Source organism: Oncorhynchus mykiss, chromosome 12 (genome assembly GCF_013265735.2).
Source record: "Oncorhynchus mykiss isolate Arlee chromosome 12, USDA_OmykA_1.1, whole genome shotgun sequence".
Taxonomy (NCBI): domain Eukaryota; kingdom Metazoa; phylum Chordata; class Actinopteri; order Salmoniformes; family Salmonidae; genus Oncorhynchus; species Oncorhynchus mykiss.
Genome location: NC_048576.1, coordinates 99,088,536 through 99,349,812, shown reverse-complemented (window position 1 = coordinate 99,349,812; position 261,277 = coordinate 99,088,536). Strand labels below are relative to the sequence as shown.

Sequence of the window (261,277 nt, the reverse complement as noted above, 5' to 3'; positions counted from 1 at the left end):
GACAAGAGCATCCTGTCGGGCTGTATCACCGCCTGGTACGGCAACTGCTCCGACCACGACCGTAAGGCTCTCCAGAGGGTAGTGAGGATGGGACAAGAGCATCCTGTCGGGCTGTATCACCGTCTGGTACTGCAACTGCTCCGCCCACAACCGTAAGGCTCTCCAGAGGGTAGTGAGGTCTGCTCCGACCACGACCGTAAGGCTCTCCAGAGGGTAGTGAGGATGGGACAAGAGCATCCTGTCGGGCTGTATCACCGTCTGGTACGGCAACTGCTCCGACCACAACCGTAAGGCTCTCCAGAGGGCAGTGAGGATGGGACAAGATCATCCTGTCGGGCTGTATCACCGCCTGGTACGGCAACTGCTCCGACCACAACCGTAAGGCTCTCCAGAGGGTAGTGAGGATGGGACAAGATCATCCTGTCGGGCTGTATCACCGCCTGGTACGGCAACTGCTCCGACCACACCCGTAAGGCTCTCCAGAGGGTAGTGAGGTCTGCTCCGACCACACCCGTAAGGCTCTCCAGAGGGTAGTGAGGATGGGACAAGATCATCCTGTCGGGCTGTATCACCGCCTGGTACGGCAACTGCTCCGACCACACCCGTAAGGCTCTCCAGAGGGTAGTGAGGTCTGCTCCGACCACAACCGTAAGGCTCTCCAGAGGGTAGTGAGGTCTGCACCGACCACAACCGTAAGGCTCTCCAGAGGGTAGTGAGGATGGGACAAGAGCATCCTGTCGGGCTGTATCACCGTCTGGTACGGCAACTGCTCCGACCACAACCGTAAGGCTCTCCAGAGGGTAGTGAGGTCTGCTCCGACCACAACCGTAAGGCTCTCCAGAGGGTAGTGAGGTCTGCTCCGCCCACAACCGTAAGGCTCTCCAGAGGGTAGTGAGGTCTGCTCCGCCCACAACCGTAAGGCTCTCCAGAGGGTAGTGAGGTCTGCTCCGCCCACAACCGTAAGGCTCTCCAGAGGGTAGTGAGGTCTGCTCCGACCACAACCGTAAGGCTCTCCAGAGGGTAGTGAGGTCTGCTCCGCCCACAACCGTAAGGCTCTCCAGAGGGTAGTGAGGTCTGCTCCGCCCACAACCGTAAGGCTCTCCAGAGGGTAGTGAGGTCTGCTCCGCCCACAACCGTAAGGCTCTCCAGAGGGTAGTGAGGTCTGCTCCGCCCACAACCGTAAGGCTCTCCAGAGGGTAGAGAGGTCTGCTCCGCCCACAACCGTAAGGCTCTCCAGAGGGTAGTGAGGTCTGCTCCGACCACAACCGTAAGGCTCTCCAGAGGGTAGTGAGGTCTGCTCCGCCCACAACCGTAAGGCTCTCCAGAGGGTAGTGAGGTCTGCTCCGACCACACCCGTAAGGCTCTCCAGAGGGTAGTGAGGTCTGCTCCGCCCACAACCGTAAGGCTCTCCAGAGGGTAGTGAGGTCTGCTCCGACCACACCCGTAAGGCTCTCCAGAGGGTAGTGAGGTCTGCTCCGACCACAACCGTAAGGCTCTCCAGAGGGTAGTGAGGTCTGCTCCGCCCACACCCGTAAGGCTCTCCAGAGGGTAGTGAGGTCTGCTCCGACCACACCCGTAAGGCTCTCCAGAGGGTAGTGAGGTCTGCTCCGACCACAACCGTAAGGCTCTCCAGAGGGTAGTGAGGTCTGCTCCGACCACACCCGTAAGGCTCTCCAGAGGGTAGTGAGGTCTGCTCCGACCACACCCGTAAGGCTCTCCAGAGGGTAGTGAGGTCTGCTCCGACCACACCCGTAAGGCTCTCCAGAGGGTAGTGAGGTTTGCTCCGTCCACACCCGTAAGGCTCTCCAGAGGGTAGTGAGGTCTGCTCCGTCCACACCCGTAAGGCTCTCCAGAGGGTAGTGAGGTCTGCTCCGACCACACCCGTAAGGCTCTCCAGAGGGTAGTGAGGTCTGCACAACGCATCACCGGGGGCAAATACCTGCCATCCAGGAAACCTACAGGACCCGATGTCACAGGAAGGCCAAAAAGATCATCAAGGACATCAACCACCCGAGCCACTGCCTGTTCACCCCGCTATCATCCAGAAGGCGAGGTCAGTACAGGTGCATCAAAGCTGGGACCGAGAGACTGAAAAACAGCTTCTATCTCAAGGCCATCAGACTGTTAAACAGCCATCGCTAACATTGAGTGGCTGCTGCCAACACACTGACTCAAATCTCTAGCCACTTTAATAATTAAACATTGGATGTAATAAATGTATCACTAGCCACTTTATATAATGTTTACATACCTTACATTACTCATCTCATATGTATATACTGTACTCTATACCATCTACTGCATCTTGCCTATGCTGCACGGCCATCACTCATCAATATATTTATATGTACATATTCTCATTCATTCCTTTACACTTGTAAAGGTAAGGTAGTTGTTGTGAAATAGTTAGATTACTCGTTGGTTATTACTGCACGGTCAGAACTAGAAGCACAAGCATTTCTCTACACTCACATTAACATCTGCTATGTGACCAATACAATTAGATTTACATTTTCTACAATATACTCACACATTTTATCACAAACTGAAATGAGGAAAACTAAGATTGTTTCAGCCAGGAATTGGCGGAGTGATTTCTGTCTCCGTACACAGGGCGCCTTAAACCCCTTTTTATTGTTGGCACAGAACCACTTCCATACCTTTTTAAAAAACGGGTACTGGGTAACTTTCAGAGGTAAATTGTTCAAAGTAGGCCCTTGTGCACAGAGTTGTATGGTTTGTTAAACTTCGAAATCAATGGTTCTTGTTTAGCATCCATTTGAAGAGAAGGATCTGAATTTTGAGTGTCAGGCAGGGTGTATTGTGGGTGGTTTCTGTCGCCTCTGAGAAGACAGCATGGATCAGGTCCGCTCTGTTTGGTGTTAAAATCATAGTCCATGACAGAAGACTCACTTTCTGCTGCCTGTCGGCCTGCTTGGGCTGCCTGTTATACTCCTGTTCTGCCTGCCTGCTGGGGCTGCTGGGTAAATAAACAACCATCTGGGAAACATGAAGTTAATTACAGCACATGCCTCCCTGCGGGCCACAGCCCACTTCCTGTATGTGTCGAGCACGTGCCTGGTGCCAATGACTGGCCCTGTGTGTGTCTGTTACTGAGGTAGTTGAAGCTGTAAAGTGCTAGAGAAAGTGGTAGAGTTGATAGTAAGTCTGTGACAGTAACTGTTGTATGATATATAAGAGTAAAGGCATCCATTTTGTCTCTTGTTGGACATGGTGTACTACAGCTGTCAGCCTTTCTTTTGGCCTGTGGCTCATCCCTTCTTCTCTCTCTTCTCCAGTGATTGAAAGGTTTTATTCCCTGGACCATTGTGTTTGTCTTGTGTGTGAAGTGACTATATTTACACAAACCAAATCACCAAGGACAAAACCAACCTAGAACGCCCACAGACAGACTTCAGTGTTCCTGGTCATTTCCTATTGAAGACTTTCCTGGTTCCTGTTATGAATGTTTAGTCTCCTCACCTTGCAGGGCGGTGCAGAGTCACAGTTAAGGTCAGTGTCTTTGCATCAGTAATGTTCAGCGTTACAGAGTGATTTACCTTTAAACGTTAGCAGAACCTGTATTCACCCTGAATGCTGCATTTGTCGGTAATTTACTACGTTTACATGTCTATCACACAATCTGTAACGCTTCAGTGATACGGTTTGAAGTGAGCCACTAGATCTACTAACTTACTGGTTATTTAGCTCCAGGTTTCTGGTTTGAACAGATGCCCCCGACCCCTCCCATAGGAAACATTACCCCTAATTCCAGATTTCACTCAGACTCTGGCTGCTGGGAGGCACTGGTCACTCTGGGGGAGATTAATATCACTGGTTAGAATGAGAGAGAAAAACAGAGAGAGAGATGGAGAGAGAGAGAGAGAGACAGAAAGAGAGATGGAGTGTTCTTCCTCTCCTCTGGTTCCTGTGGTGTTGGGGGGTGACAGTATTCCTCTCCTCTGGTTCCTGCGGTGTTGGGGGGGTGACAGTATTCCTCTCCCCTGGTTCCTGCGGTGTTGGGGGGGTGACAGTATTCCTCTCCCCTAGTTCCTGTGGTGTTGGGGGGGGTGACAGTATTCCTCTCCTCTGGTTCCTGTGGTGTTGGGGGGTGGCAGTATTCCTCTCCTCTGGTTCCTGTGGTGTTGGGGGGTGACAGTATTCCTCTCCTCTGGTTCCTGTGGTGTTGGGGTGACAGTATTCCTCTCCTCTCCCCTGGTTCCTGTGGTGTTGGGGGGTGACAGTATTCCTCTCCTCTCCTCTGGTTCCTGTGGTGTTGGGGGGGTGACAGTATTCCTCTCCTCTGGTTCCTGTGGTGTTGGGGGGTGACAGTATTCCTCTCCTCTGGTTCCTGCGGTGTTGGGGGGTGACAGTATTCCTCTCCTCTGGTTCCTGTGGTGTTGGGGGGTGACAGTATTCCTCTCCTCTGGTTCCTGTGGTGTTGGGGGGTGACAGTATTCCTCTCCTCTCCTCTGGTTCCTGTGGTGTTGGGGGGTGACAGTATTCCTCTCCTCTGGTTCCTGTGGTGTTGGGGGGTGACAGTATTCCTCTCCCCTGGTTCCTGTGGTGTTGGGGGGTGACAGTATTCCTCTCCTCTGGTTCCGTGGTGTTGGGGGGTGACAGTATTCCTCTCCTCTGGTTCCTGTGGTGTTGGGGTGACAGTATTCCTCTCCTCTGGTTCCTGTGGTTTTGGGGTGACAGTATTCCTCTCCTCTGGTTCCTGTGGTGTTGGGAGGTGACAGTATTCCTCTCACCTGGTTCCTGTGGTGTTGGGGGGTGACAGTATTCCTCTCCCCTGGTTCCTGTGGTGTTGGGGGGGGGGGGTGACAGTATTCCTCTCCTCTAGTTCCTGGGGTGTTGGGGGGTGACAGTATTCCTCTCCTCTCCTCTGGTTCCTGTGGTGTTGGGGGGTGACAGTATTCCTCTCCCCTGGTTCCTGTGGTGTTGGGGGGTGACAGTATTCCTCTCCCCTGGTTCCTGTGGTGTTGGGGGGTGACAGTATTCCTCTCCTCTAGTTCCTGTGGTGTTGGGGGGTGGCAGTATTCCTCTCCTCTAGTTCCTGTGGTGTTGGGGGGGGTGACAGTATTCCTCTCCTCTAGTTCCTGTGGTGTGGTGGTGACAGTATTCCTCTCCCCTGGTTCCTGTGGTGTTGGGGGGTGACAGTATTCCTCTCCTCTAGTTCCTGTGGTGTTGGGGGGGGGGGGGGAGTGACAGTATTCCTCTCCTCTAGTTCCTGGGGTGTTGGGGGGTGTCAGTATTCCTCTCCTGTAGTTCCCGTGGTGTTGGGGGGTGGCAGTATTCCTCTCCCCTGGTTCCTGTGGTGTTGGGGGGTGGCAGTATTCCTCTCCTCTAGTTCCTGTGGTGTTGGGGGGTGGCAGTATTCCTCTCCTCTAGTTCCTGGGGTGTGGTGGTGACAGTATTCCTCTCCCCTGGTTCCTGTGGTGTTGGGGGGTGACAGTATTCCTCTCCTCTGGTTCCTGTGGTGTTGGGGGGTGACAGTATTCCTCTCCTCTAGTTCCTGTGGTGTTGGGGGGTGACAGTATTCCTCTCCTCTAGTTCCTGTGGTGTTGGGGGGTGGCAGTATTCCTCTCCTCTAGTTCCTGTGGTGTTGGGGGGTGACAGTATTCCTCTCCTCTGGTTCCTGTAGTGTTGGGGGGGGTGGCAGTATTCCTTTCCCCTGGTTCCTGTGGTGTTGGGGTGTGGTGGTGTGTCAAGGTCAACGTGAAAGGCCTCTTTGTTTCAGCGTAGAGCCCCAGTCTGAGGACAGAGGAGAAGAGACTGACTGCACTGAATACACTACTGTGAATGACTGGCCACTGGACAAGAGCACAGGAATCTGGAAATGGAGTTATAGCTTTGATTGGCATGTAAAATTAATCCGGTGTTCCCAGAGGACTCATTTTTCAATTTTCTTTTCCCCTCAAATTAAATACAAAGAGAGAGTTAAATGCTATTTATCTCTGAACTGTGTGCCACTGCCTACCACACTAGATGCTGCTGTTGATGCTACCCTGGTAGATGTTTCTGTCAAGACAACATTCAGAGGCTGTTAATGCTACCCTGGTAGCTGTGTCTGTCAAGACAACAACCAGAGGTTGTTAATGCTACCCTGGTAGCTGTTTCTGTCAAGACAACATTCAGAGGCTGTTAATGCTACCCTGGTAGCTGTGTCTGTCAAGACAACATTCAGAGGTTGTTAATGCTAACCTGGTAGCTGTGTCTGTCAAGACAACATCCAGAGGCTGTTAATGCTACCCTGGTAGCTGTGTCTGTCAAGACAACATCCAGAGGCTGTTAATGCTACCCTGGTAGCTGTGTCTGTCAAGACAACATTCAGAGGCCCTGGTAGCTGTGTCTGTCAAGACAACATCCAGAGGCCCTGGTAGCTGTGTCTGTCAAGACAACATTCAGAGGCCCTGGTAGCTGTGTCTGTCAAGACAACATCCAGAGGCTGTTAATGCTACCCTGGTAGCTGTGTCTGTCAAGACAACATCCAGAGGCTGTTAATGCTACCCTGGTAGCTGTGTCTGTCAAGACAACATTCAGAGGCCCTGGTAGCTGTGTCTGTCAAGACAACATCCAGAGGCCCTGGTAGCTGTGTCTGTCAAGACAACATTCAGAGGCCCTGGTAGCTGTGTCTGTCAAGACAACATCCAGAGGCTGTTAATGCTACCCTGGTAGCTGTGTCTGTCAAGACAACATCCAGAGGCTGTTAATGCTACCCTGGTAGCTGTGTCTGTCAAGACAACATTCAGAGGCCCTGGTAGCTGTGTCTGTCAAGACAACATCCAGAGGCCCTGGTAGCTGTGTCTGTCAAGACAACATTCAGAGGCCCTGGTAGCTGTGTCTGTCAAGACAACATTCAGAGGCCCTGGTAGCTGTGTCTGTCAAGACAACATCCAGAGGCTGTTAATGCTACCCTGGTAGCTGTGTCTGTCAAGACAACATTCAGAGGCTGTTAATGCTACCCTGGTAGCTGTGTCTGTCAAGACAACATTCAGAGGCCCTGGTAGCTGTGTCTGTTAAGACAACATTCAGAGGCCCTGGTAGCTGTGTCTGTCAAGACAACATTCAGAGGCCCTGGTAGCTGTGTCTGTCAAGACAACATCCAGAGGCTGTTAATGCTACCCTGGTAGCTGTGTCTGTCAAGACAACATCCAGAGGCTGTTAATGCTACCCTGGTAGCTGTGTCTGTCAAGACAACATCCAGAGGCTGTTAATGCTACCCTGGTAGCTGTGTCTGTTAAGACAACATTCAGAGGCCCTGGTAGCTGTGTCTGTCAAGACAACATTCAGAGGCAGTCTTTTTTGTCTCTGCTTTTCTCTCAAGACGGAAATGTACCTCGAATGTCTTTCAATAAGTTGACCCAAATAGACAATTGCTATTCCAGACAGCGCTGTGTGCTCAGTTGAATGTGTGAATTCCAGCTGAATGCCAGAGGCCCCAGAATCACTCACTGGGAAATGCAAACAGAGTTCCTATGGATACACTGCTGTGCTGAAAACCTTCTCTCTCCCTCTCCCTGACTCTCTCTCTCCCTGACTCTCTCTCTCTGTCTCCCTCTCTCCCTGACTCTCTCTCTCTCTCTGTCTCCCTCTCCCTGACTCTCTCTCTCTCTCCCTCTCCCTGACTCTCTATGTATCCCTGACTCTCTTTCACTCTCTCCCTGACTCTCTCTCTCTCTCCCTCTCCCTGACTCTCTATGTCTCCCTGACTCTCTCTCTCTCTCCATCTCCCTGACTCTCTCTCTCCCTCTCCCTCTCCCTGTCTCTCTCCCTCTCCCTGTCTCTCTCTCTCTCCCTCTCCCTGACTCTGTCTCCCTGACTCTCTCTCCCTCTCTCCCTCTCCCTGACTCTCTCTCTCTCTCCCTGTCTCTCTCTCTCCCTCTCCCTGACTCTCTATGTCTCCCTGACTCTCTCTCTCTCCCTCTCCCTGACTCTCTCTCTCTCTCTCTGTCTCCCTCTCCCTGACTCTCTCTCTCTCTGTCTCCCTCTCCCTGACTCTCTCTCTCTCTGTCTCCCTCTCCCTGCCTCTCACTCTCTGTCTCCCTCTCCCTCTCTCTCTCTCTCTCTGTCTCCCTCTCCCTGCCTCTCTCTCTCTGTCTCTCTCTCTCTGTCTCCCTCTCCCTGACTCGCTCTCTCTCTCTGTCTCCCTCTCCCTGACTCTCTCTCTCTCTGTCTCCCTCTCCCTGACTCGCTCCCTCTCTCTGTCTCCCTCTCCCTGACTCTCTCTCTCTCTGTCTCCCTCTCCCTGACTCTCTCTCTGTCTCCCCTTCTCTCCCTTTTCAACTGTCTTCGTCTCTGTAACTCTCTTTCTCTCTTACACTCTCTCTGCCTCCCCCTCGCTGTCTCTCCTCTCTCTCTGTCTCTCCTCTCTCAGTATCTCTCCTCTTTTTCTGTCTCTCCTCTCTCTCTGTCTCTCCTCTCTCAGTATCTCTCCCCTCTCTGTCTCTCCTCTCTCTCTCTCTCCTTGTGCTCCTGAGAGGGGAGAGCAGGAACAGAGGAAGAGAAGAGAAGACAGGAGAACTAACGGTTGGCTCTTTGCCGTTGACAATGTATTCTCCTGCACAGCTGTCTGTCCTGTCAGGCTTCTCAGGCCACCTTTCTCTGTGAGTGAGTGAGTGTCTGTGTATCACAGAGGGGTGAGCAGAGTAGCTGCTGGGTCCAGACGTATTCAGTCCTGGCTTCTGAAGAGTGATGTCATTTCCTCCATAATGACCAGCTCACCTCAGCATAATGTTTAAATAGAACTCTGGGTCTCTCTCTCTCTCTCTCTCTCTCTCTCTCTCTCTCTCTCTCTCTCTCTCTCTCTCTCTCTCTCTCTCTCTCTCTCTCTCTCTCTCTCTCTCTCTCTCTCAGGCTACTGTACATCTCCTTAATTTGGTACAGTTTTCTTTTACAGTATCTGTTGTACAGTACTGTATTTTCCATACATTGTCGTACAACGCTTTGGCTGTCGGCTGAAGAATGAGTCAATACTATGACAATTCATTGCTGAATAAGTACTGTAGGATTGACAGTAATCTTACTCCCTCACAGCAGCTGGACCTCACTGTGTGACCCTGATGACAATACAGTTCAGATCACAGTGAATGAAAACATAGGCTTCTCTGTGCTGCGCTGCCCATCTGATCTGATCCGTCCAGAAGCCGGGTCGGCGCTGTCTCGTGGGCTGGCCATCTGATCTGATCCAGCCAGAAGCCGGGTCGGCGCTGTCTCGTGGGCTGGCCATCTGATCTGATCCAGCCAGAAGCCGGGTCGGAGCTGTCTCGTGGGCTGGCCATCTGATCTGATCCAGCCAGAAGCCGGGTCGGAGCTGTCTCGTGGGCCGCCCATCTGATCTGATCCGTCCAGAAGCCGGGTCGGAGCTGCCTCGTGGGCTGGCCATCTGATCTGATCCAGCCAGAGGCCGGGTCGGGGCTGTCTCGTGGGCTGGCCATCTGATCTGATCCAGCCAGAAGCCGGGTCGGGGCTGTCTCGTGGGCTGGCGCTGTCTCGTGGGCTGGCCATCTGATCTGATCCAGCCAGAAGCCGGGTCGGAGCTGTCTCGTGGGCTGGCCATCTGATCTGATCCGTCCAGAAGCCGGGTTGGCGCTGTCTCGTGGGCTGGCCATCTGATCTGATCCGTCCAGAAGCCGGGTCGGCGCTGCCTCGTGGGCTGGCCATCTGATCTGATCCGTCCAGAAGCCGGGTCGGCGCTGTCTCGTGGGCTGGCCATCTGATCTGATCCGTCCAGAAGCCGGGTCGGCGCTGTCTCGTGGGCGGAACAAGAGAAAAAAAAAAGACAAGCTGTTGGTAAGTGCAGAGGCAGCGAACTGCACAGTCACTTGGCAGCTAGAAGAAGGGCCAACCAAAGAGAGAGAAAGAGTGAAAGAGCAAGAGGTCCCCTGGAGCGAGAGAGAGAAGAGAGAGGGAGAGAAAGAGGTCCCCTGGAGAGAGAGAGAGAGAGAAGAGAGAGGGAGAGCAAGAGGTCCCCTGGAGAGAGAGAAGAGAGAGGGAAGAAGAGAGAAAACGAGTCTTCAATGTAATGGAGACATTTCTGCCTCTTTAGGGAAGTAGAGGAATCTGAGGAATGTGTTGACTTCACACACGCGTGCACCGCTTCTCCCCGACCCCCTTTCAGCCCCCCTCCCAGCCCTGATTAGTGTGAATCAATGGAGTTCTGTGTTGTGGTGTCTGTTCTGCACGTGGTCCCCTGCCCCCAGCGAGCAGAGACACAGCCACCACCCACACTGAACTGAGCCACAGCAGCAGGGCCTGCCTACGGACACAGTCAAACCTTCTCCTAGTTCTGACAGCACCCTGCTGTTTCCCTCTAAACATCACCTCGGCCACAACGTTAGATTCACCTTGACAGTCAAACCCACATCAGTCCTGCAGCACAGCCAGCGGTTCGATTTGTGATTTAAACTTCAATATTTGTTTTGTTTCTCACACCAAATTAGGAGACGTTTTTCTCTAATCCAGTAAGTAGACAGCTGATTGGAGGAAATGTACAACTCTGCTACCTCTTGACATCGGAGGTTCACAGAACTCTGTCTGGCTTGATTTTCCTGTTGTTGTTTCTGTTATGTATGATGTGAGGTTTATTTCAGTGTGTTTTATCAGTATTCACCATCAATAGACACCGATGTCCTTATATACAACAGGATACAAGGGAGAGAGAGAGCAGTGAGCAGAGAGTAGAGAGTAGAGAGTAGAGTAGAGAGAAGAGAGTAGAGAGTAGAGAGAGAGTAGAGAGAGAGTAGAGAGTATTCACCATCAATAGACACCGATGTCCTTATATACAACAGGATACATGGGAGAGAGAGAGTAGAGAGTAGAGAGAAGAGAGTAGAGAGTAGAGAGTAGAGAGTAGAGAGAAGAGAGAAGAGAGTAGAGAGTAGAGAGTAGAGAGTAGAGAGAAGAGAGAAGAGAGAAGAGAGTAGAGAGTAGAGAGTAGAGAGTAGAGAGTAGAGAGTAGAGAGTAGAGAGTAGAGCGTAGAGAGAAGAGAGAAGAGAGAAGAGAGAAGAGAGAAGAGAGAAGAGAGAAGAGAGAAGAGAGAAGAGAGAAGAGAGTAGAGAGTAGAGAGTAGAGAGTAGAGAGAAGAGAGAAGAGAGAAGAGAGTAGAGAGTAGAGAGTAGAGAGTAGAGAGTAGAGAGCAGAGAGCAGAGAGCAGAGAGCAGAGAGTAGAGAGTAGAGAGCAGAGAGCAGAGAGCAGAGAGACCGAAACTCACCAAAGGCCAGCGAGGCGTGTGTGATTTATTTTAGAATGCTGTTTTGAATTGTAATGACCGAAACAGGGCGGGTTGTCTGCTTTGATGCGTCACTCAGTCAGAACGTGTCTTTATTTTAGCGTTTTATTGCTGCCGCTGTAGTCACACAAAACAATATAAATGCCATTATTAACTTGGAGGGGGGGGGGGTGGGGGTCATTTGAATTGGAAGAGAGTTGAGGCTTTATCATACAGGCTAAATTAGACCAATTCATCCACTTATGGAAACACAACATCAGAGAGAGTCATAGAGAGAGAGTCAGAGAGAGCCAGAGTCAGAGAGAGTCAGAGTCAGAGAGCCAGAGAGAGAGTCAGAGAGCCAGAGAGAGAGAGTCAGAGAGCCCGAGAGAGAGAGTCAGAGAGCCAGAGAGAGAGAGTCAGAGAGCCAGAGAGAGAGTCAGAGAGCCAAAGAGAGAGTCAGAGAGCCAGAGAGAGCGTCAGAGAGCCAAAGAGATAGTCAGAGAGCCAGAGAGAGAGTCAGAGAGCCAGAGAGAGAGAGTCAGAGAGCCAGAGAGAGAGAGTCAGAGAGCCAAGGCGCCTCTCTAATCCCCAAGGGGACTGTGTGTCTAGACAGACGAAATACCTTGTAGCCTCCTCCTCCGTCACACCCCGCCTCACCCACACCTCTACCCTCACTTCACCCTCCACTGTAGGGTCAGAGGTACAAAGGGCCTGGGGCCCTAGGAGTGTGTGTGTCACAGGATCATAGACGTACAGGGGGATTAGGGCCCTGTGTGTCGTGTGTGTGTGTGTGTGTGTGTGTGTGTGTGTGTGTGTGTGTGTGTGTGTGTGTGTGTGTGTGTGTGTGTGTGTGTGTGTGTGTGTGTGTGTGTGTGTGTGTGTGTGTGTGTGTGTGTGTGTGTGTGTGTGTGTGTGTGTGTGTGTGTGTGTGTGTGTGTGTGTGTTAGGTGTTTCCTGCAGAAGGTGGTGTTGGGACACACCACAGTCCTGTCTAGATATCAACTATCACAGCACTAGTCAGGGGATTGTAACTCCGCTCTGCTCCATCTTTCAACTGTGGAACGGGCCGGTGTGTGTGTGAAGCCCCTCTTGATCTCAAGGAATCAGCCCTCATAAGATCAGTATTACTCAGGTTTTACTCTGGCTGACAGGTACCGCGTGTGTGTGTGTGTGTGTGTGTGTGTGTGTGTGTGTGTGTGTGTGTGTGTGTGTGTGTGTGTGTGTGTGTGTGTGTGTGTGTGTGTGTGTGTGTGTGTGTGTGTGTGTGTGTGTGTGGAGTGTGCGTGCGTGCGTGCGTGTGTGTGTGTGCGTGTGTCAGGTACCGTTGGGATTACTCTGCAGTCAAAACACCGGAACGGCCAAACTACACTGAACCCAAAGACTTCAAAGGTTGACAGTCACATTGTGCCGGTAATACCTCAAAGAAACTGTCCCAGACGTTATGCTAACTTATCCCTTTAAAGAAGAGATATGTTTCCTCAATCTGTTGACATCCTTTCAACTTAATGTTGTATTACCATTGTGCTCTGATCGCTACGGCGACCAGTAATATCTCAACCAACTGCTGTGGTTGGCTTCCTTGATATTACCAATGGCTCCTGTCCTGTGACTGTCTGCTTATGAAAAGGGGATGTGGTTTTGTGGTCGTACGAGGTTGGCCCCCTTCTCTCCTTTCCTCTTTCTCCCTCTCCTTCTCCCCCTCGTCTTCTCTCCCTCCACCACTCCTTCTCTTCATCCCCTACCCCCTCTCCTCCTCCCCCTCTCTCCCTCCTCTACCCCCTCTCCTCCTCCCCCTCTCTATCCCATTTCTCCATCTCCCCCTCTCCTCCTCCCCCTCTCTATCCCCTTTCTCCATCTCTCCCTCTCTCTCTCCCCTCTCCTTCTCTTCATCCCCTACCCCCTCTCCTCCCCCTCCCCCTCTCTATCCCCTTTCTCCATCTCCCCCTCTCTCCCTCCCCACTCCTTCTCTTCATCCCCTACCCCTCTCCTCCTCCTCCCCCTCTCTATCTCCTTTCTCCAGCTCCCCCTCTCTCCCTCCCCACTCCTTCTCTTCATCCCCTACCCCCTCTCCTCCCCCTCACCATCCCCTTTCTCCATCTCCCCCTCTCCCTCTCTTCCTCCCCATCTCCCCCTCTCTCTCTTTCCTCCTTCATATAATTTACTTAAAATAATGTTCACAACCACCAAAAACAAAAACTGTATCAACCCTTCATGAGGAATGCTTTTCCAGCAGTCTTGAGAGTTTCCACATATGTTCACACACAAGACACTTTTAATGGTTACTACATGATTCCATATGTGTTATTTCATAGTTTTGATGTCTTCACTATTATTCTACAATGTAGAAAATAGTACAAATAAAGAAAAACGTTTTAATGAGTAGCTGTGTCCAAACTTTTGACCAGTAGTGTATCTCCATCTGGCTGCTGTGGGGGTCATCTTGTTTTTTAACATAGCAACACCTATGGGCTTTTATGCTTTTCTGTAGTGCCTAAAGGCACAATCATTTTTTTTTGGGGGGGGGCTCATTAAATGTCTTTAATGTATGGCTCAGGTAGCATCAGGCTCAGGTAGCATCAGGCTCAGGTAGCATCAAGCTCAGGTAGAATCAGCTTCAGGTTCAGGTTCAGGTAGCATCAGGCTCAGGTAGAATCAGGCTCAAGTAGCATCAGGCTCAATCAAGTAGCATCAGGCTCAGGTAGCATTAGGTTCAGGTAGCATCAGGCTCAGGAAGCATCAGGTTCAGGTAGCATCAGGCTCAGGTAGCATCAGGTTCAGGTAGCATCAGGCTCAGGTAGCATCAGGTTCAGGTAGCATCAGGCTCAGGTAGCATCAGGCTCAGGTAGCATCAGGCTCAGGTAGCATCAGGCTCAGGTAGCATCGGGTTCAGCTAGCATCAGGCTCAGGTACAATCAGGCTCAAATAGCATCAGGCTCAGGTAGCATCAGGCTCAGGTAGCATCAGGCTCAGGTAGCATCAGGCTCAGGTAGCATCAGGCTCAGGTAGCATCGGGTTCAGGTAGCATCAGGCTCAGGTAGCATCAGGTTCAGGTAGCATCAGGTTCAGGTAGCATCAGGCTCAGGTAGCATCAGGTTCAGGTAGCATCAGGTTAGAATGTTCATGTTGATCAAAGCTCCAATCAAATCCAGACATATTAATATGCTTTAGAATGACACTTCTGGTTTTGGACAGGAAATACCGGGATACCTGGAAGAGGTTAATCCGACTTGTATTTCTTTATAATAGATGGCTACTGCGTCTGCTATACAGATAGACTTGCAGGAGGTTAATCCGACTTGTATTCCTTTATAATAGATGGCTACTGCGTCTGCTATACAGATAGACTTACAGGAGGTTAATCCGACTTGTATTTCTTTATAATAGATGGCTACTGCGTTTGCTATACAGATAGACTTACAGGAGGTTAATCCGACTTGTATTCCTTTATAATAGATGGCTACTGCGTCTGCTATACAGATAGATTTACAGAATACTACCTTATTATTTGACCATGCTGGTCATTTATGAACATTTGAACATCTTGGCCATGTTCTGTTATAATCTCCACCCGGCACAGCCAGAATAGGACTTGTTACCCCACATAGCCTGGTTCCTCTCTAGGTTTCTTCCTAGGTTTTGGACTTTCTAGGGAGTTTTTCCTAGCCAACGTGCTTCAACACCTGCATTGCTTGCTGTTTGGGGTTTTAGGCTGGGTTTCTGTATAGCACTTTGAGATATCAGCTGATGTACGAAGGGCTATATAAATACATTTGATTTCAGAATATGTTGTATAAAGATAAGCGTTATATTTTGTTAAATTATAGGAGTAGCTCTGGTTGGCCTGGAACATTCTTCATCACCTCAAGTTAAACTGTCAGAGTCAGCAGCTAAAGCTTAATAATAGTCACAACAAACCTTCACAGAAGTTGATTTGGGTAATATCACAAGTAAGTCAAGCTATTATTTATAGGGAAAATACAGTGGCTTGTGAAAGTATTCACCCCCCTTTGGCATTTTTCTTATTTTGTTGCCTTACTACCTGGAATTAAAATATTTTTTTTTTTTTGGGGGGGGGGGTTGTATCATTTGATTGACACAACATGCCTACCACTTTGAAGATGCTAAATATGTTTTATTATGAATAAAACAAGAAATAAAACAAAAAAACTGAAAACTTGAGCATGCTTAACTATTCACCCCCACAAAGTCAATACTTTGTAGAGTCACCTTTTGCAGCAATTACAGCTGCAAGTCTCTTGGGTATGTCTCTATAAGCTTGGCACATCTAGCCACTGGGATTTTTGCCCATTCTTCAAGGCAAAACTGCTCCAGCTCCTTCAAGTTGGATGGGTTCCGCTGGTGTCCAGCAATCTTTAAGTCGTTCCACAGATTCTCAATTGGATTGAGGTTTGGGCTTTGACTAGGCAATTCCAATACATTTAAATGTTGCCCCTTAAATCACTCGAGTGTTGCTTTAGCAGTATGCTTAGGGTCATTGTCCTGCTGGAAGGTGAACCTCCGTCTCAGTCTCAAATCTCTGGAATACAAACAGGTTTCCCTCAAGAACCTCCCTGTATTTAGCTCCATCCATCATTCCTTCAATTCTGACCAGTTTCCCAGTCCCTGCCGATAAAAAACATAGCCACAGCATGATGCTGCCACAACCATGCTTTACTGTGGGGATGATGTTCTCGGGGTGATGAGAGGTGTTGGGTATGTGCCAGACATCGTGTATTCCTTGATGGCAACAAAGCTCAATTTTAGTATCATCTAACCAGAGAACCTTCTTCCATATGTTTGGAGGGTCTCCCGCATGCCTTTTGGCAAATATCAAATGTGTTTGCTTATTTTTTTCTTTAAGCAATGGCTTTTTTTCTGGCCAATCTTCTGTAAAGCCCAGCTCTGTGGAGTGTACGGTTTAAAGTGGTCCTATGGACAGATACTCCAATCTCCGCTGTGAAGCTTTGCAGCTCCTTCAGGGTCATCCTTGGTCTCTTTTTCGTCCCTCTGATTAATGCCCTCCTTGCCTGGTCCGTGAGTTTTGGTGGGCGGCCCTCTCTTGGCAGGTTTGTTGTGGTTCCATATTCTTATTATTTCCCTTTTTTAATAATGGTTTTAATAGCGCTCCTTGGGATGTTCAAAATTTTGGATATCATTTTCTAACCCAACCCTGATCTGTACTTCTCCACAACTTTGTCCCTGACCTGTTTGGACAGCTCCTTGGTCTTCATGGTGCCGCTTGCTTGGTGGTGCCCCTTGCTTAGTGGTGTTTCAGACTCTGGGGCCTTTCAGAACAGGTATATATATACTGAGATCATGTGACAGATCATGTGACACTTAGATTGTACACAGGTAGACTGTAACTAATTGTGTGACTTCTGATGGTAATTGGTTGCACCAGATCTTATTTAGGGGCTTCATAGCGGGTGAATACATACACACAAACCACTTTTCAACTTTTTTGAAACAAGTTCACTTTTACATTTCACTTCACCAATTTGGACTATTTTGTGTATGTCCATTACATGAAATCCAAATAAAAATCAATTACAGGTTGTAAGGCAACAAAAAATAGGAAAAATGCCAAGGCAATGTGTGTGTGTGTCAGAGAGAGTGTGTGTGTGTGTGTGTGTGTGTGTGTGTGTGTGTGTGTGTGTGTGTGTGTGTGTGTGTGTGTGTGTGTGTGTGTGTGTGTGTGTGTGTGTGTGTGTGTGTGTGTGTGTGTGTGTGTGTGTGTGTGTGTGTGTGTGTGTGTGTGTGTGTGTGTGTGTGTGTGTGTGTGTGTGTGTGTGTGTGTGTGTCAGAGAGTGTGTGTGTGTGTGTGTGTGTCTGTGTCTGTGTATGTGTATTTGAGAGTGTGTGTGTGTCTAAGAGTGTGTGTGTGTGTTTGTGTGTGTCTGAGAGTGTGCGTGTGAATCTGCTATTGAAGGCTCTGTCTGGGTCCTCTGCAGGACTAATAACAGAGATGTATGGCTCCAACAAGAAGAAGTTGTCAATGTCAGGGCTGCAAATAGCACTTTTATTTACTCACACCAACATCACCCCTTTCTCACACCCCTCCTCTACCACACACCCCTCCTCCACCACACACCCCTCCTCCACCACACACCTCCTTCATTTACTAGAATCTGCTGCAGTTCTATTTAGGCAGCAGCAGCTCCATGGCAACCGTAGGCCCTGTCAAAAAGGACAACAACTTTCTCATGATGGTCACCATGGCTTTGTGATTGGCTGGTGTATTGTTGGTCTGTGTATTATAGTGAGGTTTGGCTGGTGTATTGTTGGTCTGTGTATTATAGTGAGGTTTGGCTGGTGTATTGTTGGTCTGTGTATTATAGTGAGGTTTGGCTGGTGTATTGTTGGTCTGTGTATTATAGTGAGGTTTGGTTGGTGTATTGTTGGTCTGTGTATTATAGTGAGGTTTGGTTGGTGTATTGTTGGTCTGTGTATTATAGTGAGGTTTGGCTGGTGTATTGTTGGTCTGTGTATTATAGTGAGGTTTGGCTGGTGTATAGTTGGTCTGTGTATTATAGTGAGGTTTGGCTGGTGTATTGTTGGTCTGTGTATTATAGTGAGGTTTGGCTGGTGCGTCTGTCTTGAAGTTCAGCCTCACTGCCATTCAGATAGGAACAGTTCAGTAGAGGGTTAATGGAAGTAAATTAAGTTTACCCTCCTTTTGAGGACAAAATGTATTAAAAAGAAGCGCTACTTTTTTTCCACGGCGACAGGCAATCAGAGTTGACCCACCGATTAAAAAAAATAAAAAATGAAATTCACACGTTGAATATTCAAACTACGGGTCTAAAAGTCAGATACAGAACTCAGTCAGTAAAAGGTTGCTGGATCGAATCCCCGAGCTGACGAGGTCAAAATCTGTCGTTCTGCCCTTGAACAAGGCAGTTAACCCACTGTTCCCCGGTAGGCTGTCATTGTAAAATAAGAATTTGTTCGTAACTGACTTGCCTGGTTAAATAAAGGTTCAAATGTAAAAAATAAAATACCAGAAGTCTCTCTTTAATACGTTTACAGTCTAGAAAAACGTCAGATGTCATTCAGTGGCCTGGTTATGAACAGTGTAAACCATGCACTCTGAGTTTTGGACTGTGTGTCGGTCGAGCTTTGGTTTCAAATTCATCCCACTCCTTCCAGCTGGCCTGCTCAGCCACCCCTGGCTGTTTTCATCCCTCCTCTCACATCTCGCTCTTCCTCTTCTCTCTGAGTTTTTGGCATCTTTCTCTCATACTCATCATCACCGTCACATTGACTGAGACAAGACATGGAGGAGAAACGGAACTGAAAGTGACAAAATAACAATAACAATAGCTGTATATTATCATAATGGGGTTTGAATGCTTTGTGTGTGAGTTCAATACATCCTATCTTTAATCACAACCCTGTTGTCTGACTGTAACTAAAGACCCCGTAACCAAGGGAGAGCACCGTGTCCCCCCCCCCCCCAAACTCCTTCACTCAGTGTCAGGGTGAGACCCTGGATCGGGATCGGCTGTTTGCACAGTCCAATGAGCTTTGTGTCACCGTGGGACGTCGTCATAGCAACCAGACTGACCCCCCCCCCCCCCCCCCCCGCCGACCCCTGACCCTATGTCACGACTTTCAGAAAGAGAGAGGAGACACATTCTGGATATAACCATATAAATACAGACAGAGATATAGATGACAGGGGTGGAAGAGGAGGAACAAGATGGGGTGAAACAGAGGGGGGGCAGGGGTGGAAGAGGAGGACAAGGTGGGGTGTAACAGAGGGGGGGCAGGGGTAGGAAGAGGAGGACAAGGTGGGGTGTAACAGAGGGGGGGCAGGGGTAGGAAGAGGAGGACAAGGTGGGGTGTAACAGAGGGGGGGCAGGGGTAGGAAGAGGAGGACAAGGTGGGGTGTAACAGAGGGGGGGCAGGGGTAGGAAGAGGAGGACAAGGTGGGGTGTAACAGAGGGGGGGCAGGGGTAGGAAGAGGAGGACAAGGTGGGGTGTAACAGAGGGGGGGCAGGGGTAGGAAGAGGAGGACAAGGTGGGGTGTAACAGAGGGGGGGGGCAGGGGTAGGAAGAGGAGGACAAGGTGGGGTGTAACAGAGGGGGGGCAGGGGTAGGAAGAGGAGGACAAGGTGGGGTGTAACAGAGGGGGGGCAGGGGTAGGAAGAGGAGGACAAGGTGGGGTGTAACAGAGGGGGGGCAGGGGTAGGAAGAGGAGGACAAGGTGGGGTGTAACAGAGGGGGGGCAGGGGTAGGAAGCGGAGGACAAGGTGGGGTGTAACAGAGGGGGGGCAGGGGTAGGAAGAGGAGGACAAGGTGGGGTGTAACAGAGGGGGGGCAGGGGTAGGAAGAGGAGGACAAGGTGGGGTGTAACAGAGGGGGGGCAGGGGTAGGAAGAGGAGGACAAGGTGGGGTGTAACAGAGGGGGGGCAGGGGTAGGAAGAGGGGGGGGGGGGCAGGGGTAGGAAGAGGAGGGGGGCAGGGGTAAAAGTGAAAGTCACCCAGTAAAACACTACTTGAGTAAAAGTCACCCAGTAAAACACTACTTGAGTAAAAGTCACCCAGTAAAACACTACTTGAGTAAAAGTCACCCAGTAAAACACTACTTGAGTAAAAGTCTAAAAGTATTTGGTTTTACATATATAGTATCAAAAGTAAACAAGTATAAATCATTTCGTATTCCTTATATTAAGCAAACCAGACGACACCATTTTAATTTTATTATTGATAGCCAGGGGCTCACTCCAACACAACATATTTAACAAACTAAGCATTTGTGTTTAGTGAGTCCGCCAGATCAGAGGCAGTAGGGATGACCAGGGATGTTCTCTGTTTAGTGAGTCCGCTAGATCAGAGGTAGTAGAGATGACCAGGGATGTTCTCTGTTTAGTGAGTCTGCCAGATCAGAGGCAGTAGAGATGACCAGGGATGTTCTCTGTTTAGTGAGTCCGCTAGATCAGAGGTAGTAGAGATGACCAGGGATGTTCTCTGTTTAGTGAGTCCGCTAGATCAGAGGTAGTAGAGATGACCAGGGATGTTCTCTGTTTAGTGAGTCTGCCAGATCAGAGGCAGTAGAGATGACCAGGGATGTTCTCTGTTTAGTGAGTCCACCAGATCAGAGGTAGTAGAGATGACCAGGGATGTTCTCTGTTTAGAGAGTCCTCCAGATCAGAGGCAGTAGGGATGACCAGGGATGTTCTCTGTTTAGTGAGTCCTCCAGATCAGAGGCAGTAGGGATGACCAGGGATGTTCTCTGTTTAGAGAGTCCTCCAGATCAGAGGCAGTAGAGATGACCAGGGATGTTCTCTGTTTAGTGAGTCTGCCAGATCAGAGGCAGTAGGGATGACCAGGGATGTTCTCTGTTTAGTGAGTCCTCCAGATCAGAGGCAGTAGAGATGACCAGGGATGTTCTCTGTTTAGTGAGTCCGCCAGATCAGAGGCAGTAGGGATGACCAGGGATGTTCTCTGTTTAGTGAGTCCACCAGATCAGAGGTAGTAGAGATGACCAGGGATGTTCTCTGTTTAGTGAGTCTGCCAGATCAGAGGCAGTAGGGATGACCAGGGATGTTCTCTGTTTAGTGAGTCCTCCAGATCAGAGGCAGTAGAGATGACCAGGGATGTTCTCTGTTTAGTGAGTCCGCCAGATCAGAGGCAGTAGAGATGACCAGGGATGTTCTGTTGATAAATACATAAATTGGATAATTTTCCTGTCCTGCTAAGCATTCAAAATGTAACGAGTACTTTTGGGTGTCAGGGAAAATGTACGGAGTAAAAAGTACATCCTTTTCTTTAGGAATGTAGTGAAGTAAAAGTTGTCAAAAATATAAATTGTAAAGTACAGATTCCCCCAAAAACGACTTAAGTAGTACTTAAAAGTATTTTTACTTAAGTACTTTACACCACTGTGGGTGGTGTTGTGTCCATGTGTAACCATTAGGTGTTTAGGCAGTAGTGTGTGTGTGTTGTGGAGCATTAGTGTGTTGTGGAGCATTAGTGTGTGTTGTGGAGCATTAGTGTGTGTGTGTGTTGTGACAACAGTTCGTCAGAGGACAAGTGCTAGTGACAGCTGAACAGTCAGCTGGGGAGAGAATGGCTGAGCCCAGAGAAAGTAGAGCTGCACAGGAAAAAAACACACACACACACACACACACACACACACACACACACACACACACACACACACACACACACACACACACACACACACACACACACACACACACACACACACACACACACACACACGGTGGAGGGGTGGAAGACTTCCAGACATGCCTTCCAGCCCAGCTGTACCCACAGCTGACCATTATCCTCACCACTGGGTATATTCTATACTGAAGGCTTGGGATGTTGACGTTCTACCAAGCATAGACCCCCCCCCCCCCCCACCTTCACACTACTCAGAGGGGCCAGAGGAAGGTCACAGGTCATCCCGTCTAACCCCTGACCTCTACCGGCCAAGCAGAGAGGACGTAATTAACCAGGGCAAACAGGCGTGGAACCCAAACTGACAACGAAAGACAAAATGACTACTTCTTTAGTGGCTGTCTGAGGGTAAACAGCTCACTGGTTAATGGTTACTGATGACACGTCACGGAGAGGAACGGAGGCAGGCTGGACAGCTCACTGGTTAATGGTTACTGATGACAGGTCACGGAGAGGAATGGAGGCAGGCTGGACAACTCACTGGTTACTGATGACAACTCAAACAGATGAGGCTTCAAATAAACCCTCTACTAGGAGACGTGTTCACGGCTGAAAGAAACAAAAAACGTTGTACACGCGACAGAAATAAGATGAATTGTGGGTATAACTATCATTTTAAATATATGTACACTGCTCAAAAAAATAAAGGGAACACTTAAACAACACAATGTCACTCCAAGTCAGTCACACTTCTGTGAAATCAAACTGTCCACTTAGGAAGCAACACTGATTGACAAATAAATTTCACATGCTGTTGTGCAAACGGAATAGACAACAGGTGGAAATTATATGCAATTAGCAAGACACCCCCAACAAAGGAGGGGTTCTGCAGGTGGGGACCACAGACCACTTCTCAGTTCCTATGCTTCCTGGCTGATGTTTTGAATGCTGGTGGTGCTTTCACTCTAGTGGTAGCATGAGACGGAGTCTACAACCCACACAAGTGGCTCAGGTAGTGCAGCTCATCCAGGATGGGACATCAATGCGAGCTGTGGCAAGAAGGTTTGCTGTGTCTGTCAGCGTAGTGTCCAGAGCATGGAGGCGTTACCAGGAGACAGGCCAGTACATCAGGAGACGTGGAGGAGGCCGTAGGAGGGCAACAATCCAGCAGCAGGACCGCTACCTCCGCCTTTGTGCAAGGAGGAGCAGGAGGAGCACTGCCAGAGCCCTGCAAAATGACCTCCAGCAGGCTACAAATGTGCATGTGTCTGCTCAAACGGTCAGAAACAGACTCCATGAGGGTGGTATGAGGGCCCGACGTCCACAGGTGGGGGTTGTGCTTTCAGCCCAACACCGTGCAGTACGTTTTTCATTTGCCAGAGAACACCAAGATTGGCAAATTTGCCACTGGCGCCCTGTGCTCTTCACAGATGAAAGCAGGTTCACACTGAGCACATGTGACAGACGTGACAGTCTGGAGACGCCGTGGAGAACGTTCTGCTGCCTGCAACATCCTCCAGCATGACCGGTTTGGCGGTGGGTCAGTCATGGTGTGGGGTGGCATTTCTTTGGGGGGCCGCACAGCCCTCCATGTGCTCGCCAGAGGTAGCCTGATTGCCATTAGGTACCGAGATGAGATCCTCAGACCCCTTGTGAGACCATATGCTGGTGCGGTTGATCCTGGGTTCCTCCTAATGCAAGACAATGCTAGACCTCATGTGGCTGGAGTGTGTCAGCAGTTCCTGCAAGAGGAAGGCATTGATGCTATGGACTGGCCCGCCCGTTCCCCAGACCTGAATCCAATTGAGCACATCTGGAACATCATGTCTCGCTCCATCCACCAACGCCACATTGCACCACAGACTGTCCAGGAGTTGGTGGATGCTTTAGTCCAGGTCTGGGAGGAGATCCCTCAGGAGACCATCCGCCACCTCATCAGGAGCATGCCCAGGCGTTGTTGGGAGGTCATACAGGCACGTGGAGGCCACACACACACTACTGAGCCTCATTTTGACTTGTTTTAAGGACATTACATCAAAGTTGGATCAGCCTGTAGTGTGGTTTTCCACTTTAATTTTGAGTGTGCCTCCAAATCCAGACCTCCATGGGTTGATAAATTTGATTTCCATTGATAATTTTTGTGTGATTTTGTTGTCAGCACATTCAACTATGTAAAGAAAACAGTATTTAATAATAATATTTCATTCATTCAGATCTAGGATGTTATTTTAGTGTTCCCTTTATTTTTTGGAGCAGTGTATATATTTTTTGACAAAATGTCCTAAAACCCAAATACAATGAAAGAAACATTCTGTTTGTTGTTTTCCTACGTACAAGGACAGCTAGCGTTCGAAGACACAACAACTAGCAGCCTGTCACAACAAGTACCTAGATACTGAATGACAAAAACACAGCAGATACAAGCTACGGACTGAATGAACGTCAAAGGCACTCACCCCCCCCCTCCTCTAAATGACTTTCACACACTACAACAGAGCCTGATTTGTTGATGTAACTTCCACGGATAGATAACCTGGGTTAAAAACAACCAGCAGCCTGTCACAACAAGCACCTAGATACTGAATGACAAAAACACAGCAGATACAAGCTATGGACTGAATGAACGTCAAAGGCACTCCCCCCCCCCCCCCTCCTCTAAATGACTCACACACGACAACAGAGCCTGATTTGTTGATGTAACTTCCATGGATAGATGACCTGGGTTAAAAACAACTAGCAGCCTGTCACAACAAGCACCTAGATACTGAATGACAAAAACACAGCAGATACAAGCTATGGACTGAATGAACGTCAAAGGCACTCCCCCCCCCCCCCCCCCTCCTCTAAATGACTCACACACTACAACAGAGCCTGATTTGTTGATGTAACTTCCATGGATAGATAACCTGGGTTAAAAACAACTAGCAGCCTGTCACAACAAGCACCTAGATACTGAATGACAAAAACACAGCAGATACAAGCTATGGACTGAATGAACGTCAAAGGCACTCCCCCCCCCCCCCCTCCTCTAAATGACTCACACACGACAACAGAGCCTGATTTGTTGATGTAACTTCCATGGATAGATGACCTGGGTTAAAAACAACTAGCAGCCTGTCACAACAAGCACCTAGATACTGAATGACAAAAACACAGCAGATACAAGCTATGGACTGAATGAACGTCAAAGGCACTCCCCCCCCCCCCCCCTCCTCTAAATGACTCACACACGACAACAGAGCCTGATTTGTTGATGTAACTTCCATGGATAGATGACCTGGGTTAAAAACAACTAGCAGCCTGTCACAACAAGCACCTAGATACTGAATGACAAAAACACAGCAGATACAAGCTATGGACTGAATGAACGTCAAAGGCACTCCCCCCCCCCCCCCTCCTCTAAATGACTCACACACGACAACAGAGCCTGATTTGTTGATGTAACTTCCATGGATAGATGACCTGGGTTAAAAACAACTAGCAGCCTGTCACAACAATAAACTGCTGTTGCGTTTGCTAGTAGTGCACATGCTCTTCAATGTCCCTGTCAGTTAAGCACAGAGGGAAAACTCCATGTCCCTGTCAGTTAAGCACAGAGGGAAAACTCCATGTCCCTGTCAGTTGAAACTGTAAGGAGAGGGAAAACTCCATGTCCCTGTCAGTTAAGCACAGAGGGAAAACTCCATGTCCCTGTCAGTTGAAACTATGAGCAGAGGGAAAACTCCATGTCCCTGTCAGTTGAAACTATAAGCAGAGGGAAAACTCCATGTCCCTGTCAGTTGAAACTATAAGCAGAGGGAAAACTCCATGTCCCTGTAGGTTGAAACTATAAGGAGAGGGAAAACTCCATGTCCCTGTCAGTTGAAACTATAAGGAGAGGGAAAACTCCATGTCCTTGTCAGTTGAAACTATAAGGAGAGGGAAAACTCCATGTCCCTGTCAGTTGAAACTATAAGCAGAGGGAAAACTCCATGTCCCTGTCAGTTGAAACTATAAGCAGAGGGAAAACTCCATGTCCCTGTCAGTTGAAACTATAAGCAGAGGGAAAACTCCATGTCCCTGTCAGTTGAAACTATAAGCAGAGGGAAAACTCCTCATGTCTACAGCTGGCCATGCTCAGATTGGATGACATAAGGTACAGATTTAATGGGTATTTAAGGGGTATTATCACTGCTCTACTGCGGAATGTGTAGCATGTCAGAGGAGAGGAGACAGGGTGGGAGAGAAGGGGGGGGGGGGGGGGGGGGGAGAAGAGATTCTCACTATCAAATGTGCTGACGGGCAAATTCCCTCTCACCCTGCTATCTCAGAAATGCAAGGCTGCTGAAAGACTTTATTTTTATTAGGATCACCTCTCTCTCCCTCCCTCCTCATCCTATATTCTTGTCCTCTCTCTCTCCCTCCTCATCCTATATTCTTGTCCTCTCCCTCCCTCCTCATCCTATATTCTTGTCCTCTCTCTCTCTCCCTCCTCATCCTATATTCTTGTTCTCTCTTTCATTCCTCATCCTATATTCTTGTTCTCTCTCCTCTCTTTCATTCCTCATCCTATATTCTTGTTCTCTCTCCTCTCTTTCATTCCTCATCCTATATTCTTGTTCTCTCTCTTTCATTCCTCATCCTATATTCTTGTTCTCTCTTTCATTCCTCATCCTATATTCTTGTTCTCTCTTTCATTCCTCATCCTATATTCTTGTTCTCTCTCCTCTCTTTCATTCCTCATCCTATATTCTTGTTCTCTCTCCTCTCTTTCATTCCTCATCCTATATTCTTGTTCTCTCTCTTTCATTTCTCATCCTATATTCTTGTTCTCTCTTTCATTCCTCTTCCTATATTCTTGTTCTCTCTCTTTCATTCCTCATCCTATATTCTTGTTCTCTCTCTTTCATTCCTCATCCTATATTCTTGTTCTCTCTTTCATTCCTCTTCCTATATTCTTGTTCTCTCTCTTTCATTCCTCATCCTATATTCTTGTTCTCTCTCTTTCATTCCTCATCCTATATTCTTGTTCTCTCTCTTTCATTCCTCATCCTATATTCTTGTTCTCTCTTTCATTCCTCATCCTATATTCTTGTTCTCTCTCCTCTCTTTCATTCCTCATCCTATATTCTTGTTCTCTCTCTTTCATTCCTCATCCTATATTCTTGTTCTCTCTCTTTCATTCCTCATCCTATATTCTTGTTCTCTCTCTTTCATTCCTCATCCTATATTCTTGTTCTCTCTCTTTCATTCCTCATCCTATATTCTTGTTCTCTCTCCTCTCTTTCATTCCTCATCCTATATTCTTGTTCTCTCTCCTCTCTCTTTCATTCCTCATCCTATATTCTTGTTCTCTCTCTTTCATTCCTCATCCTATATTCTTGTTCTCTCTCCTCTCTTTCATTCCTCATCCTATATTCTTGTTCTCTCTCCTCTCTCTTTCATTCCTCTTCCTATATTCTTGTTCTCTCCTATATTCTTGTTCTCCCTCCTCTCTCTCTCATTCCTCGTCCTATTCTCCTGGTCTCTCTCTCCTTAAGTCTGTCATGACAGTGTTTCTCTTTTCCTCTCTAAAAAAAGTGAATAAATTGGAAACGGGAAAATCATGATGCAGCTTCTGTTTGTTTATTGACAGATTGTTTTTGTTCTTTTTTTACTTTTGCAGTCGACAGACAGACAGACAGACGAATCCCAGATGAACCCAGACTACCATACATTTCATGACCATACTAGCATTCCAATTAGAATGTACTGTAGCAAAGTGTGTGGGTCTTGGAACATCACTGAAGGCTGTGACCTTTTAGAAGTGCAGCTGTACTTTGTGATGCGTCACACAGAATGCCATCCTGAAGGATCCTGTGCTACAGTTCTTCAGTTCCTACTGAGAATAGTTTCCCCCGGGCCTACTGGACAGGACCCTATGGAACAAAACAGAGAGTTAAAAAAATAACGAGAATAAGTACAATATTGAGTGTCAAGGAGCTAAAAGTAGCTAATATTGTCGTTTATTTTCATAGACAAACTAAATCAAGTCCTTACTCTGATAAATAGTCGAAGGTCATATCTTTGAAAGGTTCTCTCTTATCGGAGCAGACCTCGTTCTCGACTAATTCCATAGTAAAGTGAATCAAGGTTTGGCAGGCAGAGGAAAGGCAAGCATCTGGGTCTAATGAGGAACAGTCAACCTCACTAACAGACAGACAAGCCTCTTTATATCACAACCCTGATATGAATGTTATTCTGCAACCTGTAGCAGCACCTGACTTCCGGCATAAAGGACCAGACATCTGATTCCTTCAGACTAATAAAGTATTCCATCATTGATTCATTCATCCATCCACACGACGCGCAAAAAGAACAAACCGACGATTTTTTGATTAGCAGTTCTCAAAATGGTTACCTTGGCAACGAGCTGGGGCTTCTGTACTCCTAGCCAATCACAGAGCTGGTTTCTGTGGGTCCTCACCGTGGCGACGTCCTCCTCCCTAAAACCAGAGGATACAGAGAGGACAACGTGAAGATGACAGACTGACCCTACAGTAGGACTGACCCTAGAGTAAGACTGACCCTACAGTAACACTGACCCTACAGCAGGACTGACCCTAAAGTAACACTGACCCTACAGCAGGACTGACCCTACAGTAGGACTGACCCTACAGCAGGACTGACCCTACAGTAGGACTGAACCTAAAGTAACACTGACCCTACAGCAGGACTGACCTTACAGCAGGACTGACCCTACAGCAGGACTGACCCTACATCAGGACTGACCCTACAGTAGGACTGACCCTACAGCAGGACTGAACCTAAAGTAACACTGACCCTACAGCAACACTGACCCTACAGCAACACTGACCCTACAGCAGGACTGACCCTACAGCAGGACTGACCCTACAGCAACACTGACCCTACAGTAGGACCGACCCTACAGCAGGACCGACCCTACAGTAGGACCAACCCTACAGTAGGACCAACCCTACAGTAGGACCAACCCTACAGTAAGACCGACCCTACAGCAGGGCCGACCCTACAGCAGGACCAACCCTACAGTAGGACCGACCCTACAGTAAGACCGACCCTACAGTAAGACTGACCCTACAGTAGGACCGACCCTACAGTAGGACCGACCCTACAGTAGGATCGACCCTACAGTAGGACTGACTCCTCTAGAAAACACTGTGACCAATGAGCAGTTCGTAGAAAAGGGAACAGCCTCATTCTCTGGAAATGGTCTTTAGTAGTTTAATACATTAACAGCAGTCCCAGCAGGAGATTAAATGGTCTGTCCACTGCTCCTTTCTTGTTAAAACCCTTTCCACGAAATAAGGGGTTTTCCTTTTCTAGTTCATGACCTTAAAACCCTGCATCCCAAAGACCTGTTCCAGGGTCTGTCCTTAAAACCCTGCACCTGTTCCAGGGTCTGTCCTTAAAACCCTGCACCTGTTCCAGGGTCTGTCCTTAAAACCCTGCACCTGTTCCAGGGTCTGTCCTTAAAACCCTGCACCTGTTCCAGGGTCTGTCCTTAAAACCCTGCACCTGTTCCAGGGTCTGTCCTTAAAACCCTGCACCTGTTCCAGGGTCTGTCCTTAAAACCCTGCACCTGTTCCAGGGTCTGTTCTTAAAACCCTGCACCTGTTCCAGGGTCTGTCCTCAAAACCCTGCACCTGTTCCAGGGTCTGTCCTTAAAACCCTGCACCTGTTCCAGGGTCTGTCCTTAAAACCCTGCACCTGTTCCAGGGTCTGTCCTCAAAACCCTGCACCTGTTCCAGGGTCTGTCCTTAAAACCCTGCACCTGTTCCAGGGTCTGTCCTTAAAACCCTGCACATGTTCCAGGGTCTGTCCTTAAAACCCTGCACCTGTTCCAGGGTCTGTCCTTAAAACCCTGCACTCAAAGACCTGTTCCAGGGTCTGTCCTTAAAACCCTGCACCTGTTCCAGGGTCTGTCCTTAAAACCCTGCACTCAAAGACCTGTTCCAGGGTCTGTCCTTAAAACCCTGCACCTGTTCCAGGGTCTGTCCTTAAAACCCTGCACTCAAAGACCTGTTCCAGGGTCTGTCCTTAAAACCCTGCATTCAAAGACCTGTTCCAGGGTCTGTCTTTAAAACCCTGCACCTGTTCCAGGGTCTGTCCTTAAAACCCTGCACCTGTTCCAGGGTCTGTACTTAAAACCCTGCACTCAAAGACCTGTTCCAGGGTCTGTCCTTAAAACCCTGCACTCAAAAACCTGTTCCAGGGTCTGTCCTTAAAACCCTGCACCTGTTCCAGGGTCTGTCCTTAAAACCCTGCACTCAAAGACCTGTTCCAGGGTCTGTCCTTAAAACCCTGCACCCAAACACCTGTTACAAAGTCTGCATCCCAATTCTCCACGTTTCCTAAAGTGTGCATTTGTACATTCCCTCTCTGGGATTTAAAAGCATAGGATAGGGGGGGGGGGCTTACACCATGTTAACTTAGTGACCGGGGGTGTAGGATAGAGGGGGGGCTTACACCATTTTAACTTAGTGACCGGGGGTGTAGGATAGAGGGGGGCTTACACCATGTTAACTTAGTGACCGGGGGTGTAGGATAGGGGGGGGGCTTACACCATGTTAACTTAGTGACCGGGGGTGTAGGATAGAGGGGGAGCTTACACCATGTTAACTTAGTGACCGGGGGTGTAGGATAGAGGGGGGCTTACACCATGTTAACTTAGTGACCGGGGGTGTAGGATAGAGGGGGGGGGGCTTACACCATGTTAACTTAGTGACCGGGGGTGTAGGATAGAGGGGGAGCTTACACCATGTTAACTTAGTGACCGGGGGTGTAGGATAGGGGGGGAGCTTACACCATGTTAACTTAGTGACCGGGGGTGTAGGATAGGGGGGGGGCTTACACCATGTTAACTTAGTGACCGGGGGTGTAGGATAGGGGGGGGGGGGGCTTACACCATGTTAACTTAGTGACCGGGGGTGTAGGATAGAGGGGGAGCTTACACCATGTTAACTTAGTGACCGGGGGTGTAGGATGGAGGGGGAGCTTACACCATGTTAACTTAGTGACCGGGGGTGTGCACGCACACCTGGGGAAGGGGGGAGAATCATAACGCAGCGCTATGGACTAATTGAGTTCCTGTCTCCTGATTCCACTGACCAGTTGGTGTCACTCAGCGACGTCATGACATCATCCATCACGTCAGGGTCGATGACATCGTCGTAGGTCAGCAGCATCTCGTACACCTGGCTGGCTGTGGTCTTCCTGATCTGTAAAGAGAAAGAAAGAGAGATTACACCTGGCTGGCTGTGGTCTTCCTGATCTGTAAAGAGAAAGAAAGAGAGATTACACCTGGCTGGCTGTGGTCTTCCTGATCTGTAAAGAGTAAGAGAGATTACACCTGGCTGGCTGTGGTCTTCCTGATCTGTAAAGAGTAAGAGAGATTTCACCTGGCTGGCTGTGGTCTTCCTGATCTGTAAAGAGAAAGACAGATTACACCTGGCTGGCTGTGGTCTTCCTGATCTGTAAAGAGTAAGAGAGATTACACCTGGCTGGCTGTGGTCTTCCTGATCTGTAAAGAGTAAGAGAGATTACACCTGGCTGGCTGTGGTCTTCCTGATCTGTAAAGAGTAAGAGAGATTACACCTGGCTGGCTGTGGTCTTCCTGATCTGTAAAGAGTAAGAGAGATTACACCTGGCTGGCTGTGGTCTTCCTGATCTGTAAAGAGTAAGAGAGATTACACCTGGCTGGCTGTGGTCTTCCTGATCTGTAAAGAGTAAGAGAGATTACACCTGACTAGCTGTGGTCTTCCTGATCTGTAAAGAGTAAGAGAGATTACACCTGGCTGGCTGTGGTCTTCCTGATCTGTAAAGAGTAAGAGAGATTACACCTGACTGGCTGTGGTCTTCCTGATCTGTAAAGAGTAAGAGAGATTACACCTGGCTGGCTGTGGTCTTCCTGATCTGTAAAGAGTAAGAGAGATTACACCTGGCTGGCTGTGGTCTTCCTGATCTGTAAAGAGTAAGAGAGAAAACCCAAACAGTTTATTTGACCTCTCAGCTTCCCTATCAAATCTAAACATATCAAGCAGACAACCTAAGAAAATGAACAACAATGATGAATGGTTTGATGAAGAAAGCAAAAACCTATGAAAGAAATTGAGAAACCTGTCCAACCAAAAACAGAGACCCATAAAACCTGAGTCTATGCCTTCACTTTGGCAAAACACACCAACACATTTCCTTTCACAGGGTCGGGGGGTGAGACAGGGATGCAGCTTAAGCCCCACCCTCTTCAACATATATATCAGTGAATTGGCGAGGGCACTAGAACAGTCTGCAGCACCCGGCCTCAAGCTACTAGAATCTGAAGTTAAATGTCTGTTTGCTGATCATCTGGTGCTTCTGTCCCCATCCAAGGAGGGCCTACAGCAGCACCTAGATCTGTCCCTATCCAAGGAGGGCCTACAGCAGCACCTAGATCTGTTCCCAACCAAGGAGGGCCTACAGCAGCACCTAGATCTGTCACCAACCAAGGAGGGCCTACAGCAGCACCTAGATCTGTCACCAACCAAGGAGGGCCTACAGCAGCACCTAGATCTGTCACCAACCAAGGAGGGCCTACAGCAGCACCTAGATCTGTCACCAACCAAGGAAAGCCTACAGCAGCACCTAGATCTGTCACCAACCAAGGAGGGCCTACAGCAGCACCTAGATCTGTCACCAACCAAGGAGGGCCTACAGCAGCACCTAGATCTGTCACCAACCAAGGAAAGCCTACAGCAGCACCTAGATCTGTCACCAACCAAGGAGGGCCTACAGCAGCACCTAGATCTGTCACCAACCAAGGAAAGCCTACAGCAGCACCTAGATCTGTCACCAACCAAGGAGGGCCTACAGCAGCACCTAGATCTGTCACCAACCAAGGAAAGCCTACAGCAGCACCTAGATCTGTCACCAACCAAGGAGGGCCTACAGCAGCACCTAGATCTGTCACCAACCAAGGAGGGCCTACAGCAGCACCTAGATCTGTCACCAACCAAGGAGGGCCTACAGCAGCACCTAGATCTGTCACCAACCAAGGAGGGCCTACAGCAGCACCTAGATCTGTCACCAACCAAGGAAAGCCTACAGCAGCACCTAGATCTGTCACCAACCAAGGAGGGCCTACAGCAGCACCTAGATCTGTCACCAACCAAGGAGGGCCTACAGCAGCACCTAGATCTGTCACCAACCAAGGAGGGCCTACAGCAGCACCTAGATCTGTCACCAACCAAGGAGGGCCTACAGCAGCACCTAGATCTGTCACCAACCAAGGAGGGCCTACAGCAGCACCTAGATCTGTCACCAACCAAGGAAAGCCTACAGCAGCACCTAGATCTGTCACCAACCAAGGAGGGCCTACAGCAGCACCTAGATCTGTCACCAACCAAGGAAAGCCTACAGCAGCACCTAGATCTTATGCACAGATTCTGTCAGACCTGGGCCCTGACAGTAAATCTCAGTAAGACCAAAATAATGGTGTTCCAAAAAAGGTCCAGTCACCAGGACGACAAATACAAATTCCATCTAGACAAAGTTGCCCTAGAACACATGAAAAACTATACATACCTTGGCCTAAACATCAGCATCACAGGTAACTTCCACAAAGCTGTGAACGAGCTGAGAGACAAGGCAAGAAGGGCATTCTATGCCATCAAAAGGAACATAAAATTCGACATACCAATTAGGATCTGGCTAAAAATACTTGAATCAGTCATAGAGGCCATTGGCCTTTATGGTTGTGAAGTCTGGGATCCGCTCACCAACCAAGAATTCACCAAATGGGACAAATACCAAATTGAGACTCTGCACGCAGAATTCTGCAAAAATATCCCCAGTGTACAACGTAGAACACCAAATAATGCATGCAGAGCAGAATTAGGCCGATACCCGCTAAATTCTACAACCACCTAAAAGGAAGTGATCTACTGGGTGGAACACCACAGTGTGACATCACAGCAGCATGATGTGTGACCTGTTGCCACAAGAAAAGGTCCACCAGTCTTTGTCCTTGAACTGTTTGCACATCATTACAACCCTGTATAAAGACGTCTGAAATGTCTCTATTCCTTTGGAACTTGTGACTGTAATGTTTACTGTTCAGTTTTTATTGTTTATTTCACTTTTGTCTATGATTTATTTCACTTGCTTTGGCAATGTTAACATATGTTTCCCATGACAATAAAACCACCATACATTGAAATTGAGAGAGAGATGAGAGAGAGGCAGAGAGAGAGACAGATGAGAGACAGATGAGAGAGAGGCAGAGAGAGAGACAGATGAGAGACAGATGAGAGAGAGGCAGAGAGAGAGACAGAGAGGCAGAGAGAGACAGGGAGGCAGAGAGAGAGACAGGGAGGCAGAGAGAGAGACAGATGAGAGAGAGGCAGAGAGAGAGAGAGAGAGACAGATGAGAGACAGATGAGAGACAGATGAGAGACAGAGAGAGACAGAGAGAGAGACAGATGAGAGAGGCAGAGAGAGACAGAGAGAGAGACAGATGAGAGAGATGAGAGATGAGAGAGGGGCAGAGATAAGAGATGCAGAGAGAGACACAGATGAGAGAGGCAGAGAGAGAGACAGATGAGAGAGGCAGAAAGAGAGAGAGAGAGACACAGATGAGAGAGAGGCAGAGAGAGAGACAGAGAGAGACACAGATGAGAGAGGCAGAAAGAGAGAGAGAGAGACACAGATGAGAGAGAGGCAGAGAGAGAGACAGAGAGAGACACAGATGAGAGACACAGATGAGAGAGAGGCAGAGAGAGAGACAGAGAGGCAGAGAGAGACACAGATGAGAGAGAGGCAGAGAGAGAGACAGATGAGATACAGATGAGAGAGAGACAGAGATGAGAGATGCAGAGAGAGACAGAGATGCAGAGAGAGAGAGAGCTAACTCACCACAGGGAAGGGGTGACAGAGGAGCAGCAGCAGCTGGAACAGAACCTTCTTACGGACCTCTCCCTGGAACTGGATCAGACCACAGAACCTACAGGAGGAGAGAGTAGGGTGAGGGTGAGGGGGAGAGAGAGTAGGGTTCGGGTGAGAGAGAGTAGGGTTCGGGTGAGGGGGTGAGAGAGTAGGGTTCGGGGGAAAGAGCAACGAGTGTGTATATCAGGTTGTGTGTTGTGACTAAATGTTTTAACACTGTAACAGAGGTGAGATGCAATGGACATGTATTTGGAGTGTGTGTGTGTGTGTGTGTGTGTGTGTGTGTGTGTGTGTGTGTGTTAAAAGAAACCCCACTCACACAGCGATGGCGGACCGTAGCTTCTGAGTGTCCTTGGACTTCTTAATCTCTTCCTTACAGAGAGACAACAAGTCCACACAGAACTGATGACTACACAGAGAGAGAGAGAGAGAGAGAGAGAGAGAGAGGAGAGCAGAGAGAGAGAGAGAGAGAGAGAGAGAGAGAGAGAGAGAGAGAGAATAGAGGCAAGAGAAAGAGAGCAGAGAAGAGAGAGAAAAAGAGAGCGAGAATAGAGGATAGAGGCGAGAGAAAGAGAGCAGAGAAGAGAGAGAAAAAGAGAGAGAGAATAGAGGATAGAGGCAAAAGAAAGAGAGAGCAGAGAAGAGAGAGAAAAAGAGAGAGAATAGAGGATAGAGGCAAAAGAAAGAGAGAGCAGAGAAGAAAAGAGAGAAACAGAGAGACAGAGGAGAGAGAGATGAGCAGAGAGAGCAAATAACAGATTAGCGTAGCTTCTATTCATTCAATCAGCCACTATATTACATATCTTCATGTATTCTACATACACAACACTATAACTCTTCTATATGTCCTGTTTCTGCTGTTTCTGACAGATAAGGAAGTAGTACTGAGTCCTACCTAACAGGCATCAGTAGAACAGTCTATAACATGAACACCACTCACTCCTGGTCTGTAGTGAAGGTGTCAAAACAGGCTCTAGCCAGCATCTGGTCCAGCATCTTCAGGAAGGGGATAGACACCCTACACAGAGATACAGACACTTTACACACAGGCTCTAGCCAGCATCTGGTCCAGCATCTTCAGGAAGGGGATAGACACCCTACACAGAGACACACACACATTACACACAGGCTCTAGCCAGCATCTGGTCCAGCATCTTCAGGAAGGGGATAGACACCCTACACAGAGACACAGACACATTACACACAGGCTCTAGCCAGCATCTTCAGGAAGGGGATAGACACCCTACACAGAGACACAGACACATTACACACAGGCTCTAGCCAGCATCTGGTCCAGCATCTTCAGGAAGGGGATAGACACCCTACACAGAGACACACACACAGGCTCTAGCCAGCATCTGATCCAGCATCTTCAGGAAGGGGATAGACACCCTACACAGAGACACACACACATTACACACAGGCTCTAGCCAGCATCTGGTCCAGCATCTTCAGGAAGGGGATAGACACCCTACACAGAGACACACACACATTACACACAGGCTCTAGCCAGCATCTGGTCCAGCATCTAGAGGAAGGGGATAGACACCCTACACAGAGACACAGACACATTACACACAGGCTCTAGCCAGCATCTGGTCCAGCATCTTCAGGAAGGGGATAGACACCCTACACAGAGATACACACACATTACACACAGGCTCCAGCCAGCATCTGGTCCAGCATCTTCAGGAAGGGGATAGACACCCTACACAGAGACACAGACACATTACACACAGGCTCTAGCCAGCATCTGGTCCAGCATCTTCAGGAAGGGGATAGACACCCTACACAGAGATACACACACATTACACACAGGCTCTAGCCAGCATCTGGTCCAGCATCTCCAGGAAGGGGATAGACACCCTACACAGAGACACAGACACATTACACACAGGCTCTAGCCAGCATCTGGTCCAGCATCTTCAGGAAGGGGAGAGACACCCTACACAGAGACACAGGACACACAGTTTACCAGGTTAGTTTGATTTCCTCTGTAGTTTACCAGGTTAGTTTGATTTCCTCTGTAGTTTACCAGGTTAGTTTGATTCCCTCTGTAGTTTACCAGGTTAGTTTGATTCCCTCTGTAGTTTACCAGGTTAGTTTGATTCCCTCTGTAGTTACCAGGTTAGTTTGATTCCCTCTGTAGTTTACCAGGTTAGGTTGATTCCCTCTGTAGTTTACCAGGTTAGTTTGATTCCCTCTGTAGTTTACCAGGTTAGTTTGATTTCCTCTGTAGTTACCAGGTTAGTTTGATTCCCTCTGTGGTTACCAGGTTAGTTTGATTCCCTCTGTAGTTTACCACTAGTTTGATTTCCTCTGTAGTTACCAGGTTAGTTTGATTTCCTCTGTAGTTACCAGGTTAGTTTGATTTCCTCTGTAGTTTACCAGGTTAGTTTGATTCCCTCTGTAGTTTACCACTAGTTTGATTTCCTCTGTAGTTTACCAGGTTAGTTTGATTTCCTCTGTAGTTTACCAGGTTAGTTTGATTTCCTCTGTAGTTTACCAGGTTAGTTTGATTTCCTCTGTAGTTACCAGGTTAGTTTCATTTCCTCTGTAGTTTACCACTAGTTTGATTTCCTCTGTGGTTACCAGGTTAGTTTGATTCCCTCTGTAGTTTACCAGGTTAGTTTGATTTCCTCTGTAGTTTACCACTCGTTTGATTTCCTCTGTAGTTACCAGGTTAGTTTGATTTCCTCTGTAGTTTACCAGGTTAGTTTGATTTCCTCTGTAGTTTACCAGGTTAGTTTGATTCCCTCTGTAGTTTACCAGGTTAGTTTGATTCCCTCTGTAGTTTACCAGGTTAGTTTGATTTCCTCTGTAGTTTACCAGGTTAGTTTGATTTCCTCTGTAGTTTACCAGGTTAGTTTGATTCCCTCTGTAGTTTACCAGGTTCGTTTGATTCTCTCTGTAGTTTACCAGGTTAGTTTGATTTCCTCTGTAGTTTACCAGGTTAGTTTGATTCCCTCTGTAGTTTACCAGGTTAGTTTGATTCCCTCTGTAGTTTACCAGGTTAGTTTGATTTCCTCTGTAGTTTACCAGGTTAGTTTGATTCTCTCTGTAGTTTACCAGGTTAGTTTGATTTCCTCTGTAGTTTACCAGGTTAGTTTGATTATCTCTGTAGTTTACCAGGTTAGTTTGATTTCCTCTGTAGTTTACCAGGTTAGTTTGATTTCCTCTGTAGTTTACCAGGTTAGTTTGATTTCCTCTGTAGTTTACCAGGTTAGTTTGATTTCCTCTGTAGTTTACCAGGTTAGTTTCATTGAGATTGAGACACTAGAGGGACAGTGTAATAAACATATATTTTTTAACTATAAATTTAAATCTCCCCACGTGACTGTAAAACTGAAAGTAGAGAAAAGAGTGTGTGTAAGCATGGATACAAAGGTGTGTGTGAGTGTGGTGTGTGTGGTGTGTGTGTACCTGTCATTTCTCAGGTTGTCTCTGAAGACATGCAGCAGTGTGTGTGTGTGTGTGTGTGTGTACCTGTCATTTCTCAGGTTGTCTCTGAAGACATGCAGCAGTGTCTCACTAAACTGTCCCAGCGCTGCTGCATCCTGCTGAATCAGCATCAGGTGGTCAAACAGAGACTGGGAGGAGAAACGCACCTGGAGACGGAGACACAAGGAGGGAGGGAGGGAGGGGGGGGGGGAGGAGGGAGGGAGGGAGATGTAGAGACAAGGAGGGAGGGAGAGAGAGAGATGGATGTAGAGAGACAAGGAGGGAGGGAGAGAGAGAGATGTAGAGATATAAATCAGTGTGTAGTTAACAGACCCAGAGGACTGATAGATAGACATCAGTGTAGTTAACATCAGACAGAGGACTGATAGACATCAGTGTAGTTAACATCAGACAGAGGACTGATAGACAGACATCAGTGTGTAATTAACATCAGACACAGAGGACTGTAACAGATCAGTAGAAACTCTGAGATCCAGACCAGAACAGTAAAACTATAATATAGGATATTACCACTCTGTTTAACATGGTGTAAGTCTGGACCGTGTGAGAAGACACATTGAGCAACATTAAGTCTAAACAGCTCATCTCTCTGTCTGCGTACCAAATTACACTCTATTTCCTACATAGTGCACTACTTTTGACCAGGGCCCATAGGGGAGAGGGTTCTATTTTGGGACGCACACTCTGATATCCTGGCATCACTTCCTTCCCATAGTGATGACAGGTTGAAACTGAGTGACACACTGAAGGCTGGTGACAACTGGCTCATCGTTCTCATAGCAACAACACAGCATCAACAGCATCAACACAGCATCAACAGCATCAACACAGCATCAACACCCGCTGGAGAAGAGAGGACTTCTGTCTTCTATACATTGGCAGTTACAAATGTCTGTAGTGACGACATGCTGGTCTTTCAGGGGGTGTGAGAGGAGAGAGGAGTTGGACTAAGCAGTGGGAGAGGGGGGAGGGGAGTCTCACAAGAGATGGTTTATGAAATATCGCAACACGAATGTGAAACGGCGGTACAGGAGACGAGGACGATGAGAAAGTCTCCAGGATCCAACAGGATGCTTCATCACTTTGGACTCTTGTGTGTGAGAACCAACTCCAGATCAGCCTAGGGACACAGTTCTGGCTACCTCAGAAGTGTCTGTGCGTCTCCACAGTCCAGCCAGATTATAGCAAGAGTCAGAGACAGAGAAATACCACATACAAATACCATTTAGCAGATCTTATTGAGGGTGTAGCTTGTGTTCCTAGCGCCAACAGTGGAGCAATATCTAACAATACACAACCTAAAGTAAAGGAATGGAATTAAGAATATATAAATATTTGGATGAGCAATGTCAGAGCGACATAGACTAAGATACAGTAGAATAGAATACACTATATACATATGAGATGAGTAATGCAGGATATGTGAACATGATTAAAGTGACCAGTGTTCCATTATTAAAGTGACCAGTGTTCCATCATTAAAGTGGCCAGTGTTCCATCATTAAAGTGACTAGTGTTCCATTCTTAAAGTGACTAGTGTTCCATCATTAAAGTGGCCAGTGTTCCATCATTAAAGTGACCAGTGTTCCATTATTAAAGTGACCAGTGTTCCATCATTAAAGTGACTAGTGTTCCATTCTTAAAGTGACTAGTGTTCCATCATTAAAGTGGCCAGTGTTCCATCATTAAAGTGACCAGTGTTCCATTATTAAAGTGACCAGTGTTCCATTATTAAAGTGACCCGTGTTCCATTCTTAAAGTGACCAGTGTTCCATTATTAAAGTGACCAGTGTTCCATTATTAAAGTGACTAGTGTTCCATTATAAAAGTGACCAGTGTTCCATTATTAAAGTGACCAGTGATTACTAGTCTATGTATATAACGTCAGGACAGCAGCTTCTATGTGGTAGAATCAGTAGGGCAAAAGGTACTTATAAAACCTTCATTCACCACACACACACACACACACACACACCGGAATGGTATAAGGTGGGAAAGGAGGTTTCCTTAAAGAAAGGAATGCCCAGCCAACATCACTAAACACAGATCCATTTGTTCTGGATCAACTCCCATCTGTGTTTTGGGTTTTAGGTTGTTGTTTACAGGAACCAGGTGGAGGTGGGCCAGAGGAGCGTCAAGCTGATGCCTGGTGCCCCAAAAACAAAGACTGATAGAACAGATGAGAGTGGAGGTACTGGTGTCCTCGTTGGTGTGAATATTAGCTGTGTGATGGCCCCCCCCTGCTGGCCTTCAGACCCACACACTGGAGAGACCAGTGGTCAACACCTGTTTCACTAAGGTGCTTTTCCAGAGACAACATCATGACTTTCGTTGACTCACAAATCTGCAATAACATGCAGTCTAGCAGTGTAGCAGTGTGGGAACCACAGTCAATGTACGATGGCCAAAGTGAGGGCTAGTGGCGTGTGGTACTGGTACTAAGCCAGACAGTGAGGGCTAGTGGTGTGTGGTACTGGTACTGGGCCAGACAGTGAGGTATAGTGGCGTGTGGTACTGGTACTAAGCCAGACAGTGAGGGCTAGTGGTGTGTGGTACTGGTACTGGGCCAGACAGTGAGGTATAGTGGCGTGTGGTACTGGTACTGGGCCAGACAGTGAGGGCTAGTGGTGTGGTACTGGGCCAGACAGTGAGGTATAGTGGTGTGTGGTACTGGTACTGGGCCAGACAGTGAGGTATAGTGGCGTGTGGTACTGGTACTGGGCCAGACAGTGAGGGCTAGTGGTGTGGTACTGGGCCAGACAGTGAGGTATAGTGGTGTGTGGTACTGGTACTGGGCCAGACAGTGAGGTATAGTGGCGTGTGGTACTGGGCCAGACAGTGAGGGCTAGTGGTGTGTGGTACTGGTACTGGGCCAGACAGTGAGGGCTAGTGGTGTGTGGTACTGGTACTGGGCCAGACAGTGAGGTATAGTGGCGTGTGGTACTGGTACTGGGCCAGACAGTGAGGTATAGTGGTGTGTGGTACTGGGGCTGACAGTGAGGTATAGTGGTGTGTGGTACTGGTACTGGGCCAGACAGTGAGGTATAGTGGTGTGTGGTACTGGTACTGGGCCAGACAGTGAGGTATAGTGGTGTGTGGTACTGGTACTGGGCCAGACAGTGAGGTATAGTGGTGTGTGGTACTGGTACTGGGGCAGACAGTGAGGTATAGTGGTGTGTGGTACTGGTACTGGGCCAGACAGTGAGGTATAGTGGTGTGTGGTACTGGTACTGGGCCAGACAGTGAGGTATAGTGGTGTGTGGTACTGGTACTGGGCCAGACAGTGAGGTATAGTGGTGTGTGGTACTGGGGCTGACAGTGAGGGCTAGTGGCGTGTGGTACTGGTACTGGGCCAGACAGTGAGGTATAGTGGTGTGTGGTACTGGTACTGGGCCAGACAGTGAGGTATAGTGGTGTGTGGTACTGGTACTGGGCCAGACAGTGAGGTATAGTGGTGTGTGGTACTGGTACTGGGGCAGACAGTGAGGTATAGTGGTGTGTGGTACTGGTACTGGGGCAGACAGTGAGGTATAGTGGTGTGTGGTACTGGTACTGGGCCAGACAGTGAGGTATAGTGGTGTGTGGTACTGGTACTGGGCCAGACAGTGAGGTATAGTGGTGTGTGGTACTGGTACTGGGGCAGACAGTGAGGTATAGTGGTGTGTGGTACTGGTACTGGGGCAGACAGTGAGGTATAGTGGTGTGTGGTACTGGTACTGGGCCAGACAGTGAGGTATAGTGGTGTGTGGTACTGGTACTGGGCCAGACAGTGAGGTATAGTGGTGTGTGGTACTGGTACTGGGGCAGACAGTGAGGTATAGTGGCGTGTGGTACTGGGCCAGACAGTGAGGGCTAGTGGTGTGTGGTACTGGGCCAGACAGTGAGGTATAGTGGTGTGTGGTACTGGGCCAGACAGTGAGGTATAGTGGTGTGTGGTACTGGTACTGGGGCTGACAGTGAGGTATAGTGGCATGTGGTACTGGTACTGGGGCTGACAGTGAGGTATAGTGGTGTGTGGTACTGGTACTGGGGCAGACAGTGAGGTATAGTGGTGTGTGGTACTGGTACTGGGCCAGACAGTGAGGTATAGTGGTGTGTGGTACTGGTACTGGGCCAGACAGTGAGGTATAGTGGTGTGTGGTACTGGTACTGGGGCTGACAGTGAGGTATAGTGGTGTGTGGTACTGGTACTGGGCCAGACAGTGAAGTATAGTGGTGTGTGGTACTGGGGCTGACAGTGAGGTATAGTGGTGTGGTACTGGGGCTGACAGTGAGGTATAGTGGCGTGTGGTACTGGGCCAGACAGTGAGGGCTAGTGGTGTGTGGTACTGGGCCAGACAGTGAGGTATAGTGGTGTGTGGTACTGGTACTGGGGCTGACAGTGAGGTATAGTGGCATGTGGTACTGGGCCAGACAGTGAGGTATAGTGGTGTGGTACTGGTACTGGGGCTGACAGTGAGGTATAGTGGTGTGTGGTACTGGTACTGGGGCTGACAGTGAGGTATAGTGGTGTGTGGTACTGGTACTGGGGCTGACAGTGAGGTATAGTGGTGTGTGGTACTGGTACTGGGGCTGACAGTGAGGTATAGTGGTGTGTGGTACTGGTACTGGGCCAGACAGTGAGGTATAGTGGTGTGTGGTACTGGGCCAGACAGTGAGGTATAGTGGCGTGTGGTACTGGTACTGGGCCAGACAGTGAGATACTGTAACTACAGACAGATAACGACAGACACAGACTGTGGCTATAGACAGATAACCACAGACAGATGACTACAAACAGCTACTGTAGCTACAGACAGATAACCACAGACACAGACTGTGAATATAGACAGATAACCACAGACAGACAACCACAGATACATGCTCTAGCTACAGACAGATAGCCACAGACACATAACTACAGACATACACTGTGGTCACAGGCATATAACTACAGACACAACTACAGACACATACTGTGGCTACAGACAGATAGCCACAGACACATAATTACAGACATACACTGCAGCCACAGATGGATAACCACAGACACAAACTATGGTCACAGGCATATAACTACAGACACATACTGTGGCTACAGACAGATAGCCACAGGCATATAACTACAGACATATGTGGTCACAGGCATATAACTACAGACACAAACTGTGGCCACAGACATAACTACAGACATAATTACAGCCACATACTGTGGCTACAGACAGATAGCTACAGCCATGGCTACAGACAGATAGCTACAGCCATAACTACAGACACATAATGTGGCTACAGACAGATAGCTACAGACAGATAGCTACAGCCATGGCTACAGACAGATAGCTACAGCCATAACTACAGACACATAATGTGGCTACAGACAGATAGCTACAGACAGATAGCTACAGCCATGGCTACAGACAGATAGCTACAGCCATAACTACAGACACATACTGTGGCTACAGACAGATAGCTACAGACCGATAGCTATAGACCGATAGCTACAGACCGATAGCTACAGACAGATAGCTACAGACAGATAGCCACAGACAGATAGCTACAGACAGATAGCTACAGACAGATAGCTACAGACAGATAGCTACAGACAGATAGCTACAGACAGATAGCTACAGACAGATAGCTACAGACAGATAGCTATAGACAGATAGCTACAGACAGATAGCTACAGACAGATAGCTACAGACAGATAGCTACAGACAGATAGCTACAGACAGATAGCTACAGACAGATAGCTACAGACAGATAGCTACAGACCGATAGCTACAGACCGATAGCTACAGACAGATAGCTACAGACAGATAGCTACAGACCAGTGGCAGTCAGTGCCGTTTAAGATGTATTTTAATTTATGAGCAGGGCTTTATTTCTATTACAGCATATTGGATGACTGTCATTCATATTCCATTCACCCAGTTCATTGTAACATGGATAGGTTTAGGCTACTAGCTGATACTAGAATGTTCCCTCTACCCATCATGAGGTTGATACAACCTAGCCTATGAAAGACAGTTTACAAGCTAGCCTATGAATGACAGTTTACAACCTAGCCTATGAATGACAGTTTACAACCTAGCCTATGAATGACAGTTTACAACCTAGCCTATGAATGACAGTTTACAACCTAGCCTATGAATGACAGTTTACAACCTAGCCGATGAATGACAGTTTACAACCTAGCCGATGAATGACAGTTTACAACCTAGCCTATGAATGACAGTTTATAACCTAGCCTATGAATGACAGTTTACAACCTAGCCTATGAATGACAGTTTACAACCTAGCCTATGAATGACAGTTTACAACCTAGCCTATGAATGACAGTTTACAACCTAGCCTATGAATGACAGTTTACAACCTAGCCTATGAATGACAGTTTACAACCTAGCCTATGAATGACAGTTTACAACCTAGCCTATGAATGACAGTTTACAACCTAGCCTATGAATGACAGTTTACAACGTAGGTGTACACAGGTCGAGAGAGTTTTGAGGAATCAAGGTGACAGACAGTGACACATTCAATACCGCCTTGCACACTCTTTCCTGCATCGAGCTGATCTAGAGCGTAATCATTAGTCCAACAGTTGCAAACGAGAGTTTCTTTTGGACAAATTCAGGTATGTTTATCCCCGTTTTTGGTGCAATGAACACACCCCTGAGCACACGCAAACACAGTTCTCTTTCATAGCAGCCACATACAAACAGCTCATTGTGTATATAAATTCCTTCTCACATCTATCTACGTGCTCTCCCCCCCCCTCTCACCTTTTCCCTTCGCTTGTGGACTTCAGTGCACAACACATTAGCTGTCTGTGACCAGGCGAAAAAACCTTTTCCAAGCCAAACCTTCATATCATGACTGCTAACCGCACACAGCCTACATTGTTGTCACATCATAGTCAACATGGCTACTAGGACTAACCCGTTAGTGAACCCGCTACAATCATGCAGTGCAGTGTACAGTCAGCAAGCAGTTTAGCAGTTACACAGACTGGCCCCGGTGGCAAAACATTAACAAAACCAAAAGCTTACCTTGACTTGGAAGAGTTCCAGTGTTGGATAGTTATAGCCAGCTAGCTAACATAGCATCCCTCTCTGTTGGATAGTCATAGCCAGCTAGCTAACATAGCATCCCTCTCTGTTGGATAGTCATAGCCAGCTAGCTAACATAGCATCCCTCTCTGTTGGATAGTCATAGCCAGCTAGCTAACATAGCATCCCTCTCTGTTGGATAGTCATAGCCAGCTAGCTAACATAGCATCCCTCTCTGTTGGATAGCCATAGCCAGCTAGCTAACATAGCATCCCTCTCTGTTGGATAGTCATAGCCAGCGAGCTAACATAGCATCCCTCTCTGTTGGATAGTCATAGCCAGCGAGCTAACATAGCATCCCTCTCTGTTGGATAGTCATAGCCAGCTAGCTAACATAGCATCCCTCTCTGTTGGATAGTCATAGCCAGCTAGCTAACATAGCATCCCTCTCTGTTGGATAGTCATAGCCAGCTAGCTAACATAGCATCCCTCTCTGTTGGATAGCCATAGCCAGCGAGCTAACATAGCATCCCTCTCTGTTGGATAGCCATAGCCAGCGAGCTAACATAGCATCCCTCTCTGTTGGATAGTCATAGCCAGCTAGCTAACTTAGCATCCCTCTCTGTTGGATAGTCATAGCCAGTGAGCTAACATAGCATCCCTCTCTGTTGGATAGTCATAGCCAGCTAGCTAACATAGCATCCCTCTCTGTTGGATAGCCATAGCCAGCGAGCTAACATAGCATCCCTCTCTGTTGGATAGTCATAGCCAGCTAGCTAACATAGCATCCCTCTCTGTTGGATAGTCATAGCCAGCGAGCTAACATAGCATCCCTCTCTGTTGGATAGCCATAGCCAGCTAGCTAACATAGCATCCCTCTCTGTTGGATAGTCATAGCCAGCTAGCTAACATAGCATCCCTCTCTGTTGGATAGCCATAGCCAGCTGGTTAACATAGCATCCCTCTCTGTTGGATAGTCATAGCCAGCGAGCTAACATAGCATCCCTCTCTGTTGGATAGTCATAGCCAGCTAGCTAACATAGCATCCCTCTCTGTTGGATAGTCATAGCCAGCTAGCTAACATAGCATCCCTCTCTGTTGGATAGTCATAGCCAGCGAGCTAACATAGCATCCCTCTCTGTTGGATAGCCATAGCCAGCTAGCTAACATAGCATCCCTCTCTGTTGGATAGTCATAGCCAGCTAGCTAACATAGCATCCCTCTCTGTTGGATAGCCATAGCCAGCTGGCTAACATAGCATCCCTCTCTGTTGGATAGTCATAGCCAGCGAGCTAACATAGCATCCCTCTCTGTTGGATAGTCATAGCCAGCCAGCTAACATAGCATCCCTCTCTGTTTGAGCAGGGTGTTTCAGTAGGCTAAACTAGCTAGCTACATTAGCTAGCTAAGTAAGTGAAGAAAAAAAGAAGAAATATAGCTAACATAGCATCTCTCGCTCACTGGTCTCTCACTCACTCTTGCTTCTCGTTCATTTACATTTTTTGTTAAAAACTGTTTTACTATTGTTTTTCTCTGTCTTTGAGTCAACTACTCACCACGTTATGCACTGCAGTGCTAGCTAGCTGTAGCTTACGCTTTCACGACTAGATTCCGGCTACACCATGGTACTACTGTAGACCTTCATTGCAAAACAGTTTTAATCCATTATTTGGTGGCATATGTGAAAAAGGATAACTTTTTTTTGTATTTCACAATTCGCATTTTTATGAAATTAACTCTGAGGAGTCTCCACTGCTACAGACACAGCGCTACAGACACAGCGCTACAGACACATGGCTACAGACACATGGCTACAGACACAGGGCTACAGACACAGCGCTACAGACACAGCGCTACAGACACATGGCTACAGGCACATGGCTACAGACACAGGGCTACAGACACAGGGCTACAGACACAGAGCTACAGACACAGAGCTACAGGCACAGCGCTACAGACACATGGCTACAGGCACATGGCTACAGACACATTTACAGACACATGGCTACAGACACATGGCTACAGACACATGGCTACAGACACAGAGCTACAGACACCACTGACACCGGGCCACAGGCACAGAGCAACCACAACAGAAAATACAGACACAGGCACATATCTACAGACACAGAGCTACAGGAGCAACAGACACTACAGACACCGAGCTACAGACACAGAGCTATATGGGCCACAGACACTACAGACACCGAGCTACAGACACGGGACCACGGGCACCACAGACACAGAGCTACAGACACAGGGCTACAGGAGCTAAAGACACAGGGCTACAGACACCGGGCTACAGACACGTACCGTAGACTCAGTCAGTCCTCCTACAGACACGGTCAACCCCAGCAGTGTGTGGTACTGGTATTGGGGCAGTCTGAGCAGCTGGGTGATGTGGGGGAAGGCCTGAGACGGAGCGTTCCAGTTCAGACCCTCTGCCCCTTCACTGAGAGCACAGAGAGACACACACGGGGTCCAGTTAGTTTTTCAACTGAACTGAAATGGAAATCTTTCATTGAAACGTGCCCACTGTATGAGATTACCCTGAGCCATCCATAGTTTTGTATGAGATTACCCTGAGCCAACCATAGTTTTGTATGAGATTACCCTGAGCCATCCATAGTATTGTATGAGATTACCCTGAGCCAACCATAGTTTTGTATGAGATTACCCTGAGCCATCCATAGTATTGTATGAGATTACCCTGAGCCATCCATAGTATTGTATGAGATTACCCTGAGCCATCCATAGTATTATATGAGATTACCCTGAGCCATCCATAGTATTGTATGAGATAACTACTCTATTGAGGGATAATGTGGTTGTCTCTCCTAGCTATCTGATAACTACTCTGTTGAGGGATAATGTAGTGACTGTGATATGTGGTTGTCTCACCTAGCTACCTGATAACTACTCTGTTGAGGGATAATGTAGTGACTGATGTGGTTGTCTCACCTAGCTATCTGATAACTACTCTATTGAGGGATAATGTGGTTGTCTCACAAAGCTATCTGATAACTACTCTGTTGAGGGATAATGTGGTTGTCTCACCTAGCTACCTGAGAACTACTCTGTTGAGGGATAATGTATTTGTCTCACCTAGCTACCTGATAACTACTCTGAGTGATAATGTACTGACTGTGATGTGGTTGTCTCACCTAGCTACCTGATAACTACTCTGAGTGATAATGTACTGACTGTGATGTGGTTGTCTCACCTAGCTACCTGATAACTACTCTGAGTGATAATGTACTGACTGTGATGTGGTTGTCTCATCTAGCTACCTGATAACTACTCTGAGTGATAATGTACTGACTGTAATGTGGTTGTCTCATCTAGCTACCTGATAACTACTCTGAGTGATAATGTACTGACTGTGATGTGGTTGTCTCATCTAGCTACCTGATAACTACTCTGAGTGATAATGTACTGACTGTGATGTGGTTGTCTCATCTAGCTACCTGATAACTACTCTGAGTGATAATGTACTGACTGTGATGTGGTTGTCTCATCTAGCTACCTGATAACTACTCTGAGTGGTAATGTGGTTGTCTCATCTAGCTACCTGATAACTACTCTGAGTGATAATGTACTGACTGTGATGTGGTTGTCTCATCTAGCTACCTGATAACTACTCTGAGTGATAATGTACTGACTGTGATGTGGTTGTCTCATCTAGCTACCTGATAACTACTCTGAGTGATAATGTACTGACTGTGATGTGGTTGTCTCATTTAGCTACCTGATAACTACTCTGAGTGATAATGTACTGACTGTGATGTGGTTGTCTCATCTAGCTACCTTCAGATGTAAGTCACTTTGGATAACAGCATCTGCTAAATGACAGCAATGTAAATGTGTTTAGACTCACGTTGGGAAGATGGCGAGCAGCTCCTCTCGGTGGGGGATGTGAGGTACTGCAGGGTTGTTACTGTGAAGGAGCCTGACGAACACCGATCCAGCATGGGCTCTGTAGCGGTCGATCTTCTCTGCTGACTGCTGGGCCAAGCTACACATCATACCATTCACCCTGAGGAGGAGAGGAAAGATGAGAGAAGGAGGAGAGATGAGAGGAGTAGAGGAGAGAGGGAGATGAGGAGGGATGAGAGGAGTAGAGGAGATGAGGAGAGATGAGAGGAGGAGAGGGATGAGAGGAGTAGAGGAAAGAGGGAGATGAGGAGGGATGAGAGGAGTAGAGGAGAGAGGGAGGAGATGAGATGAGAGGAGGAGAAGGATGAGATGAGGATAGATATGAGAGGAGGAGAGGGATGAGAGGGAGGAGATGAGGAGAGATGAGAGGTGGAGAGGGATGAGGAGAGATGAGAGGAGTAGAGGAAAGAGGGAGATGAGGAGGGATGAGAGGAGTAGAGGAGATGAGGAGAGATGAGAGGAGGAGAGGGATGAGAGGAGTAGAGGAAAGAGGGAGATGAGGAGGGATGAGAGGAGTAGAGGAGAGAGGGAGGAGATGAGATGAGGAGAGGGATGAGATGAGGATAGATATGAGAGGAGAAGAGGGGTGAGAGGGAGGAGATGATGAGAGATGAGGTGGAGAGGGATGAGGAGAGATGAGAGGAGGAGAGAGATGAGAGGAGGAGAGGGATGAGAGGGAGGAGAGATGAGAGGAGGAGAGAGATGAGGAGGAGAGGGATGAGAGGGAGGAGATGAGGAGAGAGGAGAGGAAGAGAGGGATGAGAGGAGAGAGGGATGAGATGAGAGATGGAGCAGAGGAGGAGCAATAGATAAGAGGAGAGGAGAGAGGGATGAGAGGAGGAGAGATGAGAGGAGGAGAGATGAGTGGGAGGAGAGGAAGAGAGAGGGATGAGTGGGAGGAGAGGAGGAGAGAGGGATGAGTGGAGAGGGAATTAAAGGATGAGAATATAAAAAGGAGCTCAGGGAGGAAATTAATGGAGAGGTACAGCTATCATCCCCAATAATATATTTAATACCTACTACATCTGTCATAACACCTTCTCCCACCTTCTATAGAGAATGCTTATAAATGATCTACGAAGCATCTATGAAGGCCTTATGAAGGGTTTATGAGGGCCTTATGAAGGGTTTATGAGGGCCTTATGAAGGCCTTATGAAGGCTCTATAAAGGGTTATTGAGGGCCTTATGAAGGGTTTATGAGGGCCTTATGAAGGGTTTATTAAGGCTCTATAATGGGTTGAGGGCTCTATAAAGGGTTTATGAGGGCTCTATAAAGGGTTTATGAGGGCTCTATAAAGGGTTATTGAGGGCCTTATGAAGGGTTTATGAGGGCTCTATAAAGGGTTATTGAGGGCCTTATGAAGGGTTTATGAAGGCTCTATAAAGGGTTTATGAGGGCTCTATAAAGGGTTTATGAGGGCTCTATAAAGGGTTATTGAGGGCCTTATGAAGGGTTTATGAGGGCTCTATAAAGGGTTATTGAGGGCCTTATGAAGGGTTTATGAGGGCTCTATAAAGGGTTTATGAAGGCTCTATAAAGGGTTTATGAAGGCTATATAAAGGGTTTATGAGGGCTCTATAAAGGGTTATTGAGGGCCTTATGAAGGGTTTATGAAGGGTTTATGAGGGCCTTATGAAGGGTTTATGAGGGCCTTATGAAGGGTTTATGAGGGCCTTATGAAGGGTTTATGAGGGCCTTATGAAGGGTTTATGAGGGCCTTATGAAGGGTTTATGAAGGCCTTATGAAGGGTTTATGAGGGCCTTATGAAGGGTTTATGAAGGCCTTATGAAGGGTTTATGAAGGCTCTATAAAGGGTTATTGAGGGCCTTATGAAGGGTTTATGAGGGCCTTATGAAGGGTTTATGAAGGCCTTATGAAGGGTTTATGAAGGCTCTATAAAGGGTTTATGAGGGCTCTATAAAGGGTTTATGAGGGCTCTATAAAGGGTTATTGAGGGCCTTATGAAGGGTTTATGAGGGCCTTATGAAGGGTTTATGAGGGCCTTATGAAGGGTTTATGAGGGCCTTATGAAGGCCTTATGAAGGGTTTATGAGGGCTCTATAAAGGTGTTAAAGTGGTACAGTGTGATTGAGGAAGTTATTCCATTGCTACTCACAGGTCTGGTGAGAGTAGTTGTGGAGCGGTGCCCACCACACACAGAGTCACCTCCATCAGGCTGGTCATGGCTGCCTCTCTCACCCTGGAGAGGAGGAGGAGAGAGATGAACACATTAAACACACAGAGACACCTCCATCAGGCTGGTCATGGCTGCCTCTCTCACCCTGGAGAGATGAATACATTAAACACACAGAGTCACCTCCATCAGGCTGGTCATGGCTGCCTCTCTCACCCTGGAGAGGAGGAGGAGAGAGATGAACACATTAAACACACAGAGTCACCTCCATCAGGCTGGTCATGGCTGCCTCTCTCACCCTGGAGAGATGAACACATTAAACACACAGAGTCACCTCCATCAGGCTGGTCATGGCTGCCTCTCTCACCCTGGAGAGATGAATACATTAAACACACAGAGTCACCTCCATCAGGCTGGTCATGGCTGCCTCTCTCACCCTGGAGAGATGAATACATTAAACACACAGAGACACCTCCATCAGGCTGGTCATGGCTGCCTCTCTCACCCTGGAGAGGAGGAGGAGAGAGATGAACACATTAAACACACAGAGACACCTCCATCAGGCTGGTCATGGCTGCCTCTCTCACCCTGGAGAGGAGGAGGAGAGAGATGAATACATTAAACACACAGAGACACCTCCATCAGGCTGGTCATGGCTGCCTCTCTCACCCTGGAGAGATGAATACATTAAACACACAGAGTCACCTCCATCAGGCTGGTCATGGCTGCCTCTCTCACCCTGGAGAGATGAATACATTAAACACACAGAGACACCTCCATCAGGCTGGTCATGGCTGCCTCTCTCACCCTGGAGAGGAGGAGGAGAGAGATGAACACATTAAACACACAGAGTCACCTCCATCAGGCTGGTCATGGCTGCCTCTCTCACCCTGGAGAGATGAATACATTAAACACACAGAGTCACCTCCATCAGGCTGGTCATGGCTGCCTCTCTCACCCTGGAGAGGAGGAGGAGAGAGATTAACACATTAAAACACACACACCTGAAATGCCACTAGTCACGGCACCGCCCCCGGGTCCTAAAAGCTAATATTCAAATCAGTTTGTCATGTCCCGAGGGCAGCTTTCGTTTGTGTGATAAGGTAATCAGGACATCTACTCTAATGTCATGCCCTGAGAGGGGAGCCACAGTGTGTGTGTGTGTGTGTGTGTGTCTAAGTGGCTGTCTGTCTGTATGTGTGTGTGTGTGTGTGTGTGTGTGTGTGTGTGCCTAAGTGGCTGTCTGTATGTGTGTGTGTGTGTGTGTGTCTGTATGTGCCTGTGTGTGAACACGCGTGCGGAGCGACAGTTAACAGGTGGAGAGAATGCTGTAAAAGGGGTCCAGTTCATCACAGACAGACAGACAGACAGGCAGACAGACAGACAACTAGTTGATGTAATATTAAGGCTGTAATAAGGAGTAAAGGACATAGATCAGAGTCATCATTCTCTACAAGCCTCCTCCCTCCTCCATCCAACTACCACACAGACAGACAGAGAGAGAGACAGACGGACGGACGGACGGACGGACAGAAACTAGTTGATGTAATATTAAGGCTGTAATAAGGAGTAAAGGACATAGATCAGAGTCATCATTCTCTACAAGCCTCCTCCCTCCTCCATCCAACTACCTCATCCCCATATTGTTATTTATTTATTTTGCTCCTTTGCACCCCAGTATCTCTACCTGCACATTCATCTTCTGCACCTCTATCACTCCAGTGTTTAATTGCTAAATTGTAATTATTTCTGCACTATGGCCTATTTATTGCCTAACTCCCTAATCTTACTTCATTTGCACACGCTGTACATAGACTTTTTCTCTATTGTATTATTGACTGTATGTTACTGTACTCCATGTATAACTCTGTATAACTCTGTGTTGTTGTTTTTGTCACACTGCTTTGCTTTATCTTGGCCAGGTCACAGTTGTAAATGAGAACTTGTTCTCAACTGGCCTACCTGGTTAAATAAAGGTGTTCTCAACTGGCCTACCTGGTTAAATAAAGGTGTTCTCAACTGGCCTACCTGGTTAAATAAAGGTGTTCTCAACTGGCCTACCTGGTTAAATAAAGGTGTTCTCAACTAGCCTACCTGGTTAAATAAAGGTGTTCTCAACTAGCCTACCTGGTTAAATAAAGGTGTTCTCAACTGGCCTACCTGGTTAAATAAAGGTGTTCTCAACTAGCCTACCTGGTTAAATAAAGGTGTTCTCAACTAGCCTACCTGGTTAAATAAAGGTGTTCTCAACTAGCCTACCTGGTTAAATAAAGGTGTTCTCAACTGGCCTACCTGGTTAAATAAAGGTGTTCTCAACTAGCCTACCTGGTTAAATAAAGGTGTTCTCAACTAGCCTACCTGGTTAAATAAAGGTGTTCTCAACTGGCCTACCTGGTTAAATAAAGGTGTTCTCAACTAGCCTACCTGGTTAAATAAAGGTGTTCTCAACTAGCCTACCTGGTTAAATAAAGGTGTTCTCAACTAGTCTACCTGGTTAAATAAAGGTGTTCTCAACTAGCCTACCTGGTTAAATAAAGGTGTTCTCAACTGGCCTACCTGGTTAAATAAAGGTGTTCTCAACTGGCCTACCTGGTTAAATAAAGGTGTTCTCAACTAGCCTACCTGGTTAAATAAAGGTGTTCTCAACTAGCCTACCTGGTTAAATAAAGGTGTTCTCAACTAGTCTACCTGGTTAAATAAAGGTGTTCTCAACTAGTCTACCTGGTTAAATAAAGGTGTTCTCAACTAGTCTACCTGGTTAAATAAAGGTGTTCTCAACTAGTCTACTTGGTTAAATAAAGGTGTTCTCAACTAGTCTACCTGGTTAAATAAAGGTGTTCTCAACTAGTCTACCTGGTTAAATACAGGTGTTCTCAACTAGTCTACCTGGTTAAATAAAGGTGTTCTCAACTAGTCTACCTGGTTAAATAAAGGTGTTCTCAACTAGTCTACCTGGTTAAATAAAGGTGTTCTCAACTAGCCTACCTGGTTAAATAAAGGTGTTCTCAACTAGCCTACCTGGTTAAATAAAGGTGTTCTCAACTAGTCTACCTGGTTAAATAAAGGTGTTCTCAACTAGTCTACTTGGTTAAATAAAGGTGTTCTCAACTAGTCTACCTGGTTAAATAAAGGTGTTCTCAACTAGTCTACCTGGTTAAATACAGGTGTTCTCAACTAGTCTACCTGGTTAAATAAAGGTGTTCTCAACTAGTCTACCTGGTTAAATAAAGGTGTTCTCAACTAGTCTACCTGGTTAAATAAAGGTGTTCTCAACTAGTCTACCTGGTTAAATAAAGGTGTTCTCAACTAGTCTACCTGGTTAAATACAGGTGTTCTCAACTAGTCTACCTGGTTAAATAAAGGTGTTCTCAACTAGTCTACCTGGTTAAATAAAGGTGTTCTCAACTAGTCTACCTGGTTAAATAAAGGTGTTCTCAACTAGCCTACCTGGTTAAATAAAGGTGTTCTCAACTAGTCTACCTGGTTAAATAAAGGTGTTCTCAACTAGTCTACTTGGTTAAATAAAGGTGTTCTCAACTAGTCTACCTGGTTAAATAAAGGTGTTCTCAACTAGTCTACCTGGTTAAATACAGGTGTTCTCAACTAGTCTACCTGGTTAAATAAAGGTGTTCTCAACTAGTCTACCTGGTTAAATAAAGGTGTTCTCAACTAGTCTACCTGGTTAAATACAGGTGTTCTCAACTAGTCTACCTGGTTAAATAAAGGTGTTCTCAACTAGTCTACCTGGTTAAATAAAGGTGTTCTCAACTAGTCTACCTGGTTAAATAAAGGTGGAATAAAATTGTAAAAAAATAAAAAAAGAAGCAACCAGTTCAAAGTAACAGTTAGTTGATGTTTGGTGAGCAGCAGCATTGAAGGCCAGGCAACAGACCTGGTTAAACCAATCAGAAACAGATATCAGCCACAGGACTGTCCTGTTAGAACAAAAGGTATGATGATTCAACCTCACGACATGTCTCTCCTTCCTCCTCTCTTACTCCACCTCACAGAGGAATGTGCCCCCACTGGAGAAGGGAGAGAGAGAGAGAGAAAGACGGAAAGACAGAACGACAGAGAGAGAGAGAAAGACAGGGAGAAGGACAGCGAGAGTGACAGAGAGAGAGAGAGAGATAGAGAGACAGAGAGAGATAGATACAAACAGACAGAGCGAGAGAGTGAGTGAGAGACAGATACAGACAGACAGACAGACAGACAGACAGACAGACAGACAGACAGACAGACAGACAGACAGAGACAGACAGAGACAGACAGAGCAAGTGAGAGAGAGATATAGATACAGACAGACAGAGCGAGCGAAAGAGAGACAGAGATAGATACAGACAGACAGAGAGAGAGGGAGAGAGACAGATACAGACAGACAGACAGAGAGGGAGAGAGACACAGAGAGAGACAGAGAGAGAGAGAGATAGAGACAGAGAGAGAGACAGACAGACAGACAGAGGGAGAGAGAGAGAGAGAGAGAGAGAGAGACAGAGACAGATAGAGACAGAGACAGACAGAGGGAGAGAGAGACAGAGAGAGAGAGAGAGAGAGAGAGAGAGAGAGAGAGAGAGACAGAGAGAGGATAGACAGACAGAGAGAGACAGAGAGAGAGACAGAGAGGGACAGAGAGAGAAAGAGAGAGAGGATAGACAGATAGAGATCACACAACAAAGAGAAAAGGAGAAAGTCCGTGCCACAGCAGGCCCAGGTGACACGCCAGGTGACATTCCTGTCAGGTAAACTAACTAAGCATTGCCCGGGGCCACCAGGTGTGACACATGCCTGTAGGGCAGGGAGAGGAGTCTTGAAAGGGAGTGATTCAGGCCCTCTGGGCAGGGGTAAACTTGGGGTAGTGTGTGTGTGTGTGTGTGTCTCACTCACCAGGCTCCTACGTCTCCTCTGCTGTCCAGTGTGTAGTCAGTCATACAGTCCAGCAGAGCTCCGTAGACAGCGGACACATTCCCCTCACACACCACAGAATCAGAACCACCCTGGGCTGATACCCCCGATGTCACACACACCCTGACAGAGAGACAGGTAGATCGAGGGGGAGGGGAGGGGAGAGAGACAATAAAAACTACTTTTTATTGTTCATTTCACTTTTATTTGTTATCTACTTCACTTGCTTTGGCAATGTTAAACTCTGTTTCCCATGCCAATAAAGCCCCTTGAATTGACATTGAAATTAAATTGAAAGAGAGAGAGAGAGAGAGAGAGAGAGAGAGAGAGAGAGAGAAAGAGAGAGAGAGAGAGAAAGTCTGAGTTGGATATATTGAAAGAAAAGAACAATGAGTTAGAGAGGAAGGGTAAGATTCAGACAGAGTTAGAGAGGAAGGGTAAGATTCAGACAGAGTTAGAGAGGAAGGGTAAGATTCAGACAGAGTTAGAGAGGAAGGGTAAGATTCAGACAGAGTTAGAGAGGAAGGGTAAGATTCAGACCGAGTTAGAGAGGAAGGGTAAGATTCAGACAGAGTTAGAGAGGAAGGGTAAGATTCAGACAGAGTTAGAGAGGAAGGGTAAGATTCAGACAGAGTTAGAGAGGAAGGGTAAGATTCAGACAGAGTTAGAGAGGAAGGGTAAGATTCAGACAGAGTTAGAGAGGAAGGGTAAGATTCAGACAGAGTTAGAGAGGAAGGGTAAGATTCAGACAGAGTTAGACGGGTTAGAGACAGACGGAGGGGAAACACGAGGGGAGGACAGACATGATAGACAGGTCCTACAGGTACAACCAGATGGCTATTTACTTCTGACTACAACCCTAACACTACAGTTGACCTCTTACCCCAGAAGACAAACAACTAGACAGACAGGGAGGGAGGGAGGGAAGGAGTCAGGGAGGGAGAGGTGGAGGAGTACAGGGGGGAGGAGTGGAGGGAGGAGGAGAAGAGAGGTGGAGGAGTGGAGGGAGGAGGAGTAGAGAGGTGGAGGAGTGGAGGGAGGAGGAGTAGAGAGGTGGAGGAGTAGAGAGGTGGAGGAGTAGAGAGGTGGAGGAGTGGAGGGAGGAGGAGTAGAGAGGTGGAGGAGTAGAGAGGTGGAGGAGTAGAGAGGTGGAGGAGTAGAGAGGTGGAGGAGTAGAGGGAGGAGTAGAGGGAGGAGGAGTAGAGAGGTGGAGGAGTAGAGAGGTGGAGGAGTAGAGAGGTGGAGGAGTGGAGGGAGGAGGAGTAGAGAGGTGGAGGAGTGGAGGGAGGAGGAGTAGAGAGGTGGAGGAGTAGAGAGGTGGAGGAGTGGAGGGAGGAGGAGTAGAGAGGTGGAGGAGTGGAGGGAGGAGGAGTAGAGAGGTGGAGGAGTGGAGGGAGGAGGAGTAGAGAGGTGGAGGAGTAGAGAGGTGGAGGAGTAGAGAGGTGGAGGGAGGAGGAGAAGAGAGGTGGAGGAGTGGAGGGAGGAGGAGTAGAGAGGTGGAGGAGTGGAGGGAGGAGGAGTAGAGAGGTGGAGGAGTAGAGAGGTGGAGGAGTGGAGGGAGGAGGAGTAGAGAGGTGGAGGAGTAGAGAGGTGGAGGAGTAGAGAGGTGGAGGAGTAGAGAGGTGGAGGAGTAGAGAGGTGGAGGAGTAGAGAGGTGGAGGAGTAGAGGGAGGAGTAGAGAGGTGGAGGAGTAGAGGGAGGAGTAGAGGGAGGAGGAGTAGAGAGGTGGAGGAGTAGAGAGGTGGAGGAGTAGAGAGGTGGAGGAGTGGAGGGAGGAGGAGTAGAGAGGTGGAGGAGTGGAGGGAGGAGGAGTGGAGGGAGGAGGAGTAGAGAGGTGGAGGAGTAGAGAGGTGGAGGAGTGGAGGGAGGAGGAGTAGAGAGGTGGAGGAGTGGAGGGAGGAGTAGAGAGGTGGAGGAGTAGAGAGGTGGAGGAGTAGAGAGGTGGAGGAGTGGAGGGAGGAGGAGTAGAGAGGTGGAGGAGTGGAGGGAGGAGGAGTAGAGAGGTGGAGGAGTAGAGAGGTGGAGGAGTGGAGGGAGGAGGAGTAGAGAGGTGGAGGAGTGGAGGGAGGAGGAGTAGAGAGGTGGAGGGAGGAGGAGTAGAGAGGTGGAGGGAGGAGGAGTAGAGAGGTGGAGGGAGGAGGAGTAGAGAGGTGGAGGGAGAAGGAGTAGAGAGGTGGAGAGAGGAGTAGAGAGGTGGAGGGAGGAGGAGTAGAGAGGTGGAGGAGTGGAGGGAGGAGGAGTAGAGAGGTGGAGGGAGGAGGAGTAGAGAGGTGGAGGAGTGGAGGGAGGAGGAGTAGAGAGGTGGAGGAGGAGTAGAGAGGTGGAGGAGTGGAGGGAGGAGGAGTAGAGAGGTGGAGGAGTGGAGGGAGGAGGAGTAGAGAGGTGGAGGAGTGGAGAGGTGGAGGAGTAAAGGGGGAGGAGGAGTAAAAGGGGAGGAGGAGTAGAGAGGTGGAGGGAGGAGGAGTAGAGAGGTGGAGGAGGAGTAGAGAGGTGGAGGAGTGGAGGGAGGAGGAGTAAAGGGGGAGGAGAGGTCGAGGAGTGGAAGGAGGAGGAGTAGAGAGGTGGAGGAGTAGAGATGTGGAGGGAGGAGGAGTAGCGAGGTGGAGGAGTAGAGAGGTGGAAGGAGGAGGAGTAGAGAGGTGGAGGAGTAGAGGGAGGAGGAGTAGAGAGGTGGAGGAGTGGAGGGAGGAGGAGTAAAGGGGGAGGAGGAGTAAAGGGGGAGGAGTAGAAAGGTGGAGGAGTAGAGGGGGAGGAGTAGAAAGGTGGAGGAGTAGAGGGAGAGGAGTGGAGATAGATGAAGAAGAGGATGGAAGAGTACAGAGTACAGACTCACTGTGCCATGGCCTTGGCAGCATCTCTCCTGGCCTCTGTGAAGCACACCTCCCTCTGACTACAGCTCTGCTGAAGACCTGACAGGATCTGAAAGACACAAGTCTGACATAACGTGTCCTGCTGAAACTGACCTGAGGCCCTGTGTTCAACGCTGCTACAACAGAGTACCTGGTGTAGTGTTATTAACTAACAGGTGTAGTGTAATTAAGTGTAATTAACTAACAGGTGTAGTGTTATTAACTAACAGGTGTTATTAACTAACAGGTGTAGTGTTATTAACTAACAGGTGTAGTGTTATTAACTAACAGGTGTAATTAACTAACAGGTGTAGTGTTATTAACTAACAGGTGTAATTAACTAACAGGTGTAGTGTTATTAACTAACAGGTGTAGTGTAATTAAGTGTAATTAACTAACAGGTGTAGTGTTATTAACTAACAGGTGTTATTAACTAACAGGTGTAGTGTTATTAACTAACAGGTGTAGTGTAATTAACTAACAGGTGTAGTGTTATTAACTAACAGGTGTTATTAACTAACAGGTGTAGTGTTATTAACTAACAGGTGTAGTGTAATTAACTAACAGGTGTAGTGTTATTAACTAACAGGTGTAGTGTAATTAACTAACAGGTGTTATTAACTAACAGGTGTTATTAACTAACAGGTGTAGTGTTATTAACTAACAGGTGTAGTGTTATTAACTAACAGGTGTTACTAACTAACAGGTGTAGTGTTATTAACTAACAGGTGTTATTAACTAACAGGTGTTATTAACTAACAGGTGTAGTGTTATTAACTAACAGGTGTAGTGTTATTAACTAACAGGTGTAGTGTTATTAACTAACAGGTGTAGTGTTATTAACTAACAGGTGTAGTGTTATTAACTAACAGGTGTTATTAACTAACAGGTGTAGTGTTATTAACTAACAGGTGTAGTGTTACTAACTAACAGGTGTTATTAACTAACAGGTGTAGTGTTATTAACTAACAGGTGTAGTGTTACTAACTAACAGGTGTTATTAACTAACAGGTGTAGTGTTATTAACTAACAGGTGTTATTAACTAATAGGTGTTATTAACTAACAGGTGTTATTAACTAACAGGTGTTATTAACTAACAGGTGTAGTATAATTAACTAACAGGTGTTATTAACTAACAGGTGTTATTAACTAACAGGTGTATTTAACTAACAGGTGTAGTGTTATTAACTAACAGGTGTAGTGTTACTAACTAACAGGTGTTATTAACTAACAGGTGTAGTGTTATTAACTAACAGGTGTTATTAACTAATAGGTGTTATTAACTAACAGGTGTTATTAACTAACAGGTGTTATTAACTAACAGGTGTAGTATAATTAACTAACAGGTGTTATTAACTAACAGGTGTTATTAACTAACAGGTGTATTTAACTAACAGGTGTGGTGTTATTAACTAACAGGTGTGGTGTTATTAACTAACAGGTGTAGTGTAATTAACTAACAGGTGTTGTGTTATTAACTAACAGGTGTAGTGTTATTAACTAACAGGTGTTATTAACTAACAGGTGTAGTGTTATTAACTAACAGGTGTAGTGTAATTAACTAACAGGTGTTATTAACTAACAGGTGTGGTGTTATTAACTAACAGGTGTTATTAACTAACAGGTGTAGTGTTATTAACTAACAGGTGTAGTGTAATTAACTAACAGGTGTTATTAACTAACAGGTGTAGTGTTATTAACTAACAGGTGTTGTGTTATTAACTAACAGGTGTTGTGTTATTAACTAACAGGTGTAGTGTAATTAACTAACAGGTGTTATTAACTAACAGGTGTAGTGTTATTAACTAACAGGTGTAGTGTAATTAACTAACAGGTGTTATTAACTAACAGGTGTGGTGTTATTAACTAACAGGTGTTATTAACTAACAGGTGTATTTAACAGGTGTTATTAACTAACAGGTGTTACTAACTAACAGGTGTAGTGTTATTAACTAACAGGTGTTACTAACTAACAGGTGTTATTAACTAACAGGTGTTATTAACTAACAGGTGTTATTAACTAACAGGTGTTACTAACTAACAGGTGTTACTAACTAACAGGTGTAGTGTTATTAACTAACAGGTGTAGTGTTATTAACTAACAGGTGTTACTAACTAATAGGTGTTATTAACTAACAGGTGTTATTAACTAACAGGTGTTACTAACTAACAGGTGTAGTGTTATTAACTAACAGGTGTAGTGTTATTAACTAACAGGTGTTACTAACTAACAGGTGTAGTGTTATTAACTAACAGGTGTAGTGTAATTAACTAACAGGTGTAGTGTTATTAACTAACAGGTGTAGTGTTATTAACTAACAGGTGTAATTAACTAACAGGTGTTATTAACTAACAGGTGTAATTAACTAACAGGTGTAGTGGTATTAACTAACAGGTGTAGTGTTATTAACTAACAGGTGTGGTGTTATTAACTAACAGGTGTTACTAACTAACAGGTGTAGTGTTATTAACTAACAGGTGTTACTAACTAACAGGTGTAGTGGTATTAACTAACAGGTGTTATTAACTAACAGGTGTTATTAACTAACAGGTGATATTAACTAACAGGTGTAGTGGTATTAACTAACAGGTGTTATTAACTAACAGGTGATATTAACTAACAGGTGTAGTGTTATTAACTAACAGGTGTTACTAACTAACAGGTGTAGTGTTATTAACTAACAGGTGTAGTGTAATTAACTAACAGGTGTTATTAACTAGCAGGTGTTACTAACTAACAGGTGTAGTGTTATTAACTAACAGGTGTAGTTAACTAACAGGTGTTATTAACTAACAGGTGTTATTAACTAACAGGTGTAATTAACTAACAGGTGTAGTGGTATTAACTAACAGGTGTAGTGTTATTAACTAACAGGTGTAGTGTTATTAACTAACAGGTGTAATTAACTAACAGGTGTAATTAACTAACAGGTGTAATTAACTAACAGGTGTAGTGTTATTAACTAACAGGTGTAGTGTTATTAACTAACAGGTGTAGTGTAATTAACTAACAGGTGTTATTAACTAACAGGTGTTATTAACTAACAGGTGTAGTGTTATTAACTAACAGGTGTAGTGTTATTAACTAACAGGTGTAGTGTAATTAACTAACAGGTGTTATTAACTAACAGGTGTTATTAACTAACAGGTGTAGTGTTATTAACTAGCAGGTGTAATTAACTAACAGGTGTAGTGTTAACTAACAGGTGTAGTGTTATTAACTAACAGGTGTAGTGTAATTAACTAACAGGTGTTATTAACTAACAGGTGTTATTAACTAACAGGTGTATTTAACTAACAGGTGTAGTGTTATTAACTAACAGGTGTTATTAACTAACAGGTGTAGTATAATTAACTAACAGGTGTTATTAACTAACAGGTGTTATTAACTAACAGGTGTATTTAACTAACAGGTGTAGTGTTATTAACTAACAGGTGTAATTAACTAACAGGTGTAGTGTTATTAACTAACAGGTGTTATTAACTAATAGGTGTTATTAACTAACAGGTGTTATTAACTAACAGGTGTAGTGTTACTAACTAACAGGTGTTATTAACTAACAGGTGTAGTGTTATTAACTAACAGGTGTTATTAACTAATAGGTGTTATTAACTAACAGGTGTTATTAACTAACAGGTGTAGTGTTACTAACTAACAGGTGTTATTAACTAACAGGTGTAGTGTTATTAACTAACAGGTGTTATTAACTAATAGGTGTTATTAACTAACAGGTGTTATTAACTAACAGGTGTTATTAACTAACAGGTGTTACTAACTAACAGGTGTTACTAACTAACAGGTGTTACTAACTAACAGGTGTTACTAACTAACAGGTGTTATTAACTAACAGGTGTTATTAACTAACAGGTGTATTTAACTAACAGGTGTGGTGTTATTAACTAACAGGTGTGGTGTTATTAACTAACAGGTGTAGTGTAATTAACTAACAGGTGTTGTGTTATTAACTAACAGGTGTAGTGTTATTAACTAACAGGTGTAGTGTAATTAACTAACAGGTGTTATTAACTAACAGGTGTAGTGTTATTAACTAACAGGTGTAGTGTAATTAACTAACAGGTGTTATTAACTAACAGGTGTGGTGTTATTAACTAACAGGTGTTATTAACTAACAGGTGTAGTGTAATTAACTAACAGGTGTTATTAACTAACAGGTGTATTTAACAGGTGTTATTAACTAACAGGTGTTACTAACTAACAGGTGTAGTGTTATTAACTAACAGGTGTTACTAACTAACAGGTGTTATTAACTAACAGGTGTTATTAACTAACAGGTGTTACTAACTAACAGGTGTTACTAACTAACAGGTGTAGTGTTATTAACTAACAGGTGTAGTGTTATTAACTAACAGGTGTTACTAACTAACAGGTGTTATTAACTAACAGGTGTTATTAACTAACAGGTGTTACTAACTAACAGGTGTAGTGTTATTAACTAACAGGTGTAGTGTTATTAACTAACAGGTGTTACTAACTAACAGGTGTAGTGTTATTAACTAACAGGTGTAGTGTAATTAACTAACAGGTGTAGTGTAATTAACTAACAGGTGTAGTGTTATTAACTAACAGGTGTAGTGTTATTAACTAACAGGTGTAATTAACTAACAGGTGTTATTAACTAACAGGTGTAATTAACTAACAGGTGTAGTGGTATTAACTAACAGGTGTAGTGTTATTAACTAACAGGTGTGGTGTTATTAACTAACAGGTGTTACTAACTAACAGGTGTAGTGTTATTAACTAACAGGTGTTACTAACTAACAGGTGTAGTGGTATTAACTAACAGGTGTTATTAACTAACAGGTGTTATTAACTAACAGGTGATATTAACTAACAGGTGTAGTGGTATTAACTAACAGGTGTTATTAACTAACAGGTGATATTAACTAACAGGTGTAGTGTTATTAACTAACAGGTGTTACTAACTAACAGGTGTAGTGTTATTAACTAACAGGTGTAGTTAACTAACAGGTGTTATTAACTAACAGGTGTTATTAACTAACAGGTGTAATTAACTAACAGGTGTAGTGGTATTAACTAACAGGTGTAGTGTTATTAACTAACAGGTGTAGTGTTATTAACTAACAGGTGTAATTAACTAACAGGTGTAATTAACTAACAGGTGTAATTAACTAACAGGTGTAGTGTTATTAACTAACAGGTGTAGTGTTATTAACTAACAGGTGTAGTGTAATTAACTAACAGGTGTTATTAACTAACAGGTGTTATTAACTAACAGGTGTAGTGTTATTAACTAGCAGGTGTAATTAACTAACAGGTGTAGTGTTAACTAACAGGTGTAGTGTTATTAACTAACAGGTGTAGTGTAATTAACTAACAGGTGTTATTAACTAACAGATGTAGTGTTATTAACTAACAGGTGTTATTAACTAATAGGTGTTATTAACTAACAGGTGTAGTGTTATTAACTAACAGGTGTTATTAACTAACAGGTGTTATTAACTAACAGGTGTAGTGTTATTAACTAACAGGTGTTATTAACTAACAGGTGTAGTGATATTAACTAACAGGTGTAGTGTTATTAACTAACAGGTGTAGTGTTATTAACTAACAGGTGTTATTAACTAACAGGTGTAGTGATATTAACTAACAGGTGTAGTGTTATTAACTAACAGGTGTAGTGTTATTAACTAACAGGTGTTATTAACTAACAGGTGTTATTAACTAACAGGTGTAGTGTTATTAACTAACAGGTGTAGTGTTATTAACTAACAGGTGTTGTGTTATTAACTAACAGGTGTTATTAACTAACAGGTGTAGTGTTATTACCTAACAGGTGTAGTGTTATTAACTAACAGGTGTAGTGTTATTAACTAACAGGTGTAGTGTTATTAACTAACAGGTGTTATTAACTAACAGGTGTAGTGGTATTAACTAACAGGTGTTATTAACTAACAGGTGTAGTGTAATTAACTAACAGGTGTTATTAACTAACAGGTGTAGTGGTATTAACTAACAGGTGTAGTGTTATTAACTAACAGGTGTTATTAACTAACAGGTGTTATTAACTAACAGGTGTAGTGTTATTAACTAACAGGTGTTATTACCTAACAGGTGTAGTGTTATTAACTAACAGGTGTAGTGTAATTAACTAACAGGTGTTATTAACTAACAGGTGTAGTGGTATTAACTAACAGGTGTTATTAACTAACAGGTGTAGTGGTATTAACTAACAGGTGTTATTAACTAACAGGTGTAGTGGTATTAACTAACAGGTGTAGTGTTATTAACTAACAGGTGTTATTAACTAACAGGTGATATTAACTAACAGGTGTAGTGTTATTAACTAACAGGTGTTATTAACTAACAGGTGTAGTGGTATTAACTAACAGGTGTTATTAACTAACAGGTGTAGTGTAATTAACTAACAGGTGTTATTAACTAACAGGTGTAGTGTTAACTAACAGGTGTAGTGTTATTAACTAACAGGTGTTATTAACTAACAGGTGTAGTGTTATTAACAGGTGTTATTACCTAACAGGTGTAGTGTTATTAACTAACAGGTGTAGTGTAATTAACTAACAGGTGTTATTAACTAACAGGTGTAGTGTTAACTAACAGGTGTAGTGTTATTAACTAACAGGTGTTATTAACTAACAGGTGTAGTGTTATTAACAGGTGTTATTACCTAACAGGTGTAGTGTTATTAACTAACAGGTGTAGTGTAATTAACTAACAGGTGTTATTAACTAACAGGTGTAGTGTTAACTAACAGGTGTAGTGTAATTAACTAACAGGTGTTATTAACTAACAGGTGTAGTTGTATTAACTAACATGTGTTATTAACTAACAGGTGTTATTAACTAACATGTGTTATTAACTAACAGGTGTTATTAACTAACAGGTGATATTAACTAACAGGTGTAGTGGTATTAACTAACAGGTGTTATTAACTAACAGGTGATATTAACTAACAGGTGTAGTGGTATTAACTAACAGGTGTTATTAACTAACAGGTGTACAGTACCTGGTGTAGTTTTCCATGGATCATGAACCTTGGTAGAGAACCCAGGGCCAGTGCACTGCCACATCGGGTCAATACCTCTGTACTCTTTAACCCTGCTATATACTGGGACACCAGGACCTCTACACAAAGAAAACACACACACACACACACACACACAGACACACACACACAGACACACACACACACCTGTGTTAGGTATGGCTAGTTTTTATGAAGCATTCTAATGGCGCTCCCTGACCCCTGGTACAGTGCTACTCACCCTGCATCTGGGGGTCAGCCATGCCTGGCTGGGGCTGGTAGTACTGCTCACACAGAGCTGCCAGGGCTGACACCGCTGCCTCCTATAGGGGGGAGGACCACATTTTTCCACATTTTGTTATGTTACAGCCTTACTCTAAAATGTATTAAATAAATAAAAATCCTCAGCAATCTAAACACAATACCTCATACTGACAAAGCAAAAACAGGTTTTTAGAAATGTTAGCAAATTTATATATATATATTTTTAACTTAAATGTCATATTTAAATAAGTATTCAGACCCTTTGCTATGAGACTTGACATTTTGCTCAGCTGCATCCTGTTTCCATTGATCATCCTTGAGATGTTTAATTGGAGCCCACTGGTAGTAAATTCACTTGATTGGTCATCATTTGGAAAGGCACACACCTGTCTATATAAGGTCCCACAGTTGACAGTGCACGTCAGAGCAAAAACCAAGCCATGAGGTTGAAGGAATTCTCCATGGAGCTCCGAGACAGGATTGTGTCGAGCCACAAAAATCTGGGGAAGGGTACCAAAAAAACTGTGTAGCATTGAAGGTTTCCAAGAACAAAGTGGTCGCCATCATTCTTAAATAGGAGAAGTTTGGAACCCTCAAGACTCTTCCTAGAACTGGCTTCCCGGCCAAACTGAGCAATCTGGGAAGAAGGTGATGGTCACTCTGACAGAGCTCCAGAGTTCCTCTGTGGAGATGGGAGAACCTTCCAGAAGGACAACCATCTCTGCAGCACTCCATCAATCAGGCCTTTATGTTAGAGTGACCAGATGGAAGCCGCTCCTCAGTGAAAGGCACATGACAGCCCGCTTGGAATTTGCCAAAAGGCACCTAAAGACTCTCAGACCATGAGAAACAAGATTCTCTGGTCTGATGAAACCAAGATTAAACTCTTTGGCCTGAATGCCAAGCTTCACGTCTGGGGGAAACCTGGCACCATCCCTACGGTGAAGCATGGTGGTGGCAGAATCCTGTTGTGGGGATGTTTTTCATCGGCATGGACTGGGAGACTAGTCAGGATTGAGTCAAAGATGAACGGAGCAAAGTACAGAGAGACACTTGATGAAAACCTGCTCCAGAGCGCTCAGGACCTCAGACTGGGGCAACAGTTCACCTTCCAACAGGACAACGACCCTAAACACACAGCCAAGACAAGGCATGAGTGGCTTTGGGACAAGTCTCTGAATGTCCTTGAGTGGCCCAGCCAGAGCCCGGACTTGAACCTGATCGAACATCTCTGGAGAGACCTGAAAATAGCTGTGCAGCGACGCTCCCCATCCAACCTGACAGAGCTTGAGAGGATCTGCAGAGCAGAATGGGAGAAACTCCCCAAATACAGGCGTGCCAAGCTTGTAGCCTCATACCCAAGAAGACTTGAGGCTGTAATCGCTGCCAAAGGTGCTTCAACAAAGTACTGGGTAAAGTTTTTTATTTTTAATAAATTAGCAAAAAAAGTTTTTGCCTTGTCATTATGGGGTATTGTGCGTAGATTTGATGAGGAACAAAAAATATTTAATCAATATTAGAATAAGGCTGTAAAGTAACAAAATGTGGGGAAAGTCAAGGGGTCTGAATACTTTCCAAAGGACTGTACAATGTAAATCCCACAAAAAAGCAATTTCACAATATGGGGTGTGTGTGTGTGTGTGTGTGTGTGTGTGTGTGTGTGTGTGTGTGTGTGTGTGTGTAATCACAAGGATAGTAAAACAAGGAACATTCGGACAAAAAGGCTTTTTTAGGCTTAGAGGTTAGGCTTAGAATTACGGTTAAAATTAGGGGTTAGGTTTAACAGTTAGGGTTAAAGTAATGGTTAGGGTTAGGGGTTAGATTTAACAGTTAGGGTTAAGGAAATGGTTAGGGTTAGTGGTTAGGGTTAAGGTTAGGGTTAGGTTTAACAGTTAGGGTTAAGGTAATGGTTAGGGTTAGTGGTTAGGTTTAACAGTTAGGGTTAAGGTAATGGTTAGGTTTAACAGTTAGGGTCAAGGTAATGGTTAGGTTTAGTGGTTAGGTTTAACAGTTAGGGTTAAGGTAATGGTTAGGGTTAGTGGTTAGGGTTAAGGTAATGGTTAGGTTTAGTGGTTAGGGTTAAGGAAATGGTTAGGGTTAGTGGTTAGGGTTAAGGTTAGGGTTAAGGTTAGGTTTAACAGTTAGGGTTAAGGTAATGGTTAGGGTTAGGGGTTAGGTTTAACAGTTAGGGTTAAGGTAATGGTTAGGTTTAACAGTTAGGGTTAAGGTAATGGTTAGGTTTAGTGGTTAGGTTTAACAGTTAGGGTTAAGGTAATGGTTAGGTTTAGTGGTTAGGGTTAAGGTAATGGTTAGGTTTAGTGGTTAGGGTTAAGGTAATGGTTAGGTTTAGTGGTTAGGGTTAAGGTAATGGTTAGGGTTAGTGGTTAGGGTTAAGGTAATGGTTAGGTTTAGTGGTTAGGGGGAAAAGGATGTAGAATGCTGTACTGTACCTTGATACCGTCCCTCGGTCCAGGTGAGATGAGGTGGAGGCTCTTCAAGGTGTCGTCTATCAGCCACTGCCAGCCAGCTGAAACAGACAGGGGTTTACTCTGTTATGAAGTGTCAGTGGTCTGAACAGTACAGACACTACCAGGCAGCTGAAACAGACACAGTACAGACACTACCAGCCAGCTGAAACAGACAGGGTTAACTCTGTTATGACGTGTCAGTGGTCTGAACAGTACAGACACTACCAGGCAGCTGAAACAGACACAGTACAGACACTACCAGCCAGCTGAAACAGACAGGGTTAACTCTGTTATGACGTGTCAGTGGTCTGAACAGTACAGACACTGCCAGGCAGCTGAAACAGACACAGTACAGACACTACCAGCCAGCTGAAACAGACAGGGTTAACTCTGTTTTGACGTGTCAGTGGTCTGAACAGTACAGACACTGCCAGGCAGCTGAAACAGACACAGTACAGACACTACCAGCCAGCTGAAACAGACAGGGTTAACTCTGTTATGACGTGTCAGTGGTCTGAACAGTACAGACACTACCAGGCAGCTGAAACAGACACAGTACAGACACTACCAGCCAGCTGAAACAGACAGGGTTAACTCTGTTTTGACGTGTCAGTGGTCTGAACAGTACAGACACTGCCAGGCAGCTGAAACAGACACAGTACAGACACTACCAGCCAGCTGAAACAGACAGGGTTAACTCTGTTTTGACGTGTCAGTGGTCTGAACAGTACAGACACTGCCAGGCAGCTGAAACAGACACAGTACAGACACTACCAGCCAGCTGAAACAGACAGGGTTAACTCTGTTATGACGTGTCAGTGGTCTGAACAGTACAGACACTGCCAGGGGTTAACTCTGTTACAACGTGTCAGTACTGTCCCTCCTGGCTCTAACGGTAGGATGTGGTTTGTCCATTATTATCCCATCTCTGAAAACACATCAAATCCCCCGGGGGGGATGAATTTGGCCCGTGGGTCATCTATTGGGGAACCCTGCTAGCTGGAGTAATCATTCAGCTACGGTCTGAATATCACCGATGTGAAAACTCACTGATGACGGGGTCGTCCTTGAACGGCATCTTGGAGAGGGACATGTTCTCAATGAGAGAACAGACTGCAGGCCTCATCAGCTCACCACCAAAACCCCTACACAGACAGGACACAACAACAACAACAAAGATTTGTTGAGGTCGCACAACATATTGGTCTGAAACCTTAAAGAGGCATTCCATTTCAAAATAAATAAATAAATAATAATAATAATAATAATCTGAAACAGTCTATAAAAGAATGAGTAAAATGTGGAAAGTAACAGTGCTGACCTGTACTGCTTTCTGTCAAATAGCTGGAAGACAAAACAAACACATGACGACATGTTTAGAGACGAACAGACTGGTGATTTACAACTTTAAAACACAACATTAACAGGTACCTATGTTGGTACAACTGACTCAGGTGAATGGTCAACACTTGAGACAATATGTATGTGAGTGAAAAGACATTGAAGGAGAGAGAGAGAGAGAGACAGATGGAGGGTAGTGAGAGACAGACGGGGGGGTAGTGAGAGACAGACGGGGGGGGGGGGGGGTAGTGAGAGACAGAGAGAAAGAGAGAGAGTAACAAGCGAGAAGTGAACTAACCCTCTGGTGAATGCTCTTGAGTCCATCCACACAGTCTGAAGAGATGAGCTCTGTCACCGGTCTACAATCCAGTACAATACAATTTTACTGTCCACAGCGAACAACAGAAATGTTTAACATCCCCCAGACAGTACATATCTCACACACAGCCGGGTCTACAAGAGAGATAGAGACGGTCAATGACTTATGACTTTATAGGAGCCAAGGGCTTCAGTCAAATCAGGAAGTCAAATCATGTGTTGATATTTTTTATTTATTTAACCTTTATTTAACCAGGCAAGTCAGTTAAGAACAAATTCTTATTTTCAATGACGGCCTAGGAACAGTGGGTTAACTGCCTGTTCAGGGGCAGAACTACAGATTTGTACCTTGTCAGCTCAGGGGGTTTGAACTTGCAACCTTCCGGTTACTAGTCCAACGCTCTTAACCACTAGGCTACCCTGCCGCAAAACAGAGAAACCCACACACTGCTCTTTAATAAGCTCTACGTATGAGACCGGTTCGTAAAGAGCAGTGATACTCTCCAGAGCAGTGTGAGGGTTTCTCTACGTATGAGACCGGTTCGTAAAGCTTATTAAAGAGCAGTGATACTCTCCAGAGCAGTGTGAGGGTTTCTCTACGTATGAGACCGGTTCGTAAAGAGCAGCGATACTCTCCAGAGCAGTGTGAGGGTTTCTCTACGTATGAGACCGGTTCGTAAAGCTTATTAAAGAGCAGTGATACTCTCCAGAGCAGTGTGAGGGTTTCTCTACGTATGAGACCGGTTCGTAAAGCTTATTAAAGAGCAGTGATACTCTCCAGAGCAGTGTGAGGGTTTCCTTATGTTTTTATTCTCATGTTATTCAACTGTTCATTCCACAGTAAGACAACGTGTTGTGTTTACAGCAGGTAGGTGAACAGTGACTACAGATGAACACACCCAGTCCATTCCACAGTAAGACAACGTGTTGTGTTTACAGCAGGTAGGTGAACAGTGACTACAGATGAACACACCCAGTTCATTCCACAGTAAGACAACGTGTTGTGTTTACAGCAGGTAGGTGAACAGTGACTAAAGATGAACACACCCAGTTCATTCCACAGTAAGACAACGTGTTGTGTTTACAGCAGGTAGGTGAACAGTGACTACAGATGAACACACCCTGCAGAAACAGATCGCTCAGATGTGCCAAACAAAAGCTGTCATTGCGGACGGATTATTTACAAAACAACAACGTTCATGTGGTTTTCCTATAAGTTACGGCCAATAGTGTGATTGGCTGGTTGAGAGGTGAGGTGGCAGTACCTGTTGTTCTGATTGGCCAGCTTGTAGAGGGCGTGGCTGATCTCGGCAGATGCCAGAATGGCGCCGTGGCGACTGTGGAGATCAATGCCCAGCGCTATGGGCAGCAGCTGAGGCATAACTGAAAATACAACCATCAAAATATAAAATAGTCATTTTAACTCAATTATTTTATGTGTCTTTTTATTCTTTGCAAGAACATCAAGAGTCTGCACAGGTGTGTGTGTCTGGTTCATTTATTTGAATATAACCTGCATGATTTGTGGCCAGGCTGGTCTGCCTGTAATGACACAGCCTCCGGTACACGTCTATGATATCGCCACAGTTTCAAATCTGGCCTATTGCCCTTTGACCTCTCTCTGTGTGTTCTCTATTTTATTTTACCTTTATTTAACTAGGCAAGTTAGTTCAGAACAAATTCTTATTTTCAATGACGGCCTACCGGGGAACAGTGGGTTAACTGCCTTGTTCAGGGGCAGAACGACAGATTTGTACCTTGTCAGCTCGGGGGTTTGAACTTGCAACCTTCCGGTTACTAGTCCAACGCTCTGCCACCCCATTATTATGTGTTCAACAACAGTGACTGCAGATGAATGTCACCCAGTCCATTCCACATTAAGACAATGTGTTGTGTTAGAGCAGGTAGGGAACAGTGACTACAGATGAACACACCCAGTCCATTCCACAGTAAGACAATGTGTTGTGTTAGAGCAGGTAGGGAACAGGACCAATGACATAGCTCACCTGTTGTGGCCATATAATCAGGTGCTTGAGGCGTCAGATTATGCAAAGCCTTTGTCGCTAGCTGTCGAATCACCCTGCAAAACAACAGATACACAAGCAGAGGAGAATTCCTCTTTCTCCATTACATAGAACGGCTTCTACTCTAACAGGCTACACACAGTACCAACTTCTGGGCCTATTCCATTGGTTTAGCTTCTGGGACTATTCCATTGGTTTAGCTTCTGGGACTGTTCCATTGGTTTAGCTTCTGGGACTATTCCATTGGTTTAGCTTCTGGGACTATTCCATTGGTTTAGCTTCTGGGACTATTCCATTGGTTTAGCTTCTGGGACTATTCCATTGGTTTAGCTTCTGGGACTATTCCATTGGTTTAGCTTCTGGGACTATTCCATTGGTTTAGCTTCTGGGACTATTCCATTGGTTTAGCTTCTGGGACTGTTCCATTGGTTTAGCTTCTGGGACTATTCCATTGGTTTAGCTTCTGGGGCTATTCCATTGGTTTAGCTTCTGGGACTATTCCATTGGTTTAGCTTCTGGGACTATTCCATTGGTTTAGCTTCTGGGGCTATTCCATTGGTTTAGCTTCTGGGGCTATTCCATTGGTTTAGCTTCTGGGCCTATTCCATTGGTTTAGCTTCTGGGCCTATTGCATTGGTTTAGCTTCTGGGCCTATTCCATTGGTTTAGCTTCTGGGACTATTCCATTGGTTTAGCTTCTGGGACTATTCCATTGGATCCATGGTAACGGGAAAACTAAATCAAGTACGGTGTTTGAAAGTATTTGATCAAAGTGTAAAGGACATGAGGACAGGAAAGGCCCTTACCCGTCCCAGTGGTTGATCTTCATGGCTACCAAGTGGTCGATCATGGGCCTGGTGTATTCTGGGAAACTGGCGATGTAAACACTGAAGGGAACAAGGCAAGAGGTTATTACTATTTTACTACTACAGGTAATGTTATACCAACTACTACTACAGGTAATGTTATACCAACTACTACTACAGGTAATGTTATAACTACTACTACTACTACTACTACTACTACTACTACAGGTAATGTTATACCAACTACTACTACAGGTAATGTTATACCAACTACTACTACTACTACTACTACTACTACTACTACTACAGGTAATGTTATACCAACTACTACTACAGGTAATGTTATAACTACTACTACTACTACTACTACTACTACTACTACTACTACTACTACTACAGGTAATGTTATACCAACTACTACTACAGGTAATGTTATACCAACTACTACTGCAGGTAATGTTATAACTACTACTACTACTACTACTACTACTACTACTACTACAGGTAATGTTATAACTACTACTACTACAGGTAATGTTATACCAACTACTACTGCAGGTAATGTTATAACTACTACTACTACTACTACTACTACTACTACTACTACTACTACAGGTAATGTTATAACTACTACTACTACAGGTAATGTTATAACAACTACTACTACTACTACTACTACTACTACTACTACTACTACTACTACAGGTAATGTTATACCAACTACTACTACAGGTAATGTTATACCAACTACTACTACAGGTAATGTTATACCAACTACTACTACAGGTAATGTTATAACTACTACTACTACTACTACTACTACTACTACTACTACTACTACTACAGGTAATGTTATACCAACTACTACTACAGGTAATGTTATACCAACTACTACTACAGGTAATGTTATAACTACTACTACTACTACTACTACTACTACTACAGGTAATGTTATAACTACTACTACTACAGGTAATGTTATACCAACTACTACTACAGGTAATGTTACAACTACTACTACTACTACTACAGGTAATGTTATAACAACTACTACTACAGGTAATGTTATAACAACTACTACTATAGGTAATGTTATAGCAACTACTACTATAGGTAATGTTATAACAACTACTACAACAGGTAATGTTTTAACAACTACTACTACTACTACTACTACAGGTAATGTTATAACTACTACTACTACAGGTAATGTTATAACTACTACTACTACTACTACTACTACTACTACAGGTAATGTTATACCAACTACTACTACAGGTAATGTTATACCAACTACTACTACAGGTAATGTTATAACTACTACTACTACTACTACTACTACTACTACTACTACTACAGGTAATGTTATACCAACTACTACTACAGGTAATGTTATACCAACTACTACTACAGGTAATGTTATAACTACTACTACTACTACTACTACTACTACTACTACTACTACTACAGGTAATGTTATAACTACTACTACTACAGGTAATGTTATACCAACTACTACTACAGGTAATGTTACAACTACTACTACTACTACTACAGGTAATGTTATAACAACTACTACTACAGGTAATGTTATAACAACTACTACTATAGGTAATGTTATAGCAACTACTACTATAGGTAATGTTATAACAACTACTACAACAGGTAATGTTTTAACAACTACTACTACTACTACTACTACAGGTAATGTTATAACTACTACTACTACAGGTAATGTTATAACTACTACTACTACTACTACTACTACTACAGGTAATGTTATACCAACTACTACTACAGGTAATGTTATACCAACTACTACTACAGGTAATGTTATAACTACTACTACTACTACTACTACTACTACTACTACTACTACTACTACTACAGGTAATGTTATACCAACTACTACTACAGGTAATGTTATACCAACTACTACTACAGGTAATGTTATAACTACTACTACTACTACTACTACTACTACTACTACTACTACTACAGGTAATGTTATAACTACTACTACTACAGGTAATGTTATAACTACTACTACTACTACTACTACTACTACTACTACTACTACTACTACTACTACTACTACAGGTAATGTTATACCAACTACTACTACAGGTAATGTTATACCAACTACTACTACAGGTAATGTTATAACTACTACTACTACAGGTAATGTTATAACTACTACTACTACAGGTAATGTTATACCAACTACTACTACAGGTAATGTTATAACTACTACTACTACTACTACTACTACTACTACTACTGCTACTACTACTACTACAGGTAATGTTATACCAACTACTACTACAGGTAATGTTATACCAACTACTACTACAGGTAATGTTATAACTACTACTACTACTACTACTACTACTACTACTACTACTACAGGTAATGTTATACCAACTACTACTACAGGTAATGTTATACCAACTACTACTACTACTACTACTACTACTACTACAGGTAATGTTATACCAACTACTACTACAGGTAATGTTATAACTACTACTACTACTACTACTACTACTACTACTACTACTACTACTACTACTACTACTACAGGTAATGTTATACCAACTACTACTACAGGTAATGTTATACCAACTACTACTGCAGGTAATGTTATAACTACTACTACTACTACTACTACTACTACTACTACTACAGGTAATGTTATAACTACTACTACTACAGGTAATGTTATACCAACTACTACTGCAGGTAATGTTATAACTACTACTACTACTACTACTACTACTACTACTACTACAGGTAATGTTATAACTACTACTACTACAGGTAATGTTATAACAACTACTACTACTACTACTACTACTACTACTACTACTACAGGTAATGTTATACCAACTACTACTACAGGTAATGTTATACCAACTACTACTACAGGTAATGTTATACCAACTACTACTACAGGTAATGTTATAACTACTACTACTACTACTACTACTACTACTACTACTACTACTACAGGTAATGTTATACCAACTACTACTACAGGTAATGTTATACCAACTACTACTACAGGTAATGTTATAACTACTACTACTACTACTACTACTACTACTACTACTACTACTACTACAGGTAATGTTATAACTACTACTACTACAGGTAATGTTATACCAACTACTACTACAGGTAATGTTACAACTACTACTACTACTACTACAGGTAATGTTATAACAACTACTACTACAGGTAATGTTATAACAACTACTACTATAGGTAATGTTATAGCAACTACTACTATAGGTAATGTTATAACAACTACTACAACAGGTAATGTTTTAACAACTACTACTACTACTACTACAGGTAATGTTATAACTACTACTACTACAGGTAATGTTATAACTACTACTACTACTACTACTACTACTACTACTACAGGTAATGTTATACCAACTACTACTACAGGTAATGTTATACCAACTACTACTACAGGTAATGTTATAACTACTACTACTACTACTACTACTACAGGTAATGTTATACCAACTACTACTACAGGTAATGTTATACCAACTACTACTACAGGTAATGTTATAACTACTACTACTACTACTACTACTACTACTACTACTACTACAGGTAATGTTATAACTACTACTACTACAGGTAATGTTATAACTACTACTACTACTACTACTACTACTACTACTACTACTACTACTACAGGTAATGTTATACCAACTACTACTACAGGTAATGTTATACCAACTACTACTACAGGTAATGTTATAACTACTACTACTACTACTACTACTACTACTACTACTACTACTACAGGTCATGTTATACCAACTACTACTACAGGTAATGTTATACCAACTACTACTACAGGTAATGTTATAACTACTACTACTACTACTACTACTACTACTACTACTACTACTACTACTACTACAGGTAATGTTATACCAACTACTACTACAGGTAATGTTATACCAACTACTACTACAGGTAATGTTATAACTACTACTACTACTACTACTACTACTACTACTACTACAGGTCATGTTATACCAACTACTACTACAGGTAATGTTATACCAACTACTACTACAGGTAATGTTATACCAACTACTACTACAGGTAATGTTATACCAACTACTACTACAGGTAATGTTATACCAACTACTACTACAGGTAATGTTATAACTACTACTACTACTACTACTACTACTACTACTACTACTACTACTACAGGTAATGTTATAACAACTACTACTACAGGTAATGTTATAACAACTACTACTACAGGTAATGTTATACCAACTACTACTACAGGTAATGTTATAACAACTACTACTACAGGTAATGTTATAACTACTACTACTACAGGTAATGTTATAACAACTACTACTACAGGTAATGTTATACCAACTACTACTACTACTACTACTACTACTACTACTACTACTACTACAGGTCATGTTATACCAACTACTACTACAGGTAATGTTACAACTACTACTACTACTACAGGTAATGTTATACCAACTACTACTACTACTACTACTACAGGTCATGTTATACCAACTACTACTACAGGTAATGTTATACCAACTACTACTACAGGTAATGTTATACCAACTACTACTACAGGTAATGTTATACCAACTACTACTACAGGTAATGTTATAACTACTACTACTACAGGTAATGTTATACCAACTACTACTACAGGTAATGTTATAACTACTACTACTACTACTACTACTACTACTACTACTACTACTACTACTACTACTACAGGTAATGTTATAACTACTACTACTACTACAGGTAATGTTATAACGACTACTACTACAGGTAATGTTATAACTACTACTACTACAGGTAATGTTATAACTACTACTACTACTACTACAGGTAATGTTATAACTACTACTACAGGTAATGTTATAACTACTACTATTACAGGTAATGTTATAACTACTACAGGTTATGTTATAACAGGGTGAACAACGGTCGGCTTTGTGGGGGAAATCAAAATAAAAGAGGCATTTGAGACTAGTATTGGTGCGACAACATAAATGGGTTTTACACAACAGTTCACTAGCTAACTAATCTACAGTACCAGACCCAGCTAACTAATCTACAGTACCGGACCCAGCTAACTAACTACAGTACCGGACCCAGCTAACTAATCTACAGTACCGGACCCAGCTAACTAACTACAGTACCGGACCCAGCTAACTAACTACAGTAATGGACCCAGCTAACTAACTAACTACAGTACCGGACCCAGCTAACTAACTACAGTACCGGACCCAGCTAACTAACTACAGTACCGGACCCAGCTAACTAACTACAGTACCGGACCCAGCTAACTAACTACAGTACCGGACCCAGCTAACTAACTACAGTACCGGACCCAACTAACTAACTACAGTACCGGACCCAACTAACTAACTACAGTACCGGACCCAACTAACTAACTACAGTACCGGACCCAGCTAACTAATCTACAGTACCGGACCCAGCTAACTAACTACAGTACCGGACCCAGCTAACTAACTACAGTACCGGACCCAGCTAACTAACTACAGTACCGGACCCAGCTAACTAACTACAGTACCGGACCCAGCTAACTAACTACAGTACCGGACCCAGCTAACTAATCTACAGTACCGGACCCAGCTAACTAACTAACTACAGTACCGGACCCAGCTAACTAACTAATCTACAGTACCGGACCCAGCTAACTAACTACAGTACCGGACCCAACTAACTAACTACAGTACCGGACCCAGCTAACTAATCTACAGTACCGGACCCAACTAACTAACTACAGTACCGGACCCAGCTAACTAACTACAGTACCGGACCCAGCTAACTAACTAACTACAGTACCAGACCCAACTAACTAACTACAGTACCGGACCCAGCTAACTAACTACAGTACCGGACCCAGGTAACTAACTACAGTACCGGACCCAGCTAACTAACTACAGTACCGGACCCAGCTAACTAACTACAGTACCGGACCCAGCTAACTAACTACAGTACCGGACCCAGCTAACTAATCTACAGTACCGGACCCAGCTAACTAATCTACAGTACCGGACCCAGCTAACTAACTAACTACAGTACCGGACCCAGCTAACTAACTAATCTACAGTACCGGACCCAGCTAACTAACTACAGTACCGGACCCAACTAACTAACTACAGTACCGGACCCAGCTAACTAATCTACAGTACCGGACCCAGCTAACTAATCTACAGTACTGGACCCAGCTAACTAACTACAGTACCGGACCCAGCTAACTAACTAATCTACAGTACCGGACCCAGCTAACTAACTAATCTACAGTACCGGACCCAGCTAACTAACTAATCTACAGTACCGGACCCAGCTAACTAACTAATCTACAGTACCGGACCCAGCTAACTAACTACAGTACCGGACCCAGCTAACTAACTACAGTACCGGACCCAGCTAACTAACTACAGTACCGGACCCAGCTAACTAACTAACTACAGTACCGGACCCAGCTAACTAACTAACTACAGTACCGGACCCAGCTAACTAACTAATCTACAGTACCGGACCCAGCTAACTAACTACAGTACCGGACCCAACTAACTAACTACAGTACCGGACCCAGCTAACTAATCTACAGTACTGGACCCAGCTAACTAACTACAGTACTGGACCCAGCTAACTAATCTACAGTACTGGACCCAGCTAACTAACTACAGTACTGGACCCAGCTAACTAACTACAGTACCGGACCCAGCTAACTAACTACAGTACCGGACCCAGCTAACTAACTACAGTACCGGACCCAGCTAACTAACTACAGTACTAGACACAGCTATTTGAAGGCTCCTTTTACAACAACATTCAGCGTCAGCCTACAGAACATATTGTCAGATTGTTGAGGAAGTAAACAACATCTTGGGCCTCAACAGTAATCTGCTTCTGCAGTCAGAAGTGTAGTGGGTCTCCCCCGAGGCTACATTCTTTAACAGGTTTTACTCTATGATGTGGGAGGAATGTTTCCTCTGACAGTCTAGGTGGCGGTAGAGACGTCACTCATAGGATTAGGATGAGGACAGTCACATTCTACAGAGAGGCAGGGCTGAGTCTGAAATGACATTCTAGTGCACTACGTTAAACAAGGGCCGGTAGAGAATAGGGCACCTATGGGGACAGTCACATTCTACAGAGAGGCAGGGCTTTGACAGCTCAGATACCCGAGACGTCAGCGATGCATTGAGAAGAGGAGAAAACGTCCCTGGTTCAACATAAAGGACATGTCCCTATGCACACTCCTTTACAAAAATAATACTTCTACAATATAAGTGGCAGGCTCCATTTGAGGCCAGATGGTACAGCTATGTTCTGTGGTTCTGGGTAGTATAACACCAGGTAGACTCCTACCACCACCAGGTAGACTCCTACCACCACCAGGTAGACTCCTACCACCACCAGGTAGACTCCTACCACCACCAGGTAGACTCCTACCACCAGGTAGACTCCTACCACCACCAGGTAGACTCCTACCACCACCAGGTAGACTACTACTACCACCAGGTAGACTCCTACCACCAGGTAGACTACTACCACCACCAGGTCGACTACTACCACCAGGTAGACTCCTACCACCACCAGGTAGACTCCAACCACCACCAGGTGGACTACTACCACCACCAGGTAGACTACTACCACCACCAGGTAGACTACTACCACCACCAGGTAGACTCCTACCACCACCAGGTAGACTCCTACCACCACCAGGTAGACTACTACCACCACCAGGTAGACTACTACCACCACCAGGTAGACTACTACCACCACCAGGTTGACTACTACCACCACCAGGTTGACTACTACCACCACCAGGTAGACTACTACTACAGTGCCTTGCGAAAGTATTCGGCCCCCTTGAACTTTGCGACCTTTTGCCACATTTCAGGCTTCAAACATAAAGATATAAAACTGTATTTTTTTGTGAAGATTCAACAACAAGTGGGACACAATCATGAAGTGGAACGACATTTATTGGATATTTCAAACTTTTTTAACAAATCAAAAACTGAAAAATTGGGCGTGCAAAATTATTCAGCCCCTTTACTTTCAGTGCAGCAAACTCTCTCCAGAAGTTCAGTGAGGATCTCCGAATGATCCAATGTTGACCTAAATGACTAATGATGATAAATACAATCCACCTGTGTGTACTCAAGTCTCCGTATAAATGCACCTGCACTGTGATAGTCTCAGAGGTCCGTTAAAAGCGCAGAGAGCATCATGAAGAACAAGGAACACACCAGGCAGGTCCGAGATACTGTTGTGAAGAAGTTTAAAGCCGGATTTGGATACAAAAAGATTTCCCAAGCTTTAAACATCCCAAGGAGCACTGTGCAAGCGATTATATTGAAATGGAAGGAGTATCAGACCACTGCAAATCTACCAAGACCTGGCCGTCCCTCTAAACTTTCAGCTCATACAAGGAGAAGACTGATCAGAGATGCAGCCAAGAGGCCCATGATCACTCTGGATGAACTGCAGAGATCTACAGCTGAGGTGGGAGACTCTGTCCATAGGACAACAATCAGTCGTATATTGCACAAATCTGGCCTTTATGGAAGAGTGGCAAGAAGAAAGACATTTCTTAAAGATATCCATAAAAAGTGTTGTTTAAAGTTTACCACAAGCCACCTGGGAGACACACAAAACATGTGGAAGAAGGTGCTCTGGTCAGATGAAACCAAAATTGAACTTTTTGGCAACAATGCAAAACGTTATGTTTGGCGTAAAAGCAACACAGCTGAACACACCATCCCCACTGTCAAACATGGTGGTGGCAGCATCATGGTTTGGGCCTGCTTTTCTTCAGCAGGGACAGGGTAGATGGTTAAAATTGATGGGAAGATGGATGGAGCCAAATACAGGACCATTCTGGAAGAAAACCTGATGGAGTCTGCAAAAGACCTGAGACTGGGACGGAGATTTGTCTTCCAACAAGACAATGATCCAAAACATAAAGCAAAATCTACAATGGAATGGTTCAAAAATAAACATATCCAGGCGTTAGAATGGCCAAGTCAAAGTCCAGACCTGAATCCAATCGAGAATATGTGGAAAGAACTGAAAACTGCTGTTCACAAATGCTCTCCATCCAACCTCACTGAGCTCGAGCTGTTTTGCAAGGAGGAATGGGAAAAAATGTCAGTCTCTCGATGTGCAAAACTGATAGAGACATACCCCAAGCGACTTACAGCTGTAATCGCAGCAAAAGGTGGCGCTACAAAGTATTAACTTAAGGGGGCTGAATAATTCTGCACGCCCAATTTTTCAGTTTTTGATTGGTTAAAAAAGTTTGAAATATCCAATAAATGTCGTTCCACTTCATGATTGTGTCCCACTTGTTGTTGAGTCTTCACAAAAAAATACAGTTTTATATCTTTATGTTTGAAACCTGAAATGTGGCAAAAGGTCGCAAAGTTCAAGGGGGGCGAATACTTTCGCAAGGCACTGTACCACCAGGTACACTACTACCACCACCAGGTAGACTACTACCACCACCAGGTAGACTCCTACCACCAGGTAGACTACTACCACCACCAGGTAGACTACTACCACCACCAGGTAGACTCCTACCACCACCAGGTAGACTCCTACCACCAGGTAGACTACTACCACCACCAGGTAGACTACTACCACCACCAGGTAGACTACTACCACCACCAGGTAGACTACTACCACCAGGTCGACTACTACCACCAGGTCGACTACTACCACCAGGTAGACTCCTACCACCACCAGGTAGGCTCCTACCACCACCAGGTAGGCTACTACCACCAGGTAGACTCCTACCACCAGGTAGAATACCACCACCAGGTAGACTACTACCACCAGGTAGACTCCTACCACCAGGTAGACTCCTACCACCAGGTAGACTACTACCACCAGGTAGACTACCACCACCAGGTAGACTCCTACCACCAGGTAGACTCCCACCACCAGGTAGACTCCCACCACCAGGTCGACTCCCACCACCAGGTCGACTCCCACCACCAGGTCGACTCCCACCACCAGGTAGACTACCACCACCAGGTAGACTACCACCACCAGGTAGACTACTACCACCACCAGGTAGACTCCTACCACCACCAGGTAGACTCCTACCACCACCAGGTAGACTCCTACCACCACCAGGTAGACTCCTACCACCAGGTAGACTACTACCACCACCAGGTAGACTACCACCACCAGGTAGACTACTACCACCACCAGGTAGACTACTACCACCACCAGGTAGACTCCTACCACCACCAGGTAGACTCCTACCACCACCAGGTAGACTACTACCACCACCAGGTAGACTCCTACCACCAGGTAGACTACCACCACCAGGTAGACACCTACCACCAGGTAGACTACTACCACCAGGTAGACTACTACCACCAGGTAGACTCCCACCACCAGGTAGACTCCTACCACCACCAGGTAGACTCCTACCACCACCAGGTAGACTCCTACCACCACCAGGTAGACTCCTACTACCACCAGGTAGACTACTACCACCAGGTAGACTCCTACCACCACCAGGTAGACTACTACCACCACCAGGTAGACTCCTACCACCAGGTTGACTACTACCACCAGGTAGACTACTACTACCACCAGGTAGACTCCTACCACCAGGTAGACTACTACCACCAGGTAGACTACTACCACCAGGTAGACTCCTACCACCACCAGGTAGACTCCTACCACCAGGTAGACTCCTACCACCAGGTCGACTACTACCACCAGGTAGACTACTACCACCAGGTAGACTCCTACCACCAGGTAGACTACTACCACCAGGTAGACTACTACTAACACCAGGTAGACTCCTACCACCACCAGGTAGACTCCTACTACCAGGTAGACTACTACCACCAGGTAGACTACTACCACCAGGTAGACTACTACCACCAGGTAGACTCCTACCACCAGGTAGACTACTACCACCAGGTAGACTACTACCACCAGGTAGACTACTACCACCAGGTAGACTACTACCACCAGGTAGACTCCTACCACCAGGTAGACTACTACCACCAGGTAGACTCCTACCACCAGGTAGACTCCTACCACCAGGTCGACTCCTACCACCAGGTCGACTACTACCACCAGGTAGACTACTACCACCAGGTAGACTACTACCACCAGGTAGACTCCTACCACCACCAGGTAGACTCCTACCACCACCAGGTAGACTCCTACCACCACCAGGTAGACTCCTACCACCAGGTCGACTCCTACTACCACCAGGTAGACTCCTACTACCACCAGGTAGACTACTACCACCAGGTAGACTACTACCACCAGGTAGACAACTACTACCACCAGGTAGACTCCTACCACCAGGTAGACTCCTACCACCACCAGGTCGACTCCTACCACCAGGTAGACTCCTACCACCAGGTAGACTACTACCACCACCAGGTAGACTACTACCACCAGGTAGACTCCTACCACCAGGTAGACTCCTACCACCACCAGGTAGACTCCTACTACCACCAGGTAGACTCCTACTACCACCAGGTAGACTCCTACTACCACCAGGTAGACTCCTACTACCACCAGGTAGACTACTACTACCAGGTAGACTACTACTACCACCAGGTAGACTACTACCACCAGGTAGACTCCTACCACCAGGTAGACTCCTACCACCAGGTAGACTCCTACCACCAGGTAGACTCCTACCACCAGGTAGACTCCTACCACCACCAGGTCGACTCCTACCACCAGGTAGACTCCTACCACCACCAGGTAGACTCCTACCACCAGGTAGACTCCTACCACCACCAGGTAGACTACTACCACCACCAGGTAGACTCCTACCACCAGGTAGACTACTACTACCACCAGGTAGACTCCTACCACCAGGTAGACTCCTACCACCAGGTAGACTACTACCACCAGGTAGACTACTACCACCACCAGGTAGACTCCTACCACCAGGTAGACTCCTACTACCACCAGGTAGACTCCTACTACCACCAGGTAGACTCCTACTACCACCAGGTAGACTCCTACTACCACCAGGTAGACTCCTACTACCACCAGGTAGACTACTACTACCACCAGGTAGACTACTACTACCACCAGGTAGACTCCTACCACCAGGTAGACTCCTACCACCAGGTAGACTCCTACCACCACCAGGTCGACTCCTACCACCAGGTAGACTCCTACCACCACCAGGTCGACTCCTACCACCAGGTAGACTCCTACTACCACCAGGTAGACTACTACCACCACCAGGTAGACTCCTACCACCAGGTAGACTACTACTACCACCAGGTAGACTCCTACCACCAGGTAGACTCCTACCACCAGGTAGACTACTACCACCAGGTAGACTACTACCACCACCAGGTAGACTCCTACCACCAGGTAGACTACTACTACCACCAGGTAGACTACTACCACCAGGTAGACTACTACCACCAGGTAGACTACTACCACCACCAGGTAGACTCCTACCACCAGGTAGACTACTACTACCACCAGGTAGACTCCTACCACCAGGTAGACTACTACCACCAGGTAGACTACTACTACCACCAGGTAGACTCCTACTACCACCAGGTAGACTCCTACTACCACCAGGTAGACTACTACCACCAGGTAGACTCCTACCACCAGGTAGACTCCTACCACCAGGTAGACTCCTACCACCAGGTAGACTACTACCACCAGGTAGACTACTACCACCAGGTAGACTCCTACCACCAGGTAGACTCCTACCACCAGGTAGACTACTACTACCACCAGGTAGACTCCTACTACCACCAGGTAGACTCCTACTACCACCAGGTAGACCCCTACTACCACCAGGTAGACTCCTACTACCACCAGGTAGACTCCTACTACCAGGTAGACTACTACTACCACCAGGTAGACTACTACTACCACCAGGTAGACTCCTACCACCAGGTCGACTACTACCACCAGGTAGACTACTACTACCACCAGGTAGACTCCTACCACCAGGTAGACTATTACCACCAGGTAGACTATTACCACCAGGTAGACTCCTACCACCAGGTAGACTCCTACCACCAGGTAGACTCCTACCACCACCAGGTAGACTCCTACCACCACCAGGTCGACTCCTACCACCACCAGGTAGACTCCTACCACCACCAGGTCGACTCCTACCACCACCAGGTCGACTCCTACCACCACCAGGTCGACTACTACCACCAGGTAGACTCCTACCACCACCAGGTAGACTCCTACCACCACCAGGTAGACTCCTACCACCACCAGGTAGACTCCTACCACCACCAGGTAGACTCCTACCACCACCAGGTAGACTCCTACCACCACCAGGTAGACTCCTACCACCACCAGGTAGACTACTACTACCACCAGGTCGACTCCTACCACCAGGTCGACTACTACCACCAGGTAGACTACTACTACCACCAGGTAGACTCCTACCACCACCAGGTAGACTCCTACCACCAGGTAGACTCCTACCACCACCAGGTCGACTACTACCACCAGGTCGACTACTACCACCAGGTAGACTCCTACCACCACCAGGTAGACTCCTACCACCACCAGGTAGACTCCTACCACCACCAGGTAGACTCCTACCACCACCAGGTAGACTCCTACCACCACCAGGTAGACTCCTACCACCACCAGGTCGACTACTACCACCAGGTAGACTCCTACCACCACCAGGTAGACTCCTACCACCACCAGGTAGACTCCTACCACCACCAGGTAGACTCCTACCACCACCAGGTAGACTCCTACTACCACCAGGTAGACTCCTACCACCACCAGGTAGACTCCTACCACCACCAGGTAGACTCCTACCACCACCAGGTAGACTCCTACCACCACCAGGTAGACTCCTACCACCACCAGGTAGACTCCTACCACCACCAGGTAGACTCCTACCACCACCAGGTAGACTCCTACCACCACCAGGTAGACTACTACCACCAGGTAGACTACTACCACCAGGTAGACTACTACCACCAGGTAGACTCCTACCACCAGGTAGACTACTACCACCAGGTAGACTCCTACCACCAGGTAGACTACTACCACCAGGTAGACTACTACCACCAGGTAGACTCCTACCACCAGGTAGACTCCTACTACCACCAGGTAGACTACTACTACCACCAGGTAGACTCCTACCACCACCAGGTAGACTCCTACCACCACCAGGTAGACTCCTACCACCACCAGGTAGACTCCTACCACCACCAGGTAGACTCCTACTACCACCAGGTAGACTCCTACCACCACCAGGTAGACTCCTACCACCACCAGGTAGACTCCTACCACCACCAGGTAGACTCCTACCACCACCAGGTAGACTACTACCACCAGGTAGACTACTACCACCAGGTAGACTCCTACCACCACCAGGTAGACTCCTACTACCACCAGGTAGACTACTACCACCAGGTAGACTACTACCACCAGGTAGACTACTACCACCAGGTAGACTCCTACCACCAGGTAGACTCCTACCACCAGGTACACTCCCCTCACACACAGGGAAATGGTTTCTAAAAGACACAACCCTCTGTGAAGACGGCCTAAATGTGTACACGTAACCACAGCAGTGTTCTACAGTATTGGACCGTTGACCTTTGACATTTTTCAAATTCTGTCTTGCAGCCTCAGGCAATTTCTCCAACTGTCAACACATTCAAAATGAATAGAGGACGTGTAACGCAGAGGGGTTGGTTGGGAATTGTGGGGAGGTGCGCGTTCGGGCTGTGTACCCCCCCCACCCCCCGCGGATGGTGGTCTCAGAGCCACGTAATATATAACATATTGTAGATTAATAGAGAAGACATTAAAACTATTATATAAAATATGGAACCATGTAGTAACCAAAAAAAAGTGAAGAATCTCATATACAATATATGTTGATTTATTTAACAAAGTAGCCACCCTTTGCCTTAATGACACCTTTGCACACTCTTGGCACACCGTGGAATGAGTGGGTGTGTCCAAATGTTTGAATGGTACTGTTCATTTGCTCATAAAGGCGTCTCCACCACTATTTCTCGCATAATACATTTTACAGACAACAAAAAGATCCCAGTATTTCAAACAAACAAATTGTCTGTCGACAATTATGAAATTGCTCCCACATTCCCCGGGTAGTGACTCTTTTCAAACGTCAGGTAATTCATCCTGGTTAATATACTGTGTCTCGTTATTAAGGAGGTCCATTATTGGCTCAAGAGCTCCCCTAGAGGTCAAACCTCTGGAGAGTATCTTTAACTCACCTGATGGACAGGTAACAGTTGTTCAGGTTCCCAACAGCAAAGTAGTCCGCTGCTACTACGATGTCGATACCGTAGGGGAACGTGCCCTGGAGACAGAGAGGCAAGGGATCACGTCGTTGGTTTTACTTTATGTACCAAGAGAACAGTGGTTTCAGTGTGACCGACTGGGTTCCAACACAGGTCTCCTGTTAGCCCGCTGAGCTAAAGCCTATGCATTAGACCAGGGAGCTAACACAAATCTCCAGGTCTCAGGCAAGGTTACCAAAACACCTCTGTGTCCATCAGTAAACCAACGAGGCTGATTCCCTGACCTGTCAATGTTTTTTATTTCTATTTATTCCACCTTTATTTAACCAGGTAGGCTAGTTGAGAACACCTTTATTTAACCAGGTAGACTAGTTGAAAACACCTTTATTTAACCAGGTAGACTAGTTGAGAACACCTTTATTTAACCAGGTAGGCTAGTTGAGAACACCTTTATTTAACCAGGTAGGCTAGTTGAGAACACCTTTATTTAACCAGGTAGGCTAGTTGAGAACACCTTTATTTAACCAGGTAGGCTAGTTGAGAACACCTTTATTTAACCAGGTAGGCTAGTTGAGAACACCTTTATTTAACCAGGTAGACTAGTTGAAAACACCTTTATTTAACCAGGTAGACTAGTTGAGAACACCTTTATTTAACCAGGTAGGCTAGTTGAGAACACCTTTATTTAACCAGGTAGGCTAGTTGAGAACACCTTTATTTAACCAGGTAGACTAGTTGAAAACACCTTTATTTAACCAGGTAGACTAGTTGAGAACACCTTTATTTAACCAGGTAGGCTAGTTGAGAACACCTTTATTTAACCAGGTAGACTAGTTGAAAACACCTTTATTTAACCAGGTAGACTAGTTGAGAACACCTTTATTTAACCAGGTAGGCTAGTTGAGAACACCTTTATTTAACCAGGTAGGCTAGTTGAGAACACCTTTATTTAACCAGGTAGGCTAGTTGAAAACACCTTTATTTAACCCGGTAGGCCAGTTGAGAACACCTTTATTTAACCAGGTAGGCTAGTTGAGAACACCTTTATTTAACCAGGTAGACTAGTTGAAAACACCTTTATTTAACCAGGTAGACTAGTTGAGAACACCTTTATTTAACCAGGTAGGCTAGTTGAGAACACCTTTATTTAACCAGGTAGGCTAGTTGAGAACACCTTTATTTAACCAGGTAGGCTAGTTGAGAACAAGTTCTCATTTACAACTGCGACCTGGCCAAGATAAAGCATAGCAGTGTGAACAGACAACACAGAGTTACACATGGAGTAAACAATTAACAAGTCAAATAACATAGTAGGAAAAAAATCATCTATATACATTGTGTGCAAAAGGCATGAGGAGGTAGGGCAATAAATAGGCCATAGTAGTGAATAATTACAATTTATCAGATTAACACTGGAGTGATAAATGAGCAGATGAACATGTGCAGGTAGAGATACTGGTGTTTTTAATTAGCTGTTTTATATTCTTGTGAATTCAATGTTTTTTACTAGATTACTTGTAGTTGTTCATGTTGTCTGTCTGTATTTTTTTTTGTAATGACTTGGTGCTGCCTATCTTGGCCAGGGCGCTCTTGCAAAAGAGATTTTAATCTCAATGAGCCCTTCCTGGTTAAATAAAGGTTAAATAAAACAATTTAAAAAATGAGTCACAGTTGAATAATATGAACATTTGAAATAATATGAAATCTGAATGGTAATTACATGTTGATAACTAGTCCCTAGATCTGATGCCAAGCTTGGCAAGTGCTGGCTGCACACAAAGCAATAGAATCTGCCTGTGGCCAAGTCAGTGTTGGCATTTCTTGATCAGCAAAGAATTTAATTTTCTGCCAGTTGTTGAACTGTTTAAAGGACTTTAGTGACAGTCAGTAACACCTGGATGGTAGGTGATCATTACAGACAGTTGTTGATATGTTTAAAGGACTTTAGTGACAGCCAGGACAGGTTACCGTAACACCTGGATGGTAGGTGATCATTACAGACAGTTGTTGATATGTTTAAAGGACTTTAGTGACAGCCAGGACAGGTTACCGTAACACCTGGATGGTAGGTGATCATTACAACCCTAATGTACTGTGTATCATAGCATTAGTCATGTAATAACTAATAACCTATGGTTTTGGTAACTGGGTTCACAAACCTGTCTTCCCACATTCTCCTGGAAGGCAGCCTGGGAGAGGAAGAGAAGAATACACAGTTTAGAAGTTAAATAATAGTAGTGAGATCTGATATAAATGACAGGGTCTAAGAGACAGTAGTTAGATAATAGTCAGTAGTCAGATCTGATATAAATGACAGGGTCTAAGAGACAGTAGTTAGATAATAGTCAGTAGTCAGATCTGATATAAATGACAGGGTCTAAGAGACAGTAGTTAGATAATAGTCAGTAGTCAGATCTGATATAAATGACAGGGTCTAAGAGACAGTAGTTAGATTATAGTAGTGAGATCAGATATGAATGACAGGGTCTAAGAGACAGTAGTTAGATTATAGTCAGTAGTCAGATCTGATATAAATGACAGGGTCAGGGACTAAGAGACAGTAGTTAGATAATAGTCAGTAGTGAGATCTGATATAAATGACAGGGTCAGGGACTAAGAGACAGTAGTTAGATAATAGTCAGTAGTCAGATCTGATATAAATGACAGGGACTAAGAGACAGTAGTTAGATAATAGTAGTGAGATCTGATATAAATGACAGGGTCAATCCAGAAAGTTAATTAAAATGACATAAACCATTATTTTCTATGATTATTTTTTAACATGTAAATTTAATTTAAATTAATTCCCTGGATTTATTGAATTAAAAAGGGAATTTCTCAACCTTGATACATGGTTTGATATGTGTACGAGAGAGAGACTGAAACAGAGAGAGACAGAGAGAGAGAGACTGAGACAGAGAGAGACAGAGACAGAGACAGAGACAGAGACAGAGACAGAGACAGAGTGGTCACTCACTGATGCAGCTCTACGACAGTTGATGTTTCGGTCGAACACAGCAGTGATCACCAGAGCACTGAAAAAAGAGAGAGAGAGAGAGAGACAGAGAGGAGAGAGAGACAGAGAGACAGAGAGACAGAGAGAGAGACAGAGAGAGAGACAGAGAGAGAGACAGAGAGACAGAGAGACAGAGAGACAGAGAGACAGAGAGAGAATAGAGAGAGAGAGAGAGAGAGAGAATAGAGAGAGAGAGAGAGAGAGAGAATAGAGAGAGCGAGAGAGAGAGAATAGAGAGAGAGAATAGAGAGAGAGAATAGAGAGAGAGAATAGAGAGAGAGAATAGACAGAGAGAGAGAGAGAGAGAATAGAGAGAGAGAATAGAGAGAGAGAATAGAGAGAGAGAATAGAGAGAGAGAGAGAGAGAGAGAGAGAGAATAGAGAGAGAGAGAGAATAGAGAGAGAGAATAGAGAGAGAGAATAGAGAGAGAGAATAGAGAGAGAGAGAGAATAGAGAGAGAGAGAGAGAGAATAGAGAGAGAGAATAGAGAGAGAGAGAGAGAGAGAAAGAGAGAGCATAGAGAGAGAGAGACAGAGACAGAGAGACACAAATAGATGGACAGGTAAACACACTGACACACAGGCAGGCAGGTGAATGTGTTTATTACCTTTATGCCTTTGTATTGGGGGTTGGCCCACAGTGAAGTCAGTGCTATGATCAGACATGAACCCTTGAACAAAACAGATCAAGTTTGACCTTGTGGTTGTTGATAAAAGTATGAACTAATAAACTACCACTCAAGAAAAGTGTTAGCCAGTTTCTTGGTCGACCTACTGAAGAAAAACAAACTAATCTGGGCTGACAACCAAAATTCAACAAGTTGACATTGTGCAACAACAACAACCTGAAGGAATGTATGATTAGATATGACTCCGGGGCCCCCTCCTGCAGTCGCCGACTCCGGGGCCCCCTCCTGCAGTCGCCGACTCCGGGGGACCCTCCTGCAGTCGCCGACTCCGGGGACACTAACCTGACTAACTCTGTTCTCTCTGTCCCTGGACCCTAACCTGACTAACTCTGTTCTCTCTGTCCCTGGACCCTAACCCTGACTAACTCTGTTCTCTCTGTCCCTGGACCCCAACCCTGACTAACTCTGTTCTCTCTGTCCCTGGACCCTAACCTGACTAACTCTGTTCTCTCTGTCCCTGGACACTAACACTAACCTGACTAACTCTGTTCTCTCTGTCCCTGGACCACAACCCTGACTAACTCTGTTCTCTCTGTCCCTGGACCCTAACCTGACTAACTCTGTTCTCTCTGTCCCTGGACACTAACCCTGACTAACTCTGTTCTCTCTGTCCCTGGACCCTAACCCTGACTAACTCTGGTCTCTGTCCCTGGACCCTAACCTGACTAACTCTGTTCTCTCTGTCCCTGGACACTAACCTGACTAACTCTGGTCTCTGTCCCTGGACCCTAACCTGACTAACTGTTCTCTCTGTCCCTGGACACTAACCCTGACTAACTCTGTTCTCTCTGTCCCTGGACCCTAACCTGACTAACTGTTCTCTCTGTCCCTGGACCCTAACCCTGACTAACTCTGGTCTCTGTCCCTGGACCCTAACCTGACTAACTGTTCTCTCTGTCCCTGGACACTAACCCTGACTAACTCTGTTCTCTCTGTCCCTGGACCCTAACCTGACTAACTGTTCTCTCTGTCCCTGGACCCTAACCCTGACTAACTCTGGTCTCTGTCCCTGTACCCTAACCTGACTAACTCTGTTCTCTCTGTCCCTGGACACTAACCTGACTAACTCTGTTCTCTCTGTCCCTGGACCCTAACCTGACTAACTCTGGTCTCTGTCCCTGGACCCTAACCTGACTAACTGTTCTCTCTGTCCCTGGACACTAACCCTAACCTGACTAACTATGTTCTCTGTCCCTGGACACTAACCTGACTAACTCTGTTCTCTCTGTCCCTGGACCCTAACCCTGACTAACTCTGTTCTCTCTGTCCCTGGACCCTAACCCTGACTAACTCTGTTCTCTCTGTCCCTGGACCCTAACCTGACTAACTCTGTTCTCTCTGTCCCTGGACACTAACACTAACCTGACTAACTCTGTTCTCTCTGTCCCTGGACCCCAACCTGACTAACTCTGTTCTCTCTGTCCCTGGACACTAACACTAACCTGACAAACTCTGTTCTCTCTGTCCCTGGACCCTAACCCTGACTAACTATGTTCTCTCTGTCCCTGGACCCTAACCTGACTAACTGTTCTCTCTGTCCCTGGACCCTAACCCTGACTAACTCTGGTCTCTGTCCCTGGACCCTAACCTGACTAACTCTGTTCTCTCTGTCCCTGGACCCTAACCTGACTAACTCTGTTCTCTCTGTCCCTGGACACTAACCCTGACTAACTCTGTTCTCTCTGTCCCTGGACCCTAACCCTGACTAACTCTGGTCTCTGTCCCTGGACCCTAACCTGACTAACTCTGTTCTCTCTGTCCCTGGACACTAACCTGACTAACTCTGTGCTCTCTGTCCCTGGACCCTAACCTGACTAACTCTGGTCTCTGTCCCTGGACCCTAACCTGACTAACTGTTCTCTCTGTCCCTGGACACTAACCCTGACTAACTCTGTTCTCTCTGTCCCTGGACCCTAACCTGACTAACTGTTCTCTCTGTCCCTGGACCCTAACCCTGACTAACTCTGGTCTCTGTCCCTGGACCCTAACCTGACTAACTGTTCTCTCTGTCCCTGGACACTAACCCTGACTAACTCTGTTCTCTCTGTCCCTGGACCCTAACCTGACTAACTGTTCTCTCTGTCCCTGGACCCTAACCCTGACTAACTCTGGTCTCTGTCCCTGTACCCTAACCTGACTAACTCTGTTCTCTCTGTCCCTGGACACTAACCTGACTAACTCTGTTCTCTCTGTCCCTGGACCCTAACCTGACTAACTCTGGTCTCTGTCCCTGGACCCTAACCTGACTAACTGTTCTCTCTGTCCCTGGACACTAACCCTAACCTGACTAACTCTGTTCTCTGTCCCTGGACACTAACCTGACTGACTGTTTTCTCTGTCCCTGGACCCTAACCCTGACTAGCCACTGTGGTTTCAGTGAGGCAACAGTCCATGTGGACTGGAGGACGGAAAGAAAGAACGAGAGAGTCTCATCTGAGGAGGAGAGTTCCCCTGGAGACATCCTGCACCTTATTTCCTGTGTGAGTTCCAGTGTTTAATAGTGACCAAGCACAATGTCTGTGTGCGTACCCCCCTGTGCATGTGTGTGTGTGTGTACCCCCCTGTGCATGTGTGTGTGTGTGTGTGTGTGTGTGTGTGCATACCCCCCTGTGTGTGTGTGTGTGTACCCCCCTGTGCATGTGTGTGTGTGTGTGTGTGTGTGTGTGTGTGTGTGTGTGTACACCCCCCTGTGCATGTGTGTGTGTGTGTGTGTACACCCCTGTGTGTGTGTGTGTGTGTGTGTGTGTGTGTGTGTGTGTGTGTGTGTGTACACCCCTGTGTGTGTGTGTGTGTGTGTGTGTACCCCCTGTGCGTGTGTGTGTGTGTGTACCCCCCTGTGTGTGTGTGTGTGTGTGTGTATGTATGTGTGTGTGTAAATGCCACACTAAAATAGATTAAAAATGTCAAGAGGCTTTTACGAATCTGGAGCAGGACTGAGCTTGCCTGAGCCCCGGTACCAAACAGCCACCGAAACCAACCACGCCAGGCGAAACTTGGCAAGGCTGGCTGCAGGGAGCGGGAGGCTGGTGTGTGTGTGTGGGGGGGAGGGGGGAGGGTAAAACTGACACTGCAGAGGCACAGGGTCCCACAGGCCCAGACATGTCCATGGAGGGAGTGAGGGAGGGAGGCAGGAGCAGGGCGCGTAAATGAACTTCAACTTCTCTGCAGACACAGGCAGGACAGGTGTGGAGTCATGCACAGCTAAGAGGTACACATGAGACCTGAACCTGCACACACACACACACACACACACACACACACACACACACACACACACACACACACACACACATACACACACACACACACACACACACACACACCTGACTGACAAGCAAGGCCCTCCACTCATCACTTCCTCCTCCCATCACCCTCTCCTCAGCATGGCAAGAAACAACCCACTCATCACTTCCTCCTCTCATCACCCTCTCCTCAGCATGGCAAGACCCTCCACTCATCACTTCCTCCTCTCATCACCCTCTCCTCAGCATGGCAATAAACAACCCACTCATCCACAGTAACATGAACACAACACCTTCAGTCACCTTAAGGAGCGTCTGCCTGCCTGTCTGTGAAATGCATTGTGCCCGGACAGTGCTCCAAACCAAACCAGTTAGACACGTCGTATGGCTTAACAGCCAGAGGGAGATGGTTTCATCATGCTGAGGTGTGGATGAGGAGCAGCCAGAGGGAGATGTTTGTGGTCTACGTTGAGGTGTGGATGAGGAGCAGGTAGAGATAGAGGCTTGTAGTCGACACGTTGAGGTGTGGATGAGGAAAGGCAGAGATAGAGGCTTGTAGTCGACACGTTGAGGTGTAGATGAGGAGAGGCAGAGATAGAGGCTTGTAGTCGACACGTTGAGGTGTAGATGAGGAGAGGCAGAGATAGAGGCTTGTAGTCGACACGTTGAGGTGTAGATGAGGAGAGGCAGAGGCTTGCGACAACGACCCCAGTACATACGATCCTGTTGTTACTGGGAACTACGATAACGACCCCAGTACATATGATACCGTTGTTACTGTGAACTACGATAACGAACCCAGTACATATGATACCGTTGTTACTGGGAACTACGATAACGAACCCAGTACATATGATACCGTTGTTACTGGGAACTACGATAACGACCCCAGTACATATGATACCGTTGTTACTGGGAACTACGAAAACGACCCCAGTACATATGATACTGTTGTTACTGGGAACTACGAAAACGAACCCAGTACATATGATACCGTTGTTACTGGGAACTACGAACCCAGTACATATGATACCGTTGTTACTGGGAACTACGACCCCAGTACATATGATACCGTTGTTACTGGGAACTACAACCCCAGTACATATGATACCGTTGTTACTGGGAACTACGACCCCAGTACATATGATACCGTTGTTACTGGGAACTACGATAACGACCCCAGTACATATGATACTGTTGTTACTGAGAACAACGAACCCAGTACATATGATACCATTGTTACTGGGAACTACGACCCCAGTACATATGATACCGTTGTTACTGGGAACTACGACCCCAGTACATATGATACTGTTGTTACTGGGGGGTATGATAACGACCCCAGTACATATGATACCGTTGTTACTGGGAACTACGACCCCAGTACGTATGATACCGTTGTTACTGAGAACTACGATAACGACCCCAGTACATATGATACTGTTGTTACTGAGAACAACGACCCCAGTACATATGATACCGTTGAGCAGGCAGAGATAGAGGCTTGTAGTCGACACGTTGAGGTGTGGATGAGGAAAGGCAGAGATAGAGGCTTGTAGTCGACACGTTGAGGTGTAGATGAGGAGAGGCAGAGATAGAGGCTTGTAGTCGACACGTTGAGGTGTAGATGAGGAGAGGCAGAGATAGAGGCTTGTAGTCGACACGTTGAGGTGTAGATGAGGAGAGGCAGAGATAGAGGCTTGTAGTCGACACGTTGAGGTGTAGATGAGGAGAGGCAGAGATAGAGGCTTGTAGTCGACACGTTGAGGTGAAGATGAGGAGCAGCAGAGGCTTGCGACAACGACCCCAGTACATACGATAACGTTGTTACTGGGAACTACGATAACGAACCCAGTACATATGATACTGTTGTTACTGGGAACTACGAAAACGACCCCAGTACATATGATACTGTTGTTACTGGGAACTACGACCCCAGTACATATGATACCGTTGTTACTGGGAACTACGACCCCAGTACATATGATCCTGTTGTTACTGGGAACTACGATAACGACCCCAGTACATATGATACCGTTGTTACTGGGAACTACGATAACGAACCCAGTACATATGATACTGTTGTTACTGGGAACTACGAAAACGACCCCAGTACATATGATACTGTTATTACTGGGAACTACGACCCCAGTACATATGATACCGTTGTTACTGGGAACTACGAACCCAGTACATATGATACCGTTGTTACTGGGAACTACGACCCCAGTACATATGATACCGTTGTTACTGGGAACTACAACCCCAGTACATATGATACCGTTGTTACTGGGAACTAAGACCCCAGTACATATGATACCGTTGTTACTGGGAACTACGATAACGACCCCAGTACATATGATACTGTTGTTACTGAGAACAACGAACCAAGTACATATGATACCATTGTTACTGGGAACTACAACCCCAGTACATCTGATACCGTTGTTACTGGGAACTACGACCCCAGTACATATGATACTGTTGTTACTGGGGGGTATGATAACGACCCCAGTACATATGATACTGTTGTTACTGAGAACAACGACCCCAGTACATATGATACCGTTGTTACTGGGAACTACGATAACGACCCCAGTACATACGATACCGTTGTTACTGGGAACTACGACCCCAGTACATATGATACCGTTGTTACTGGGAACTACGACCCCAGTACATATGATACCGTTGTTACTGGGAACTACGATAACGACCCCAGTACATATGATACTGTTGTTACTGAGAACAACAACCCCAGTACATATGATACCATTGTTACTGGGAACTACGACCCCAGTACATATGATACCGTTGTTACTGGGAACTACGACCCCAGTACATATGATACTGTTGTTACTGGGGGGTATGATAACGACCCCAGTACATATGATACAGTTGTTACTGGGAACTACGACCCCAGTACATATGATACTGTTGTTACTGGGAACTACGATAACGACCCCAGTACATATGATACTGTTGTTACTGAGAACAACGACCCCAGTACATATGATACTGTTGTTACTGGGAACTACGATAACAACCCCAGTACATATGATACTGTTGTTACTGGGAACTACGACCCCAGTACATATGATACAGTTGTTACTGGGAACTACGACCCCAGTACATATGATATTGTTGTTACTGAGAACAACGACCCCAGTACATACGATACCGTTGTTACTGGGAACTACGACCCCAGTACATATGATACAGTTGTTACTGGGGGGTATGATAACGACCCCAGTACATACGATACTGTTGTTACTGGGAACTACGACCCCAGTACATATGATACCGTTGTTACTGGGGACTACGATAACGACCCCAGTTCATATGATACCGTTGCTACTGGGAACTACGACCCCAGTACATATGATACCGTTGTTACTGAGAACAACGACCCCAGTACATATGATACCGTTGTTACTGGGGAGTATGATAACGACCCCAGTACATATGATACCGTTGTTACTGGGGAGTATGATAACGACCCCAGTACATATGATACCGTTGTTACTGGGGAGTATGATAACTACCCCAGTACATATGATACCGTTGTTACTGGGGAGTATGATAACGACCCCAGTACATATGATACCGTTGTTACTGGGGAGTATGATAACGACCCCAGTACATATGATACCGTTGTTACTGGGGAGTATGATAACGACCCCAGTACATATGATACCGTTGTTACTGGGGAGTATGATAACGACCCCAGTACATATGATACCGTTGTTACTGGGGAGTATGATAACGACCCCAGTACATATGATACCGTTGTTACTGGGGAGTATGATAACTACCCCAGTACATATGATACCGTTGTTACTGGGGAGTATGATAACGACCCCAGTACATATGATACTGTTGTTACTGGGGAGTATGATAACGACCCCAGTACATATGATACTGTTGTTACTGAGAACAACGACCCCAGTACATATGATACTGTTGTTACTGGGAACTACGATAACAACCCCAGTACATATGATACTGTTGTTACTGGGAACTACGACCCCAGTACATATGATACAGTTGTTACTGGGAACTACGACCCCAGTACATATGATATTGTTGTTACTGAGAACAACGACCCCAGTACATACGATACCGTTGTTACTGGGAACTACGACCCCAGTACATATGATACAGTTGTTACTGGGGGGTATGATAACGACCCCAGTACATACGATACTGTTGTTACTGGGAACTACGACCCCAGTACATATGATACCGTTGTTACTGGGGACTACGATAACGACCCCAGTTCATATGATACCGTTGCTACTGGGAACTACGACCCCAGTACATATGATACCGTTGTTACTGGGGAGTATGATAACGACCCCAGTACATATGATACCGTTGTTACTGGGGAGTATGATAACGACCCCAGTACATATGATACCGTTGTTACTGGGGAGTATGATAACTACCCCAGTACATATGATACCGTTGTTACTGGGGAGAATGATAACGACCCCAGTACATATGATACCGTTGTTACTGGGGAGTATGATAACGACCCCAGTACATATGATACCGTTGTTACTGGGGAGTATGATAACGACCCCAGTACATATGATACCGTTGTTACTGGGGAGTATGATAACGACCCCAGTACATATGATACCGTTGTTACTGGGGAGTATGATAACGACCCCAGTACATATGATACCGTTGTTACTGGGGAGTATGATAACTACCCCAGTACATATGATACCGTTGTTACTGGGGAGTATGATAACGACCCCAGTACATATGATACTGTTGTTACTGGGGAGTATGATAACGACCCCAGTACATATGATACCGTTGTTACTGGGGAGTATGATAACGACCCCAGTACATATGATACCGTTGTTACTGGGGAGTATGATAACGACCCCAGTACATATGATACCGTTGTTACTGGGGAGTATGATAACGACCCCAGTACATATGATACCGTTGTTACTGGGGAGTATGATAACTACCCCAGTACATATGATACCGTTGTTACTGGGGAGTATGATAACGACCCCAGTACATATGATACCGTTGTTACTGGGGAGTATGATAACGACCCCAGTACATATGATACCGTTGTTACTGGGGAGTATGATAACGACCCCAGTACATATGATACCGTTGTTACTGGGGAGTATGATAACGACCCCAGTACATATGATACCGTTGTTACTGGGGAGTATGATAACGACCCCAGTACATATGATACCGTTGTTACTGGGGAGTATGATAACGACCCCAGTACATATGATACCGTTGTTACTGGGGAGTATGATAACGACCCCAGTACATATGATACCGTTGTTACTGGGGAGTATGATAACGACCCCAGTACATATGATACCGTTGTTACTGGGGAGTATGATAACGACCCCAGTACATATGATACCGTTGTTACTGGGGAGTATGATAACGACCCCAGTACATATGATACCGTTGTTACTGGGGAGTATGATAACGACCCCAGTACATATGATACCGTTGTTACTGGGGAGTATGATAACGACCCCAGTTCATATGATACCGTTGTTACTGGGGAGTATGATAACGACCCCAGTACATATGATACCGTTGTTACTGGGGAGTATGATAACGACCCCAGTACATATGATACCGTTGTTACTGGGGAGTATGATAACGACCCCAGTACATATGATACCGTTGTTACTGGGGAGTATGATAACGACCCCAGTACATATGATACCGTTGTTACTGGGGAGTATGATAACGACCCCAGTACATATGATACCGTTGTTACTGGGGAGTAGGATAACGACCCCAGTACATATGATACCGTTGTTACTGGGGAGTAGGATAACGACCCCAGTACATATGATACCGTTGTTACTGGGGAGTAGGATAACGACCCCAGTACATATGATACCGTTGTTACTGGGGAGTATGATAACGACCCCAGTACATATGATACCGTTGTTACTGGGGAGTATGATAACGACCCCAGTACATATGATACCGTTGTTACTGGGGAGTATGATAACGACCCCAGTACATATGATACCGTTGTTACTGGGAACTACGACCCCAGTACATATGATACCGTTGTTACTGGGGAGTATGATAACGACCCCAGTACATATGATACCGTTGTTACTGGGGAGTATGATAACGACCCCAGTACATATGATACCGTTGTTACTGGGGAGTATGATAACGACCCCAGTACATATGATACCGTTGTTACTGGGGAGTATGATAACGACCCCAGTACATATGATACCGTTGTTACTGGGGAGTACGATAACGACCCCAGTACATATGATACCGTTGTTACTGGGGAGTACGATAACGACCCCAGTACATATGATACCGTTGTTACTGGGGAGTACGATAACGACCCCAGTACATATGATACCGTTGTTACTGGGGAGTACGATAACGACCCCAGTACATATGATACCGTTGTTACTGGGGAGTACGATAACGACCCCAGTACATATGATACCGTTGTTACTGGGGAGTACGATAACGACCCCAGTACATATGATACCATTGTTACTGGGGAGTACGATAACGACCCCAGTACATATGATACCGTTGTTACTGGGGAGTACGATAACGACCCCAGTACATATGATACCGTTGTTACTGGGGAGTACGATAACGACCCCAGTACATATGATACCGTTGTTACTGGGGAGTACGATAACGACCCCAGTACATATGATACCGTTGTTACTGGGGAGTACGATAACGACCCCAGTACATATGATACCGTTGTTACTGGGGAGTACGATAACGACCCCAGTACATATGATACCGTTGTTACTGGGGAGTACGATAACGACCCCAGTACATATGATACCGTTGTTACTGGGGAGTATGATAACGACCCCAGTACATATGATACCGTTGTTACTGGGGAGTATGATAACGACCCCAGTACATATGATACCGTTGTTACTGGGGAGTATGATAACGACCCCAGTACATATGATACCGTTGTTACTGGGGAGTATGATAACGACCCCAGTACATATGATACCGTTGTTACTGGGGAGTATGATAACGACCCCAGTAGATATGATACCGTTGTTACTGGGGAGTATGATAACGACCCCAGTACATATGATACCGTTGTTACTGGGGAGTATGATAACGACCCCAGTACATATGATACCGTTGTTACTGGGAACTACGACCCCAGTACATATGATACCGTTGTTACTGGGGAGTATGATAACGACCCCAGTACATATGATACCGTTGTTACTGGGGAGTATGATAACGACCCCAGTACATATGATACCGTTGTTACTGGGGAGTATGATAACGACCCCAGTACATATGATACCGTTGTTACTGGGGACTACGATAACGACCCCAGTACATATGATACCGTTGTTACTGGGGAGTATGATAACGACCCCAGTACATATGATACCGTTGTTACTGGGGAGTAGGATAACGACCCCAGTACATATGATACCGTTGTTACTGGGGACTACGATAACGACCCCAGTACATATGATACCGTTGTTACTGGGGAGTATGATAACGACCCCAGTACATATGATACCGTTGTTAGTGGGAACTACGACCCCAGTACATATGATACCGTTGTTACTGGGGAGTATGATAACGACCCCAGTACATATGATACCGTTGTTAGTGGGAACTACGACCCCAGTACATATGATACCGTTGTTACTGGGGACTACGATAACGACCCCAGTACATATGATACCGTTGTTACTGGGAACTACGATAACGACCCCAGTACATATGATACCGTTGTTACTGGGGAGTATGATAACGACCCCAGTACATATGATACCGTTGTTACTGGGGAGTATGATAACGACCCCAGTACATATGATACCGTTGTTACTGGGGAGTATGATAACGACCCCAGTACATATGATACCGTTGTTACTGGGGACTACGATAACGACCCCAGTACATATGATACCGTTGTTACTGGGGAGTATGATAACGACCCCAGTACATATGATACCGTTGTTACTGGGGAGTAGGATAACAACCCCAGTACATATGATACCGTTGTTACTGGGGAGTATGATAACGACCCCAGTACATATGATACCGTTGTTACTGGGGAGTAGGATAACGACCCCAGTACATATGATACCGTTGTTACTGGGGAGTAGGATAACGACCCCAGTACATATGATACCGTTGTTACTGGGGAGTATGATAACGACCCCAGTACATATGATACCGTTGTTACTGGGGACTACGATAACGACCCCAGTACATATGATACCGTTGTTACTGGGAACTACGATAACGACCCCAGTACATATGATACCGTTGTTACTGGGGAGTACGATAACGACCCCAGTACATATGATACCGTTGTTACTGGGTAGTAGGATAACGACCCCAGTACATATGATACCGTTGTTACTGGGGAGTATGATAACGACCCCAGTACATATGATACCGTTGTTACTGGGGACTACGATAACGACCCCAGTACATATGATACCGTTGTTACTGGGAACTACGATAACGACCCCAGTACATATGATACCGTTGTTACTGGGAACTACGATAACGACCCCAGTACATATGATACCGTTGTTACTGGGGAGTATGATAACGACCCCAGTACATATGATACCGTTGTTACTGGGAACTACGACCCCAGTACATATGATACCGTTGTTACTGGGGAGTATGATAACGACCCCAGTACATATGATACCGTTGTTACTGGGGACTACGATAACGACCCCAGTACATATGATACCGTTGTTACTGGGAACTACGATAACGACCCCAGTACATATGATACCGTTGTTACTGGGGAGTACGATAACGACCCCAGTACATATGATACCGTTGTTACTGGGGAGTAGGATAACGACCCCAGTACATATGATACCGTTGTTACTGGGGAGTATGATAACGACCCCAGTACATATGATACCGTTGTTACTGGGGACTACGATAACGACCCCAGTACATATGATACCGTTGTTACTGGGAACTACGATAACGACCCCAGTACATATGATACCGTTGTTACTGGGAACTACGATAACGACCCCAGTACATATGATACCGTTGTTACTGGGGAGTATGATAACGACCCCAGTACATATGATACCGTTGTTACTGGGAACTACGACCCCAGTACATATGATACCGTTGTTACTGGGGAGTATGATAACGACCCCAGTACATATGATACCGTTGTTACTGGGGACTACGATAACGACCCCAGTACATATGATACCGTTGTTACTGGGGAGTACGATAACGACCCCAGTACATATGATACCGTTGTTACTGGGGAGTACGATAACGACCCCAGTACATATGATACCGTTGTTACTGGGGAGTATGATAACGACCCCAGTACATATGATACCGTTGTTACTGGGGAGTATGATAACGACCCCAGTACATATGATACCGTTGTTACTGGGGAGTATGATAACGACCCCAGTACATATGATACCGTTGTTACTGGGGACTACGATAACGACCCCAGTACATATGATACCGTTGTTACTGGGGAGTATGATAACGACCCCAGTACATATGATACCGTTGTTACTGGGGACTACGATAACGACCCCAGTACATATGATACCGTTGTTAGTGGGGACTACGATAACGACCCCAGTACATATGATACCGTTGTTACTGGGAACTACGACCCCAGTACATATGATACCGTTGTTAGTGGGGACTACGATAACGACCCCAGTACATATGATACCGTTGTTACTGGGGAGTACGATAACGACCCCAGTACATATGATACCGTTGTTACTGGGGAGTACGATAACGACCCCAGTACATATGATACCGTTGTTACTGGGGAGTATGATAACGACCCCAGTACATATGATACCGTTGTTACTGGGGAGTATGATAACGACCCCAGTACATATGATACCGTTGTTACTGGGGAGTATGATAACGACCCCAGTACATATGATACCGTTGTTACTGGGGAGTATGATAACGACCCCAGTACATATGATACTGTTGTTACTGGGGAGTACGATAACGACCCCAGTACATATGATACCGTTGTTACTGGGGAGTACGATAACGACCCCAGTACATATGATACCGTTGTTACTGGGGAGTACGATAACGACCCCAGTACATATGATACCGTTGTTACTGGGGAGTACGATAACGACCCCAGTACATATGATACCGTTGTTACTGGGGAGTACGATAACGACCCCAGTACATATGATACCGTTGTTACTGGGGAGTACGATAACGACCCCAGTACATATGATACCGTTGTTACTGGGGAGTACGATAACGACCCCAGTACATATGATACCGTTGTTACTGGGGAGTACGATAACGACCCCAGTACATATGATACCGTTGTTACTGGGGAGTACGATAACGACCCCAGTACATATGATACCGTTGTTACTGGGGAGTACGATAACGACCCCAGTACATATGATACCGTTGTTACTGGGGAGTACGATAACGACCCCAGTACATATGATACCGTTGTTACTGGGGAGTACGATAACGACCCCAGTACATATGATACCGTTGTTACTGGGGAGTACGATAACGACCCCAGTACATATGATACCGTTGTTACTGGGGAGTACGATAACGACCCCAGTACATATGATACCGTTGTTACTGGGGAGTATGATAACGACCCCAGTACATATGATACCGTTGTTACTGGGGAGTATGATAACGACCCCAGTACATATGATACCGTTGTTACTGGGGAGTATGATAACGACCCCAGTACATATGATACCGTTGTTACTGGGGAGTATGATAACGACCCCAGTACATATGATACCGTTGTTACTGGGGAGTATGATAACGACCCCAGTAGATATGATACCGTTGTTACTGGGGAGTATGATAACGACCCCAGTACATATGATACCGTTGTTACTGGGGAGTATGATAACGACCCCAGTACATATGATACCGTTGTTACTGGGAACTACGACCCCAGTACATATGATACCGTTGTTACTGGGGAGTATGATAACGACCCCAGTACATATGATACCGTTGTTACTGGGGAGTATGATAACGACCCCAGTACATATGATACCGTTGTTACTGGGGAGTATGATAACGACCCCAGTACATATGATACCGTTGTTACTGGGGACTACGATAACGACCCCAGTACATATGATACCGTTGTTACTGGGGAGTATGATAACGACCCCAGTACATATGATACCGTTGTTACTGGGGAGTAGGATAACGACCCCAGTACATATGATACCGTTGTTACTGGGGACTACGATAACGACCCCAGTACATATGATACCGTTGTTACTGGGGAGTATGATAACGACCCCAGTACATATGATACCGTTGTTAGTGGGAACTACGACCCCAGTACATATGATACCGTTGTTACTGGGGAGTATGATAACGACCCCAGTACATATGATACCGTTGTTAGTGGGAACTACGACCCCAGTACATATGATACCGTTGTTACTGGGGACTACGATAACGACCCCAGTACATATGATACCGTTGTTACTGGGAACTACGATAACGACCCCAGTACATATGATACCGTTGTTACTGGGGAGTATGATAACGACCCCAGTACATATGATACCGTTGTTACTGGGGAGTATGATAACGACCCCAGTACATATGATACCGTTGTTACTGGGGAGTATGATAACGACCCCAGTACATATGATACCGTTGTTACTGGGGACTACGATAACGACCCCAGTACATATGATACCGTTGTTACTGGGGAGTATGATAACGACCCCAGTACATATGATACCGTTGTTACTGGGGAGTAGGATAACAACCCCAGTACATATGATACCGTTGTTACTGGGGAGTATGATAACGACCCCAGTACATATGATACCGTTGTTACTGGGGAGTAGGATAACGACACCAGTACATATGATACCGTTGTTACTGGGGAGTAGGATAACGACCCCAGTACATATGATACCGTTGTTACTGGGGAGTATGATAACGACCCCAGTACATATGATACCGTTGTTACTGGGGACTACGATAACGACCCCAGTACATATGATACCGTTGTTACTGGGAACTACGATAACGACCCCAGTACATATGATACCGTTGTTACTGGGGAGTACGATAACGACCCCAGTACATATGATACCGTTGTTACTGGGTAGTAGGATAACGACCCCAGTACATATGATACCGTTGTTACTGGGGAGTATGATAACGACCCCAGTACATATGATACCGTTGTTACTGGGGACTACGATAACGACCCCAGTACATATGATACCGTTGTTACTGGGAACTACGATAACGACCCCAGTACATATGATACCGTTGTTACTGGGAACTACGATAACGACCCCAGTACATATGATACCGTTGTTACTGGGGAGTATGATAACGACCCCAGTACATATGATACCGTTGTTACTGGGAACTACGACCCCAGTACATATGATACCGTTGTTACTGGGGAGTATGATAACGACCCCAGTACATATGATACCGTTGTTACTGGGGACTACGATAACGACCCCAGTACATATGATACCGTTGTTACTGGGAACTACGATAACGACCCCAGTACATATGATACCGTTGTTACTGGGGAGTACGATAACGACCCCAGTACATATGATACCGTTGTTACTGGGGAGTAGGATAACGACCCCAGTACATATGATACCGTTGTTACTGGGGAGTATGATAACGACCCCAGTACATATGATACCGTTGTTACTGGGGACTACGATAACGACCCCAGTACATATGATACCGTTGTTACTGGGAACTACGATAACGACCCCAGTACATATGATACCGTTGTTACTGGGAACTACGATAACGACCCCAGTACATATGATACCGTTGTTACTGGGGAGTATGATAACGACCCCAGTACATATGATACCGTTGTTACTGGGAACTACGACCCCAGTACATATGATACCGTTGTTACTGGGGAGTATGATAACGACCCCAGTACATATGATACCGTTGTTACTGGGGACTACGATAACGACCCCAGTACATATGATACCGTTGTTACTGGGGAGTACGATAACGACCCCAGTACATATGATACCGTTGTTACTGGGGAGTACGATAACGACCCCAGTACATATGATACCGTTGTTACTGGGGAGTATGATAACGACCCCAGTACATATGATACCGTTGTTACTGGGGAGTATGATAACGACCCCAGTACATATGATACCGTTGTTACTGGGGAGTATGATAACGACCCCAGTACATATGATACCGTTGTTACTGGGGACTACGATAACGACCCCAGTACATATGATACCGTTGTTACTGGGGAGTATGATAACGACCCCAGTACATATGATACCGTTGTTACTGGGGACTACGATAACGACCCCAGTACATATGATACCGTTGTTAGTGGGGACTACGATAACGACCCCAGTACATATGATACCGTTGTTACTGGGAACTACGACCCCAGTACATATGATACCGTTGTTAGTGGGGACTACGATAACGACCCCAGTACATATGATACCGTTGTTACTGGGAACTACGACCCCAGTACATATGATACCGTTGTTACTGGGAACTACGATAACGACCCCAGTACATATGATACCGTTGTTACTGGGAACTACGACCCCAGTACATATGATACCGTTGTTACTGGGAACTACGACCCCAGTACATATGATACCGTTGTTACTGGGGACTACGACCCCAGTACATATGATACCGTTGTTACTGGGGACTACGACCCCAGTACATATGATACCGTTGTTACTGGGAACTACGACCCCAGTACATATGATACCGTTGTTATTTGAAACAGGCAGCTACACTGAGTTTACAAAACATTAAGAACACCCCCCTTTCGCCCTCAGAACAGCCTCAATTCGTCAGGCCACGGACTCTACAAGGTGTTGAAAGCATTCCACAGGGATGCTGGCCCATGTTGACTCTACAAGGTGTTGACAGCGTTCCACAGGGATGCTGGCCCATGTTGACTCTACAAGGTGTTGAAAGCGTTCCACAGGGATGCTGGCCCATGTTGACTCTACAAGGTGTTGAAAGCGTTCCACAGGGATGCTGGCCCATGTTGACTCTACAAGGTGTTGACAGCGTTCCACAGGGATGCTGGCCCATGTTGACTCTACAAGGTGTTGAAAGCGTTCCACAGGGATGCTGGCCCATGTTGACTCTACAAGGTGTTGAAAGGGTTCCACAGGGATGCTGGCCCATGTTGACTCTACAAGGTGTTGAAAGCGTTCCACAGGGATGCTGGCCCATGTTGACTCTACAAGGTGTTGAAAGCGTTCCACAGGGATGCTGGCCCATGTTGACTCCAATGCTTCCCACAGTTGTGTCAAGTTGGTTGTCCTTTGGGTGGTGGACCATTCTTGATACACACGGGAAACTGTTGAGCGTGAAAAACCCAGCAGCGTTGCAGTTCTTGACACAAACCGGTGTGCTTGGCACCTACTACCACACCCCGTACAAAGGCACTTAAATCTTTAGTCTTGCCCATTCACCCTCTGAATGGCAACACATACACAATCCATGTCTCATTTGTCTCAAGGCTTAAAAATCCTTGTTTAACCTGGTTTCATCAGCGCTAAGGCCTGTGGTCTATTCAGCTGTGACACTAAAGGCCTGTGGTCTATTCAGCTGTGACACTAAAGGCCTGTGGTGTATTCATAGGTGTCATGTAGGTCATGTTATCTCTATATAGAGAGACAGAGGAGGAGGATGATGAAGAAGTAGAGGAGTGTTACCAGGCGATCTGCGTGACGAAGGGCTTCAGCTCGGTGGGTTCGTAGGCCCTGGCAAAGGCCCAGCAGACGTAGCAGGCTGCATCTCGTACGTTAGAACCAACGCTACACGCTCCTCTCTTTTCATCATAGACCAAGGCCTTCAGGATCAGAGGCACCACTGGAGAGAGAGAGATCAGGGAGAGAGAGAGAGAGATCAGGGAGAGAGAAGAAATAGAGAGAGAGACAGAGAGAGAGAGACAGAGGGAGAGAGAGACAGAGGGAGAGAGAGACAGATGGAGAGAGACAGAGAGAGAGAGATCAGGGAGAGAGAGAGAGAGAAGGGATAGAGAAGAAATAGAGAGAGAGACAGAGGGAGAGAGAGACAGAGAGAGAGAGAGATCAGGGAGAGAGAGAGAGAGAAGGGGGAGGGGGAGACAGAGAGAGAGAGGGAGAGAGAGAGAGAGACAGAAGGGATAGAGAAGGGATAGAGAGAGAGACAGAGAGAGAGAGAGACAGAGGGAGAGAGAGACAGAGGGAGAGAGACAGAAGGGGGAGAGGGAGAGAGAGAGAGATCAGGGAGAGAGAGAGAGAGAAGGAGGAGGGAGAGAGAGAGAGAGACAGAGGGAGAGAGAGAGAGAAGGGATAGAGAAGGGATAGAGAGAGAGACAGAGAGAGAGAGAGACAGAGGGAGAGAGAGACAGAGGGAGAGAGACAGAAGGGGGAGAGGGAGAGAGAGAGAGAGAGAAGGGGGAGGGAAAGAGAGAGAGAGAGAGACAGAGGGAGAGAGAGAGAGAAGGGATAGAGAAGGGATAGAGAGAGAGACAGAGAGAGAGAGAGACAGAGGGAGAGAGAGACAGAAGGGGGAGAGGGAGAGAGAGAGAGAGAGAAGGGGGAGGGAGAGAGAGAGAGACAGAGAAGGGGGAGGGAGAGAGAGAGAGACAGAGAAGGGGGAGGGAGAGAGAGAGGGAGGGAGAGATCAGGGAGAGAGAGAGAAGGGGGAGAGAGAAGGGGAGAGAGAGAGAGAAGGGAGAAGGGAGAGAAAAGGAGAGAGAAGGGGGAGGGAGAGAAAGACAAATGAGTAGTCGACAGACAACGATAAAATCTTAAACAGTTCAGAAGTAGTTTATTGGCAGTTCATTACAACTTCACATGTCGGTCATTAATAAAGTGATTTATTACTCTGTGTGATTGTCGTTTTGGTGTAAATGACACACAGCTGTATTATAATGTATTATTACTGTTTCACTAAATCCATTAGTCCAATCACATCATAGGCTTATCCATCTCCCCTGACAACAGTTGTATCACCATGGCAGCTTGTAGTTCATGTGGGATTCTAAAGTCATGCCACCTATCAGATCCTGTTCCTGTCCTCGCCTCATTGGCCCTGGCCTCTGTGGTTCACTCTAATACAAGACACTGAGAGACTGGTGGGGTTAACGGTGTCGCTGTGAACCAACACCTCTCACATCTTTTACTGAGAAAAACCCCTTTCATCCTTTTAACCGCTGTGGTGGAATGAGCAGCTTCCACTCCTATGACTGTGCCCTCATCCCTCCACCTCTCTGCCCTCATCCCTCCACCTCTCTGCCCTCATCCCTCCACCTCTCTGCCCTCATCCCTCCACCTTTCTACCCTCATCCCTCCACCTCTCTACCCTCATCCCTCCACCTCTCTACCCTCATCCCTCCACCTCTCTACCCTCATCCCTCCACCTCTCTGCCCTCATCCCTCCACCTTTCTACCCTCATCCCTCCACCTCTCTACCCTCATCCCTCCACCTCTCTACCCTCATCCCTCCACCTCTCTACCCTCATCCCTCCACCTCTCTACCCTCATCCCTCCACCTTTCTGCCCTCATCCCTCCACCTCTCTGCCCTCATCCCTCCACCTCTCTACCCTCATCCCTCCACCTTTCTACCCTCATCCCTCCATCTTTCTGCCCTCATCCCTCCACCTCTCTGCCCTCATCCCTCCACCTCTCTACCCTCATCCCTCCACCTCTCTACCCTCATCCCTCCACCTCTCTGCCCTCATCCCTCCACCTCTCTGCCCTCATCCCTCCACCTCTCTGCCCTCATCCCTCCACCTCTCTGCCCTCATCCCTGCACCTCTCTGCCCTCATCCCTCCACCTCTCTACCCTCATCCCTCCACCTCTCTACCCTCATCCGTCCACCTCTCTACCCTCATCCCTCCACCTCTCTACCCTCATCCCTCCACCTCTCTACCCTCATCCCTCCACCTCTCTGCCCTCATCCCTCCACCTCTCTGCCCTCATCCCTCCACCTCTCTACCCTCATCCCTCCACCTCTCTACCCTCATCCCTCCACCTCTCTGCCCTCATCCCTCCACCTCTCTACCCTCATCCCTCCACCTCTCTACCCTCATCCCTCCACCTCTCTACCCTCATCCCTCCACCTCTCTGCCCTCATCCCTCCACCTCTCTGCCCTCATCCCTCCACCTCTCTGCCCTCATCCCTCCACCTCTCTGCCCTCATCCCTCCACCTCTCTGCCCTCATCCCTCCACCTCTCTACCCTCGTCTCTCTGCCTGTCCACCTGTGGTAGAATGAGCAGCTTCCACTCCTATGACTGTGTACGGCATCTGACCAAGGCAAAACTAGTTGAAATGACATCATCTCAACTAGTGTTACCCACATTCTACACAATCTAATTATCTGGTTCCAACTACCTGAGAAGTGGAGAGGGAAAAGCATTGAGACATGACTCATCAGAAATGAAAGCTGATAACAGCCGTGTGTAAACTACCTCGGGCCGAAATCACCGAGTCCAACTTTGCGTGCTGGAGTAGAGAGCGTGCTGTGTTCGCTATGGGGCGGCTGGGTGGCCTAGTGGTTAGAGCGTTGGACTAGTTACCGGAAGGTTGCAAGTTCAAACCCCCGAGCTGACAAGGTACAAATCTATCGTTCTGCCCCTGAACAGGCAGTTAACCCACTGTTCCTAGGCCGTCATTGAAAATAATAATTTGTTCTTAACTGGTTAAATAAAGATTACATTTTAAAAACATTTTTGAAATGTACAGTGCATTCAGAAAGTATTCAGACCCCTTGACTTTTACCACATTGTTACGTTACAGCCTTATTCCTTATTTTAAAATGGATTAAATAGTTCCCCCCCCCCCCCCCCCCCCCTCATCAATCTACACACAATACCCCATAATGATAACGCAAAAACTGGTTTTTCAACATTTTAGCTAATTAACTAAATAAAACTGAAATATTACATTTAGACGGGTAAACAGGTAGACGGGTAAACAGGTAGACGGGGAAACAGGTAAACAGGTAGACAGGTAAACAGGTAGACAGGTAAAACAGGTAGACAGGTAGACAGGTAAAACAGGTAGACAGGGAAAACAGGGAAACAGGTAGACAGGTAAACAAGTAGACAGGTAAACAGGTAGACAGGTAAACAAGTAGACAGGTAAACAGGTAAACAGGTAGACAGGTAGACAGGTAGACGGGTAAACAGGTAGACGGGGAAACAGGTAGACGGGTAAACAGGTAGACGGGTAAACAGGGAAACAGGTAGACAGGGAAACAGGTAGACGGGTAAACAGGTAGACGGGTAAACAGGTAGACGGGTAAACAGGGAACCAGGTAGACGGGTAAACGGGGAACCAGGTAGACGGGTAAACAGGTAGACAGGGAAACAGGTAGAAAGAGGTAAACAGGTAAACAGGTAGACAGGTAAACAGGTAAACAGGTAGAAAGGGAGACAGGTAGACAGGGAAACAGGGAAACAGGCAGAACGTATTTAAATATGTATTATTGGTACCGGCAGCTGAACTGATCAACACTAAATAGACACATCTTTGACTGTACATGTTAACTCCAGACTTAATGCACAAAGTGTATTTTCTGTCAGTTTATCCACTCACTAGCAGCATTGCTTCGAGTAGGAACGAGGAAGACAGACGTGCTTCTAATGTGACTAACATGATGCAGTTTATCCACTCACTAGCAGCATAGCTTCGAGTAGGAACGAGGAAGACAGACGTGCTTCTAATTTGACTAACATGATGCAGTTTATCCACTCACTAGCAGCATTGCTTCGAGTAGGAACGAGAAAGACAGACGTGCTTCTAATGTGACTAACATGATGCAGTTTATCCACTCACTAGCAGCAGTGCTTCCAGTAGGAACGAGGAAGACAGACGTGCTTCTAATTTGACTAACATGATGCAGTTTATCCACTCACTAGCAGCATTGCTTCGAGTAGGAACGAGGAAGACAGATGTGCTTCTAATGTGACTAACATGATGCAGTTTATCCACTCACTAGCAGCAGTGCTTCCAGTAGGAACGAGGAAGACAGACGTGCTTCTAATGTGACTAACATGATGCAGTTTATCCACTCACTAGCAGCAGTGCTTCCAGTAGGAACGAGGAAGACAGACGTGCTTCTAATTTGACTAACATGATGCAGTTTATCCACTCACTAGCAGCAGTGCTTCCAGTAGGAACGAGGAAGACAGACGTGCTTCTAATGTGACTAACATGATGCAGTTGGCTCCCGTACGGTTTCTTTCTAATTCCAGCGTGTACGCGCTCGTTCACGTGTAAAAAAAAAATTATAAAAAAAACTGTTTGATTTGGGCTTTAAAATTAGATAAACTAAGATAAAGTTTGAGGTCATTCTTTTTCAATGTTGACACTGGACATTAAAAAGACTGGCGCTGTCATACAGTGACAGGTAGAGGTCAACACCACAGCCAACAACACCCTTATTTGCCTGAATGCAAAATGACCTTTTCCCATTATTGCCTCGGGATGTTGTGGGAACTTCTGTTAAAACACTTTGCTCAATTCATGATGGCGTATTTAAGAGAAGTATGTCTAAGCTTAGACCTGCCCGCCTTAATGCCCATGTTGTGTTTCCCAGGAAGGAGAACAAGGACAGGGAGGGAGAGAGACAGGGAGGGAGGGAGAGAGAGAGAGAGACAGGGAGGGAGGGAGAGAGAGAGAGACAGGGAAGGAGGGAGAGAGAGAGAGAGACAGGGAGGGAGGGAGAGAGAGAGAGAGACAGGGAGGGAGAGAGAGAGAGAGACAGGGAGGGAGGGAGAGAGAGACAGAGAGGGAGAGAGAGAGCCAGGGAGGGGGGAGGGAGAGAGACATAGAGACAGGGAGGGAGAGAGAGAGAGAGAGAGAGACAAGGAGGGAGAGAGAGAGAGACAGGGAGACAGAGACAGGGAGAGAGGGAGACAGGGAGGGAGGGAGAGAGACAGGGAGGGAGGGAGAGAGACAGGGAGGGAGGGAGGGAGGGAGGGAGGGAGGGAGGGAGGGAGGGAGGGAGGGAGGGAGGGAGGGAGGGAGGGAGGGAGGGAGGGAGAGACAGGGAGACAGAGAGAGAGAGACAGGGAGAGAGAGACATTGAGGGAGGGAGAGAGAGAGACAGGGAGGGAGGGAGAGAGAGAGAGAGACAGGGAGGGAGGGAGGGAGGGAGGGAGAGACAGGGAGGGAGAGAGAGAGACAGGGAGGGTGGGAGGGAGGGAGGGAGAGAGAGAGACAGGGAGGGAGGGAGGGAGGGAGGGAGAGAGAGCGAGACAGGGAGGGAGGGAGGGAGACAGGGAGGGAGGGAGGGAGACAGGGAGGGAGAGAGAGAGAGAGACAGGGAGAGAGGGAGGGAGGGAGAGATAGAGACAGGGAGGGAGGGAGGGAGGGAGGGAGGGAGGGAGAGATAGAGACAGGGAGGGAGGGAGGGAGGGAGGGAGGGAGGGAGGGAGGGAGGGAGGGAGATAGGGAGGGAGGGAGAGACAGGGAGGGAGGGAGGGAGGGAGAGACAGGGAGGGAGGGAGGGAGGGAGGGAGGGAGGGAGGGAGGGAGAGATAGAGACAGGGAGGGAGGGAGGGAGGGAGGGAGGGAGGGAGGGAGGGAGGGAGGGAGGGAGGGAGGGAGGGAGGGAGGGAGGGAGGGAGAGACAGGGAGGGAGGGAGGGAGGGAGGGAGGGAGGGAGGGAGGGAGGGAGGGAGGGAGGGAGAGAGAGACGGGAGGGAGGGAGGGAGGGAGAGAGAGAGACGGGAGGGAGGGAGGGAGGGAGAGAGAGAGACAGGAGGGAGGGAGGGAGGGAGAGAGAGAGACAGGGAGGGAGGGAGGGAGGGAGAGAGAGAGACAGGGAGGGAGGGAGGGAGAGAGAGAGACAGGGAGGGAGGGAGGGAGAGAGAGAGAGAGACAGGGAGGGAGGGAGGGAGAGAGAGAGACAGGGAGGGAGAGAGGGAGAGAGAGAGACAGGGAGGGAGGGAGGGAGAGAGAGAGACAGGGAGGGAGAGAGGGAGAGAGAGAGACAGGGAGGGAGAGCGAGAGACAGGGAGGGAGAGAGGGAGAAACAGGGAGGGAGAGAGGGAGAGACAGGGAGGGAGAGAGAGACAGGGAGGGAGGGAGAGACAGGGAGACAGGGAGAGAGAGAGACAGGGAGGGAGAGAGAGAGACGGAGACAGAGACAGGGAGGGAGGGAGAGAGACAGGGAGGGAGAGAGGGAGGGAGGGAGAGAGACAGTGAGGGAGAGAGAGAGACAGGGAGAGAGAGAGACAGGGAGGGAGAGAGAGAGACGGAGACAGAGACAGGGAGGGAGGGAGAGAGACAGTGAGGGAGAGAGAGAGACATGGAGGGAGGGAGGGAGGGAGGGAGGGAGGGAGAGGGAGGGAGGGAGGGAGAGAGAGAGACAGGGAGGGAGGGAGGGAGGGAGGGAGGGAGAGAGAGAGACAGGGAGGGAGGGAGAGAGAGACAGGGAGGGAGAGAGAGAGACAGGGAGGGAGAGAGAGAGACAGGGAGGGAGAGAGAGAGAGACAGGGAGAGAGAGAGAGAGACAGGGAGGGAGAGCGAGAGAGACAGGGAGGGAGAGAGAGAGAGACAGGGAGGGAGAGAGAGAGAGACAGGGAGGGAGAGAGAGAGACAGGGAGGGAGAGAGAGAGAGAGACAGGGAGGGAGGGAGGGAGACAGGGAGGGAGACAGGGAGGGAGGGAGGGAGACAGGGAGGGAGGGAGGGAGAGAGAGAGACGGAGGGAGAGAGAGAGACAGGGAGGGAGAGAGAGAGACAGGGAGGGAGGGTGGGAGAGAGAGAGAGACAGGGAGTGAGAGAGGGAGAGAGAGACAGGGAGGGAGAGAGAGAGACAGGGAGGGAGAGAGAGAGACAGGGAGGGAGGGTGGGAGAGAGAGAGAGACAGGGAGGGAGAGAGGGAGAGAGAGACAGGGAGGGAGAGAGAGAGACAGGGAGGGAGGTAGAGATACAGGGAGGGAGAGAGACAGGGAAGGAGAGAGACAGGGAGGGAGGGAGGGAGGGAGGGAGGGAGGGAGACAGGGAGGGAGGGAGGGAGACAGAGAGAAAGGGAGACAGAGAGACAGGGAGACAGAGAGACAGGGAAGGAGGGAGACAGGGAGGGAGGGAGAGAGACGGGGAGGGAGAGAGACGGGGAGGGAGAGACACGGGGAGGGAGAGACACGGGGAGGGAGAGACACGGGGAGGGAGAGACACGGGGAGGGAGAGACGGGGAGGGAGAGAGAGACAGGGAGGGAGAGAGACAGGGAGGGAGGGAGACAGAGAGAAAGGGAGACAGGGAGACAGGGAAGGAGGGAGACAGGGAGGGAGGGAGAGAGACGGGGAGGGAGAGAGAGAGACAGGGAGGGAGAGAGAGAGACGGGGAGGGAGAGAGAGAGACAGGGAGGGAGAGAGAGAGACAGGGAGGGAGAGAGAGAGACAGGGAGGGAGAGAGACAGGGAGGGAGAGAGACAGGGAGGGAGGGAGAGAGAGAGACAGGGAGGGAGAGAGAGAGACAGGGAGGGAGAGAGACAGGGAGGGAGAGAGACAGGGAGAGAGACAGACAGAGACAGATAGCTTGTTTTCTCCCATCATGTAAATGGTGTCTCGGGGCCTGACTAATATTCAGCTAGGATGGATGTTGCCTGAGGGCCCGACTGTTTCTGTTGGAGGCCACGCCCCCTCAGGGCTCTACTGCTGCTGGAGACCACGCCCACTCAGGGCCCTACTGCTACTGTTGGGATAAAGTAGGCTCCGCCCCCTTAGGTAAACTAGTCCAAGGTAACAGGACAGGTAAGACCTCACAGACAGGAAGTCAGATCAACACTCACCACAGACCAGGCAGCAGAGCACACACACACACTTGGGACACTACTGGAGACACGGTCGCAGAGCCACTGGCCGATGCTCCCACACTCTGGAACGGGCGTCCTCACAAACAGAGCAGGTAAGACTGCTTTCTCACTACCTAACTAGCACGGGTTTAACCGCTCAAGAGAAACGGCAGTTGGTGAACGCCATCATGACAAGCCATTATTTATTTTCTGCATATCCAGCTGAATGGTAGCTTGTAACCGGTCTGTGGTTCAGTGTGTGGGGGGGTTTACATGTGAAGCGGAGTCTACAGGTGTATTTTAGGGCGAGGTGAGACTGTGCACCTGTTAGGACACCTGTTACCTGTGTGTTCTCATAACCTACTGCCTGCATGGTACTGACGGACAGACCCACAAACACACCTGACCTCAACAGTCAACACTGGCTTGTTATGTCTGAGACAGAGGAAGTGGATCACAGCACATGGTACTGATCACAACATGTTGTTGGTTAGATAAACCAGGTGTTTACTAAGAACACCTGGTTAGATACGGAGGAGAGGGTTTGAGTTGGGAAACCATAAGATGGTACTGATCACAACATGTTGTTGGTTAGATTAACCAGGTGTTTACTAAGAACACCTGGTTAGATACGGAGGAGAGGGTTTGAGTTGGGAAACCATAAGATGGTACTGATCACAACATGTTGTTGGTTAGATTAACCAGGTGTTTACTAAGAACACCTGGTTAGATACGGAGGAGAGGGTTTGAGTTGGGAAAACATAAGAAAACAGACTTGTTTCTGTGAGGGGCTTTGTGTCTGGTAGACGGAGTGTTGGCTCTGTTCCTGTGAGGGTCTTTGTGTCTGGTAGACGGAGTGGTGGCTCTGTTCCTGTGAGGGTCTTTGTGTCTGGTAGACGGAGTGTTGGCTCTGTTCCTGTGAGGGTCTTTGTGTCTGGTAGACGGAGTGGTGGCTCTGTTCCTGTGAGGGGCTTTGTGTCTGGTAGACGGAGTGGTGGCTCTGTTCCTGTGAGGGGCTTTGTGTCTGGTAGACTGAGTGGTGGCTCTGGTCCTGTGAGGGTCTTTGTGTCTGGTAGACGGAGTGGTGGCTCTGGTCCTGTGAGGGTCTTTGTGTCTGGTAGACGGAGTGGTGGCTCTGGTCCTGTGAGGGTCTTTGTGTCTGGTAGACGGAGTGGTGGCTCTGGTCCTGTGAGGGTCTTTGTGTCTGGTAGACGGAGTGGTGGCTCTGGTCCTGTGAGGGTCTTTGTGTCTGGTAGACGGAGTGTTGGCTCTGTTCCTGTGAGGGTCTTTGTGTCTGGTAGACGGAGTGGTGGCTCTGGTCCTGTGAGGGTCTTTGTGTCTGGTAGACGGAGTGGTGGCTCTGGTCCTGTGAGGGTCTTTTTGTCTGGTAGACGGAGTGTTGGCTCTGTTCCTGTGAGGGTCTTTGTGTCTGGTAGACGGAGTGGTGGCTCCGTTCCAGGTAATGATAGCAAGATATTACAACCAACAAGGTTTTGCAACCGATTTCTCTTCTTGAGAAGGGAGTGGCGTTCCGTTCTGCACCACACCTGAGCAGGAACCTGAGAGACGACTTCTTGCGACAGTGTGTGACGGAACGGTTCACTCTCTTTAGGCGGAGCCCTGAACCGTGTGTGTGTGTGTGTGTGTGTATATCCTAACCTGAAGACAGGGCCTTAGGTGACAGCTCTTTCTGAAAGGAAAACATCTGATTTGTTATAAACTCGTTAAACTGACACGGTTCTCATTTGAATACCAGTTCCTATTTAGATGTGTATGAACGCCCGTTTTCTGCTGCATCCTAGTTGTCGTTCGCCGTTGCTGTGTCAGTTTACCACACACACACACACACACACACACACACACACACACACACACAGTTTTTCCCTGTAAGTAAGTCCCTGACTCCTGAGTAACAGTCTCTCCGGGAGGCCCATGCTGTCAGAAGGCCAGTCACACTCTCTCTACAAGGTTGATGTGGTGTGATGAGCTCATCAGATAAGGAGATGTGTCTGAGCCTAGCTGACTAGCCCGCTGTAGTAGTGCCGTGCCCGTATGCCCAGAGCCACGTATCACTGCATCCCGCTGCAGCACAGGTGTAGTCATGGGAAACAGGTGCCTTTCGGTTCCCACGCCTTCAGGCAGGCAGTTTAGTGAGGGAGAGAGAGACAGAGAGAGAGAAAGAGAGAAGCGTGTCGCTACATGCCCTCCAGGTCTACTAGGCAGGGTGAGGTCTACCTACTGATCTCCTGCTCTGCCTACCTGCCTGGATGATGCCAACTGATCTCCTGCTCTGCCTACTGATCTCCTGCTCTGCCTACCTGCCTGGATGATGCCTACTGATCTCCTGGTCTACCTACTGATCTCCTGCTCTGCCTTCCTGCCTGGATGATGCCAACTGATCTCCTGCTCTGCCTACCTGCCTGGATGATGCCTACTGATCTCCTGCTCTGCCTACCTGCCTGGATGATGCCTACTGATCTCCTGCTCTGCTTACCTGCCTGGATGATGCCTACTGATCTCCTGCTCTGCTTACCTGACTACATGATGCCTAGTCTAGCAACTCTCCTGCCTACATGATGCCTAGTCCAGCGACTCTCCTGCCTACATGATGCCTAGTCTAGCGACTCTCCTGCCTACATGATGCCTAGTCTAGCGACTCTCCTGCCTACATGATGCCTAGTCTAGCGACTCTCCTGCCTACATGATGCCTAGTCTAGCGACTCTCCCGCCTACATGATGCCTAGTCCAGCGACTCTCCTGCCTACATGATGCCTAGTCCAGCGACTCTCCTGCCTACATGATGCCTAGTCCATCGACTCTCCTGCCTACCTAGACAGATACAGGATAGATAGATATACAGGAGAGAGAGACACACAACCATCCATACCTACTATAGGACATGAGTCTAGGCGTGATGGGGTCTACCTATGTAGAGACATAACCAGCCACCCATGACAGTGATGGTCTATGTAGAGACATAACCAGCCACCCATGACAGTGATGGTCTATGTAGAGACATAACCAGCCACCCATGACAGTGATGGTCTATGTAGAGAGACATAACCAGCTACCCATGACAGTGATGGTCTATGTAGAGACATAACCAGCCACCCATGACAGTGATGGTCTATGTAGAGACATAACCAGCCACCCATGACAGTGATGGTCTATGTAGAGACATAATCAGCCACCCATGACAGTGATGGTCTATGTAGAGACATAACCAGCTACCCATGACAGTGATGGTCTATGTAGAGACATAACCAGCCACCCATGACAGTGATGGTCTATGTAGAGAGACATAACCAGCCACCCATGACAGTGATGGTCTATGTAGAGAGACATAACCAGCCACCCATGACAGTGATGGTCTATGTAGAGAGACATAACCAGCCACCCATGACAGTGATGGTCTATGTAGAGAGACATAACCAGCTACCCATGACAGTGATGGTCTATGTAGAGAGACATAACCAGCCACCCATGACAGTGATGGTCTATGTAGAGACATAACCAGCCACCCATGACAGTGATGGTCTATGTAGAGAGACATAACCAGCTACCCATGACAGTGATGGTCTATGTAGAGACATAACCAGCTACCCATGACAGTGATGGTCTATGAAGAGAGACATAACCAACCACCCATGACAGTGATGGTCTATGTAGAGAGACATAACCAGCTACCCATGACAGTGATGGTCTATGTAGAGACATAACCAGCCACCCATGACAGTGATGGTCTATGTAGAGAGACATAACCAGCTACCCATGACAGTGATGGTCTATGTAGAGAGACATAACCAACCACCCATGACAGTGATGGTCTATGTAGAGAGACATAACCAGCCACCCATGACAGTGATGGTCTATGAAGAGAGACATAACCAACCACCCATGACAGTGATGGTCTATGTAGAGAGACATAACCAGCCACCCATGACAGTGATGGTCTATGTAGAGAGACATAACCAGCCACCCATGACAGTGATGGTCTATGTAGAGAGACATAACCAGCCACCCATGACAGTGATGGACTATGTAGAGAGACATAACCAGCCACCCATGACAGTGATGGTCTATGTAGAGAGACATAACCAGCCACCCATGACAGTGATGGACTATGTAGAGAGACATAACCAGCCACCCATGACAGTGATGGTCTATGTAGAGAGACATAACCAGCCACCCATGACAGTGATGGTCTATGTAGAGAGACATAACCAGCCACCCATGACAGTGATGGACTATGTAGAGAGACATAACCAGCCACCCATGACAGTGATGGACTATGTAGAGAGACATAACCAGCCACCCATGACAGTGATGGTCTATGTAGAGAGACATAACCAGCCACCCATGACAGTGATGGTCTATGTAGAGAGACATAACCAGCCACCCATGACAGTGATGGACTATGCAAAAATAACATGCAGGTGGTTTACATACTGTGAAAGCTGGATAGTTGTTCCTTGTTCCAAACATACAGAGCAACTGTTAGTAGAATAGGTTATCCTGAGGGCCTGTACTCACTCGCGCACGCACGCACGCACGCACGCACACACACACACACACCTGTCCATGTGGCACCAGTTTGACTCAGTTAACACTCCTCATTTACATACTAGGACGCTTGGCTTGATCCATGTGTGTATGTATACGTGTGGACTGGACTATATGCCCTGAGGGTGCAGTGTCCTTAGGGAGGGGTCTTCTTTCTTTGGCCTGAGCAGATAAAGACAGACAGAGAGGAGAGGTCAGTGTAAACTAGTCTAACTACTCTCCTCCTCTAGCTGAACCAGTTGAACTGGACTAGTAGCCGTGTTAATCCTACTCAGTAAAACGCTGGGAGAGAATGTGCTGTTAACACAAAACCTCCAACAAAAAGGATCATTAACGAAAAGGTCCTAAAACACCCATCTACCCTGACATTTCCTTAAAGATCATTAATGAAAAGGTCCTAAAACACCCATCTACCCTGACATTTCCTTAAAGATCATGAATGAAAAGGTCCTAAAACACCCATCTACCCTGACATTTCCTTAAAGATCATTAACGAAAAGGTCCTAAAACACCCATCTACCCTGACATTTCCTTAAAGATCATTAATGAAAAGGTCCTAAAACACCCATCTACCCTGACATTTCCTTAAAGATCATGAATGAAAAGGTCCTAAAACACCCATCTACCCTGACATTTCCTTAAAGATCATGAATGAAAAGGTCCTAAAACATCCATCTACCCTGACAGTTCCTTAAAGATCATTAATGACAAGGTCCTAAAACACCCATCTACCCTGACAGTTCCTTAAAGATCATGAATGAAAAGGTCCTAAAACACCCATCTACCCTGACATTTCCTTAAAGATCATTAACGAAAAGGTCCTAAAACACCCATCTACCCTGACATTTCCTTAAAGCGCTTTAATGAAAAGGTCCTAAAACACCCATCTACCCTGACATTTCCTTAAAGCGCTTTAATGAAAAGGTCCTAAAACACCCATCTACCCTGACATTTCCTTAAAGATCATTAACGAAAAGGTCCTAAAAACACCCATCTACCCTGACATTTCCTTAAAGCGCTTTAATGAAAAGGTCCTAAAACATCCATCTACCCTGACATTTCCTTAAAGATCATTAATGAAAAGGTCCTAAAACACCCATCTACCCTGACATTTCCTTAAAGATCATTAATGACAAGGTCCTAAAACACCCATCTACCCTGACATTTCCTTAAAGATCATTAACGAAAAGGTCCTAAAACACCCATCTACCCTGACAGTTCCTTAAAGATCATTAACGAAAAGGTCCTAAAACACCCATCTACCCTGACATTTCCTTAAAGCGCTTTAATGAAAAGGTCCTAAAACATCCATCTACCCTGACATTTCCTTAAAGATCATTAATGAAAAGGTCCTAAAACACCCATCTACCCTGACATTTCCTTAAAGATCATTAATGACAAGGTCCTAAAACATCCATCTACCCTGACATTTCCTTAAAGATCATTAATGAAAAGGTCCTAAAACACCCATCTACCCTGACATTTCCTTAAAGATCATTAATGACAAGGCCCTAAAACACCCATCTACCCTGACATTTCCTTAAAGATCATTAACGAAAAGGTCCTAAAACACCCATCTACCCTGACAGTTCCTTAAAGATCATTAACGAAAAGGTCCTAAAACACCATCTACCCTGACATTTCCTTAAAGCGCTTTAATGAAAAGGTCCTAAAACATCCATCTACCCTGACATTTCCTTAAAGATCATTAATGACAAGGTCCTAAAACACCCATCTACCCTGACATTTCCTTAAAGATCATTAACGAAAAGGTCCTAAAACACCCATCTACCCTGACATTTCCTTAAAGCGCTTTAATGAAAAGGTCCTAAAACACCCATCTACCCTGACATTTCCTTAAAGCGCTTTAATGAAAAGGTCCTAAAACACCCATCTACCCTGACATTTCCTTAAAGATCATTAATGACAAGGTCCTAAAACACCCATCTACCCTGACATTTCCTTAAAGATCATTAACGAAAAGGTCCTAAAACACCCATCTACCCTGACATTTCCTTAAAGCGCTTTAATGAAAAGGTCCTAAAACACCCATCTACCCTGACATTTCCTTAAAGCGCTTTAATGAAAAGGTCCTAAAACACCCATCTACCCTGACATTTCCTTAAAGATCATTAACGAAAAGGTCCTAAAACACCCATCTACCCTGACATTTCCTTAAAGCGCTTTAATGAAAAGGTCCTAAAACATCCATCTACCCTGACATTTCCTTAAAGATCATTAATGAAAAGGTCCTAAAACACCCATCTACCCTGACATTTCCTTAAAGATCATTAATGACAAGGTCCTAAAACACCCATCTACCCTGACATTTCCTTAAAGATCATTAACGAAAAGGTCCTAAAACACCCATCTACCCTGACATTTCCTTAAAGATCATTAACGAAAAGGTCCTAAAACACCCATCTACCCTGACATTTCCTTAAAGATCATTAACGAAAAGGTCCTAAAACACCCATCTACCCTGACATTTCCTTAAAGATCATTAACGAAAAGGTCCTAAAACACCCATCTACCCTGACATTTCCTTAAAGATCATTAACGAAAAGGTCCTAAAACACCCATCTACCCTGACATTTCCTTAAAGATCATGAATGAAAAGGTCCTAAAACACCCATCTACCCTGACATTTCCTTAAAGATCATTAACGAAAAGGTCCTAAAACACCCATCTACCCTGACATTTCCTTAAAGATCATTAATGAAAAGGTCCTAAAACACCCATCTACCCTGACATTTCCTTAAAGATCATTAACGAAAAGGTCCTAAAACACCCATCTACCCTGACATTTCCTTAAAGATCATTAACGAAAAGGTCCTAAAACACCCATCTACCCTGACATTTCCTTAAAGATCATTAACGATGTAAAGAAACTCAGTGTTAAAACACGTGTCATTGTACATAATGTGAAGAAATGCATGTAAAAATGTACGTCAATGTTCAGCGCAACTAATCCATCAATCTGTTACCTCTTCCTCTTGTCTGTGCAGTGAAACTACACACACACACACACCAGATCCAAAATGCTCAGCGTTCAGGAGCGCAAGCCCAAGAGGCCTCACTACATCCCACGGCCCCCGGGCAAGCCCTACAAGTACCAGTGTTTCCAGTGCCCGTTCACCTGCAACGAGAAGTCTCACCTGTTCAACCACATGAAGTACAACCTCTGTATGAATTCTATATCACTGGTGTCTCAGAAAGGAGGCCACGCAGGGAGGCAAACCAAGACCCCTGGCCCTGCCAACCACAAACTGGCATCTTTAACCCTGAAGGACAAATCAGGGCCACTTCCTGTGGAGCGGCTCATGACCCCTGAGGGTCACAGAGGAGGAGTGGAGAACAGGAGAGAAGAGAAGGAGGAGAGAGAGGAGGAGAAGGAGAGAGAGGATGAGAAGGAGGAGGAGAGAGAGGAGGAGAAGGAGGAGAGAGAGGAGGCGTGTAGGAGTCCAGTCAGGAAAGACATTCAGATCAAATCAGACACAAAGGAAGTCAAGGCCAAGGATTTGCCACGCCCGTCAGCCTTCTCCCAAGTCACACCCAATCGGGAGAACCCAGAGGTCGCGCTAAAGTCGTCCCACAACCAATCAGGGGAGCCGTCTCTGACTCCGCCCATGCCATCATTCCATAACCCCACCTTCGCCTGGGGCCCAATGGCAGCAGCCTCCATGCCGCTGAAGCCCCTCCCACCTCACATAATACCTGAGTACCCTCCCTACCTGTTTCCTGATCGCCACCCGGCTCTCCACCCCCTCTACCAGCCCTACTTCATCCCAGGGACGCATCACCTTTCTGGGCCAAACTCCCAGACCTACCGGCCTAGCTTCCTGGAGACCCCACAAAGACCTGTGATACCCATGAACCCAGACCACTCCCACCCATCTCTCATCCCTCCATACCCATACAGATACGGTCTCCCCCTGCCCTATGGCCTGTACCGACCCGCGGACCACCACCACCCACACCCCATCCCTCTCCCAGGCTCCAGGTACTTTCCTCTGGATGTGTACGACCCAAGACCAGGCCCCGGCCTGGGACCTAGGGACTATGACTTTTACCTCCACCCCAGGCTCCATGGTGAACCCCACAGCAGACCCACGGAGGAAGGGACCAGCCAGGTGGAGCAGAGCAGTGACAAGCCCACCAGACTGAGCCCCATGGAGGGGTGTTCTGCCTTGGGCTCCCCTGACAGACCCAGCCCTCCACACCCCTTCACCCAGAGAGACACTACGGAGGGTTCCAGATGTACCGTCCTGGGGGAACTACAGCCTGTCAACCAATCAGGAGGACCAGAGCCAGCCTCTCAGCCAATCAGAGTAGAGCCGAGCAAAGAGGACGCACCACAGAGCTTGATGACGCACATGGAAAGAGGGTAAGTGATGATACAACAACATGCACTCTCCTCACACAGCTCTTTACCAGTCAAAACAGCTGCAGCTCTAACTAGTCTATACAGATGTATCAGTGGATATCTAATCTAATCTAACTAGTCTATACAGATGTATCAGTGGATGTCTAATCTAACTAGTCTATACAGATGTATCAGTGGATATCTAATCTAACTAGTCTATACAGATGTATCAGTGGATATCTAATCTAACTAGTCTATACAGATGTATCAGTGGATATCTAATCTAACTAGTCTATACAGATGTATCAGTGGATATCTAATCTAATCTAACTAGTCTATACAGGTGTATCAGTGGATATCTAATCTAATCTAACTAGTCTATACAGATGTATCAGTGGATATCTAATCTAACTAGTCTATACAGATGTATCAGTGGATATCTAATCTAACTAGTCTATACAGATGTATCAGTGGATATCTAATCTAACTAGTCTATACAGATGTATCAGTGGATATCTAATCTAATCTAACTAGTCTATACAGATGTATCAGTGGTAATCTAATCTAACTAGTCTATACAGATGTATCAGTGCTAATCTAATCTAACTAGTCTATACAGATGTATCAGTGCTAATCTAATCTAACTAGTCTATACAGATGTATCAGTGGATATCTAATCTAACTAGTCTATACAGATGTATCAGTGGATGACTAATCTAACTAGTCTATACAGATGTATCAGTGGATGTCTAATCTAATCTAACTAGTCTATACAGATGTATCAGTGGATATCTAATCTAACTAGTCTATACAGATGTATCAGTGGATGTCTAATCTAACTAGTCTATACAGATGTATCAGTGGATATCTAATCTAACTAGTCTATACAGATGTATCAGTGGATGTCTAATCTAACTAGTCTATACAGATGTATCAGTGGATATCTAATCTAACTAGTCTATACAGATGTATCAGTGGATATCTAATCTAACTAGTCTATACAGATGTATCAGTGGATATCTAATCTAACTAGTCTATACAGATGTATCAGTGGATATCTAATCTAACTAGTCTATACAGATGTATCAGTGGATGTCTAATCTAACTAGTCTATACAGATGTATCAGTGGATATCTAATCTAACTAGTCTATACAGATGTATCAGTGGATATCTAATCTAACTAGTCTATACAGATGTATCAGTGGATATCTAATCTAACTAGTCTATACAGATGTATCAGTGGATATCTAATCTAACTAGTCTATACAGATGTATCAGTGGATATCTAATCTAACTAGTCTATACAGATGTATCAGTGGATATCTAATCTAACTAGTCTATACAGATGTATCAGTGGATATCTAATCTAACTAGTCTATACAGATGTATCAGTGGATGTCTAATCTAATCTAACTAGTCTATACAGATGTATCAGTGGATGTCTAATCTAACTAGTCTATACAGATGTATCAGTGGATATCTAATCTAACTAGTCTATACAGATGTATCAGTGGATATCTAATCTAACTAGTCTATACAGATGTATCAGTGCTAATCTAATCTAACTAGTCTATACAGATGTATCAGTGCTAATCTAATCTAACTAGTCTATACAGATGTATCAGTGGATATCTAATCTAACTAGTCTATACAGATGTATCAGTGGATGTCTAATCTAATCTAACTAGTCTATACAGATGTATCAGTGGATATCTAATCTAACTAGTCTATACAGATGTATCAGTGGATGTCTAATCTAACTAGTCTATACAGATGTATCAGTGGATGTCTAATCTAACTAGTCTATACAGATGTATCAGTGGATATCTAATCTAACTAGTCTATACAGATGTATCAGTGGATATCTAATCTAACTAGTCTATACAGATGTATCAGTGGATATCTAATCTAATCTAACTAGTCTATACAGATGTATCAGTGGATGTCTAATCTAACTAGTCTATACAGATGTATCAGTGGATATCTAATCTAATCTAACTAGTCTATACAGATGTATCAGTGGATATCTAATCTAACTAGTCTATACAGATGTATCAGTGGATATCTAATCTAATCTAACTAGTCTATACAGATGTATTTTATTTATTTTTATTTTACCTTTATTTAACCAGGCAAGTCAGTTAAGAACAAATTCTTATTTTCAATGACGGCCTGGGAACAGTGGGTTAACTGCCTGTTCAGGGGCAGAACGACAGATTTGTACCTTGTCAGCTCGGGGGTTTGAACTCACAACCTTCCGGTTACTAGTCCAACACTCTAACCACTAGGCTACCACTAGGCTACCCTGCCGCCCCCATGTATCAGTGGATGTCTAATCTAACTAGTCTATACAGATGTATCAGTGGATATCTAATCTAACTAGTCTATACAGATGTATCAGTGGATGTCTAAGCTAACTAGTCTATACAGATGTATCAGTGGATGTCTAAGCTAACTAGTCTATACAGATGTATCAGTGGATATCTAATCTAACTAGTCTATACAGATGTATCAGTGGATATCTAATCTAATCTAACTAGTCTATACAGATGTATCAGTGGTAATCTAATCTAACTAGTCTATACAGATGTATCAGTGGATATCTAATCTAATCTAACTAGTCTATACAGATGTATCAGTGGATATCTAATCTAACTAGTCTATACAGATGTATCAGTGGATATCTAATCTAACTAGTCTATACAGATGTATCAGTGGATGTCTAATCTAACTAGTCTATACAGATGTATCAGTGGATGTCTAATCTAACTAGTCTATACAGATGTATCAGTGGATATCTAATCTAATCTAACTAGTCTATACAGATGTATCAGTGGATGTCTAATCTAACTAGTCTATACAGATGTATCAGTGGATATCTAATCTAACTAGTCTATACAGATGTATCAGTGGATGTCTAATCTTATGCATATTATTTGTCTTTCTTCCTCATTCAGGTCGGCAGCCAACCGCGCAGAGCACTCCACCTCTGACGAAAGCAACGACTCCTCATCTGAACGAGATGGTGATGATGATGATGAAGACACTGAGAAAGATTTGATGCCCCTGAACCTCTCCAAAAAGGACCAGGAGTCAGACCTCTTCACCAGCAGGGGGAGCTGTCCTGAAACAGGGCACCCGGAGGAGGACCTGCCACTGAACCTGAGCCTTAGGGCCACACCAGGCAGTCCAGATCACTGCTCCAAAATGGCCGCCTCAGGGAGGGAGTTTGTTAGGGTCCAACCAGGCAACCCAGACCATTGCTCCAAAATGGCCACCTTAATCGCAGTGGATCTCAGTCAACAGGGCTCCAGCCCAGCTCCCACCCAAACAGACAAGGAGCCCAGTGACCAACAGAGACAGACTGCAGCCCTGGCTCTCTGCCAGCTGGCTAGCTCCTCCTCTTCCTCCAGCCTCAGCTCTATGGCAGCAGACAGCCCGTCAGTACGCCCAACAGGCTGCCCCTGTCCCCCAACAACCACAGCCCTCACCAGAGAGGTGAAACACACAACCACAGCCCTCACCAGAGAGGTGAAACACACAACCACAGCCCTCGCCAGAGAGGTGAAACACACAACCACAGCCCTCCCCAGAGAGGTGAAACACACAACCACAGACCTCTCCAAGGAGGTCAAACAGGAACACACAGCCAAGGGCCAGACTGACCAGTCTAGTACCAAAGTTAGGGGGGTGAAGCGAGCTGCCAGGGGAGAGAGCCAGCTCCCAGCCAGGAAAAACACCAGGCTTACAGCCCCTCACAAACAGAGACAGACTAAGAGGGTGGTGAAGGAGACAGGAGGAGGGAGAGCACTGAGGAGGAGACCTCTCTGCTGCTGAACACCAAGTGACAGTTGAACCAATACCCATCCAACAGACAACAGGAAGTCCACAGTGGCTCTAGTCTAGGACCAGGATGTAAAGGAGGGAAGTGGAGCTGTACAGTTGAACCTCCGCGGACACGCCCCTGTCTGTCTATAGGACGATCAAATGTTTACCAAGCACTAAAAGCAAGACTGGTGTTTTAAAACCAACATGTGATGGTGTCTCCGGTAGGCTACGGGGAAAACCTCTTATCAGAAAACCCTCCTCACCTGCACTGACTTGACCCAAATAGCCTTTCATGTAAAATGTTAACCCTTCACATCTGATCACAGAACGCTGTATAGAACAAGGGTGGAACTATTTAAGTGACTATAATAATGTTGTATACTGCAAGGTGTATGGTGGTGAGATAAGTTGTATATATTTAATACGTTTCTAAAAAGCATTACCAAAATAAAATCTGTTCATGTTTATCCCAGGGGGTTGTTGTTCTGTATGGCTGTTGTGACTGAGGGTTTATGGGAAGGAGGGTTGTTGTTCTGTATGGCTGTTGTGACTGAGGGTTTATGGGAAGGGGAGGGGGGTTGTTGTTCTGTATGGCTGTTGTGACTGTGAGGGTTTATGGGAAGGGGGGTTGTTGTTCTGTATGGCTGTTGTGACTAAGGGTTTATGGGAAGGGGGGTTGTTGTTCTGTATGGCTGTTGTGACTGAGGGTTTATGGGAAGTGGGGTTGTTGTTCTGCATGGCTGTTGTGACTGAGGGTTTATGGGAAGGGGGGGGGGGTTGCTTTGCAGGTACAGACGACATGTTGTGCCGTAGTTGAAATACAAGAAGCTCCCGCACGCCGCTCTAGCTAGCTGTGTGTGCAGGGTTTTGTTACGTACCGTCCGGGAGACGAGAGGGCACCAGCAGGCCTCTTCTCCCCAGCTCTGCCAGGGCCAAGCAGCCTCCATGCCACGCGTTGTCTGTCTCCTGGAAACTAGAACGAGAACACACACACACCAAGGATGACATTTCACATCCGCAAAACTGACCTGAGCTCCGCAAAAACTCCCTTAAAAACGGTCATGAACAGTTAAAAATCATGTTTTCATCAAATTGAATGATGTTTGGATGAAACCAGGTCAAAGTGTGTCGACCAAAGTATGAAACATGACTGTTTTTTCTACATTAATAAAGTGACTGGTCCCCCCCCCCCCCATGTCAAACACTTGGGGGGGGGGTATTAAGGCGGTAGGGGGACATTATCCCAACTCTCATTTTAATACACCAACGGCAACATGATATTCTCTCACCTAATCGTCATAAGTTACACCTCGTAACCAACACGGGAGGAGGTGTGTTTGCAGAGGGGCGTGACTTATATAACGAGGCAGCTACTCTGCTGGTGCCAAAATGTGACTGTAGGATGTCAGCAAATAGAATTAGAAGGGTCATTCAGAACTCCAACGCAGTTGTCATGTCAACACATCCTGTCAGTGTTGCTGTGAACCGCATCACAAGAGACTTGCCAAACGGGAGATGTATCATCTTTATTTGTTACATCACCAGCTAGGATTCCATCAATTGGCAACGGATTTTCATGTGAATATTCTAGAATCTGCATGAAGAAAACGTGCTTTTTCCCACCAGTAGTATTCTCCCACCAGTAGTATTCTCCCACCAGTAGTATTTTACCACCAAAAAGGTCCTGTTGCTGATAAAAATCAGTGTGTGATGACATAGTGCACTCAAAATGGACTTTTACGCTGAAGTTGTCATGAACCGAATAAAAATTTAAAAGTTGATAGTGTTTCCATGGTTTCTTCACCTCTACTGATAGTTGTGTCTGGTCACCTGACCTCGAGACAACAGCTGACACATACAATGCAGGTAGGCTGGTCTACAAGAAATTATTATGGATAGAAGCGAATATTTTAAATTTGACAAATGGCAGCCAAACATCGATCACCACGTCACCAGAATCAGACGGGCAATGTTTATTGGTAAAGGAGCATCAAGCTCATCACTGTGCACTTTCACCTCCCTGTAAAGTTCATCATCACTACTTTAATCTGTAATAACCTGCATGTTACCTGAGTGGTAGTGGGAGGACAACAATAACCTGCATGTTACCTGAGTGGTAGTGGGAGGACCACAATAACCTGCATGTTACCTGAGTGGTAGTGGGAGGACAACAATAACCTGCATGTTACCTGAGTGGTAGTGGGAGGACCACAATAACCTGCATGTTACCTGAGTGGTAGTGGGAGGACAACAATAACCTGCATGTTACCTGAGTGGTAGTGGGAGGACAACAATAACCTGCATGTTACCTGAGTGGTAGTGGGAGGACAACAATAACCTGCATGTTACCTGAGTGGTAGTGGGAGGACAACAATAACCTGCATGTTACCTGAGTGGTAGTGGGAGGACCACAATAACCTGCATGTTACCTGAGTGGTAGTGGGAGGACCACAATAACCTGCATGTTACCTGAGTGGTAGTGGGAGGACAACAATAACCTGCATGTTACCTGAGTGGTAGTGGGAGGACCACAATAACCTGCATGTTACCTGAGTGGTAGTGGGAGGACCACAATAACCTGCATGTTACCTGAGTGGTAGTGGGAGGACCACAATAACCTGCATGTTACCTGAGTGGTAGTGGGAGGACTACAATAACCTGCATGTTACCTGAGTGGTAGTGGGAGGACCACAATAACCTGCATGTTACCTGAGTGGTAGTGGGAGGACCGCAATAACCTGCATGTTACCTGAGTGGTAGTGGGAGGACCACAATAACCTGCATGTTACCTGAGTGGTAGTGGGAGGACCACAATAACCTGCATGTTACCTGAGTGGTAGTGGGAGGACCACAATAACCTGCATGTTACCTGAGTGGTAGTGGGAGGACCACAATAACCTGCATGTTACCTGAGTGGTAGTGGGAGGACCACAATAACCTGCATGTTACCTGAGTGGTAGTGGGAGGACCACAATAACCTGCATGTTACCTGAGTGGTAGTGGGAGGACCACAATAACCTGCATGTTACCTGAGTGGTAGTGGGAGGACCGCAATAACCTGCATGTTACCTGAGTGGTAGTGGGAGGACCGCAATAACCTGCATGTTACCTGAGTGGTAGTGGGAGGACCACAATAACCTGCATGTTACCTGAGTGGTAGTGGGAGGACCACAATAACCTGCATGTTACCTGAGTGGTAGTGGGAGGACCACAATAACCTGCATGTTACCTGAGTGGTAGTGGGAGGACCACAATAACCTGCATGTTACCTGAGTGGTAGTGGGAGGACCACAATAACCTGCATGTTACCTGAGTGGTAGTGGGAGGACCACAATAACCTGCATGTTACCTGAGTGGTAGTGGGAGGACCACAATAACCTGCATGTTACCTGAGTGGTAGTGGGAGGACCACAATAACCTGCATGTTACCTGAGTGGTAGTGGGAGGACCACAATAACCTGCATGTTACCTGAGTGGTAGTGGGAGGACCACAATAACCTGCATGTTACCTGAGTGGTAGTGGGAGGACCACACACCATATCATCATGTGACTACAAGTTTCCTTCAATATGTTTTTATATCAATATTTGCGTATAAAAATGTGTTTCCACCGCAGTTTCCCACATATTTAAATTTCACCGACAGAAAAAGATCCCACCATGTCTAACGAACAAATGAACTGTCGGTATTTCTAAAATTACAGCGTGATTTATTGTTTTATGTTTGTGTGTTTCACCAAATTAGCTTGAGATGATTCTACAGCAACACTGCATCCAAGTTTCAAAGACCTGTCAGTCAAGGCCAGCTCATGAATATAAAGCTCCCCGCCCACTCAGCCCGTCTTTATAAACTTCCTGGTAGACCTGTCAGTCAAGGCCAGCTCATGAATATAAAGCTCCCCGCCCACTCAGCCTGTCTTTATAAACTTCCTGGTAGACCTGTCAGTCAAGGCCAGCTCATGAATATAAAGCTCCCCGCCCACTCAGCCCGTCTTTATAAACTTCCTGGTAGACCTGTCAGTCAAGGCCAGCTCATGAATATAAAGCTCCCCGCCCACTCAGCCTGTCTTTATAAACTTCCTGGTAGACCTGTCAGTCAAGGCCAGCTCATGAATATAAAGCTCCCCGCCCACTCAGCCTGTCTTTATAAACTTCCTGGTAGACCTGTCAGTCAAGGCCAGCTCATGAATATAAAGCTCCCCGCCCACTCAGCCTGTCTTTATAAACTTCCTGGTAGACCTGTCAGTCAAGGTCAGCTCATGAATATAAAGCTCCCCGCCCACTCAGCCCGTCTTTATAAACTTCCTGGTAGACCTGTCAGTCAAGGCCAGCTCATGAATATAAAGCTCCCCGCCCACTCAGCCTGTCTTTATAAACTTCCTGGTAGACCTGTCAGTCAAGGTCAGCTCATGAATATAAAGCTTCCCGCCCACTCAGCCTGTCTTTATAAACTTCCTGGTAGACCTGTCAGTCAAGGTCAGCTCATGAATATAAGCTCCCCGCCCACTCAGCCCGTCTTTATAAACTTCCTGGTAGACCTGTCAGTCAAGGCCAGCTCATGAATATAAAGCTCCCCGCCCACTCAGCCCGTCTTTATAAACTTCCTGGTAGACCTGTCAGTCAAGGCCAGCTCATGAATATAAGCTCCCCGCCCACTCAGCCCGTCTTTATAAACTTCCTGGTAGACCTGTCAGTCAAGGCCAGCTCATGAATATAAAGCTCCCCGCCCACTCAGCCCGTCTTTATAAACTTCCTGGTAGACCTGTCAGTCAAGGCCAGCTCATGAATATAAAGCTCCCCGCCCACTCAGCCTGTCTTTATAAACTTCCTGGTAGACCTGTCAGTCAAGGCCAGCTCATGAATATAAAGCTCCCCGCCCACTCAGCCCGTCTTTATAAACTTCCTGGTAGACCTGTCAGTCAAGGCCAGCTCATGAATATAAAGCTCCCCGCCCACTCAGCCCGTCTTTATAAACTTCCTGGTAGACCTGTCAGTCAAGGTCAGCTCATGAATATAAAGCTCCCCGCCCACTCAGCCCGTCTTTATAAACTTCCTGGTAGACCTGTCAGTCAAGGCCAGCTCATGAATATAAAGCTCCCCGCCCACTCAGCCCGTCTTTATAAACTTCCTGGTAGACCTGTCAGTCAAGGCCAGCTCATGAATATAAAGCTCCCCGCCCACTCAGCCTGTCTTTATAAACTTCCTGGTAGACCTGTCAGTCAAGGCCAGCTCATGAATATAAAGCTCCCCGCCCACTCAGCCCGTCTTTATAAACTTCCTGGTAGACCTGTCAGTCAAGGCCAGCTCATGTTAGCCATGAGAGGAAAAGAGATTATAAATTATATCCCCCCCAAAAAAAACATTATGGGTCGTGTTTTAAATCACTCAAAGGGTTATTTTACACGGGAATCAGAATTACTGTTTGGGAGTTTTAATAAACTCAGCAAAAAAAAAAGAAACGTCCCTTTTTCAGGACCCTGTCTTTCAAAGATAATTCATAAAAATCGAAATAACGTTACAGATCTTCATTGTAAAGGGTTTAAACACTGTTTCCCCATGCTTGTTCAATGAACCATAAACAATTGATGAACATGCACCTGTGGAACGGTCGTTAAAACACTAACAGCTTACAGACGGTAGGCAATTAAGGTCACAGTTATGAAAACTTACGACACTAAAGAGGCCTTTCTACTGACTCTGAAAAACACCAAATGAAAGATGCCCAGGGTCCCTGCTCATCTGCGTGAACGTGCCTTAGGCATGCTGCAAGGAGGCATGAGGACTGCAGATGTGGCCAGGGGAAAAAAATGGCAATGTTCGTACTGTGAGACGCCTAAGACAGGGAGACAGGACGGACAGCTGATCGTCCTCGCAGTGGCAGACCACGTGTAACAACACCTGCACAGGATCGGTACATCCGAACATCACACCTGCGGGACAGGTACAGGATGGCAACAACAACTGCCCGAGTTAGACCAGGAACGCACAATCTCTCCATCAGTGCTCAGACTGTCCACAATAGGCTGAGAGAGGCAGGACTGAGGACTTGTAGGCCTGTTGTAAGGCAGGTCCTCACCAGACATCACAGGCAACAACGTTGCTTATGGGCACAAACCCACGGTCACCGGACCAGACAGGACTGGCAAAATGTGCTCTTCACTGACGAGTTGCGGTTTTGTCTCACCAGGGGTGATGGTCGGATTTGCGTTTATCATCGAAGGAATGAGCGTTACACCGAGGCCTGTACTCTGGAGCGGGATCGATTTGGAGGTGGAGGGTCTGTCATGGTCTGGGGCAGTGTGTCACAGCATCATCGGACTGAGCTTGTTGTCATTGCAGGCAATCTCAACGCTGTGCATTACAGGGAATACATCCTCCTCCCTCATGTGGTACCCTCCCTGCAGGCTCATCCTGACATGACCCTCCAGCCATACTGCTCGTTCTGTGCGTGATTTCCTGCAAGACAGGAATGTCAGTGTTCTGCCATGGCCAGCGAAGAACCCAGATCTCAATCCCGTTGAGCACGTCTGGGACCTGTTGGATCGGAGGGTGAGGGCTAGGGCCATTCCCCATAGAAATGTCTGGGAACTTGCAGGTGCCTTGGTGGAAGTGTGGGGTAACATCTCACATCAAGAACTGGTCAATATGGTGCAGTCCACGAGGAGGGGATGCACTGCAGTACTTAATGCAGCTGGTGGCCACACCAGATACTGTTACTGTTACTTTTGACCCCCCCTTTGTTCAGGGACACATTATTCCATTTCTGTTAGTCTCATGTCTGTGGAACTTGTTCTCTCTCAGTTGTTGAGTCTTGTTTTGTTTATACAAATACTTACACACGTTAAGTTTACTGAAAATAAACGCAGTTGACAGTGAGAGGACGTTTCTTTTTTTGCTGAGTTTACCTTAACATATATGTGTATATTGTCTGATAAGATGATCCCCCAGTGGCACAGACAAATAGCATCACATAACAGGACAGAGCTGCAAATGAACCAGGTGTTACCTGAAACAGTCCAACACAGATCCAACCACCTCGTCAGCCAGCTCCCTGGGGAGTCGCCCTGTCACCCTCCCAATACTGAAAAGAGGGAAGACATGTTGGATCCTATCTGAGTAATTCATCTGTACTTCATGAACATGAGGGCGTGCTCCTCCCTATAGGCAGTTTGGGGGTTTCTAGGTGTTTTGTCTGTTCGGGTGCCACATTTATTCTGTACTACATCAACATGACAGATATAACTCAGTGCTCCTGCCTATAGCCATCATTCTGCCTTCTGAAAGACAGGCGCTTAGTGTTTATCATTGTTAATTCAATGTGACAACTTACCCCTTAGCAGCAGACCAGCGCACGATGGTCTCCTTGTCTTTCAGCCCACCCAACAGTTGCTCTGTGAAATAACAGACAGAGAGAGAGAGAGTCACTACCTGAATAGCTGTGACTGAACACCATAACAGACAGAGAGAGAGAGTCACTACCTGAATAGCTGTGACTGAACACCATAACAGACAGAGAGAGAGAGAGTCACTACCTGAATAGCTGTGACTGAACACCATAACAGACAGAGAGAGAGAGTCACTACCTGAATAGCTGTGACTGAACACCATAACAGACAGAGAGAGAGAGAGAGAGTCACTAACTGAATAGCTGTGACTGAATACCATAACAGACAGAGAGAGAGAGAGAGTCACTACCTGAATAGCTGTGACTGAACACCATAACAGACAGACAGAGAGTCACTACCTGAATAGCTGTGACTGAACACCATAACAGACAGAGAGCGAGAGAGAGTCACTACCTGAATAGCTGTGACTGAACACCATAACAGACAGAGAGAGAGAGAGAGAGTCACTACCTGAATAGCTGTGACTGAACACCATAACAGACAGAGAGAGAGAGAGTCACTACCTGAATAGCTGTGACTGAACACCATAACAGACAGAGAGAGAGAGTCACTAACTGAATAGCTGTGACTGAACACCATAACAGACAGAGAGAGAGAGAGAGAGTCACTACCTGAATAGCTGTGACTGAACACCATAACAGACAGAGAGAGAGAGTCACTACCTGAATAGCTGTGACTGAACACCATAACAGAGAGAGAGAGAGAGAGTCACTACCTGAATAGCTGTGACTGAACACCATAACAGACAGAGAGAGAGTCACTACCTGAATAGCTGTGACTGAACACCATAACAGACAGACAGAGAGTCACTACCTGAATAGCTGTGACTGAATACCATAACAGACAGCGAGAGAGAGAGAGTCACTACCTGAATAGCTGTGACTGAACACCATAACAGACAAGAGAGAGAGAGAGAGTCACTACCTGAATAGCTGTGACTGAACACCATAACAGACAGAGAGAGAGAGTCACTACCTGAATAGCTGTGACTGAATACCATAACAGACAGAGAGAGAGAGAGAGAGTCACTACCTGAATAGCTGTGACTGAACACCATAACAGACAAGAGAGAGAGAGAGAGTCACTACCTGAATAGCTGTGACTGAACACCATAACAGACAGAGAGAGAGAGTCACTACCTGAATAGCTGTGACTGAACACCATAACAGACAAGAGAGAGAGAGAGAGTCACTACCTGAATAGCTGTGACTGAATACCATAACAGACAGAGAGAGAGAGAGAGAGAGTCACTACCTGAATAGCTGTGACTGAACACCATAACAGACAGAGAGAGACAGAGTCACTACCTGAATAGCTGTGACTGAACACCATAACAGACAGAGAGAGAGTCACTACCTGAATAGCTGTGACTGAACACCATAACAGACAGAGAGAGTCACTACCTGAATAGCTGTGACTGAACACCATAACAGACAGAGAGAGAGAGAGTCACTACCTGAATAGCTGTGACTGAACACCATAACAGACAGAGAGAGAGAGAGTCACTACCTGAATAGCTGTGACTGAACACCATAACAGACAGAGAGAGAGTCACTACCTGAATAGCTGTGACTGAACACCATAACAGACAGAGAGAGTCACTACCTGAATAGCTGTGACTGAACACCATAACAGACAGAGAGAGAGTCACTACCTGAATAGCTGTGACTGAACACCATAACAGACAGAGAGAGAGTCACTACCTGAATAGCTGTGACTGAACACCATAACAGACAGACAGAGAGTCACTACCTGAATAGCTGTGACTGAACACCATAACAGACAGAGAGTCACTACCTGAATAGCTATGACTGAATACCATAACAGAGAGAGAGAGAGAGAGAGAGAGAGAGAGAGTCACTACCTGAATAGCTGTGACTGAACACCATAACAGACAGAGAGAGTCACTACCTGAATAGCTGTGACTGAACACCATAACAGACAGAGAGAGAGTCACTACCTGAATAGCTGTGACTGAACACCATAACAGACAGAGAGAGAGAGTCACTACCTGAATAGCTGTGACTGAACACCATAACAGACAGAGAGAGAGTCACTACCTGAATAGCTGTGACTGAACACCATAACAGACAGACAGAGAGTCACTACCTGAATAGCTGTGACTGAATACCATAACAGACAGCGAGAGAGAGAGAGTCACTACCTGAATAGCTGTGACTGAACACCATAACAGACAGAGAGAGAGAGAGAGTCACTACCTGAATAGCTGTGACTGAACACCATAACAGACAGAGAGAGAGAGTCACTACCTGAATAGCTGTGACTGAATACCATAACAGACAGAGAGAGAGAGAGAGTCACTACCTGAATAGCTGTGACTGAACACCATAACAGACAGACAGAGAGTCACTACCTGAATAGCTGTGACTGAATACCATAACAGACAGCGAGAGAGAGAGAGTCACTACCTGAATAGCTGTGACTGAACACCATAACAGACAAGAGAGAGAGAGAGAGTCACTACCTGAATAGCTGTGACTGAACACCATAACAGACAGAGAGAGAGAGTCACTACCTGAATAGCTGTGACTGAATACCATAACAGACAGAGAGAGAGAGAGAGAGTCACTACCTGAATAGCTGTGACTGAACACCATAACAGACAGAGAGCGAGAGAGAGTCACTACCTGAATAGCTGTGACTGAACACCATAACAGACAGAGAGAGAGAGAGAGAGTCACTACCTGAATAGCTGTGACTGAACACCATAACAGACAGAGAGAGAGAGAGTCACTACCTGAATAGCTGTGACTGAACACCATAACAGACAGAGAGAGAGAGAGTCACTACCTGAATAGCTGTGACTGAACACCATAACAGACAGAGAGAGAGAGAGAGAGTCACTACCTGAATAGCTGTGACTGAACACCATAACAGACAGAGAGAGAGTCACTAACTGAATAGCTGTGACTGAACACCATAACAGACAGAGAGAGAGTCACTACCTGAATAGCTGTGACTGAACACCATAACAGACAGACAGAGAGTCACTACCTGAATAGCTGTGACTGAACACCATAACAGACAGAGAGAGTCACTACCTGAATAGCTGTGACTGAACACCATAACAGACAGAGAGAGAGTCACTACCTGAATAGCTGTGACTGAACACCATAACAGACAGAGAGAGAGAGTCACTACCTGAATAGCTGTGACTGAACACCATAACAGACAGAGAGAGAGTCACTACCTGAATAGCTGTGACTGAATACCATAACAGACAGAGAGAGAGAGAGAGTCACTACCTGAATAGCTGTGACTGAACACCATAACAGACAGAGAGAGAGAGTCACTACCTGAATAGCTGTGACTGAACACCATAACAGACAGAGAGAGAGTCACTACCTGAATAGCTGTGACTGAACACCATAACAGACAGAGAGAGAGTCACTACCTGAATAGCTGTGACTGAATACCATAACAGACAGAGAGAGAGAGTCACTACCTGAATAGCTGTGACTGAACACCATAACAGACAGAGAGAGAGTCACTAACTGAATAGCTGTGACTGAACACCATAACAGACCTGATGTGGGTCAAATTCAGTAGGGCACACCGTAACAAAATGTTTTGTAACAGAACATGTAAATCTGTGTTGTTATTGGTCAAGTAGTTCAGGATGTTGCACACCCTACTGAACACAAGATACAGGCCTTAAAACCAATGAGACAGTGAGAAGGATGCTGACTTCAGACATATCAAGAGAGAGAACGAGAGAGCTGAGAGAACCAGAGAGAGAGCTGAGAGAACCAGAGAGAGCTGAGAGAACCAGAGAGAGAGAGAGCTGAGAGAACAAGAGAGAGAGAGAGCTGAGAGAACCAGAGAGAGAGAGAGAGCTGAGAGAACCAGAGAGAGAGAGCTGAGAGAACCAGAGAGAGAGAGCTGAGAGAACCAGAGAGAGAGAGCTGAGAGAACCAGAGAGAGAGAGCTGAGAGAACCAGAGAGAGAGCTGAGAGAACCAGAGAGAGAGCTGAGAGAACCAGAGAGATAGCTGAGAGAACCAGAGAGATAGCTGAGAGAACCAGAGAGAGCGCTGAGAGAACCAGAGAGAGAGCTGAGAGAACCAGAGAGAGAGAACCAGAGAGAGAGCTGAGAGGACCAGAGAGAGAGAACCAGAGAGAGAGCTGAGAGAGAGAGATAGATAGAAAGAAGGAGAGAGAGAGTGTGTGTGTGTTCCTCAGCTCCGGTGGTAACGCTGACTGACCGATGACGTTCTCCACCTCCTCTGGGATATCATAGTCCTCCTCCTGGCTCTGGGTCTCCATGTCTGGACTAACAGCCTGGACTGTGGAGCCAGACTGGGACAGAGACAGGTTGGCTGCCAGGGAGCGACTCCCTCTCTGGTACCTGAATGACAAGCAAACACACAAGGTCTCAACACAGTGAGACCAGCTTTCCCTTAACTAACGCTCAACGGCATGCGAAGGCTCCCAAATTAACATCTAGGGAGTGGGTCTCCTCCACTGCTTGAGGAAGGTGAGATAGGAGTCAAGCTGGTACAGAGACTACCTCAGTGTGTGTGTCTCACCTCCACTTGGCCAGTCGGGGCTTGAGGAAGGTCAGACCCAGTCTCTGTACCAGCTTGACCCCCAGCTTCCTCAGCGTAGCCTGGCTGCTCTCTGCCACGTGACACTGGTCCAGACACTGCAGCACCACCGGAGCTGAGAAACACACACACACACACACACACACACACACACACTAGTACCATGGTAACACTACACTGGTCCAGACATTGCAGCACCACAGGTTAAACCGGGCATACGATTTAGCCGTCCCATACAAGTTTTGGAGATTGGAGACAAGCTCCTCGTGTGGCCGCCTACTCGGGGCGTGTGGCCGCCTACTCGGGGCGTGTGGCCGCCTACTCGGGGCGTGTGGCCGCCTACTCGGGGCGTGTGGCCGCCTACTCGGGGCGTGTGGCCGCCTACTCTTTGCGTGTCGTTGCCTACTCGGGGCGTGTGGCTGCCTACTCTTTGCGTGTCGTTGCCTACTCGGGGCGTGTGGCTGCCTACTCTTTGCGTGTCGTTGCCTACTCGGGGCGTGTGGCTGCCTACTCTTTGCGTGTCGTTGCCTACTCGGGGCGTGTCGTTGCCTACTCGGGGCGTGTCGTTGCCTACTCGGGGCGTGTGGCCGCCTACTCGGGGCGTGTGGCCGCCTACTCGGGGCGTGTCCGTCACCGACGCGGGTCAGAGACGCAGTCTGAGGGCTGCCCATCTCCTCTTTGAACCATCACAATATTTTTAAACATTTTATCGGCACCGAATCTGAAAGGCTCTTGTAGTGTGAGATGTGCAACGACAACTCTTCAGAATGGTGATCATCACCAGGAGCCAATGAGAGCTGGCCAGAGAAGCAGCCAGTCAGACGATGACGTTGCACCCAGAAGGTGTCGACTCTGGAGCAGGAGACATGACTACTACTAGTATGGGTTTCTACTTGCCTTTAACCAGACATGTCAAATCGTCACAGCTCTGAAGTTCACAACCAATGTTATTCAATTCTAAATGTACTGGCTAGATATTTACACTCCGTGTGTAGAGTGTGTATGTCTGACTGAAACTATTTCTGAGGCTGCTTTGAGCCACAGCTCGTTGTGATTACATTGTTAACGTAGTTACATCGTGGTTTTGGCGAGACAGCGTGCTGTGGAGAATCCTCACCACCAGGTGAAGAATCTGTGTCACATCGTTTAATGTGCTCACCACTACGTTGCCAAGACAACACACTACAGGAAGGAGGCAGGTTTAATGTGCTCACCACTACGTTGCCAAGACAACACACTACAGGAAGGAGACTGGTTTAATGTGCTCATCACTACGTTGGTCAGACAAAACACTACAGGAAGGAGACTGGTTTAATGTGAGAGGCTCAGTGATGTCAGGGGTGTAGTTTACACCGAGCGCTAGTATCACACACCATCACCTACAGCCAGTATCACGGCATGGTCACAGCAGTCAACATTAGAAGATCACCTACATTTAATTATTTATTTAGCAGATGCTCTTATCACAATGGATGAAGGAGGTAAGACAACTACTTATCACAATGGATAAAGGAGGTAAGACAACAACTTATCACAGTGGATAAAGGAGGTAAGACAACTACTTATCACAATGGATGAAGGAGATAAGACAACTACTTATCACAATGGATAAAGGAGGTAAGACAACTACTTATCACAATGGATGAAGGAGATAAGACAACTACTTATCACAGTGGATAAAGGAGGTAAGACAACTACTTATCACAGTGGATAAAGGAGGTAAGACAACTACTTATCACAGTGGATAAAGGAGGTAAGACAACTACTTATCACAATGGATGAAGGAGATAAGACAACTACTTATCACAATGGATAAAGGAGGTAAGACAACTACTTATCACAGTGGATAAAGGAGGTAAGACAACAACTTATCACAGTGGATAAAGGAGGTAAGACAACTACTTATCACAGTGGATAAAGGAGGTAAGACAACAACTTATCACAATGGATGAAGGAGGTAAGACAACTACTTATCACAATGGATGAAGGAGGTAAGACAACTACTTATCACAGTGGATAAAGGAGGTAAGACAACAACTTATCACAATGGATGAAGGAGGTAAGACAACTACTTATCACAGTGGATAAAGGAGGTAAGACAACAACTTATCACAATGGATGAAGGAGGTAAGACAACTACTTATCACAATGGATGAAGGAGGTAAGACAACTACTTATCACAATGGATAAAGTCAAATTGCTGATTAAAAAGCAACTATTGAAGGACATTCTTACCGTACTGGAGAAAGTCATCTCTCTTGCCATGCTTGAATAGCTGGGCCTAGAAGACAGACGGGAGACAGGAGAGAGAGGTGAGACATAAGAGAGGTGAGACAGGAGAGAGAGACAGAAGAGAGAGGAGAGAGAGGTGAGACATAAGAGAGGTGAGACAGAAGAGAGAGGAGAGAGAGGAGAGACAGGAGAGACAGGAGAGAGAGAGAGACAGGAGAGAGAGAGAGACAGGAGAGAGAGGAGAGAGAGGAGAGACAGGAGAGAGAGGAGAGAGAGGAGAGAGAGACAGGAGAGAGAGGAGAGAGAGGAGAGACAGGAGAGAGAGGAGAGAGAGAGAGAGGAGAGAGGAGAGAGGAGAGAGAGAGGGAGACAGGAGAGAGGAGAGAGAGAGGGAGACAGGAGAGAGGAGAGAGAGAGAGAGAGAGAGAGAGAGGGAGACAGGAGAGAGGAGAGAGAGAGGGAGACAGGAGAGAGGAGAGAGGAGAGAGGAGAGAGAGAGGGAGACAGGAGAGAGGAGAGAGAGAGAGAGCAACAACATCAATATCGTGGATGAGATCGAAATAATACGTTTTCATTTTAAATGCTGAAATTCCAACACCTGTTTTGTTCATAATGTTGTGGCTCCTCCCCTTTTGAGGATTAAATCACCACTAACCTCTCCCTTCTGGATGTAGTCTGGGATTAAATCACCACTAACCTCAACCTTCTGGATGTAGTCTGGGATTAAATCACCACTAACCTCTCCCTTCTGGATGTAGTCTGGGATTAAATCACCACTAACCTCTCCCTTCTGGATGTAGTCTGGGATTAAATCACCACTAACCTCAACCTTCTGGATGTCGTCTGGGATTAAATCACCACTAACCTCTCCCTTCTGGATGTCGTCTGGGATTAAATCACCACTAACCTCTCCCTTCTGGATGTAGTCTGGGATTAAATCACCACTAACCTCTCCCTTCTGGATGTAGTCTGGGATTAAATCACCACTAACCTCAACCTTCTGGATGTAGTCTGGGATTAAATCACCACTAACCTCTCCCTTCTGGATGTAGTCTGGGATTAAATCACCACTAACCTCAACCTTCTGGATGTAGTCTGGGATTAAAATCACCACTAACCTCAACCTTCTGGATGTAGTCTGGGATTAAATCACCACTAACCTCAACCTTCTGGATGTAGTCTGGGATTAAATCACCACTAACCTCAACCTTCTGGATGTAGTCTGGGATTACATCACCACTAACCTCTCCCTTCTGGATGTAGTCTGGGATTAAATCACCACTAACCTCAACCTTCTGGATGTAGTCTGGGATTAAATCACCACTAACCTCTCCCTTCTGGATGTAGTCTGGGATTAAATCACCACTAACCTCTCCCTTCTGGATGTAGTCTGGGATTAAATCACCACTAACCTCTCCCTTCTGGATGTCGTCTGGGATTAAATCACCACTAACCTCTCCCTTCTGGATGTAGTCTGGGATTAAATCACCACTAACCTCAACCTTCTGGATGTAGTCTGGGATTAAATCACCACTAACCTCAACCTTCTGGATGTAGTCTGGGATTAAATCACCACTAACCTCAACCTTCTGGATGTAGTCTGGGATTAAATCACCACTAACCTCAACCTTCTGGATGTCATTACATGTAGTCTGGGATTAAATCACCACTAACCTCAACCTTCTGGATGTAGTCTGGGATTAAAATCACCACTAACCTCAACCTTCTAGATGTAGTCTGGGATTAAATCACCACTAACCTCTCCCTTCTGGATGTAGTCTGGGATTAAATCACCACTAACCTCAACCTTCTGGATGTAGTCTGGGATTAAATCACCACTAACCTCAACCTTCTGGATGTCATTACATGTAGTCTGGGATTAAATTACCACTAACCTCAACCTTCTAGATGTAGTCTGGGATTAAATCACCACTAAACTCAACCTTCTGGATGTCGTCTGGGATTAAATCACCACTAACCTCTTCCTTCTGGATGTAGTCTGGGATTAAATCACCACTAACCTCAACCTTCTGGATGTCATTACATGTAGTCTGGGATTAAATCACCACTAACCTCAACCTTCTGGATGTAGTCTGGGATTAAATCACCACTAACCTCAACCTTCTGGATGTAGTCTGGGATTAAATCACCACTAAGCTCAACCTTCTGGATGTAGTCTGGGATTAAATCACCACTAACCTCAACCTTCTGGATGTAGTCTGGGATTAAAATCACCACTAACCTCTCCCTTCTGGATGTCATTACATGTAGTCTGGGATTAAATCACCACTAACCTCAACCTTCTGGATGTAGTCTGGGATTAAAATCACCACTAACCTCTCCCTTCTGGATGTAGTCTGGGATTAAAATCACCACTAACCTCAACCTTCTGGATGTAGTCTGGGATTAAATCACCACTAACCTCAACCTTCTGGATGTCGTCTGGGATTAAATCACCACTAACCTCTCCCTTCTGGATGTAGTCTGGGATTAAAATCACCACTAACCTCAACCTTCTGGATGTAGTGTGGGATTAAATCACCACTAACCTCAACCTTCTGGATGTAGTCTGGGATTAAATCACCACTAACCTCAACCTTCTGGATGTAGTCTGGGATTAAATCACCACTAACCTCTCCCTTCTGGATGTCATTACATGTAGTCTGGGATTAAATCACCACTAACCTCAACCTTCTGGATGTAGTCTGGGATTAAATCACCACTAACCTCAACCTTCTGGATGTAGTCTGGGATTAAATCACCACTAACCTCAACCTTCTGGATGTAGTCTGGGATTAAATCACCACTAACCTCTCCCTTCTGGATGGCATTACATGTTGCAGTGAGGACTGCCGTTTGATAAAGGTTCATTTTAACTACTCTCACTCCCCATTCTCTCAGTCTCTTCTCTCACTCCCCATTCTCTCAGTCTCTTCTCTCACTCCCCATTCTCTCAGTCTCTTCTCTCACTCCCCATTCTCTCAGTCTCTTCTCTCACTCCCCATTCTCTCAGTCTCTTCTCTCACTCCCCATTCTCTCAGTCTCTTCTCTCACTCCCCATTCTCTCAGTCTCTTCTCTCACTCCCCATTCTCAGTCTCTGTTCTCACTCCCCATTCTCTCAGTCTCTGTTCTCACTCCCCATTCTCTCAGTCTCTGTTCTCACTCCCCATTCTCTCAGTCCTGTTCTCACTCCCCATTCTCTCAGTCTCTGTTCTCACTCCCCATTCTCTCAGTCTCTGTTCTCACTCCCCATTCTCTCAGTCTCTGTTCTCACTCCCCATTCTCTCAGTCTCTGTTCTCACTCCCCATCTCTCAGTCTCTGTTCTCACTCCCCATTCTCTCAGTCTCTGTTCTCACTCCCCATTCTCTCCGTCTCTGTTCTCACTCCCCATTCTCTCAGTATCTTTTCTCACTCCCCATTCTCTCAGTATCTTTTCTCACTCCCCATTCTCTCCGTCTCTGTTCTCACTCCCCATTCTCTCAGTCTCTGTTCTCACTCCCCATTCTCTCAGTCTCTTCTCTCACTCCCCATTCTCTCAGTCTCTTCTCTCACTCCCCATTCTCTCAGTCTCTTCTCTCACTCCCCATTCTCTCAGTCTCTTCTCTCACTCCCCATTCTCTCAGTCTCTTCTCTCACTCCCCATTCTCTCAGTCTCTTCTCTCACTCCCCATTCTCTCAGTCTCTTCTCTCACTCCCCATTCTCTCAGTCTCTTCTCTCACTCCCCATTCTCTCAGTCTCTTCTCTCACTCCCCATTCTCTGTCTCTTCTCTCACTCCCCATTCTCTCAGTCTCTTCTCTCACTCCCCATTCTCTCAGTCTCTTCTCTCACTCCCCATTCTCTCAGTCTCTTCTCTCACTCCCCATTCTCTCAGTCTCTTCTCTCACTCCCCATTCTCTCAGTCTCTGTTCTCACTCCCCATTCTCTCAGTCTCTGTTCTCACTCCCCATTCTCTCAGTCTCTGTTCTCACTCCCCATTCTCTCAGTCCTGTTCTCACTCCCCATTCTCTCAGTCTCTGTTCTCACTCCCCATTCTCTCAGTCTCTGTTCTCACTCCCCATTCTCTCAGTCTCTGTTCTCACTCCCCATTCTCTCAGTCTCTGTTCTCACTCCCCATCTCTCAGTCTCTGTTCTCACTCCCCATTCTCTCAGTCTCTGTTCTCACTCCCCATTCTCTCCGTCTCTGTTCTCACTCCCCATTCTCTCAGTATCTTTTCTCACTCCCCATTCTCTCAGTATCTTTTCTCACTCCCCATTCTCTCAGTATCTTTTCTCACTCCCCATTCTCTCAGTCTCTGTTCTCACTCCCCATTCTCTCAGTCTCTGTTCTCACTCCCCATTTCTCAGCAGCTCTTTAGTGTTTTTTGCTGCATTGGCCAAATTCAAAATGCAACTGTGCGAAACAAAGATCTTACTAGAGCCTGTTGAAGCCCCTCGGGGCCGTCAGAACACACAGAGCCAGTTTTAAACGCTCTGAGCGCCACACAGAGCCAGTTTTAAACGCTCTGAGCGCCACACATAGAGAGAGAGAGACAAGCCGGTTTCCCCCTCCCAGCCATATTACAGAGCACAGAGAGAAGGAGAGACTGTTCCGTAAACACGTAGCGCCACTTTCAACGCCAATAATATTCCTTTGATACACTGGTCGCTTGAGGGTTGCATTAAATTAGCTACTTAGACTGACACAACACAAGAGTTGACCTGAAAATAAATCTACTAAAATACACTGTTATATCAAGGTGGTTGGTGAAACCACAACTATAGGACATTAAGACATTAAAGATAAAGTGGAAGAGAGTGAGGGACTGGGGGATTAGTGTGGGCAGGTGGGCCATAGCACCTCTATTGGTAAAGTAATGACTACCAGCAGTATATCTATATACTACTACTACACTGGTAAAGTAATGACTACCAGCAGTATATCTATATACTACTACTACACTGGTAAAGTAATGACTACCAGCAGTATATCTATATACTACTACTACACTGGTAAAGTAATGACTACCAGCAGTATATCTATATACTACTACTACACTGGCAAAGTAATGACTACCAGCAGTATATCTATATACTACTACTACACTGGTAAAGTAATGACTACCAGCAGTATATCTATATACTACTACTACTACACTGGTAAAGTAATGACTACCAGCAGTATATCTATATACTACTACTACTACACTGGTAAAGTAATGACTACCAGCAGTATATCTATATACTACTACTACTACTACACTGGTAAAGTAATGACTACCAGCAGTATATCTATATACTACACTGGTAAAGTAATGACTACCAGCAGTATATCTATATACTACTACACTGGTAAAGTAATGACTACCAGCAGTATATCTATATACTACTACTACACTGGTAAAGTAATGACTACCAGCAGTATATCTATATACTACTACTACACTGGCAAAGTAATGACTACCAGCAGTATATCTATATACTACTACTACACTGGTAAAGTAATGACTACCAGCAGTATATCTATATACTACTACTACTACACTGGTAAAGTAATGACTACCAGCAGTATATCTATATACTACTACTACTACACTGGTAAAGTAATGACTACCAGCAGTATATCTATATACTACTACTACACTGGTAAAGTAATGACTACCAGCAGTATATCTATATACTACACTGGTAAAGTAATGACTACCAACAGTATATCTATATACTACTACTACACTGGTAAAGTAATGACTACCAGCAGTATATCTATATACTACTACTACACTGGTAAAGTAATGACTACCACCAGTATATCTATATACTACTACTACACTGGTAAAGTAATGACTACCAGCAGTATATCTATATACTACTACTACACTGGTAAAGTAATGACTACCAGCAGTATATCTATATACTACTACTACACTGGTAAAGTAATGACTACCAGCAGTATATCTATATACTACTACTACACTGGTAAAGTAATGACTACCAGCAGTATATCTATATACTACTACTACACTGGTAAAGTAATGACTACCAGCAGTATATCTATATACTACACTGGTAAAGTAATGACTACCAACAGTATATCTATATACTACTACACTGGTAAAGTAATGACTACCAACAGTATATCTATATACTACTACTACACTGGTAAAGTAATGACTACCAGCAGTATATCTATATACTACACTGGTAAAGTAATGACTACCAACAGTATATCTATATACTACTACACTGGTAAAGTAATGACTACCAGCAGTATATCTATATACTACTACTACACTGGTAAAGTAATGACTACCAGCAGTATATCTATATACTACACTGGTAAAGTAATGACTACCAACAGTATATCTATATACTACTACACTGGTAAAGTAATGACTACCAACAGTATATCTATATACTACTACACTGGTAAAGTAATGACTACCAACAGTATATCTATATACTACTACACTGATCCCAGATCTGTTTGGGGTGTATAGCCAACCCCTGGGGACCTGGGATACCAGTTCCTAAAACAGGTCTGTGACCAGGCTAGCTAATTACCACCTGAGGCGTGTCTTCACGTTCCCTCCCTCAGTCATAAAACACTGACAACAGGTGCAGCACTAAACACCTGCCAACCTGCCAAACCCACAGAGGCTCTGATCTCCCACAAACATGGCAGCCGTACATGTAGGCTCTTGTAAACTAGGCCTGGTCACTGCAACCCACACACACACACTCGAGGACAGACAAACTGTGTGTGTGTGTGTGTGTGTCATACCAGAGACTGCAGGGCCCCGTCCAGGATTACAGTACCTCCCATGGTCTGGTCACTGGCCTGAGAGATGGTGGTCAGACTCCAGTCCAGGAAGTCTCCTAGTCGCTTCAGCTTCACATCGGGACGTGTCACAAACCTGCACACACAGACAGTTAGATGACAACACACTAGGACCACTCAGTAAACACAGACAGATGACAACACACCAGGACCACTCAGTAAACTGTAAACACAGACAGTTAGATGACAACAGGCTAGGACCACTCAGTAAACACAGACAGTTAGATGACAACACACTAGGACCCCTCAGTAAACACAGACAGTTAGATGACAACACACTAGGACCACTCAGTAAACTGTAAACACAGACAGTTAGATGACAACACACTAGGACCACTCAGTAAGCTCTGTCTGTGTGTGTGTGTGTGTGTGTGTGTGTGTGTGTGTGTGTGTGTGTGTGTGTGTGTGTGTGTGTGTGTGTGTGTGTGTGTGTGTGTGGGGCGCCTCGGTATAAACCTATTCATCTTCAAGTACAAGAACGCCCTCTTCTGGGTAAAACATGAAACGCATCACAAATGTTATTGCCTTTTAATTTAAACAATAAAGTTGAATACTTACTTTGATACCAACACAGAAGCAGCATCCCTGGACTTATCAGTGACCATCAGGTAGGACTGGAAATAACAACAGACCAGGGGTTAGTTACACACTAAATACATCATACAGGGACTGGAAATAACAACAGACCAGGGGTTAGTTACACACTCAATACATCATACAGGGACTGGAAATAACAACAGACCAGGGGTTAGTTACACACTCAATACATCACACAGGGTCTGGAAATAACAACAGACCAGGGGTTAGTTACACACTCAATACATCACACAGGGACTGGAAATAACAACAGACCAGGGGTTAGTTACACACTCAATACATCATACAGGGACTGGAAATAACAACAGACCAGGGGTTAGTTACACACTCAATACATCATACAGGGACTGGAAATAACAACAGACCAGGGGTTAGTTACACACTCAATACATCATACAGGGACTGGAAATAACAACAGACCAGGGGTTAGTTACACACTCAATACATCATACAGGGACTGGAAATAACAACAGACCAGGGGTTAGTTACACACTCAATACATCATACAGGGACTGGATCTGGGAAGACACGACTGAACACTGACCAAGGCAGGAGAGTCTAGAATTAGTTACCTTGGCGATAGCCAGGATGCGGTCCATGATTGGTTCTCTGGTCTGGCTGGGGTCAGAGGTCAGGTGACCATCAAGACGAGAGAGGTCAAAGGGTATCAGACAGGTCATAGACAGCCACAGCAGCAGCATGTAGCGGGTCTCCCAGGTCTAACACAAGGGGCAGAAAGAGAGGGTTAGGGTTAGAGGTCAAAGGGTATCAGACAGGTCATGGACAGCCACAGCAGCAGCATGTAGCGGGTCTCCCAGGTCTGACACAAGGGGCAGAAAGAGAGGGTTAGGGTTAGAGGTCAAAGGGTATCAGACAGGTCATGGACAGCCACAGCAGCAACATGTAGCGGGTCTCCCAGGAAGGGGCAAGGAGAGAAACACTTGAGTTAAATGTATTGAACTGTGAGAGTAGGCAACAACACATCCACCACGCTGACCCTCAACACAGGGGCCCCTCAGGGGTGCATACTTCTATACCTCCTGTACTCCTTGTTCACCCATGACTGCATGGCCACGCACGACAACACCATACTAACGGTTGTCAGACGAGACAACGGTGGTAGGCCTGAACACCGACGACGATGAAACAGCCTAAAGGGGAGGAGGTCAGAGACCCGGCGGTGTGGTGCCAGGACAACAACCTCTCCCTCAACGTTGAGGAAGCCTATAGGGAGGTCAGAGACCTGGCAGTGTGGTGCCAGGACAACAACCTCTCCCTCAACGTCAGAAAGACAAAGGAGCTGATTGTGGACTACAGGAAACGGAAGGCTGAGCCACGCCCCCATTTACATAGATGGCTGAGCCACGCCCCCATTTACCTGGACCTGGCTGTACTGGAGCGGGTCGAGAGCTCCAAGTCCCTCATGTGTCCACATCACTAAGAATCTATCATGGTCCACACACACCAACACAGTCGTGAAGAGGGCACGACAATGTCTCTTCCCCCTCAGGAGGCTGAAAAGATTTGTCATGGGCCCTCAGATCCTCAAAAGGTTCTACAGCTGCACCATTGAGAGCATCTTAACTGGCTGCATCACCGCTTGGTATGGCAACTGCTTGGCGCTACAGAGGGTGGTGCGTACGGCCCAGTACATCACTGGGGCCGAGCTCCCTGCCATCCAGGACCTCTATACCAGGCGGTGTCAGAGGAAGGCCCTAAAAATGGTCAAAGACTCCAGCCACCCAAGTCATAGACTGTTCTCTCTGCTACCGCACAGGAAGTGGTACCGATGCACAAAGTCTGGAACCAACAGGACCCTGAACAACTTCTACCCCCAAGTCATAAGACTGCTAAATAGTTAGTTAAATAATTAACCAATAGATACCAGGACTATCTGCATTGACCTTTTTTGACTCATCATATATGCTGCTGTTACTGTTAATTATCTACCCTGTTGTCTAGGTGTCTTTATTCCTAGTTATACGTACATATCTACCTCAATTACCTCGTACCTCTGCACATTGACTCAGTACTTGTACCCTGTGTATATAGCGAAGTTATTATTGACTCAGTACTCGTACCCTGTGTATATAGCATAGTTATTATTGACTCAGTACTCGTACCCTGTGTATATAGCGAAGTTATTATTGACTCAGTACTCGTACCCTGTGTATATAGCATAGTTATTATAGACTCAGTACTCGTACCCTGTGTATATAGCGAAGTTATTATTGACTCAGTACTCGTACCCTGTGTATATAGCATAGTTATTATAGACTCAGTACTCGTACCCTGTGTATATAGCGAAGTTATTATTGACTCAGTACTCGTACCCTGTGTATATAGCATAGTTATTATTGACTCAGTACTCGTACCGTGTGTATAGCATAGTTATTATTGACTCAGTACTCGTACCCTGTGTATATAGCATAGTTATTATTGACTCAGTACTCGTACCCTGTGTGTATAGCATAGTTATTATTGACTCAGTACTCGTACCCTGTGTATATAGCATAGTTATTATTGACTCAGTACTCGTACCCTGTGTATATAGCATAGTTATAGACTCAGTACTCGTACCCTGTGTATATAGCATAGTTATTATTGACTCAGTACTCGTACCCTGTGTATATAGCATAGTTATTATTGACTCAGTACTCGTACCCTGTGTATATAGCGAAGTTATTATTGACTCAGTACTCGTACCCTGTGTATATAGCATAGTTATTATTGACTCAGTACTCGTACCCTGTGTATATAGCATAGTTATTATTGACTCAGTACTCGTACCCTGTGTATATAGCATAGTTATTATTGACTCAGTACTCGTACCCTGTGTGTATAGCATAGTTATTATTGACTCAGTACTCGTACCCTGTGTATATAGAATAGTTATTATTGACTCAGTACTCGTACCCTGTGTATATAGCATAGTTATTATTGACTCAGTACTCGTACCCTGTGTGTATAGCATAGTTATTATTGACTCAGTACTCGTACCCTGTGTATATAGCATAGTTATTATTGACTCAGTACTCGTACACTGTGTATATAGCGAAGTTATCGTTACTCATTGTGTAGTTATTATTAGGTGTTTTACTTTATTTTCTCTATTTTCTCTCTGCATTGTTGGGAAGGGCCTGTAAGTCAGCATTTCACTGTAAATCCACACCTGTTGGTAACGAAGCACGTAACCATAACAAGATACAGACAGGGACAATACACAGACAAACATGTCGCTTCATATAATACATTAAACAGCTTGGAAGTCAACCGTTACATCCCTATGGGCCTAATCTAGACAATAAACCGTTACATCCCTATGGGCCTAATCTAGACAATAAACCGTTACATCCCTATGGGCCTAATCTAGACAATAAACCGTTACATCCCTATGGGCCTAATCTAGACAATAAACCGTTACATCCCTATGGGCCTAATCTAGACAATAAACCGTTACATCCCTATGGGCCTAATCTAGACAATAAACCGTTACATCCCTATGGGCCTAATCTAGACAATAAACCGTTACATCCCTATGGGCCTAATCTAGACAATAAACCGTTACATCCCTATGGGCCTAATCTAGACAATAAACCGTTACATCCCTATAGGCCTAATCTAGAACGTAAACAGTTGAATCCCTATGGGCCTAATCTAGACAATAAACCGTTACATCCCTATGGGCCTAATCTAGACAATAAACCGTTACATCCCTATGGGCCTAATCTAGACAATAAACCGTTACATCCCTATGGGCCTAATCTAGACAATAAACCGTTACATCCCTATGGGCCTAATCTAGACAATAAACCGTTACATCCCTATGGGCCTAATCTAGACAATAAACCGTTACATCCCTATGGGCCTAATCTAGACAATAAACCGTTACATCCCTATGGGCCTAATCTAGACAATAAACCGTTACATCCCTATGGGCCTAATCTAGACAATAAACCGTTACATCCCTATGGGCCTAATCTAGACAATAAACCGTTACATCCCTATGGGCCTAATCTAGACAATAAACCGTTACATCCCTATGGGCCTAATCTAGACAATAAACCGTTACATCCCTATGGGCCTAATCTAGACAATAAACCGTTACATCCCTATGGGCCTAATCTAGACAATAAACCGTTACATCCCTATGGGCCTAATCTAGACAATAAACCGTTACATCCCTATGGGCCTAATCTAGACAATAAACCGTTACATCCCTATGGGCCTAATCTAGACAATAAACCGTTACATCCCTATGGGCCTAATCTAGACAATAAACCGTTACATCCCTATGGGCCTAATCTAGACAATAAACCGTTACATCCCTATGGGCCTAATCTAGACAATAAACCGTTACATCCCTATGGGCCTAATCTAGACAATAAACCGTTACATCCCTATGGGCCTAATCTAGACAATAAACCGTTACATCCCTATGGGCCTAATCTAGACAATAAACCGTTACATCCCTATGGGCCTAATCTAGACAATAAACCGTTACATCCCTATGGGCCTAATCTAGACAATAAACCGTTACATCCCTATGGGCCTAATCTAGACAATAAACCGTTACATCCCTATGGGCCTAATCTAGACAATAAACCGTTACATCCCTATGGGCCTAATCTAGACAATAAACCGTTACATCCCTATGGGCCTAATCTAGACAATAAACCGTTACATCCCTATAGGCCTAATCTAGAACGTAAACAGTTGAATCCCTATGGGCCTAATCTAGACAATAAACCGTTACATCCCTATGGGCCTAATCTAGACAATAAACCGTTACATCCCTATGGGCCTAATCTAGACAATAAACCGTTACATCCCTATGGGCCTAATCTAGACAATAAACCGTTACATCCCTATGGGCCTAATCTAGACAATAAACCGTTACATCCCTATGGGCCTAATCTAGACAATAAACCGTTACATCCCTATGGGCCTAATCTAGACAATAAACCGTTAAATCCCTATGGGCCTAATCTAGACAATAAACCGTTACATCCCTATGGGCCTAATCTAGACAATAAACCGTTAAATCCCTATGGGCCTAATCTAGACAATAAACCGTTACATCCCTATGGGCCTAATCTAGACAATAAACCGTTACATCCCTATAGGCCTAATCTAGACAATAAACCGTTACATCCCTATGGGCCTAATCTAGACAATAAACCGTTACATCCCTATGGGCCTAATCTAGACAATAAACCGTTACATCCCTATGGGCCTAATCTAGACAATAAACCGTTACATCCCTATGGGCCTAATCTAGACAATAAACCGTTACATCCCTATGGGCCTAATCTAGACAATAAACCGTTACATCCCTATGGGCCTAATCTAGACAATAAACCGTTACATCCCTATAGGCCTAATCTAGAACGTAAACAGTTGAATCCCTATGGGCCTAATCTAGACAATAAACCGTTACATCCCTATGGGCCTAATCTAGACAATAAACCGTTACATCCCTATGGGCCTAATCTAGACAATAAACCGTTACATCCCTATGGGCCTAATCTAGACAATAAACCGTTACATCCCTATGGGCCTAATCTAGACAATAAACCGTTACATCCCTATGGGCCTAATCTAGACAATAAACCGTTACATCCCTATGGGCCTAATCTAGACAATAAACCGTTACATCCCTATGGGCCTAATCTAGACAATAAACCGTTACATCCCTATGGGCCTAATCTAGACAATAAACCGTTAAATCCCTATGGGCCTAATCTAGACAATAAACCGTTACATCCCTATGGGCCTAATCTAGACAATAAACCGTTACATCCCTATGGGCCTAATCTAGACAATAAACCGTTAAATCCCTATGGGCCTAATCTAGACAATAAACCGTTACATCCCTATGGGCCTAATCTAGACAATAAACCGTTACATCCCTATAGGCCTAATCTAGACAATAAACCGTTACATCCCTATGGGCCTAATCTAGACAATAAACCGTTACATCCCTATGGGCCTAATCTAGACAATAAACCGTTACATCCCTATGGGCCTAATCTAGAACGTAAACAGTTAAATCCCTATGGGCCTAATCTAGACAATAAACCGTTACATCCCTATGGGCCTAATCTAGACAATAAACCGTTACATCCCTATGGGCCTAATCTAGACAATAAACCGTTACATCCCTATGGGCCTAATCTAGAACGTAAACAGTTAAATCCCTATGGGCCTAATCTAGACAATAAACCGTTACATCCCTATGGGCCTAATCTAGACAATAAACCGTTACATCCCTATGGGCCTAATCTAGAACGTAAACAGTTGAATCCCTATAGGCCTAATCTAGAAAGCAACAAGAGGGTAAAATCAATGGATACTCTGCTTATGAATGTGCAATGTAATGTTTATCAATGTATAGTTTATGAAGGTACCCTTCAAGTAAAGGGTTATCCTTCCATTGAGGTCTTGTAACATGAGAAATCAGGGGGTCTAACATTAGCTACTGGGCTAGGACATGGTAGGCCCACCTTCTATTGACGACTCGTAACTAAGAAATTCAGGCTCACCTCTGGGTCTCTGGGGTCCTGTCGACACAGGAGGTCCAGGACTGGCTGGACATCAGCCACCTCATGGGGGAAGAGCTGCATGAAGATCTTATACCCTCTCACCTGGCCGAAACAAAAACACCTGAGTTAGAGGAGTCTGCCTTGTCCCAACTGCTCAGGCTGAGAAAGCTGAGCTAGCACCACACTTCTAACTTTAGCCAGAGGCGATAGGGTAAGACACCACTGAATCAACACACACATCAGAACGCTGGGCTTCACAAACTGAAATCTTACTATCTGTGTGATGATGTAGATGAATCCATCTGTCTGTAGTTACCTTGGAGATTAATCTGTCTGTCTGTAGTTACCTTGGAGATGTAGATGAATCCATCTGCCTGTAGTTACCTTGGAGATGATGTCGAGGAATCCATATGCCTGTAGTTACCTTGGAGATGATGTTGAGGAATCCATCTGCCTGTAGTTACCTTGGAGATGATGTAGAGGAATCCATCTGTCTGTAGTTACCTTGGAGATGATGTAGATGAATCCATCTGTCTGTAGTTACCTTGGAGATGATGTAGATGAATCCATCTGTCTGTAGTTACCTTGGAGATGATGTAGAGGAATCCATCTGCCTGTAGTTACCTTGGAGATGATGTCGAGGAATCCATATGCCTGTAGTTACCTTGGAGATGATGTCGAGGAATCCATCTGCCTGTAGTTACCTTGGAGATGATGTAGAGGAATCCATCTGTCTGTAGTTACCTTGGAGATGATGTAGATGAATCCATCTGTCTGTAGTTACCTTGGAGATGATGTAGATGAATCCATCTGTCTGTAGTTACCTTGGAGATTATGTAGATGAATCCATCTGTCTGTAGTTACCTTGGAGATGATGTAGATGAATCCATCTGCCTGTAGTTACCTTGGAGATGATGTAGAGGAATTTGAAGCCCAGGTGTACCAGTAGAGGAGGAGACTGTTCACTCCTGATGAGCTCCAACAGCAGGTTCAACATCCACTCTGTGGTCACAGGAAAGAAACACTGTCATCATCATGCTATCCTAACAAGCCCATGTTTCACTAAAGCAGAATAGCATGTGATGTGCTGTGTGTGTGTGTAGTGTTGTTACCCAGATGTGGATCCAGAAGATGGGGCTGCTCCTGATAACGGTCCATTATCACTGTAGAAAAAAAAGAACTGGTCAACATAAAGTTGTTGACTTTTCTTTCCCTGCTTATGATTGTGGTATGTCTAAGTTATTAATATATTAAAACTGATGTCTGTAGATGGTACACGCATTTAGGCCTAAAGCCCACAGACTGTTCCATGCAAGACTGGATCAATTTGGCCACAACAACATCAGACTAAACATGTAGAGTATGAATCTCACCGAGGAACCTCTCGATGGCTGACTCCAGTGTCACGATGTTCTCGTGAACCACTGGTAGGCTGGAGATCAGGGCTCGAATCTCAGTGCTCTCGGTAAAACCTCCCAAGACACTGGTTTTAGCGATCACCTCGGGCTCCCCGCCGCCGCCTCCATCCTCCCCGGAATCCATGTCGGTCTGGGCCATTATAGATGCCTAGATTACCGGTACATTTCATGCACTTGGTTATATGCATGTCTAATGTCCACTGCTTAAACACACGTCTACATAATAGCTAGCAAGTGTAGCTAGCTTCCCTTGAAGTTTTGATAGCTAGATGAGAAAGGTGTGACTTCTAGCATGGGTGTGTCAATGATTTGCGTTCTATTCATGCCGATACTAGCCAATGATGCTAGCTAACTAGCTAGTGCTGTTGGTTGGCCTGTTGCAACAGAAATCAAACAGCATTTGAGTGATCAGTGAACACACACAGCTCATACATTTGGTTATCGTAGGCATATGAATGCATACCTGTAGTTGTGAAAATTCTGTCCGGAAAATGTATTATTATAACTTCAGATAATGATGATCACGCAGTGGCCGAGGTCTGTTATCTGTTGTGAAGTTTGCACGTTGCTACACCCTACAGTACGTTATGCGATTGGGGACAAAAAAGCGTTTCGTTAATGAGGGACGCGCCACACCAAAGATGTTCACGCATCAGACTTATTCAGAGGTGGAAATATTATCTCACCTCATGTATATTATGAAATAGAAACAAAAGTACTCTGAATCAACAAAACATTAACAACACCTGCTCTTTCCATGACAAAGACTGAACAGGTGAATCCAGGTAAAATCTATGAACCCTTATTGATGTCACCTGTTAAATCCACTTCAATCAGTGTTGATAAAGGAGAGGAGACATAGTAAAGAATGATTTTTAAGCCTTTGAGACAACTGAGACATGTATTGTGTATCTGTTGCCATTCAGAGGGTGAATGGGCAAGACAAATGTAAGTGCCTTTGAACGGGGTATGGTAGTAGGTATCAGGCGCACCGGTTTGTGTCAAGAACTGCATCGCTGCTGGGTTTTCCAAGAATATATCAAGAATGGTCCACCACCCAAAGGACAACCAACTTGACACAACTGTGGGAAGCATTGGAGTCAACATCAGTCAGCATCCCTGTGGAACGCTTTCAACACCTTGTAGAGTCAACATGGGCCAGCATCCCTGTGGAACACTTTCAACACCTTGTAGAGTCAACATGGGCCAGCATCCCTGTGGAACGCTTTCAACACCTTGTAGAGTCAACATGGGCCAGCATCCCTGTGGAACGCTTTCAACACCTTGTAGAGTCCGTGGCCTGACGAATTGAGGCTGTCCTGGGGGGCAAAAGGGGGGCGCAACTCAATATTAGGAAGGTGTTTTTAATGTTTTGTAAACTCAGTGTACAGTGCCCTTTATTAGGTTATTGTCCTTATTGAGGTATTCAAACCGTAGTGTATATTGGTCACGAAACAGGAAGTACAGTACTTTATTTAGCATTGCATTCTTAGTGTTAACACAGCTTTTAACAAAGCTGACTGTTACAACTCAAACAGATCACAACCTTGCTTGCTGTTATGTTTATTTAAGCAAATGGATGTGCAATACTCTATGTTTAGTCTCACACTAGAGCATTAAAATCACTTCTGCTTTCAAACAGCGGTAGAATGTTAGCTCAAACACTTTGTTTATTCTTCAAGCATTTCAAGATAAAGAGGAATATGGAATGGGTTTTGTGGAATCTCTCTTCTATACCATAGGATCATACATTTATTGTTTCTTGCTTTTCAAAATAACTAATATTTTCACCCCAAAATTATTTGTTCCCTTCTGGATGGAAGACTAGGCTGTAGTGTAAGACTTTGTGAGGTCATTCAAGCTGGTCAGTGTCATTGGTGTGTCTATGTTTTACAGAGCATTATGGGTAGTGTAGTTGTACATCATGCTACTGGCACATATATGATCAGTGGTCAGTATTTGACCAGATCCTTCATGATCCTCAGCGAGGACCCTCTGTATCCTCCACCAAAGTGATTCCAGTGGTTCAGATAGTGGAACAGTTGATACAGCTGATTCCTCGTCTCAAACCCCGGGGCCTTGGGGATCTTGTTGTGGTACCCAGAGTAGAAGGAGTCGCTGAACCCTCCGAACATCCCGGCGATGCCCAGCTCGTACTCAGCGTGGCCGTAGAAGGAGGCGGGGTCGAAAATGACAGGGCCGTCGGGACACTCTGCTACGTTTCCCCCCCACAGGTCCCCGTGAAGCAGGGAGGGGAACACCTCCATGTCGGTAAATAGCTGAGGGATTTTCAGCTAAGGAGAGGAGATATCAGACAGAAGATCAATCACCCATGAAGTCCTCTCAGATCTGAAAAAGTACATAAGGCATAGGAGTAAGGGCTTGGTTTGGAATTGGAGATAGTATAGAACCTTATGGAGCTGGTGCTGTAGTCTGTGTTATTGTTACATGTAGCTTGTACTATAGTTACCTGTAGTTACCTAGTTATATTGTTACCTGTAGCTGGGACCATAGTACCCTGTAGTTACCTATTTACCTGTAGCTGGGACCATGGTTCCCTGTAGTTACCTAGTTATATAGTTACCTGTAGCTGGGACCATAGTTCCCTGCAGTTACCTAGTTCTATAGTTACCTGTAGCTGGGACCATAGTTCCCTGTAGTTACCTAGTTCTATAGTTACCTGTAGCTGGGACCATAGTTCCCTGGCCTCTCTGTCTCCATAAGACTTCTCCACCATGTTGAGTTGGTGCTGTAGTCTGTGCTGAGAGTAGAATGTTACCCAGTCACTCTGCCACTCATTCTCCTGATGAGAGAGAGAGAGAGACAAAGAGAGGTTAGAAAGTGGAACTCTGATAAAAGTCATTAAAAATAGGCAATTTTTCTCATCCAGTTGGTCTTTAAATCCCATGGTGAAGGCACAGAGACATTGATGGTTTAACCAGACTTGGAGCTGTATATAGAGTGTGGACCTATCTTTATTTAGATTGATAACATACAGTTTAAATCCCACGTTACCACATATTCCAGTCTCGTATTCACTAGTGGGGAAAGGTGGAAATCTAGTTGTGTCTCCCAATATCACACGATCTGTTGCATAGTAGCTCACCTGAGGGAGGTATCCACAGCAAGTGGGAACCTGGAACCCAAACTGGTCAATGACAGGAACATCAGCTCCTTTTCCTGTGTACATTGAAATGACAGGAACATCAGCTCCTTTTCCTGTTTACATTTAAATGACAGGAACATCAGGTCCTTTTCCTAATTACATTTAAATGACAGGAACATCAGGTCCTTTTCCTGTTTACATTTAAATGACAGGAACATCAGCTCCTTTTCCTGTTTACATTTAAATGACAGGAACATCAGGTCCTTTTCCTGTTTACATTTAAATGACAGGAACATCAGGTCCTTTTCCTGTTTACATTTAAATGACAGGAACATCAGCTCCTTTTCCTGTTTACATTTAAATGACAGGAACATCAGGTCCTTTTTCCATATCCATTTAATAGAGTGGTGAGTGAAGGCATGCAGTAGTCTGATGTTGTGTACGTGAGAAAGTTAGACTTCTAAACTGTTTTAAACTGTATGAATTGTTTTACCCCAAAATCAATCAATCAATCAATCAATGGACTAGGTGAGTTACCAACTGTCTGCTGTTCCTTGTTCTGTCTGTCCCTGCGTCTCTGGTTGTGTAGGTGCAGGTCAGCCAGACGCTCTCCCAGCTGCTTAGAGTGCCTGGGGGAATCCATCGGACAATCATTAACACACTCAATCATCACAATAAAGTCTGACATAACAATAATACTTTACTAATACATACAAAAGAAGAACAACAGGAAGGAGAAGATAAAGAAAGAAGAAGAAGATAAAGGAAGAATAAGAAGATTAAGAAAGAAGAAGGAGATAAAGGAAGAAGATTAAGAAAGAAGAAGAAGAACAGGAAGAAGAAGATGAAGAAGATTAAGAAAGAAGAAGAAGAACAGGAAGAAGAAGATTAAGAAGATTAAGAAAGAAGAAGATTAAGAAAGAAGAAGAAGAACAGGAAGAAGAAGATGAAGAAGAAGATTAAGAAAGAAGAAGAAGAACAGGAAGATGAAGAAGATAACGAAAGAAGAAGAAGATAAAGGAAGAAGAAGATAACGAAAGAAGAAGAAGATAAAGGAAGAAGAAGATAACGAAAGAAGAAGAAGATAAAGGAAGAAGAAGATAACGAAAGAAGAAGAAGATAAAGGAAGAAGATGAAGAACAGGAAGGAGAAGATAAAGAAAGAAGAAGAAGATGAAGGAAGAAGAAGAAGAAAGAAGATGAAGATAAAGGAAGAAGATGAAGAAGAAGAAGAAGAAGGAAAGAAAGGTCAAAGACGTGTATTAAACAGTGTATGAGGAGATCCTCTTACCTGCTGAGACCCCTCATGTCAACATGTTCCATGACGAACACAGCCCCTCCTGTATCCAGCTCTATCACCTTGACAGGCTTGGGGACCTTCACTGTGTCTGTCATGACGATGGCTTCCAAGCTAGCCAACTCCCCATCAAACATACGCTTCGCCTGGGGGACGAGGATAAGACATGTGATGGTCATCGTGACATTGACCAAGGAATTACACCATACCTTTGTGATGAAATGTATTGTACAGACAAAGTGATGACAGCAGAGGAGGCTGCTGGGGGGAGGATGGCTCATAATAATGGCTGAGTTTAATGGCTGGAACGGAGTGAATGGGATGGTATCAAACGCATGGTATATACATTTGATGCCGTTCCATTAACTCCATTCCGGCCATTATTATGAGCTGTCCTCCCTTCAGCAGCCTCCACGGGACTACACCTACCATGGAAGTAGTCTAGCAGCCTCCACGGGACTACACCTACCATGGAAGTCGTCTAGCAGCCTCCATGGGACTACACCTACCATGGAAGTAGTCTAGCAGCCTCCATGGGACTACACCTACCATGGAACTAGTCTAGCAGCCTCCACGGGACTACACCTACCATGGAAGTAGTCTAGCAGCCTCCACGGGACTACACCTACCATGGAACTAGTCTAGCAGCCTCCACGGGACTACACCTACCATGGAACTAGTCTAGCAGCCTCCACGGGACTACACCTACCATGGAACTAGTCTAGCAGCCTCCACGGGACTACACCTACCATGGAACTAGTCTAGCAGCCTCCACGGGACTACACCTACCATGGAACTAGTCTAGCAGCCTCCACGGGACTACACCTACCATGGAACTAGTCTAGCAGCCTCCACGGGACTACACCTACCATGGAAGTCGTCTAGCAGCCTCCATGGGACTACACCTACCATGGAACTAGTCTAGCAGCCTCCACGGGACTACACCTACCATGGAACTAGTCTAGCAGACTCCACGGGACTACACCTACCATGGAACTAGTCTAGCAGCCTCCACGGGACTACACCTACCATGGAACTAGTCTAGCAGCCTCCACGGGACTACACCTACCATGGAACTAGTCTAGCAGCCTCCACGGGACTACACCTACCATGGAAGTCGTCTAGCAGCCTCCATGGGACTACACCTACCATGGAACTAGTCTAGCAGCCTCCACGGGACTACACCTACCATGGAACTAGTCTAGCAGACTCCACGGGACTACACCTACCATGGAAGTCGTCTAGCAGCCTCCACGGGACTACACCTACCATGGAACTAGTCTAGCAGCCTCCATGGGACTACACCTACCATGGAACTAGTCTAGCAGCCTCCACGGGACTACACCTACCATGGAACTAGTCTAGCAGCCTCCAGAGAAGGCAGTTCATGACTTTTCAGCGGTCAGGATTAGGACAGACCATCACATAAAACCCTCCGGCTCTGTGCACAACAACAGCGCTCTGATTTCAACCATCACATGACAGGATGGCTCTATTGTGAATCCTAATCCTTTGCTCTCAGAGTGCTGACTACTGTAATTCATTTGATAGCGTGTAGCCAAATAGCCTGCAACAAAATATGGTTTGATATTTCTAACAAATGATCCTTATTAGGCTACTATTTTACAGTGCTAATCTATTTTGAGTGACAATGTATGTCAATGTAAAGGCATGCAGTATGAAGTAAATGAAGAACCTGACTCTTGTGGTTGATCTTGACAAACACTCTCCCGTGGTCAGTGTCAAAGCTCTGTCCCTGGCTGATACAACCTCCTCCAGAATGGCCAGTTGACTTCAGCATGGATGTTCCCAGCTCCTTCTTTAGCTGCGCTTCCATGGCTGTTCTCCAAGATGCTCTCCAAACGCTTGAAGAAGAACCTATTGATCTTGTTTGACTCCCAAACTTCTTTAGGGTTGACTCCCACTCCTGTAGCTGTCTGTTTTATGTTTTGACAACTGGGTGGAAGAGGCGTGGCTTGTTTTCGAAGGAACGGAAGTGATTCAATGTTTTGGTTCCGGGTCCGTCGGTGATGAAATAACTAATGAGAAATTGGATTTGTAAAGATTTGCTTCTTATTTGAGCAAACATAGCAACTAAAGTTGATCATATGAGCGTCGCCATGGTGTCAAAGTAAGCTGGAGAGGCTTGCTTGCTAGCTGACTAGTCTCGACAATTTTGATACGGATCAAGTCTTTGTTGGTTTATACGAAATGTGTTTGCTGCTCGGTGCAACCGGTGTTGGAAAAACTCTTCTCTTGAAACGTTTACAGAATATCCTTTAAAATTAACCAGCATTGAGATTGATTTAGTGTGCCTTTCAAATTAACCAGCATTGACATTGATTTAGCAAGCAAACAAGATAATAAGCTAACGTTTGCTAGCTAGCAATTATGACCATGAATGCGTCTCAATAATCTGTGGCTTCCTTTCCTCGTATCCTCTTCTTCCTCTCCTTCATCTGATGACAGTTTTCCAATACACATCCACCTTATTCTTCTTCTCACCTATCCTGTGTTTTAATATCAGTGCGAATGAAGAAGGAGAAGAGACTTGAGAAGAATCAGCCCATGTCTCACTTCAATATGTATCTTCAGAGTACATTTCCATGCTACAGTGTCTATTTTATCACCCTTAACAGACTATTCACAGCTCAGTGTGAGAGATGGCACAACTGATTTAGGGGAACCCCCTGTTACTCTACCTACGGTGAGTCCATTTGGTATTCACCACAGTGATTGTTGTGTCGGTCACCATTTGAGGGTGCCTTAAACAGAAAGGGTACTATTATGTCTCCCTCTGTTACAGGTGGGCACCAACCTGACAGACCTGACTCTGAAGAGGAAGAGGGTGACTGTGAGAGAGCTGGGAGGCTGTATGAGTCCTATCTGGCCCAGTTACTATACGGACTGCTCCTCTGTCATCGTGAGTCCAGAACCACATCCATACAGTGTATAAGTCTCCCCGAGGAGCGCAGCTGTCTAAGGCACTACAGTCCCTGGTGCGAATCCAGGATGTATCGCATCCGGCTGTGATTGGGAGTCCCATAAGGCGGCGCATAATTGGCCCAGCATCGTCTGGGTTTGGCAGTGGTCGGCCGTCATTGTAAATAAGAATTTGTTCTTAACTGACTTGCCTAGTTAAATAAATGTTAAATAAAAAAGTTGAGTTAATATATCTACTCTGAAGAAGAAGAGGGTGACTGTGAGCGAGCTGGGGTGGGTCAATACATCTCTCTTATTGTCCATAGACATTTTATGAATTAAACCTTTACACATTCAGGTTTGTCAAATTGAAATCAAATATCTTTAGCAAGAGCACCCTAGTCCAACATGGCAGCAGCATGAGAACCACGTCATGACTTCTATACAGGAAGACGACGTTCCTCTCAATTTGGAAATAATTCCTTGTAAATGTTCAGAATAACCTCAATAATACTTTGTACACATATTCCATCGATGGTTTAAGTTTAATGCAAAAATAGTCAATATTTCTATATGATTAATAAGCAAAGCTTCTCTGATCAGAAATAGAGATCAACCAGGGGTATGAACAGGCTAATATCACTGCACTACACACGGTAGACCATCAGCCCACTAAACTGGGAGATCAACCAGAGGTATGAACAGGCTAATATCACTGCACTACACGGTAGACCATCAGCCCACTAAACTGGGAGATCAACCAGAGGTATGAACAGGCTAATATCACTGCACTACACGGTAGACCATCAGCCCACTAAACTGGGAGATCAACCAGAGGTATGAACAGGCTAATATCACTGCACTACACGGTAGACCATCAGCCCACTAAACTGGGAGATCAACCAGAGGTATGAACAGGCTAATATCACTGCACTACACGGTAGACCATCAGCCCACTAAACTGGGAGATCAACCAGGGGTATGAACAGGCTAATATCACTGCACTACACGGTAGACCATCAGCCCACTAAACTGGGAGATCATCTGTGCATTCTGCATCATTTCAGGCTTGTCGACTGCAGGCATGAAATGATTTAAAATCAAATCATTGTGTTTGTTCTCTATATAGTTCATGGTGGACTCTGCTAACACCACCCAGATCTCGTCGTCCTGTATCCAGCTCCTGTCTGTCCTCTCTGCTGAACCTCTCCACACAGCCTCTGTCCTGGTTATCTTCAACAAGAGGTCCTGCCTGTAGTAACACACTACACTGCACATTCTCTGGCCAAGATCACAGTGGATTTTTGAGACAAAACATTCAGATAGAAACGTAATGAATAGATGTGACACGATCCCTTATTCTCTACATGACAGACAATCAGGTTCTGTTCAGCAAAATACAGTTCTATCTGAATGTTTTTGCAACATTGCACCTTACTGGACAGACTCCTGGCTACGAACCAGACGTACAGTCAGGAGGTCCATAAATATTTGGACATTGAACAAGTTGTCATTTTGGCTCTGTACGCCACCACATTGGATTTGAAAGGAAACAATCTATATGAGCTGAACGTGCAGACTTTCATCTTTAATTTGTTGCCAGGTTGCAGTTGTAAATGAGAACTTGTTCTCAACTTGCCTACCTGGTTAAATAAAGTTGAAATAAAATCAAAAATTTGAAGGTACTGTATTTACCTCCAAATCAGGTGTAGGAATTATACCACTTTTTATATGTGGTCCCCCCCCCCCCAATTTTAGGGCCTCAAAAGTAATTGGACAAACGTAACAATCATCAATTAAATTTTGAGTTTTAATACTTGGTGGCAACTCCTTTGCCGTCAATGACTGCCTGAAGTCTGGAACCCATAGACATCACCAGATGCTGGGTTTCTTCCCTGGTGATGCTCTGCCAGGGCTTTACTACAGCTGTCTTCAGTTCCTGCTCGTTCTTGGGGTGTTTTGCCTTCAGCAAGTGAAATACATGCTCAATTTGATTCAGGTCAGGTGATTGAGTTGGCCATTGCAGAACATTCCACTTCTTTGCCTTAAAAAAAAGTATTGGGTTGCTTTCGCAGTATGCTTCGGGTCATTGTCCATCTGCACTGTCCAATGAGTTCTAAAGCATTTGGCTGAATCTGGGCAGATAATAACATTAGCCCTAAACCATTCAGAATGAATCCTGTTGCTTTTGTCAGCAGTCACATCATCAATAAATACAAGGGAACCAGTTCCATTAGCAGCCATACATGTCCACACCATAACACCACCTCCACCATGCTTCACAGATGAGGTGGTATGCTTCGGATCATGAGCAGTTCCTTCCCTTCTCCATACTCTTCTCTTCCCATCATTCTGGTACAAGTTGATCTTTGTCTCATCTGTCCGATGGACGTTGTTCCAGAACTGTCCAGGCTTTTTTTTAATGTTGTTTGGCCAACTCTAATCTGGTCTTTCTGTTTATGAGGCTTACCAATGGTTTACATCTTGTGATAAACCGTCTGTATTTACTCTGGTGAAGTCTTCTCTTGAATGTTGACTCTGACACAGATACACCTGCCTCCTGGAGGGTGTTCTTCATCTGGTCAACTGTTGTGAAGGGGTTTTTCTTCACCAGGGAAGGAATCCTCCTGTCATCCACCACAGTTGTTTTCTGTGGTCTTCTGGTGTTCCGGAGCTCACCAGTGTGTTCTTTCTCTTTAAGAATGTACCAAATAGTTGCTTTGTTCACACCTAATGTTCTAATCTCTCTGATGGGTTTGTTTATAGATTACTCAGCCTTGCTTCACTGGCAGTGACAGCTCTCTGGACTTCGTATTGAGGGTTAACAGCAACAGATTGCGAATGCCACACTTGAAATCAACTCTAGACCTTTTTATCGGCTTACTGGTAAATAAATGAATGAGGGAATAACACACACCTGTCCATGGAACAGCTGAGCAGCCAATTGTCCAACTACTTTTTGGTAAAGACCCTCAAATTAAAGCTGAACGTCTGCATTTTCAGCTCATATTCATAATCTAATTTCAACTCCAAAATGCTGCGTCAGACAGCTACAATAATAATAACTTGGTCAATGTCCAAATATTTATGGACCTGACTGTGTCCAATTCCTCCCAATATACTCCCACATTAAATGCTCCCCCCCCCCCCCCTCCCACCGCGTTGCATGACTATCAACAAACTGTTTCTCTCCCTCCCTGATTGACTGATTGTCATCCCACTCTTCCCCTCGGGACCTCCATTGTACCATGAGTCTAGTAGAGATACACTTTATTTGCCTCCTTTACATAAATTAAACAGTGCCTCTCCCTCGCTTTGCAAATGTCTTAACCCTTTCTCCATCCCACCCTTCCTCCAGGGACCTCCCTTGTACCATGAGTCTCGTAGAGATGATGTCACTGTTCAGGATGGATGACATCATCGCCTCTGCCACCCAGCCAATCACGACCGTGGAACTGAGCGCTCGTTCCGGCCAGGGACTCCAGGAGGTGTTGGGCTGGCTGGACTCCACCCTGACTGACTGACAAGAGTGATGTCATAGAAGCATCTTCCTTCCAGGAAGCAGTTCCTCATTGCTGGTGCTTTCAAGACAACTGGGAACTCTGGGAAAAAATACGAGGTCAAATCATGACGTCAGTGATTTTCAGGTCAGAAAGTCGGTGCTGTAGGAGGCCCGAGTTTCCGAGTTGGAATTTCAAGTTGGATGACCGTAAAAAAAATAACAGTTATCTTGAACGCACTGAAGTCAGAGATTTCTGAGTTCCCAGTTGCTTTGAACGCACTGAGGTCAGAGATTTCTGAGTTCCCAGTTGCTTTGAACGCACTGAAGTCAGAGATTTCTGAGTTCCCAGTTGCTTTGAACGCACTGAGGTCAGAGATTTCTGAGTTCCCAGTTGCTTTGAACGCACTGAGGTCAGAGATTTCTGAGTTCCCAGTTGCTTTGAACGCACTGAGGTCAGAGATTTCTGAGTTCCTAGTTGCTTTGAACGCACTGAGGTCAGATATTTCTGAGTTCCCAGTTGCTTTGAACGCACTGAGGTCAGAGATTTCTGAGTTCCCAGTTGCTTTGAACGCACTGAGGTCAGAGATTTCTGAGTTCCCAGTTGCTTTGAACGCACTGAAGTCAGAGATTTCTGAGTTCCCAGTTGCTTTGAACGCAGCATAAGTGACGTCATTGTCACGGAACTTGGAATGATGTCACCGCCAACTGGAAAGTGAGGGTGTGCCGTATCTCACGCCGTCACACATGAATCCTGTTGGCAAGAAGATGTCCTCATCCTCATGATCTCAGCACACCAAGAATGATGCTGTCATTCACATGGCATCACGTCTTATTGAGGAGGCCTGATATGAATGGCATCACGTCTTATTGAGGAGGCCTGATATGAATGGCATCACCTCTTATTGAGGAGGCCTGATATGAATGGCATCACATCTTATTGAGGAGGCCTGTTATGAATGCTTTTATGGCTGGAATATCATGCCTGTATTTATTGTCAGCATTCTGTATAGAGTATCTGTATAGATACTGTATAGGGTATCTGTATAGAGTATCTGTATAGATACTGTATAGAGTATCTGTATAGATACTGTATAGAGTATCTGTATAGATACTGTATCTACCAGCAGTTGTTTTTAAAGGCTGAGGGAGAACACTGTTATACAATTTGGTTAAAGTATTTCTAAACAGGGAAATGCATAATCATGTGTGCAGTAGTATCTTCGATGTAGCCTAACTATGCTGGAGTAGAAATACAGTAACTGTCATATAGATGTGTGGAAATACAATAACTGTCATACAGGTGTGTGGAAATACAATAACTGTCATACAGGTGTGTGGAAATACAGTAACTGTCATATAGGTGTGTGGAAATACAGTAACTGTCATATAGGTGTGTGGAAATACAATAACTGTCATACAGGTGTGTGGAAATACAGTAACTGTCATACAGGTGTGTGGAAATACAGTAACTGTCATATAGGTGTGTGGAAATACAGTAACTGTCATATAGGTGTGTGGAAATACAGTAACTGTCATATAGGTGTGTGGAAATACAATAACTGTCATACAGGTGTGTGGAAATACAGTAACTGTCATATAGGTGTGTGGAAATACAATAACTGTCATATAGGTGTGTGGAAATACAGTAACTTTCATACAGGTGTGTGGAAATACAGTAACTGTCATACAGGTGTGTGGAAATACAGTAACTGTCATATAGGTGTGTAGAAATACAGTAACTGTCATATAGGTGTGTGGAAATAGAGTAACTGTCATACAGGTGTGTGGAAATACAGTAACTGTCATATAGGTGTGTGGAAATACAGTAACTGTCATATAGGTGTGTGGAAATACAGTAACTGTCATACAGGTGTGTGAAAATACAGTAACTGTCATACAGGTGTGTGGAAATACAGTAACTGTCATATAGGTGTGTAGAAATACAGTAACTGTCATATAGGTGTGTGGAAATAGAGTAACTGTCATACAGGTGTGTGGAAATACAGTAACTGTCATATAGGTGTGTGGAAATACAGTAACTGTCATACAGGTGTGTGGAAATACAGTAACTGTCATACAGGTGTGTGGAAATACAGTAACTGTCATACAGGTGTGTGAAAATACAGTAACTGTCATATAGGTGTGTGGAAATAGAGTAACTGTCATACAGGTGTGTGGAAATACAGTAACTGTCATACAGGTGTGTGGAAATACAGTAACTGTCATACAGGTGTGTGAAAATACAGTAACTGTCATACAGGTGTGTGGAAATACAGTAACTGTCATACAGGTGTGTGGAAATACAGTAACTGTCATACAGGTGTGTGGAAATACAGTAACTGTCATACAGGTGTGTGGAAATACAGTAACTGTCATATAGGTGTGTAGAAATACAGTAACTGTCATACAGGTGTGTGGAAATAGAGTAACTGTCATACAGGTGTTTGGCCTCCGGGGGGCAGACAGACATTGTGTAGAAAAGTCAACTCTTTGAAGAATGTGCTTCTCTAAGCATTCGATATGTAGAAACATTCCATTATAAAGTGTTTGATATTACAATCTAGCTAGGCATATATTATATATATATATATATATTACACACAGTCATGTATTAACAGATGTAAAAAGGTTGAATGGTATCAAGTCAAGAAATATAGTATTGATCAACATGATCATGAAATAAAAGCTGTAAAATATGAACGAATGCAGATGCCAGGTGTCGTTATTAGTTCATCATAGCCTTATATTTGACGATGACAATCAGTGTTTCACAAGTAATGATCACAGCAATGAGAGAGGGAAAATAATCATGATATCAATTCATACATTCTAATATGCGTTGCTTTATAGGGGTCGAATGCTAGCTTCCTAACTTCCACCGAATTCAATTGAATTTCCACTTCTCCCCATTGACATCAATGCAAAACTCAACTTGAAGTGAGAGCGTTAGGATTTGCCCCGCTATAGTGAGTCCTGCAGTGGTTCCGGTCTCTAAGAAAAGCAGATTTCACTCAATTATCCCTCAAAAGGGGGCCCTCCAGTTCACTATAACACACTAGAACTACCTTAGAATCTCTCTCGCCATCACCGCAGTTCCATTCCAACAGCAAACCATCCTTTTACACGAGAACTCAGTCAGACTGAGCCTTACTAGGCCTAATGTAACAAAAAGGAAGCTTAAAACTCAAGTGTTCATTATGTGGATGGGGGTTGGCTGGCGTCTCATCATCGGCGTGGAATGTTCTATGCCCGTTCTCAGAAATCGGAGTTGTAGTCGGCGCTAGGAATCATTCGGGAACATTTGCAGATAGAAATAGATTGAACAGAGGCGACACACTTCCCTTATTCTATCTGGTTGACAATCATATCTGTTCTATATGATACATTTTTATCTGAGTTGCAGTCTGTGCTGGGAAACGTTTTGAACAGATAGAAATAGATTGAATAGAGCCGACACGCTTCCCCTATTCTATCTGGCAGACAATTATATCTGTTCTACATGATACATTTCTATCTGAGCATTCTGTAACGTTACATCCTCCTGAACAGACTTGTCTGAGTTATCCCCTGGGGCATCATGGGAGAGATAATAGGAGAGAAAGAGCCAACCAATGAAAGCAGTCCAGAGAGCGGATCGACCAATCAGCATAGAGCAGTGCGGCAGGAACAGTGGGCGTCCTGTCCCAGTGCATTGTGGTCCGTCGGTCGGAGAGATAAGCAGGCATATCTGGTGTACAATCAGTTCAGTGCTGGATCAGGAGCAACAGTGAGGAGCCAATCAAACTAAAGTATGCAGCAGAGTGGGCGGGGCATGTGACTAGGTAAGAAGCAGTTGGAAAAGCAGTTAACTAACCTGGTCCCAGATCTGTTTCTGCTGTATAGCCAATGACCCATAGGAGTTGGCAGGACAGCACAAACAGATCTGAGACCAGGTTAGCGCAGACACACTCACTCTGTAAAGTATTGCTAATTACTTTAAGATGGAAACATCTTCACCTACTGTGCTTTCTATAGCGGAGGATGAGCTTGGGCATCGGCGTGTATGTACAGTATCTGTCATGGCTTAGGATTAGGTTACTATAGACCTAAACACGTTCTGGGAATATTCTCTTTCTTTCTACCTCTCGTTCATCCTGCATCACTCTCTTCAGCAGAGAGGAGTAACAGGACAGGTTGTGGTAGAGCAGACCCGAGCAGAGGCAGTAGCCTCCATCACTCTCTTCAGCAGAGAGGAATAACAGGACAGGTTGTGGTAGAGCAGATCGTAGCAGAGGAAGCAATCTAAGCGTTACAGTACTAGTACCTATATGGGCCCATAGAAAAACAACAACAAAATAACAACTTAAGGGGATTATCAGTTCTGTCTGAATTCCAGTTGTTGAGTCTTGAGTTTAGATTGACAGAAAATAACCTAATAAGAGTCATTTCTATTTCCTCTGTTCCATCCACCAGAGTTAGAGGACAGACAGACCAACATGAATGCCGGCCGTGCGACAGCTGGGTGGACGTCCTGTCACATCTGACTACAAAACATCGACCGTCATTTTCTATAAATTTCTCGACGATTCGTGGACGCCCAGCAGGCCACCGCTCGTGGACAGCCAGCAGGACACCGCTCGTGGACAGCCAGCAGGACACCGCTCGTGGACGCCCAGCAGGTGTTCTACTGCGCATGGCAGAAGTTGGTGTTGGTCTATCTTCCATCTTAGCGGTTTCAGTTCAGCTGGACAGACATCACAGGAAGGGATTCTGACTGTGCTGCTCTCCCAGAGACGAGATGGAGGAAAGAGGTAACAGGGGCTGTGGCAGCCCAGGTATGTCCAGGGATCCATGGGTGGGCTGGGTGAGGGAGGAGGGCAGGCTGGCCGGCTGGTGGCTGGCGGGCAGGGGCAGAGAAGCACTGTAGGGCAGGGAGGGAGGACCGGAGGGGGGGACGGGGGACGTGGAGCTGGGACGCATCTGATTCAGAGTGAGACGAGGCTGTTCACTCTGGAACGGGTTGAGGGGAGATGGAGTACTCAGACCTGGAGGGGGAAGGAGATAGGGGAGGAGAGAGAGCAGGGGGGGAAGGAGATAGGGGAGGAGAGAGAGAGCAGGGGGGGAAGGAGATAGGGGAGGAGAGAGAGCAGGGGGGGAGGAGATAGGGGAGGAGAGAGAGCAGGGGGGGAAGGAGATAGGGGAGGAGAGAGAGCAGGGGGGGAAGGAGATAGGGGAGGAGAGAGAGCAGGGGGGGAAGGAGATAGGGGAGGAGAGAGAGCAGGGGGGGGGGAGGAGATAGGGGGGGGGAGAGAGCAGGGGGGGAGGAGATAGGGTAGGAGAGAGAGCAGGGGGGAAGGAGATAGGGGAGGAGAGAGAGCAGGGGGGGAGGAGATAGGGTAGGAGAGAGAGAGAGCAGGGGGGGAGGAGATAGGGGGGGAGGAGATAGGGGAGGAGAGAGAGCAGGGGGGGAGGAGATAGGGGAGGAGAGAGAGCAGGGGGAGGAGAGAGAGCAGGGGGGAAGGAGATAGGGGAGGAGAGAGAGCAGGGGGGAAGGAGATAGGGGAGGAGAGAGAGAGCAGAGGGGAGGAGAGAGAGAGCAGGGGGGAGGAGATAGGGTAGGAGAGAGAGCAGGGGGGGAAGGAGATAGGGGAGGAGAGAGAGCAGGGGGGGAGGAGATAGGGTAGGAGAGAGAGAGCAGGGGGGGAGGAGATAGGGGGGGAGGAGATAGGGGAGGAGAGAGAGCAGGGGGGGAGGAGATAGGGTAGGAGAGAGAGCAGGGGGGGAAGGAGATAGGGGAGGAGAGAGAGCAGGGGGGGAGGAGATAGGGTAGGAGAGAGAGAGCAGGGGGTGAGGAGATAGGGGGGGAGGAGATAGGGGAGGAGGAGATAGGGTAGGAGAGAGAGCAGGGGGGGAAGGAGATAGGGGAGGAGAGAGAGCAGGGGGGGAGGAGATAGGGTAGGAGAGAGAGAGCAGGGGGGGAGGAGATAGGGGGGGAGGAGATAGGGGAGGAGAGAGAGCAGGGGGAGGAGAGAGAGCAGGGGGGAAGGAGATAGGGGAGGAGAGAGAGCAGGGGGGAAGGAGATAGGGGAGGAGAGAGAGAGCAGAGGGGAGGAGAGAGAGACCAGGGGGGAGGAGAGAGAGAGGAAGAGGGGGGGACAGAGAGAAAGTCAGTAGAAGCACTTTTAACCATTACACGTTGAATGTTTAAATACTTAACCTGCGCTTAATCATTAAGTTTGTCCAGTAAGCTGCGATAGGATCAATGGAATAGTCCCAAAAGTGTAAACTTCAACCTGCAATTGCCCCAGGTCTGAGTAAGTGACTGAGTAGCACTTTACTTGTAAATTGGATGGGGTACATGGTTTTCTGTAGAGCAGGGCTGTGTTCACCTGAGAGGAAGGGGTTCTTGGTCTGTGAGTGAGTGACTGTTTCAGTGTTCACCTGAGAGGAAGGGGTTCTTGGTCTGTGAGTGAGTGACTGTTTTAGTGTTCACCTGAGAGGAAGGGGTTCTTGGTCTGTGAGCAAGTGACTGTTTCAGTGTTCACATGAGAGAAACGGGTTCTTGGTCTGTGAGTGTGAGTGACTGTTTCAGTGTTCACATGAGAGAAACAGGTTCTTGGTCTGTGTGTGTGAGTGACTGTTTCAGTGTTCACCTGAGAGAAGCAGGTTCTTGGTCTGTGAGTGAGTGACTGTTTCAGTGTTCACATGAGAGGAAGGGGTTCTTGGTCTGTGAGCAAGTGACTGTTTCAGTGTTCACATCAGAGAAACGGGTTCTTGGTCTGTGAGTGAGTGACTGTTTCAGTGTTCACATGAGAGGAAGGGGTTCTTGGTCTGTGAGTGAGTGACTGTTTCAGTGTTCACATGAGAGGAAGGGGTTCTTGGTCTGTGAGTGAGTGACTGTTTCAATGTTCACATGAGAGGAAGGGGTTCTTGGTCTGTGAGCGAGTGACTGTTTCAGTGTTCACCTGAGAGAAACGGGTTCTTGGTCTGTGAGTGAGTGACTGTTTCAGTGTTCACATGAGAGGAAGGGGTTCTTGGTCTGTGTGTGTGAGTGACTGTTTCAGTGTTCACCTGAGAGAAACGGGTTCTTGGTCTGTGAGTGAGAGGAATGGGTTCTTGGTCTGTGTGTGTGAGTGACTGTTTCAGTGTTCACATGAGAGGAAGGGGTTCTTGGTCTGTGTGTGTGAGTGACTGTTTCAGTGTTCACCTGAGAGAAACGGGTTCTTGGTCTTGGCTGGGGGGTTGGCTGGTATCAGGCTGTCCAGATTGACCAGGGAGGCCCCTGTGGGCCCCAGGAAGGACTCAGGGGTCCGGCATGTCCGAGGGCTGGGGACCCCCAGACTGTCCCCTATACGAGACAGATCAAACAGCTCCGGGCAGCCCTCACCCTCACCTCGACTGTTCAGGCTGAAATGACCTCCGTCCATCGCCTCGTCAAACAAGTCACCATCTAATGGAGAACACAAAGATATGTTTAAATGGTCAAAAATGTTTAGAAATATACAGAGCCTTCGGAAAGTGTTCAGACCCCACCTTTTACACATTCTGTTAAATTACAGCCTTCATTTTTAGAAATTTAACAAAATGTGTAAAAATATATTGTTATATAAAAAACAACTATACCTTATTTACATAAGTATTCAGACCCTTTACTATGAGACTTGAAATTGAGCTTAGGTGCGTCCTGTTTCCATTGATCATCCTTTGAGATGTTTCTACAATTTGATTGGAGTCCACCTGTGGTAAATTCAATTGATTGGACATGATTTGGAAATGCACACACCTGTCTATATAAGGTCACACAGTTGACAGTGCATGTCAGAGCGAAAACCAAGCCATGAGGTCGCAAGAATTGTCCGTAGAGCTCAGAGACAGAAATGTGTGGAGCACAGATCTGGGGAAGGGTACCAAACTCTGCAGCATTGAAGGTCCGCAAGAAAACAGTGGCCTCCATTATTCTTAAATGGAAGAAGTTTGGAAGCACCAAGACTCTTCCTAGAGCTGTCCCCCCGGCCAAACTGAGCAATCTGGGGAGAAGGACCTTGGTCAGGGTGGTGACCAAGAACCCGATGGTCACTCTGACAGACCTCCAGAGTTCCTCTGTGGAGATGGCAGAACCTTCCAGAAGGACAACAATCTCTGCAGCACTCCAAAAATCAGGCCTTTATGTTAGAGTGGCGAGATGGAAGCCACTCCTCAGTGAAAGGCACATGACAGCCCGCTTGGAGTTTCCCAAAAGGGACCTAAAGACTCTCAGACAATGAGAAATAAGATTATCTGGTCTGATGAAACCAAGATTAAATTCTTTGCCCTGAATGCCAAGCGTCACGAGGAAACCTGGCACCATCTCTACGGTGAACCATGGTGTTGGCAGCATCAAGCTGTGGGGATGTTTTTCAGAGGCAGGGACTGGGAGACTTTTCAGGATCGAGGCAAAGATGAACAGAGAAAAATACAGAGCACCTAGGACCTCAGACTGGGGCAACAGGACAATGAACCTAACCACACAGCCAAGACAACGCAGGAGTGGCTTTGGGACATGTCTCTGAATGTCCTTGAGTGGCCCAGCCAGAGCCTGGACTTGAACCCAATCAAACATCTCTGGAGAGACCTGAAAATAGCTGTGCTGCAATGCTCCCCAAATACAGGTGTGCCAAGCTTGTAGTATCATACCTAAGAAGAATCGAGGCTGTAATCGCTGCCAAAGGAGCTTCAACAAAGTACTGAGTGAAGTGTCTGAATACTTACAGTACCAGTCCAAAGTTTGGACACATCTACTCATTCAAGGGTTTTTCTTTATTTTTACTATTTTCTGTGAAGCATGGAGGAGGAGGTGTGATGGTTTGGGGTGCTTTGCTGGTGACACTGTCTGTTATTTATTTAGAATTCAAGGCACACAACCAGCATGGCAGCGATACCACAGCATTCTGCAGCGATACGCCATCCCATCGGGTTTGCGCTTAGTGGGACTATCGTTTGTTTTTCAACAGGACAATGACGCGATACACACCTCCAGGCTGTGTAAGGGCTATTTGACCAATAAGGAGAGTGATGGAGGGCTGTATCAGATGACCTGGCCTCCACAATCCTCCAAACTCAACCCAATTGAGATTGTTTGGGATGAGTTGGACCACAGAGTGAAGGAAAAGCAGCATATGTGTTCAGCATATGTGGGAACTCCTTCCAGACTGTTAGAAAAGCATTCCTCGTGAAGCTGGTTGAGAGAATGCCAAGAGTGTACAAAGCTGTCATCAAGGCAAATGGTGCCTACTTTGATTTCTGTAACACTTTTTTTTGGTTACTACACTGAAATGTTCAACCTGTCCCTGACTGAGTCTGTAATACCAACATGTTTCAAGCAGACCACCATTGTCCCTGTGCCCAAGAACAGAAAGGCAATCTGCCTAAATTAATACCGACCCTTAGCACTCACATCTGTAGCCATGAAGTGCTTTGAAAGGCTGGTCATGACTCACAACACCATTATCCCAGAAACCCTAGACCCACTCCAATTTGCATACCGCCCCAACAGATCCACAGATGATGCAATCTCTATTGCACTCAACCCTGCCCTTTCCCACCTGGACAAAAGGAACACTTATGTGAGAATGCTGTTCATAGACTACAGCTCAGCGTTCAACACCGTAGTACCCTCAAAGCTCATCACTAAGCTAAGGATCCTGGGTGAAACACCTCCCTCTGCAACTGGATCCTGGACTTCCTGGCGGGCCCGACTCCAACACCATCATTAAGTTTGCCGACAACACAACAGTGGTAGGCCTGATCACTGACAATGACGAGACAGCCAATAGGGAGGAGGTCAGAGACCTGGCCGTGTGGTGCCAGGATAACAACCTTTCCCTTAATGTGATCAAGACAAAGGAGATTATTGTGGACTACAGGGAAAGGAGGACGAAGCACGCCCACATTCTCATCGTTGGAGCAGGTTGAGAGCTTCAAGTTCCTTTGAGTCCACATCACCAACAAGCTTTCATGGTCCAAACACACCAAGACAGTCGTGAAGAGGGCATGACAAAGTATATTCCCCCTCAGGAGACTGAAAAGATTTGGCGTGGGTCCTCAGAGCCTCAAAACATTTGACAGCTGCACCGTCAAGAGCCTGGTATGGCAACTGCTCAGCCTCCAACCTCAAGGCACCCAGAGGGTAGTGTGAACGGCCCAGTACATCACTGGGGCAAAGCTGCCTGCCATTCAGGACCTCTATACCAGGCGGTGTCAGAGGAAGGCCCTAAAAATGGTCAAAGACTCCAGCCACCCTAGTCATAGACTGTTCTCTCTGCTAACGCACAGCAAGCGGTACCGGAGCACCAAGTCTAGGTCCAAGAGGCTTCTAAACAGCTTCTACCCCCAAGCCATAAGACTGCTGAACAGCTTCTACCCCCAAGCCATTAGACTGCTGAACAGCTTCTACCCCCAAGCCATTAGACTGCTGAACAGCTTCTACCCCCAAGCCATTAGACTGCTGAACAGCTTCTACCACCAAGCCATAAGACTGCTGAACAGCTTCTACCCCCAAGCCATTAGACTGCTGAACAGCTTCTACCCCCAAGCCATAAGACTGCTGAACAGCTTCTACCACCAAGCCATTAGACTGCTGAACAGCTTCTACCCCCAAGCCATAAGACTGCTGAACAGCTTCTACCACCAAGCCATTAGACTGCTGAACAGCTTCTACCCCCAAGCCATTAGACTGCTGAACAGCTTCTACCACCAAGCCATTAGACTGCTGTACAGCTTCTACCCCCAAGCCATTAGACTGCTGAACAGCTTCTACCCCCAAGCCATAAGACTGCTGAACAGCTTCTACCACCAAGCCATTAGACTGCTGAACAGCTTCTACCCCCAAGCCATTAGACTGCTGAACAGCTTCTACCACCAAGCCATTAGACTGCTGTACAGCTTCTACCCCCAAGCCATTAGACTGCTGTACAGCTTCTACCCCCAAGCCATTAGACTGCTGTACAGCTTCTACCCCCAAGCCATTAGACTGCTGAACAGCTTCTACCCCCAAGCCATTAGACTGCTGAACAGCTTCTACCACCAAGCCATTAGACTGCTGAACAGCTTCTACCACCAAGCCATTAGACTGCTGTACAGCTTCTACCCCCAAGCCATTAGACTGCTGTACAGCTTCTACCCCCAAGCCATTAGACTGCTGAACAGCTTCTACCCCCAAGCCATTAGACTGCTGAACAGCTTCTACCCCCAAGCCATTAGACTGCTGTACAGCTTCTACCCCCAAGCCATTAGACTGCTGAACAGCTTCTACCCCCAAGCCATCAGACTGCTGAACAGCTTCTACCACCAAGCCATAAGACTGCTGTACAGCTTCTACCCCCAAGCCATAAGACTGCTGTACAGCTAATCAAATGGCTACCTGGACTATTTGTCTGTCTGTCGGCCTACCTGCCTGCCTGCCTGCCTGCCTGTCTGTCTGTCTGTCTGTCTGTCTGTCTGTCTGTCTGTCTGTCTGTCTGCCTGTCTGCCTGTCTGTGTAGCCATAGGGAGCCAGAGATAACCAGTCACCTGTAGGGCTGCCAGTTCGAAGAGCATCTGGGATAGAGAATGGGTCTACTACCCCCGGGGTCTCCCAGGGGTCCGGAGGAGACCGGCTACGCTGCCAAGAAGGGGCGGGGCTACCGGAGGTGGGAGGAACCATCCAGGGAGACTCTATCCCAGCGGGGGTGGAGCGAGCCTCTACTGCAGTAACAGGACAGGATAAGGATTTACATTATTACACGTCTATGACAGATCATAAAGATGACATTATAGCTACATAGAGCTTTATTAACGTTATTGTTTACTAACTGTATCACAGTTCTCTTTAATATGAGGGTGTCTGTTGGTAAGAGAATAACTACCAGAGCCACGAATACATTGTGTAATCAATTGATTATTGGCCTACAGTAGAGTATGAGTGGTGAGCAGAGAGAGATAATGCTGGAGGGAAGACTGTATGAGTGGTGAGCAGAGAGAGATAATGCTGGAGGGAAGACAGTAGAGTATGAGTGGTGAGCAGAGAGAGCTAATGCTGGGGCGCAGACAGTACAGTAAGAGTGGCGAGCAAAGAGAGATAATGCTGGAGGGAAGACAGTAGAGTATGAGTGGTGAGCAGAGAGAGATAATGCTGGAGGGAAGACAGTAGAGTATGAGTGGTGAGCAGAGAGAGATAATGCTGGAGGGCAGACAGTGCAGTAAGAGTGGCGAGCAGAGAGAGATAATGCTGGAGGGAAGACTGTATGAGTGGTGAGCAGAGAGAGATAATGCTGGAGGGCAGACAGTATGAGTGGTGAGCACAGAGAGAGTGATAATGCTGGAGGGCAGACAGTACAGTATGAGTGGTGAGCAGAGAGAGAGTGATAATGCTAGAGGGCAGACAGTACAGTATGAGTGGTGAGCAGAGAGATAATGCTAGTGAATTGGGACCAGCTGTTGAGTTCTTTAGAGGCATGGAGCAGCTCTTACCCAGTGAGTCCCAGGGGTCGGAGGCTGCCCCAGCAGCAGCCTGGGCCTGGGGGAGGGGGTGGTGGAGAGGGGTGCGGACGTTCCCCCCTGGCAGACTCCAGGAGTTGGCACTAGCAGTAGGAGGCACCTCAGACGACACAGCAAACACCTCCACCAGATCCATCATGGCAGACTGTCCACAGAGAAACAACAAGTAGGTTCTAATCATTAACTTCACTAGCATCCCACCTCGTCAACAGCCAGTGAAACTGCAGGGCGCCAAATTCAAAAACAACAGAAATCCCATAATTAAAATTCCTCAAACATACAAGTATTTTACACTATTTTAAAGATACACTTGTTGTAAATCCAGCCACAGTGTCCGATTTCAAAAAGGCTTTACGACGAAAGCACACCAAACGATTATGTTAGGTCAGAGCCAAGTCACAGAAAAACACAGCCATCGATAGGCAATGACTTGAAAAACTACACACCTCAGATTTCCTACTTCCTGGTTGGATTTGTTCTCAGGTTTTTGCCTGCCATACGAGTTCTGTTATACTCACAGACATCATTCAAACAGCTTTAGAAACTTCATACAGAGGAGTGTGTTGACTGTCTATATGGAGAGTATTATAGTGTTGACTGTTCTGGTTACTGTCCACATGGAGAGGACTATAGTGTTGACTGTTCTGGTTACTGACTATATGGAGAGTACTAGAGTGGAGAGTACTACGGAACCCAGATACAAACAATTGGTAAAATTTTCAACAACGCAAAAAAACATTCTGGACCATGTTCAGAACACTATTAAAGGGGCATTACCAGGCTGTCCCCCATACTCCCTTGAGGAACTCATACCAGGCTGTCCCCCACGCTCCCTTGAGGTACTCAGACCACTCTGTCCCCCACGCTCCCTTGAGGAACTCAGACCAGGCTGTCCCCCACGCTCCCTTGAGGAACTCATACCAGGCTGTCCCCCACACTCCCTTGGGGAACTCAGACCACGCTGTCCCCCACGCTCCCTTGAGGAACTCAGACCAGGCTGTCCCCCACACTCCCTTAGGGAACTCTGACCACTCTGTCCCCCACGCTCCCTTAGGGAACTCAGACCACGCTGTCCCCCACACTCCCTTAGGGAACTCTGACCACTCTGTCCCCCACACTCCCTTAGGGAACTCAGACCACGCTGTCCCCCACACTCCCTTAGGGAACTCTGACCACTCTGTCCCCCACACTCCCTTAGGGAACTCAAACCAGGTTGTCCCCCACGCTCCCTAGGTGTACTCAGACTAGGCTATTCCCCACACTCCCCTGGGGAACTCAGACCATGTGATGCTATACCTCACCCCCCCCCCATACAGACAGAATGTAAAGACCACCAAGCCTGTCAAACATACGTTGTGGAAATGGACTGACAAGGCCATTAGGGAGTTAAAGGAGTGGCAAGACACCAGGGATTGGAACACACTGAAGGACAACAAGGCCATTAGGGAGTTAAAGGAGTGGCAGGACACCAGGGATTGGAACACACTGAAGGACAACAAGGCCATTAGGGAGTTAAAGGAGTGGCAGGACACCAGGGATTGGAAAACACTGAAGGACAACAAGGCCATTAGGGAGTTAAAGGAGTGGCAGGACACCAGGGATTGGAACACACTGAAGGACAACAAGGCCATTAGGGAGTTAAAGGAGTGGCAGGACACCAGGGATTGGAACACACTGAAGGACAACAAGGCCAACATACACGACTACACAGACAGGGTCACAACCCACATCAGTGGATGTGAGGACAACTGCACACCATCAAATACTTTTCTATCACACAGCAACAACAAGCCATTGTTCACTGGTGAGCTTAGGGCTCGTCACAGTGCCAACGAGGAAGCCCACAGGCTCTCCGCTCTGCCAAAGACGACACAGGAGCAAGACCAGTGTCCTCTATGGAGAGGCCAAGATAAAGCTACAGTCAGGAATGTAGTCAGCCAGACAGCAACAGTTCTCCAGCAACAACAACTAATCTGTAAACTAAACCAGGTCTACTCCAGATTTTACTCACAAAGGTCCCTCACTGCAGAATAAACTAAACCAGTTCTACTCCAGATTTGACTCACAAAGGCCCCTCACTGCAGAATAAACTAAACCAGTTCTACTCCAGATTTGACTCACAAAGGCCCCTCACTGCAGAATAAACTAAACCAGTTCTACTCCAGATTTGACTCACAAAGGCCCCTCACTGCAGAATAAACTAAACCAGTTCTACTCCAGATTTGACTCACAAAGGCCCCTCACTGCAGAATAAACTAAACCAGTTCTACTCCAGATTTGACTCACAAAGGCCCCTCAATCACCAGAACAATAACCGTCCTTACCACTTCCCCCTCTCACCCATCTACCCCACCCCTCCCTCTCCAGGTTCCTTTCTCATTTACCCTTCTGCCATCCCAGGAACTTCTCACCCCCCCTCCTTCTCCCAGCCTGTCCCAGTCTGCCCTCCCCTTCCCCCACCCCTGGTCACCACAGAGCAGGAGGTCGACAGACTCTTTAGGAAACAGATCAGCAGGAAGGCTGCCGGCCCGGACAAGGTCTCTCCAGCCACACTCAAGCACTGGGCTGACCAGCTCTCCCCTGTTTTCACTGACTAATTCAACCACCAAATCACCTACAGAGCTAACAGGTACTGTCCCATCTCTAAACCATCACCTCGACCCACTGCAGTCCACCTACAGAGCTAACAGGTACTGTCCCATCTCTAAACCATCACCTCGACCCACTGCAGTCCACCTACAGAGCTAACAGGTACTGTCCCATCTCTAAACCATCACCTCGACCCACTGCAGTCCACCTACAGAGCTAACAGGTACTGTCCCATCTCTAAACCATCACCTCGACCCACTACAGTCCACCTACAGAGCTAACAGTTACTGTCCCATCTCAAAACCATCACCTCGAACCCACTGCAGTCCACCTACAGAGCTAACAGGTACTGTCGCATCTCAAAACCATCACCTCGACCCACTGCAGTCCACCTACAGAGCTAACAGGTACTGTCCCATCTCTAAACCATCACCTCGACCCACTACAGTCCACCTACAGAGCTAACAGATACTGTCCCATCTCAAAACCATCACCTCGAACCCACTGCAGTCCACCTACAGAGCTAACAGGTACTGTCCCATCTCTAAACCATCACCTCGACCCACTACAGTCCACCTACAGAGCTAACAGGTCTGTGGTCCACGCTGTGAACATGGGCCTACACTACATCCTCAAACACCTTTGTGAGGATATTGACATAACAGAGACATATAATATAGACATAACAGAGACATATGTGAGGATATTGACACAACAGAGACATATAATATAGACATAACAGAGACATATGTGAGGATATTGACATAACAGAGACATATAATATAGACATAACAGAGACATATAATATAGACATAACAGAGACATATGTGAGGATATTGACATAACAGAGACATATAATATAGACATAACAGAGACATATGTGAGGATATTGTTTGTGGACTTTAGCTTTGCGTTCAATACCAATATCCCAGAACTGCTACAAGATAGACTCTCCCAGCTGAACGTGTCCAGCTGCCAGTGGATCACTGACTTCCTGACCAACAGGAAGTTGTGAAGCTGGGAAAACACCTTCCAGACTCTTTATCCCTCGGCACCTGGAGCACCGCAAGGATGCGTGCTCTCACCTCTACTGAACTCACTCTACACCAGTGACTACACCTCCAACAACGCACCTGTCAAACTACTGTAGGTTACAGAGAGTGGTGTGGTAACGGTTATATACAGTGCCTTGCGAAAGTATTCGGCCCCCTTGAACTTTGCGACCTTTTGCCACATTTCAGGCTTCAAACATAAAGATATAAAACTGTATTATTTTGTGAAGAATCAACAACAAGTGGGACACAATCATGAAGTGGAACATTTATTGGATATTTCAAACTTTTTTAACAAATCAAAAACTGAAAAATTGGGCGTGCAAAATTATTCAGCCCCCTTAAGTTAATACTTTGTAGCGCCACCTTTTGCTGCGATTACAGCTGTAAGTCGCTTGGGGTATGTCTCTATCAGTTTTGCACATCGAGAGACTGACATTTTTTCCCATTCCTCCTTGCAAGAGAGCATTTGTGAACAGCAGTTTTCAGTTCTTTCCACAGATTCTCGATTGGATTCAGGTCTGGATTTTGACTTGGCCATTCTAACACATGGATATGTTTATTTTTGAACCATTCCATTGTAGATTTTGCTTTATGTTTTGGATCATTGTCTTGTTGGAAGACAAATCTCTGTCCCAGTCTCAGGTCTTTTGCAGACTCCATCAGGTTTTCTTCCAGAATGGTCCTGTATTTGGCTCCATCCATCTTCCCATCAATTTTAACCATCTTCCCTGTCCCTGCTGAAGAAAAGCAGGCCCAAACCATGATGCTGCCACCACCATGTTTGACAGTGGGGATGGTGTGTTCAGGGTGATGAGCTGTGTTGCTTTTACGCCAAACATAACGTTTTGCATTGTTGCCAAAAAGTTCAATTTTGGTTTCATCTGACCAGAGCACCTTCTTCCACATGTTTGGTGTGTCTCCCAGGTGGCTTGTGGCAAACTTTAAACAACACTTTTTTATGGATATCTTTAAGAAATGGCTTTCTTCTTGCCACTCTTCCATAAAGGCCAGATTTGTGCAATATACGACTGATTGTTGTCCTATGGACAGAGTCTCCCACCTCAGCTGTAGATCTCTGCAGTTCATCCAGAGTGATCATGGGCCTCTTGGCTGCATCTCTGATCAGTCTTCTCCTTGTATGAGCTGAAAGTTTAGAGGGACGGCCAGGTCTTGGTAGATTTGCAGTGGTCTGATACTCCTTCCATTTCAATATTATCGCTTGCACAGTGCTCCTTGGGATGTTTAAAGCTTGGGAAATTTTTGTATCCAAATCCGGCTTTAAACTTCTTCACAACAGTATCTCGGACCTGCCTGGTGTGTTCCTTGTTCTTCATGATGCTCTCTGCGCTTTTAACGGACCTCTGAGTGCAGGTGCATTTATACGGAGACTTGATTACACACAGGTGGATTGTATTTATCATCATTAGTCATTTAGGTCAACATTGGATCATTCAGAGATCCTCACTGAACTTCTGGAGAGAGTTTGCTGCACTGAAAGTAAAGGGGCTGAATAATTTTGCACGCCCAATTTTTCAGTTTTTGATTTGTTAAAAAAGTTTGAAATATCCAATAAATGTCGTTCCACTTCATGATTGTGTCCCACTTGTTGTTGATTCTTCACAAAAAAATACAGTTTTATATCTTTATGTTTGAAGCCTGAAATGTGGCAAAAGGTCGCAAAGTTCAAGGGGGCCGAATACTTTCGCAAGGCACTGTACTGTAGGTTACATTGAGTGGTGTGGTAACTGTTATATACTGTAGGTTAGATGGTGTGGTAACTGTTATATACTGTAGGTTAGATGGTGTGGTAACTGTTATATACTGTAGGTTAGATGGTGTGGTAACTGTTATATACTGTAGGTTAGATAGAGTGGTGTGGTAACTGTTATATACTGTAGGTTAGATGGTGTGGTAACTGTTATATACTGTAGGTTAGATGGTGTGGTAACTGTTATATACTGTAGGTTAGATAGAGTGGTGTGGTAACTGTTATATACTGTAGGTTAGATGGTGTGGTAACTGTTATATACTGTAGGTTAGATGGTGTGGTAACTGTTATATACTGTAGGTTAGATGGTGTGGTAACTGTTATATACTGTAGGTTAGATAGAGTGGTGTGGTAACTGTTATATACTGTAGGTTAGATAGAGTGGTGTGGTAACTGTTATATACTGTAGGTTAGATGGTGTGGTAACTGTTATATACTGTAGGTTATATAGAGTGGTGTGGTAACTGTTATATACTGTAGGTTAGACAGAGTGGTGTGGTAACTGTTATATACTGTAGGTTAGATAGAGTGGTGTGGTAACTGTTATATACTGTAGGTTACAGAGTGGTGTGGTAACTGTTATATACAGTAGGTTAGATGGTGTGGTAACTGTTATATACTGTAGGTTAGATGGTGTGGTAACTGTTATATACTGTAGGTTACAGAGTGGTGTGGTAACTGTTATATACAGTAGGTTAGATGGTGTGGTAACTGTTATATACTGTAGGTTAGATGGTGTGGTAACTGTTATATACAGTAGGTTAGATGGTGTGGTAACTGTTATATACTGTAGGTTAGATGGTGTGGTAACTGTTATATACTGTAGGTTAGATGGTGTGGTAACTGTTATATACTGTAGGTTAGATGGTGTGGTAACTGTTTTATACTGTAGGTTAGATGGTGTGGTAACTGTTATATACTGTAGGTTAGATAGAGTGGTGTGGTAACTGTTATATACTGTAGGTTAGATGGTGTGGTAACTGTTATATACTGTAGGTTAGATGGTGTGGTAACTGTTATATACTGTAGGTTAGATGGTGTGGTAACTGTTATATACTGTAGGTTAGATAGAGTGGTGTGGTAACTGTTATATACTGTAGGTTACAGAGTGGTGTGGTAACTGTTATATACTGTAGGTTAGATAGAGTGGTGTGGTAACTGTTATATACTGTAGGTTACAGAGAGTGGTGTGGTAACTGTTATATACTGTAGGTTAGATAGAGTGGTGTGGTAACTGTTATATACTGTAGGTTAGATAGAGTGGTGTGGTAACTGTTATATACTGTAGGTTAGATAGAGTGGTGTGGTAACTGTTATATACTGTAGGTTATATAGAGTGGTGTGGTAACTGTTATATACTGTAGGTTATATAGAGTGGTGTGGTAACTGTTATATACTGTAGGTTAGATAGAGTGGTGTGGTAACTGTTATATACTGTAGGTTACAGAGAGTGGTGTGGTAACTGTTATATACTGTAGGTTACAGAGTGGTGTGGTAACTGTTATATACTGTAGGTTAGATAGAGTGGTGTGGTAACTGTTATATACTGTAGGTTAGATAGAGTGGTGTGGTAACTGTTATATACTGTAGGTTAGATAGAGTGGTGTGGTAACTGTTATATACTGTAGGTTACATAGAGTGGTGTGGTAACTGTTATATACTGTAGGTTATATAGAGTGGTGTGGTAACTGTTATATACTGTAGGTTATATAGAGTGGTGTGGTAACTGTTATATACTGTAGGTTAGATGGTGTGGTAACTGTTATATACTGTAGGTTAGATGGTGTGGTAACTGTTATATACTGTAGGTTAGATGGTGTGGTAACTGTTATATACTGTAGGTTAGATAGAGTGGTGTGGTAACTGTTATATACTGTAGGTTACATTGAGTGGTGTGGTAACTGTTATATACTGTAGGTTAGATGGTGTGGTAACTGTTATATACTGTAGGTTAGATGGTGTGGTAACTGTTATATACGGTAGGTTAGATGGTGTGGTAACTGTTATATACTGTAGGTTAGATAGAGTGGTGTGGTAACTGTTATATACTGTAGGTTAGACAGAGTGGTGTGGTAACTGTTATATACTGTAGGTTACAGAGTGGTGTGGTAACTGTTATATACTGTAGGTTAGACAGAGTGGTGTGGTAACTGTTATATACTGTAGGTTAGATAGAGTGGTGTGGTAACTGTTATATACTGTAGGTTATATAGAGTGGTGTGGTAACTGTTATATACTGTAGGTTAGATGGTGTGGTAACTGTTATATACTGTAGGTTATATAGAGTGGTGTGGTAACTGTTATATACTGTAGGTTAGATGGTGTGGTAACTGTTATATACTGTAGGTTAGATAGAGTGGTGTGGTAACTGTTATATACTGTAGGTTATATAGAGTGGTGTGGTAACTGTTATATACTGTAGGTTACAGAGAGTGGTGTGGTAACTGTTATATACTGTAGGTTAGATAGAGTGGTGTGGTAACTGTTATATACTGTAGGTTAGATGGTGTGGTAACTGTTATATACTGTAGGTTAGATGGTGTGGTAACTGTTATATACTGTAGGTTAGATGGTGTGGTAACTGTTATATACTGTAGGTTAGATGGTGTGGTAACTGTTATATACTGTAGGTTAGATGGTGTGGTAACTGTTATATACTGTAGGTTAGATAGAGTGGTGTGGTAACTGTTATATACTGTAGGTTACATTGAGTGGTGTGGTAACTGTTATATACTGTAGGTTAGATGGTGTGGTAACTGTTATATACTGTAGGTTAGATGGTGTGGTAACTGTTATATACGGTAGGTTAGATGGTGTGGTAACTGTTATATACTGTAGGTTAGATAGAGTGGTGTGGTAACTGTTATATACTGTAGGTTAGACAGAGTGGTGTGGTAACTGTTATATACTGTAGGTTACAGAGTGGTGTGGTAACTGTTATATACTGTAGGTTAGACAGAGTGGTGTGGTAACTGTTATATACTGTAGGTTAGATAGAGTGGTGTGGTAACTGTTATATACTGTAGGTTATATAGAGTGGTGTGGTAACTGTTATATACTGTAGGTTAGATGGTGTGGTAACTGTTATATACTGTAGGTTATATAGAGTGGTGTGGTAACTGTTATATACTGTAGGTTAGATGGTGTGGTAACTGTTATATACTGTAGGTTAGATAGAGTGGTGTGGTAACTGTTATATACTGTAGGTTATATAGAGTGGTGTGGTAACTGTTATATACTGTAGGTTACAGAGAGTGGTGTGGTAACTGTTATATACTGTAGGTTAGATAGAGTGGTGTGGTAACTGTTATATACTGTAGGTTAGATGGTGTGGTAACTGTTATATACTGTAGGTTAGATGGTGTGGTAACTGTTATATACTGTAGGTTAGATGGTGTGGTAACTGTTATATACTGTAGGTTAGATAGAGTGGTGTGGTAACTGTTATATACTGTAGGTTAGATGGTGTGGTAACTGTTATATACTGTAGGTTAGATAGAGTGGTGTGGTAACTGTTATATACTGTAGGTTAGATAGAGTGGTGTGGTAACTGTTATATACTGTAGGTTATATAGAGTGGTGTGGTAACTGTTATATACTGTAGGTTAGATAGAGTGGTGTGGTAACTGTTATATACTGTAGGTTAGATGGTGTGGTAACTGTTATATACTGTAGGTTAGATGGTGTGGTAACTGTTATATACTGTAGGTTAGATGGTGTGGTAACTGTTATATACTGTAGGTTAGATGGTGTGGTAACTGTTTATACTGTAGGTTAGATGGTGTGGTAACTGTTATATACTGTAGGTTAGATGGTGTGGTAACTGTTATATACTGTAGGTTAGATAGAGTGGTGTGGTAACTGTTATATACTGTAGGTTAGATAGAGTGGTGTGGTAACTGTTCCTACCCCAATTCCACCAGACGCCGCCTCTCGTTTACTCTCCTCCAGAGCTTTTTGGAGCAACGACTCGTCTCCTTGGCGACTCCGTTGCTCCTGGCAACACACACAGACACATGGAAGCTGTTAGGCATGACATGGCTCGGAGACAAGCTCACTGATTCTAAGACACACGTTTTCTGTCTACCAAATGGCCCCCTATTTCCATATGCAGTGCATTATGGGTCTAAAGTAGTGCACTATATAGGGAATAGGGCCCTGGTCTAAAGTAGTACTAACTCAGAGAAACGCGTGGTTAGACAACACAGACCACAACAACACAGACTACTAGACCACAACAACACAGACTACTAGACCACAACAACACAGACTACTAGACCACAACAACACAGACTACTAGACCACAACAACACAGACTACTAGACCACAACAACACAGACTACTAGACCACAACAACACAGACTACTAGACCACAACAACACAGACTACTAGACCACAACAACAGACTACTAGACCACAACAACACAGACTACTAGACCACAACAACAGACTACTAGACCACAACACAAACTACTAGACCACAACAACAACTGACTCCCCACACACTGACTCCACACACACTGACTCCCCACACACTGACTCCACACACACTGACTCCACACATACTGACTCCCCACACACTGACTCCCCACACACTGACTCTACACACACTGACTCCACACACACTGACTCCACACACATACTGACTCCACACACACTGACTCCCCACACACTGACTCCACACACACTGACTCCACACACACTGACTCCACACATACTGACTCCACACATACTGACTCCACACACACTGACTCCACACACACTGACTCCACACACACTGACTCCACACACACTGACTCCACACATACTGACTCCCCACACACTGACTCCCCACACACTGACTCCACACACACTGACTCCACACACACTGACTCCACACACATACTGACTCCACACACACTGACTCCCCACACACTGACTCCACACACACTGACTCCACACACACTGACTCCACACACACTGACTCCACACACACTGACTCCACACATACTGACTCCCACATACTGACTCCACACACACTGACTCCCCACACACTGACTCCACACATACTGACTCCCCACACACATACTGACTCCACACACACTGACTCCCACATACTGACTCCACACACACATACTGACTCCACACACACATACTGACTCCACACACACTGACTCCCACATACTGACTCCACACACATACTGACTCCCACATACTGACTCCACACACACTGACTCCCACATACTGACTCCCACATACTGACTTCACACACACTGACTCCACACACACTGACTCCCACATACTGACTCCACACACACTGACTCCCACATACTGACTCCCACATACTGACTTCCACATACTGACTCCCCACATACTGACTCCACACACTGACTCCCACATACTGACTCCCACATACTGACTCCACACACACTGACTCCACACACATACTGACTCCACACACATACTGACAGTAACTGCTTCCATTGTGCCACCCTGGCAGAGAGAGGGGGGAGAGGGGGGGGGGGGGTAGATAGAGAGAGAGGGGGTGGAGAGAGAGGGGGGGTAGAGACAGAGAGAGGGGGGTAGAGAGAAGGGGGGTAGAGACAGAGAGAGGGGGGGTAGAGAGAGACAGAGAGAGGGGGGGTAGAGAGAGACAGAGAGAGGGGGGGTAGAGAGAGGGGGGGGGGTAGAGACAGTGAGGGGGGGTAGAGAGGGAGAGAAGGGGGGTAGAGAGAGAGGGGGGGTAGAGACAGAGAGAGGGGGGGTAGAGACAGAGAGAGGGGGGGTAGAGACAGAGAGAGGGGGTAGAGACAGAGAGAGGGGGGGTAGAGAGAGAGGGGTGGGTAGAGACAGAGAGGGGGGGGTAGAGACAGAGAGAGGGGGTAGAGACAGAGTTCCCAGTCTAGAGGAACAGAGTGGGTTCCCAGTCTAGAGAAACAGAGTGAGTTCCCAGTCTAGAGAAACAGAGTGAGTTCCCAGTCAAGAGAAACAGAGTGAGTTCCCAGTCTAGAGAAACAGAGTGAGTTCCCAGTCTAGAGAAACAGAGTGAGTTCCCAGTCTAGAGAAACAGAGTGAGTTCCCAGTCTAGAGAAACAGAGTGAGTTCCCAGTCTAGAGAAACAGAGTGAGTTCCCAGTCTAGAGAAACAGAGTGAGTTCCCAGTCTAGAGAAACAGAGTTAGTTCCAAGTCTAGAGAAACAGAGTGAGTTCCCAGTCTAGAGAAACAGAGTGAGTTCCCAGTCTAGAGAAACAGAGTGAGTTCCAAGTCTACAGGAACAGAGTGGGTTCCCAGTCTAGAGAAACAGAGTGAGTTCCCTGTCAAGAGAAACAGAGTGAGTTCCCAGTCAAGAGAAACAGTGAGTTCCCTGTCAAGAGAAACAGAGTGAGTTCCCAGTCTAGAGAAACAGAGTGAGTTCCAAGTCTACAGGAACAGAGTGGGTTCCCAGTCTAGAGAAGCAGAGTGAGTTCCCAGTCTAGAGGGTAAAACATTGACACGGTGATGAGCAGCCAGACAGACAGACAGAAGGAAAGGAAGACAGAGAGGTGTTGAGCAGAGCTGAAGGACCCGAAGGCTTAAAGACACAGGGGGCTCAGGGGGAGAGAACACCTCTCGGTGGGCCAAACCTAGTCCCTATGTAGTGCACTACTTTGGGCCAGAGACCTATGTGGCTAGTCTGGTCAAGCAGTCTGACCTCTTGCACTCACGTTTCTGTCTCACTCCGCCATAATGTGAGCTGGCGAGATCAGGCCGGTTCTACCAGGCCACTATAGCGCAGTGCACTACATAGTGACTAGGATGCCATCTGGGACAGGACCAGGGGCACTACCGGGGGCACTACCTGCTGGTGCTCCTCTTTGCTCAGGCTCAGGGCGATCTGGAGCTGTCTCTCTTCATCCATATCCAAGGCAACTGGAGGAGGCGAGGCCGGCTATAAGGGAGCCAATCGGTGGAGTGGAGGAGGGGAAATACAAATCAGTCGTTGGTGGATAAATAAAAACACTTCCTAACCTGCCTTGATATTCACATTGGTGCGGTTCCAGGTTGTCTTTTTTTACAGACGCACTGCGAATCTCAGAACAACGCTGTATCACATCATGTGGTTGCTGAGATGTGCAAAATAGATGACCTGGAACGCCACCATTGTTGATACATTGCATGGAAGGCAAGCCCTCTTTGACCCTCCCCAAGACAGGGATTGGCGTGTACACCAGAAGAGGTCAGAGGGCGGGATCTCATACCATTGGTCTAAAGAGAGAGGGAGATGGTGCTATTGGTTAGTGGAAACAGAAAGATGCAGCCTTATCCAATCTGTGACGAGAGAAAAGGTGCAGCACAGCAGGCTGCTTGGCTGTTCAGGAACCAGGGTCAAAGTTCATTTGACCCACAGGTCTAAGAGAGTGCGCGAGAGAGAGAGAGAGAGAGAGAGAGACAGAGAGAGAGAGACAGAGAGAGAGAGACAGAGAGAGAGAGACAGAGAGAGAGAGAGAGAGAGAGAGAGACAGAGACAGAGAGAGAGAGAGACAGAGAGAGAGACAGAGAGAGAGAGACAGAGAAAGAGCTTGCAGCAGCAGGAGGTAGAATGGTTTGGTTAGGGTTAAGCATTGCAAAATTCTCGTAACCTTCCTGAAATTCCCTAATTTCCCAGAAATCCAAGTTGAAAGATTCCCAGAATCAGGAGGGAGAGAGATCTCCAAACGGGATTTATGGGAAACCTGGGAATTGTGGGGAATGTTTCTGGATTTTTACAACCCTAGTTAGGGTATGAGGATGCAGGGGGCTCGAGGGGCTACATCTAAGCAGTACCTTCTGAGCTTCCTCCTTGCTGAGGCTCAGGGCGATCTGGAGCTGAGTCTGTTCATCAATGTCCACCGGGGGAGCAGGCTGGAGTGTTAAAGGGGGTGGTGTTATTAGCAGGGCTGACTGCACTCAAAACACGACTGCTTTTCATGTGTTTCTAGTCAGGGATCAGGGACACCAGGTGACTCCGGCCCATAAATGACCTCAAAACACGACTGCTTTTCATGTGTTTCTAGTCAGGGATCAGGGACACCAGGTGACTCCGGCCCATAAATGACCTCAAAACACTACTGCTTTTCATGTGTTTCTAGTCAGGCATCAGGGACACCAGGTGACTCCGGCCCATAAATGACCTCAAAACACGACTGCTTTTCATGTGTTTCTAGTCAGGGATCAGGGACACCAGGTGACTCCGGCCCATAAATGACCTCAAAACACGACTGCTTTTCATGTGTTTCTAGTCAGGCATCAGGGACACCAGGTGACTCCGGCCCATAAATGACCTCAAAACACTTCTACTTTTCATGTGTTTCTAGTCAGGCATCAGGGACACCAGGTGACTCCGGCCCATAAATGACCTCAAAACACTTCTGCTTTTCATGTGTTTCTAGTCAGGCATCAGGGACACCAGGTGACTCCGGCCCATAAATGACCTCAAAACACTACTGCTTTTCATGTGTTTCTAGTCAGGCATCAGGGACACCAGGTGACTCCGGCCCATAAATTACATTGATGAATTAACGGGTAGAAAAGAACACCTGAAATCATTTGTCTCTCGACAGCCAGTAGATCAATAAGCTCTGTGTTAGGAGTTGGACTAACATCTGGCAAAAAGTTGACCAATATTCAGCTTATAAAGTTAGCCAACGATGAGTTTTTGTGTGTTGAACAAAAGGACCTAAGATATTGTAGTGTTGAACAAAAGGACCTAAGATATTGTAGTGTTGAACAAAAGGACCTAAGATATTGTGTGTGTTTTATAAAAGGAGTGTTTTTCGGTCCCAGGCCTCGGTGCAGAATGCACCATCTAACAACACAGAGACACAGAGGCCATTCAGTGCCATCAATACCAGGCTAGCTAACAGTGGATCAATACCAGGCTAGCTAACAGTGCCATCAATACCAGGCTAGCTAACAATGGATCAATAGCTCCACCCTGTTCAGTCCAGTCACTCATTCACTCAGCACAGCTGCCGGCGGTTCACTCTGCAGCATCGCACTCTGTCATTGGCCAGGTCGGCAGCCAACTCTGAGTATCGGTGTCTTTGATTGGCCAGGTGTTATAGATCGCATCACAAGGAGAGAGGGGTGATATTGGTTTCTATTTAAGGCTCAGTGAAATGGATGACACTTAGAGGACAGAGAGAGAGAGAGAGAGAGAGAGAGAGAGAAAGAGAGAGAGCGAGAGCGAGAGATTTGAGCTCTGCAGGGGAGTGTGTATGAGTGGGAGGGAGGCAGCCACGTTCATAACATTCTCACACTGCATGTAGTCAGAGTGTGTCAGTGCCTCTTGTTCAGTGTGTGTGTGTGTGTGTGTGTGTGTGTGTGTGTGTGTGTGTGTGTGTGTGTGTGTGTGTGTGTGTGTGTGTGTGTGTGTGTGTGCGTGTGTGTGTGTGTGTACTGTGTGAGTGTGTGTGTTACCTTTTCACTCTCCTCTCGGCTCATGGCCAGAGCCAGCTGCAGTTGTAGCTCCTCCTCCCCGCTGGTCTGTGGGCGGGCCTGCTCCATGTCTGATGCGGCACGGCGAGGAGAGGAAGAGGTGGCTGGGAGGAGGAAGAGGAGGAAAGAGGGAGGGAGTGGAGAAAGAGAGAGAGAAAGAGGAGGGAGGTGGCAGAGGAGAGGTAGAGAGAAAGAGAGGGAGGGAGAAAGAGATTGAGAGGGAGGAGGGAGAGGTGGGGGAGAGGGAGAGAGGGGCAGGTGGCAGAGGAGAGAGAGAGAGAGTGTGTGATTTTTAAGAGCAGAGTTTTAGTAGAGAGAGCTGGGTTTGCATGTTAAGTCTGCTGTCCAACCACTGTGTGTTGTGTTATTCCAGCAGGCCTGTGTTGGCATGGCATGCTCTGCCTTGGTCTGCAAGACTGCACCCCAAATGGCCCCCTATTGTCTATTTAGTGCACTACTTTTGACTATGGACCCTGGTCCTAAGTAGTGCACTATATAGGGAATAGGGGGCCATTTGGGACGGATCCTAACTGCTGCTCTCTGCCTCCTGCACTAGGAACAATGGTGGCTTTTGTGGAGTAGGTAAAGGAGGTATTTTTTCATTTTAATTAGATTTTACCTTTAACTTGGCAAGTCAGTTAAGAACAAATTCTTATTTTCAATGACGGCCTACCGGGGAACAGTGGGTTAACTGCCTTGTTCAGGGGCAAAATTACAGATTTTTTACCTTGTCAGCTCGGGGATTCGATCTTGCAACCTTTCGGTTACTAGTCCAACGCTCTAACCACTAGGCTAGAGGGGATAGATGGGTAGAGGAGGTGGCAGGGGCAGAGGAGTAGATGGGTTGTGAAGGTAGAGAGGTAATGGAGGTAGATAAGTAGGGGTAGTGGGGGTCATGGCTGTAAGGGTGTGGGGGGGGTCATGGCTGTAAGGCAGGGGAGGTCATGGCTGTAAGGTGGGGGTGGGGTCATGGCTGTAAGGGGGGTCATGGCTGTAAGGGAGGGGGGGATCATGGCTGTAAGGGAGGGGGGGTATCATGGCTGTAAGGGAGGGGGGGATCATGGCTGTAAGGGAGGGGGGGATCATGGCTGTAAGGGAGGGGGGGATCATGGCTGTAAGGGAGGGGGGGGATCATGGCTGTAAGGGAGGGGGGGGATCATGGCTGTAAGGGAGGGGGGGGATCATGGCTGTAAGGGAGGGGGGGGATCATGGCTGTAAGGGAGGGGGGGATCATGGCTGTAAGGGAGGGGGGGATCATGGCTGTAAGGGAGGGGGGGATCATGGCTGTAAGGGAGGGGGGGGGGATCATGGCTGTAAGGGAGGGGGGGATCATGGCTGTAAGGGAGGGGGGGATCATGGCTGTAAGGGAGGGGGGGGATCATGGCTGTAAGGGAGGGGGGGATCATGGCTGTAAGGGAGGGGGGGGATCATGGCTGTAAGGGAGGGGGGGATCATGGCTGTAAGGGAGGGGGGGGATCATGGCTGTAAGGGAGGGGGGGGATCATGGCTGTAAGGGAGGGGGGGATCATGGCTGTAAGGGAGGGGGGGATCATGGCTGTAAGGGAGGGGGGGGGGGATCATGGCTGTAAGGAAGGGGGGGATCATGGCTGTAAGGGAGGGGGGGGATCATGGCTGTAAGGGAGGGGGGGGATCATGGCTGTAAGGGAGGGGGGATCATGGCTGTAAGGGAGGGGGGGATCATGGCTGTAAGGGAGGGGGGGATCATGGCTGTAAGGGAGGGGGGGATCATGGCTGTAAGGGAGGGGGGGATCATGGCAAAAGGGAGGGGGCTGTGGAGGGAAGGAGGGGGGCAGTACTGTATATACGTCCCAAATGGCACCCTATTCCTGATGTAGTGCACTACTTTTCACCAGAGACCCTATAAAAGGCAATAATAGTGTGATTTGGAACGAGGCCATTGGCAAGGTCCAGTCTATCTCTGCTGAACCCCAATCACTTCCAGTACACCACCTCTCAATGTGGCCTGCCTGGGCTGGACTGTCGTCTGGCTGGGCCGGCTGGGACCTGGGTTCAAATACTATTCCATATCTTCTCAAATAGTGCGAGCGTTTGCTTTAGCCTGCCTGCAGTGCCAGGTGGGCGGGATCTCTTCTATGGGTTCCATTACGCCAGACAAGCTCAATCAAAGCACAGACAAAGTAGTTTGAAATGATTTCAAATTGTATTTGAACCCAGGATCTGTCTGGGACGGGACAGGGAGCTACTGCCACAGTGCCAGGCCAACCCTCTGACCCCCACTCAACCACCCAGCCCCAGCCCATCCATCAGGTCCATCTAAACCCGCAACGACAGACAGGACAGACAGACTCAAAGATCATCAATCCAGGACACATAGTATGTCCTCCACCGTCATTGACCAGACTATCCTTCTGTAACAATGCTGAAATGGAGCAGAAATCAGGCCAGAGTGACTTTCCCAGACAAGGCCTACTGCATATTATGGAATATGTCAATATGGATGTCGTCTGAATCATTTCACAGTAATTATCTCCAAAGTATGTAGTAATATACAAAGTACGTAGTAATATAAAAAGTATGTAGTAGTATAAAAGTATGTAGTAGTATAAAAAGTATGTAGTAGTATAAAAGTATGTAGTAATATAAAAAGTATGTAGTAATATAAAAAGTATGTAGTAATATAAAAAGTATGTAGTAATATAAAAAGTATGTAGTAGTATAAAAAGTATGTGGTAGTATAAAAAGTATGTAGTAATATAAAAAGTATGTAGTAGTATAAAAAGTATGTAGTAGTATAAAAAGTATGTAGTAGTATAAAAAGTATGTAGTAGTATAAAAAGTATGTAGTAATATAAAAAGTATGTAGTAGTATAAAAAGTATGTGGTAGTATAAAAAGTATGTAGTAATATAAAAAGTATGTAGTAGTATAAAAAGTATGTGGTAGTATAAAAAGTATGTAGTAATATAAAAAGTATGTAGTAGTATAAAAAGTATGTAGTAGTATAAAAAGTATGTAGTAGTATAAAAAGTATGTAGTAATATAAAAAGTATGTAGTAGTATAAAAAGTATGTGGTAGTATAAAAAGTATGTGGTAGTATAAAAAGTATGTAGTAGTATAAAAAGTATGTAGTAGTATAAAAAGTATGTGGTAGTATAAAAAGTATGTAGTAGTATAAAAAGTATGTAGTAGTATAAAAAGTATGTAGTAGTAGGGGGGGGGTTCTGCATAGAAAAATCTAGTGGGCCACCTTTGGCCAAACAGTAAAATATTTATATATACAGTACCAGTCAAAAGTTTGGAAACACCTACTCATTCAAGGGTTTGTCTTTTATTACTACTTTCTACATTGTAGAATAATAGTGACGACATTAAAACTATAACACATATGGAATCATGTAGTAACCAAAATAGTGTTAAACACATCAGTTTAATATTTGAGATTCTTCAAATAGCCACCATTTGCCTTGAAGACAGCTTTGCACATTCTTGGCATTCTCTCAACTATCTTCATGAGGTAGTCAACTGGAATGCTTTTCCAACAGTCTTGAAGGAGTTCCCACATATGCTGAGCACTTGTTGGCTGCTTTTCCTTCACTCTGCGGTCCAACTCATCCCAAACCATCTCAATTGGGTTGAGTTTGGGGGATTGTGGAGGCCAGGTCATCTGATGCAGCCCTCCATCACTCTCCTTCTTGGTCAAATAGCCCTTTACACAGCCTGGAGGTGTGTTTTGGGTCATTGTCCTGTTGAAGAACAAATGATAGTCCCACTAAGTGCAAACCAGATGTGATGGCGTATCGCTGCAGAATGCTGTGGTAGCCATGCTGGTTAAGTGTGCCTTGAATTCTAAATAAATCACAGACAGTGTCACCACCAGCACCACCACCCCTCCTCCTCCTTGCTTCACGTTTGGAACGACCCATGAGGAGATCATCTGTTCACCTACTCTGCATCTCACAAAGACACGGCGGTTGGAACCATAAATCGCAAATTTGGATTCATCAGACCAAAGGACAGATTTCCACCGGTCTAATGTCCATTGCTCGCGTTTCTTGGCCCAAGCAAGTCTCTTCTTCTTATTGGTGTCCTTTAGTAGTGGTTTCTTTTCAGCAATTGGTTACTGCATGATTCGATATGTGTTATTTCATAGGTTTGACGTCTTCACTATTATTCTACAACGTAGAAAATAGTAAAAATAAAGAAAAACCCTGTAATGAGTAGGAGTGTCCAAACTTTTCAGTGGTACTGTATATATACACTACCGTTCAAAAGTTTGGGGTCACTTAGAAATGTCCTTGTTTTTTAAAGAAAAGCTAATTTTGTCAATTAAAATAACATTAAATTGATCAGAAATAGTGTAAACATTTTTTATGTTGTAAATGACTATTGTAGCTGGAAATGGCAGATTTTTATGGAATATCTACATAGGTGTACAGACTACAGAGGCCCATTATCAGCAACCATCACTCCTGTGTTCCAATGGCACGTTGTGTTAGCTAATCCAAGTTTAGCATTTTAAAAGGCTAGTTGATCATTAGAAAACCATTTTGCAATTATGTTAGCACAGCTGAAAACTATTGTTCTGATTAAAGAAGCAATAAAACTGGCCTTCTTTAGACTAGTTGAATATCTGGAGCATCAGCATTTGTGGGTTCGATTACAGGCTCAAAATGGCCAGAAACAAAAACTTTCTTCTGAAACTCGTCAGTTTATTCTTGTTCTGCGAATAGAAGGCAATTCCATGCAAGAAATTTGCAAGAAACTGAAGATCTCGTAGAACGTTGTGTAATACTCCCTTCACAGAACAGCGCAAACTGTCTCTAACCAGAATAGAAAGAGGAGTGGGAGGCCCCGGTGCACAACTGAGCAAGAGGACAAGTACATTAGAGTTTCTAGTTTGAGAAACAGATTGGACAAGTCCTCAAATGGCAGCTTCATTAGTACCCGCAAAACACCAGTCTCAAAGTCAACAGTGAATGAGGCGACTCCGGGATGCTGGCCTTCTAGGCAGAGTTCCTCTGTCCAGTGTCTGTGTTCTTTTGCCCATCTTAATCTTTTATTTTCATTGGCCGGTCTGAGATATGTATTTTTCTTTGCAACTCTGCCTAGAAGGCCAGCATCCCGGAGCCGCCTCTTCACTGTTGAGACTGGTGTTTTTCAAAAACAAGGACATTTCTAAAGTGACCCCAAACTTTTGAACGGTAGTGTACATATATATATATTTATTTATTTTTACATTTTTCTCAGGATGTAAAAAAAAAGAGTTTTCAGTCTAAACTTAAATGACTAAAACCACATATAAAGTATGTAGAAAAGATAATGGACCTATACATTTTTAAATAACAATCACCGAAATATTACAACTAGAAAGTCAGGGGGAATACTTATTTTTATTATTATGCATTCAGGAGTATGTTTGTCATGGCATGGGGCCCCATTGACTCTGTTATAATGTTTGTCATGGCATGGGGCCCCATTGACTCTGTTATAATGTTTGTCATGGCATGGGGCCCCCATTGACTCTGTTATAATGTTTGTCATGGCATGGGGCCCCCATTGACTCTGTTATAATGTTTGTCATGGCATGGGGCCCCCATTGACTCTGTTATAATGTTTGTCATGGCATGGGGCCCCCATTGACTCTGTTATAATGTTTGTCATGGCATGGGGCCCCCATTGACTCTGTTATAATGTTTGTCATGGCATGGGGCCCCCATTGACTCTGTTATAATGTTTGTCATGGCATGGGGCCCCCATTGACTCTGTTATAATGTTTGTCATGGCATGGGGCCCCCATTGACTCTGTTATAATGTTTGTCATGGCATGGGGGCCCCATTGACTCTGTTATAATGTTTGTCATGGCATGGGGCCCCCATTGACTCTGTTATAATGTTTGTCATGGCATGGGGCCCCCATTGACTCTGTTATAATGTTTGTCATGGCATGGGGGCCCCATTGACTCTGTTATAATGTTTGTCATGGCATGGGGCCCCCATTGACTCTGTTATAATGTTTGTCATGGCATGGGGCCCCCATTGACTCTGTTATAATGTTTGTCATGGCATGGGGGCCCCATTGACTCTGTTATAATGTTTGTCATGGCATGGGGCCCCCATTGACTCTGTTATAATGTTTGTCATGGCATGGGGGCCCCATTGACTCTGTTATAATGTTTGTCATGGCATGGGGCCCCCATTGACTCTGTTATAATGTTTGTCATGGCATGGGGCCCCCATTGACTCTGTTATAATGTTTGTCATGGCATGGGGCCCCCATTGATTCTGTTATAATGTTTGTCATGGCATGGGGCCCCCATTGACTCTGTTATAATGTTTGTCATGGCATGGGGCCCCCATTGATTCTGTTATAATGTTTGTCATGGCATGGGGCCCCCATTGATTCTGTTATAATGTTTGTCATGGCATGGGGCCCCCATTGATTCTGTTATAATGTTTGTCATGGCATGGGGCCCCCATTGACTCTGTTATAATGTTTGTCATGGCATGGGGGCCCCCATTGACTCTGTTATAATGTTTGTCATGGCATGGGGCCCCCATTGATTCTGTTATAATGTTTGTCATGGCATGGGGGCCCCCATTGACTCTGTTATAATGTTTGTCATGGCATGGGGCCCCCATTGATTCTGTTATAATGTTTGAGTCACTCAGATAGCATAAGCCATTGCGAAAATTTGTAGATTTGAATGAAATGAACTTTAAAACGGCACATTTTGTCATTGCGGTCAACAGGAGGGTCTCTAAAATGTCCAGTCGGCGACTGCACCAGTGGCCACGCCCCCACCACGCCCCTACCACGCCCATCGCCTAAGCCACATTTTGAACCCAGAAAAAACTCTGGTGTGTGTGTTGGAAAATCAAACTTTCCACAGACACCAGAAGTATAACATTAACACAGTGTGACTAACTGAAACCATGCTCACGCTACTTAGCTTCCCACACACAACCTTTACACAGCTGGTGCACAGACCGCACTCAGCTGGTGCAGAGGCTGCACACAGCTGGTGATGAGACCACACACATGATATTACACTGGCAACTGGCTTTGGTCTCTGCACCATCCTTCTGTACTGTTCAACAACTCCACCACATCCTACTGTATCATAAAACTACTGTACTATCTAACAACTCCACCACATCCTACTGTATCATAAAACTACTGTACTATCTAACAACTCCACCACATCCTACTGTATCATAAAACTACTGTACTATCTAACAACTCCACCACATCCTACTGTATCCTAAAACTACTGTACTATCTAACACCTACACCACATCTTACTGTATCATAAATCTACTGTACTATCTAACAACTCCACCACATCCTACTGAGTCATAATACAACTGTACTATCCAACAACTCCACCAAATCCTACTGTATCATAATACTACTGTACTATCCAACAACTCCACCACATCCTACTGTATCATAATACTACTGTACTAACACCACCACATCCTACTGTATCATAAAACTACTGTACTATCCAACAACTCCACCACATCCTACTGTATCATACTACTACTGTACTAACACCACCACATCCTACTGTATCATAAAACTACTGTACTATCTAACAACTCCACCACATCCTACTGTATCATAAAACTACTGTACTAACACCTACACCACATCCTACTGTATCATAATACTACTGTACTATCTAACAACTCCACCACATCCTACTGTATCATAATACTACTGTACTATCTAACAACTCCACCACATCCTACTGAGTCATAATACTACTGTACTAACACCACCACATCCTACTGTATCATAAAACTACTGTACTATCTAACAACTCCACCACATCCTACTGTATCATAATACTACTGTACTAACACCACCACATCCTAATGTATCAAACTACTACTGTACTTTCTAACAAGTCCACCACATCCTACTGTATCATAATACTACTGTACTAACACCACCACATCCTACTGTATCATAAAACTACTGTACTATCCAACAACTCCACCACATCCTACTGTATCATACTACTACTGTACTAACACCACCACATCCTACTGTATCATAAAACTACTGTACTATCTAACAACTCCACCACATCCTACTGTATCATAAAACTACTGTACTAACACCTACACCACATCCTACTGTATCATAATACTACTGTACTATCTAACAACTCCACCACATCCTACTGTATCATAATACTACTGTACTATCTAACAACTCCACCACATCCTACTGAGTCATAATACTACTGTACTAACACCACCACATCCTACTGTATCATAAAACTACTGTACTATCTAACAACTCCACCACATCCTACTGTATCATAATACTACTGTACTAACACCACCACATCCTAATGTATCAAACTACTACTGTACTTTCTAACAACTCCACCACATCCTACTGTATCATAAAACTACTGTACTATCCAACAACTCATCTTACTACTGTATCATATTCCAACAGTAGTATTTATACCACACACTATCACATCGTACTACTACACACACCCTATTGTATCTTAACATATGCAATGTGTTCAACTCAAAGACAATGTGTTCAACTCAAAGGACAATGTGGTCAACTCAAATCGGTGGCCTTAGTCAACTTTTAATGGCTATAATATAATATATATAACTATAATATATATAACTGTCAAATCTAGAATTTGCTTGACATAAACCATTCAAAGGCACTTCAATATTTTGTCTTGCCCATTTACCCTCGGAATGGCATACATACACAGTACTCAATTGTCTCAAGGCTTAAAATCCTTCTTTAACCCGTCTCCTCCTCTTCATCTACACTGATTGAAGTGGATTTAACAAGTGACATCAATAAGGGATCATAGCTTTCACCCCGATTCACCTGGTCAGTCGATGTCATGGAAATAGCAGGTGTTCTTAATGTTTTGTACACTCAGTGTATGTTTATTAAAATAATATATTTTGACCAATTGAATAAACAGATGATACATGATGCCCAGTCCCAGCTAGCTAAACGTGGCTACCACAGCCATGTATAATACATGATGCCCAGTCCCAGCTAGCTAAACGTGGCTACCACAGCCATGTATAATACATGATGCCCAGTCACAGCTAGCTAAACGTGACTACCACAGCCATGTTTATATAATACATGATGCCCAGTCACAGCTAGCTAAACGTGACTACCACAGCCATGTTTATATAATACATGATGCCCAGTCCCAGCTAGCTAAATGTGGCTACCACAGCCATGTTTATATAATACATGATGCCCAGTCCCAGCTAGCTAAACGTGGCTACCACAGCCATGTATAATACATGATGCCCAGTCCCAGCTAGCTAAATGTGGCTACCACAGCCATGTATAATACATGATTCCCAGTCCCAGCTAGCTAAACGTGACTACCACAGCCATGTATAATACATGATGCCCAGTCCCAGCTAGCTAAACGTGGCTACCACAACCATGTAGAATACATGATGCCCAGTCCCAGCTAGCTAAACGTGGCTACCACAGCCATGTATAATACATGATGCCCAGTCCCAGCTAGCTAAACGTGGCTACCACAGCCATGTATATATAATACATGATGCCCAGTCCCAGCTAGCTAAACGTGGCTACCACAGCCATGTATATATAATACATGATGCCCAGTCCCAGCTAGCTAAATGTGGCTACCACAGCCATGTATAATACATGATGCCCAGTCCCAGCTAGCTAAACGTGACTACCACAGCCATGTATAATACATAATGCCCAGTCCCAGCTAGCTAAACGTGACTACCACAGCCATGTATAATACATGATGCCCAGTCCCAGCTAGCTAAACGTGGCTACCACAGCCATGTATAATACATGATGCCCAGTCCCAGCTAGCTAAACGTGGCTACCACAGCCATGTATAATACATGATGCCCAGTCCCAGCTAGCTAAACGTGACTACCACAGCCATGTATAATACATGATGCCCAGTCCCAGCTAGCTAAACGTGACTACCACAGCCATGTATAATACATGATGCCCAGTCCCAGCTAGCTAAACGTGGCTACCACAGCCATGTATAATACATGATGCCCAGTCCCAGCTAGCTAAACGTGACTACCACAGCCATGTATAATACATGATGCCCAGTCCCAGCTAGCTAAACGTGACTACCACAGCCATGTATAATACATGATGCCCAGTCCCAGCTAGCTAAACGTGACTACCACAGCCATGTATAATACATGATGCCCAGTCCCAGCTAGCTAAACGTGACTACCACAGTACAGCCATGTATAATACATGATGCCCAGTCCCAGCTAGCTAAACGTGACTACCACAGTACAGCCATGTATAATACATGATGCCCAGTCCCAGCTAGCTAAACGTGACTACCACAGCCATGTATAATACATGATGCCCAGTCCCAGCTAGCTAAACGTGGCTACCACAGCCATGTATAATACATGATGCCCAGTTCCAGCTAGCTAAACGTGGCTACCACAGCCATGTATAATACATGATGCCCAGTCCAAGCTAGCTAAATGTGACTACCACAGCCATGTATAATACATGATGCCCAGTCCCAGCTAGCTAAACGTGGCTACCACAGCCATGTATAATACATGATGCCCAGTCCCAGCTAGCTAAACGTGGCTACCACAGCCATGTATAATACATGATGCCCAGTCCCAGCTAGCTAAACGTGGCTACCACAGCCATGTATAATACATGATGCCCAGTCCCAGCTAGCTAAACGTGACTACCACAGCCATGTATAATACATGATTCCCGGTCCCAGCTAGCTAAACGTGACTACCACAGCCATGTATAATACATGATGCCCAGTCCCAGCTAGCTAAACGTGGCTACCACAGCCATGTTTATATAATACATGATGCCCAGTCCCAGCTAGCTAAACGTGACTACCACAGCCATGTATATATAATACATGATGCCCAGTCCAAGCTAGCTAAACGTGGCTACCACAGCCATGTTTATATAATACATGATGCCCAGTCCCAGCTAGCTAAACGTGGCTACCACAGCCATGTTTATATAATACATGATGCCCAGTCCCAGCTAGCTAAACGTGGCTACCACAGCCATGTATAATACATGATTCCCGGTCCCAGCTAGCTAAACGTGACTACCACAGCCATGTATAATACATGATGCCCAGTCCCAGCTAGCTAAACGTGACTACCACAGCCATGTTTATATAATACATGATGCCCAGTCCCAGCTAGCTAAACGTGGCTACCACAGCCATGTATAATACATGATGCCCAGTCCCAGCTAGCTAAACGTGACTACCACAGCCATGTATAATACATGATGCCCAGTCCCAGCTAGCTAAACGTGACTACCACAGCCATGTTTATATAATACATGATGCCCAGTCCCAGCTAGCTAAACGTGACTACCACAGCCATGTATAATACATGATGCCCAGTCCCAGCTAGCTAAACGTGGCTACCACAGCCATGTATAATACATGATGCCCAGTCCCAGCTAGCTAAACGTGGCTACCACAGCCATGTTTATATAATACATGATGCCCAGTCCCAGCTAGCTAAACGTGACTACCACAGCCATGTTTATATAATACATGATGCCCAGTCCCAGCTAGCTAAACGTGACTACCACAGCCATGTATAATACATGATGCCCAGTCCCAGCTAGCTAAACGTGGCTACCACAGCCATGTTTATATAATACATGATGCCCAGTCCCAGCTAGCTAAACGTGACTACCACAGCCATGTATAATACATGATGCCCAGTCCCAGCTAGCTAAACGTGACTACCACAGCCATGTATAATACATGATGCCCAGTCCCAGCTAGCTAAACGTGACTACCACAGCCATGTATAATACATGATGCCCAGTCCCAGCTAGCTAAACGTGACTACCACAGTACAGCCATGTATAATACATGATGCCCAGTCCCAGCTAGCTAAACGTGACTACCACAGCCATGTATAATACATGATGCCCAGTCCCAGCTAGCTAAACGTGACTACCACAGCCATGTATAATACATGATGCCCAGTCCCAGCTAGCTAAACGTGACTACCACAGTACAGCCATGTATAATACATGATGCCCAGTCCCAGCTAGCTAAACGTGGCTACCACAGCCATGTATAATACATGATGCCCAGTCCCAGCTAGCTAAACGTGGCTACCACAGCCATGTATAATACATGATGCCCAGTCCCAGCTAGCTAAACGTGACTACCACAGCCATGTATAATACATGATGCCCAGTCCCAGCTAGCTAAACGTGACTACCACAGCCATGTATAATACATGATGCCCAGTCCCAGCTAGCTAAACGTGACTACCACAGCCATGTATAATACATGATGCCCAGTCCCAGCTAGCTAAACGTGACTACCACAGCCATGTATAATACATGATGCCCAGTCCCAGCTAGCTAAACGTGACTACCACAGCCATGTTTATATAATACATGATGCCCAGTCCCAGCTAGCTAAACGTGGCTACCACAGCCATGTATAATACATGATGCCCAGTCCCAGCTAGCTAAACGTGACTACCACAGCCATGTATAATACATGATGCCCAGTCCCAGCTAGCTAAACGTGACTACCACAGCCATGTATAATACATGATGCCCAGTCCCAGCTAGCTAAACGTGACTACCACAGCCATGTATAATACATGATGCCCAGTCCCAGCTACCTAAACGTGACTACCACAGCCATGTATAATACATGATGCCCAGTCCCAGCTAGCTAAACGTGACTACCACAGCCATGTATAATACATGATGCCCAGTCCCAGCTAGCTAAACGTGACTACCACAGCCATGTATAATACATGATGCCCAGTCCCAGCTAGCTAAACGTGACTACCACAGCCATGTATAATACATGATGCCCAGTCCCAGCTAGCTAAACGTGACTACCACAGCCATGTATAATACATGATGCCCAGTCCCAGCTAGCTAAACGTGGCTACCACAGCCATGTATAATACATGATGCCCAGTCCCAGCTAGCTAAACGTGACTACCACAGCCATGTATAATACATGATGCCCAGTCCCAGCTAGCTAAACGTGGCTACCACAGCCATGTATAATACATGATGCCCAGTCCCAGCTAGCTAAACGTGGCTACCACAGCCATGTATAATACATGATGCCCAGTCCCAGCTAGCTAAACGTGACTACCACAGCCATGTATACAGAGACAGGGGAAAAAGGTAGAGAGAGTGTGTGTCCCCCATTCTTTGTGTTTGCTGTTCAGCTGGAGTGAAAGAGAACAGGAGAATGTTAGGAATGCAGCTATAGAGAGCGTCTCTCTCTCTCTCTCACACACACACACACTTGGATAGCGTAACCAAAACTAACAAACAATTTATGTAGGAATGGGGAACAACCAGGATGATACAACAGACAGAGACATGGACTGCTTCCCAAATGGCACCATATAGTGCACTACTTTTGACCAGAGCACTATGGCCAATGGCACCCTATTCCCTATATAGTGCACTACTATTGACCAGAGCCCTATTCCCTATATAGTGCACTACTTTTGACCAGAGCCCTATGGCACCCTATTCCCTATATAGTGCACTACTATTGACCAGGGCCCTATTCCCTATATAGTGCACTACTATTGACCAGAGCCTTATTCCCTATATAGTGCACTACTATTGACCAGAGCCCTATTCCCTATATAGTGCACTACTATTGACCAGAGCCCTATTCCCTATATAGTGCACTACTATTGACCAGGGCCCTATTCCCTATATAGTGCACTACTTTTGACCAGAGCCCTATTCCCTATATAGTGCACTACTATTGACCAGGGCCCTTATGGAACAGGGTACCATTTGGGGCAGAGTTATTCATTGAGACTTGTCCAGGTCCAGCTGCCTGTTACAGGGACCAACAGGACAATAGCACCTACTTGAATAGGGCCTGTGAGGGACAATGACCACGGGTATACAACTATAGAACACACAATCTATTATGCCATCATTGACATGAATGGGAACGTCTGTTCTATAGACTCTATTTCTGTGTACACAACCAGCCATCTCTACAATGAATCCAGATACTGCTGACGGAACACTTTATCTGTATTTCTGGAGACCCAAGTAACTGAACTTTTAGTCCCTTTCTGATGACAGACAGAAACACAGACACACAGACACACAGACACACAGACACAGACACACAGACACACAGACACACAGACACACAGAAACACAGACACATACAAACTGACTGACACGTTGATAAGATAAGAACCGTGAGTTCTTACTGAGTGTATATGCCATCTGTGTTCTAGAATAATCTACTGTATGTCATGGTCACAAGATAAGAACACGAAGAGCCAAAACATTCCAGCCCAAATCCCCTTGAGTGAGAAGGAAGAGGTTAGTGGTCACTGCACGACAGGGGAGGTAGAGACAGAGATGGTTCCTCTACTGGGAGAAATACTCCCAAATAAGATCATATTTTTTCAAGATAATATCTCAATCAATGTCCAACTTCTGTGTATTTACTAATAACATAAAGCTGGGAATCAATCTGGATGGGGGGCAAAATGCAAATATGACTGCCATAGACTGAGGGACATCCCATGACCATTAATTCCCTGAAGTATTTACATTATATATAAGTAACACATAGTGTAACCACCCTCCGTGTTGTTGTTTACTAGTAATACATAGTGTAACCACCCTCCGTGTTGTTGTTTACTAGTAATACATAGTGTAACCATCCTCTGTGTTGTTGTTGTTTACTAGTAATACATAGTGTAACCATCCTCTGTGTTGTTGTTGTTTACTAGTAATATATAGTGTAACCATCCTCTGTTGTTGTTGTTGTTTACTAGTAATACATAGTGTAACCATCATTCACACATTTATCAAGAGAACATCCCTGGTCATCTCTACTACCTCTGATCTGGTGGACTCACTAAACACAAATGTTCATTTGTAAAAATATGTCTGAAAGTTGGAGTGTGCCCCTTGCTATCTGTGAATGTAAAAAAAAAAAAAGCAATTACATTTTTAAAAATAGTGCTGTCTGGTTTATTTAATATAAGGAATTTGAAATTATTCATACCTTTACTTTTGATACTTAGGTATATTTAAAACCAAACACTTTTAGACTTTTACTCAAGTAGTACTCAAGTTTTACTGTGTGACTTTCACTTTTACTTGAGTCATTTTCTATTAAGGTATCTTTACTTTGACTCAAATATGACAATTGGATACTTTATCCACCACTGGTTGGTTGGTTCCTGTGGGATAACACTAACATGGAGTGTTCGTTCGCCAACTTACTGACTAGCTGTCAGTGCAGACCTGAGCAGAGCCAGACCAAATCTCTCAACATGGATTCTCACTGAAGAACAGAATGGCTAATCTTATCAATGTTTCAGGCATTCAAGCCTTTATGCTTCATTACATTCTGGCTCCATTGTGTGTTCCACTGCCTCGTCAACGCTTCAGGCTGTGGGAACATGTTTGGCCTTTTACAATGTATCCCTGCTATCAATCAAACTGCAATATACCGTCTCTACCCGGCTACCACCCGGTTCTCTACCCGGTACTCTACCCGGCTACCACCCGGTTCTCTACCCGGTACTCTACCCGGCTACCACCCGGTACTCTACCCGGCTACCACCCGGTACTCTACCCTGTACTCTACCCGGTACTCTACCCGGCTACCACCCGGTACTCTACCCGGTACTCCACCCGGCTACCACCCGGTACTCTACCCTGCACCTTAGAGACCGCTGTCCTTTGTACATAGTCATGGAACACTGGCCACTTTAATCATGTTTACATACTGTTTTACCCACTTCATATGTATACACTGTATTCTAGTCAAGGCTCATCCTTTATAACTACTGCTGTACACACCTTTTCTATTCATATACTGTCTATACACACCATCCTATATAACTACTGTCTTTACACACCATCCTATATAACTACTGTCTATACACACCATCCTATATAACTACTGTCTATACACACCATCCTATATAACTACTGTCTATACACACCATCCTATTATAACTACTGTCTATACACACCATCCTGTATAACTACTGTCTATATACACCATCCTAATATAACTACTGTCTATACACACCATCCTGTATAACTACTGTCTATATACACCATCCTGTATAACTACTGTCTATATACACCATCCTATATAACTACTGTCTATACACACCATCCTGTATAACTACTGTCTATATACACACCATCCTATATAACTACTGTTTATACACACCATCCTATATAACTACTGTCTATACACACCATCCTATATAACTACTGTCTATACACACCATCCTATATAACTACTGTCTATACACACCATCCTATATAACTACTGTCTATACACACCATCCTATATAACTACTGTCTATACACACATATAGAGTACCAGTCAAAAGTTTACACACCTACTCATTCAAGGGTTTTTCTTTATTTTTTACTATTTTCTACATTGTAGAATAACAGTGACGACATTGAAAATATGAAAATAACACATATGGAATATTGTAGTAACCAAAACAGTGTTAAACAAATCAAAATATATTTTAAATATATATTATTCAAAGTAGCCACCCTTTTCCTTGATGACAGCTTTGCACACTCTTGGCATTCTCTCAACCAGCTTCACCTGGAATGTTTTTCCAACAGTCTTGAAGGAGTTCACACACACATATATATATATATATATAAACTGGGTGGTTCGAGCCCTGAATGCTGATTGGCTGAAAGGCGTGGTATATCAGACCGTATACCACGGGTATGACAAAACATTTATTTTAACTGCTCTAATCACGTTGGTAAGCAGTTTATAATAGCAATAAGGCACCTCCGGGTTTTGTGATATATGGCCAAGGGCTGTACCAGTCACTCCACGTTGCGTCGTGCCTAAGAACACGACATTGGCCATATAACACAGCTCCTCAGGCCTTATTGCTTAAATATACAGTACCAGTCAAAAGTCTGGACACGTATCAGTTAAAAATAGAACGTCATCATGTTTTGGTCACAAAGAAAATAAACTCTTGCCTTGTTAGTTGGCTACAGCTGGTTGTACCATTTCACCAAACCCTGTAATCACTAGTTATTACTTCTAAACAAAATACCTTTTAGGGTGGACTCTTGTTGTTTGGTTTACTGTTCGAACAGTTGCTGAGATAATATGTTGGTTATCAATGCAAAATAAGCTACTTTGATGAATAGCCTATATACTGTATAGATGTCAGATCTAGGTACCAAGCTTCCACACTGCCTCCACGGCTGTGGAAGGAATGATATGGTGCGTCTCAATTTTAAGGAAGTTAAAAAAGTATGTTGAATGCCAGAGAGTATTTACAAGGAGCCGCCCCTTTTGTGACGAAAAATGACATTGCAACTCCGTAGACCGAGTAGTAAGCTTTAGGAGAACTAGGTTAAGTTTAGGAAAGGGGTTAGGGTTAGGGTTAGGAAAGGGGTTGGGGTTAAGTTTAGGAAAGGGGTTGGGGTTAGCTGAAATGAAAAATAAAAAAATTGTCCCTGACCCGACTCAAACTTATCGAGCCACGACCTGGCCCGACCTCAGAACAGCCTTTGTTTCCAATAACGCGATTGCGTGTGTGTGTGTGTGTGTGTGTGTGTTTGCATATTCCCAGTTGCATGGTACTACTCACAATTGAAAGAGGAATGGGACTCCCTGGACCGGCTGAAGTCATCCCCGTAGAGAGCAGTCATGCTGGGCTGGCTGGTACGGCGGCCTGGGTAGGGTGGAGGTAGAGAACTAGAGCCCATCCCTGACCCTGCAGCTGCTCCAGCCATCCTCTCCTTGGTCTTCAGGGCCAGGGTCCTCTCCTAGACAAATAGATAGCTAGGTATTTACATAATGTAGATAGGGATTTTATTCATCATCGAGGGGACAATACCAGGACGGTTTCCTGGACACAGATTACGCCTGGACCTGGACTAAAAAGCCAGATCAATGGAGAAGTCCAGGACCAGACATAATGTATCTGATGTCAAACAGAAGTCCAGGACCAGACATAATGTGTCTGATGTCTAACAGAAGTCCAGGACCAGACATAATGTGTCTGATGTCTAACAGAAGTCCAGGACCAGACATAATGTATCTGATGTCAAACAGAAGTCCAGGACCAGACATAATGTGTCTGATGTCAAACAGAAGTCCAGGACCAGACATAATGTGTCTGATGTCTAACAGAAGTCCAGGACCAGACATAATGTGTCTGGGAAAACAGAAGTCCAGGACCAGACATAATGTGTCTGATGTCAAACAGAAGTCCAGGACCAGACATAATGTGTCTGATGTCTAACAGAAGTCCAGGACCAGACATAATGTGTCTGATGTCTAACAGAAGTCCAGGACCAGACATAATGTGTCTGATGTCTAACAGAAGTCCAGGACCAGACATAATGTGTCTGGGAAAACAGAAGCAGACACACATTCTGAACAACCCCAAACCAACAGAATACAGGGACCATGACATACCTGTTTCAGCCTCTCCTCATCCCTCATCAGGGCCACCAGCTGCTTGGCCTTCTCCCTAACATTCACCCCCTGGTCCCTGCCATCCCTGTCTGTGAACTGGAAGTCCCGTAGGGTCTACAGAGGAGGAGGAGGAGGAGGAGGAAGAGGGGGAGGAAGAGGAAGGGAAGGAAGTATACTTTATTATACTTTCTTTGCAGATAGTTTTTTTGGTTTCAACGCCCTGAGAAAGAAACCATTCAGAAGCCAGCTCAGTGCACTCACTCAGACATTTATCCCGACAGACTCGGGATTCAAATCGTCAACCTAACCTGTATGGTGTATACGTTCTCCCTGCACTGCTGCGCCACACGTTCCGAGCCCGTTTTGATCAGGTAGTCGAGTAGAGTCAGGGCCTAGCAATAAAATAACAATCCACTTCACTTACAAACCAACACATTTCAAAACAGACACCGCACACACATCTAACAGTAGATAGAAAGACAAGGCAACGGGTGAAACAATAAAAACAGACACCACACATCTAACAGTAGATAGAAAGACAAGGCAACGGGTGAAACAATAAAAACAGACACCACACATCTAACAGTAGATAGAAAGACAAGGCAACGGGTGAAACAATAAAAACAGACACCACACATCTAACAGTAGATAGAAAGACAAGGCAAAGGGTGAAACAATAAAAACAGACACCACACATCTAACAGTAGATAGAAAGACAAGGCAAAGGGTTAAACAATAAAAACAGACACCACACATCTAACAGTAGATAGAAAGACAAGGCAACGGGTGAAACAATAAAAACAGACACCACACATCTAACAGTAGATAGAAAGACAAGGCAAAGGGTGAAACAATAAAAACAGACACCACACATCTAACAGTAGATAGAAAGACAAGGCAAAGGGTGAAACAATAAAAACAGACACCACACATCTAACAGTAGATAGAAAGACAAGGCAAAGGGTGAAACAATAAAAACAGACACCACACATCTAACAGTAGATAGAAAGACAAGGCAACGGGTGAAACAATAAAAACAGACACCACACATCTAACAGTAGATAGAAAGACAAGGCAAAGGGTGAAACAATAAAAACAGACACCACACATCTAACAGTAGATAGAAAGACAAGGCAAAGGGTTAAACAATAAAAACAGACACCACACATCTAACAGTAGATAGAAAGACAAGGCAAAGGGTGAAACAATAAAAACAGACACCACACATCTAACAGTAGATAGAAAGACAAGGCAAAGGGTGAAACAATAAAAACAGACACCACACATCTAACAGTAGATAGAAAGACAAGGCAAAGGGTGAAACAATAAAAACAGACACCACACATCTAACAGTAGATAGAAAGACAAGGCAACGGGTTAAACAATAAAAACAGACACCACACATCTAACAGTAGATAGAAAGACAAGGCAAAGGGTGAAACAATAAAAACAGACACCACACATCTAACAGTAGATAGAAAGACAAGGCAACGGGTTAAACAATAAAAACAGACACCACACATCTAACAGTAGATAGAAAGACAAGGCAAAGGGTTAAACAATAAAAACAGACACCACACATCTAACAGTAGATAGAAAGACAAGGCAAAGGGTTAAACAATAAAAACAGACACCACACATCTAACAGTAGATAGAAAGACAAGGCAACGGGTGAAACAATAAAAACAGACACCACACATCTAACAGTAGATAGAAAGACAAGGCAAAGGGTGAAACAATAAAAACAGACACCACACATCTAACAGTAGATAGAAAGACAAGGCAACGGGTGAAACAATAAAAACAGACACCACACATCTAACAGTAGATAGAAAGACAAGGCAACGGGTGAAACAATAAAAACAGACACCACACATCTAACAGTAGATAGAAAGACAAGGCAAAGGGTGAAACAATAAAAACAGACACCACACATCTAACAGTAGATAGAAAGACAAGGCAAAGGGTGAAACAATAAAAACAGACACCACACATCTAACAGTAGATAGAAAGACAAGGCAACGGGTTAAACAATAAAAACAGACACCACACATCTAACAGTAGATAGAAAGACAAGGCAACGGGTGAAACAATAAAAACAGACACCACACATCTAACAGTAGATAGAAAGACAAGGCAACGGGTTAAACAATAAAAACAGACACCACACATCTAACAGTAGATAGAAAGACAAGGCAACGGGTGAAACAATAAAAACAGACACCACACATCTAACAGTAGATAGAAAGACAAGGCAACGGGTTAAACAATAAAAACAGACACCACACATCTAACAGTAGATAGAAAGACAAGGCAACGGGTGAAACAATAAAAACAGACACCACACATCTAACAGTAGATAGAAAGACAAGGCAACGGGTGAAACAATAAAAACAGACACCACACATCTAACAGTAGATAGAAAGACAAGGCAACGGGTGAAACAATAAAAACAGACACCACACATCTAACAGTAGATAGAAAGACAAGGCAAAGGGTGAAACAATAAAAACAGACACCACACATCTAACAGTAGATAGAAAGACAAGGCAAAGGGTGAAACAATAAAAACAGACACCACACATCTAACAGTAGATAGAAAGACAAGGCAAAGGGTGAAACAATAAAAACAGATTATGATGATAAAAATGCATATGAACAGGATATTTAAAGAATGAAAGGAAAACTAACAATAGTTTGTTAGTAAATATCAGAGAGAAAACAATTAGTTTCCAGGTGAACGTTGACCTTATAGACGTGTCTCCAGTTCTTCCCGCTGTCGTTGAGGCGTTTCCAGATCATACCCATGACCTCGGTGAACGCCACCACGTTGAAGGTCAGGTCAGCGATCTCTGACATCAGAGAGGAGGGGGGGCCCCACGGGTCGTTGGAGGTCGCCTCGCGGACCTTCATATAATAATAATATGAATACATATTTAGTTGGTGAAAATATCATTCGGGCCGGGATTCAATCCCATCTCATTTTGTCAGCGATGCGCCATTTAAAAAGTCATTTCCGAATGAGCCGACATACGCAGCATTCAGCGTGAATGAGGTCTCCGAAACATTCCCTTTAAAATCACCAACAAAACACGATCGGTTTGAATCCCAGCACAAGAAAAATTATAAACTACAATATATATAAGAATGATTTATGATGGCTCTTTTCTCTTTTTACCCAAAGGAGCTTTACAATATATACAGTTGAAGTTGAAGGTTTACATACACTTAGGTTGGAGTCAGTAAAACTCGTTTTTCAACCACTCCACAAATTTCTTGTTAACAAACTATAGTTTTGGCCAGTCGGTTAGGACATCTACTTTGTCCCTGACACAAGTCATTTTTCCAATAATCGTTTACAGGCAGATTATTTAACTTATAATTCACTGTATCACAATTCCAGTGGGTCAGAAGTTTACATACACTAAGTTGACTGTGCCTTTAAACAGCTTGGAACATTCCAGAAAAGGATGTCATGGCTTTAGAAGCTTCTGATAGGCTAATTCACATCAGTTGAGTCAATTGGAGGTGTACCTGTGGATGTATTTCAAGGCCTAATTTCAAACTCAGTGCCTCTTTGCTTGAAATCATGGATAAATCGAAATAAATCCACCAATACCTCAGAAAAAAAATTGTAGACTTCCACAAGTCTGGTTCATCCTTGGGAGCAATTTTCAAACACCTGAAGGTACCATTTTTTTTATTTAACCTTTATTTTACTAGGCAAGTCAGTTAAGAACAAATTCTTATTTTCAATGACGGCCTAGGAACAGTGTGTTAACTGCCTGTTCAGGGGCAGAACGACAGATTCCTTGTCAGCTCGGGGATATGAACTTGCAATCTTTCGGTTACTAGTCCAAACGCTCTAACCACTAGGCTACCCTGCCGCCCCGGCTACCCTGACACCATGTTCATCTGTACAAACAATAGTACGCAAATATAAACACCATGGGACCATGCAGCCGTCATACCGCTCAGGAAGGAGACGCATCTGTCTCCTAGAGGTGAACGTACTTTGGTGCGAAAAGAACAACAGCAAAGCACCTTGTGAAGATGCTGGAGGAAACAGGTACAAAAGTATCTGTATCCACAATAAAACGAGTCCTATATCGACATAACCTGAAAGGCCGCTCAGCAAGGAAGAAGCCACTGCTTTAAAAAAACAGACTACGGTTTGCAACTGCACATGGGGACAAAAATCATACTTTTTGGAGAAATGTCCTCTGGTCTGGTGAAAAAAAAATAGAACTGTTTGGGAGAATGACCATCTTATGTTTGGAGGTAAAAGGGGAAAAGGGGGATGCTTGCAAGCCGAAGAACACCATCCCAACCGTGAAGCATGGAGGTGGCAGCATCGTGTTGTGGCGGTGCTTTGCTGCAGGAGGGACTGGTGCACTTCACAAACTAGATGGCATCATGAGGACGGAAAATTATGTGGATATATTGAAGCAACATCTCAAGACATCAGTCAGGAAGTTGAAGCTTGATCGCAAATGGGTCTTCCAAATGGACAATGACCCCAAGCATACTTCCAAAGTTGTGTCAAAATGGCTTAAGGACAACAAAGTCAAGGTATTGGAGTGGCCATCACGAAGCCCTGACCTCAATCCTATAGAACATGTGTGGGCAGAACTGAAAAAGTGTGTGCAAGCAAGGAGGCCTACAAACCTGACTCAGTTACACCAGGTCTGTCAGGAGGAATGGGCCAAAATTCACCCAACTTATTGTGGGAAGCTTGTGGAAGGCTACCCAAAATGTTTGACCCAGGTTAAACTATTTAAAGTCAATGCTACCAAATACTAATTGAGTGCATCTAAACGTCTGACCCACTGGGAATGTGATGAAAGAAACAAAAGCTGAAATAAATAATTCTCTCTACTATTATTCTGACATTTCACATTCTTAAAATAAAGTGGTGATCCTAACTGACCTAAGACAGGGAATTTTTACTAGGATTAAATGTCAGGAAATGTGAAAAACTGAGTTTAAATGTATTTGGCTAAGGTGTATGTAAACTTCCAACTTCAGGTAACAATACAAATGTTAAATAACAACAACAACAAGCACAACAACAAACCTTGATCTCTGCCTCGGAGTATTGGTTGACCATGTTCTTCACCTGGCGGCGGAGAGATGATGTCTGCATGGTGATTGGTCAGTGTTTCACAGGTGTTAAGAAGTGGGCAATGGAATCATACAGTGGGCCCGCCCACTAGCTTTCTTCTCACAGGTAAAGTTAAAGAGGGGGGAGTCTTTAACTGGGATGGAGGAGGGAGGTAGGGGGGAAGGAGGTCAGTAGAGTTAAGGAGGGGGGAGTCTTAAACTGGGATGGAGGAGGGAGGTAGGGGGGGAGGAGGTCAGTAGAGTTAAGATGGGGGAGGAGATGAGATGTAGTCCTCTAGATGAGTTCAGTGACGCCCAGAGTGTGTGTTCCTGGTCGGGAAGAGAACATCACAGTTAGACTGACATACAGATGCACACTGTAATATCAGTGACCAGTAGACCAGGGCTGTGTCCCTAATACACCCTATTCCCTATAGAGTGCACCCCATTAGACCAGGGCCCAAATGGCACCCTATTCCTTATATAGTGCACTACTTTAGACCAGGACCCATAGGGTAGTAGTGGTGCACTAAGTAGTGTACTAGGGAATAGGGTGCCTTTTGGGACAAGAGAGAAAGAGACATGGTGGGACCTGACCACACACAGAGAGAGCTGACTATAGACGATCTACCATCCTTCTCTGTCCAGTCAGCCATTTCAGAATCATGAAGGACAAAAGGACGTTTTATTTTTTTTACAGGAATACAAATATTAGTTTTGAGGAGGGGGACTTAACCGTGAGGACACAGCCCTTTGTAGCGCACTACTTTTGACCAGAGCCTATAAGGGGACATATAGGGGATAGGGTGTATTTTGGGACTTATCCCTTATATGATAAAATCCTACACACTGCCATTGTCAGTATCACTTGCTTGTCAAGCTCACAGCCTTCGTCAAAGCTTTTGCTTTCATTTTGAGGGTATGGGGAATAGGGTGCCATTTGGGATGGGCCCTAACTGATTATTTTTAGTCTATAGTCATAGGCATTGTCTTCTTTTAAAGTTTTGTTATCGCAACAGACAGGGAGGAGCACCACCCCCTGCTTGTTTTTCTGACAGGATTCCATCATCACCATGGCAGCAGAGCAGAACAGTGGCTTGGCCACTATAGGTGAGAGTTACTGAACAGCTACGGACAAACCTGTTCCACTACTGTAATAAGAAACGGCTGTGGATGTACCTGTTCCACTACTGTAATAAGAAACGGCTGTGGATGTACCTGTTCCACTACTGTAATAAGAAACGGCTGTGGATGTACCTGTTCCACTACTGTAATAAGAAACGGCTGTTGATGTACCTGTTCCACTACTGTAATAAGAAATGGCTGTGGATGTACCTGTTCCACTACTGTAATAAGAAACGGCTGTGGATGTACCTGTTCCACTACTGTAATAAGAAACGGCTGTGGATGTACCTGTTCCACTACTGTAATAAGAAACGGCTGTGGATGTACCTGTTACACTACTGTAATAAGAAACGGCTGTGGATGTACCTGTTCCACTACTGTAATAAGAAACGGCTGTGGATGTACCTGTTCCACTACTGTAATAAGAAACGGCTGTGGATGTACCTGTTACACTACTGTAATAAGAAACGGCTGTGGATGTACCTGTTCCACTACTGTAATAAGAAACGGCTGTGGATGTACCTGTTCCACTACTGTAATAAGAAACGGCTGTGGATGTACCTGTTCCACTACTGTAATAAGAAACGGCCGTGGATGTACCTGTTCCACTACTGTAATAAGAAGGTTCAGGGCCCACCTGTCTACACACTCTACCACATACCTGTCCCAGACCTGACCAAGATCCTTATAGGACACACACTCTACCACACACCTGTCCCAGACCTGACCAAGATCCTTATAGGACACACACTCTACCACATACCTGTCCCAGACCTGACCAAGATCCTTATAGGACACACACCTTGTCAACTTGTCATCATACATGTTGGAGAAATTCATTGACTACTTTCCTATTACAAGATTGTTTCATCCCAACAGCACCCCACGAAAAGTGATGTGACTTTAACTACATCCACTCTGGTAAAAAGTGGTGACTAACTACATCCTCTCTGGTGAAAAGTGATGTGACTTTAACTACATCCACTCTGGTAAAAACTGGTGACTGACTACATCCACTCTGGTAAAAAGTGATGTGACTAACTACATCCACTCTGGTAAAAAGTGATGTGACTAACTACATCCACTCTGGTAAAAAGTGATGTGACTAACTACATCCACTCTGGTGAAAAAGTGATGTGACTAACTACATCCACTCTGGTAAAAAGTGATGTGACTAACTACATCCACTCTGGTAAAAAGTGATGTGACTAACTACATCCACTCTGGTAAAAAGTGATGTGACTAACTACATCCACTCTGGTAAAAAGTGATGTGACTAACTACATCCACTCTGGTAAAAAGTGATGTGACTAACTACATCCACTCTGGTAAAAAGTGATGTGACTAACTACATCCACTCTGGTAAAAAGTGATGTGACTAACTACATCCACTCTGGTGAAAAAGTGATGTGACTAACTACATCCACTCTGGTAAAAAGTGATGTGACTAACTACATCCACTCTAGTAAAAAAATGATGTGACTAACTACATCCACTCTGGTAAAAAGTGATGTGACTAACTACATCCACTCTGGTGAAAAGTGATGTGACTAACTACATCCACTCTGGTAAAAAGTGATGTGACTAACTACATCCACTCTGGTAAAAAAAAATGATGTGACTAACTACATCCACTCTGGTAAAAAGTGATGTGACTAACTACATCCACTCTGGTAAAAAGTGATGTGACTAACTACATCCACTCTGGTAAAAAGTGATGTGACTAACTACATCCACTCTAGTACAACAACAGAACAGCCCAGATCTGGACGACAACAAACTACTTCATGTTACCAGCATGCTGCCAGGGCCCTGAGTCAGACAAAACACCACCATCACGCCAGTACACTTTCCTCTCATTATTCAGCCGTACCTATTAAACAAAGGGTTTAGAGCAAGCAGATCCTCTAACTCAGTCAGACGTTGACCTGGTCGTACGTCTCCATGTCTGAAACTTCTACAGGCTTTAGGATTCAAGGCAGGTTCATAAGGGAATGGTATATACTATATATACAAAAGTATGTGGACACCCCTTCAAATTAGTGGATTCGGTTATAACATCCACACCCGTTGCTGACAGGTGTGTAAAATTGAGCACACAGCCATGCAATCTCCATAGACAAACAGCCCGGCCCATACCGAAGAGCTCAGTGACTCTTCAGTTGCCATCCTATGACACCGTCATAGGATGCCACCTTTCCAACAAGTCAGTTTGTCATATTTCTGACCTGCTAGAGCTGGTCCGGTCAACTGTAAGTGCTGTTATTGTGAAGTGGAAACGTTTAGGAGCAACAACAGCTCAGCTGCGAAGTGGTAGGCCACACAAACTGTGTGCTGAAGCACGTAGCGCGTAAAAATTGTCTGTCGTCGGTTGCAACACTCACCACCGAGTTCCAAACTGCCTCTGGAAGCAACGTCAGTAAAATAACTGTCAGGAGCTTCATGAAATGGGTTTCCATGGCCGAGCAGCCGCACACAAGCTTAAGATCACCATGCGCAATGCCAAGCGTCTGCTGGAGTGGTGTAAAGCTCACCGCCATTGGACTCTGGAGCAGTGGAAACGCGTTCCCTGAATCACTCTTCACCATCTGGCAGTCCGACAGACGAATCTGAGTTTGGCTGATGCCAGGAGAGCGCTACCTGCCCTAATGCATAGTTCCAACAGTAAAAAGGAATAATGGTCTGGGGCTGTTTTTCATGGTTCGGGCCCTTTAATTCCAGTGAAGGGAAATCTTTTAGCTACAGCATAAAATAACATTCTAGACAATTCTCTGCTTCAAACTTTGTGGCAACAGTTTGGGGAAGGCACATTTCCTGTTTCAGCATGACAATTTCCCCATGCACAAAGTGAGGTCCATGCAGAAACCAGGCTTAATCGCCCAACATCAATGCCTGACCCCACTAATGCTCTTGTGGCTGAATGGAAGCAAGTCCCCGCAGAAATGTTCCATCATCTAGTGGAAAGTCTTCCCAGAAAAGTTGAGGCTGTTATAGCAACAAAGTGGGGAACAACTCCATATTAATGCCCATGATTTTAGAATGAGATGTTGGACGAGCAGGTGTCCACATACTGTTGGTCATGTAGTGTCCATGGTGTGTGTTAGAAGCAGTGCTATTGACTTGTATCGATCCAGCTGAATCCCTCTTGAATGTATCGATCCAGATGAAGCCCTCTTGAATGTATCGATCCAGATGAAGCCCTCTTGAATGTATCGATCCAGATGAAGCCCTCTTGAATGTATCGATCCAGCTGAAGCCCTCTTGAATGTATCGATCCAGATGAAGCCCTCTTGAATGTATCGATCCAGATGAAGCCCTCTTGAATGTATCGATCCAGCTGAAGCCTTCTTGAATGTATCGATCCAGATGAAGCCCTCTTGAATGTATCGATCCAGCTGAAGCCCTCTTGAATGTATCGATCCAGCTGAAGCCCTCTTGAATGTATCGATCCAGCTGAATCCCTCTTGAATGTATCGATCCAGATGAATCCCTCTTGAATGTATCGATCCAGATGAAGCCCTCTTGAATGTATCGATCCAGCTGAATCCCTCTTGAATGTATCGATCCAGCTGAATCCCTCTTGAATGTATCGATCCAGATGAAGCCCTCTTGAATGTATCGCTCCAGCTGAAGCCCTCTTGAATGTATCGATCCAGATGAAGCCCTCTTGAATGTATCGATCCAGCTGAAGCCCTCTTGAATGTATCGATCCAGATGAAGCCCTCTTGAATGTATCGATCCAGATGAAGCCCTCTTGAATGTATCGATCCAGATGAAGCCCTCTTGAATGTATCGATCCAGATGAAGCCCTCTTGAATGTATCGATCCAGCTGAAGCCCTCTTGAATGTATCGATCCAGCTGAAGCCCTCTTGAATGTATCGACTGTAACATTGAATAGACTGGTGGCTGATGAAAATAGCCATGGATGCTTCCTGTACGGTCAGATGACCACTACCACTATCTCCAGTGGTCCTTACACATCCAGGCCAGAAACAACCCCACTACCACTATCTCCAGTGGTCCTTACACATCCAGGCCAGAAACAACCCCACTACCACTATCTCCAGTGGTCCTTACACATCCAGGCCAGAAACAACCCCACTACCACTATCTCCAGTGGTCCTTACACATCCAGGCCAGAAACAACCCCACTACCACTATCTCCAGTGGTCCTTACACATCCAGGCCAGAAACAACCCCACTACCACTATCTCCAGTGGTCCTTACACATCCAGGCCAGAAACAACCCCACTACCACTATCTCCAGTGGTCCTTACACATCCAGGCCAGAAACAACCCCACTACCACTATCTCCAGTGGTCCTTACACATCCAGGCCAGAAACAACCCCACTACCACTATCTCCAGTGGTCCTTACACATCCAGGCCAGAAACAACCCCACTACCACTATCTCCAGTGGTCCTTACACATCCAGGCCAGAAACAACCCCACTACCACTATATCCAGTGGTCCTTACACATCCAGGCCAGAAACAACCCCACTACCACTATCTCCAGTGGTCCTTACACATCCAGGCCAGAAACAACCCCACTACCACTATCTCCAGTGGTCCTTACACATCCAGGCCAGAAACAACCCCACTACCACTATCTCCAGTGGTCCTTACACATCCAGGCCAGAAACAACCCCACTACCACTATCTCCAGTGGTCCTTACACATCCAGGCCAGAAACAAGCCCACTACCACTATCTCCAGTGGTCCTTACACATCCAGGCCAGAAACAAACCCTACCTCTTGACCTCTTATATTAGGGGTGGCAGGTAGTATAGTGGTTTGTAACCGAAAGGTTGCTAGATCAAATCCCAGAGCTGACGAGGTAAAAATCTACTGTTCTGCCCCTGAACAAGGCAGATAACAGGTAGGCAGTCATTGTAAATAAGAATGTGTTCTTAACTGACTTAACTGACTAGTTAAATAAATAAAGAATAAAAATATTAGTTAGGTCGAACCTTCCCCATAGGATTCACACTGACTACAGATCTCTACAAGTCAAGTACCCCACTACCAGGGGTTGTTTTGACAAGGGCCTATAGGGGTCATTTTGGATAGGGGTCATTTTGACAAGGGCCTATAGGGGATAGGGGTCGTTTTGACAAGGGCCTATAGGGGTCATTTTGGATAGGGGTCGTTTTGACAAGGGCCTATAGGGGATAGGGGTGGTTTTGACAAGAGCCTATAGGGGTCATTTTGGATAGGGGTCGTTTTGACAAGGGCCTATAGGGGATAGGGGTCGTTTTGACAAGGGCCTATAGGGGTCATTTTGGATAGGGGTCATTTTGGATAGGGGTCATTTTGACAAGGGCCTATAGGGGATAGGGGTGGTTTTGACAAGAGCCTATAGGGGTCATTTTGGATAGGGGTCGTTTTGACAAGGGCCTATAGGGGATAGGGATCATTTTGACAAGGGCCTATAGGGGATGGGGGTCGTTTTGACAAGGGCCTATAGGGGATAGGGGTCGTTTTGACAAGGGCCTATAGGGGATAGGGGTCGTTTTGACAAGGGCCTATAGGGGATAGGGGTCGTTTTGACAAGGGCCTATAGGGGATAAGGGTCGTTTTGACAAGGGCCTATAGGGGATAGGGGTCGTTTTGACAAGGGCCTATAGGGGATAGGAGTCATTTTGACAAGGGCCTATAGGGGATAGGGGTCGTTTTGACAAGGGCCTATAGGGGATAGGGGTCGTTTTGACAAGGGCCTATAGGGGATAGGAGTCATTTTGACAAGGGCCTATAGGGGATAGGGGTGGTTTTGACAAGGGCCTATAGGGGATAGGGATCGTTTTGACAAGGGCCTATAGGGGATAAGGGTCGTTTTGACAAGGGCCTCAGTCACCAGGCAGGTTAATGTTCAGCTCCTAGCTACGTATTCATTGTATTTGGCTTCACTTCCTCCCTCTACCATCTACTGGCCCTGGGACAACACTGATGTATTCCTGGCATTCCTGTGTTGGAGTCTGTACAGGAAATAGCTATAAAAATGGTCAAGTTAGAGAGCCCTGTGCGCTGCAGGAGAGAGTGGAGTTGGGAATAGATGGAGTGAGTGAGTGAGTGAGTGAGTGAGTGAGTGAGTGAGTGAGTGAGTGAGTGAGTGAGTTGAGTGAGTGAGTGAGTGAGACTGGTCCCAGATTTGTTGTCTCCTTCTATAGCCTGGTCCCAGGTCTGTCGTCTCCTTCTATAGCCTGGTCCCAGGTCTGTTGTCTCCTTCTATAGCCTGGTCCCAGATCTGTTGTCTCCTTCTATAGCCTGGTCCCAGGTCTGTTGTCTCCTTCTATAGCCTGGTCCCAGATCTGTCGTCTCCTTCTATAGCCTGGTCCCAGGTCTGTTGTCTCCTTCTATAGCCTGGTCCCAGATCTGTTGTCTCCTTCTATAGCCTGGTCCCAGATCTGTTGTCTCCTTCTATAGCCTGGTCCCAGGTCTGTTGTCTCCTTCTATAGCCTGGTCCCAGGTCTGTTGTCTCCTTCTATAGCCTGGTCCTAGATCTGTTGTCTCCTTCTATAGCCTGGTCCCAGGTCTGTTGTCTCCTTCTATAGCCTGGTCCCAGATCTGTCGTCTCCTTCTATAGCCTGGTCCCAGGTCTGTTGTCTCCTTCTATAGCCTGGTCCCAGGACTGTCGTCTCCTTCTATAGCCTGGTCCCAGGTCTGTTGTCTCCTTCTATAGCCTGGTCCCAGGTCTGTTGTCTCCTTCTATAGCCTGGTCCCAGATCTGTTGTCTCCTTCTATTGCCTGGTCCCAGATCTGTTTTCTCCTTCTATTGCCTGGTCCTAGCTGCACCACTCAGGCTAGGTCCTAGCTGCACCACTCAGGCTAGGTCCTAGCTGCACCACTCAGGCTAGGTCCTAGCTGCACCACTCAGGCTAGGTCCTAGCTGCACCACTCAGGCTAGGTCCTAGCTGCACCACTCAGGCTAGGTCCTAGCTGCACCACTCAGGCTATAGGTCCTAGCTGCACCACTCAGACTAGGTCCTAGCTGCACCACACAGGCTTACTAGGCCTCTGTTTTCTATCTATATTAGGAATGGGTTCTATTTCCTTTCTCTTTCCTCACTCCATCCATAATGCAGGCTTGAGGATAGAACTACACTACTGTGTACCTTACAGCATATCCACCTTGACATGCCTACACCGTACCATCTCCTTCTCTCATTCAGTCAGTGGGTCCAAAAGAAACCGTGGGCACAGGGCAGCTCTCACACACACACACACACACACACACACACACACACACACACACACACACACACACACACACACACACACACACACACACACACACACACACACACACACACACACACACACCAAAACACCAACACACACACACACACCAAAACACCAACACACACTTCATATATCCCCTTAGACAAACAGGGCTGGTCTGACAAAACAACACTCCACTCCGACCCAAAACACAAACTCATCCAAACAAAACCAATATAAGAGGATACTTAAAGGGGCAATCCGTAGTTGAAACAATAACAAAGCATAGTCCTCGTCACTGTTTCTGTAAAAACCTTGAGGGACGAGGCTGGTGAAACTTAACCAATCTCATATTCATAGACAGAGCTATGGATGCAAGTGTAGACAACACTGGTGGGTTGGGACCTGTACAACCCTCGGTTGGACACAGGTAGACCTACGTGAGTTTAATTTAACCAATCTCATATTCATAGACAGAGCTATGGAGGACTGACCATCCATTATACAAATTATAGTTTTAACAGTGTTTGTTTACATGTACTTTATTTGCAAACAATGGAGAGTAAAACCAGTTTATATTTAGGGTTCTGATGGGGTACCACAGTTGAACTAAGCTCCTGAGGAATGTATAAGTTATATTCTTCAATAATCAATGGGTACATATTATTCATTTCTAAGTCTGATGTAGCGACTGCAGATTTCCCCTTTAGTATCTGTCGTCTCTAAGAGGAGATAATGGTTCCCGTATACAACTGAGTGACCATGACCTAGCCCTTGATTAAACATAACTCCAACCCTGCATGAGCACCAGTACAGTACAAGTTATAAATTATGTATGACTGAGCATGAAGACGTGTTATAGGCCTATTCTATGATGTAGGATCAAAGGCCTACAAGTGTAGACAGCACTGGTGGGTTGGGACCTGTAAATCCCCTGGGTTGGACACAGGTAGACCTACGTGAGTTTATGTAGCCTAAAGCTGGACAGGTAGACCTACGTGAGACTGTGTAATGCAGGTGGAATCATGGTTTCATTTGAATGTTTAAAACCTTAGAAAGAGGCCCACAAATCATTTTTGACAATAGTCCATCTCTGGATTGATTTCAGAATTGGCTCCGCCGTAAAATAATCTTCAGAGTCCTTGCTGAAGTTTGTTACATTGTAATGAGTAGGCGATCGGCCACATGCCTACAATAGCCTTCATTACTTAACATCATAGGTGTGTCATATTTAAGCAATCGGGGATAGTTTTCTTGTTCATGTTCTGCTATCATTACTGTTGACAAGTGTCTGCCCAACCTAACACCTGGGTCTACCGTTTTACAAGTTTGTAGCTATATCCTAGATTAATTGCCCTGTCCAATGTATCAGTTTCGCCCTCCGAGTTTAGGTATATAAACTGGGGCAATGAACCCACATCATGCAGCACATTGCGTCAGATAGGACAGAGCAGGGCCCGGTTTCCCAAAACAGTAGTGCAGAACAGAGCAGCGAGCCCAACCAGGCAGGCACAGAGCACAACAGTGACTCAGCTATCGGTGCTAACAGTTACATACTAAACCGAACAAATGAACCGCTCAAACGAACCGAAAATCAGTCAGTCTACCAAACCACTGGGCGGTTTCCCGAAACCCCTTTCCTCCCCCTTACCTCTTGCATCGCGCATCATTGGCGTCCCAACTTCGGAAACCTTTCAAAAGAAACTCATCTCCTCAATATGTTTCCGAGCTCCTGTTTCGAAAGCCACAAACGAAAAAATGATCTCCTGAGCAGTTCAGGATTATGTCCGGAAGAAATGTTCCGAATATTATTGTTTTCGGTGCAGGTGTCTTTGACATTCTATCTGGTGTCCGTTAAAAAAAAGTTTATTGTGTGTGCATAAGGCTGAACACACAAACACATGAGCGCGGTGCTCGCAGATGGCAAAGAAACCCCCTGAGCACACACAGTAAAAATGGAACGACAAGAGGGAGAGAGAGGTAGAATAGGGAGGGGTGCGTTGTGCCTGCGGAGTCAGGCTTTAACCCGTTGTATCCCGGGTGGTAAGCAACTTCAACTTCTCAATCCAATTTATTTTTCAATTTAAGGGGCTTTATTGGCATGGGAAACATATGTTTACATTGCCAAAGCAAGTAAATAGATAAACAAAAGTGAAATAAACAAGAATACATTTACAGGGTACATTACACTCACAAATGTTCCAAAAGAATAAAGACATCGCTCTCTCCTTCTCTCTCGCTCTCTCTATTCTCTCCAGTCAGAGGCCGAATGACCTGTCACAGACAAGTGTTGTGGGGACACTTTCACATACAGGGTGTCAGACACAGCTCTTGGTCTGTTTGGGGAGTGCTTTAACATACGGTCCTTCATTTCTCATCATACAGATATATACTGGTGTGTTACTGCACTGTTTATTGGCAGGTGAGATTTATATGGAGAGTCAGTATCTATGACAGATTATAGAGGGATAGATGGAGAGTCAGTATCTATAACAGATTTATATGGAGAGTCAGTATCTATAAAAGATTATAGAGAGATAGATGGAGAGTCAGGATCTATAACAGATTTATATGGAGTGTCAGGATCTATAAAAGATTATAGAGAGATAGATGGAGAGTCAGGATCTATAACAGATTTATATGGAGTGTCAGGATCTATGACAGATTATAGAGGGATAGATGGAGAGTCAGGATCTATAACAGATTTATATGGAGTGTCAGGATCTATGACAGATTATAGAGAGATAGATGGAGAGTCAGGATCTATAACAGATTTATATGGAGTGTCAGGATCTATGACAGATTATAGAGAGATAGATGGAGAGTCAGGATCTATAACAGATTATAGAGGGATAGATGGAGAGTCAGGATCTATGACAGATTATAGAGAGATAGATGGAGAGTCAGTATCTATGACATATTATAGAGAGATAGATGGAGTGTCAGGATCTATGACAGATTATAGAGGGATAGATGGAGAGTCAGGATCTATGACAGATTATAGAGAGATAGATGGAGAGTCAGTATCTATGACAGATTATTGACAGATTATAGAGGGATAGATGGAGTGTCAGGATCTATGACAGATTATAGAGAGATAGATGGAGAGTCAGTATCTATGACAGATTATTGACAGATTATAGAGGGATAGATGGAGAGTCAGTATCTATGACAGATTATAGAGGGATAGATGTAGTGTCAGGATCTATGACAGATTATAGAGAGATAGATGGCGAGTCAGGATCTATGACAGATTATAGAGTGATAGATGGAGAGTCAGTATCTATGACAGATTATAGAGGGATAGATGGAGAGTCAGTATCTATGACATATTATAGAGAGATAGATGGCGAGTCAGGATCTATGACAGATTATAGAGTGATAGATGGAGAGTCAGGATCTATGACAGATTATAGAGAGATAGATGGAGAGTCAGGATCTATGACAGATTATAGAGAGATAGATGGAGAGTCAGGATCTATGACAGATTATAGAGAGATAGATGGCGAGTCAGGATCTATGACAGATTACAGAGAGATAGATGGAGAGTCAGGATCTATGACAGATTATAGAGAGATAGATGGCGAGTCAGGATCTATGACAGATTATAGAGAGATAGACAGAGAGAAAACCTCATTGACATAGACCATATATACAGTGCATTCGTAATGTAATCAGACCCCTTGACTTTTTCCACATTTTGTTACTTTACAGACTTATTCTAAAATTGATTCAAATGTTTGTTTTTCCACTCATCAATCCTCACACAATACCCCATAATGACAAAGCAAAAAACGTTTTTTAGAAATGTGTAGAAATGTATACAAAATAAAACAGAAATATCACATTTACTTAACTATTCAGACCCTTTACTCAGTACATTGATGAAGCACATTTGGTAGTGATTACAGCCTCGAGTCTTCTTGGGTATGACGCTACCAGCTTGGCACACCAGTATTTGGGGAGTTTTTCCCATTCTTCTCTGCAGATCCTCTCAAGCTCTGTCAGGTTGGATGGTGAGCGTCGCTGCACAGCTATTTTCAGGTCTCTCCAGAGATGTTGATCGGGTTCAAGTCCGGCCTCTGGCTGGGCCACTCAAGGACATGCAGAGTCTTGTCCCGAAGCCACTCCTGTGTTGTCTTGGTTGTGCGCTTAGGGTCATTTTCCTGTTGGAAGTTGAACCTTCTCCCCAGTCTGAGGTCCTGAGCGCTCTGGAGCAGGTTTTCATCAAGGATCTCTCTGTCGCGTCTCTCGTCAGAAGGCATGGACCAAGGTGCAGCGTGGTAAGTGTTCATGATAAATGTATTACTCCAAACACTCAAACAAAATAACAAAGAGTGAAAAACGAAACAGTCCTGTCAGGTGCAGACACTAAACAGAAAATAACTACCCACAAAACACAGGTGGGAAAAAGGCTGCCTATGATTCTCAATCAGAGACAACGATAGACAGCTGCCTCTGATTGAGAACCGCACTCGCCAAAAAACAAAGAAATAGAAAACATAGAAATTAAGAAACTAGAATGCCCACCCTAGTCACACCCTGGCCTAACCAAAATAGAGAATAAAAGCCTCTCTATGGCCAGGGCGTGACACTCTCTGTACTTTGCTCCCTTCATCTTTGCCCGATCCTGACTAGTCTCCCAGTCCCTGCTGCTGAAAAACATCCCCACAGTATGATGCTGCCATCACCATGCTTCACTGTAGGGATGGAATTCAGGCCAAAGAGTTCAATCTTGGTTTTATCAGACCAGAGAATCTTTTTTCTCATGGTCTGAGAGTCTTTAGGTCCCTTTTGGCAAACTCCAAGCGGGCTGTCATGTGCCTTTCACTGAGGAGTGGCTTCCATCTCGCCACTCTAACATAAAGGCCTGATTGATGGAGTGCTGCAGAGATGGTTGTCCTTCTGGAAGGTTCTCCCATCTCCACAGAGGAACTCTGGAGGTCTGTCGGAGTGACCATCGGGTTCTTGGTCACCTCTCTGACCAAGGCCCTTCTCCCCAGATTGCTCAGTTTGGCCGAGGGGCCAGCTTGGTGGTTCCAAACTTCTTCCATTGAAGAATGATGGATGCCACTGTGTTCTTGGGGACCTTCAACGCTGCAGATATTTTTGGTACCCTTCCCCAGATCTGTGCCTCGACACAATCCTGTCTCGGAGCTCCATGGACAATTCCTTTGGCTTGGTTTTTGTTCTGACATGCACTGTCAACTGTGGGACATATAGACAGGTGTGTGCCTTTCCAAACCATGCCCAGTCAACTGTGGGACATATAGACAGGTGTGTGCCTTTCCAAACCATGCCCAGTCAACTGTGGGACATATAGACAGGTGTGTGCCTTTCCAAACCATGCCCAGTCAACTGTGGGACCTATAGACAGGTGTGTGCCTTTCCAAACCATGCCCAGTCAACTGTGGGACATATAGACAGGTGTGTGCCTTTCTAAACCATGCCCAGTCAACTGTGGGACATATATACAGGTGTGTGCCTTTCCAAACCATGCCCAGTCAACTGTGGGACCTATAGACAGGTGTGTGCCTTTCCAAACCATGCCCAGTCAACTGTGGGACATATAGACAGGTGTGTGCCTTTCCAAACCATGCCCAGTCAACTGTGGGACATATAGACAGGTGTGTGCCTTTCCAAATCATGCCCAGTCAACTGTGGGACATATAGACAGGTGTGTGCCTTTCCAAATCATGCCCAATCAACTGTGGGACATATAGACAGGTGTGTGCCTTTCCAAATCATGCCCAGTCAACTGTGGGACATATAGACAGGTGTGTGCCTTTCCAAATCATGCCCAGTCAACTGTGGGACATATAGACAGGTGTGTGCCTTTCCAAATCATGCCCAATCAACTGTGGGACATATAGACAGGTGTGTGCCTTTCCAAACCATGCCCAGTCAACTGTGGGACATATAGACAGGTGTGTGCCTTTCCAAACCATGCCCAGTCAACTGTGGGACATATAGACAGGTGTGTGCCTTTCCAAATCATGCCCAGTCAACTGTGGGACATATAGACAGGTGTGTGCCTTTCCAAATCATGCCCAATCAATTGCATTTGCCGCAGATGCTGCAGCTGGTGATGATGATGATGATGATGACAAGGATGACTATAGGAATGAAGATGAAGGTGGTTATGATGATGATGATGATGACTATAGGAATGAAGATGAAGGTGGTGATGATGGTGATGACTATAGGAATAAAGATGAAGGTGGTGATGATGATGATGATGACTATAGGAATGAAGATGAAGGCGATGATGATGATGACTATGTGAATGAAGATGAAGGTGGTGATGAAGATGATGATGACTATAGGAATGAAGATGCGGGCGGTGATGATGATGATGATGACTATAGGAATGACAATGAAAATGGTGATGATGATGATGATTTAGGAATGACGATGAAGGTGGTGATGATGATGATGATAGGAATGACGATGAAGATGGTGATGATGATTTAGGAATGACGATGAAGGTGGTGATGATGATGATAATGATGATGACTATAAGAATGACGATGAAGGTGGTGATGATGATGATGATGATGATTATAGGAATGACGATGAAGGTGGTGATGATGATGATGATGATTATAGGAATGACGATGAAGGTGGTGAGGATGATGATGACTCACAGCACTTACCGTAATGACATTCTCTCAGGGTCATATTAAGACAAAGTGGAGATCCTAAGGGATTCAACTAAGCACTCTATTTCCTATTCCCCGCCCCCCCCACACACACACACACACACACACATTACGCTCTCTTGCTCTTGACTCGTCTCCACTAATGGGATGTTGTGTGATGTCATGTCCTTATGTATAATACAGTACAAGCCTCTCCTCTGAATCAGTTTCTCTCTCAGAGGAAATAAGGACACATTCTCTTCTGTGTGTGTGTGTGTGTGTGTGTGTGTGTGTGTGTGTGTGTGTGTGTGTGTGTGTATGTGTGTGTGTGTATGTGTGTGTGTGTGTGTGTGTGTGTGTGTGTCAGAGGGGTTGGGTTAAATCCGGAAGACAAATTTCAGTTGAAGGCATTCAGTTGTACAACTGTCTAGGTATCCCCCCCCCCCCCCCCCCCCCCCCCACACACACACACACACAACAACAACAACTACACCCCACACGTAATTATAATAACCTGTACCCTGTAATCAACTGTAATGAATCAAAGTGAAAGAGCATTCCTATACAGGTTGACAGAGGACATCTGCTGATCCTGTGACTGACTCCATGGTTGGAGAGGAATCAGGATATTCAGGAAATACCTGCTCCCTCCACCTTGAAGTGACAAAGATTCCACTTAAAGAGACAGTGTACCAAATGGCACGCTATTCCCTATATAGTGCACTACTTTAGACCAGAGCCCAACAGTCAATGGCACACTATTCCCTATATAGTGCACTACTTTAGACCAGAGCCCAACAGTCAATGGCACCCTATTCCCTATATAGTGCACTACTTTAGACCAGAGCCCAACAGTCAATGGCACACTATTCCCTATATAGTGCACTACTTTAGACCAGAGCCCAACAGTCAATGGCACCCTATTCCCTATATAGTGCACTACTTTAGACCAGAGCCCAACAGTCAATATCACTCTATTCCCTATATAGTGCACTACTTTAGACCAGAGCCCAACAGTCAATGGCACCCTATTCCCTATATAGTGCACTACTTTAGACCAGAGCCCAATATCACTCTATTCCCTATATAGTGCAGTACTTTAGTCCAGAGCCCAATGGCAACCTATTCCCTATAGAGTGCACTACTTTAGACCAGAGCCTTATAAGAATAGGGTGCACTTTGAGGACACAGTATCCCCTGCCTCATTTGTTCTCTCTAGGCCTCCATCCCTCTCTGTCAGGCCGCCACCAGTCTTTATTCCTCCTGAAAACAGACTCCTGCGCAGTCTTTCTGCCCAAACAAAGAGAGGCCTGTTGATGTCACTGCAGAGAAAGAGAGGCATGCTGATGTCACTGCAGATGGGGGCGGGAGATGGAGTGGAGGGGGACACACACAAGAGGAGGACAGCAGCAGAGGAGGTGGGGCTGGGGAGGACAAGAGGAGGACAGCAGCAGAGGAGGTGGGGCGGGGGAGGACAAGAGGAGGACAGCAGCAGAGGAGGTGGGGCTGGGGAGGACAAGAGAAGGACAGCAGCAGAGGAGGTGGGGCTGGGGAGGACAAGAGGAGGACAGCAGCAGAGGAGGTGGGGCGGGGCAGGGGAGGACAAGAGGAGGACAGCAGCAGAGGAGGTGGGGCGGGGCAGGACAAGAGGAGGACAGCAGCAGAGGAGGTGGGGTGGGGGAGGACAAGAGGAGGACAGCAGCAGAGGAGGTGGGGTGGGGGAGGACAAGAGGAGGACAGCAGCAGAGGGGGTGGGGGAGGACAAGAGGAGGACAGCAGCAGAGGAGGTGGGACGGGGGAGGACAAGAGGAGGACAGCAGCAGAGGAGGTGGGGCGGGGGAGGACAAGAGGAGGACAGCAGCAGAGGAGGTGGGACGGGGGAGGACAAGAGGAGGACAGCAGCAGAGGAGGTGGGACGGGGAGGACAAGAGGAGGACAGCAGCAGAGGAGGTGGGACGGGGAGGACAAGAGGAGGTGGGGCGGGGCAGGGGAGGACAAGAGGAGGACAGCAGTAGAGGGGGTGGGGGAGGACAAGAGGAGGACAGCAGCAGAGGAGGTGGGGTGGGGCAGAGGAGGACAAGAGGAGGACAGCAGCAGAGGAGGTGGGGTGGGGGAGGACAAGAGGAGGACAGCAGCAGAGGAGGTGGGGCGGGGGAGGACAAGAGGAGGACAGCAGCAGAGGAGGTGGGGCGGGGGAGGACAAGAGGAGGACAGCAGCAGAGGAGGTGGGGTGGGGGAGGACAAGAGGAGGACAGCAGCAGAGGAGGTGGGGCGTTTAGGACAAGAGGAGGACAGCAGCAGAGGAGGTGGGGTGGGGGAGGACAAGAGGAGGACGGCATGCTAGTGACATCACAAGGGAATGATGGGAACTTGTGAAGTCAGGTTCCTTGGGACAATCATGACAGAGAGGGAGAGAGAAACTAAGGAAGGAGAGAGAGAGTCAGAATTAAAGCCCTTAGTCTACTAACAACTACCATGGTCTGTCTACAAAGCCCTTAGTCTACTAACAACTACCTACCATGGTCTGTCTACAAAGCCCTTAGTCTACTAACAACTACCTACCATGGTCTGTCTACAAAGCCCTTAGTCTACTAACAACTACCTATCATGGTCTGTCTACAAAGCCCTTAGTCTACTAACAACTACCTACCATGGTCTGTCTACAAAGCCCTTAGTCTACTAACAACTACCATGGTCTGTCTACAAAGCCCTTAGTCTACTAACGACTACCATGGTCTGTCTACAAAGCCCTTAGTCGACTAACAACTACACTAAGTATACTAAACATTAGTATACTAAACCTCCCCCCACCCCCCGTACCCTCAGAACAGCCTCAATTCGTTGGGACACGGAGTCTACAAGGTGTTGAAAGTGTTCCACAGGGATGCTGGCCCATGTTGACTCTACAAGGTGTTGAAAGCGTTCCACAGGGATGCTGGCCCATGTTGACTCTATAAGGTGTTGAAAGTGTTCCACAGGGATGCTGGCCCATGTTGACTCTACAAGGTGTTGAAAGGGTTCCACAGGGATGCTGGCCCATGTTGACTCTACAAGGTGTTGAAAGCGTTCCACAGAGATGCTGGCCCATGTTGACTCTACATGGTGTTGAAAGTGTTCCACAGGGATGCTGGCCCATGTTGACTCTACAAGGTGTTGAAAGTGTTCCACAGGGATGCTGGCCCATGTTGACTCTACATGGTGTTGAAAGTGTTCCACAGGGATGCTGGCCCATGTTGACTCTACAAGGTGTTGAAAGCGTTCCACAGGGATGCTGGCCCATGTTGACTCTACAAGGTGTTGAAAGCGTTCCACAGGGATGCTGGCCCATGTTGACTCTACAAGGTGTTGAAAGCGTTCCACAGGGATGCTGGCCCATGTTGACTCTACAAGGTGTTGAAAGCGTTCCACAGGGATGCTGGCCCATGTTGACTCTACAAGGTGTTGAAAGTGTTCCACAGGGATGCTGACCCATGTTGACTCTACAAGGTGTTGAAAGTGTTCCACAGGGATGCTGGCCCATGTTGACTCCACAAGGTGTTGAAAGTGTTCCACAGGGATGCTGGCCCATGTTGACTCTACAAGGTGTTGAAAGTGTTCCACAGAGATGCTGGCCCATGTTGACTCTACAAGGTGTTGAAAGTGTTCCACAGGGATGCTGGCCCATGTTGACTCTACAAGGTGTTGAAAGTGTTCCACAGAGATGCTGGCCCATGTTGACTCTACAAGGTGTTGAAAGAGTTCCACATGGATGCTGGCCCATGTTGACTCCAATGCTTCCCACAGTTGTGTCCAGTTGGCTGGATGTCCTTTGGGTGGTGGACCATTCTTGATACACATGGGAAACTGTTGAGCATGAAAAACCCAGCAGCGTTGCAGTTCTTGACACAAACCGTTGCGCCTGGCACCTACTGTCACACCCCGTACAAAAGCACATAAATCTTTGTCTTGCCCATTCACCCTCTGAATGGCAACACATACACAATCCATGTCAGGGTTGTCTCAAGGCTTAAAAATCCTTCTTTCACCCTCCCCTTCATCTACACTGATGGAAGTGGATTTAACAAGTGAGATCATAGCTTTCACCTGGAATCACCTGGTCAGTCTACGTCATGGAAGGTGTTCTTGACGTTTTGTCATTGTGAAATCGACCATGTCTTTATCTCTGCTGCCCTCGTGTGGTTTTGCCTCAACAGTGTCTCTGCTCTTTTCTGAGGTTGTGTTTTTTTATCTGTCGTTTCATCAAAATGTCTTATCAAGTGAGGACTGCAAACAGAAAAAGTCTCCGTCATGCAGGTTGGCATTTATTGTCATGAATGTTGTTCTGGAGGCAGCTCCGCAGAGCGCTCACTAGCTGGCACAGCCACAAAGTCATCACATCTGATTTTGGACCAAACCTTAACGATAACCTTAACCACACTGCTAACCCTAATGTCTGACCCTAACCTTAACCACACTGCTAACCCTAATGTCTGACCCTAACCTTAACCACACTGCTAACCCCAATGTCTGACCCAAACCTTAACCACACTGCTAACCCTAATGTCTGACCCAAACCTTAACGGTAACCTTAACCACACTGCTAACCCCAATGTCTGACCCAAACCTTAACCACACTGCTAACCCTAATGTCTGACCCTAACCTTAACGGTAACCTTAACCACACTGCTAACCCTAATGTCTGACCCAAACCTTAACCACACTGCTAACCCTAATGTCTGACCCAAACCTTAACGGTAACCTTAACCACACTGCTAACCCCAATGTCTGACCCAAACCTTAACCACACTGCTAACCCTAATGTCTGACCCTAACCTTAACGACAACCTTAACCTCACTGCTAACCCTAATGTCTGACCCAAACCTTAATGATAACCTTAACCACACTGCTAACCCCAATGTCTGACCCAAACCTTAACGGTAACCTTAACCACTCTGCTAACCCTAATGTCTGACCCTAACCTTAACCACACTGCTAACCCTAATGTCTGACCCAAACCTTAACCACACTGCTAACCCTAATGTCTGACCCAAACCTTAACGGTAACCTTAACCACACTGCTAACCCTAATGTCTGACCCAAACCTTAACCACACTGCTAACCCTAATAACTGACCCAAACTTTAACCACACTGCTAACCCTAATGTCTGACCCAAACCTTAACCACACTGCTAACCCTAATGTCTGACCCAAACCTTAACCACACTGCTAACCCTAATGTCTGACCCAAACCTTAACCACACTGCTAACCCTAATGTTTGACCCTAACCTTAACCTCACTGCTAACCCTAATGTCTGACCCAAACCTTAACGGTAACCTTAACCACACTGCTAACCCTAATGTCTGACCCTAACCTTAACCACACTGCTAACCCTAATGTCTGACCCAAACCTTAACCACACTGCTAACCCTAATGTCTGACCCAAACCTTAACCACACTGCTAACCCTAATGTTTGACCCTAACCGTAACCACACTGCTAACCCTAATGTCTGACCCTAACCTTAACCACACTGCTAACCCTAATGTCTGACCCAAACCTTAACCACACTGCTAACCCTAATGTCTGACCCAAACCTTAACGGTAACCTTAACCACACTGCTAACCCTAATGTCTGACCCTAACCTTAACCACACTGCTAACCCTAATGTCTGACCCAAACCTTAACCACACTGCTAACCCTAATGTCTGACCCAAACCTTAACCACACTGCTAACCCTAATGTCTGAACCAAACCTTAACCACACTGCTAACCCTAATGTCTGAACCAAACCTTAACCACACTGCTAACCCTAATGTTTGACCCTAACCTTAACCACACTGCTAACCCTAATGTCTGACCCTAACCTTAACCACACTGCTAACCCTAATGTCTGACCCAAACCTTAACCACACTGCTAACCCTAATGTCTGACCCTAACCTTAACCACACTGCTAACCCTAATGTCTGACCCAAACCTTAACCACACTGCTAACCCTAATGTCTGACCCTAACCTTAACCACACTGCTAACCCTAATATCTGACCCAAACCTTAACCACACTGCTAACCCTAATGTCTGACCCAAACCTTAACGATAACCTTAACCTCACTGCTAACCCCAATGTCTGACCCTAACCTTAACCACACTGCTAACCCTAATGTCTGACCCAAACCTTAACCACACTGCTAACCCTAATGTCTGACCCAAACCTTAACCACACTGCTAACCCTAATGTTTGACCCTAACCTTAACCTCACTGCTAACCCTAATGTCTGACCCAAACCTTAACGGTAACCTTAACCACACTGCTAACCCTAATGTCTGACCCTAACCTTAACCACACTGCTAACCCTAATGTCTGACCCAAACCTTAACCACACTGCTAACCCTAATGTCTGACCCAAACCTTAACCACACTGCTAACCCTAATGTTTGACCCTAACCGTAACCACACTGCTAACCCTAATGTCTGACCCTAACCTTAACCACACTGCTAACCCTAATGTCTGACCCAAACCTTAACCACACTGCTAACCCTAATGTCTGACCCAAACCTTAACGGTAACCTTAACCACACTGCTAACCCTAATGTCTGACCCTAACCTTAACCACACTGCTAACCCTAATGTCTGACCCAAACCTTAACCACACTGCTAACCCTAACGTCTGAACCAAACCTTAACCACACTGCTAACCCTAATGTTTGACCCTAACCTTAACCACACTGCTAACCCTAATGTCTGACCCTAACCTTAACCACACTGCTAACCCTAATGTCTGACCCAAACCTTAACCACACTGCTAACCCTAATGTCTGACCCAAACCTTAACCACACTGCTAACCCTAATGTCTGACCCAAACCTTAACCACACTGCTAACCCTAATGTCTGACCCAAACCTTAACGACACTGCTAACCCTAATGTCTGACCCAAACCTTAACGGTAACCTTAACCACACTGCTAACCCTAATGTCTGACCCTAACCTTAACCACACTGCTAACCCTAATGTCTGACCCAAACCTTAACCACACTGCTAACCCTAATAACTGACCCAAACTTTAACCACACTGCTAACCCTGATGTCTGACCCAAACCTTAACCACACTGCTAACCCTAATGTCTGACCCAAACCTTAACCACACTGCTAACCCTAATGTCTGACCCAAACCTTAACCACACTGCTAACCCTAATGTTTGACCCTAACCTTAACCTCACTCCTAACCCTAATGTCTGACCCAAACCTTAACGGTAACCTTAACCACACTGCTAACCCTAATGTCTGACCCTAACCTTAACCACACTGCTAACCCTAATGTCTGACCCAAACCTTAACCACACTGCTAACCCTAATGTCTGACCCTAACCTTAACCACACTGCTAACCCTAATGTTTGACCCTAACCTTAACCACACTGCTAACCCTAATGTCTGACCCAAACCTTAACCACACTGCTAACCCTAATGTCTGACCCAAACCTTAACCACACTGCTAACCCTAATATCTGACCCAAACCTTAACCACACTGCTAACCCTAATGTCTGACCCAAACCTTAACGATAACCTTAACCTCACTGCTAACCCCAATGTCTGACCCTAACCTTAACCACACTGCTAACCCTAATGTCTGACCCTAACCTTAACGGTAACCTTAACCACACTGCTAACCCTAATGTCTGACCCTAACCTTAACCACACTGCTAACACTAATGTCTGACCCTAACCTTAACCACACTGCTAACCCTAATGTCTGACCCTAACCTTAACCACACTGCTAACCCTAATATCTGACCCAAACCTTAACCACACTGCTAACCCTAATGTCTGACCCAAACCTTAACGGTAACCTTAACCACACTGCTAACCCTAATGTCTGACCCAAACCTTAACCACACTGCTAACCCTAATGTCTGACCCAAAACTTAACCACACTGCTAACCCTAATGTCTGACCCAAACCTTAACCACACTGCTAACCCTAATGTCTGACCCAAACCTTAACCACACTGCTAACCCTAATGTCTGACCCAAACCTTAACCACACTGCTAACCCTAATGTCTGACCCAAACCTTAACGGTAACCTTAACCACACTGCTAACCCTAATGTCTGACCCTAATGTCTGACCCTAATGTCTGACCCTAATATCTGACCCTAATGTCTGACCCAAACCTTAAATTAAGACTAAAAAGCTCATTTTGACTTTGCAGCTGGACTATCTTGCTGGAAATTGCTCATTCTGCCTCCAGGGAAAGATTCATGACAATAAACGTCAACTTGCACAAATGGCACCTTATTCCCTACATAGTGCACAACTTTAGATCAGGGCTGGCACCATATTCTCTACATAGTGCACAACTTTAGATCAGGGCTGGCACCATATTCCCTACATAGTGCACTACTTTAGACCAGGGCTGGCACCATATTCTCTACATAGTGCACAACTTTAGATCAGGGCTGGCACCATATTCCCTACATAGTGCACAACTTTAGACCAGGGCTGGCACCATATTCTCTACATAGTGCACAACTTTAGATCAGGGCTGGCACCATATTCCCTACATAGTGCACTACTTTAGATCAGGGCTGGCACCATATTCTCTACATAGTGCACTACTTTAGATCAGGGCTGGCACCATATTCTCTACATAGTGCACTACTTTAGATCAGGGCTGGCACCATATTCTCTACATAGTGCACTACTTTAGACCAGGGCTGGCACCATATTCTCTACATAGTGCACAACTTTAGATCAGGGCTGGCACCATATTCTCTACATAGTGCACAACTTTAGATCAGGGCTGGCACCATATTCTCTACATAGTGCACTACTTTAGATCAGGGCTGGCACCATATTCTCTACATAGTGCACAACTTTAGATCAGGGCTGGCACCATATTCTCTACATAGTGCACTACTTTTGATCAGGGCCCATAGTGCTCTGGTATAAAGTAGTACACTATATAGGGAATATTTTGCCATTTGGAACACGGATCAAATCTCTTGACCAGACTATCCTACTGTCTGATTCCTCTCTTTACACCATAGATTATGAGCCTCAATGAGTTTGAAATGTCACAGAATATCTACTGAATGTATTTTATACTGTTTCCATAGGCCTGTGTGGGTGGCAAATACCTCAAAGTAATGGATTTTATACACAAGCATACCATTAAAAAAAAAAAAAACGTGTTTGACATTTTAAAAATGGTTTATTACAGATTTCACTTTAAAGACAAGGGTTCTGGGCTTGTGTCAGGCCTCTAGACTCTTCAGTAGGCGACAGAACGTTGAAGTGGTGATAGAATGGAGCCTCGAGTTCCGAGACGTAGCAACAAGAGAGCTGTTTCCATGGCAACATGGATCGACCTTCCCTTTCCTCCATCAGGAGCACACTGAGTCACATTACTCTGTTGCGTGTGGAGAAAACAACTGTCTGTCTGTTCCAAATGGTACCTTATTCTCTATATGGTCCACTACTTTTGAACAGAGTCCTATGGGCCTTGGCTAAAAGTAGTGCACTACATAGGGAATAGGGTGCCATATCGGATGCAGCCAGTGTGGCTGTGTGGAGAAAATAACTCTTATGTGCTGTGTACTCGTTAAAAACAGTGGCCTTGATTAGAATAAAGGAGAGGAGATGGAGAGATGGAGACATGGGGAGATGGAGAGAGGGAGATATGGGGAGATGGAGAGAGGGAGAAATGGGGAGATGGAGACCTGGAGAGATGGAGAGAGGGAGACATGGGGAGATGGAGAGAGGGAGATATGGGGAGATGGAGAGAGGGAGACATGGGGAGATGGAGACCTGGAGAGATGGAGAGAGGGAGATACGGGGGGATGGAGAGAGGGAGATATGGGGAGATGGAGAGAAGGAGACATGGGGAGATGGAGACATGGAGAGATGGAGAGATGGAGACATGGAGAGATGGAGACATGGGAAGATGGGGAGAGGGAGATATGGGGAGATGGAGACATGGAGAGAGGGAGATATGGGGAGAGGGAGACATGGGGAGATGGAGACATGGGGAGAGGGAGACATGGGGAGATGGAGACATGGAGAGAGGGAGATATGGGAGAGGGAGATATGGGGAGATGGAGAGATGGAGACATGGAGACATGGAGAGAGGGAGATATGGGGAGAGGGAGATATGGGGAGATGGAGACATGGGGAGAGGGAGACATGGGGAGATGGAGACATGGGAAGATGGGGAGAGGGAGATATGGGGAGATGGAGAGATGGAGACATGGAGAGAGGGAGACATGGGGAGATGGAGAGATGGAGAGAGGGAGACATGGAGAGAGGGAGACATGGAGAGATGGAGACATGGAGAGAGGGAGACATGGAGACATGGAGAGAGGGAGACATGGAGAGAGGGAGACATGGAGAGATGGAGACATGGAGAGAGGGAGACATGGAGAGAGGGAGACATGGAGAGAGGGAGACATGGAGAGGTGGAGAGGTGGAGACATGGAGAGAGGGAGACATGGGGAGATGGAGAGAGGGAGACGTGGAGACATGGAGAGAGGGAGAGGTGGAGACATGGAGAGAGGGAGACATGGAGAGAGGGAGACATGGGGAGATGGAGACATGGAGAGAGGGAGACATGGAGAGAGGGAGACATGGAGAGAAGGAGACATGGAGAGAGGGAGACGTGGAGAGGTGGAGAGGTGGAGACATGGAGAGATGGAGACATGGAGAGAGGGAGACATGGGGAGATGGAGACATGGAGAGAGGGAGACATGGGGAGAGGGAGACATTGAGAGAGGGAGACATGGGGAGATGGAGACATGGAGAGAGGGAGACATGGGGAGAGGGAGACATGGGGAGAGGGAGACATGGAGAGAGGGAGACGTGGGGAGAGGGAGACATGGGGAGAGGGAGACATGGGGAGATGGAGACATGGAGAGAGGGAGACATGGGGAGAGGGAGACATGGGGAGAGGGAGACATGGAGAGAGGGAGACATGGGGAGATGGAGACATGGAGAGAAGGAGACATGGAGAGAGGGAGACATGGAGAGAGGGAGGCATGGAGAGATGGAGAGAGGGAGAGAGGGAGACATGGAGAGAGGGAGACATGGGGAGATGGAGACATGGAGAGAGGGAGACATGGGGAGAGGGAGACATGGGGAGAGGGAGACATGGAGAGAGGGAGACATGGGGAGTTGGAGACATGGAGAGAGGGAGAGAGGGAGACATGGAGAGAGGGAGACATGGGGAGATGGAGACATGGGGAGATGGAGACATGGAGAGAGGGAGACATGGAGAGATGGAGAGAGGGAGAGAGGGAGACATGGATAGATGGGGAGAGGGAGAGAGGGAGACATGGAGAGATGGAGAGAGGGAGAGAGGGAGACATGGAGAGAGGGAGACATGGAGAGAGGGAGACATGGAGAGATGGAGAGAGGGAGAGAGGGAGAGAGGGAGACATGGAGAGAGGGAGACATGGAGAGAGGGAGACATGGAGAGATGGAGACATGGAGAGAGGGAGACATGGGGAGAGGGAGACATTGAGAGAGGGAGACATGGGGAGATGGAGACATGGAGAGAGGGAGACATGGGGAGAGGGAGACATGGGGAGAGGGAGACATGGAGAGAGGGAGACATGGGGAGAGGGAGACATGGGGAGAGGGAGACATGGAGAGAGGGAGACATGGTGAGAGGGAGACATGGGGAGAGGGAGACATGGAGAGAGGGAGACATGGGGAGATGGAGACATGGAGAGAAGGAGACATGGAGAGAGGGAGACATGGAGAGAGGGAGGCATGGAGAGATGGAGAGAGGGAGAGAGGGAGACATGGAGAGAGGGAGACATGGGGAGATGGAGACATGGAGAGAGGGAGACATGGGGAGAGGGAGATATGGGGAGAGGGAGACATGGAGAGAGGGAGACATGGGGAGTTGGAGACATGGAGAGAGGGAGAGAGGGAGACATGGAGAGAGGGAGACATGGGGAGATGGAGACATGGGGAGATGGAGACATGGAGAGAGGGAGACATGGAGAGATGGAGAGAGGGAGAGAGGGAGACATGGATAGATGGGGAGAGGGAGAGAGGGAGACATGGAGAGATGGAGAGAGGGAGAGAGGGAGACATGGAGAGAGGGAGACATGGAGAGAGGGAGACATGGAGAGATGGAGAGAGGGAGAGAGGGAGAGAGGGAGACATGGAGAGAGGGAGACATGGAGAGAGGGAGACATGGAGAGATGGAGACATGGAGAGAGGGAGACATGGAGAGAGGGAGACATGGGGAGAGGGAGAGAGGGAGACATGGAGAGAGGGAGACATGGGGAGATGGAGACATGGAGAGAGGGAGACATGGGGAGAGGGACACATGGGGAGAGGGAGACATGGAGAGATGGAGAGAGGGAGAGAGGGAGACATGGAGAGAGGGAGACATGGGGAGATGGAGACATGGAGAGAGGGAGACATGGGGAGAGGGACACATGGGGAGAGGGAGACATGGAGAGATGGAGAGAGGGAGACATGGAGAGAGGGAGACATGGGGAGATGGAGAGAGGGAGAGAGGGAGAGAGGGAGACATGGGGAGAGGGAGACATGGGGAGAGGGAGACATGGAGACATGGAGAGATGGAGAGAGGGAGAGAGGGAGACGTGGAGAGAGGGAGACATGGAGAGAGGGAGACATGGGGAGATGGAGAGAGGGAGAGAGGGAGACATGGAGAGAGGGAGACATGGGGAGAGGGAGACATGGAGAGAGGGAGACATGGGGAGAGGGAGACATGGGGAGAGGGAGGGAGGGTTGGAGGAGTGGGTAGTTGTTTTGATGTATTGTTGCGTCTGTTCTGTTATTGTGTGTCACTCTGTCTCCACTCCAATATCTGGTTTACACAGATGGTTTACACACCTAATGTGAAACTGCAAGGCATTGTCTGTACCTTCAAAACCTTCAACAGTCAATCCTACTCTACAGGGCTGGTTTACTCAGACTCTCCACAGACTATGCTTTTTGCAGATAGAAAGTCTATTTCTGAAATAAAATAAACATTTCAGTAGAGAGTGTCAGTTGGTTTTTCATTGACGTCAAAGTGTTTGAATGTGTGACTTCTCCAAGAGTAGGGTGCAGCACACTGGCACAGAATGTTCTCTGCTTGCACACTGGCCCAGAATGTTCTTTGCTTTTAATCTAGGTGCAGCACACTGGCCCAGAATGTTCTTTGCTTTTAATCTAGGTGCATCCTGGCCCAGAATCTTCTCTGCTTGCACACTGGCCCAGAATCTTCTCTGCTTTTAATCTAGGTGCATTCTGGCCCAGAATGTTCTCTGCTTTTAATCTAGGTGCATTCTGGCCCAGAATGTTCTCTGCTTTTAATCTAGGTGCATTCTGGCCCAGAATGTTCTCTGCTTTTAATCTAGGTGCATTCTGGCCCAGAATGTTCTCTGCTTTTAACCTAGGTGCATTCTGGCCCAGAATGTTCTCTGCTTTTAACCTAGGTGCATTCTGGCCCAGAATGTTCTCTGCTTTTAACCTAGGTGCATCACACTGGCCCAGAATGCTCTCTGCTTTTAATCTAGGTGCATTCTGGCCCAGAATGTTCTCTGCTTTTAATCTAGGTGCATTCTGGCCCAGAATGTTCTCTGCTTTTAACCTAGGTGCATCACACTGGCCCAGAATGTTCTCTGCTTTTAACCTAGGTGCATTCTGGCCCAGAATGTTCTCTGCTTTTAACCTAGGTGCATTCTGGCCCAGAATGTTCTCTGCTTTTAACCTAGATGCAGCACACTGGCCCAGAATGTTCTCTGCTTTTAATCTAGGTGCATTCTGGCCCAGAATGTTCTCTGCTTTTAACCTAGATGCAGCACACTGGCCCAGAATGTTCTCTGCTTTTAATCTAGGTGCATTCTGGCCCAGAATGTTCTCTGCTTTTAACCTAGGTGCATTCTGGCCCAGAATGTTCTCTGCTTTTAACCTAGATGCAGCACACTGGCCCAGAATGTTCTCTGCTTTTAACCTAGGTGCATTCTGGCCCAGAATGGTCTCTGCTTTTAATCTAGATGCATCCTGGCCCAGAATGTTCTCTGCTTTTAACCTAGGTGCAGCACACTGGCCCAGAATGCTCTCTGCTTTTAATCTAGGTGCAGCACACTGGCCCAGAATGTTCTCTGCTTTTAACCTAGGTGCAGCACACTGGCCCAGAATGTTCTCTGCTTTTAACCTAGGTGCATTCTGGCCCAGAATGTTCTCTGCTTGCACACTGGCCCAGAATGTTCTCTGCTTTTAATCTAGGTGCATTCTGGCCCAGAATGTTCTCTGCTTTTAACCTAGGTGCATTCTGGCCCAGAATGGTCTCTGTTTTTAATCTAGATGCATTCTGGCCCAGAATGTTCTCTGCTTTTAATCTAGGTGCATTCTGGCCCAGAATGGTCTCTGCTTTTAATCTAGATGCATCCTGGCCCAGAATGTTCTCTGCTTTTAACCTAGGTGCATTCTGGCCCAGAATGGTCTCTGCTTTTAATCTAGATGCATCCTGGCCCAGAATGTTCTCTGCTTTTAACCTAGGTGCAGCACACTGGCCCAGAATGTTCTCTGCTTTTAACCTAGGTGCATTCTGGCCCAGAATGGTCTCTGCTTTTAATCTAGATGCATCCTGGCCCAGAATGCTCTCTGCTTTTAATCTAGGTGCAGCACACTGGCCCAGAATGCTCTCTGCTTTTAATCTAGGTGCAGCACACTGGCACAGAATGCTCTCTGCTTTTAATCTAGGTGCAGCACACTGGCCCAGAATGCTCTCTGCTTTTAATCTAGGTGCAGCATTTGACATCTTCTGGGATCAGACAGTACCTGGAACATAGTCTGGACAGACTCAGGACCCAACATGTAACATTACTGAGGTTCTGTTCCTGTAGGCCTGTTGCTCCTTTCCAGTGATGTGTTCAAAAAGAGGTGTGATGTCATGGTGTCGTCTCTCCTTTTCATGTGATGATGATGATGATGATGACGATGCGTCCTTCTCTGTCACATGTTGATTTTCCCACGGATGACCAGGCACAGCAGCTGTTACGTTCAAAGTGTTCCCCCTCTGGACATACAGGCACGGCAGGTGTCATGGTCAAAGTGTTCCCCCTCTGGACATACAGGCACAACAGGTGTCACAATCAAAGTGTTCCCCCCTGGACATACAGGGACAACAGGTGTCACAATCAAAGTGTCCCCCCCTGGACATACAGGCACAACAGGTGTCACAATCAAAGTGTTCCCCCCTGGACATACAGGCACAACAGGTGTCACAATCAAAGTGTTCCCACTAGACCCACTGATGTAGACAGAGAGAGAGAGAGAAAGCATTTGTGAGAAAGAAGAACATATTGATGGATATGACAGAGACAGCAAATTGAGGGACAGATCTGTTGTTGTGTCTTTCTGTTGTTTTTCTCAGGTAATTGTAGGTGACTGCTAAATCACATTACTGTTCTTCCTTTACGATTACTAGTTGGATGACTCATCGCTGGGCGGTGTTGTCTTGAACAGTGTAGAGGCCTATCATTGAAATACAACCCACTGGCTGGGTTCTGAACCTCCATTATGTAATGTGAAGTATGGACACGATGTGCTCTTTCTTCCCTCTCTGAATGTGAGATGGTGTCTGCATCCCAATATGGCACCCTATTCCCTACGCAGTGCACTACCACTGGTCTGAAGTAGTGCACTGGGAGTAGAACATTTAGAGGTGCCATTTGGAATGCATCCATTATGACACAATCAAATATGATCCAGTTTATCACCTCGGTTCTAAAGAGCGACTGCATCAGATTCATAGCAGCCCGTGAGGGTGTTAAGTGAATATTTAAGGCGTCTGTCACAAATGGCACCCTATTCCAAGCCCCATTGGCCCCGGTCAAAAGTAGAGCACTATATAGGAAATAGGCTGGCATTTGGGACGCTAGCCGAAGTCTCTCCACAGAAGGGATAATGTAAGTGGCCTGTGAAAGACGTGATCACAGTGAACACTGAACAAGATGAGGCTCAAAAACATCATGTGTCACACGGCAGAAAGCACTAGAACTATTGAGCTGCAAGGTTGATAACAACCAGCCACAGCAAATAGACCAACCTGTTGTTGTTGTACTTCTGCATGGGACACTGATCCTTTACTACTGCTTGGGACACTGATCCTTTACTGCAGCATTAAACACTGATCCTTTACTACTGGGTGGGACACTGATCCTGGGACTTCACAGAGAATAATTATTTCATGTTGCAAACAACGTGATGCTTTTTAATTTGCTCCCTTTATTTCCCACATAAACCCTAACCCCGTCCATCATGGACATACTGTGATGCCTTTATTTCCCACATAAACCCTAACCCCGTCCATCATGGACATACTGTGATGCCTTGATTTCCCACATAAACCCTAACCCCGTCCATCATGGAAATACTGTGATGCCTTGATTTCCCACATAAACCCTAACCCTGTCCATCATGGAAATACTGTGATGCCTTGATTTCCCACATAAACCCTAACCCTGTCCATCATGGAAATACTGTGATGCCTTGATTTCCCACATAAACCCTAACCCTGTCCATCATGGAAATACTGTGATGCCTTGATTTCCCACATAAACCCTAACCCCGTCCATCATGGAAATACTGTGATGCTTTTGAAAAGTCTAATTTAATACATTTTTATAGCACACAAATTAGCTGAACCATTAGGAAACCAATTAGTGACCACAGACAGATAATGATTATCTAAATTACTGCAGTGTACCATACAGGAGAAACACTATGCCTGTTACTGCAGTGTACCATACAGGAGAAACACTATGCCTGTTACTGTAGTGTACCATACAGGAGAAACACTATGCCTGTTACTGCAGTGTACCATACAGGAGAAACACTATGCCTGTTACTGTAGTGTACCATACAGGAGAAACACTATGCCTGTTACTGTAGTGTACCATACAGGAGAAACACTATGCCTGTTACTGCAGTGTACCATACAGGAGAAACACTATGCCTGTTACTGTAGTGTACCATACAGGAGAAACACTATGCCTGTTACTGCAGTGTACCATACAGGAGAAACACTATGCCTGTTACTGCAGTGTACCATACAGGGGAAACACTATGCCTGTTACTGCAGTGTACCATACAGGGGAAACACTATGCCTGTTACTGCAGTGTACCATACAGGAGAAACACAATGCCTGTTACTGCAGTGTACCATACAGGGGAAACACAATGCTGTTTACTGCAGTGTACCATACAGGAGAAACACTATGCCTGTTACTGCAGTGTACCATACAGGAGAAACACAATGCTGTTTACTGCAGTGTACCATACAGGAGAAACACTATGCCTGTTACTGCAGTGTACCATACAGGAGAAACACTATGCCTGTTACTGCAGTGTACCATACAGGGGAAACACAATGCTGTTTACTGCAGTGTACCATACAGGAGAAACACTATGCCTGTTACTGCAGTGTACCATACAGGAGAAACACAATGCTGTTTACTGCAGTGTACCATACAGGGGAAACACTATGCCTGTTACTGCAGTGTACCATACAGGGGAAACACTATGCCTGTTACTGCAGTGTACCATACAGGAGAAACACTATGCTGTTTACTGCAGTGTACCATACAGGGGAAACACAATGCTGTTTACTGCAGTGTACCATACAGGAGAAACACAATGCTGTTTACTGCAGTGTACCATACAGGAGAAACACAATGCTGTTTACTGCAGTGTACCATACAGGGGAAACACTATGCTGTTTACTGCAGTGTACCATACAGGAGAAACACTATGCCTGTTACTGCAGTGTACCATACAGGAGAAACACTATGCCTGTTACTGCAGTGTACCATACAGGAGAAACACTATGCCTGTTACTGCAGTGTACCATACAGGAGAAACACAATGTCTGTTACTGCAGTGTACCATACAGGAGAAACACAATGCTGTTTACTGCAGTGTACCATACAGGAGAAACACAATGCCTGTTACTGCAGTGTACCATACAGGAGAAACACAATGCTGTTTACTGCAGTGTACCATACAGGAGAAACACAATGCTGTTTACTGCAGTGTACCATACAGGGGAAACACAATGCTGTTTACTGCAGTGTACCATACAGGGAAAACACAATGCTGTTTACTGCAGTGTACCATACAGGAGAAACACAATGCTGTTTACTGCAGTGTACCATACAGGGGAAAACACTATGCCTGTGTGCACACGGTGAATGATGATCTGTCACGTTTCTCCAGGAACATTCCCCACCTACGCGTGAGCCCCAGGACCCATGATGACTAGCTAGTTGGATGATGTGGGTAGAGAGCCTTCACATTATTACAGAGAGAGGGGAGAACAGGGTCAGGGGGGTCCCGTCGCCCACGTCTCATCGGATGTCCAGAAATAGCCCAAATCTAATGTCTAAATATATCCCATATAGCACTAAATATACCCCATATACCCCTAAATATACCCCATATACCACATATACCCCTAATTATACCCCATATACCCCTAAATATACCCCATATACCTCTAAATATACCCCATATACCTCTAAATATACCCCATATACCTCTAAATATACCCCATATACCCCTAAATATACCCCATATACCTCTAAATATACCCCATATACCTCTAAATATACCCAATATACCTCTAAATATACCCCATATACCTCTAAATATACCCCATATACCTCTAAATATACCCCATATACCTCTAAATATACCCCATATACCTCTAAATATACCCCATATACCTCTAAATATACCCCATATACCCCTAAATATACCCCATATACCCTAATTATACCCCCCAAAAAACCTAACTATACTCCATCTCTAGCTGTGCTCCATCTCCATATCTAGCTGTGCTCCATCTCCATCTCTAGCTGTGCTCCATCTCCATATCTAGCTGTGCTCCATCTCCATCTCTAGCTGTGCTCCATCTCTAGCTGTGCTCCATCTCTAGCCGTGCTCCATCTCTAGCTGTGCTCCATCTCTAGCTGTGCTCCATCTCTAGCTGTGCTCCATCTCTAGCTGTGCTCCATCTCTAGCTGTGCTCCATCTCCATCTCTAGCTGTGCTCCATCTCTAGCTGTGCTCCATCTCCATCTCTAGCTGTGCTCCACCTCTAGCTGTGCTCCATCTCTAGCTGTGCTCCATCTCCATCTCTAGCCATGCACCATCTCTAGCCGTGCTCCATCTCCATCTCTAGCTGTGCTCCATCTCTAGCCGTGCTCCATCTCTAGCTGTGCTCCATCTCTAGCTGTGCTCCATCTCTATCCGTGCTCCATCTCTAGCCGTGCTCCATCTCTAGCTGTGCTCCATCTCCATCTCTAGCTGTGCTCCATCTCTATCCGTGCTCCATCTCTAGCCGTGCTCCATCTCTAGCTGTGCTCCATCTCCATCTCTAGCTGTGCTCCATCTCTATCCGTGCTCCATCTCTATCCGTGCTCCATCTCTATCCGTGCTCCATCTCTAGCTGTGCTCCATCTCTAGCTGTGCTCCATCTCTAGCTGTGCTCCATCTCCATCTCTATCCGTGCTCCATCTCTAGCCGTGCTCCATCTCTAGCTGTGCTCCATCTCTAGCTGTGCTCCATCTCCATCTCTAGCTGTGCTCCATCTCTAGCTGTGCTCCATCTCCATCTCTAGCTGTGCTCCATCTCCATCTCCATCTCTAGCTGTGCTCCATCTCTAGCTGTGCTCCATCTCTAGCCGTGATCCCTCTCTAGCTGTGCTCCATCTCTAGCTGTGCTATATCTCCATCTCTAGCCGTGCTCCCTCTCTAGCTGTGCTCCATCTCCATCTCTAGCTGTGCTCCATCTCCATCTCTAGCCGTGCTCCATCTCTAGCCGTGCTCCATCTCTAGCTGTGCTCCATCTCTAGCTGTGCTCCATCTCCATCTCTAGCCGTGCTCCATCTATAGCTGTGCTCCATCTCCATCTCTAGCCGTGCTCCATCTCTAGCTGTGCTCCATCTCTAGCTGTGCTCCATCTCCATATCTAGCCGTGCTCCATCTCTAGCCGTGCTCCATCTCTAGCCGTGCTCCATCTCCAGCCGTGCTCCATCTCTAGCTGTGCTCCATCTCCATCTCTAGCCGTGCTCCATCTCTAGCCGTGCTCCATCTCTAGCTGTGCTCCATCTCCATCTCTAGCCATGCTCCATCACCATCTCTAGCTGTGCTCCATCACCATCTCTAGCCGTGCTCCATCACCATCTCTAGCTGTGCTCCATCTCCCTCTCTAGCTGTGCTCCATCTCCATCTCTAGCCGTACTCCCTCTCTGTTACAGGTGTAACAGACCTGTGCTCCATCCTCCTTAGCTATTCGTTTCCCTGACATGTGAATTGGAAGGCTATAGCCTACACTTGACTGATATCACATGATTACAGCTATTTCTATGAAACTACCATAAAAGGAGCAGAGTGTTAACGCGATGTGATGATTCTCTCTAATGACGTAGTAACCAATCTGCCCAGCCATACTCTATAAATACCCGCGCCGACGCTCCTCTCCGCACACTGCAACGCTCCACTGCAACGCATCACATGGTGAAGCAACAGGTGTAACAGACCTGTAACAACAGACACCCCGGATGATCCCCGTGCCTGGAAGGAACATGGAGGTGAACACAGCAGAGAAAGTAATCTACCTTTCCGTTGATGGCACCGCCGACACGTTCAGCTCTTGTGCAACTGCCGGGCATCCACAGATCCAGCTCAACATGGACGATAATGTTGAACAAACGATTTCCAACCAGCTTCCCAATGTCAAAGTCACAGGTGTCAACTGTCAATCACCTACAATCCTCATGCGATACAAAAAGGTCTCGAGCATGACCAAGGCGAGTAAAGGGATCTTTAAAACGGTCACTGAGCACTGGAGACACACGGACAAGAAGACGAGGGTGGTCCGGTCTTCCAGCACGGGGACCACTCAGCCTACATCCTCGGAAATGTTCCCCAAAAGAAGATCCTTCGACCCGCTAGCGACGTTGACCCTCCCGGACCAGACTGCATGCACCGCGCCACTGGAGGAGATGCGCCTCACCAAGCCCCGTAACTGCCGACGCGTTGTAGTACTCGGCGCGCCCAGAGTGGGCAAGACGAACATTCTCAGGCGGTTCCTGCGCGGCGAGTTCGAGGAACAGTACGAGCCCACGGCAGAAGACTTCCACAGGAAGTTGTACCAGATCCGAGGAGAAACCTATCAGATTGATATCCTGGACGCAGCGAAGGAGAGAGACTTCCCCGCCAGACGGAGGCTGTCCATACTGACAGGTGTGTAGGTTATGAGTGTATAGGCTTTTGACCGTGTATAGATCTAATTGAGTTGGACAATGAAAAGTGTTTTAGTGTGCATTGAATTGGCCTTTGCATAGCCTTGATCTAATACATTGAGTTGGGAAATAAGTGTGAGTGTTTTTTGTTGTTGCATTGAATTAAATCACTAAATCTGTACTCTTCTCTACAACAGGTGACATATTTCTCCTGGTGTTCAGTGTGGATGACAGAGACTCCTTCAAAGAGGTGTACACACTGCGCAAAGAGATAATAGCAGCCAAGACCAAGCTGATGAAGCTCAGAGAGAATGCCCGGGTTCCCATAGTGATATGCGGCAACAAAGTGGACTTAGAGGCGGAGAGGGTCATCAGTCGCCCGGAGATGTTCCGAGCTCTTGGGGAGGACACGGCGCTCTTCGAGACATCAGCCAAAGACAGTACCAGTCTAGAAGAGATGTTCCAAGCCCTTGTCAAGCTAGGCGGTCTCCCTACCGAGACGCGTCCGTCGCAGCACCGCGAGATCTCCATACGTACCTACCAGGCGCTGAGCACCAGCAGAAGCCGTTGCGGCAGACGGAGCCGTGCGTTGGTTCCAGACGCGCCCTGCGGTGCGGTTTACCCACTGGCCCGCCGCCCCAGCTTTAACAGCGACCTACAGCTGGTAATGGGCCCCAGCCCCACTAAACGGAGCAAACCCATAGAGAAGTGTCAAATTCAATGAATTGAGGGACTTCTCAGTACAATACACATATTGTAGTATTACAATATATAACCACTATGTCAAGAGTTATACTCTGCTTTAGGCTACTGGCTGGACCAGTTGAGCCAACTGTGTAAATGTAGATTTGATTTGTGTACTGTGAAATAATAAAACAAAATATTATCATATTAATATGAGTTGTGTTGTGATATTTTAGTTAGCCTATCATTTTACATTTAGTTGAATCTCGCTTTGGGCTTCTGCTAAGTTAAAAAACATCAAAGACAATTTTACACAAGTGATCGATATCAAACAATTGACTCTTTATAGGTATTGGTTATATATATATATATATATATATTCCATTTAACAGACGCTTTAAATGGAATCCAGAGCGACTTACATCCATGTGTGCATAAATGTTACATGTGGGTGGTCCCAGGTATAGAAACAACTAGCCTGGCGTTGCAAGCGCCATTCTCTATCAACAGAACTACAAAGCTTCATATCAAATACGTAGGATTACCATTTATGGACAGATTCACATGGAAAGTATGTGGGTGGTAAAAGCCTGCAGGGGTGCTAGGTTCTATAACATCTCTCCGGTGGGCACGTCAGTTCTCTCCTGTCTGTTAAAAAGCACAAGGCAATGCTTTGAGTGTGGAGCATTTCCGAGTGAATGCAATGTGCGTGCGTGCCCCCCCAACACACAGTCCAGAGCTTTCTATTGCAAGGAAAGGCTCTTCATGACGTGAATTAATCGTGCTCAATTAACCATAGAAATTACACAATTACGCAGCCATAGTATCAGCACGGAAGTGACAGTTCTTTTACAGGTCAACTTCATTATAAAATGACAGGGTTATTAAGTTGATTACCAGATACTGAAAGCAACAGGCTTACAGTATGTCCATGTGATATCATCCATCCTCTGTTTTTCAGCACCATGGACAGGGCGTACCAAAACGGAAGTTCATACAGGAGTATCAAACATTAACCGGCACGAAGCACTCATTAAATACTGCTGGGGACCATGTCGTTAACGGTGAGCACTGCGGTTCCAATAGAGACACGAACGTCTCCCTTGGGACAGACAATAAACTGCATATAATTCCTTTTGCGGGCAAGTAGACACAAGCATTCATTCTGAATGTGAAAACATTGCGAGAAAGTACAACGAAGAAGAACATATTTTTCCAAAACGTTATTCTATAAATGTATTTTATGATAGAGCTTACTGTCCTGCCCTTGTCTAAAGCAAACGTTCACCACATTGAATGTCCTTTCATTATAAAAAAACGAATAAAAATAAACAGACAGTTTATCAAAATAACAAATCTGAACACTCAATGTGTGACGTAGTAATTGAAGAGTTTCATTCCAAAACGCCTTCTATCCATTTCAGAAGTGTTGGTAAATTAGCTTTTATTATTTATAGAAATTTTGAACGAGATTGGTGTGTTTTTTCACGATCTAAATCACTCACGCGGTTGTTCAATGACAGACGTGTTTAGTTTTAAATAACTTGTTTCATTTCAGAGACAAATAATCATGGTTTTTTTGCTAAATGGTCTGCCTCAGTCTCAGAGAAATCAGTAGTACTGCTAGGTTTTACACAGTAATAATATATATCTGCCTCAGTCTCAGAGAAATCAGTAGTACTGCTAGGTTTAACACAGTAATAATATATATCTGCCTCACTCTCAGAGAAATCAGTAGTACTGCCAGGTTTAACACAGTAATAATATATATCTGCCTCACTCTCCTCACTCTCACTCTCCTGTCTCCTTCTCTATACAGGTCAACACAGGGCCCTTCTCTATACAGGTCAACACAGGGAACAGGGGAAAACACAAGTTTAGAATATCAGGCAGAGAGACAGAGAGAGATCTAATTCCTACATGCTCCATTTAACATGACATTAATGTCCTGACATGGAGAGAGAGACAGAGACAGAGAGAGAGAGAGGAGGGCGACATGGAGAGAGAGAGAGAGACATGGAGAGAGAGACATGGAGAGAGAGAGAGAGAGAGACATGGAGAGATGATAACCTACTAGCCACAGTTGATATTGTGTGCATTCCAAAAGGCATCCTATTCCCTATGTAATGCACTCATTTTGGTTAGGACTCAGGTCAGGACTCAGGTCAGGGCTCAGGTCAGGGCTCAGGTCAGGGCTCAGGTCAGGACTCAGGTCAGGACTCAGGTCAGGACTCAGGTCAGGACTCAGGTCAGGACTCAGGTCAGGACTCA

The 261,277-nt window shown here is 45.8% G+C and overlaps 6 protein-coding genes across 14 annotated transcripts; 3 read left to right on the top strand and 3 right to left on the bottom strand.

Annotated features, from left to right (window-relative positions):
* Window positions 1-26,941: 26,941 nt before the first annotated feature.
* Window positions 26,942-160,928, bottom strand: LOC110538844 (tubulin-specific chaperone D-like). 6 transcript variants are annotated; one of them, XM_036939481.1, is made up of 39 exons: window positions 160,778-160,928; window positions 160,270-160,462; window positions 160,009-160,059; window positions 159,801-159,898; window positions 158,897-158,998; window positions 152,924-153,070; window positions 152,313-152,368; window positions 151,698-151,830; window positions 144,940-144,985; window positions 142,687-142,819; window positions 142,363-142,505; window positions 138,062-138,122; window positions 137,738-137,812; window positions 131,611-131,705; window positions 109,892-110,048; window positions 91,160-91,217; window positions 90,342-90,371; window positions 88,156-88,241; window positions 72,827-72,907; window positions 72,004-72,077; window positions 71,263-71,380; window positions 69,978-70,038; window positions 69,660-69,682; window positions 69,389-69,483; window positions 68,321-68,397; window positions 65,848-65,929; window positions 65,589-65,707; window positions 58,565-58,650; window positions 55,714-55,854; window positions 50,812-50,895; window positions 48,634-48,792; window positions 47,070-47,208; window positions 37,753-37,874; window positions 35,207-35,284; window positions 34,586-34,675; window positions 34,237-34,324; window positions 30,457-30,566; window positions 27,728-27,812; window positions 26,942-27,245 (listed from the first exon to the last, which is right to left on the bottom strand). In XM_036939481.1, exons 2-39 carry the CDS (start codon window positions 160,451-160,453, stop codon window positions 27,231-27,233), a joined length of 3,582 nt encoding a protein of 1,193 aa, XP_036795376.1. In that variant the 5' UTR covers window positions 160,454-160,462; window positions 160,778-160,928; the 3' UTR covers window positions 26,942-27,230. The 6 variants fall into 6 exon arrangements, with proteins under 6 accessions (XP_036795376.1, XP_036795377.1, XP_036795378.1 ...); XM_036939482.1 differs by lacking the exon at window positions 35,207-35,284; XM_036939483.1 differs by lacking the exons at window positions 26,942-27,245; window positions 27,728-27,812; window positions 30,457-30,566 and adding an exon at window positions 30,600-31,309.
* On the top strand, window positions 117,925-131,199 carry LOC110517411 (zinc finger protein 750-like). Its single transcript, XM_036939487.1, has 3 exons — window positions 117,925-118,087; window positions 125,546-126,924; window positions 129,862-131,199. Exons 2-3 carry the CDS (start codon window positions 125,579-125,581, stop codon window positions 130,739-130,741), a joined length of 2,226 nt encoding a protein of 741 aa, XP_036795382.1. The 5' UTR covers window positions 117,925-118,087; window positions 125,546-125,578; the 3' UTR covers window positions 130,742-131,199.
* An 829-nt stretch (window positions 160,929-161,757) lies between the features above and the next one.
* Window positions 161,758-166,696, bottom strand: LOC110538843 (ketosamine-3-kinase). Its single transcript, XM_036939479.1, has 6 exons — window positions 166,413-166,696; window positions 164,711-164,862; window positions 163,958-164,049; window positions 163,421-163,494; window positions 162,995-163,117; window positions 161,758-162,608 (listed from the first exon to the last, which is right to left on the bottom strand). The coding sequence occupies exons 1-6, from the start codon at window positions 166,551-166,553 to the stop codon at window positions 162,267-162,269; spliced, it is 924 nt and encodes a 307-aa protein (XP_036795374.1). The 5' UTR covers window positions 166,554-166,696; the 3' UTR covers window positions 161,758-162,266.
* A 10-nt stretch (window positions 166,697-166,706) lies between these two features.
* On the top strand, window positions 166,707-171,727 carry LOC110538845 (ADP-ribosylation factor-like 16). 2 transcript variants are annotated; one of them, XR_005035259.1, is made up of 6 exons: window positions 166,707-166,988; window positions 167,365-167,423; window positions 167,523-167,639; window positions 168,768-168,883; window positions 170,997-171,382; window positions 171,551-171,727. XR_005035259.1 is itself a non-coding variant. In XM_021625826.2 (5 exons), the coding sequence occupies exons 1-5, from the start codon at window positions 166,928-166,930 to the stop codon at window positions 171,160-171,162; spliced, it is 519 nt and encodes a 172-aa protein (XP_021481501.1). In that variant the 5' UTR covers window positions 166,707-166,927; the 3' UTR covers window positions 171,163-171,727. The 2 variants fall into 2 exon arrangements, 1 of the variants encoding a protein (XP_021481501.1); XM_021625826.2 differs by having other exon boundaries at window positions 170,997-171,727.
* Window positions 171,728-173,857: 2,130 nt separating this feature from the next.
* On the bottom strand, window positions 173,858-232,412 carry epn3a (epsin 3a). 3 transcript variants are annotated; one of them, XM_036939476.1, is made up of 14 exons: window positions 232,082-232,411; window positions 222,060-222,415; window positions 219,731-219,889; window positions 217,291-217,374; window positions 216,983-217,096; window positions 216,150-216,327; window positions 198,462-198,583; window positions 196,827-196,904; window positions 195,862-195,951; window positions 192,954-193,040; window positions 183,606-183,777; window positions 182,667-182,840; window positions 178,327-178,569; window positions 173,858-176,164 (listed from the first exon to the last, which is right to left on the bottom strand). In XM_036939476.1, the coding sequence occupies exons 2-14, from the start codon at window positions 222,126-222,128 to the stop codon at window positions 175,875-175,877; spliced, it is 1,860 nt and encodes a 619-aa protein (XP_036795371.1). In that variant the 5' UTR covers window positions 222,129-222,415; window positions 232,082-232,411; the 3' UTR covers window positions 173,858-175,874. The 3 variants fall into 3 exon arrangements, with proteins under 3 accessions (XP_036795371.1, XP_036795373.1, XP_036795372.1); XM_036939478.1 differs by lacking the exon at window positions 182,667-182,840 and having other exon boundaries at window positions 232,082-232,412; XM_036939477.1 differs by lacking the exon at window positions 196,827-196,904.
* Window positions 232,413-257,567: 25,155 nt separating this feature from the next.
* Window positions 257,568-259,192, top strand: LOC110538840 (GTP-binding protein Rhes-like). The gene is made up of 2 exons (XM_021625818.2): window positions 257,568-258,323; window positions 258,520-259,192. The coding sequence occupies exons 1-2, from the start codon at window positions 257,639-257,641 to the stop codon at window positions 259,044-259,046; spliced, it is 1,212 nt and encodes a 403-aa protein (XP_021481493.2). The 5' UTR covers window positions 257,568-257,638; the 3' UTR covers window positions 259,047-259,192.
* The last annotated feature ends 2,085 nt before the right edge of the window (window positions 259,193-261,277 follow it).

Coding starts and splice junctions, on each gene's coding strand:
- LOC110538845 (XM_021625826.2), top strand. CDS start 166,928: ATGTGTTTGCTGCTCGGTGCAACCGGTGTTGGAAAAACTCTTCTCTTG. Junction 166,989..167,364: donor TCTCTTGAAACGTTTACAGA/ATATCCTTTAAA, acceptor CAGACTATTCAC/AGCTCAGTGTGAGAGATGGC. Junction 168,884..170,996: donor CTGGTTATCTTCAACAAGAG/GTCCTGCCTGTA, acceptor CCCTTCCTCCAG/GGACCTCCCTTGTACCATGA.
- epn3a (XM_036939476.1), bottom strand. CDS start 222,128: ATGCAGACATCATCTCTCCGCCGCCAGGTGAAGAACATGGTCAACCAA. Junction 216,328..216,982: donor ATGAGGAGAGGCTGAAACAG/GTATGTCATGGT, acceptor CTATTTGTCTAG/GAGAGGACCCTGGCCCTGAA. Junction 198,584..216,149: donor GTCCCATTCCTCTTTCAATT/GTGAGTAGTACC, acceptor TCCTCCTCCCAG/CCACCTCTTCCTCTCCTCGC.
- LOC110538840 (XM_021625818.2), top strand. CDS start 257,639: ATGATCCCCGTGCCTGGAAGGAACATGGAGGTGAACACAGCAGAGAAA. Junction 258,324..258,519: donor GAGGCTGTCCATACTGACAG/GTGTGTAGGTTA, acceptor TCTCTACAACAG/GTGACATATTTCTCCTGGTG.
- LOC110538844 (XM_036939481.1), bottom strand. CDS start 160,453: ATGGCCCAGACCGACATGGATTCCGGGGAGGATGGAGGCGGCGGCGGG. Junction 69,484..69,659: donor TTTGACAGAAAGCAGTACAG/GTCAGCACTGTT, acceptor CTGTCTGTGTAG/GGGTTTTGGTGGTGAGCTGA. Junction 58,651..65,588: donor TCCATGGAAAACTACACCAG/GTACTGTACACC, acceptor TGTGTCTTTCAG/ATCCTGTCAGGTCTTCAGCA.
- LOC110517411 (XM_036939487.1), top strand. CDS start 125,579: ATGCTCAGCGTTCAGGAGCGCAAGCCCAAGAGGCCTCACTACATCCCA. Junction 126,925..129,861: donor ATGACGCACATGGAAAGAGG/GTAAGTGATGAT, acceptor TTCCTCATTCAG/GTCGGCAGCCAACCGCGCAG.
- LOC110538843 (XM_036939479.1), bottom strand. CDS start 166,553: ATGGAAGCGCAGCTAAAGAAGGAGCTGGGAACATCCATGCTGAAGTCA. Junction 164,863..166,412: donor AGATCAACCACAAGAGTCAG/GTTCTTCATTTA, acceptor CTCGTCCCCCAG/GCGAAGCGTATGTTTGATGG. Junction 163,495..163,957: donor CAAGGAACAGCAGACAGTTG/GTAACTCACCTA, acceptor CAATGTACACAG/GAAAAGGAGCTGATGTTCCT.